The sequence below is a fragment of the Mustelus asterias genome, chromosome 10, assembly GCF_964213995.1.
Source record: "Mustelus asterias chromosome 10, sMusAst1.hap1.1, whole genome shotgun sequence".
Taxonomy (NCBI): domain Eukaryota; kingdom Metazoa; phylum Chordata; class Chondrichthyes; order Carcharhiniformes; family Triakidae; genus Mustelus; species Mustelus asterias.
Genome location: NC_135810.1, coordinates 119,887,028 through 120,175,385, shown reverse-complemented (window position 1 = coordinate 120,175,385; position 288,358 = coordinate 119,887,028). Strand labels below are relative to the sequence as shown.

At 44.3% G+C, this 288,358-nt stretch overlaps 2 protein-coding genes, 1 long non-coding RNA gene and 1 pseudogene across 5 annotated transcripts; 2 read left to right on the top strand and 2 right to left on the bottom strand.

The window, feature by feature from the left end:
• Positions 1-49,020: 49,020 nt before the first annotated feature.
• tsku (tsukushi small leucine rich proteoglycan homolog (Xenopus laevis)) lies at positions 49,021-64,959 on the top strand. Of its 3 annotated transcripts, none has more exons than XM_078222533.1 (2): positions 49,021-49,304; positions 59,944-64,959. In XM_078222533.1, exon 2 carries the CDS (start codon positions 59,951-59,953, stop codon positions 61,028-61,030), a length of 1,080 nt encoding a protein of 359 aa, XP_078078659.1. In that variant the 5' UTR covers positions 49,021-49,304; positions 59,944-59,950; the 3' UTR covers positions 61,031-64,959. The 3 variants fall into 3 exon arrangements, with proteins under 3 accessions (XP_078078659.1, XP_078078660.1, XP_078078661.1); XM_078222534.1 differs by lacking the exon at positions 49,021-49,304 and adding an exon at positions 49,323-49,435; XM_078222535.1 differs by lacking the exon at positions 49,021-49,304 and adding an exon at positions 50,795-50,818.
• A 3,509-nt stretch (positions 64,960-68,468) lies between these two features.
• Positions 68,469-104,058, bottom strand: LOC144499911 (uncharacterized). The gene is made up of 3 exons (XR_013498907.1): positions 103,943-104,058; positions 74,593-74,763; positions 68,469-69,081 (listed from the first exon to the last, which is right to left on the bottom strand). It is a non-coding gene; the product is annotated as an uncharacterized LOC144499911 (long non-coding RNA).
• Positions 74,820-75,046, bottom strand: LOC144500174 (U2 spliceosomal RNA; annotated as a pseudogene).
• Positions 103,668-287,626, top strand: acer3 (alkaline ceramidase 3). The gene is made up of 11 exons (XM_078222578.1): positions 103,668-103,863; positions 141,478-141,588; positions 178,430-178,482; positions 189,388-189,440; positions 202,581-202,662; positions 203,936-203,971; positions 260,349-260,407; positions 264,967-265,068; positions 267,367-267,474; positions 277,795-277,840; positions 283,026-287,626. The coding sequence occupies exons 1-11, from the start codon at positions 103,713-103,715 to the stop codon at positions 283,080-283,082; spliced, it is 858 nt and encodes a 285-aa protein (XP_078078704.1). The 5' UTR covers positions 103,668-103,712; the 3' UTR covers positions 283,083-287,626.
• The last annotated feature ends 732 nt before the right edge of the window (positions 287,627-288,358 follow it).

Genomic DNA, 288,358 nt, shown 5'->3' with positions numbered 1-288,358 from the left:
GTGGTGGAGACAGATTCACACAGTGAGTGGTTAGGATCTGGAATGTACTGTCTGAGAGTGTGGTGGAGACAGATTCACACAGTGAGTGGTTAGGATCTGGAATGTACTGTCTGAGAGTGTGGTGGAGACAGATTCACACAGTGAGTGATCAGTAAGTTTGCGGACGACACAAAACTGGCAGGACTTGCAGATAGTGAGGAACATTGTCAGAGGCTACAGAAGGATATAGATAGGCTGGAAATTTGGGCAAGGAAATGGCAGATGGAGTTCAATCCTGATAAATGCGAAGTGATGCATTTTGGTGGGAATAATGTAGGGAGGAGCTACACGATAAATGGAAGAACCATAAAGGGTGTAGAGACGCAGAGGGACCTGGGTGTGCAAGTCCACAGATCTTTGAAGGTGACGTCACAGGTGGAGAAGGTGGTGAAGAAGGCATATGGCATGCTTGCCTTTATAGGACGGGGCATAGAGTATAAAAGTTGGGGTCTGATGTTGCAGATGTATAGAACGTTGGTTCGGCCGCATTTGGAATACTGCGTCCAGTTCTGGTCACCACACTACCAGAAGGACGTGGAGGCTTTGGAGAGAGTACAGAGGAGGTTTACCAGGATGTTGCCTGGTATGGAGGGGCTTGGTTATGAGAGATTGGGGAAACTGGGGTTGTTCTCCTTGGAAAGACGGAGGATGAGGGGAGACTTAATAGAGGTGTATAAAATTATGAAAGGCATAGATAGGGTGAACGGTGGGAAGCTTTTCCCCGGGTCGGTGGTGACGTTCACGAGGGGTCATAGGTTCAAGGTGAAGGGGGGGAGGTTTAACACAGATATCAGAAGGACATATTTCACACAGAGGGTCGTGGGGGCCTGGAATGTGTTGCCGGGCAAGGTGGTGGAGGCGGACACACTGGGAACGTTTAAGACTTATCTAGACAGCTATATGAACGGAGTGGGAATGGAGGGATACAAAAGAGTGGTCTAGTTTGGACCAGGGAGCTGCGCGGGCTAATTGTTCCTGGTTTCTCGTTTCAAGGCTTCATTCTATGATCATCTTGCTGGTGCCAGTACAGAGCGAGACTGCGGATAGTTGGGAACCTGTCTCGGGGGCAGGGAATTCATATGGTGTTCGTGGAAGTGGAAATGACTAGGGTTGGGAAGCATTTTCCGATCGGGGCCATTGTGATCTCCTGGACTCGTTTCGATCGCCTCAGGGGGTCGGAGAGGAATTTCCCAGATTTTATTTTCCCCATATTGGCCCTGGGGTTTTTCACTCTGGGTTTTCGCCTCTCCCTGGAGATCACCTGGTCTGGAATGGGGGGGTGGGGGTAAGTTAATAGGTTGTAATGAACAAAGCATCGTAGCTGTGAGGGACAGCTCGGTGGATAGGATATTGGTATGTAGATAGGCTGGAAAATTGGGCGGGGATCCTGGATTCAGGATTCAATCCTGGACCGGGGAGCGGCGCGGGCTTGGAGGGCCGAAGGGCCTGTTCCTGTGCTGTATTGTTCTTTGTTCTTTGTTCTTTGAGTGGTTAGGATCTGGAATGTACTGTCTGAGAGTGCGGTGGAAACAGGGACAATTGGGACTTTCAAGTGGAAATTGGATGATTATCTGAAAAGGAAGAATGTTCAGGGCCCCGGGGAGAAGGCGGGGGAGTGGTACCAGGTGAATTCTTCCTTCAGAGAGCTGGCACATGCACAACAGGCCAAATGGCCTCTCTCTATGCTGAAAACATACTGTGTTTCCATTAAGAATGCTGAAGAAACTCAACGGCATCCAGGACAAGGCCCATATCCCATAAAGAAATAAAACAAATAACACAGATATCCACCATGCAGGCAGTGCATTCCAGATCCTAACCACTCATTGTGTGAATCTGTCTCCACCGCACTCTCAGACAGTACATTCCAGATCCTAACCACTCACTGCGTGATTCAGGAACAAACCGATCACTGGCTTTCAGTTTGGGTTCTACAAGGACCATTCAATCTCAGACCTCATTACAACCTTGGTCCAAACATGGAGAAGGGGATTAAATTTCCCTGTTTGAGTGTTTGATTGTGTTCATTGTTGGTGTTAGCTGGAGATTCGCTGGTGCTTCAATCAGTCCGAGCAGACTGAAACTGTGGCTGTTGTGTTGAAGGTCCATGTTTATGAACGGAGATTGGGCAAACTGGACCTGTATTCTCTGGACTTTCAAAGAGGAAATGAGAGGTGATCCCATAAAAACCTACAATCTGCCTACAGGAATAGACAGGAGAGAATCAGGGGAGATGTTTTCCCCTGGTTGGGGAGTCTAGACAGTAAGAAGTCTAACAACACCAGGTTAAAGTCCTTTGTTAGATTTCTTACTGTGTTTACTCCAGTCCAACGCCGGCATCTCCACATGGGGAGTCTAGAACCAGGGGTCACAGTTTCAAAATAAGGGAGGAAGCCACTTAGCACTGAAATGGAGATAAATTTCTTTACGCAAAGGGTTGTGAATCTTTGGAATTCTCTACCCCAGCGGGCTGTGGAAGGACTGAGTATGTTTAAAGTAGAGTTTTGGTCACCCTATTATAGAAAGGATATTATTAAACTAGAAAGAGTGCAGAAAAGATTTACTAGGATACTACCGGGACTTGATGGATTGAGTTATAAGGAGAGGCTGGATAGACTGGGACTTTTTTCTCTGGAGCATAGGAGGCTGAGGGGTGATCTTATAAAGGTCGATAAAATAATGAGGGGCACAGATCAGCTAGATAGTCAATATCTTTTCCCAAAGGTAGGGGAATCTAAAACTAGAGGGCATAGGTTTAAGGTGAGAGGGGAGAGATACAAAAGTATCCAGAAGGGAAATTTTTTCACAGAGAGGGTGGTGAGTGTCTGGAACGAGCTGCCAGAGATAGTAGTAGAGGCGGGTACAATCTTGTCCTTTAAAAAGCATTTAGACGGTTACATGGATAAGATGGGGATAGAGGGATATGGGCCAAACGTGGGCAATTGGGATTAGCTTAGGGGTTTAAAACAAAAGGGCGGCATGGACAAGTTGGGCCGAAGGGCCTGTTTCCATGCTGTAAACCTCTATGACTCTATAGAGATTAATGGATTTCTGATTCACAATAAAGAGTTATGGGAATAGGGGATGTAAAAGGCATTGAAGTATCCAATCAGCCATGATCCTATTGATGGTGGTTCTACAGGCTGATTGGCCTACTCATGTTCCTATGCAATGTTTATCTTTGTAAATAAAAGTTTAAAAGTCTATAAAGATTAGCCTCCACCTGCCTATTAGAGATACACTAAAGGTCGGAGATTCTAGATCACAGTGCCCAAGTGATCGAAAGTGAAACTGATTTTTAAAAATTAATTTACAGGACTTGAGTGTCACTGGCTAGACCAGCATTTATTGCCATTTCCTACCAGCCCTTCAGAAGGTGGTAGTGAGCTGCCTCCTTGAATCACTGCAGTCCCTGAGGACGCACAGTGCAGTCATTCAACCAAATGCCAGTTTCCCGTCACCAACACCCCTTATTGTGAACCAAAGGAATGGGACGCGACTGCAGCTTACAGTCGGGTAGACTTCACCTCGGGACCTACAACAACAGCGCGGGTAGAGTAACAGGTTTAAAAACCCACACTGACTGCTTCCCATTGAGTGAGTCTCCGCCTCGCTCATAAGGCAGCTTGTACTCCACGAAGTCCACAGGGCAGATCTATTAATGATCCCCCGTGGCCTTCGTGGCCGTCATAATACACAGTGCTGTTAGGGAGGGAGTTCCAGGATTTTAACCCAGCGACAGTGAAGGAACGGTGATATATTTCCAAGTCAGGATAGTGAGTGACTTGAAGAGGAACCTCCATCAGGTGGTGTTCCCAAATATTTGCTGTCCTTGTCCTTCTAGATGGTAGTGGCCGTGGGTTTGGAAGGTGCTGCATAAGGAGCCTTAGTGAGTTGCTGCAGTGCATCTTGTAGATGGCACACACGGCTGCCACTGTGCGTCAGTGGTGGCAGGATTGAATGGTCGTGGAAGAGGTAGCAATTAAGCGGGCTGCTTTATACTGGATGGTTTTGAGCTTCTTGAGTGCTGTTGGAGCTGCACCCTTCCAGGCAAGTGGAGAATATTCCATCATACTCTGGTAGCCATGGTATTTATATGTCTGGGTCCAGTTCAATTTCTGATCAATAGTAATCCCCAGGTTGTTGATATTGGGAAATTCAATGATGGTGATGCATTGAATGTCAAGGTTAGATCCTCTCTTGTTGGAAATGGTCATTGCTTGGCACTTGTGAGTTGTGAATGTTAGTTGCCACTTGTCAGTCCAAGCCTGGATATTGTTGCATTTGGGCATGGAGAGGAAGACAAGAGAGCAAAGAGCAGAGTGTAACTGAATATCACTTGAAATAAAAATTCAAGAAAGAAAACAAGAAGAGATTGCATTTATCAAATGTCTGTTGTGCGAATTGATTTTTTAAAATTATTGTTGGGGAATATTCTATTATTCTGTAAAGAAGATTGTGTAAAAATAATTGAATTATTTCTAATGAAATATTATGGTGGGTTTGAGGTACAAGAAAACAGGTTGCTTCTAACATTTTCATTTTTAGATAAGTTGAGAGTTTGTTTGAATATCGAAGGGGAGTCAGAAGTGACAAGAAATATATACAGGGGTTCCATGGGTAAACAAAATAGGTTACATTACATTCCATTGACCCGAAAACAGGGGCAAAAGAGAAACATGTAAGATTTTATATTTGGAAGAGTTTGACTTTCAAAGAGGTATGAAAATAATAGAAGCTGAGGTGAAGGAGGTGGGTTTTATTTGTTTGAGAAATAGATACGGCACTTATTTTAAAAATCCTTTGTGTAGTCAATTTTTAAATGATCTTGTAGCAACTCACAGCATTAAATAGGAAGCTTAGTTTATTCACACATTTAAAACTGGATGATGATCAGAACTTCACTTGAAGACACAAGTATATAGTAGGTGTTTAGGGAAGAGGGGTTTACAACAATGAATAACTTTACAGTAAATATATAATCACAGAAAAATATAAGGATATTATTGAACTAGAAAGAGTGCAGAAAAGATTTACTGGGATGCTACCGGGACTTGATGGTTTGAGTTATAAGGAGAGGCTGGATAGACTGGGACTTTTTTCCCTGGAGCGTAAGAGACTGAGGGACGATCTTATAGAGGCTTATAAAATAATGAGGAGCATAGATCAGCATGATAGTCAACATAGAGTCAGAGTCATAGAGGTTTACAGCATGGAAACAGGCCCAGCAGCCCAACTTGTCCATGCCACCCCTTTTTTTAAACCCCTAAGCTAATCCCAATTGCCCACGTTTGGCCCATATCCCTCTATACCCATCTTACCCATGTAACTGTCTAAATGCTTTATAAAAGACAAAATTGTACCCGCCTCTACTACTACCTCTGGCAGCTTGTTCTAGACACTCACCACCCTCTGTGTGAACAAATTGCCCCTCTGGACCCTTTTGTATCTCTCCCCTCTCAGCTTAAACCTATGCCCTCTAGTTTTAGACTCCCCTACCTTTGGGAAAAAATATTGACTATCTATCTTGTCTATGCCCTTCATTATTTTATCGACCTTTATAAGATCGTCCCTCAGCCTCCTATGCTCCAGGGAAAAAAGTCCCAGTCTATCCAGCCTCTCCTTATAGCTCAAACCATCAAGTCCCAGTAGCATCCGAGTAAATCTTTTCTACACTCTTTCTCATTTAATAATATCCTTTCTAAATAGAACATAGAACATAGAACATAGAACATTACAGCGCAGTACAGGCCCTTCGGCCCTCGATGTTGCGCCGACCAGTGGTACCAATCTAAAGCTCCTCTAATCTACACTATTCCAATATCATCCATATGTTTATCCAATAACCACTTGAACGCTCTCAACGTTGACGAGTCCACCACTGCTGCAGGCAGGGCATTCCACGCCCTTACTACTCTCTGAGTAAAGAACCTACCTCTAACATCTGTCCTATATCTCTCACCCCTCAATTTAAAGCTATGTCCCCTCGTGCTCGCCAACACCATCCGAGGAAAAAGGCTCTCACTATCCACCCTATCTAATCCTCTGATCATCTTGTATGCCTCTATTAAGTCACCTCTTAACCTTCTTCTCTCTAACGAAAACAACCTCAAGCCCCTCAGCCTTTCCTCATACGATTTTCCCACCATACCAGGCAACATCCTGGTAAATCTCCTCTGCACCCTTTCCAACATTTCCACATCTTTCCTATAATACGGCGACCAGAACTGTACGCAATACTCCAAGTGTGGCCGCACCAGAGTTTTGTACAGTTGCAGCATGACCTCCTGGCTCCAAACCTCAATCCCTCTACCAATAAAAGCTAACACACCGTACTCCTTCTTAACAACCCTATCAACCTGGGTGCCAACTTTCAGGGATCTATGCACATGGACACCCAGATCCCTCTGTTCATCCACACTACCAAGTATCTTACCATTAGCCCAGTACTCTGTATTCCTGTTACTCCTTCCAAAGTGAATCACCTCACACTTTTCCGCATTAAACTCCATTTGCCACCTCTCAGCCCAGCTCTGCAGCTTATCTATGTCCCTCTGTAACCTGCCACTTCCCTCCGCACTGTCTACAACTCCACCGACTTTAGTGTCATCCGCAAATTTACTAATCCATCCTTCCACGCCCTCATCCAGGTCATTAATAAAAATGACAAACAGCAGTGGCCCCAAAACAGATCCTTGCGGTACACCACCAGTAACTGAACTCCAGGGTGAATATTTCCCATCAACCACCACCCTTTGTTTTCTTACAGCTAGCCAATTCCTGATCCAAACCACTAAATCACCCTCAATCCCATGTGTCTGTATTTTCTGCAAAAGCTTACCATGGGGAACCTTATCAAATGCTTTGCTGAAATCCATATACACCACATCAACCGCTTTACCCTCATCCATCTCTTTGGTCACCTTCTCAAAGAACTCAATAAGGTTTGTGAGGCACGACCTACCCTTCACAAAACCGTGCTGACTATCCCTAATCAAATTATTCCTTTCTAGGTGATTATAAATCCTATCTCTTATAATCCTTTCCAATACTTTGCCCACAACAGAAGTAAGGCTCACCGGTCTATAATTACCAGGGTTGTCCCTACTCCCCTTCTTGAACAAGGGGACAACATTTGCTATCCTCCAGTCTTCTGGCACTGTTCCTGTAGACAATGACGACACAAAGATCAAAGCCACAGGCTCTGCAATCTCCTCTCTAGCCTCCCAGAGAATCCTAGGATAAATCTCATCCGGCCCAGGGGACTTATCTATTTTTACCCTTTCCAGAATTGCTAACACCTCCTCCTTAAGAAAATCAATACCATCCAGTCCAACAGCCTGCATCTCAGTACTCCCCTCAACAACACTGTCCCTCTCCAGTGTGAATACCGACGAAAAATATTCATTTAGTGCCTCTCCTATCTCTTCAGACTCCACCCACAACTTCCCACTCCTGTCCTTGACTGGCCCTAATCTTACCCTAGTCATTCTTTTACTCCTGACATACCTATAGAAAGCTTTGGGGTTTTCCTTGATCCTACCCGCCAAAGACTTCTCATGTTCCCTCCTGGCTCTTCTTAACTCTTTCTTTAGGTCCTTCCTGGCTAACTTGTAACTCTCAAGCGCCCTAACTGAGCCTTCACGTCTCATCTTAACATAAGTCTCCTTCTTCCACTTCACAAGAGATTCAACCTCCTTAGTAAACCACGGTTCCCTCACACGTCTGCTTCCTCCCTGCCTGACAGGTACATATTTATCAAGGACGCATAGTAGCTGTTCCTTGAACAAGTTCCACATTACAATTGTGCCCATCCCCTGCAGTTTCCTTCCCCAACCTATGCCAGCTAAATCTCGCCTAATCGCATCATAATTTCCTTTCCCCCAGCTATAACTCTTGCCCTTTGGTATATACCTATCCTTTTCCATTGCTAAAGTAAACGTAATCGAATTGTGGTCACTGTCACCAAAGTGCTCACCTACCTCCAAATCTAACACCTGGCCTGGTTCATTACCCAGTACTAAATCCAATGTGGCCTCGCCTCTTGTTGGTCTATCTACATACTGCGTCAGGAAGCCTTCCTGCACACACTGGACAAAAACCGACCCCTCTAAAGTACTCGAAATATAGCTTTTCCAGTCAATATTTGTAAAGTTAAAGTCCCCCAGTACAACTACCCTGTTACTTTCGCTCCTATCCAGAATCATCTTTGCAATCTTTTCCTCTACATCTCTGGAACTTTTCGGGTGACCAAATAGGGTGACCAAAACTGTACACAGTATTCCAAGTGTGGCCTTACCAATGTCTTGTACAACTTCAACAAGAAGACCCAACCCCTGTATTCAATGTTCTGACCAATGAAACCAAGCACGCTGAATGCTTTCTTCACCCCTCTGTCCACCTGTGACTCCACTTTCAAGGAGCTATGAACATGTACCCCTAGATCTCTTTGTTCTATAACTCGCCCCAACACCCTACCATTAACTGAGTAAGTCCTCCCTTTGTTCGATCTACCAAAATGCATCACCTCGCATTTATCTAAATTAAACTCCATTTGCCATTCGTCAGCCCACTGGCCCAATTGATCAAGATCCCGTTGCAATCCTAAATAACCTTTTTCACTGTCCATTATGCCACCGATCTTGGTGTCATCTGCAAACTTACTAACCATGCCTCCTATATTCTCATCCAAATCATTATTATAAATGACAAATTACAGTAGATCCAGCACTGATCCCTGACGCACACCACTGGTCACAGGTCTCTGTATGAAAAACAACCCTCTCCAACCACCCTCTGGCTTCTGTCATCATTGCCCCAGTCCAACGCCGGCATCTCCACATCATTCTGTCATCAAGCCAATTTTGTATCCATTTAGTTACTTCACCCTGGATCCCGTGAGATTTAACTTTATGCAACAACCTACCATGTGGTACCTTGTCAAAGGCCTTGCTAAAGTCCATGTAGACAACATCAACTGCACTGCCCTCATCTACCTTCTTGGTTACCCCTTCAAAAAACTCTATCAAATTTGTGAGACATGATTTTCCACTCACAAAGTCATGCTGACTATCCCTAATCAGTCCTTGCGTCTCTAAATGTTGTAATCCTGTCTCTCAGAATACCTTCTAATAACTTTCTAACAACCTTGTAACAACTTTCTAACATCTTTTCCCAAAGGTAGGGGAGTCTAAAACTGGGGGATATAGGCTTAAGGGAGAGGGGAGAGATACAAAAGGATCCAGAGGGGAAATCTTTTCACTCAGAAGATGGTGAGTGTCTGGAACGAGCTGCCAGAGGCAGTAGTAGAGGCGGGTACAATTTTGTCCTTGAAAAAGCATTTAGACAGTTACATGGGTAAGGTGGGGATAGAGGGATATGGGCCAAATGCGGGCAATTGGGACTAGCTTAATGATTTAAAAAACTGAGCGGCATGGACAAGTTAGGCCAAAAGGCCTGTTTCCATGCTGTAAACCTCTATGACTATCAAAGACTATTTCCTCGGGTGGATGGAGCTATTACAAGGGGGCATAACTATAGGGTTCATGGTGGGAGATACAGGAAGGATATAAGAACATAAGAACATAAGAAATAGGAGCAGGAGTAGGCCATCTAGCCCCTCGAGCCTGCCCCGCCATTCAATAAGATCATGGCTGATCTGACGTGGATCAGTACCACTTACCCGCCTGATCCCCATAACCCTTAATTCCCTTACCGATCAGGAATCCATCCATCCGCGCTTTAAACATATTCAGCGAGGTAGCCTCCACCACCTCAGTGGGCAGAGAATTCCAGAGATTCACCACCCTCTGGGAGAAGAAGTTCCTCCTCAACTCTGTCTTAAACCGACCCCCCTTTATTTTGAGGCTGTGTCCTCTAGTTTTAACTTCCTTACTAAGTGGAAAGAATCTCTCCGCCTCCACCCTATCCAGCCCCCGCATTATCTTATAAGTCTCCATAAGATCCCCCCTCATCCTTCTAAACTCCAACGAGTACAAACCCAATCTCCTCAGCCTCTCCTCATAATCCAAACCCCTCATCTCCGGTATCAACCTGGTGAACCTTCTCTGCACTCCCTCCAGTGCCAATATATCCTTCCTCATATAAGGGGACCAATACTGCACACAGTATTCCAGCTGCGGCCTCACCAATGCCCTGTACAGGTGCATCAAGACATCCCTGCTTTTATATTCTATCCCCCTCGCAATATAGGCCAACATCCCATTTGCCTTCTTGATCACCTGTTGTACCTGCAGACTGGGCTTTTGCGTCTCATGCACAAGGCGGCCTGTTACAAGTCTGAGCCTTTTTGAAGCCGGTTTCTCTGGAAGCTTTCAGTCATCTCTGATATCAGAGATAGGTTCTTTACGCAGAGAGTGGTTGGGGTGTGGAATGGACTGCCTGCAGTGATAGTGGAGTCAGACACTTTAGGAACATTTAAGCGGTTATTGGATAGGCACATGGAGCACACCAGGATGATAGGGAGTGGGATAGCTTGATCTTGGTTTCAGATAAAGCTCAGCACAACATCGTGGGCCGAAGGGCCTGTTCTGTGCTGTACTGTTCTATGTTCTATGTTCTATGACTCAGTTCACGTGATTTCCAGAGTCCTGGAAGTTCAAATCCAGAGGTTCCCTCATGGACAATTCCAATTCAGGTGGGCTCCAGGCTGAAGGCAAAAAAGGAGAATTTGTTTAAATATGAGGTTGACGTGCAGAGACATCAGACGGGATTTTCTGGCCCTCCCTACCAAGAGGATCTCCCGGTTCTGTCGGAGGCAAAACTCTGCGCGAGTTCCCTGGTGACAGGACAGGCAAGCCACCCAAAATGCCAGACACATCAGTGGGACAGGAAGATCCTGCCAGCGGCCAATGGTGAGCTGCCTCCACCGTTGGAAAACATGGCGTGGGGGGGTCAGAAAATTCTACCCTTAGTCTGGTAGGCAGGCAATGACTGAAAGCTTCCAGAGAAACCGGCTTCAAAAAGGCTCAGACTTGTAACAGGCCGCCTTGTCAGCCTAGAGTCCTGCTTTCTGATGTTTGCAGGTTGAAGTTAAATCAGCAGACTATCTTGCGAGGCTAGAAATGTAATATTAATAGGCTATCCAAAAAGCAAGCCATCTGATGTTGCCCATTAATGAGTTAATTGCAGCTTAACAAGCAGTTTCTCTGCTTTTGGCCAAAATTCAGTGTTCCCATTAGGAGCAGGATGGTAGCTATTCGCATCTTTGCAGATATAATGAGTTTCAACATCTCTCCTTTTGTTATAATCCAGGATAGGGAGTCAAATCATCTGCGAGTCCTCTGACTTACGTGTGAAATTCCACAAGGATGAGGGTGGAACTATTATGTCCTTGTTACAGCTGTTGTAAATGTCCAGAAACTGGGGCCAATTTAGTGAATCATGTGACCTGTAGCAGCCATCTTTTGGTTTTGCAAAGTCCATTCTTGAATAATAAACAAAAATTAAAGCAATATATTGCGGATGATGGAAATAAGAACAGAAAATGCTGGGAAAATGCTTGAATTGTTCCAGTGTTTTTTGTTTTCATACAGAAAAATGAAGTTTGATTTACACAGTTCATGATCTCTTAGGGACATGTCACAAATAAAGTGATTGGGGTTAACCAAGGGTGAGAATCTCGAGTTTCATAAGGCCAGGCTGAGGGTCAGTGTCAGGGGTTGATTCACTCCCTGGAGAATTTTAAACATCTGAAACATGCAGAGGACACCAATTCACTGAATTTCTCCAAGCCAGAACTGAACGTGTTTCTGTTTGGGGCAGATTTCATGGACTGGAATTTTTTTAAAGTTGAAGAAACTCACTAAGGCTCCTTCACCAACATCTTCCACACCCGCAACCTCCTCCAAGAGGCACAAGAGCTTACATTAACACTGCAATGAAGTTACAGTGAAAATCCCCTCATCACCACACTCCGGCACCTGTCCGGGTCCACTGAGGGAGAATTTAGCATGGCCAATGCACCCTAACCAGCCGGTCTTTCAGACTGTGGGAGGAAACCAGTACACCCGGAGGAAACTCATGCAGACACAGGGATAACGTGCAAACTCCACACAGACAGTGACCAGACCACTAATCGAACCCAGTCCCTGGAGCTGTGAAGAAGCAGTGTTAACCACTGTGCCACTGTGCCGCTCCAGATCATACCTGCATACTGTATTATTACATACTTTCATTTATGTTAGAGTCATAGAGATATACAGCACGGAAACAGGCCTTCAGCCCAACTCCTCCATGCCGACCAGGTTTCCTAAACTGAACTAGGGATAGAGGGATATGGGAATTGGTCAGAGCAAGAGGCATATCTTTTTTGATTTGATTTGATTTATTATTGTCAACATGTATTAGTATACAGTGAAAAGTATTGTTTCTTGAGCGCTCTACAGACAAAGCATACCGTTCATAGAGAAGGAAACGAGAGAGTGCAGAATGTAGTGTTACAGTCATAGCTAAGGTGTAGAGAAAGATCAACTTAATGTGAGATAGGTCCATTCAAAAGTCCGATGGCAGCAGGGAAGAAGCTGTTCTCGAGTTGGTTGGTATGTGACCTCAGACTTTTGTATCTTTTTCCCGACGGAAGAAGGTGGAAGAGAGAATGTCTGGGGTGCGTGGGGTCCTTAATTATGCTGGCTGCTTTTCCGAGGCAGCGGGAAGTGTAGACAGAGTCAATGGATGGGAGGCTGGTTTGCGTGATGGATTGGGCTTCATTCACAACACTTTGTAGTTCCTTGTGGTCTTGGGCAGAGCAGGAGCCAAACCAAGCTGTGATACAACCAGAAAGAATGCTTTCTATAGCGCATATCTTAAGATTGGAGGTAATAAAATATTTGAGAGAAAATAAGAGCAATAACAACAGATAACATTTTAATGCACCTATGTGATATTTATAGCAGTGTCCTGGAGATTAGAACAAAGAACAAAGAAAATTACAGCACAGGAACAGGCCCTTTGGCCCTCCAAGCCTGCACCCACCATGCTGCCTGACTTAACTAAAACCCCCTCCCCTTCCGGGGACCATATCCCTCTATTCCCATCCTATTCATGTATTTGTCAAGACGCCCCTTAAAAGTCACTACCGTATCCACTCCCACTACCTCTCCCGGCAACGAGTTCCAGGCACCCACTACCCTCTGTGTAAAAAATATGCCTCGTACATCTCCTTTAAACCTTGCCCCTCGCACCTTAAACCTATGCCCCCTAGTAATTGATTCTTCCACCCTGGGAAAAAGCTTCTGACTATCTACTCTGTCCATGCCCCTCATAATCTTGTAGACTTCTATCAGGTCACCCACCCCTCAATCTCCGTCGTTCTAGTGAGAACAAACCAAGTTTCTCCAACCTCTCCTCATAGCTAATGCCCTCCATACCAGGCAACATCCTGGTAAATCTTTTCTGTCCCTCTCCAAAGCCTCCACGTCCTTCTAGTAGTGTGGTGACCGGAATTGAACACTATATTCCAAGTGCGGCCTAACTGAGGTTCTATAAAGCTGCAACATGACTTGCCAATTTTTAAACTCAGTGCCCCGGCCGAAGAAGGCAAACATGCCGTATGCCTTCTTGACTACCTTCTCCACCTGCATTGCCACTTTCAGTGACCTGTGTACCTGTACACCCAGATCCCTCTGTCTATCCATATTCTTAAGGGTTCTGCCTTTACTGTATATTTCCTATCTGTATTAGACCTTCCAAAATGCATTATCTCACATTTGTCCAGGTTAAGCTCCATCTGCCATCTCTCCGCCCAAGTCTCCAACTGATCTATATCCTGCTGTATCCTCTGATGGTCCTCATCGCTATCCGGAAATCCACCAACCTTTGTGTCGTCCACAAACTTACTAATCAAACCAGTTACATTTTCCTCCTAATCATTTATATATATTACAAACAGCAACGGTCCCAGCATTGATCCCTGAGGAACGCCACTTGTCACAGCCCTCCATTCAGAAACGCACCCTTTCACTGCTACCCTCTGTCTTCTTTGACCAAGCCAGTTTTGTATCCATCTTACCAGCTCACCTCTGATCCCGTGCGACTTCACCTTCTGCACCAGTCTGCCATGAGAGACCTTGTCAAAGGCCTTACTGAAGTCCATGTAGACAACATCCACTGCCCTACCCTCATCAATCATCTTCGTCACTTCCTCGAAAAACTCGATCAAGTTCGTGAGACACGACCTCCCTTTCACAAAATCACGTTGCCTCTCACTAATACGTCCGCTTATTTCCAAGTGGGAATAAATCCTGTCTCGAAGAATCCTCTCCAGTAATTTCCCAACCACTGATGTAAGGCTCGCCGGCCTGTAATTACCTGGATTATTCTTGCTACCCTTCTTAAACAAAGGAACAACATTGGCTATTCTCCAATCCTCTGGGGCCCTCCCCTGTAGCCAGTGAGGACACAAAGGTTAGTTATTCTTTAATTGCTGGAAACCCCAGGATAACTTGGAGAGTTGCCAATCCTACACTGGCGACCAGCTAACTCAGCAAATTGATCTGCCTGCCCATCCTATCCTGATTCCGCTCGTTCTGCACCCGCTGTCCTCTCTCTAGATCCCGAGAGGTCTGGTCACCAGGGTGCAATTGCATTCCCAAAAATGACGTCCTCAACCAGCCACAACAGGATGGTGCTGCTGACCTCAGTTCACACTGTGTTGGGAATCTTGAAGGGGAATGAATCGCACTGCCGATGCCAACCAATAGGTGGCAATGTTGCCTGTATGCATATTCTTCGATAAGTCACTGACAATAACTAATTTTGAAATAAGGATCTTGGTTGCTCTTAAACAATATAAGCCATTTGCGCGCCTTTCAGGAAAGCTCAGAAAGCTAGCTGTAAATAATAGTTCCATGTCGCTGCATTTTTGAGCAGTTGCCAGGTGGGTTGGACTCTTGTCTCTCGGAATATTGAGGAGAAAGATTTTCCTGACCACAAAATCTCGGCTAATAAATACTCCCACTGCAGCACTGAGGGAGTGCTGCAATGTCAAGGGTTTCGTTATTCAGAGGAGACATTAAGCCGAGGATCAGTCCGACCTCTCGGGTGAGATCCAGGGCACAGTTGTGAAGAAGAGCAGGTGAGTTCTCCCCAGTGTCACAGGTCAATATTTATCCAAAATCAACTTCTTTTAAAAAAACAGATTTATCTGGACATTTTGTGGGAGCTTGGTGTGGAAAGGCTGCTTCTTTCCCTACATTACAATGTCGCTGGGTCAAAATCATGGAACTCCCTCCCTAACAGCACTGTGGATGTACCTACACCACACGGACTGCAGCGGTTCAAGAAGGCAGTTCACCCATCACCTTCTCAAGGGGCAATTAGGGACGTGCAACAGTGACAACCCACTTCCCATGTAAGAGTTGTTTTTAAATGACCACATTTGCACATGTATATTTATGGATGGCACGGTGGCACTGTGGTTAGCACAGTGCCAGGGACCTGGGTTCAATTCCCGACTTAGGTCACTGTCTGTGTGGAGTCTGCACATTCTCCCTGTGTCTGCGTGGGTTTCTCCTGGATGCTCCGGTTTCCTTCCATAATCCAAAAGACGCACTGGTTTGGTGCATTGGCCATGCTAAATTCTCCCTCAGTGTACCCAAGCAGGTGCCGGAATGTGGCAACTAGGGGATTTTCACAGTAACTTCATTGCAGTGTTAATGTAAGACTACTTGTGACACTAATAAATAAACTTGAACAAAAAGATTCAGAAGTACTTTATTGATTGAAAATTGAGATGCCCGGAAGAACCATTGAGAATTACGTTTTGTATTTCTTTCTCTTCCATATTTAGTGCAGTTTCTCTTCAAGTCATTTTCTTGGTTTAAAACTTCACCTGACACGTTTCTGACAAGAACCCTCAGGCTATCCAGTTCGTACAGGGGAGCAGGGGCGGGGCTGTAACTCTCTCTCGTGGACGATGAATGAAATATCTGCATGGGTTTGTATTGGATGTGGAATTTCTTTCACACATTTATGATGGATTATCCACTAACCAACATCACTGACAGAGAAACATAGAACCCTCACCCTGGCAGCTGTGTGTACTATCTACAAGAGGCAATGCAGCAAACTCATCATTCCAACCTGTGACCTCTGCCACTTAGGAGGTCAAAGGCAGCAGCTGGGGTTGCATCGTTGTATTGTCACTGGACTAGGAATCCGGAGACCCGGGGTAATGTTCTGGAGACCCGGGGTTTGAATCCCACCACGGCAGCATTTTTTTAAAATCTGGAATTAAAAATCTATTGATGACCATGAAACCATTGTCAATTGTCATAGCAATCCATCTGGTTCACTAATGTCCTTCATGGAAGGAAATCTGCCGTCCTTACCTGGTCTGACCTACATGTGACTCCAGCCCCATGGCAATGTCTTAGTTGCTCTCTGAAATGGCCTAACAAGCCACTCAGTTATAGAATCCCTACAGTGCAGCAGGAGGTCATTCAGCCCATCATGCCTGCACCGACCACAATCCCACCCACACCCTATCCCCACAACCCCACACATTTACCCTGCAAATCCCCCTGACAATAAGGGGCAATTTAGCATGGCCAATCCACCTAACCCGCACATCTTTGGACCAGAGCACCCGGAGGAAACCCACACAGAAACGGGGAGAACATGCAAACTCCACACAGACAGTGATCCAAACCAGGAATCGAACCCAGGAATTGCTACCCACTGTGCCACCGTGCCACCTGAAGTTCAAGGGCAATTAGGGATGGGCAACAAATGCTAACTTTGTTAGCAACACCCACATCCCAGGAAAGACTTTTTTTTAAAACTTGGAAACAACATTGGCTGAAAGTGTGCTCCAAACATTCACCATCCTGACTTGGAACATCGCTGTTTCTTCACTGTCGCTGAGACAGAATCCTCAAGACCAGCCATTCTCCCTCCTAATAGCACTAAGGGTTGCCAACCCTCCAGTATTGGGGGAGTCTCCAGGATTGAAGGTCAATCTCCAGGCCACTGTGAGAGACAAGTCATCAGGGGATTACAGAACATTAGTGTTTTTTTTGTCATTTTCTTTGAATATTTCCTTTTACCAAATAATAAAATGGGGGCAAAAAGGTTTTTCGGCCAACACTCAACCACATCCAATTGGGTCATGAGTCTTTGTACTTTCCAATTGACATAAGAACATAAGAACTAGGAGCAGGAGTAGGGAAGCACTAAGTGTAGGGAAGCAAGTAAAAGAGGTGGAGGAGTAGCATTGTTAATCAAGGATAGTTTAACGGCTGCGGAAAGGCACTTCGAGGGGGATCTGCACACTGAGGTAATATGGGCTGAGGTTAGAAATAGGAAAGGAGCGGTCACGTTGTTAGGAGTTTACTATAGGCCCCCAAATAGTAATAGAGATGTGGAGGAAGAAATTGCTAAGCAGATTATGGATATGTGTGGGGGTCACAGGGTAGTTGTCATGGGGGACTTTAACTTTCCAAATATTGATTGGAGCCTTTGTAGGTCAAATAGTTCGGATGGGGCAGTTTTTGTGCAGTGTGTGCAGGAGGGTTTCCTGACACAATATGTGGATAGGCTGACAAGAGGTGAGGCCACATTGGATTTGGTACTGGGAAATGAACCGGGCCAAGTGTTAGATTTGGTTGTGGGAGAGCACTTTGGAGATAGTGACCACAATTCGGTGTCTTTTGCTATTGCAATGGAGAGGGATAGGGCCGTACGGCAGGGCAAGGTCTACAATTGGGGGAGAGGTAATTATGATGCGATTAGGCAAGAATTAGGGGGCATAAGTTGGGAACAGAAACTGTCAGAGAAAGGAACTAATGAAAAGTGGAACTTTTTCAAGGAACAAATACTGGATGTCCTTGATAGGTATGTCCCTGTCAGGCAGGGAGGAAATGGCCGAGTGAGGGAACCATGGTTCACGCAAGAGGTGGAATGTCTTGTGAAAAGGAAGAGGGAACCTTATGTAGGGATGAGGAAACAAGGTTCAGATGGCTCGATTGAGGGTTACAAGTTAGCAAGGAATGAGCTGAAAAAGGGGCTTAGGAGAACTAGGAGGGGACACGAGAAGTCCTTGGCTGGTCGGATCAAGGAAAACCCCAAGGCTTTTTACTCTTATGTGAGGAATAAAAGAATGACCAGGGTGAGGTTAGGGCCGGTCAAGGACAGTGGTGGGAACTTGTGTATGGAGTCAGTAGAGATAGGCGAGGTGATGAATGAATACTTTTCTTCAGTGTTCACCAAGGAGAGGGGCCATGTTTTTCAGGAAGAGAAGGCGTTACAGGCTAATAGGCTGGAGGAAATAGATGTTCGGAGGGAGGATGTCCTGGCAGTTTTGAATAAACTGAAGGTCGATAAGTCCCCTGGGCCTGATGAAATGTATCCTAGGAGTCTTTGGGAGGCAAGGGATGAGATTGCAGAGCCTTTGGCTTTGATCTTTGGGTCCTCGCTGTCCACGGGAATGGTGCCAGAAGACTGGAGAATGGCGAATGTTGTTCCTCTGTTTAAGAAAGGGAATAGAAATGACCCTAGTAATTATAGACCGGTTAGTCTGACTTCGGTGGTTGGTAAATTGATGGAAAAGGTCCTTAGAGATGGGATTTACGACCATTTAGAAAGATGCGGATTAATCTGGGATAGTCAGCACGGATTCGTGAAGGGCAAGTCGTGCCTCACAAATTTGATAGAATTTTTTGAGGAGGTAACTAAGTGTGTTGATGAAGGTAGGACAGTTGATGTCATATACATGGATTTTAGTAAGGCGTTTGATAAGGTCCCCCATGGTCGGCTTATGATGAAAGTGAGGAGGTGTGGGATAGAGGGAAAGTTGGCCGATTGGATAGGTAACTGGCTGTCTGATCGAAGACAGAGGGTGGTCGTCGATGGAAAATTTTCGGATTGGAGGCAGGTTGCTAGCGGAGTGCCACAGGGATCGGTGCTTGGTCCTCTGCTCTTTGTGATCTTTATTAATGACTTCGAGGAGGGGGCTGAAGGGTGGATCAGTAAATTTGCTGATGACACCAAGATTGGTGGAGTAGTGGATGAGGTGGAGGGCTGCTGCAGGCTGCAAAGAGACATAGATAGGATGCAAAGCTGGGCTGAAAAATGGCAAATGGAGTTTAACCCTGATAAATGTGAGGTGATTCATTTTGGTAGGACTAATTTAAATGTGGATTACAAGGTCAAAGGTAGGATTCTGAAGACTGTGGAGGAACAGAGAGATCTTGGGATTCATATCCACAGATCTCTAAAGGTTGCCACTCAAGTGGATAGAGCTGTGAAGAAGGCCTATAGTGTGTTAGCTTTTATTAACAGGGGGTTGGAGTTTAAGAGCCGTGGGGTTATGCTGCAACTGTGCAGGACCTTGGTGAGACCACATTTGGAATATTGTGTGCAGTTCTGGTCACCTCACTATAAGAAGGATGTGGAAGTGCTGGAAAGAGTGCAGAGGAGATTTACCAGGATGCTGCCTGGTTTGGAGGGTAGGTCTTATGAGGAAAGGTTGAGGGAGCTAGGGCTGTTCTCTCTGGAGTGGAGGAGGCTGAGGGGAGACTTAATAGAGGTTTATAAAATGATGAAGGGGATAGATAGAGTGAACGTTCAAAGACTATTTCCTCGGGTGGATGGAGCTATTACAAGGGGGCATAACTATAGGGTTCATGGTGGGAGATATAGGAAGGATATCAGAGGTAGGTTCGTTACGCAGAGAGTGGTTGGGGTGTGGATTGGACTGCCTGCAGTGATAGTGGAGTCAGACACTTTAGGAACATTTAAGCAGTTATTGGATAGGCACATGGAGCACACCAGGATGATAGGGAGTGGGATAGCTTGATCTTGGTTTCAGATTAAGCTCGGCACAACATCGTGGGCCGAAGGGCCTGTTCTGTGCTGTACTGTTCTATGTTCTATGATCTATAGGCCATCTGACCCCTCGTGCCTGCCCCGCTATTCAATAATATCATGGCTGATCTTTTTGTGGACTCAGCTCCACTTTCCCGCCCGCTCACCATAACCCATAATTCCTTTACTGTTCAAAAATCTATCTATTTATTGACTTTGGAAGGCTGTGCGTCAAAACAATGCTCCTTTTTCCTCAACTGTGGATTCCCATCTACAATTGTCGACAGGGCCCTCAATAGCATGCAGTCCATCTCCCGCGCCACGATCCTCAACCCCTCCCTTCCCTCCCAGAACAAGGATAAACTCCTCCTTGCCCTCACATTTCACCCTACCAGCCTCTGCATGCAAAGCATAATCCTCCACCATTTTCGCCAACGCCAATGTGATGCCACCACTAGACACATCTTCCCTTCACTCCCTCTGTCAGCATTCCGCAGAGACCGTTCCCTCCAGGATAACCTAGTCCACTCCTCCACTATACCCAACACCTCTCCCGTCACTCATGGCACCTTCCCATGCAATCGCAGAAGGTGTAACACCTGTCCCTTTGCCTCTTCCACGCTCACCATCCAAGGCTCAAAACACTCATTCCAGGTTAAGCAGTGTTTCACTTGCACCTCTTTCAACTTGGTCTATTGTTGAAATGGTCTAGCTCATTGTTCCACAGGACCAGGCTGAGGAGAAGGCAGTTGGTTTGTTCACTACATTTATTTATTTATTTTAAGTTAAATTTGTGTAAAAAATCGGAGGTTTTTTTTAAAACAGGAAGTGGGCCCAGCAGGAGTCTGGGAAGGTTTTTGGAGGGTTTAAAAGTAGGCCGCACTTTTGAGCGAGCAGCGTCGTTAGCGGGCAGCAGAGTGAGCAGGAGGCAGAGTGAAAGCTGTAGGGCTTTGGCTCACAGGGCTTGGGCGAGCAGGGGTGAGTTAATTCATTTTTTGCTGTTTCTACCTGGTACTGGCAAGGTATCTAGAGGGGATGGGTGTGAAGGCAGTGCAATGTTCCTCTTGCACTATGTTCGAGGTGAGGGACGACGTCAGTGTCCCTGCTGATTATACCTGTGAGAAGTGCATCCATCTGCAGCTCCTCCAAAACCGTGTAAGGGAACTGGAGCTGGAGTTGGAGGAACTTAGGATCATTTGGGATGCAGAGATGGCCATAGACAGAAGCTTCAGGGATACAGTTACTCCGCGGAATGAAAATAGATGGGTGACGGTGAGAGGGGCTGGGAAGAAGCAGTCGGTGCAGGGATCCCCTGTGGTCGTTCCCCTTAGCAATAAGTATTCCGCTTTGCATACGGTTGAGGGGGACGACATACCAGTGGTGAGCCGCAGTGAGAGGATCTCCGGCACTGAGTCCGTCCCTGTGGCTCAGGAGGGTAAGGAGGAGAGCGGGAGGGCAATAGTTATTGGGGACTCGTTAGTTAGAGGGATAGATAGGAGGTTCTGTGGCAGCAAAAGAGACTCGAGGATGGTTTGTTGCCTACCGGATGCCAGGGTCCGTGACGTCTCGGACCGTGTTTTCCGGATTCTTAAGGGGGAGGGGAAACAGTCACAAGTCGTGGTACACATTGGTACCAACGACATAGGTAAGAGAAGGGACGGGGATTTAAAACAGGAATTTCGGGAGCTCGGCTGGAAGCTGAGAGCAAAGACAAAACATGTGGTCATCTCTGGTACGCTACCGGTGCCACGTGATAGCGAGTTGAGGAACAGGGAGAGAGTGCACTTAAACATGTGGTTGCAGGGATGGTGCAGGAGGGAGGGTTTCAGATACGTGGATAATTGGAACACGTTCTGGGGAAGGTGGGACCTCTACAAACAGGACGGGGTGCACCTGAACCAGAGGGGCACCAATATCCTGGGAGGGAAATTTGCTACGGCTCTTCAGGGGGATTTAAACTAATTTGTCAGGGGAGTGGGAAAAGGAGTTGTAGTCCAGAAGTCAGTGTTGAGGGTGGTGAGGTATTGGGGAAGGTATCAAGGTCAAGGGTGGGTACCGGTAGACAGGAAGATGGGTTGAAGTGTGTCTACTTCAATGCAAGGAGCATCCGGAACAAGGTGGATGAACTTGGGGCGTGGATTGCTACTTGGGACTACGATGTTGTGGCCATTACGGAGACGTGGGTAGAACAAGGACAGGAATGGTTGTTGGACGTTCCGGGGTATAGATGTTTCAGTAAGTGTAGGGAAGCTGGTAAAAGAGGTGGAGGAGTAGCATTGTTAATCAAGGATAGTTTAACGGCTGCGGAAAAGCACTTTGAGGGGGATATGCACACTGAGGTAATATGGGCTGCAGTTAGAAACAGGAAAGGAGCGGTCACGTTGCTAGGAGTTTACTATAGGCCCCCAAATAGTAATAGAGATGTGGAGGAAGAAATTGCTAAGCAGATTATGGATACGTGTGGGGGTCACAGGGTAGTTGTCATGGGGGACTTTAACTTTCCAAATATTGATTGGAACCTTTGTAGGTCAAATAGTTTGGATGGGGCACTTTTTGTGCAGTGTGTGCAGGAGGGTTTCCTGACACAATATGTGGATAGGCCGACAAGGGGTGAGGCCACATTGGATTTGGTACTGGGAAATGAACCGGGCCAAGTGTTAGATTTGGTTGTGGGAGAGAACTTTGGAGATAGTGACCACAATTCGGTGTCTTTTGTTATTGCAATGGAGAGGGATAGGGCCGGACGGCAGGGCAAGGCTTACAATTGGGGGAGAGGTAATTATGATGCGATTAGGCAAGAATTAGGGGGCATAAGATGGGAACAGAAACTGTCAGGGAAAGGCACTGATGAAAAGTGGAACTTTTTCAAGGAACAAATACTGGATGTCCTTGATAGGTATGTCCCTGTCAGGCAGGGAGGAAATGGCCGAGTGAGGGAACCGTGGTTCACAAAAGAGGTGGAATGTCTTGTGAAAAGGAAGAGGGAAGCTTATGTAGGGATGAGGAAACAAGGTTCAGATGGCTCGACTGAGGGTTACAAGTTAGCAAGGAACGAGCTGAAAAAGGGGCTGAGGAGAGCTAGGAGGGGACATGAGAAGTCCTTGGCGGGTCGGATCAAGGAAAACCCCAAGGCTTTTTACTCTTATGTGAGGAATAAAAGAATGACCAGGGTGAGGTTAGGGCCGGTCAAGGACAGTGGTGGGAACTTGTGTATGGAATCAGTAGAGATAGGCGAGGTGATGAATGAATACTTTTCTTCAGTGTTCACCAAGGAGAGGGGCCATGTTTTTCAGGAAGAGAAGGTGTTACAGGCTAATAGGCTGGAGGAAATAGATGTTCGGAGGGAGGGTGTATTGGCAGTTTTGAATAAACTGAAGGTCGATAAGTCCCCTGGGCCTGATGAAATGTATCCTAGGATTCTTTGGGAGGCGAGGGATGAGATTGCAGAGCCTTTGGCTTTGATCTTTGGGTCCTCGCTGTCCACGGGGATGGTGCCAGAGGACTGGAGAGTGGCAAATGTTGTTCCTCTGTTTAAGAAAGGGAATAGAAATGACCCTGGTAATTATAGACCGGTTAGTCTGACTTCGGTGGTTGGTAAATTGATGGAAAAGGTCCTTAGGGATGGGATTTACGACCATTTAGAAAGAAGCGGATTAATCCGGGATAGTCAGCACGGATTTGTGAAGGGCAAATCGTGCCTCACAAATTTGATAGAATTTTTTGAGGAGGTAACTAGGTGTGTTGATGAAGGTAGGGCGGTTGATGTCATATACATGGATTTTAGTAAGGCGTTTGATAAGGTCCCCCATGGTCGGCTTATGATGAAAGTGAGGAGGTGTGGGATAGAGGGAAAGTTGGCCGATTGGATAGGTAACTGGCTGTCTGATCGAAGACAGAGGGTGGTGGTGGATGGAAAATTTTCGGATTGGAGGCAGGTTGCTAGCGGAGTGCCGCAGGGATCAGTGCTTGGTCCTCTGCTCTTTGTGATTTTTATTAATGACTTAGAGGAGGGGGCTGGAGGGTGGATCAGTAAATTTGCTGATGACACCAAGATTGGTGGAGTAGTGGATGAGGTGGAGGGGTGTTGTAGGCTGCAAAGAGACATAGATAGGATGCAAAGCTGGGCTGAAAAATGGCAAATGGAGTTTAACCCTGATAAATGTGAGGTGATTCATTTTGGTAGGACTAATTTAAATGTGGATTACAGGGTCAAAGGTAGGGTTCTGAAGACTGTGGAGGAACAGAGAGATCTTGGGGTCCATATCCACAGATCTCTAAAGGTTGCCACTCAAGTGGATAGAGCTGTGAAGAAGGCATATAGTGTGTTAGCTTTTATTAACAGGGGGTTGGAGTTTAAGAGCCGTGGGGTTATGCTGCAACTGTACAGGACCTTGGTGAGACCGCATTTGGAATATTGCGTGCAGTTCTGGTCACCTCACTATAAGAAGGATGTGGAAGCGCTGGAAAGAGTGCAGAGGAGATTTACCAGGATGCTGCCTGGTTTGGAGTGTCGGTCTTATGAGGAAAGGTTGAGGGAGCTGGGGCTGTTCTCTCTGGAGCGGAGGAGATTGAGGGGAGACTTAATAGAGGTTTATAAAATGATGAAGGGGATAGATCGAGTGAACGTTCAAAGACTATTTCCTCGGGTGGATGGAGCTATTTCGAGGGGGCATAACTATAGGGTTCATGGTGGGAGATACAGGAAGGATATCAGAGGTAGGTTCTTCACGCAGAGTGTGGTTGGGGTGTGGAATGGACTGCCTGCAGTGATAGTGGAGTCAGACACTTTAGGAACATTTAAGCGGTTATTGGATAGGCACATGGAGCACACCAGGATGATAGGGAGTGGGATAGCTTGATCTTGGTTTCAGATGAAGGTCGGCACAACATCGTGGGCCGAAGGGCCTGTTCTGTGCTGTACTGTTCTATGTTCTATGTTCTATGTTCTATAGCATTCATTGCTCCCAATGTGGTCTCCTCTATATCGGAGAGACCAAGCGTAGACTGGGTGATCGCTTTGCTGAGCACCTTCGGTCTGTGCACAATCAGGATCCTGACCTTCTGGTTCCTTGCCATTTTAATACACGATCCTGCTCCCATGCCCACATGCCTGTCCTTGGCCTGCTGCAATGTTCCAGTGAAGCTCAACACAAACTGGAGGAACAGCATCTCATCTTCCGGCTCCGCGCTTTACAACCTTCCGGTCTCAACATCAAATTCAACAACTTCAGAAGATTTGCTCCACCCCACCCTTTGTTTTTATTCTATTTGATTTAATTTTTTACTGTTCTCTACCTTTTATTTCTTTATTGTCTTTCTTCATTTTTCTTCCCCCCCACTCTTTCCCCCTTCCCTTACCTTTTCTCCCCCTTTGCTTTCCCTTTTCTAAATTCCCCCCCTCCCCTCCCCCGACATCTCCATCTGTCACAGCTTACAACTTCTCTGCCATTTGGCCATTCACACCTTTTATTCTCTCTGTCGACAGCCATTAGCAGCCTTTCCGCTGGGGGTAAGTGGAGCTGAGTCCACAAAAAGATCAGCCCTGGCTATGGCTCATCTAGGTCATATAAAGACACAGACTCCATTTACATGAATAATGGTTGGAATGCGAATACTTACAACTAATCAAGTCTTTAAGAAACAAACAACGTGAGTGGAGAGAATTCCCACTCAGCTGAAGAAGGGGCTTGGAGCTCCGAAAGCTTGTGTGGCTTTTGCTACCAAATAAACCTGTTGGACTTTAACCTGGTGTTGTTAAACTTCTTACTGTGTTTACCCCAGTCCAACACCAGCATCTCCACATTATGACTCACCTTCCATTCCCTCCCCCTGCAATATAAATATCTCCCACTTTCTGTGCCTTTTAGCTTTGACAAAGGGTCATCTGGACTCAAAACATCAGCTCTTTTCTCTCCTAACAGATGCTGCCAGACCTGCTGAGATTTTCCAGCATTTTCTCTTTTGGTTTCAGATTCCAGCAGCCGCAGCAATTTGCTTTTATTTTTAAAAATGTGTCGGCTGATTAATGGCTGGAAAAAAGTCAGGTGGTGAAACTTCCAGGAATGCAGGAGACACAGTACAGGAATGAGATAGAGAATCTGGTGAACTGGTACAATGACAATAATCTCTCCCTCAATGTCAACAAAATGAAGGAGATAGTCATCGACTTCAGGAAGCGCAGTGGAGAACATGCCCCTGTCTACATCAATGGGGATGAAGTAGAAATGGTCGAGAGCTTCAGGTTTTTAGGTGTCCAGATCACCAACAACCTGTCCTGGTCCCCCCATGCCGATGCTATAGTTAAGAAAGCCCACCAACGCCTCTACTTTCTCAGGAGACTAAGGAAATTTGGCATGTCCACTATGATTCTCCCCAACTTTTACAAATGCATCATAGAAATCATTCTTTCTGGTTGTATCACAGCTTGGTATGGCTCCTGCTCCGTCCAAGACCGCAAGAAACTACAAAAGGTCATGAATGAAGCCCAGTCCATCACTCAAACCAGCCTCCCATCCATTGACACTGTCTACACTTCCCGCCGCCACGGCAAAGCAGCCAGCATAATTAAGGACCCCACGCACCCCGGACATTCTCCCTTCCACCTTCTTCCGTCAGGAAAAAGATACAAAAGTCTGAGATCATGGACCCACCGACTCAAGAACAGCTTCTTCCCTGCTGCTGTCAGACTTGTGAATGAACCTATCTCGCATTAAGTTGATCTTTCTCTCCACCCTAGCTATGACTGTAACACTACATTCTGCACCCTCTTTTCCTTCTCTATGTCCAGTATGTTTTGTCTGTATAGCGCGCAACGAACAATACTTTTCACTGTATGTTAATACGTGTGACAATAATAAATCAAATCAAATCAGAAACAGTTAATCAGAGTTAGCATCCCAGTGCAGCACTGTGGCACCTACACCAGGTGTACTGCAGTGGCTCAAGAAAGCAGCTCACCACCACGAGGGTAAGAGATAGTCTCAAATATTGGCCGAGCCAGCGATATCACAACCCATGAATGAATATTTTAAAAAGATGATTCTCACTGGTTTCCTTTTACAGTTTGCGCTACCTTTAAGGCTACTTGTACTGTTTGAACTTGTTGAGGGATGACACTTGCTTGTGGGGCCGTGCTAATGCTGAAAGAACACCAAGTACCTTACCACCGCCCCCTCTTTGTATGCAGTATGAATGAACAATGCTCACTTTCAGAGCTGACTGCGCTAAATTAACCAGATGCTAATTGCGGAGGTGTTTGCACAAGGGTTCAACTTGTGAAAGAAACAATGGAAGTACCCTGAGTAAATCATCTTCATTCTGACCAGCTGTCTGCATTATCTGCCACTCTCAATCCAATTTACAAACATCACACCCAGGGTGGCGGGGAGAGATTGGTCAGCAGGTCAAATGTTCTCACTTCCCCTTCCTCTGTTCCTTTTCTCTTTCATGATGTGGAGATGCCGACGTTGGACTGGGGTAAACACAGTAAGAAGTCTCACAACACCAGGTTAAAGTCCAACAGGTTTATTTGGTAGCAAAAGCCACTAGCTTTCGGAGCGCTGCTCCTTTGTCAGGTAAGTGGGAGTTCTGTTCACAAACAGGGCATATAAAGACACAAACTCAATTTACAATATAATGGTTGGAATGTGAATCTTTACAGGTAATCAAGTCTTAAAGGTACAGGCAATGTGAGTGGAGAGACCGTTCAGCACAGGTCTCAGAGATGAGCACAGGTAAAAGAGATGTCTCCATACAGGACAGTTAGTGAGATTTTGCAAGCCCAGGCAAGTCGTGGGGGTTACAGATAGTGTGAAATGAACCCAAGATCCCTGTTGAGGCCGTCCTTGTGTGTGCGGAACTTGGCTATCAGTCTCTGCTCAGCGACTCTGCGTTGTGTCATGAAGGCCGCCTTGGAGAACGCTTACCCGAAGATCAGAGGCTGAATGCCCGTGACTGCTGAAGTGTTCCCCAACAGGAAGAGAACACTCTTGCCTGGTGATTGTCGAGCAGTGTTCATTCATTCGTTGTCGTCGCGTCTGCATGGTCTCCCCAATGTACCATGCCTCGGGACATCCTTTCCTGCAGCGTATCAGGTAGACAACGTTGGCCGAGTTGCCAGAGTATGTACCGTGTACCTGGTGGATGGTGTTCTCACGTGAGATGATGGTGTCCGTGTCGATGATCCGGCACGTCTTGCAGAGGTTGCTGTGGCAGGGTTGTGTGGTGTCGTGGTCACTGTTCTCCTGAAAGCTGGGTAATTTGCTGCGGACAATGGTCTGTTTGAGGTTGTGCGGTTGTTTGAAGGCAAGAAGTGAGGGGCCTGGGTAGGATTGTTGTCGGTGCAGACTCAATGGGCTGAATGGCCTCCTTCTGCACTGTAAGGTTTCTATGATTCTATTAATCCAAAAACTCCATTAATATCATGGGGACCCGGGTTCGAATCCAGCCGCGGCAGATGGTGAAATTTGAATTCAATTAAAAAATATATCTGGAATTAAGAATCTACTGATGACCATGAAACCATTGTCAATTGTCGGAAAAACCCACTAATGTCCTTTGGGGAAGAAAACCTGCTGTTCTCACCCGGTCTGGCCTACATGTGACTCCAGAGCCACAACAATGTGGTTGACTTTCAATTGTCCTCTGAAATGGCCCAGCAAGCCATTCAGGTCAAGGGCAGCTAGAATTGGGCCAACCAATGAGGCCCATTCCCCGTGAATTAATTTTTTTAAAGTTCCAAAATTTCCACTTTTATTTACTGGAATTTAGTTTTAAAGCAGAAATGTCAGTGTCAAATGTGGATAATTAGGTTTCTGTATTCTGTGCGTATGCGTGTGTTTCTGCAACTCTGTGTTTGTGTGTGTGTCTGTGTCTCTGCATTTCTGCGTCAGTCCACAGGGATATCTTCAAAGCAACGCTTGAGAGGTCAAACATCCCTGTCGACTGATGGGAATCTCGGGCTAGTGACCGATCAAAGTTGGAGTTTGGGAAGGCACTCAGCACTGAGCACTTTGTGCCGGGGATGTGGGGGGTCAGGGGGTGGGGGGAGGGGGGGGTGGGGGGGGGGGGGGGGGTTGAGGGCGGGGGTGGCACACAACAAACTTCCAAATACTTCATCTATCTGACCCTTCAATCACCACCTGTCCCACATGTGGCAGAGTGTGCAGATCATGTTCAGATGTTCGGATGTGGAAGCGCTGGAAAGAATGCAGAGGAGATTTACCAGGATGCTGCCTGGTTTGGAGGGTAGGTCTTATGAGGAAAGGTTGGGGGAGCTAGGGCTGTTCTCTCTGGAGCAGAGGAGGCTGAGGGGAGACTTAATAGAGGTTTATAAAATGATGAAGGGGATAGATAGAGTGAACGTTCAAAGACTATTTCCTCGGGTGGATGGAGCTATTACAAGGGGGCATAACTATAGGGTTCATGATGGGAGATATAAGAAGGATATTAGAGGTAGGTTCTTTACGCAGAGAGTGGTTGGGGTGTGGAATGGACTGCCTGCAGTGATAGTGGAGTCAGACACTTTAGGAACATTTAAGCAGTTATTGGATAGGCACATGGAGCACACCAGGGAGTGGGATAGCTTGATCTTGGTTTCAGATAAAGCTCGGCACAACATCGTGGGCCGAAGGGCCTGTTCTGTGCTGTACTGTTCTATGTTCTATGTTCTAGATTTACCAGACACATTTTTTTATTCCTTTCTCAGAGTTACATAGACAATGCTCGGAATAGATGGGGCAAATACCTAATCCATCTCCTTGTTCCAAAAGTCAATCAAATTCACTCCCACACTCCAAAGATGTGCGAGTTATGTTGATTGGTCATGCTAAATTGCCCCTCAGTGTCCAAAGATGTGTGGGTTATGTTGATTGGCCATGGTAAATTGCCTCTTAGTATCAAGGGAACTAGCGGGGTGAATACGTGGGGCAACAGGAATAGGGCCTGGGTGGAATTGTGATCGATGCAGACTCGATGGGCCAAATGGCCTCCTTCTGCACTGTAGGGATTCTACAATTCTATGATTCTATGAATTCATGGCCCCCAGACAAGGGACATACCAGATCCAAACTGACAAGAACAGATATCACAAGTCATTCTCAATCACAAGGGTTCTGACTAAGAAAATGGTCCCAATATTGACCTAAAAGTTACTAATCCAGGATTCAACTGAATGGGCTGAAATCTGCTTTCTCAAATCAGTTGAACAAATGAATTTTGGCCATTAGGTTTTGTGTCTCAGCGCACAGAGAACTTGATGCATATTTCCATCTTTTTTACATTCATCCACTGACACAGTTAGCACTAATTGCCCTTGTGAAGGTGGTGGTGAGCTGCCGTCTTGAATCGCTGTAGTCCACATGGTGTAGGTACACCCACAGTGCTGTTAGGGAGGGCATTCTAGGATTTTGACCCAGTGACAGTGAAGGAACGGGGTTGTATTTCTAAGACAGGATGCTGAGTGGACTGCTGGGGAACTTACAGGTGGAGGTGTTCCCATGTGTCTGCTGCCCTTGTCCTTTTAGGTGGTGGAGGTCACAGGTTTGGAAAATGTTGTGAAGGAACCTTGGCGAGTCCCTGCAATGCATCTTGTAGATGGTACACACTGCTGCTACTATGCGTTGGTGGTGGAGGGAATGGATGTTTAAGGTGGTGGATGGGTTGCCATCCAGGTGGGCTGCTACTCCTGGATGGCCAAACGAATGATCCAATTTGGATGATACACAGATGGAAATTAGAGGTGTTCGGGATGAATGTAGAGCCAGAACAGCATCAAATGTAATGATGCCTTGCTGAAATTTCAGATGAGTTCAGTCAGTAAGAGGAGGGATACGGTTTTCCCCCACCGAAGGGAGGATGAAACCAGCTGCTATCATTCAGGAATCCTGGCTGGAGGAAGCTAAAGAGGTGAGAAGGAGGATTATTAGGTGCATTGTCCATGCTAAATTCTCCCTCAGTGTACCCGAACAGGCGCCGGAGTGTGGCGACTAGGAGATTTCACTGTAACTTCATTGCAGTGTTAATGTAAGCCTTCTTGTGACAATAGTAAATAAACATTGTGACTCAAGCTGGTCATACATACAAACATATGAATTAGGAGCAGGAGTAGGCCCTCTGCTCCTCCATTCAATAAGATCATGACTGATCTGATTGCAACTTCAACTCCACGTTCCCGCCTACCCCCGTAACCTTTCACCCCGCTTGTTAATCAAGAATCTATCCAGCTCTGCCTTAAAATATTCAAAGACTCTGCTTCCACTGCCTTTTGAGGAAGAGAGTTCCAAAGACCCATTCCTCAGAGAAACAAATTCTCCCTATCTGTCTTTAATGGGTAACCGTTTATTTTTAAACAGTGACTCCGAGTTCCAAATTCTCCCACAAAAGGCAACATCCTTTCCACATCCACCCTCTCAATATCCCACAGGATCTTAAAGGTTTCAATCAAGGTGCCTCTTACTCTTCTAAACTTGAGTGGATACAAGCCTAACCTCTCCAACCTTTCCTCATAAGGCAACCCGCTCATTCCTGGTATTCTTCTAGTAAACCTTCTCTGAACTGCTTCTAATGCATCTTCAACTTTCCTTAAATAAGGAGTCCATTACTGTACATAATACTCCAGCTGTGGTCTCATCAATGCCCTGTGCAATTGAAGCATAACTTCCCTACGTTTGTAATCAATTCCCTTAATGAATGATAACATTCTATTAGCTTTCCCAATTACTTGCTGTATCTGTATACTAGCCTTTTGTGTTTCATTCACTAGGACACCCAGATCCCTCTGCATCTCAGAGCTCTGCAATCTCTCACCATTTAGATAATATGCTTCTCTTTTATTCTTTCTGCAAAAATGAATAATTTCACATTTGTCCACACTATACTCCATTTACCAGATTTTTGTCCACTCACTTAACCTATCCCTGTCCTTTTGTAACCTCCTTATGCCCTCTTCACAACTTACTTTCCTACCCATCTTCATGCCATCAGCAAATTTAGCAACCATATCTTCAGTTCCTTCATCCAAGTCATTTATATACCAGGGAGAGACTCTGGTCAAGCCACCAACAGCAGATGTTCTACTCCAGGAAGGCAAGAAGCCTTGCTTTCAGCAAACCAGCAGAATTTCAAAAAACCAGGGAGAGAGAAAAACACTTCTTTTCAACTTGATGTCCCTTCTAAAACTAAACTGCTGCCAGCCAAAACAGTAAATGAAACCTTAAAATCACTAGGAAGAAAAAAACTGTCCAAAACACATGACATTCCTCCTAACAATGCAGGATCATAAAAGATCCCAGAGTAAAAATAAACAACTCCATTTAAACTGCTGGAGGAGCTATTTGATGATCTATTTTGATGGTCTCATCTTCTGTCACCTTCTGTTTTTCATTTCCCATATTAGTACCTTTCTCCCTTGCCTTGTCTCTTTGGTTTGCTACATCATCCCGAATTTGATCCCTTGCCCCATTATTTAGTTTCAAAATCTCTCTGCTTCACTAGTTATGCAGCTCACTAGAACATCAGCCCCAGCACGGTTCAGGTGTAGACGCCTGACAAAGATGCAACATTTCCCAGTAATGGTGCCAGTGCCTATGAACCAGAACCCACTTCTCCCACACCAGTCTGAGCCATGCATTCATTACTCAAATTTTTTTTTGTCCCATATCAGTTTGCACGTAGCTCAGGTAATAATCCAGAAATTATTATCTTTGAGGTCCTGCTTCTTAATTTGGCGCCTCGCTCCTCATACAGACTATGCAGAACCTCTTTCCACTTCCTGTCTATGTCATTGGTATCCGCATGGACCACCACCACTGGATCCTCCCTCAACACCTCCCCTCTCCCCCGCCCCAGCCACAGCAGGTTCCTCTCCAGCCTGGAGCAGATGTCCCAAACCCTGGAACAGGGCCAGAAACACAGCTGTCTGAACTCTCACTCCTTGCTACAGAGAAGTGTATTCCTATTGGTATGTTCCAGCATCTCCTATCGCCAAACTAGTGCCAAATGTCATGCTTTGCATGCCTTGGGACCCTCATCAACAAGATCAAGAGGGGATTTCTGACACTTGAGCAACTCAGAATCCCCATATATGTCCCACCCGGGCAAGTGCTATGGAGAGGTCACTCCACTGACCCATTGGTGTGCGCCCATTGTCTCTGGAGACAGGGAGGCCAAGGACTATATTAGTATGCTGAAGCGAGTAGCAGACACGGTGGAGACACACATCTCTAACATTGCACTTAGTGCTAATTGGTTTAATTTGGCTTCACCATCAGTCTTGCTTCATTTCCTTTGCAAAATAAAAGCTTACATTGGATTCAATTAATTTACTTTCAATTTCCAACAAAGAGGAACTGTTATCGTAAATGTTCAGACAATTATTTCCACCTTCGTTTATGAAACAATGGGACGACTGATGACTCCAGGATCATCACAGAGAACAAGACAGCCATTGTGACTGATTTTCTTCACTACCCAATTATCTCCTTAAACCCATCTCCCCTGCCTTCTGTCTCCGAACTTCAACATGCTTTTCATTTGATTTGATTTGATTTATTATTGTCACATCTATTACAAGACAGTGAAAGATATTGTTAATTGCGTGCTGTACAGACAAAGCATACCGTACATAGAGAAGGAAAGGAGAGAGTGCAGAATGTAGTGTTATTGTCATAGCTCGGGTGTAGAGAAAGATCAGCTTAACATAAGGTAGCAAAAACAGAAAAATGCTGGAAAATCTCAGCAGGTCTGAGAGTTTTTGTTTCAGATTCCAGCATCCACAGTATTTTGCATTTATCTTAACATAAGGTCAATCCATTCAAAAGTCTGATGGCAGCAGGCGAGAAGCTGTTCTTGAGTCGATTGGTACGTGACCCCAGACTTTTGTATCTTTTTCCCGATGGAAGAAGGTGGGTATGTCCGGGGTGCGTGGGGTCCTTGATTATGCTGGCTGTTTTTCCAAGGCAGCGGGAAGTGTAGACAGAGTCAATGGATGGGAAGCTGGTTTGCGTGATGGATTGGGTGCATTGACGACCTTTTGTAGTTTCTTGCAGTCTTGGGCAGAGCAGGAGCCATACCAAGCTGTGATACAACCAGAAAGAATGCTTTCTAAGGTGCATCTGTAAAAGTTGGTGAGGGTTATAGCAGACATGCCAAATTTCCTTAGTCTTCTGAGAAAGTATGAGGAGCTTATGGATTTCTTTGTCATGAAGGTTGAAACCATCTATTTGCATTCCCGTTAGCTACCACACCAAACCTTGGCCCAAGTTTGTATCAGAGGACGGACTGAAATGATCCTTATCAAAGTCACAAATTATAATCTACATAACTACGGCCATGGTGAGCTAGACTATTTCATCTTCCTTGACTTCTCTCAGTTTTTGACATGGTTACCGACATTATCTTTCTCTTACACTGTTTCTCTGATGTCCAGCACATCTTGCCAATTTTGTTCACATCCTGAATGCAAATTCTTAAAATTGAGAAGAATTCTGGTGCATTAAACAATGACACTCTCGTATCCTAAATTGTGCCACATTTTGAGCCTAATGCACCAAATAGTAGAGTTCTGAGGGATAACTTCTTTTGAATGAGATGTAATGACTGAAACTCGACAAGTCATGTGTCTCCCTGGCTGCCTTCACCCCTCTTTTGACAGCCATAGCTTTCATTGACTAAGTTCTGAACTTTGGAGTTTTCTCCCCAAACTTCTCCTCCTCACTACATCTCTCTCCTCCTTTAAGGCCGGCCCTTCCTGCCGGCTGAATCTTCCAATTCTGCCAATGGCAATCCCCCATGGTGCGTTCCCCAGCAGCAGAGGGTGCAGGGCATGCAAAGCCCCATAGACAGTGGCGGGACTGGAAAATCCCACCCCTGAGCAATAGTGGGCTGCCTCCACCATAAGAAAATACGCTGCAAGGAAGAGAGGGGAAAATCCCACCCTGGGGCTTTGATAAAGCTTTTGGTCAACTATCCTAATTTTTTGACTCAGTATCAATTTTTGTCTGTCTGCACGCCTTGGGGCATTTTAAGGAGTGCAGACAGAAAAAAACTGCTTTACTACTTTAAAGCCCCTATACAAATGCAAAGTGTAGTTGGTATACAGAATAGAATCGAATTAATATCAGGTCCTATTGAGATTGAAAGCTTTTTTTGGGAGGATGTATTAGATGGTAACATGGTAACTTGACCCATCTGACTGAAAAATATACATGTGTTAATATCAACAATAACAACTTACTAAAGCATCTCAAGGCACTCCCCAGGAAAGTTATGACACTGAGCCACATAAGAAGATATGAAGTCAGATGACCAAATGTTAGGTCATAGATGTAAGGTAAAGTCTCCATAGTACCAGATGACCATAGGCTACCCCTGCCTTTGAGAGAGAGAACTGACTGGGGCAGCACAGTAGCACAGTGGTTAGCACTGCTGCCTCACAGCGCCAGGGACCCGGATTCGATTCCTGGCTTGGGTCATTGCCTGTGTGGAGTTTGCACTTTCTCCCCATGTCTGCGTGGGTTTCCTCCGGGTGCTCTGGTTTCCTCCCACAGTCTGAAAGATGAGCTGATTAGATAGAATGGCCATGCTAAATTCTCCCTCAGTGTACTCGAGTAGGTGCCAGAGTGTGGCAACTAGGGGATTTTCATGATAACTTAATTGCGGTGTTAATGTAAGCCTACATGTGACACTAATAAATAAACTTTAAACTTTGATAACTGCCCTGCTCCAATCCTAGCCTGTGCACAATTCCAATCACTCCACAACTAGTAGCTGTGCTTTCACTTGCCTGGGTCCTAAACTCTGATATTGTCACCCTAGAGCACACCCTCCCTCCTGGAGGCCTCGGCTGAACCCCTACCCAAGGTCACCATCGCAGACATCAGATCAGCCTTCTTGAAAGTCAACCCACAGAAAGCGACTGGCCCGGATGGGGTACCCGGACAAGCACTCAGATCCTGCGCGGACCAGCTGGTGGGGGTATTCGCAGACATTTTCAACCTCTCTTTACACCAATCTGCTTCAAGAAGCCAACCATCATCCCTGTACCAAAAAAAAGCCAAGCAGCGTGCCTTAATGACTATCAGCCGGTGGCTCTGACATCCATCATTATGAAGTGCTTCGAAAGGTTAGTCATGGCACGAATCAATTCCAGCCTCCCAGACTGTCTGGATCCATTACCGTTCACCTACTGCGATCCGCAGTCTACAGATCCGCAGCAGATGCCATCTCCTTGGCCCTACACTCAACCCTGAACACCTAGATAACAAAGACACCTATGTCAGACTCCTATTTATTGATTACAGCTCAGTCTTCAACACCATTGTTCCACAAAACTCATCTTCAAACTCCATGGCCTGGGGCTCGATTCCTCCCTCAGTGACTGCATCCTAGACTTGCTAACCCACAGACCGCAATCAGTAAGGATAGGCAACAACACCTCCTCCACGATCATCCTCAATACTGGTACCCCACAAGGTTCTGCCCTCAGCCCCTTACTATACTCCTTATACACCTCTGACTGTGTGGCAAAATTCCCTTCCAACTCAATTTTCAAGTCTGCTGATGACAACACCACAGTGGGTCGGATCTCAAACAATGATGAGACGGAGCACAGAAATGAGATAGAGAATCTGGTGAACTGGAGCAATGGCAATAACCCCTCCCTCAACAAAATGAAGGAAATAGTCATCGACTTCAGGAAGCATAGTGGAGGACATGCCCCATGTCTACATCAATGGGAATGAAATAGAAATGGCCGAGGGCTTCAAGTTTCTAGTGCCAAAATCACCAACAACCTGTACTGGTCCCCCCATGCCGATACTATAGTTAAGAAAGCCCACAAGTGCCTCTATTTTCTCAGGAGGCTAAGGAAATTTGGCATGTCCACTATGACTCTCACCAACTTTTACAGATGCACCATAGAAAGCATTCTTTCTGGTTGCATCACAGCTTGGTATGGCTCCTGCTCTGTCCAAGGCCGCAAGAAACTACAAAAGGTTATGAACAAAGACCAGTCCATCACACAAACCAGCCTCCCATCCATTGACTCTGTCTACACTTCCCGCTGCCTCGGAAAAGCAGCCAGCATAATCAAAGACCAACCTGGACATTCTCTCTTTCCCCTTCTTCCACTGGGAAAAAGATACAAAAGTCTGAGATTCAAGAACAGCTTCTTCCCTGCTGCCATCAGACTTTTGAAGGGACCGCTACCTCGTATTAAGTTGATCTTTCTCTACACCCTAGCTCTGACTGTAACACTACATTCTGCACCCTCTCCTTTCCTTCTCTATGTACGGTATGCTTTGTCTGTATAACATGCAAGAAACAATACTGTATACCAATACATCTGACAATAATAAATCAAATCAAATCTCTACCTACCACTCCTTCTTTAAGATGCTCCTTATAACCTTTTTTTTGCAAAAATATACTTTATTTGTAAACTATCTGAAAGAACATTACAAACATTTCAAAATGGCCATCACACAATGTGTGATAATATTCAGGTTTTCTACATACATCATGTTGCATTCTGAGATACATCAATAATTAAGGACCCCAATGCCCTGGACATTCTCTCTTCCACCTTCTTCCTTCGGGAAAAAGATACAAAAGTCTGAGGTCATGTCCCAACCGACTCAAGAACAGCTTCTTCCCTGCTGCTGTCAGACTTTTGAATAGACCTACCTTGTGTTAAGTTGATCTTTCTCTACACCCTAGCTGACTGTAACACTGCATTCTGCACTCTCTCCTTTCCTTCTCTGTGAACGATATGTTTTGTCTGTATAGCGGGCAAGAAACAATACTTTTCACTGTATGTTAATATATGTGACAATAATAAATCAAATCAAATCAAGTCAAAATACAGTCAAAGAAACATTACAGTCATTTCAAAATGGTCATTACAAATGATGCAAAGTATTTAAGTTGTCTACATAGATCAAGTTGCACTCCGAGATGCTTCCAACCAATTGTGATAGGTGGATAGATTCAGTATGAGTCACATAGCCCGAGGGAGTTCTATACAATTCCCCTCTCCTTAGTGCACTGTGGCTGATAAGGTCTTACACAGCGACCTTCCCCCATTGTGCCTCTGTGGCGGCTTCCCAAAGCTTTCACCCATCTATGTGACCAAGTTATTGGTCTAATATCACCTTACGTGGCTCACTGCCAAAGTTTGCTTCATACTGCTCCGGTGAAGCCCATTCAGGAGCCTTTTATAACATTGAAAGTACTAAATAAATATTTGCTGTTATTACAGATACTCAGACTACAAAGGAATCTTGATTGTTTGCAGTTCACAGTTTTTTTCAGGGCAATTTACAGTGACAATTCAGAAGGAAGTGTGTGTTGTGGAGCCAAAAAAATGAAAAGTCAGAACAACCACCCTCCCCGGCCCCCTCCCAACGCCCCCCCCCCTCCCCGCATCCCCCGATGCACGGGTACAAACACTGCAAATTTCTTGTTTCGAAGATGTTATCACAAAGGTTTAACATTCCAAAGCAGCCAATAATTTCAGTGTAATCATGCCAACCAAATCACTTTCATCCGGACAAGCTGGTTACCAATCTGTCACCATTAATTCTATTTAAAGCCATCACTCGGGGTCAGAGGCAGGCTGGCCAGGAAGCCTGATGTTCTCACCTCCATTTTATTATATAACTTTCCCTGGGTGTGTTCAGCCAGGTTTTAATAACATTGTTCAGAGAGTTTCAGCAATTGGCTCAATAGCCTTGGCAACAAGCTGTTTATTCTCCTGGTTTTAAAACATAGAACATAGAACAGTACAGCACAGAACAGGCCCTTCGGCCCACGATGTTGTGCCGAGCTTTATCTGAAACCAAGATCAAGCTATCCCACTCCCTATCATCCTGGTGTGCTCCATGTGCCTATCCAATAACCGCTTAAATGTTCCTAAAGTGTCTGACTCCACTATCACTGCAGGCAGTCCATTCCACACCCCAACCACTCTCTGCGTGAAGAACCTACCTCTGATATCCTTCCTATATCTCCCACCATGAACCCTATAGTTATGCCCCCTTGTAATAGCTCCATCCACCCGAGGAAATAGTCTTTGAACGTTCACTCGATCTATCCCCTTCATCATTTTATAAACCTCTATTAAGTCTCCCCTCAGCCTCCTCCGCTCCAGAGAGAACAGCCCTAGCTCCCTCAAACTTTCCTCATAAGACCTACCCTCCAAACCAGGCAGCATCCTGGTAAATCTCCTCTGCACTCTTTCCAGCGCTTCCACATCCTTCTCATAGTGAGGTGACCAGAACTGCACACAATATTCCAAATGTGGTCTCACCAAGGTCCTGTACAGTTGCAGCATAACTCCACGGCTCTTAAACTCCCACCCCCTGTTAATAAAAGCTAACACACTATAGGCCTTCTTCACAGCTCTATCCACTTGAGTGGCAACCTTTAGAGATCTGTGGATATGGACCCCAAGATCTCTCTGTTCCTCCACAGTCTTCAGAACCCTACCTTTGACCCTGTAATCCACATTTAAATTTGTCCTACCAAAATGAATCACCTCACATTTATCAGGGTTAAACTCCATTTGCCATTTTTCAGCCCAGCTTTGCATCCTATCTATGTCTCTTTGCAGCCTACAACACCCCTCCACCTCATCCACTACTCCACCAATCTTGGTGTCATCAGCAAATTTACTGATCCACCCTTCAGGCCCCTCCTCTAAGTCATTAATAAAAATCACAAAGAGCAGAGGACCAAGCACTGATCCCTGTGGCACTCCGCTAGCAACCTGCCTCCAGTCCGAAAATTTTCCATCCACCACCACCCTCTGTCTTCGATCAGACAGCCAGTTACCTATCCAATCGGCCAACTTTCCCTCTATCCCACACCTCCTCACTTTCATCATAAGCCGACCATGGGGGACTTTATCAAACGCCTTACTAAAATCCATGTATATGACATCAACTGCCCTACCTTCATCAACACACTTAGTTACCTCCTCAAAAAATTCTATCAAATTTGTGAAGCACGACTTGCCCTTCACGAATCCGTGCTGACTATCCCGGATTAATCCGCATCTTTCTAAATGGTCGTAAATCCCATCCCTAAGGACCTTTTCCATCAATTTACCAACCACCGAAGTAAGACTAACCGGTCTATAATTACCAGGGTCATTTCTATTCCCTTTCTTAAACAGAGGAACAACATTCGCCATTCTCCAGTCCTCTGGCACCATCCCCGTGGACAGCGAGGACCCAAAGATCAAAGCCAAAGGCTCTGCAATCTCATCCCTTGCCTCCCAAAGAATCCTAGGATATATTTCATCAGGCCCAGGGGACTTATCGACCTTCAGTTTATTCAAAACTGCCAGGACATCCTCCCTCCGAACATCTATTTCCTCCAGCCTATTAGCCTGTAACACCTTCTCTTCCTCAAAAACATGGCCTCTCTCCTTGGTGAACACTGAAGAAAAGTATTCATTCATCACCTCGCCTATCTCTACTGACTCCATACACAAGTTCCCACTACTGTCCTTGACCGGCCCTAACCTCACCCTGGTCATTCTTTTATTCCTCACATAAGAGTAAAAAGCCTTGGGGTTTTCCTTGGTCCGACCCGCCAAGGACTTCTCATGTCCCCTCCTAGCTCTCCTAAGCCCTTTTTTCAGCTCGTTCCTTGCTAACTTGTAACCCTCAATCGAGCCATCTGAACCTTGTTTCCTCATCCCTACATAAGCTTCCCTCTTCCTTTTCACAAGACATTCCACCTCTTGCGTGAACCATGGTTCCCTCACTCGGCCATTTCCTCCCTGCCTGACAGGGACATACCTATCAAGGACATCCAGTATTTGTTCCTTGAAAAAGTTCCACTTTTCATTAGTGCCTTTCCCTGACAGTTTCTGTTCCCAACTTATGCCCCCTAATTCTTGCCTAATCGCATCATAATTACCTCTCCCTCAATTGTAAACCTTGCCCTGCCGTACGGCCCTATCCCTCTCCATTGCAATAGCAAAAGACACCGAATTGTGGTCACTATCTCCAAAGTGCTCTCCCACAACCAAATCTAACACTTGGCCCGGTTCATTTCCCAGTATCAAATCCAATGTGGCCTCACCTCTTGTCGGCCTATCCACATATTGTGTCAGGAAACCCTCCTGCACACACTGCACAAAAACTGCCCCATCCGAACTATTTGACCTACAAAGGTTCCAATCAATATTTGGAAAGTTAAAGTCCCCCATGACAACTACCCTGTGACCCCCACACGTATCCATAATCTGCTTAGCAATTTCTTCCTCCACATCTCTATTACTATTTGGGGGCCTATAGTAAACTCCTAACAACGTGACCGCTCCTTTCCTATTTCTAACCCCAGACCATATTACCTCAGTGTGCAGATCCCCCTCGAAGTGCCTTTCCGCAGCCGTTAAACTATCCTTGATTAACAATGCCACTCCTCCACCTCTTTTTCTGATGTAAAGTGTTATCATTGAACGAGTGCTGCAGACTGGCACATTCCAACGTCCGTGCTTTTGATTTAATTTATTATTGTCACATGTATTAGTATACAGTGTAAGGTATTGTTTCTTGTACACCATACAGACAAAGCATACCATTCATAGAGAAGGACAGCACGGTGGCACAGTGGTTTAGCACTGCTGCCTCACAGCGCCAGGGACCTGGGTTCAATTCCCGGCTTTAGTCACTGTCTTCGTGGAGTTTGCACTTTCTCCCTGTGTCTGCGTGGGTTTCCTTCGGGTGCTCCGGTTTCTTCCCACAGTCCAAAGATGTGCAGGTTAGGTGTATTTACCATGCTAAATTGGCCCTTAGTGTCGGGGGGGGGGGGGGGACTAGCTAGGGTAAATGCATGGGATTATGGGGATAGGGCCAGGGTGGGATTGTGGTCCGTGCAAACTCGATGGGCCTAATGGCCTCCTTCTGCACTGTAGGATTCAATGATTAAAAGGAAAGGAGAGAGTGCAAAATGTAGTGTTACAGTCATAGATAGGGTGTAGAGAAAGATCAACTTAGTGCGAGGTAGGTCCATTCAAAAGTCTGATGGCAGCAGGGAAGAAGCTGTTCTTGAGTTGGTTGGTATGTGTCCTCAGACTTTTGTATTTTTTTCTGAGGATGCAGTGAAGCTTGGGGCAGCGCCTCAGAGGAGCAGTGAGGGAAGGCCAATGTCTAAGGCCTTTCAGCCACAGCATACTGAGCAGCTGGAAACTGCAGAACTCGTCAAAGTGTATGCCTGACACGGAATGTGTATTGTGAATATCAGGAATGTTGAAATTGATTGAGGCAGTTCATAATAACATAGAAAATAGAAAGCATTCTCTCTGGTTGTATCACAGCTTGGTATGACTCCTGCTCTGCCCAAGACCACAAGGAATTACAAAAGGTCATGAATGTAGCCCAATCCATCACGCAAACCAGCCTCCCATCCATTGGCACTGTCTACACTTCCCGCTGCCTCAGCAAAGCAGTCAGCATAACTAAGGACCCCATGCACCTCGGGCATTCTCTCTTCCACCTTCTTCTGTCGGGAAAAAGACACAAAAGTCTGAGGTCACGTAACAACCGATTCAAGAACAGCTTCTTCCCTGCTGCCATCAGACTTGTGGATGTACCCACCTCTCATTAAGTTGAGCTTTCTCTACACCCTAGCTATGACTGTAACACTACATTCTGCACCCTCTCCCTTCCTTCTCTATGAACGGTATGCTTTGTCTCTACAGCATGCAAGAAACAATACTTTTCACTGTATACCAATACATGTGACAATAATAGATCAAATCAAATCAAATCAATAGAGGAGCAGGAGTGTGAGAGTGGGATGGTGACCAGCAGGCTGGCCTCGGTGCTGCTTGCAGCCTTTATTGATCATGTACATGTCCTTCCCGAGCATCACTTGCATTTGCTTGCGTCAAAAAGCAAAGTTCTAAGAACTGTGGTTGGCTAAGATTGACTTTAATTTTGGGGTTTCCATGTCAGTCTTATACATTTACAGAAGCCAGGGAAATGAAATCCAGGCAGAGATGAGCTGTGTGTGGTCGATTCCTGCAGAAGACTTGGCTAATGTCATAGATGTGGAGATGCCGGCGTTGGACTGGGGTAAACACAGTAAGAAGTCTCACAACACCAGGTTAACGTCCAACAGGTTTATTTGTAGCAAACGCCACTAGCTTTCGGAGCGCTGCTCCTTCGTCAGGTGGGTGGGAGTTCTGATCACAAACAGGGCATACAAAGACACAAACTCAATTTACATGAATAATGATTGGAATGTAAGTCTTTACAGCTTGGGTTCATGTCACACGATCTGTAACCCCCACAACTTGCCTGGACTTGCAAAATCTCACTAACTTTCCTGTCTGGAAACAATACACATCTCTTTAACCTGTGCTTAATGCTCTGTAAGAAGTCTCACAACACCAGGTTAAAGTCCAACAGGTTTATTTGGTAGCAAATACCATAAGCTTTCGGAGCGCTGCCCCTTCGTCAGATGGAGTGGTTATCTGTTCTCAAACAGTGCAAACAGAGACTTAATGCTCTGTCCACTCACATTGTCTGTTCCTTTAAGACTTGATTAGCTGTAAAGACTCACATTCCAATCATTATTCACGTAAATTGAGTTTGTGTCTTTGTGCCCTGTTTGTGATCAGAACTCCCACCCACCTGACGAAGAAACAGCCAGTTCCGAAAGCTAGTGGTGTTTGCTACAAATAAACCTGTTGGACTTTAACCTGGTGTTGTGAGACTTCTTATTAATGTCATAGAGTCAGAGTTTCACAGTGCAGAAAGGGGCCCTCAGCGCATCATGTCTGCTGGCCATCAAGTACCTATCTAATCCCATTTTCCAACACGCAGTCTGTAACCTTATATGCAATGGCATTTCAATTACTCATCTCAGGGATAGCCATATTTGTCCATAGGTCACTGAAGGCGGAAGTGGAAGGGCATGTTAGTCGGGTAGTACAAAAGGCTTATGGGTCATTTGCCTTTGCCAATCGAGGCATAAATTACAAAAGCAGGAGAGTCATGTTGGAGTTGTATAGAACTTTGGTGAGGCCACAGCTGGAGTACTGTGTGCAGTGATAGTCACCACATTATAGGAAGAATGTGATTACACTGGAGGGGGTGCAGAGGAGATTCACCAGGATGTTGCCTGGGATGGAACATCTAAGTTATGAAGAGAGGTTCGATAGACTTGGGTTGTTTTCGTTGGAGTAGAGAAGGCCTGATCGAGGTGTACAAGATTATGAGGGGCATGGACATGGTGGATAATGAACAGCTGTTCTCCTTAGCTGAAGGTTCAGTCACGAAGAAACATAGGCTCAAGATGAGGGACAGGAGGTTTAGGGGGAATGTGAGAAAATCTTTTTTACCCAGATGGTGGTGATGGTCTAGAATGCGCTGCCTGGGAGGGTGGTAGAGGCGGGATGCCTCACATCCTTTAAAAAGTATCTGGATAAGCACTTGGCATGTCATAACATTCATGGGTATGGGCCAAGTACTGGCAGGTGGGATTAGGTAGGTCGGTTAGGTTGTTCTCACATGTTGGTGCAGACTCGATGAGCCGAAGGGCACTGCTGCACTGTATGATTCTGTTAAGCTCTGAGGAGGCCATTCAGCCCTTTAAGCCTGTTCCATCATTCAGTATGACCATGGCTGAACCTCTATCTCAACACCATATACCCACACTCTCCCCACACCCCTGACGCTTTTAGAGTCCAGAAATCTCTCTATTTCCTTCCTTGGGGTGGCACGGTGGCACAGTGGTTGGCACTGCTGCTTCACAGCGCCAGGGCCCCAGGTTCGATTCCCGGCTTGGGTCACTGTGTGTGTGGAGTTTGTACATTCTCCCCGTGTCTGCGTGGGTTTCCTCCGGGTGCTCCAGTTTCCTCCCACATTCTGAAAGACCTGCTGGTTAGATGCATTGACCCGAACAGACACCGGAGTGTGGCGATTAGGGGAATTTCACAGTAACTTCATTGCAGTGATAATGTAAGCCTACTTGTGACTAATAAATAAACTTTATTCTTTAAATATATTCAGTGACTTGACCTCCACAGCTTTCCATAGTCGAGAATTCCACAGGTTCACCAGCCTCTGAGTGAAGACGTTGCTCCTCATCTCAATCCTAAATGGCCTACCTACTATCCTGAGACTGTGACCTCTCAGGATAGAATAATAACTAATAACCAGGGGGCATAGATTTAAGAGCAGGGACAGGAGGGTTCAAGGTGATTTGAGGAAAAACCTTTTCACCAAGAGCTTGGTGGGAATCTGGAACTCACAGCCTGAAAGAGTGGTAGAGGCGGGAAGCCTCACAACATTTAAGAAGCATTTAGACGAGCACTTGAAAGGCCAGAGCATACAAGGCTACAAACCAAGTGCTGGAAAATGGGATTGGAATAGATAGGTGCTTGATGGCCAGCACAGATAGGATGGGCCGAAGGGCCTCTTTGTGTGCTGTTTGACTGACTCAGTGACTCTAAAATGTGTTGCAAGGGGAAAAGTAGGATTTTATTGCACTTTCTGTAGTTTTCAATTTGTTTTGGAATGTACTGTTACAAACTTTGTGAATAAAAGTATATTTTCAGAAAAAGATTCACCTGGCTTTCTGAGCAGTTACACATTTCCCAATGTTCCATTTTCGACATCAAGTAATATCTGCATGAAACATCAGCACTTTGTGTGTGTTTCATTGCCAGGACATGCACACATGTATGTATGCAAACATTGTTGAGTCTGTGGGTGAGTGTCTGTGAATGTGCTAATGAATATTAGTGTACAAGCATGTATGCGTCTGAGCATGTGTGATTTTAGTTTTGGAGTGAAGGCAGTCTAGCTTGAACAGTTTCCTGTCTATCCGTAAATTATCTCTGTGTCTGTGGGTAGTTTGCTGGAATTGACGAGGGGCAGTATTTTGCAGCAAGAGACATGAAGAAGAAGGTCGGTGCGATGACACTGCCTTGTTTGACCCTTGCCTTCCCTGAGGTAAGGTCAGGGCAGCACGGTGGCACAGTGGTTAGCACTGCTGCCTCACAGTGCCAGGGACCCGGGTTCAATTCTGGCCTTGGGTCACTGTCTGGTTTGCACGTTCTCCCCGTGTCTGCATGGGTTTTCTCCAGGTTTTCCGATTTCCTCCCACAGTCCAAAAGATGTGCTGGTTCGGTGGATTGGCCATGCTAAATTGCTCCTTAGTGTCAGGGGGACTAGGAGGGTAAATATGTGGTGTTACAGGGATAGGACCTGGGTGGGATTGTTGTCGGTGCAGGCTAGATGGGCCAAATGGCCTCCTTCTGCACTGTTTCTATGATTCTATGTGTCTATCAACATTAATGTCAATTTGTGTTTAGAAATGCTTACCTGTGCTGCAGAGTCAGAGGTGACATCTTACAGATGAGACATCTGCCCTCTCAGAGGGCATGGAGATCTCACAGTACTATTAAGATATTAAAAGATCAGATGAATTCTTCTGGTATTCTGCCAATATTTACCCCACAACTAACACCGAAAATAATGATTGAATCATTCATTAAATTGTTCGTTATGGGAGCTTTCTGTGCACAAATGGCTGCCTCTTTTTCCTATGTTGTTACCCTATATAAAGTACTTCATTAAATGACCTCTTATTCTCCCTCTTATTTGTTCATAGAATGTGAGCATCACTGCCAAAATGATGTCCATCCCTTATTGCCCTTGAGAAGGTAGTGATGAACTCTTGAACCGCTGCAGTCCATGAGCAGTAGAAACACCCTCATGGCTGTTAGGAAGGGAGATCCAGGAGTTTGACCCACCAACAGTGAAGGAATGGTGATCTATTTCCAATAATAAGAAGTTTAATAACACCAGGTTAAAGTCCAACAGGTTTATTTGGTAGCAAATGCTACTAGCTTTCGGAGCGCTGCCCCTTCATCAGGTGGAGTGGAGAAATACTCACAAACAGGGCATACAGAGACACAAACTCAATTTACAGAATAATGATTGGAATGCAGTCTTTACAGATAATCAAGTCTTAAAGGTACAAACAATGTGAATGGAGGGAGCATTAAGCACAGGTTAAAGAGATGTGTATTGTCTCCAGACAGGACAGCCAGTGAGATTCTGCAAGTCCAGACAAGCTGTGGGGGTTACAGATAGTGTGACATAAACCCAAGATCCCGGTTGAGGCTGTCCTCATGTGTGCGGAACTAGGCTATCAGTTTCTGCTCAGCGACTCTGCGCTGTCGTGTGTCGTGAAGGCCGCCTTGGAGAACACTTACGTGAAGATCAGAGGCCGAATGCGCGTGACCGCTGAAGTGCTCCCCAACAGGGAAGAGGACAGTCTTGCCTGGTGATTGTCGAGCAGTGTTCATTCATCCGTTGTCGTAGCGTCTGCATGGTTTCCCCAATGTACCATGCCTCGGGACATCCACTGTGCATGCATTGATTCCGGCACTGACAGATCGGCGCAGGTGCAGTGGCCCGCTCAGCGCTATGCTGCCAGCCTCTCCAGCGGAATTAGGCTCTGTCCACAGCTTTTCCCGGCACCATCAGCTCCACACCAGAAATCAGCACGGAGCTGTATAATTTATGTTAATTCTAATTGTAATATTATTTACATGTAATTAGCGGACCTGGGACTGACGTCTCCGGGCCCACTAGCGTCTGCCCCCGCTCCCCCCAACCCCCCCACCCCCCCCCCCCCCACCCCCAACCGCCGCCAGGGGTGTTCACTCCAATGGGGTTTACAATAGCTCCCCACTAGCAGGGAGCTGGCAGTCGGGACTGCGGGAGGAGAGAGAGGGGCTGCCGGTGGGGGGAGGGAGATCGGGACTGCTGGGGGGATGGGGAAGGGGGTTGAGGCTGGCCCGGAGACATCCAGGGGGGGTCAGTAATTGGGCCGTGGGGGGGGGAGGTCGGGGGGCAGCAATTTGGGGGTCGCAGGGTTGGCCAGCGATCAGCGATCGGATGTCCCGAGGCATGGTACATTGGGGAAACCATGCAGACGCTGCGACAATGGATGAATGAACACCGCTCGACAATCACCAGGCAAGACTGTTCTCTTCCTGTTGGGGAGCGCTTCAGCGGTCACGGGCATTCGGCCTCTGATATTCGGGTAAGCGTTCTCCAAGGCGGCCTTCACGACACACGACGGCGCAGAGTCACTGAGCAGAAACTGATAGCCAAGTTCCGCACACATGAGGATGGCCTAAACCGGGATGTTGGATTTATGTCACACTATTTGTAACGCCCACAGCCTGCCTGGACCTGCAGAGCCTCACTGGCTGTCTTGTCTGGAGACAATACACATCTTTTTAGCCTGTCTTGATGCTCTCTCCACTCACATTGTTTGTATCTTAAAGACTTGATTAGCTGGAAGTATTCGCATTCCAACCATTATTCATGTAAATTGAGTCTGTGTCTTTATATGCCCTGTTTGTGAACAGAATTCTGACTCACCTGAAGAGGGGGCTTGGAGCTCCGAAAGCTTGTGTGGCTTTTGCTACCAAATAAACCTGTTGGACTTTAACCTGGTGTTGTTAAACTTCTTACAGCGATCAGGAGGCCAGCGATTGGGAGGCCGGCAGTGGCCACCGCGCATGCACCGATCTCGGCACTGACTTGTTGGCACATAAAACAATACACATCTCTTTAACCTGTGCTTAATGTTCCCTCCACCCACATTGTCTGTATCTTTAAGACCTGGCTGGTTGTAGGGATTCGCATTCTAATCAGTATTCCGTAACTTGATTTTGTGTCTCTGTGCACTGTTTGAGAGCACATTTCCACTCCATCCGACGAAGGTGCAGCGCTCCGAAAGCTTATGGTATTTGCTACCAAATAAACCTGCTGGACTTTAACCTGGTGTTGTTCACCCCAGTCCAACGCCGGCATCTCCACATCGGGTTGGCACATCCGCAGTGGCCCGCTCAGTGCTATGCTGCCGGCCTCTCTAGCGGGAATCCGCCTTGCCCACAGCTTTTTAACCTGATTCCTGCCAGTGCAGCCTGCAGTGCGCAGGAGATTCATTTAGAAACTCCGGCTGAGTGTCAGTTGTCAGGTTGATAGTATTTTCTGTTTCCATTCACAAAACTGGGCGTTCCATTTTGGAACGTCACCTGGATGCGGAGCCGCTGCTGATTGGCCAGCCTGCCCGCGCGCTCCATTGTATCTATCTCCCCCGTGTTGCAAAGTGGGGGAATTGCAGGTCACCGTGTGATGGCTCGGTCCAAAGGTGCGCTGCTCCGCCGCTAACACAACATTGATCTCCCCCCCACTTTCGGGACTGGACGGTGCAGGGGGAGGGGAAGGAGGAGTGTCACGGTCCCGGCTGAGAGACCCACAACAGTCCCTAGTCCAGATAATGCGAGCGTTACATTAAAAAAGGGGCAGAAGCGGAGCCCCAGGGGGGTGGGTTGGATTTGCCTTTCTCCGGAGAGGGAGTTTCAGTGGTGTGGGCTGGACACGTTGCAACGGCCGGTAAGTTAGAGGAGTTAACCCAGATGAGACACGAGAAGCTTTAATCGCCGATTGGTGATCATTCTTTTAAATTAGAATTATTTCAAATGTGAACTTCTTTTTTAAAAAAAAGATTATTTTTTGAACGAAAGGTAATCATTTCAGTATTGCGCCGGGATAGACAGAAGTTGTATTTTACGCGGGCGTTGAAGTTCTCGCCGACTTTAAAACATCTTCAGTCCACTTTTCCCTCGATCTTACAATCAAGGCACGTACATTCTTTATGTACAGCGACATGGGGGGAAAAAACTAAACCAACTTTACTCCTGGGCAATGCATGAATACAGCGTTTTGTTTTAAAAGAAAGTGTCTTTTGCAAACGTGGTTTTTAAACAGATTTGGTGGCATTTGCAAGTCCTGAGGATTGTATGGGGGGGGGGGGGGGAAGGAAAAAATACTGAAGCCAATTTCTAAACTAGCGTTTGAGGGACAGCGGGTAAGAGCAATTCGGGTCAAATTTCATACCCTAAACTCTTTTTTGCCTCCCGCCTCCCATGCACTTAAAAAAAACTACTGTTGCGTTATTTCATCATCCTTAATTTGCAGAAGGAAATCCCCACATTGTAGTGACAAAATCTTCATTCATTGTTAAAAAAAAGAGCAAGATGGGAGGAGAATGGGTGAAGCTTCTATTCGGACTCATTCCTCCGAGGCTAAACCTTTCCCCTCTCCCCTTCTATGCTGTTTCGGATGTCTGGGATTAAAGAGCTGGAATAGGGAATATTTTCGGGGTGAATTTTTTTGTGTGTGTTGGGCGCTTTTTGAGCCGATGTCTTTTTAAAAGCGATTCTCATTCGCACATTGAGATGGCTGCAGGGCACATTCGCCAACTCCTCACCCACTCTCCCACCCCTCACTTATAGAGTTTAGCTTCTCTCCGTTTACAATCTGTGCTGGAAAGTTGGGAAAGTGAGTGAGGAGGAATATTACTATTGTTTTTCCCTTTGTCAGTTCAATGTGTTAACTGCCCTCTCAGTTTAAAAAAATATATATCTCCCAGGCAAAATGATTTGGGGGGCATTTATAGATTTGCCACAGAGGATACCAGGGTTCAAAAGAATGGACTTTGTGATCACCCAGCTTGTGGAGGTTGGATTGACTTTGTAAAGAAAATACTCTGCAGTTAGTCCAGTTGAGGCTGCCACTTCTCTCTGGATGGAAGCTACTGTGAGGGGTTCTGGTGCACAATGACTTCATGTACACGGGTCAGTTAGGGAGTGAATGAGAAATCGGTCGTTGTGGGGGCGAGAAATGTTTAATCAGAATAAGCTTACGGTTTGTACACTGGGCTGTGTTAACAATGTAGCAGTGTTTGAATTGGGTTGCATCCAGACTGCCCCCCGCACCCCCCTCCCGCCGTGCGAAATAGATTGGGAAGTCATCGATTCCCTGCTCAGTGCAGGAGTTGCTTTGTGTAGCTGCGGTCCCAGGGAAGTTGTTGGGGGATGTTACAGCCAGCAGCCAGAGAGAGGCAGGTAAGGGTTCACCGAGTCTGAGAGCGGCCTCTCTTGTTCCGAGATGGACCTGCGAGCTGGTGGGGCCATTGAATGACGCCTCTGTATGGCTGCAGACAGCCTGGCTGGAGTGGCAATCTGGCGTCGGTGCACACTCCCCTTTCTGGGGTAGGCTTTTGCTGCTTCTCCAGTAAGTGGCGAAGGTATTTGAATCCAACCCCTTGTGTAACCTCAGAATCTACTTTCTAAAATGAAACTATGCGGGACCATTTAATATCTTAGTCGGTGTAGACTGGTCAGCTTCTGAGTAAAATACTTCTTGCTGTGGCTTCTATGATTCTATGAAGTACAAAAGTGCAGAAGGAGCAAAAGTCAAATCATATACACAGTGGCACAGTGGTTAGTACTGCTGCCTCACAGCTCCAGGAACTCAGGTTCGATTCCTGGCTTGGGTCACTGTCTGTGTGGAGTCTGCATGTTCTCCCCGTGTCTGTGTGGGTTTCCTCCGGGTGCTCCAGTTTCCTCCCACAGTCTGAAAGACGTGCTGGTTAGGTGCATTGGCCAGGCTAAGTTCTCGCTCAGTGTACCCGAACAGGCGCCGGAGTGTGGCGACTCGGGGATTTTCACAGTAACTTCATTGCAATGTAAGCCTACTTGTGACAATAATGAAGTAAACTTTAAAAGTGTCTGAAAGTGTGAGCGTGATACCTGGAGATAAAAAACGCAGAAAATGCTGAATTGGCAGCATCTTTGGAGAGAGTCTCGGATCTAAATGATCCTTCAACAGAGCTGACCTGGAGACGCTGTCTGTTTTGTGGGTGGACGCTGATTCTGGTGAGTTGAATGTTCAACCAGCCTAAAATGTCACAAAATACAACATTTTGCCATAACCCACACTCCGCCCTGACTGTGTGAGAGAAAACTCGACCCCAACGTTTGGTTAAACAAAATAAAAGGTTATGATTCAGTAATCAGGACTTTGTCCCTCTAATTTAGGTAAGCCCTTGTATTGCTGGCACTGTTTAGGGGAATAGCTTATTCAGTAACTAAACTGTTGAACATTGTTAGCTGGGAGTAGTGACTTGGGAGAAAGTTAACTCCCAGAAGTGAAATCAACTGGCTTTCATTTTAATTTACGATTTGTTATTGTAATGATGGGGAAGTCTTGTGGCACAGTGGATGGTGTCTTTGCCTCTGATCCACATGAGACACAGGAGCAGAAGTAGGCCATTTGGTCCATCGAGTCTGCTCTGCCATTCAACGAGATCAGGGCTGATCTGAAATGATAATCCTTAACTCCACTTTCCCATTGTATTCCCATAACCTTTGATCCCCTTACAGATTAAAAATCTCCATTGAACATACTTAACCCAGCTTCTCCATCTCTCTGCAGCAAAGAATTCCACAGATTCACTGCCCCCTGAAAGAAGAAATCCCTCCTCATCTCTGTCTTAAATGGGCGAACCCCTTACAGAGATTGTGCCCTCTGATCCTGGACTCTCCCACCTGTTCCAGGTTCAATGCCCACTCCAGAACTTGGTCTATAAAATCCCTACAGTACCAAAGGAAGCCATTCGGCCCATTGAGTCTGCACTGACTCTCTGATAGAACAACTTATCCTATCCCTGTTTAAACCCCCACTTACCCCACTAATCCCCCTAACCTAAGGCGCAATTTACCATGGCCAATCCACCTAACCTGCATGTCTTTCGGACTGTGGGAGGAAACTGGAGCACCCGGAGGAAACCCATGCAGACACGGGGAGAACATACAAGCTCCACTAAGACGGTCACCTAAGGCCGGAATCAAACCTGGGTCCCTGACGCTGTGAGGCAGCAGTGCTAACCACTGTGCCACCGTGCAGAGAAACTGTTCCTGCTTGTAAAAGGATTGAGATGAGAGGACACAGATTTAAAGTAATTCACAAAAGAAGCAAATGTGATTTTTTGGAAAAACGTTTTCACACACGAGTGGTCTGGGTCTGGAATGCACTGCCTGGAAATGAACCCTGACAGGTTCATTTGAGGCATTCAAGAGGTCATTAGATGATTATTGAAATAGAAACAATGTGCATGGGGAAAAGTCAGGGGAATGGCACTAAGCCATGATGCTAGTTTGGCGAGCTGGTGCAGGCACAATGGGCTGAATGGCCTTATTCTGTGTTGTAACAATTCTCTGAACTCAGACTCCCTGAGTGATCTGTGACACACCACCACCTCTTTAATATAAATGTCACTCATGCATTCCCAATTTTTTTCCCTCCCTTTCCCAAGCAGGTGACTCATATTGGAATCAGGAGCAGTACATTCTGCCCATAATGGCTGTGCCAGCCCTTTGGAGAGAGCTTGTTAATTAGGAGCCCTGCCTGCTCTTTCCCCCATAGTCCTGCAGATGTTTTCTTTTCAAATATAATCTATTTCCATTTGAAGATTTACTTTGGAATCTGCCTCCACCACCATTTCAGCGGCGCACCCCATATGACACCTCATTTTTAAAAAAAAATTCTCGTCTCCCCTCTGGTTATTATAACAATTAAGTTGGAGTCCTCTGGTTACTGACCCATCTGCCAATGGAAACAGTTTCCCATTTTTTGCTGTTTGCAAAGCCCCTCATCATTTTGAACACCATCTTTGGCCTTGCATTGGTGCCAGTCATTCACATCTACTGCTCTATGTTATGAGTCTTCAAGCAGCTGTACAGTCCTGTTTGCACAAGGCATTTGTCAGTCACAGTGGGGCACTGTGGGTTGTCATTCGCTGTTGCAGGAGCTACTTCCCATGCTCCTTGCATTGACACTTTCTGTAGCATTCTGAAGACTTTGTTCTTCACATTTCCTTGCTGCATTATGGAGGCTTTGCCGTCAAGTGTTTCGGCATGTGCAGAGTTCCCAGTTATTGAAGTCAATCTTGCATGAAATGATTTGATTTATTATTGTCACATGTATTAGTATACCGTGAAAAGTATTGTTTCTTGCGCGCTATACAGACAAAGCGTACCATTCATAGAGAAAGAAAGGAGTGAGTACAGAATGTCAGTGTTACAGTCATAGCTAGGGTGTAGAGAAAGATCAACTTAATGCAAGGTAAGTCCATTCACGATTCTGACAGCAGCAGGGAAGAAGCTGTTCTTGAGTCGGTTGGTACGTGATCTCAGACTTTTGTCTTTTCCCCGACGGAAGAAGGTGGAAGAGAGTATGTCCAGGGTGCATGGGGTCCTTGATTATGCTGGCTGCTTTTCCAAGGCAGCAGGAAGTGTAGACAGAGTCAATGGGTGGGAGGCTGGTTTGCACGATGGACTGGGCTTCATTCACAACCCTTTGTAGTCTCTTGCAGTCTTGGACAGAGCAGGAGCCATACCAAGCTGTGATACAACCAGAAATAATGCTTTCTGCAGTGCATCTGTAGAAGTTGGTTAGAGTTGTAGCAGACATGTCAAATTCTTTTAGTCTTCTAAGAAAACAGAGGTGTTGGTTGGCTTTCTTAACTATAACGTTGACATGGAGGGACCAGGACAGATTGTTGGTGATCTGGACACCTAAAAACCTGAAACTCTCAACAGCTCATTGTTCCACAGGAGCAGGCTGAGGGTAAGGGAGCTTGTTTGTGCACTAATTTATTTAATTATTTTTCAGTTAAATTAGTGAAAAAAATCGGAGGTTTTTTTTCTAAACAGGAAATAGGCCCAGCAGCAGCCTGGGAAGATTTTGGAGGGTTTAAAAGTAGGCCGCACCTTTGAGCGGGCAGCGTCGTTAGCGGGCAGTGGAGTGAGCAGGGGACAGAGTGAGAGCTAAAAGGGCTTTGGCTCACAGGGCTTCGGCGAGGAAGGTTGTTTGTTTGTTTTTCTTTGGTTACACCCCCTTTTTGTTTTATCCCCAAAACTAAAAAGGACATGGCTGGTATGAGTGGGAGGCCAGTATACTGCATTCGGTGTGGGATGTGGGAGTTCCTGGAGACAACTTGCCTCCCGGAAGTCCATATCTGTGCCAGATGTGTGGAACTGCATCTCCTGAAGGATCGTGTAAGGGAGCTGGAGCTGAGGCTCGATGAACTCAGTTTAGTTAGGGAAAATGAGAGAGTCATAGATAAAAGTTATAGTCAGGTAGTGACACCAGGGTCTCGGAAGGAAGACACGTGGGTCACGGTTAGGAGGGGTAATAGTCAGAAGGGTGATGTGCCAGAAAGCACCCCAGTGGCAGTCTCCCATAAGAGAAAGGGATGGGCAACAGATGGGAGAAGGGAAGGGAGTGAGCAGTCTGTGGAGGGATCCCCTGTGGTTGTCCCCCTCCACAATAGGTATATTGTTTTGGATTCTGTGGAGGGGGATGACCCTCCAGGGGTAAGCCACGAGGACCAGATCGCCTCCACGGAGACAGGCTCAGGGGTCCGGAAGGGAAAGAAGGGGTTTAGGAGAGCGATAGTTGTGGGGGACGCAATAGTTAGAGGCACGGACAGGCGCTTCTGTGGGACTGAACGAGAATCCAGGATGGTAGTCTGCCTCCCTGGTGCCGGGGTACTGGATGTCTCCGAGAGGGTAGGAAGCATATTTAAAAAGGAAGGTAGTCAAACGGATGTGATTGTACACATTGGGAGAAATGATGTAGGTAGGAAGAGCAGGGGGGTCATACGAGAGAAATTCAGGGAGTTGGGTGCTAGGCTAAAAAGTAAGACCTCCAGTGTAGCAATCTCTGGACTGCTCCCGGTGCCTAGTGCAAGTGAGGCTCGGAACAGGGAGATTCTACAGTTTGAACGCGTGGCTAAAGGACTGGTGCAAGAGGGAGGGTTTTAAATTCATAGATAACTGGGAAATCTTCAAGTCAGGATGGCAACTGTACAGAAAGGATGGGTTACACCTTAACTGGAAGGGAGCAAATATCCTGGCTGGGAGTTTTGCTAGAGTGTTTCGGCAGGATTTAAACTAGTGTGGCAGGGGGGTGGGGAACAAAACAGGAGGTCAGTAAATACTGAGGCTGGGGTCGAGCTGGGGGCCAGGGCAAGGCTAGCTAAGAAGAGGAGCACTCTGGAGGAGGAGGACCTGACTGGGCCTGGAGGTCTGGAGTGCATCTGCTTCAATGCGAGGAGTGTAACGGGTAAAACAGACGAACTTAGGGCCTTAATGCTTGTGCGGAATTTGGATGTGGTTGCGGTGACGGAAACTTGGTTAAAAGAAGGACAGGACTGGCAGCTGAATATTCCGGGGTATCAGTGTTTTAGGCGAGACAGAGGAGGGGCTAAAAAAGGTGGGGGAGTAGCGATATTAGTTAAGGAGCATATTACCGCGGTGCAGAGGGTAGACAACTTAGAGGGGTCATGTACTGAGTCGCTGTGGGTGGAACTCAGAAACAGGAAGGGTGCAGTCACTATGCTGGGGGTGTACTACAGACCACCCAACAGCCCACGGGAAGTGGAGGAAAGGATATGTCAGGAGATTCTGGATAGGTGCAGAAAAAATAGGGTTGTTGTAGTGGGGGACTTTAATTTCCCTGGCACAGACTGGAAAGTGCTTAGAGCTGGGGGACCGGACGGGGAGGAATTTGTAAAATGCGTACTGGAAGGTTCTTTGGAACAGTATGTAGATAGCCCGACTAGAGAGGGGGCTATACTGGACCTAGTTCTGGGAAATGAGCCCGGTCAGGTCGTCAAAGTTTCGGTTGGGGAACATGTGGCAAATAGTGACCACAACTCTGTTAACTTTAGGATAGTAATGGACAAGGATGAGTGCTGTCCTACGGGCAGGGTGCTAAATTGGGGGAAGGCTGACTATAGCCGGATTAGGCAGGAATTGGTGGATGTTGATTGGGAGAGGATGTTCGAGGGTAAGTCCGCGTCTGGCATGTGGGAGTCTTTTAAGGAACTATTGATAAGGCTGCAGGATAGGCATGTGCCTGTAAAAAGGAAAGGTAGGATTCGAGAGCCGTGGATAACCAAGGAAATTGAGGATCTGATTAAAATGAAAAGGGAGGCGTACGTTAAGTCCAGGCAACTGAAAACAGATGGAGCTCTGGAGGAATACAGAGAGAGTAGGAAAGATCTCAAACGGGGAGTTAGAAGGGCAAAAAGAGGGCACGAGATGTTCTTGGCAGGCAGGATTAAGGAGAATCCTAAGGCATTCTATTCATACGTTAGGAACAAAAGAGTTGTCAGGGAGAAAATCGGACCTCTCAGGGACAAAGGAGGGGAATTATGCTTAGAACCCAAGGGAATAGGGGAGATCCTAAATGAATACTTTGCATCGGTATTCACGAAGGAGAGGGGCGTGTTAACCGGGAGTGTCTCGGAGGGAGGTGTTGACCCGTTAGAGAAAATCTCCATTACGAGAGAGGAAGTGTTAGGTTTTTTAGGGAACATTAAAACTGACAAAGCCCCAGGGCCTGATGGCATCTATCCTCGACTGCTCAGGGAGACGAGAGAGGAAATTGCTGGGCCTCTGACGGAAATCTTTGTCGCTTCTTTGGACACGGGTGAGGTCCCTGAGGATTGGAGGATAGCGAATGTGGTCCCGTTGTTTAAGAAGGGTAGCAGGGATAACCCAGGAAATTATAGGCCGGTGAGCTTGACGTCCGTGGTAGGGAAGTTGTTGGAGAGGATTCTTAGAGACAGGATGTATGTGCATTTAGAACGGAACAATCTCATTAGTGACAGACAGCATGGTTTTGTAAGAGGGAGGTCGTGCCTTACAAATTTGGTGGAGTTTTTTGAGGAAGTGACAAAAACGGTTGATGAAGGAAGGGCCGTGGATGTCGTCTATATGGATTTCAGTAAGGCATTTGACAAAGTCCCACATGGCAGGTTGGTTAAGAAGGTTAAGGCTCATGGGATACAAGGAGAAGTGGCTCGATGAGTGGAGAACTGGCTTGGCCATAGGAGACAGAGGGTAGTGGTCGAAGGGTCTTTTTCCGGCTGGAGGTCTGTGACCAGTGGTGTTCCGCAGGGCTCTGTACTGGGACCTCTGCTATTTGTGATATATATAAATGATTTGGAAGAAGGTGTAACTGGTGTAATCAGCAAGTTTGCGGATGACACGAAGATGGCTGGAATTGCGGATAGCGAAGAGCATTGTCGGGCAATACAGCAGGATATAGATAGGCTGGAAAATTGGGCGGAGAGGTGGCAGATGGAATTTAATCCGGATAAATGCGAAGTGATGCATTTTGGAAGAAATAATGTAGGGAGGAGTTATGCAATAAATGGCAGAGTCATCAGGAGTATAGAAACACAGAGGGACCTAGGTGTGCAAGTCCACAAATCCTTGAAGGTGGCAACACAGGTGGAGAAGGTGGTGAAGAAGGCATATGGTATGCTTGCCTTTATAGGACGGGGTATAGAGTATAAAAGCTGGAGTCTGATGATGCAGCTGTATAGAACGCTGGTTAGGCCGCATTTGGAGTACTGCGTCCAGTTCTGGTCGCCGCACTACCAGAAGGACGTGGAGGCGTTAGAGAGAGTGCAGAGAAGGTTTACCAGGATGTTGCCTGGTATGGAGGGTCTTAGCTATGAGGAGAGATTGGGTAGACTGGGGTTGTTCTCCTTGGAAAGACGGAGAATGAGGGGAGATCTGATAGAGGTATACAAGATTATGAAGGGTATAGATAGGGTGAACAGTGGGAAGCTTTTTCCCAGGTCGGAGGTGACGATCACGAGGGGTCACGGGCTCAAGCTGAGAGGGGCGAAGTATAACTCAGACATCAGAGGGACGTTTTTTACACAGAGGGTGGTGGGGGCCTGGAATGCGCTGCCAAGTAGGGTGGTGGAGGCAGGCACGCTGACATCGTTTAAGACTTACCTGGATAGTCACATGAGCAGCCTGGGAATGGAGGGATACAAACGATTGGTCTAGTTGGACCAAGGAGCGGCACAGGCTTGGAGGGCCGAAGGGCCTGTTTCCTGTGCTGTACTGTTCTTTGTTCTTTGTTCTTTGTATTTCTACTTCATCCCTGTTGATGTAGACAGGGGCATGCCCTTCACTACTCTTCCTGAAGTCGATGACTAGCTCCTTTGCTTTGTTGACATTGAGGGAGAGATTATTGTCGGCTCACTAGACCAGATGTCTCACTTGCATGGATCTGTGTACCTTAGTTTTGGCACCTCCTCCCCAAATTGGCACCATCAAGCTCCCCATACCCTGCATCTTTTGGTAGGTGACCAATTTTCTATTAAATTTCTTCAAAACTGCCATGTTCTTAAGGAGCACACTCCAGTTTCTCTAGTCTTCCATTGTGACAGAACTGGATCTGTTGAAGATGGGCATCCAGTACCTGGCTGAAGTAATAGTTCTGAATCTGAGCGTGACTGGTGAGCACTTAAACCATGCAGATCATTAGAGAGCTGCTCTAACCTGTCCTCTCCAGTGGCCCTGTGAGCACACCCAGTTGAGTTTCCTGACCATTGATTGGTACTGTGTCTACACCCCCCAAAGCCAAATGCTAAAGTTGATTATTGTGCCAACTTAGCTGCCCTAACCGAGATCAGCAAAAGGTCTGCATGGTTCAGCATGCCCTTTGAGATAGTGCTTCTTAAAATGATACCTGAGCTCCAAGGATGAAATTGCATAGGGAGAATATACAAACTATGATTATATTCATTGCAATTTAGAAGGTTACAAGTTTATATGGCTGGAATATAGAAAGGATCTGAATGGGGTAGATTTTGACTGTGCAGGAATGAAATTGGAGCCTATCCAATCTTTTCTCATAGCTCAGACATATATATACTTTGTATAATATTTTATATTTGGAGAGAGTGCAAAATACATACACAGCTCCTTTAGCTTATTTACATTAAATCATTTTCTGATTATCAAAATAACATCTTACTGTGTATTCAAGAGACTGGTTGCTTGGTTAAAGTTTGCAGTATCGCCTTACTAGAAAGAAAGAGTCTTTGTTGTGTTCCACTTCAGGAAGACTTGTCTGCTCAGTGCCTTCACTGGTTTAGCGGGGCTGTTTATTGTGTTTGCCCAGTAATAGTTCACATTAATGTTGATTTGAGAAATTCTGTCCAATCTCATGGCCAAACTTGGCTCAACAGTAAAAAATGGCTTGCAGGCAATCTTGCTTGAATGCGCTGTTCAATTCAGTGCGCTTTTTTGGTGTCACTTTGTAAAGTTTCTAACTAGCCTTTAGTAACCTCTTTTCTCCCCTTATAATGCAGGTAAGCAATGGCTCACTCTGCCTGGCTGGTTCTGTTCCTGTTCCTAATCTCCTGCGACGGTGGCCTTATGACCTGCTTCCCAGGATGTCACTGTGAAGTGGAAAGTTTTGGAATGTTCGGTAGTTTCAGCCTGACCAAAGTTGACTGTAGCGGTGTTGGACCTCACCTCACTGTCATCCCCATACCATTGGATACCTCCTACCTGGACTTATCTTCCAACCGTTTGAAGGCCATTTCCCCCTTGATGTTCACAGGACCTGGCTACACAACGTTGGTCAATCTCGATATCAGCTACAATGAGATTACTAGCATGTCTTCCAGCACCTTCTCTAAACTGAGATACCTCGAGGCACTAAATCTGAGTCATAATTCCCTGGAAGTGCTCGAAGAGGGAATCTTTGCAAATCTGCCTCTTGGAGAAATTGACCTCAGCGCCAACAAACTACGCAAAATTAATCTGGACACTTTCACATCCAAGGGACATGGGAAGCCCCTAAGTGTGGACTTTTCGGACAATCTGATAAGCGCTGTTGTCCGAAGTCTCGATAAGAACGTACCCAATATTTATAGCCTGGATTTGTCGGGGAATAGATTGACAGATGTGCCAACGCGTTACCTTTCCAATGTTCCATTACGCTATCTCAGTTTGGGTCGCAACATTATTTCCAGCATTCCCGAGAATGCTTTCACAGGATTGTGGGAACTGACCCGCCTGTCGCTGCGGAATCTTCCGGAACTGACGGCGCTGTCTCAAAACACCTTTAAAGGGCTGCAGAATCTGCAGATCTTAGACTTGTCGCACTGTGCGAACTTGAAATCCTTAAATGTGGCTGTGTTCGATGGCCTGAGTTCCTTGCAGGAGCTCTACCTGGAAAAGTCTGGAGTTGCAGCGCTACCAAGCATCGTTCTAAACTACCTGCCCTCCATTAAAAAAATCTCCGTCGGGAACAGCTTGCTGAGATGTGGGAAGACAGCAAAAGAAGGTTCATTCCACCGTCAGTTTGGCTTTGTTCAGAAGGAACAAACACTGCATTGCTTAGATATCAATGGATCCTCAGATACTGAGTACATCTTGAAGTTGAAATGAGCCAAATTTAAACAGCAGTGAAGAACGGGCCTCTTTTTTTTTTTGGACAACTGAGTCCCTCTTTTTGAATGAAACAAGTGCCTTCATTAATTAAACTTCCTATATTTCCAAAAAAAAGATTGGAGTCTTTTTCGAGCACCTGTCTCCAAAAGTTTCTCTTTCTCATAAGCCTGTGCGTGCGGAATTTTCCTCTCGCTGGATGCAAGTTGACAGTTCTGTGCCTTTTATTTTAGTTTGGATAACTGTGGGTATTCAGAGAAAAGAGAAACTGCCATCTTCAACTAACGCAAAAGGCTTGTAAGGATGTGCCTCGCCTAACTTGACTTGGCTTTCGAAGCAAACATCTGTCCAAACATCAAGTGAAGCTGTAGTTGGATACCCAGCAATTTGCACAAATGTGGGCGAGATCTAAAAATTCCAGGTTTTGGTGGTGGGATGATGATCTCTCCCTTCATTTCTCATCACGTTTCCATCCATCACAGAACTGTACTCACTTATGGAATAGATTTTTTTTTAAAAATTGGTTTAGTTTTTCAGCCTGGAAAGTGTGAATGAAATAGATCAATTTGTGCTATCTGGACACAAGCTTATCAGGAAGGGCTGCCTATCCACATACTGAGTTTTTCATCCTTTCGCTATTGTTTTAAATAAATTCAGAATCTACATGTGTAACTACCTACCTCCACTTGGAGTGCAATTAGATGGAATATTTGGTTCAGTAATTAAACTGGAGCATCGGATCACTTTATATTGTGCTATATAACCTTGCTGTTATTCCAGTGTCTTCCACTTTTGTATTGTCAAATTTGATTATTGATGTTTTTTTGGGGGGGGGTTTTCCCCACAATTTCTATTCTGAAAGTGCCACTGTTTAAGGTCACCCTCTGGTACCTCTCCCCATGTTGCCATTCATTATGTAGTGAGCATGGATTGAGAGCATTGATGGGCTATTTGACTGCGGGCAGGCATCGCGGTGGAACTTGATCCTCTCCTCGACTAACTTAGGTACACTTTCTGGTATGAAGCACAGCAGATCATTTGACTGTAACAGGAATCACAGCGGAGCTTGGTCCCATCCTCAATCCGCGTGCTGGTGGGCAGTGACAAGGAGAAGGATTGCTCCTTATCCAGTTGACATTGATTTGACTTTAGCATCCTAACACAGCTCAAATTGGGACAGTTGGACTTCATTCCTGGTCAGTGGGGGTGAGAAAAAAATCAGCCATGATTGAATGGCAGAGCAGACTCGATGGGCCGAGTGGCCTAATTCTGCTCCCATGTCTTATGGTCTTATTGACTTTGATGTGGAGATGACTTATTGACTTTAACCAGCTGAGCTAATAGGGGGAAGGACAGAAGGTTTCCCCACTTCTCCACCCCCCACCTGTCATCAACAGACCTCCCAGAATGTATCATGTGTACTACGGACTCATTCCATTAGTGAAGCACAGCTGTAGCTCTTGGCTCTGGTACAGAGGTTACTCTTTTTGGAAATGATGATGCTGAGCAAAAAGCTGCGAGAATCTAGCCTCAAAATGTAAAGAGAGGTGGTGAATTAATGGAAGCAGAAATGTCTCGTGCCATTCCAGCTGGGAGGTGTCCGATTCCAAAATTATCCCAGGAGATGTGAAAGCCGTTTTTTAGTTACCCCGCATCTTCAGAATTTTGGCACTACACCATTGTAGCATGTAAAATATTATTTTTCTTGGTGTTGCCTTCTTGATTTGTTGACACCCAGCCATCAAATTAAATTAAAGGTTTCATTCTTACGATTGGCGTTTGTCACTGTAGAGAGCATGTTGGATGGTGTTAAGACTAGGGTGAGCCACTCCTGTTGTTTGAGGTGATGAATCAGTATCGCCTCAGAAGCACAATGATGGTCTTTTATTTTCCCCTCCCCTGCCCCCAACCCTTGGCTGGTAGCAATATTCAGTCAATAAGTCATATTCTATAAGGAGCACGGCTGTAGAGTGATTAGCACTGCTGCCTCGCAGCGCCAGGGACCTGAGTTCGATTCTCGACTCGGGTCACTGTCTGTGTGAAGTCTGCACGTTCTCCCCATGTCTGCATGAGCTTCTTCTGGGTGCTCCGGTTTCCTCCCGCGGTCCAAAAGATGTGCAAGTTAGATGGATTGGCCATGCTAAATTCTCCCTCTGTATCCGAACAGACGCCGCAGTGTGGCGACTAGGGGATTTTTACAGTAACTTCATTGCGGTGTTAATGTAAGCCTACTTGTGACACTAATAAATAAACTTTTATTCACATTTCTGGGGAGGGTAGACAAAATTTGTCATCCTCCTCTGCGAAAAACAGGCGGGTAGTCAAATTAGGAACTATTTTGTAATAATGAGATGTGAACGTGTTTTGTAATCTATCCTGGTGATGCAAGATTAACGGTAACTATACAAACCTGAGTTCAATTCCTTTCTCTCTTTGTGGTTCAACAACAACTTATATTTGTGTAGCCCCTTTAACATAATAAAACGTCCGAAGGCTCAGTTGGACAGCATTCCCATCTGAGTCAGAAGTACGTGACTTCCAGCCCCACTTCAGCGACTTGAGCACTAGATCTTAGCTGACACTTCAGTGCTGCACGATTGGAAATGCCATCTTTCAGATAAGACCTTAACCCAAGGCCCCCATCATTCTCAGATTTAAAAAAGAAATGTAAAATATTCCACGATCGTCTTTGGAGGAGTAGTGGGGAGTTCTCCTGGAAAGTGGACTCGCTGCCACTCACATTTTACTTAAATGTAACTTTTTGCTGGTGTTAGTCCAGTGGGTTAGCACTGGCATTTCTCCTTTGACAAGGTTCGTATCCAGGCCAGACTTGACGACAAGTTGTTTCACTCACGGTTTTGCAACACAGATCAGCCCTTAAGGCACAGGGGGAGGAGGGGGGGGGGGGGGGGGGTTTGGCGTACTAAGCTTGTTAATGATGTGTGTACTGTCAAGAGTAGAAGCAAGCTGTTGTTTCTTGACACTGTTTTGAGCTGACACGGAGACCGGAATCTGACCACCGTTCACGCCGGCAGGGTTTTCCCATCCCGCCGCAGTGAATGGAGATTTGGCTGGCTGCCAAATTCTCCGACTTCCACTGCAAACGGGAGAGTGGTATGATCGGCAAGAAATATCGCGTCCTGAATGTCTGAAATGGAGAGAAAAATGGAGCCTCATAGCATAGTACAACTTTTCTTTTCTCCCTCCAGTGTATTGTTTTCAAAATGCTTTATAAACCTATTGAGAACACAACTTAATAATTCCATAAGGCAGGTTATTGTGCGCTAATTAAACGACTGGATACAGGAATGCTGATTGCACACTCGACAGTGAGAAAGTTCGGGCTTGTTAAAATTATCCGTCTGCTGAGCACAATGTGTCTCTGCCTCGCTTTCTGCTGAGCTTGGAAGTTTAAAAGATCGCGTTTCATTTAAAACGTGCCTTGAAGAAGGGAATTCTTTTCTCTCATGAAAGCACACTGTCATGGCTGGCAGGTGAATAGTAGCCACTTGGCTGCCTGCCAGACGAGGTCTGGGCACGAGGGGGGGTCTTTGCTTTCAAGAGTGGAGTTAAAATGAAAGGAAAGAGGGGAGGAAAATGACCGTTGCCTTTGGAAGTGCTAACTTTAAAAACAAATCTGTTTTTTTTGGTAATTATAACTGCGATTGATTTCATGGTTGTAAGCAATGATGTATGAATACTAATGCTGCCTTTGCATTCCTGTGATGTGTAGGTGGACAATGTGACAATCAAATTAATGCTGGGACTGCAATAATGGCTTCATGCACTTGCAAACTGCTACATGACACTGGACTGTTTGAGAGTCGTGGGGAGCTGTGTTTCTCATCACCGATTTCTTATCTAGTGGCCACCGTTACTGTTCTTTTTGGTTGTAATTTGAAATCTGCCATTAAATATTGATGAACAAATTGCAAATCTGTCAAAAGCTTGTTCTCAAATCTCTTGTGTCCCACTTGTTCCTGGATGGGGAAAAGAATGTAAGAAATAGGAGCAGGAGTAGGCCATTCAATGAGATCTTACTTCAACACAATTTTCCTGCATTCTGCCATAACCATTCAGGTTTTTAAAATCATCAAATTCCTACACCGTTGTGTTTAATAAATCCAAAAGAGAAAATGCTGGAAAATCTCAGCAGGTCTGGCAGCATCTGTAAGGAGAGAAAAGAGACGATGTTTCGAGGCCAGATGACCCTTTGAATGGCAGGATTCTAGGAGACTGCTTGAGAAGGTTGAAGCACTTGGGGTTCAGGGAAACTTGGCGAGATGGATCCAAAACTGGCTTCAGTAATAGGACACAAAGTGGTGGTAGAAAGCTATTTGAGTGACTGTAGGCTGGTGTTGAGTGGTATACCACAGGGTTCAGTGCTGGGTCCCTTATTATTTGTTATACTTGTAAAGATATTGATAACTGTGGGGGGGGGGGGGGGAAATGATAAGTAAGCTTGCAGATGACCCCAAGATTCGTAGGGAGGTTAATAGTGAAGAAGAGGGTGGTAGGCTACTGGAAGATGTAGATGGTTTGCTCAGATGGGCAGAGCAGTGGCGGCTGATCGTATTTAACACTTCTAAATGTGAGATGATGCACTTTGGAAGAAGTAACAAGACAAGAGAATATTTAATGAATGGCAGGACACTAGGAAGCTCAGAGGAACAGATGGATTTTGGGGTACTTATTCACAGATCCCTGAAAGTAGAGCGTGTGAAAAGGGTAGATAGGAAGGCATATGAGACACATGCTTTTATCACTCATGTCATATAGTATAAGAGCAAGGAGGTTAGGTTGGAATTGTACAGAACATTGGTTAGGCTGCAGCTTGGGGTATTGTGTGCACTTCTGGTCACCCCGCTATAGGAAGGATGCGACTGCATTGGATGGGGCACAGAGGAGATTCACCTGGATGTTGCCTGGGGTGGAGCATTTGAGCTATAAGGAGAGACTGAATAAGCTTGGATTGTTTTCTTTAGAGCAGAGAAGGCTGAGAGGGGACATGATTGAGGTGTATAGGATTGTGAGGGGTATGGACAGGGTGAGTAAGGAGCAGTTGTTTCCCCTTGGTTGAGGGGGCCAATCATACAGGGGTGAGGGGCAGGAGATTCGGAGAGGATTTCAGAAAAAATATTTTTTAACTTGGAGGGTTGTGAGAATCTGGTTTGCACTGCCTGGGAAGGTAGTAGCAACCGGAAACCTTACAACCATTAAAAGATATTTGGATGAGAACTTGAAATACCATAATGGGATAAGTGCTGAAAGATTGGGATCAGCACAACTTTAGTGGTAGTTATTGTCAGTGCAGACTTGATGGCCAAAAGGCTTTTTGTGCACTGTACAACTTGTGAGTATAGACAGGGCATGAAAATGGGCAGCATGGTTGCACAGTGGTTAGCACTGCTGCCTCAGTGCCAGGGACCCAGGTTCGATTCCCGGCTTGGGTCACTGTGTGGAGTTTGCATGTTCTTCCTGTGTCTGCGTGGGTTTCCTCCGGGTGCTCCAGTTTCCTCCCACAGTCTGAAAGACATGCTGGTTAGAGGCATTGGCCATGCTAAACCCTCCCTCAGTGTACCCGAACAGGTGCTGGGGTGTGGCGACTAGGGGAATTTCACAGTAATTTCATTGCAGTGTTAATGTAAGCCTTACTTGTGACTAATAAATAAACTTTACCTTAAACTCCCTGTGGGAAACGGGTCAAAGACATGAGTCGTGACTTTGAGATACAACAGTCTTTAATGCTGATTATTTACAGTGCCAATAACCCTACCTCTAACTATGGTGTCTGTTTTCACTCTTACCCTCTTGGTGCCCCTGCAACTTCTCAATCTTGCGTGGCGCTACATCTAGGTGACACCCCAGGATGCAGATCAGAGGTGAAGGCGGATTCCAGTGTTCTGTGGCCTTTGCCCCTGACGGACATCCTCTGGAGGACTGGGACCTGGGGGGCCCCGGCTGACGTTCGGGTGTCATGGATGCAGCCATGTCACCCTGTTCAGCCAGCTGTCCGTTAGACGCACCAGTGTCAGGAAGGGAGGATTCAGAAGGACTGGAGACTGCTGGATCTCCGGGGTGAGGCCCTGGCCTCCAGTGCTTCCTCCTCCCTCAGTGTATCCGAGGACTCCTGGGACACTCCATGGGATGGACGGGCAGCTGGAATGAGCCCTTTCAGGGAGGGAGTTCTTTCAGCATTTTCTCGCCATTATGACACTTTATCCTGGCTATAGATTGTGAATAGCTGAGGCCCATCATTGACCCTTGTGGTACCCACTAATCACAGCCTGCCAAACTGAAAATGACCCAATTATTCTTATTTCCTATTTTCTGTCCGTTAACCAGTTCTCAATCCATTCAATCTATCCCCCCCAATCCCAATGTGCTCCCAATTGTGTTTACTAACCTATTGTGTGGGACATTATGAAAAGCTTTCTTAAAATCTAAGTATACTGATTTTTAGCAGGGTTTTTGTTTTTAAAAGTTTATTATTTTTAACGGTGAAAGCGGAAGTAGTATGACCTGGGAAGGGGTCATTTAGCGCGCGAGGTTTTAAAAGGCAGGCCGCACTATTCAGCGGATTCGATAGGGTCTTTTAAGAGACTTTTGGATAAGTTCATGGAAGTTAGTTAGAGGGTTATAGGTAAGCCTCGTAGGTAGGGACATGTTCGGCACAACCTGTGGGCCGAAGGGCCTGTTTGTGCTGTAGCTTTTCTATGTTCTATGTTTTATACTACTGCCAACAGTTTTCTCTTATCGATTTTACTAGTTACAGAAAACTCCCAATAGGTTGGTTAAATATGATTTCCCCTTCATAAATCCATGTAAACTCTGCCCAATTCTACCATCATTTTCTAAGTTCCGTTGTCACATCCTTTATTGTAGATTCTAACATTTTCTCGATCACTAATGTCAGACTAACAGGTTTTCAGTCCCCCCCCTTTCTCCCTCTTCTTAAATAATGGAGTTACATTTGCTACCTCTGAATCTACAGGAATCATTCCAGAGTCTATAGAATTTTGAAAGATGACCACCAATGTATCTCCTATCTCGTGGGGCGGCATGGTAGCACAGTGGTTAGCACTGCTGCTTCACAGCGCCAGGGACCTGGGTTTGATTCCCGGCTTGAGTCACTGTCTGTGTGGAGTTTGCATGTTCTTCCTGTGTCTGCATTGGTTTCCTCCAGGTGCTCTGGTTTCCTTCCACAGTCTGAAAGATGCTGGTTAGGTGCATTGACCCAAACAGGCGTCAGAGTGTGGCGACTAGGGGAATTTCACAGTAACTTTATTGCAGTGCTAATGCAAGCCTTACTTGTGATTAATAAATAAACTTTAACTTTATCTCTACAGCCACCTCTTTCAATGCTCTGGGATGCAGATCATTAGGTCCAGGGGATTTATCTACTTTAAGCCCCATTAATTTCTCCAGTACTTTTTTTTTACTAATATTAACATCATGCAGTTCTTCATTTATTATTGATTGATTTATTATTGTCACATGTATGAGTTTACAGTGGAAAGTATTGTTTCTTGCGCGCTATACAAAGCATATTGTACATAGGGAAGGAAAGGAGAGAGTGCAGAATGTAATGTTACAGTCATAGTTAGGGTGTAGCGAAAGATCAATTTAATGTGAGGTAGGTCCACTCAAAAATCTGATGGCAGCAGGGAAGAAGATGTTTTTGAGTCGGTTGGTACATGATCTCAGATTTTTGTATCTTTTTCCCGATCGAAGAAAGTGGAAGAGTCATATCCAGTGTGCGTGGGGTCCTTGATTATGCTAGCTGTTTTTCCGAGGCAGCGGGAAGTATAGACAGTGTCAACAGATGGGAGGCTGGTTTGAGTGATGGACTGGGTTTCATTCACAACCCTTTGTAGTTCCTTGCAGTCCTGGACAGAGCAGGAGCTGTGATACAACCAGAAAAAATGCTTTCCACGGTGCATCTGTAAAAGTTGATGAGAGTCCTCGCTGACATGCCAAATTTCCTTAGTCTCCTGAGAAAGTAGAGGTCCCTTGATTCTCTATTTCTGGTAGGTTTTTAGTATTTTCCTCTGTGAAAACAGACACAAAATATTTGTTTACTTTATCTGGCATTTCCTTGTTCCTCATTATAAATTCCCCTGACTCCACTGTAATAGATTCATGTTTTTGTTTTTGCTAATCTTTTCCTTTTTACACACCGATAGAAGCATTTTGTTTCTCGCTAGTTTACTCGTTCTAGTTTCCCTTTCTTAGTCTTTTTCTTGGTCCTCCTTTGCAGAATTCTAAGATGCTCACAATTTTCAGCCTTACCCTTTTTCTGGCAACCTCCTACTTCTTCCTTTGATCGAATACCATCCTTGATTTCTTTCATTTGCCATGAAGTACTTTCTTTTCTGGGTTTTTGTGCATTAAACAAATATATTTCTGTTGTAAACTATGTATTAGTTATGTAAATGTTAGCCACTGCCTGACTACTGTCATACCTTTTAACAGTTTCCCAATCCACCACAGCCAATTTGTGCCTCACACCTTCACAGTTTTCTTTGTGTAGATTTAAGACCTTAATTTTTGGTTGAACTACGTTACTTTCAAAGTTAACGTAAAATTCTATCATATTATTCTCACTATTTCCTAAAGGACTCTTTATAACAAGATTATTAATTAGACATTTTCCATTGCACAGTACCAGATCTAAAATAGCCGGTTACCTAGTTGGTTCCTCAACATAGTGCTCTAGAAAACCATCTTACATACATTCCTTAAAATTCATCCTCCACAACATTAGTACCAATTAGGATTACCCAAGCGTAATGGCTGTCCATATTTTATACTGGGGTGGGGGAACTTTAGTGAAAGGGTCATTTCCTATTGGGATAGGTGTTTAAATATAATTATCCATAGTTGCATAGTAAATATGAATAGTAGATGGATTCTCCCTACTTTAATAGTTTTCCTTCCCTATTTCTCCCCTGCCTGATATGACAAATTATTGGATCTTCGCACCCTATCCTTAAAGAGAGAATTGCAAAGTTGTGGAAGGTTTCACAAGCATCGACGTTATCTCTGCACTGATCCATTGTGTGAAATCACAGAGGGGTTTGTAGGCTAAGGATGGCCAGGATGTCAATAGTCAATTCATTGCTGTAAGCATCTTTATACCAGGCCAGAGAAGTGATTAGTCCAGCATGGTGAGAAGCTTTTATGGGCTCCCATAACCCTTCCGATGAGCAGGGGGCTGCATTAGCTTATGTTATGTTTTCGCGATCTATCTTGTGATAAAGGCTCTGGTACATTTTTACAGGTACATGAGCTTTCCAGAAGAGTGCTTTAAATTGTTGATGCCCCCACCTCCATACTGAGAGGTTTGACTTGTGCTGTATTTAGGAACCTTGTTCACCACCATCGCACCCCAATCCTGAAGGCACTGGGATCTGTTGGTATTTGAACCTTTGTATCCCAACCAACCTCTGTTGAATATTTTCCCTCATTTGTGTATGTGTCATTGGGCTATTGCACTGTAGAGGGCATCATCACAATTAAATCTTGTCCTCATTTGGCTCCATATCCACACACGATTTCTAATAGGTGTGGCCAGATCCTGATTAGTAATGAAAACCCTGACTTTTATTTTAGATTTACTCTTGCCCTAGGACCCTCAGGACAAATCAGGGAAATAGGAGTAATTTATCAACCCTCAGTTCCAGCACAGGCACAGTGGGATGAATGGCCTCCTTCTGTGCCCCAATTAATTTACTCCTCTTTTGAGCATGGTGATTGAGATAAGACAATACAGCAGCGATTTGCAGCTCAACTCTGATAGATTTACTCAACACGGACTTGATCTTCGAGGGAGTGGATGCAGTGGGGGGGAGGGGGTTGTCCTGCTTAGCACTGCTTTACAAGGTGGTGCCATTATCCACTAATCCCTCTGGGTTGCTGTGGTGAGTTGAGTATTATATATCGATGAGGAAAGCAGAGATGAGGAGGAATTTCTTCTCTCAGAGGGTAGTGAATCTGTGGAATTCTTTATTGCAGAGGGCTGTCGAGGCTGGGTCATTAAGTATGTTCAAGGCTGAGATAGACAGATTTTTAAGCAGTAAGAGAATCAAGAGTTATGGGAACAAGGTGGGAAAGTGGAGTTGAGGATTATATTAGATCAGCCATGATCTCATTGAATGGTGGAGTAGACTCGATGGGCCAAATGGCCTACTTCTGCTCCGACCTTTTATAGGATAGCCTTTTAAAAACAGGCATGTTCCGACAGATGGCTTTAAACAAAATTCAAAAATTAAAAGGCGCTTCCCCTCTGGCAGTTACATTCATGCTCACAATGAGAATCATTCTGTAACTCGACCATTAGATACAGAAAATTGCCTCTCCTCTTATTTGACTTTTAGAAGTAACCCAGTGTCACATTGCAATCGTTTCTATAATGTATTGCTAATGTGGTCAGCAAATGCTCAACTCTTGCCTTTTGAGCCAGAAGGTCATTGGTTTAGGTCCCAGTGCAGTGCTGAGGGAGTGCTGCAATGTTGGAGGTTCCATTTGTCAAACGTGATGTGAAAACTGAGGCCCAGTCTATCTTCTTGAATGGGTGTAAAACACAGCATTGTTTGTAAGAAAAGCTTGTGAGTTCTCCTTGGTGCCTTTGCCAATATTTATCCCTCAACCAACTTCAGTTTAAACAGAAAATGATCTGGTCATCATCATGTTGCTGTTTGTGAGATCTTGTTGTGTGAAAGTTGCTGGACTTCCTGCATTATTACAACCTTCTGTGATGGGAAGAGCTTCTACTGGACGTCGAATCTGACCATCCATTCAACGGCTTCTTGATCTGCTCCGTGGGGAAGTGAGGTATCTCCTGCAACAGGGGTAGATTGATGTGATGGGTTCCATAATCCGAGACTCAGCCACAATTATGCTCTGGATTGTCCCTCATCTTCTACTTTTGGAAAAGGTGACCACATCGTCCAGTTGAGTTAGTTAATTTATTAATGTCACAAGTAGGCTTACACTAACACTGCAAAGAAATGTGAAAATCTCCTAATCGCCACACTCCGGCATCTGTTCGGGTACACTGAGGAAGAATTTAGCATAGTAAATGCACCTAACCAGCACGTCTTTCGGACCGTGGGAGGAAACCGGAGGAAATCCATGCAGACATGAGGAGAACGTGCAGACTCTGCACAGACAGTGACCCAAACCAGGAATCGAACCCGGGTCCCTGGCGCTGTGAGGCAGCAGTGCTAACCACTGTGCCAGTTCCGCCCCCCTATGTAGCCTTTCTGTGTACCAGTTCATTGAGGACTTGCCAGCTAATGTCATCAAGAAGGTGACTGAATGCCTGGAAGTGGCCTCCCGGTCTGAAAAGCATGAAGGCATCACTTCAATTACAACGGTGGATATATTCAAGAGTACACAACTGGGACATAAAATCCTTTGGAGTGTCCTGAGGTTGTAAGGAGCACTAATGCATTATATAAATGCAAGTCTTTCTTTAAGTTTTATTTCGCTCCATGCAGAAAGCTCTTTGCATCTGTCAACTCACAATATTAATAGTATTTCAGCCACAATTCTACTGGCTCCTCCATGTAGTGAGCTTTACTGCATCCTTTCCCCCCTGCTTTGCAAATCCACCAAACCGTGATCTCCCTCTCCACCCCCTACAATGAACGCACAAAATACACTTAAGCATTGATGAAAGGTACTTTGCACTGAATTGATGGGGAACAAGATGAACTGGTCAAATTTTAGTGAGTTTAGGAAAAAACAAGTTTGTCTCCTGAAATAGTCTGTGAGGAACTCCTGTTCTGCACAGAATGCATGCAACACTGTGTTTGCAAAGGAGAGAGGAGGAGCTGGGGAGGGACTAGAACACTTTTATAGGCAGGCTCTGTGGGCTTGAACTCTGTATCACATGTGGGATTACACAGTGGAGCTCTATGAAGTGAACTGCACTTTTTAAAAAAAACGGAATATTACAGCCTAACCAGTGTATTATACAAGGAACTTTATATCGTTAGCATGGCAGCACACATTCACTTTGCTGAATAGGGTGTTATTCTTCCAAAGTATTGAAACCAATATTTAACTTATTTGTCCTTTTTTTGGTTAGGGAATGCAACTCGGCACAACACAGCACACCCACTGGTTTATATGCTCGCCATAGAATCCCGTTATTCATTCCCCATGATTATTCATGAAAATGATGAAGGTTGTGAAGAAGTTGATTCTAATTGGAGCTTTTGGATGAGATGTGAAATCCAGGTCCATTTTCCCTCTCAGTTGGTCATTAAAGATTTCACACACTATTTGGAAGAAGAGTAGGGGAGCTCTTCCCAGGTTCCTGGTAAATATTTATCACTCCATCAACATAGAATCATAGAATCCCAACAGTGCAGAAGTAGACCATTCGGCCCATCGTGTCTGCACCAACAACAATCCCACCCAGGCCCTATCCCCGTAATCCTACATATTTACCTCGCTAATCCCTCTAATCTACACATATTGCACACTAAGAGTTAATTTAGCATAGCCAATTAGATGACCTGCACATCTTTGGACTGTGGGAGGAAACCCACGCAGACAGTGACCCAAACTCGGAATCAAACCCAGGTCCCTGGCGCTGTGAAGCAGCAGTGTCAACCACTGTGCCACCATGCTGCCCAAAACAGCCAAATCACTAAAACAGGTTATCTGGTTATTATTTCATTGCTGTTTGTGGGAGATTGCTGTGTGCAAATTGGCAGCCATGTTTCCTAAAACACTGGCTACTTCAAATGTACTCAACTGCTGGAAAGATTTCAAAATCACTGACACAGATTACCTGACTTAAGAATGCTCTAAAATTGCCATTTCATCTTTTGCCCATCTGAGTACCAGTCTGTCTCACCCTCTGATGAAGGCACTGCACCCTGCTGGAATACAAATCCATCAGAGACCCAATACCAACCACAACCTCACTCAAATGGCCATTCACCTTGCCTCACTTTGTCATAATCCCTTTTGAGTTCCTCAATTTTCTCTGGGATCAACAGTTTCACTTTCAGCTTGCATGTCCCCTTGCCAATCCTCTGGTCTTCTTGTAAGTAACAGTCGGCCAGCAGGAGGCAGTGGTCAGAGAAGAACACTGGCTTGCTGTTGGTGGATCTGAGTGTGAACGCCCGGGACACAAACAGAAAGTCTATCCTGGAATGGATGGCCTCATCTGGTCATGACCAAGTGTATCTATACAGTGCTCCATCTGCAGGGTTGCTGAAGATATCATGCAACATGGCATCTTGTACAGCTTCCATCAGGATTCTGGATGTGGCATCCAGTCTGCTGTCAGTGCTGCCAGATCATCCAGCCACATTGATGATGTAGTTGAAGTCACTGCCCTGAATGCCTGGCCTGGAAGGTGCCAGCACCAGTGGAAGCTGTTGATAGAACAGCCAGCCCCTCACCGTTTTTGAGCCAGGGCATACATGTTAATTAATGGGAGTGGAGCATCCTTGTACAATACATTCACTATCAGGAATGCCCACCCACCACCTCCTTAACTTTGGAGATGCCAAAGTTCCCCCCCTGCAATGGACTACCAAGGCCAGAGGAATGTGAGTCGTTTCCTCCTGACCAGATTGATTCCTGGGACCAACAACATGACCATTGCCTGTAGGTGCTGAGGTTTAGCATTGCACACGCTTGCAGAAACAGCAGGTCAGCATGGACCATGGCAAGGTAATTCAAGGTCGCAACACATCACATTGTCCCTAAAAGATAAAAAAAAAACACATCACATTGTAGCATTAACACTGCACACATTTTAAAAAGTTACTCCGTTCTTAAAGTTAGAAAGCCAATGTGCAGAGTGGACAGGGCAAGCCCTTAATCCATCTCCTTGCTTGCTCCAAAAACCAACTCAAATTTAAATTAAATCCAATTCATGGTCCCCACATGAGAGACATACAAGGTCCAAGCTGACAAGAAAAGGCATTGCATCTGATCTTGGGCTTGATCTGAAACTTGATCTTAGCTGAAAGGCTGAGAAGTGATCATGATCATGGTTTCACCCCTGCCAGGATCAGCCAAGATCTTTTTTGCAAAAATATACTTTATTCATACAAAATCTGAAAGACACAATACAAAACATTTCAAATTGTTATAACAGGAAAATGCAATGATATTCACATTTTCAGTAAGAAGTCTCACAACACCAGCTTAAAGTCCAACAGGTTTATTTGGTAGCACAAGCTTTCGGAGTGTCGCTCCTTCTTCAGGCGAGTGAGGAGTTGTGTTCACAAACAGGGCATATATAGACACAAACTCAATTTACAAGAATGTGAGTCTCTACAGGTAATTAAGTTTTAAAGGTACAGACAATGTGAGTGGAGAAAGGGTTAAGCACAGGTTAAAGAGGTGTGTATTGTCTCCAGCCAGGACAGTTAGTGAGATTTTGCAAGCCTAGGCAAGTCGTGGGGGTTACAGATAGTGTGACATGAACCCAAGATCCCGGTTGAGGCCCTCCTCATGTGTGCGGAACTATCATGTGTCACACTATCTGTAACCCCCACGAATTGCCTGGGCTTGCAAAATCTCACTAACTGTCCTGGCTGGAGATAATACACACCTCTTTAACGCTGGCATCTCCACATCATGGATTCACATTTTCTCCAGAGATCAAGATGCATTCTGAGGTGCTTCAATTCGGTAATGAGAACATTACAAACATTTCAATATTTTTATTACAGGGACTACAATTCTTTTCAAACTATATACATCGGCCATGTTGCACTCTTAGGTACTTCAATGAAATTGCATGCAGTTAGAATTAAGCACACAGTCTGAGGGGTTTTATCTGGTTACCCGAACCTTGTTGTACATTGGCTGAAAGGACTGCTAGGACTAGCCAATTGAGTAGAAGAGCCAAGATTTAATATTAAATCTATAGTATCATAGAATCATACAGTGCAGAGGAGGCCCTTTGGCCCATCGAGTCTGCACCAACGCATTAGAAACACCTGAACTCCCACCTAATCCTATTTGCCAGCACTTGGCCCATAGCCCCGAATGTGATGACGTGCCAAGCAAGTGCTCATCCAGATACTTTTTAAAGGATGTGAGGCAACCCGCCTCTACCACCCTCCCAGGCAGCGCATTCCAGACCCTCACCACCCTCTGGGTAAAAAGGTTTTTCCTCACATTCCACCTAAACCTCCTGCCTCTCACCTTGAACCTATGTCCCCTCGTGACTGACCCTTCAACTAACAGCTGAACAGCTGCTCCTTATCCACTCTGTCGTCGAATCATTGAGGTGTACAGCATGGAAACAGGCCCTTCAACCCAACTTGTCCATGTCGCCCCTTTTTTTAAACCCTAAATTAATCCCAATTGCCCGCGTTTGGACCATATCCCTCGATACCCATCTTATCTATCTAACTGTCTAAACTCTTTTTAAAAGACAAAATTGTACCTGCCTCTACTAATGGCTTGAGCAGCTTGTTCCAGACACTCACCAAACTCAGTATGAAAAAATTGCCCCTCTAGACCCTTTTGTATTTCTCCCCTCTCACCTTAAACCTATGCCCTCTAGTTTTAGACTCCCTTACCTTTGGAAAAAGATATTGACTATCGAGCTGATCAATGCCCCTCATTATTTTATAGACCTCTATAAGATCACCCCTAAGCCTCCTACGCTCCAGAGAAAAAAGTCCCAGTCTATCCAGACTCTCCTTATAACTCAAACCATCAAGTCCCGGTAGCATTCTAGTAAATCTCCTTGTCTATCATCAATCTTACTCAGTGCACCACATTTAAGGGAGGTTTTGAAGAGGTTACAGAGGAGATTTACTGAAATGGTTTCAGGGATGAGGGGTTATGCAGTTATGCACATAAACTGGTGAAGCTGGGGTTGTTTGAATTATAGTCAAGAGGGTTATGAGGAGAACAGGTAGACTGTTTATAATTGTGAAGGGTTTACATAGAGTAAATAAAGGGTTGATAACTAGAGGGCACAGATGGAAGGTGATAGACAAAATAACCAGATGGAAGTAATTGAATTTCTAAGCTTGTGCTTTACAGTGAGATAAGATCTGTTGAGGGGGAAACTGGTGTTTGACAGAAAATAAGAAACTGAGGAGTTGATGGATTTCCATTTGAGGTCAGCAGAGATAAGTTAAGAATGCGAACAGATAAGGAAGACTTAACATCTGTGCTGTGTGTTATCCCACCACTCAGCGAATGCTTCAAATTGCATTATATACAATCAGAGGTATTTATAACACATTTAGAATTGTATATACTTCTTCCAAGTCTTCCGTACACCTGACTTGTGAACCTATTTTAATGGGGTTCATGGGCCTGCTCCTTCAGGAAATTTAGAATGTAATCATTCTGGGTCATTAAAAAAAATATCTTTCTAACTTCAGAACTTGATAGATCTAAGTTGCATTTGGCATTACTTATATCCAAGACAGCAATCAGATCATTACTTTCCCGAAAGTTCTAATCAACAATCACTCTCCCTTTCAAAGAGACACTTCACATCTCTACTAATCTAACAACAACAAGGTCTGTGAATTTCTGCCTCAACATTTTCATTCTTGTACAACCTTGAAGTAGGTTGAAGATGGTTAAGATGCCATTTTTGAGATCTTAGTTCAAGGCCCCCTATATCATATCATGAGAGTAAAGGATAATTGATTGACGCAGACACAATGGGCAGGATTTTCTGGCTGCACTCACTCCAAGGCCGAAAATTCCAGCCTGAAGTCAACGGATCTTTGCATGGTCCGTCCTCACCCGCTATGATTCCAATGATGGGCAGGACGGGAAAATCCTGCCCAATGGGTCAAAGGGCCTCTTTCTGTGCTGTAAAACTATGACCATGACTTTAATAACTTGCATTTATATAGCATCATTCACCTGGTAAAATGTTCCAAGCGCTTCACAAGATTGATTTTGTGACAAAATTTGACATGAAGATTTATTAGGACAAGTGACCATAAGCTTGGTCAAAGAAAGAGGACTTAACCAGCTTCTTAAAGGGTGCGACGTTGTGGGGGGGTTTAGGAAGTGAATTCCAGAGCTTAGAGAATAGACATTGTTGGAACAGCCTGTAATCAATCAAATTTAACATGAAAAAGCAGAAACAACTCCATGTTCAGAGGATGTCACAATTAAATTCTATAATGCTGTAGCCAGACCACCCTGAAATTCTGGGCCAATATTGAGGAGGATGTATTATCAAAGCGACTAGGAGAATAGTACAGAATTTAGGGCAGGATCAAGTCCAGCCATGTCTCCACTTGTTTTACTTTTTAACCATGTCAGAAAAATGTCAAAAGTGGGCAGGTGCTTTTTGTATATACACCAGGAGGCATCTCATGGGTGCTGGTCTCTCATCATTCCAATTAACACAGCACCAATATAAGAACATAAGAACATAAGAAATAGGAGCAGGAGTAGGCCATCTAGCCCCTCGAGCCTGCCCCGCCATTCAATAAGATCATGGCTGATCTGACGTGGATCAGTACCACTTACCCGCCTGATCCCCATAACCCTTAATTCCCTTACCGATCAGGAATCCATCCATCCGCGCTTTAAACATATTCAGCGAGGTAGCCTCCACCACCTCAGTGGGCAGAGAATTCCAGAGATTCACCACCCTCTGGGAGAAGAAGTTCCTCCTCAACTCTGTCTTAAACCGACCCCCCTTTATTTTGAGGCTGTGTCCTCTAGTTTTAACTTCCTTACTAAGTGGAAAGAATCTCTCCGCCTCCACCCTATCCAGCCCCCGCATTATCTTATAAGTCTCCAGAAGATCCCCCCTCATCCTTCTAAACTCCAACGAGTACAAACCCAATCTCCTCAGCCTCTCCTCATAATCCAAACCCCTCATCTCCGGTATCAACCTGGTGAACCTTCTCTGCACTCCCTCCAATGCCAATATATCCTTCCTCATATAAGGGGACCAATACTGCACACAGTATTCCAGCTGCGGCCTCACCAATGCCCTGTACAGGTGCATCAAGACATCCCTGCTTTTATATTCTATCCCCTTCGCAATATAGGCCAACATCCCATTTGCCTTCTTGATCACCTGTTGTACCTGCAGACTGGGCTTTTGCGTCTCATGCACAAGGACCCCCAGGTCCCTTTGCACGGTAGCATGTTTTAAAAGTAGATATGGATGCAGTTGCATGTCTTGCTGATGTGTGTGTGTCCGGCAGGTTAGGGAAGCTCCCTTATCCAGGTGGAACTGGTGTCAGCTGCGACTCAGTGATAGCACTCTTGTGTTTAAGTGTTCATATTCCACTCCACAGACTTGAACACATAATCGAGGTTGATACTTCAATGTAATTTGGGTGGCACAGTGGTTAGCACTGCTGCCTCACAGCACCAGGGACCCAGGTTCAATTACAGCCTCGGGTCACTGTCTATGCGGAGTTTGCACGTTCTCCCTCTGTCTGCATGGGTTTCCTCCAGGTACTCAGGTTTCCTCCCACAGTCTGTAAGACTTGCTGGTTAGGTGCATTGACCCGAACAGGCGCTGGAATGTATCGACTAGGGGAATTTCACAGTAACCTCATTGCAGTGTTAATGTAAACCTTACTTGTGACTAATAAATAAACTTTACAGTACGAATGGTGTGTTGCAGAGCTGATGTATATTATATGTCTATTCGGCCTCTCAGGTGAATGTTACATACTCCTGAAAAACAGCAGGAGAGTTCTCCCGAGTGTCTGTCCAATATTTACCCTCAACCAACCTCACTAAAAAGCAGATTACCTGATCTGTATCACATTGCTGTGCACAATTTGGCAGTTGTGCTTTCTACATTTCTTAAATTCTTTCACAAATTTGGGCAATGCCAGCATTTGTTGCCCATCTGTAATTGCCCTATGAGGGCAATTAAGATTCAATCACATTGAAACATAGAAACTAGAAGCAGGAGTAGGCCATTTGGCCCTTCGAGCCTGCTCCGCCATTCATTTTGATCATGGCTGATCATCGAATTCAATATACTGATCTCGCCTCTCCCCCGTATCCCTTGATCCCTTTAGCCCCAAGAGTTATATCAATTTTCTTCTTGAAAACACACAACGTTTTGGCCTCAACTACTTTCTGTGGTAGTGAATTCCACAGATTCACCACCCTCTGGATGAAGAAATTTCTCCTCACCTCAGTCCTAAAAGATTTACCCCTTATCCTCAAACTATGACTGTCGTTGTGGGTCTTTAGTCAAACGTGGACCAGACTAGGTAAGGATTGCAGATTTATTTTCCTTCTCTCTAGGACATTAGGAATATTCCTGGGTTTTTGCATCTGATGTTGTCTTGTTTCTTGGCTACCGTTATGGATAGTAGCTTTCATTCCAGATTTTTTAGATTAATTAATTGAATTAGACTTAAATTGCTGCCCTGGAGGCAGTTGAAAGCTTATCCCACGCTATTAGCCCAGATCACTAGTCCAGCAGCAGTATCACTACACTGCCTTCACAACAGCTACGACATTTGAAAAGTACTTCATTGGCTATAAAGGTCTTTGTGTTGTTGTTAAATGAACTATATAAATGCGGGTCTTTCTTTCTCCCTCGATTTATGTCTAATTTCAGAATATAAGAGAATGGAAGTGACTGACAAGCATAATGCTGCAATTGATGCCTAATGCTGCCAGAGGGGTTACCATAGCAATTCAGAAAACAACAGCTGACCTTTGCAGTATTATTGATGTTATATTTCTATGTACTTGCATGCTCGGAGTGGAGAATCTTTGTCTAAACAGAATTGCAGAGCATTTGGCATTTTTAAGAATGGTAAATTCATTTTCATGCGCTGAGGAACACTTCTGCATTGCCGCGTTAGACATCCACAGAAATTCTGAAACACAATCGCGGAAGAGTGATTAGTGGCTCAGGCTCAGTCACAACCCAATATGGTACAGTAGCATAGTGATTATGTTACTGAAGTAGTAATCCACAAATGTGGAGTAATGACCCAGAGACAAGAGATCATCTCCCACCATGGCAACTGGAAAACTTAAATGCAATCAAATATATCTTGAATAAAAAGTCAGTGTCATGGTGATTATGAAACCGCTCCATGGTTATTAGAAACCCATGTGATTGTGTGGGAAGGTAATCTACGTACAGCTATTTGCCCTCTCACCTGTATATGCGACACCAGACTTACAGCAATGTGGTTGATTCTCAGTAAGAAGTCTCACAACACCAGGTTAAAGTCCAACGGGTTTATTTGGCAGCACAAGCTTTCGGAGCACTGCCCCTTCATCAGGTGAGTGGGAGTTGTGCTCACAAACAGGGCAAATATAGACACACACTCAATTTACAAGATAATAGTTGGAATGCGAGTCTTTACAGGTAATCAAGTCTTAAAAGGTACAGACAATGTGAGTGGAGAGAGGGACAAGCACAAGTTAAAGAGGTGTATATTGTCAGCAGCCAGGACAGTTAGTGAGATTTTGCAAGCCCAGGCAAGCCGTGGGGGTAACAGGTAGTGTGACATGAACCCAAGATCCCGGTTGAGGCCATCCTCATGTGTGCGGAACTTGGCAATCAATTTCTGCTCAGCGATTCTGCGTTCTGTGTTGTGAAGGCCGCCTTGGAGAACGCTTACCCAAAGATCAGAGGCTGAATGTCTGTGACTGCTTAAGTGTTCCCTGACTGGAAGGGAACACTCCTGCCTGGTGATTGTTGAGCAGTGTTCATTCATCCGTTGTTGTAGTATCTGCATGGTCTCCCCAATGTACCATGCTTCGGGACATCCTTTCCTGCAGCGTATCAGGAAGACAACGTTGGCCGAGTTGCAAGAGTATGTACCGTGTACCTGGTGGATGGTGTTCTCACATGAGATGATGGCATCCGTGTTGATGATCCGGCACGTCTTGCAGCGGTTGCTGTGGCAGAGTTGTGTGGTGTCGTGTTCACTGTTCTCCTGAAGGCTGGGTAGTTTGCTGCGGACAATGGTCTGTTTGAGGTTGTGCGGTTGTTTGAAGGCAAGAAGTGGGGGTGTGGGGATGGCCTTGGCGAGATGTTCGTCTTCATCGATGTTGAAGGCTCCGGAGAAGATGTCGTAGCTTCTCCGCTCCGGGGAAGTACTGGACGCTGAAGGGTACTCTGTCCGCTGTGTCCCGTGTTTGTCTTCTGAGGAAGTCGGTGCGGTTTTTCGCTGTGGCGCGTCGGAACTGTCGATCGATGAGTCGAGTGCCATGTCCTGTACTTATGAAGGCGTCTTTCAGTGTCCGTACGTGTCTGTTGCGATCCTCCTCATCTGAACAGATCCTGTGTATACGGAGGGCTTGTCCATTGGGGATGGCTTCTTTAACGTATTTAGGGTCGAAGCTGGAAAAGCGGAGCATCGTAAGGTTATCCTTGGGCTTGCGGTACAGTAAACTGCTGAGGTGACCGTCCTTGATGGAGATGCATATGTTCAAGAATGCAACCGATTCCGGAGAGTAGTCCATAGTGAGTCTGATGGTGAGATGGAACTTGTTGATGTCATCATATCGTTGTTTCAATGATTGTTTGCCATGAGTCCAAAGGAAGAAAATGTCATCGATGTATCTAGTGTATAGCGTCGGTTGAAGGTCCTGTGCGGTGAAGAGGTCTTGTCAATCATTGAAATCAATCATTGAATCAAAGGGCAGCGGCCTTCCGGAGGGGTCCAATTCGACTCTTTCCTCTTTGGATGCACTGTGGATCTCTCTGTCGGCTGTTCCGGTTCATTGGGTGTCTCATTGTGTTCGCTGTTGGCCTCTTGGGGTTTGTGGAAGAACTCCCGCAGCCTCATTCGCCTGACGACTTGCCATGTATGCCCAAGCCATCAGGAGGTGCGTCAACACCAAATTCATCAGCCGCACTCACAAGACAGCCCCGAACATCACCCAAGCACAACGCAATGCCATCCGCGCTCTCAAGACCAACCGCAACATCGTCATCAAACCAGCAGACAAAGGAGGGGCCATTGTCATACTGAACAGAATGGATTACTGCAAAGAAGCGCACCGACAACTGAACAACGAGGAACACTACAGACAGTTACCCGCAGATCCGACCAAAGAACACACCCGTCAACTCATCACTCTGATCAAGAGCTTTGATCCGGACCTTCAGAACACCTTCCGTGCTCTCATCCCACGTACTCCCCGCGTTGGAGATCTCTACTGCCTCCCTAAGATACCCAAGGCAAACACACCCGGCCGTCCCATCGTATCGGGCAATGGGACCCTGTGCGAGAACCTCTCCGGCTATGTCGAGGGCATCCTGAAACCCATTGTACAAAGAACCCCCAGCTTTTGTCGTGACACTACGGACTTCCTACAGAAACTCAGCACACATGGAGCAGTTGAATCAGGAGCACTCGTCACAATGGATGTCTCGGCACTCTACACCAGCATCCCCCATGATGACGGCATTGCTGCAACAGCCTCAGTACTCGACGCCGACAACTGCCAGTTTCCAGATGCAATTTTACAACTCATCCGCTTCACCCTGGACCACAATTTCTTCACCTTCAACAACCAGTTCTTCATCCAGACACACGGAACAGCCATGGGGACCAAATTCGCACCTCAATATGTCAACATCTTCAGGCACAGGTTCAAACAAGACTTCTTCACCGCACAGGACCTTTAACCGATGCTATACACTAGATACATCGATGACATTTTTTTCCTTTGGACTCATGGTGAACAATCACTGAAACAACTATGTGATGACATCAACAAGTTCCATCCCACCATCAGACTCACCATGGACTACTCTCCGGAATTGGATGCATTCTTGGACACACGCATCTCCATTAAGGACGGTCACCTCAGCACCTCACTGTACTGCAAGCCCACGGATAACCTCACAATGCTCCACTTCTCCAGCTTCCACCCTAAACACGTTAAAGAAGGCATCCCCTACGGACAAGCCCTCCGAATACACAGGATCTGCTCGGATGAGGAGGATCGCAACAGAAATCTCCAGACGCTGAAAGATGCCCTCATAAGAACAGGCTATGGCCCTCGACTCATCGATCGACAGTTCCGACGCGCCACAGCGAAAAACCGCACCGACCTCCTCAGAAGACAAACACGGGACACGGTGGACAGAGTACCCTTCGTCGTCCAGTACTTCCTCGGAGCGGAGGAGCTACGACATCTTCTCCAGAGCCTTCAACATGTCATTGATGAAGACGAACATCTTGCCAAGGCCATCCCCACACCCCCACTTCTTGCCTTCAAACAACCGCACAACCTCAAACAGACCATTGTTCGCAGCCCAGCCTTCAGGAGAACAGTGAACACGACACCACACAACCCTGCCACAGCAACCGCTGCAAGATGTACTGGATCAGCGACATGGATGCCATCATCTCACATGAGAACACCATCCACCAGGTACACGGTCCATACTCTTGCAACTCGGCCAACGTTGTCTACCTGATACGCTGCAGGAAAGGATGTCCCGAGGCATGGTACATTGGGGAGACCATGCAGCCGCTACAACAACGGATGAATGAACACCGCTCAACAATCACCAGGCAAGACTGTTCTCTTCCTGTTGGGGAGCACTTCAGCGGTCACGGGCATTCGGCCTCTGATATGCGGGTAGGCATTGTCCAAGGCGGCCTTCACAACACACGACAGCGCAGAGTCGCTGAGCAGAGACTGATAGCCAGGTTCCGCACACATGAGGACGGCCTCAACCGGGATCTTGGGTTCATGTCACACTATCTGTAACTCCCACAACTTGCCTGGACTTGCAAAGTCTCACTGGCTGTCCTGTCTGGAGACAATATACATCTCTTTCACCTGTGCTAATGTTCTCTCCACTCACTTTGTCTGTACCTTTAAGACTTGATTAGCTGTAAAGACTCGCATTCCAATCATTATTCATTATTCTGTAAATTGAGTTTGTGTCTTTATATGCCCTGTTTGTGAACAGAACTCCCATTCACCTGACGAAGGAGCAGCGCTCCAAAAGCTAGTGGCGTTTGCTACCAAATAAACCTGTTGGACTTTAACCTGGTGTTGTTCGACTCCTTACTGTGTTTACCCCAGTCCAACGCCGGCATTTCCACATCATGACAACCTCATTCTATGCAGGCCCTTAAAGCCAGCACACAGGCATAATATCATTCCCAGTAGTCTTGGATGACTGTGAACCAAGATCCCAGAGTCCAAAATCTAACCAACATTGTGTTATCCATTCCTTCATTACATTCTTACATTTGAACAACTAGAGCAGTTTATTTTCAAATATGCGCATAAACAGGCTTGGTGTTAGTTCTGGTGATTCTTCATAACAGATTTCAACGTCCAGGAAACATTTGGATCACAAGAAAACAAAATCAAAAATTATAATTATAAGACAAACAACAGCATGGAAGGAAGCCTTTTGCCCTTTTGTGCCTGCTCATTTAAGGAGCTATCCAATTAGTACCACAACCCGACAATTTCCCCATAGCCCTGCAATTTTTCTCTTTTCAGGTGTATATCAGTTACATTTTGAAAGTTATTACTGAGTCTGCTTAGACCATAAGACCATAAGACATAGGAGCGGAAGTAAGGCCATTCGGCCCATCGAGTCCACTCCACCATTCAATCATGGTTGATTTCAACTCCATTTACCCGCTCTCTCCCCATAGCCCTTAATTCCTCGAGAAATCAAGAATTTATCAATTTCTGTCTTGAAGACGCTCAACGTCTCGGCCTCCACAGCCCTCTGTGGCAATGAATTCCACAGACCCACCACTCTCTGGCTGAAGAAATTTCTCCTCATCTCTGTTCTAAAGTGACTCCCTTTTATTCTAAGGCTGTGCCCCCGCGTCCTAGTCTCCCCTGTTAATGGAAACAACTTCCCTACGTCCATCCTATCTAAGCCGTTCATTATCTTGTAAGTTTCTATCAGATCTCCCCTCAACCTCCTAAACTCCAATGAATATAATCCCACGATCCTCAGACGTTCATCGTATGTCAGGCCTACCATTCCTGGGATCATCCGTGTGAATCTCCGCTGGACCCGCTCCAGTGCCAGTATGTCCTTCCTGAGGTGTGGGGCCCAAAATTGCTCACAGTACTCCAAATGGGGCCTAACCAGTGCTTTATAAAGCCTCAGAAGTACATCCCTGCTTTTGTATTCCAAGCCTCTTGAGATAAATGACAACATTACATTTGCTTTCTTAATTACGGACTCAACCTGCAAGTTTACCTTTAGAGAATCCTGGACTAGGACTCCCAAGTCCCTTTGCACTTTAGCATTATGAATTTTGTCACCGTTTAGAAAATAGTCCATGCCTCTATTCTTTTTTCCAAAGTGTACGACCTCGCACTTGCCCACGTTGAATTTCATCAGCCACTTCTTGGACCACTCTCCTAAACTGTCTAAATCTTTCTGCAGCCTCCCCACCTCCTCAATACTACCTGCCCCTCCACCTATCTTTGTATCATCGGCAAACTTGGCCAGAATGCTCCCAGTCCCGTCATCTAGATCGTTAATATATAAAGAGAACAGCTGTGGCCCCAACACTGAACCCTGCGGGACACCACTTGTCACCGGTTGCCATTCTGAGAAAGAACCTTTTATCCCAACTCTCTGCCTTCCACCAACCTTTCATGCGGTGCATTCCAGATCGTATCAACTCATTCATTCATGAGTGCTCTGCCTGAAGGCAGGTCTTTGGCTCATTGTCTGCTGATGTTTCATCCTGAGCCGCTTTTCTTGGCAGTTTTTGTCAGTGGTGCTTTGCCAGCGCCTTCCATTCTTAGAGACAGGGCGAGGAGGCAGATTCCAAGTCCACCTCAGCCAGAAGAGGAATTGAATCCAGGTTTCTGGCAACATTCTGAAACACATGCTAGCCAACACAGGAAGCTAGCACACAGGTGCAGCAGGTAATCAGGAAGACTAATGGAATGTTGGCCCTTATTCCAAGGGGGTTGGAGTATAAGAGTAGGGAAATCTTGCTGCAACTGTACAAGGTACTGGTGAGACCACGTCCGGATGACTGTGAGCTATTTAGTCCCCTTATTTAAGGAAAGATATTATTTCATTGCAGGCAGTTCAGAGAAGGTTCACTGGGATGGTCCCAGTATGGAGGGATTGTCTTATGAGGAAAGGTTAAACAGGTTGGGACTCTACCCATTGGAATTTAGAAGAATGAGAGGTGATCTCATTGAAACATACATGATTTTAAGGGGCTTGACAGGGTAAATGCTGAGAGGATGTTTCCCCTCATGGGAGAGTCTAGGACCAGAGGGCATAATCTCAGAATAAAGGGGCAATAATTTAAGACTGAGATGTGGAGGAATTTGTTCTCTCAGGGGGTTATGAGTCTTTGGAACTCCTTGCCACAGAGAGCTGTGGGGGCAGAGTCCTTGCGTAAATTTAAGGCTGAGATGGATAGATTTTTGATTAGTAAGGAAATCAAGGGTTATGGAGAAAGGGCAGGAAAGTGGACATGAGGAATGTTGGATCAGCCATGATCCTATTGAATGGCTGAAGAGGTTCAAGGGCCCGAATGGTCTACTCCTGTTCCTAGTTCTAAACAAAAACTTGCCAACTGAGCTAACCAGCCCACTAGAGAAACAAGGATACTGAGGGAGGTGAGAGTGGAAATTTCAGAGGCACTGGTGATAATCTTCCAGTCTTCTTCAGACACAGGGGTGGTGCTGGAGGACTGGAGAATTGTGAATGTTACACCCTTGTTCAAAAATGGGTACAAGAATAAAGCCGGCAACTACAGAGCAGTCAGTCTGACTTCAGTAGAAGGGAAAGTTCTGAAAACTATACTTTGGAACAAAATCAATCATCACTTAGATAATTGATGAAAGCCAGCATTGATTAATTAAGGGAAAATCATATTTAACTGATTTGCTGGAGTTTATTTTGAGGTGACAGCAGTGAGGGTTGGTAAAGGTAATGCTGTTGGTCTGAAACATAGAAGATAGGAGCAGGATGAGGCCATTTGGCCCTTCGAGCCTGGTCCGCCATTCATTACGATCATGGCTGACCATCCAACTCAATAGCCTAATCCTGCTAATCCCATCAACTCACTGCATAGAATAAAGGAAACATTCAAACAACTTTCAAAGAAAAAAAAATCTCCATGGGTCCTCTCTGGTTCCCTAACCAATTATCTGAAATCTGTGTCCTCTGGTTACCAACCCTCCTGTCAGTGGACACAAATTCTCTTCACTTTATCAAAACACTCCATCCTTTTGAACAATTTTGTTATGAATCTTAGATACATCAAAGATGTTTTTGTTGAAAAGTGTAAGTCGCCCTTCAGGATTCAATTATGTTTTTAAAATCAAGTTTAGTATTGATGGCATATGTATGGGTGAAGTAACTGTGAACCTGGGAAGGATAGCTGGAAGGTGCTGTCCCCCAATCTCCTGGGGAGCCCTCCATGGCCTCTGTTCCTCCAGTGGCGTTGGCCGCCAGTTCCCCATTTGTGGGGAGCTGTTGTAAACCCCGCTGGAGTGAACCACTCCTGGAGGTGAGGGAGACTCTAGTGGGGGAGACTTCAGTCCAGGGCCCACTAATGATAACCAAATGCAGATTTAAATATGGAAATCAGCTCCGCACTGATTTCCATCAGCCATGAGGCTGCAAGCCTCTGTACTATATGTAAATAAACGTTGCAGTTGTTATTTATGTAACCCCCTGCTGACCACTATATGGGGTTACTATTTAAATATTCAAATCAACAGGATCCCGAATTCCTAGCGGTTGATGTTGATTTGGCTAATTCCCTGTTTACCCATAAATGTCAGTACTGTAATCGGAATATCAAAAATAAATTTAATAACAAATATAATTAACAGACATAAAAGTGAGCTCTGATCTATAACCGTTGGGGCCCATCCGTTGGTGCACACATGGGGAAACTCGTCCTCAGTAACACACTTGTAGATACTGTTCCAGTTGGATTGTATAGTCCCCACCAGTTACTCACGACACACACACACACAGTCCAGAAGAGACACACGTGTGGAAGATGATGCTGTAGAAAGCAGAGGTGCCGCGAGCTATCCGTGCAGCAACGCAGGTCCAGTGCGCTGAAGGCTGTCCTCCTCGGCAGTAATGAAAAGAACAGGCAGGAAAACGCCTGGCTGCCTCTCACTCCAAACCGAATTCTCACTGCCTGGGAAAAGCTCCTCTTCAAAACGTGCCTATCTCTCTCTGCACACTCCCTGCCTTACTCCACAGCTGCTTCACTTCCTCCCGCCTTTTTTTTCTTCCCACTCCCAGAGCAATCCGATTGGCCCAGCCCACATCTCTCAACAAACAGCATCCTGTTCAGCAAACAGGACACTGAAACCCACAAGGGACAAAGAACACTTGTAAATGTCTTCCCCACAAATCCCCATTTTTCTCAGTCCCTTACATTTACCTAACTGGTAAACAGGAATTCATAGAATCATAGAATCATAGAAACCCTACAGTGCAGAAGGAGGCCATTCGGCCCATCGAGTCTGCACCGACCACAATCCCACCCAGGCCCCACCCCCACACATTTTACCCGCTAATCCCTCTAACCTACACATCTCAGGACTCTAAGGGGCAATTTTTAACCTGGCCAATCAACCTAACCCGCACATCTTTGGACTGTGGGAGGAAACCGGAGCACCCGGAGGAAACCCACGCAGACACGAGGAGAATGTGCAAACTCCACACAGACAGTGACCCGAGCCAGGAATCGAACCCGGGACCCTGGAGCTGTGAAGCAGCAGTGCTAACCACTGTGCTACCGTGCCGCCCGATTATTATTACAGGCCTTGCATTTCCACCTTGTGGCAGGGAGCAGGAGTCAGGAAAATTCTCAGCTAGGCCCAGCCACCTCAGGGGAAAGCGCCTCCAAAAGCCGGATCTTCATTGCTAGGGGACATCTGTGGGCTGTAGTCAGTCCAGCTAACTCGGGAATAAGGTCGGAGGCAGTCACGGGGCTGCCGGACGCTGAGGGTGGGCTGTTTAAAAGAACCACGTCAGTGTTGTGGGACTTTGTTCCAGTTAAAATAAAAGCACAAAGGTTCTCCAGCTCTCACCCCTCACACCTCCACACACATTTCCTATGTCCCATCCATATCCCACGCTCCCATGCCAGGTTATGCACCCCACTCATCCCCTAGTATGAGTGGAGTGCCATTGTTTGGCAGAGGGTACATGAGGGGCCATGGGTCGGCATAGTTTGGCATAGGGGGCTTGAGGGGGCATGGTGGGTGTGGGTAGAGGCCTTACTCAGGTATCAGTGCATGAGGGGCCAGGAGGAGCTGGCTGGGGGCTTTACCTGGGCTTAAAAGGCAAGGGGCCATGGGGAGTGGTGGGGGTGAGGGGCACATCTTGATATAAGGGGCCTGAGGAGGACCTTTGGAACTCACTTTTTAAAAGGTCTCCTCATGGAGACTCGGGTTCATGACTCCTCCACCAACACCTCTACTTTCTCAAAAGACTAACGAAATTTGGCATGTCAGCTATGACTCTCACCAACTTTTATAGATGCACCATCGAAAGCATTCTTTCTGGTTGTATCACAGCTTGGTATGGCTCCTGCTCTGCCCAAGACCACAAGGAACTACAAAAGGTCGTGGATGTAGCCCAATCCATCATGCAAACTAGCCACCCATCCATTGACTCTGTCTACATTTCCCACTGCCTCGGCAAAGCAGCCAGCATAATTAAGGACCCCACGCACCCCGGACATTCTCTCTTCCACCTTCTTCCTTCGGGAAAAAGATACAAAAGTCTGAGGTCACATACCAACCGATTCAAGAACAGCTTCTTCCCTGCTGCTGTCAGACTTTTGAATGGATTTACCTTGCATTAAGTTAATCTTTCTCTACACCCTAGTTATAACTGTAACACTACATTCTGCACTCTCTCGTTTCCTTCTCTATGAATGGTATGTTTTGTCTGTATAGCGCACAAGAAACAATACTTTTCACTCTATGTTAATACATGTGACAATAATAAATCAAATCAAATCAAATCCTCTGAGATGCCGTGAACCACAACTCTTTAAAAATCTGGCCTGACTCCATGAAAATTGTGGAGAGGTAGGACATGCCTATACCTGCAATGGAACCGGCCAGGTCAGAAGTGCTGGGTGTGGGCTTTTGAGAGGAACCGTTCCACACTCTTTAAAGGCACTTCCAAAAATTGGACATCCCAAGAGTAATCCCAGAATCGGGACCCACCCACCATTTGGAAAGGGCACCCGAGATATCCTGACTCAATGAAAATTCAGGCATGGTGTTCCTACTTGCTAAAGTGCCGACCAATTAAACCTGTCTCTGTGACTAATATCATTCATTAGCTATGTGTAATTACCGGGTACTTGATTGCTATGGTGATTTTTTCAAAACATCCTCTTTTGGGAGGGCAAATCCTTTCTTTTGGCAGAATAAAGGCAGAGCCTGTTTCAACTTGTCTCCCTCTGGAAAATAATGCTCATTGGATGTTAAAACTGGCTGCAGTTTATTTCTCCCAGCTTTTCTTTTTCTTAAAAAATTCACTTTGTGGGACAGATAGCTCAGAGGTTAAAAGAAAAAGTGCTGGAAAATCTCAGCAAGTCTAACTGCATCTGTAAGGAGAGAAAAGAGCTGACGTTTCGAGTCCAGATGACCCTTTGTCAAAGCTTTGACAAATCATTGAACCCTTTGTCAAAGCTCCTTACAGATGCTGCCAGACCTGCTGAGATTTTCCAGCATTTTCTCTTTTGGTTTCAGATTCCAGTATCCGCAGTAATTTGCTTTTAGCTCAGAGATTAAATGCATCGCCTTGTGTGGTAGTGAATTACAGTAAGAAGTCTCACAACACCAGGTTAAAGTCCAACAGGTTTATTTGGTAACACAAGCCATAAGCTTTCAGAGCGCTGCTCCTTCATCAGGTGAGTGAATTAGACAGATCAGGCACGTCACAGGTTTAATCGCTGTCCAGTAATGAGTTCAGTGATTTGAAATAGAGAAGCAGAAGTTATCCTCAGAATTGCTGGGCTTGGGACAAAAAGCAGAATCAGCTGTGGTTCAGTGCGAAGCACATTCACTTCCATATTGGGTAGTTGATGCTGGTTGGACATTTTCCTGGAAGTGTCAGCACATGTCCTCCTGCCACCAATTGTCCCGCCCCCACTCTCACACCATGTGATGCCCATCTTAGTGGTAGCCTGCTTCCCCTTGGTTAATTGGAAAAAGCATAGTCTATTATGCTATTAGATGATTCTTGACTGTCAAATTGCAGCCTTTTCCCTATCTCCAATATTTTCACAATATCACATATAATTGTTTGGCTAATTTTGTTTTATTGCCCCTATAATGTTGCTTGCCATTATATTCTGGATGTTAGACTTTATTTCCTGAAAATCCCAGAAGTTTGATAACCTTACCTCCAAGTCAACAGGTCGTGTACTAAATTCCACGCTGAGAATTGAACACATAGGCCGGAATTTTACCACCTCACCTGCCCCAGAATTGAGGCGGACGAGGCTCACAGAACGGAATTCTCTGTTGGCTTCAGGCAGGATTTTATGAGCCTCGCCCAAGCGAGGTCGTAAAATTCCGCACACATAGTATAGTACTGAGGGAGAACTAACAGCGTGGTATATTTCAGATGAAATGTTCAACCAAGAGAGTTGTTGATAGCTTCACATGTTCAGGCTTAACTATCACCAGCAATCTGTCTGTCACTTGATGCTGAAATCAATGCACTCATCAAAGAACAAAGATCAATACAGCACAGGAACAGGCACTTTGGCCCACCAAGTCTGTGCCGACACAGATGCCTCTACGTGGTCCATATCACCTCTATTCCCTGCCCATTTATGCATCACAAAAGCTCCAGCTGTTATGTCCAAGCTGAGTAACTGAGTGTAGAACAATAGAAACCTGACTGACAACACCAAGCTGTGAGTCTCCAAGCTGGTATCCTCAGTGTACTCCTCTACAGGAGTGATATATATGCTCGGCAGAAGAAAATGTTGGACGATTCCTACTTTCACTGTCTCAGATATATCTACGCCATCATGCTAATTTCATCAGCATACACTCATTGCTCAGTCAATGACGCCTGCACTGAAATAATAACAGAAAATGCTAGAAAAATTCAGCACGTCTCGCAGCATCGATGGAAAGAGAAACCGAGCTAACATTTTGAGTCCGTATGATTCTTCTCCAGAGCTGGCTCGACGATCTTCATCGGATGGATGACGGCTGTAAAACTAAAGATCTTGGCCACTGGGTCATGACCTACTGGGCACACACGCGACCACTACAAGACACCAGCAAGCAAGATATGAAGATGGAGAACATTGGCACTGACAACTGGGAGACCATTTTTGACAGCTGTGACCTCTGGAGACTGACTGTTTAGAATGACATTGGAAGAGGGGAAGAGAAACAAAAGGTTCAGTTGGCCAAAAAGGACCCAGAGCAGAGGCTGCCATGCCAGAGAGGGGCTCTTGAGCCACATCAGGCGATGCTTAACACAAGAGTTGACTACCATGGTAGCACTGTGGTTAGCACTGCTGCCTCACAGCACCAGAGACCTGGGTTCGATTCCTGGCTTGTTTGCATGTTCTCCTCTTGTCTGCGTGGGTTCCTCCAGGTGCTCTAGTATATGGATGGCCCAACCAGAGAGGGAGGCAATACTTTACCTTCTCTTGGGAAATAAGGAAGGGCAGCTGACAGAAGGGTTAGTGAGGAATCACTTTGGGACCGTGACCATAATTCCATTAGTTTTAAGTTAGCTATGGAGAATGATAAGTCTGGTCCAAAAGTTAAAATTCTAAATTGGGGCAAGGCCAATTTTGATGGTATTCGACAGGAACTTTCAAAAATTGATTGGGGGAGTCTGTTGGCAGGCAAACTTGAAAGTCGAGTTGTGGGGCATTGATGTTGAGGGTGATCGTGGAGGAGGTGTTGTTGCCTGTCTTACTGAGAGCGGTCTGTGGATTAGGAAGTTCAGGATCCAGTTGCAGAGGGAGGAGCTGAGCCCCAGGCCACAGAGTTTGGAGATGAGTTTCGTAGAAATAAGGAAAAGGGGAATCCAAAGAGCTTCTACAAATACATAAAGGACAAAAGGGTAACTAGGGCGAGAGTAGGGCCTCTTAAGGATCAACAAGATCATCGATGTGCGGATCCACAAGAGATGGGCGAGATCCTAAATGAATATTTCTCATCAGTATTTACTGCTAAGAAAGGCATGGAGGTTAAGGAACTTGGAGAAATAAATAGGGTGGCACGGTGACACAGTGGCTAGCGCTGTTGCCTCACAGCGCCAGGGACCCAGGTTCAATTCCGGCCTCGGTCAATATCTGTGTGGAGTTTACACATTCTCCCCATGTCTGTGTGGGTTTCCTCCGGGTACTCCAGGTTCCTCTCACAGTCCAAAGATGTGCGAGTTAGGTTGATTGGCCATGGAAATTTGACTCTAGAGTCAGAGGGATTAGCAGGGTAAATGTGAGGGATTACAGGAATAGGGCCTGGGTGGGATTGTGGTCGATGCAGATTCGATGGGCTGAATTGCCTCCTTCTCCACTGTAGGGATTCTATAAATAGTGGATAAAACCAAATTACTGCAGATGCTGGAATGTGAAACCAAAAGAGAAAACGCTGGAAAATCTCAGCAGGTCTGGCAGCATCTGAAAGGACAGAAAAGAGCTGACATTTCGAGTCCAGATGACCATTTGTCAAAGCTATGACAGGCATTTAGAGAGGCAAGGACTGATTAGGGACAGTCAGCATGACTTTGTGAGTGGAAAATCATGTCTCAAGAATTTGATTGAGTTTTTTGAAGGGGTAACCTAGAAGGTAGATGAGGGCAGATCAGGCGACATTGTCTGCATGGACTTTAGCAAGGCCTTTGACAAGGTATCGCATGGTAGGTTGTTGTATAAGGTTAAATCTCACGGGATCAAGGGTGAGGTAGCCAATTGGATACAAAAGTGACTTGATGACAGGAGACAGAGGGTGGTTGTAGAGGCTGTTTTTCAAACTGGAGGCCTGATACCAGTGGTGTGCCTCAGGGATCGGAGCTGGATCCACTGTTATTTGCCATTTATATTAATGATTTGGATGAGAATTTAGGAGGCATGGTTAATAAGTTTGCAGATGACACCAAGATTAGTGGCATAGTGGACAGTGAAGAAGGTTACCAAAAGAGAAAATGCTGGAAAATATCAGCAGGTCTGGCAGCATCTGTATGGAGAGAAAAAAGCTGATGTTTCGAGTCCAGATGACTCTTTGTCAAAGCTGAATAGCAATATCCATTACAAGCCCACTGACTCCCACAGCTATCTGGACTATGGCTCTTCACACCCTGCACCCTGTAAAGACTCCATCTCTTTCTCTCAGCTCCTTCGCCTCTGTTGCATTTGTTCCGATGATGCCACTTTCCAAAGTGGTGCTAATATGTGCTCCTTTTTTCTCAACCGTGGATTCCCATCTACAATTGTCGACAGGGCCCTCAATAGCATGCAGTCCATCTCCCGCGCCACGATCCTCAACCCCTCCCTTCCCTCCCAGAACAAGGATAAACTCCGCCTTCTTCTCACATTTCACCCTACCAGCCTCTGCATGCAAAGCATAATCCTCCACCATTTTCGCCAATGCCAATGTGATGCCACCACTAGACACATCTTCCCTTCACTCCCTCTGTCAGCATTCTGCAGAGACCGTTCCCTCCAGGATAACCTAATCCACTCCTCCACTATACCCAACACCTCTCCCGTCACTCATGGCACCTTCCCATGCAATCGCAGAAGGTGTAACACCTGTCCCTTTGCCTCTTCCACGCTCACCATCCAAGGCTCAAAACACTCATTCCAGGTTAAGCAGTGTTTCACTTGCACCTCTTTCAATTTGGTCTATTGCATTCACTGCTCCCAATGTGGTCTCCTCTATATCGGAGAGACCAAGCGTAGACTGGGTGATCGCTTTGCTGAGCACCTTTGGTCTGTGCACAATCAGGACCTTGACCTTCTGGTTTGACTTCTGGTTGCTTGCCATTTTAACACACGATCTTGCTCCCATGCCCACATGTCTGTTCTTGGTTTGCTGCAATGGATTACTGCAAAAAAGTGTACCGACAACTGAACAACGAGGAACACTACAGACAGTTACCCGCAGATCCGACCAAAGAACACACCCGGCAACTCAACAGACTGATCAAGACCATTGATCTGGACCTTCAGGGCACCCTCCGTGCTCTTATCCCACGTACTCCCCGTGTTGGAGATCTCTACTGCCTCCCGAAGATACACAAGGTGAACAAATCCGGCCGTCCCATCGTATCAGGCAATGGGACCCTGAGTGAGAACCTCTCCGGCTATGTCGAGGGCATCCTGAAACCTATTGTACAAAGAACCCAGCTTCTGTCGTGACACTATGGACTTCCTACAGAAACTCAGCACACATGAAGCAGTTGAACCAGGAGCACTCCTCGTCATAATGGATGTCTCGGCACTCTACACCAGCATCCCCCACGATGACGGCATTGCTGCAACAGCCTCAGTACTCAACTCCGACAACTGCCAATCTCCAGATGCAATTCTACAACTCATCCGCTTCATCCTGGACCACAACGTCTTCACCTTCAACAACCAATTCTTCACCCAGACACACGGAACAGCCATGGGGACCAAATTCGCACCTCAATATGCCAACATCTTTATGCACAGGTTCGAACAAGACCTCTTCACCGCACAGGACCTTCAACCGATGCTATACACTAGATACATTGATGACATTTTCTTCCTTTGGACTCATGGTGAACAATCATTGAAACAACTATATGATGACATCAACAAGTTCCATCCCACCATCAGACTCACCATGGACTACTCTCCGGTATCGGTTGCATTCTTGGACACACGCATCTCCATCAAGGACGATCACCTCAGCACTTCACTGTACCGCAAGCCCATGGATAACCTCACAATGCTCCACTTCTCCAGCTTCCACCCTAAACACGTTAAAGGAGCCATCCCCTACGGACAAGCCCTACGTATGCTCAGATGAGGAGGATCGCAACAGACACCTACAGATGCTGAAAGACGCCCTTGTAAGAACAGGATATGGCGCTCGACTCATCGATCGACAGTTCCGACGTGCCACAGCGAAAAACCACTCTGACCTCCTCAGAAGACAGACACGGTGGACAGAGTACCCATCGTCGTCCAGTACTTTCCTGGAGCAGAGAAGCTACGACATCTTCTCCGGAGCCTTCAACATGTTATCGATGAAGACGAACATCTCGCCAAGGCCATCCCCACACCCCCACTTCTTGCCTTCAAGCAACCGCACAACCTCAAACAGACTTTGTCCGCAGCAAACTACCCAGCCTTCAGGAGAACAGTGACCACAACACCACACAACCCTGCCACAGCAGCCTCTGCAAGACGTGCCGGATCATCAACACGGATGCCATCATCTCACATGAGAACACCATCCACCAGGTACACGGTACATACTCTTGTGACTCGGCTGACGTTGTCTACCTGATACGCTGCAGGAAAGGATGTCCTGAGGCATGGTACATTGGGGAGAACATGCAGACGCTACGACAACGAATGAATGAACACCGCTCGACAATCACCAGGCAGGAGTGTTCCCTTCCAGTCGGGGGACACTTCAGCAGTCAAAGGCATTCAGCCTCTGATCTTCGGGTAAGCATTCTCCAAGGCGGCCTTCACGACACACGACAACGCAGAATCGCTGAGCAGAAACTGATAGCCAAGTTCCGCACACATGAGGACGGCCTCAACCGGGATCTTGGGTTCATGTCACACTATCTGTAACCCCCACGACTTGCTTGGGCTTGCAAAATCTCACTAACTGTCCTGGCTGGAGACAATACACACCTCTATAACCTGTGCTTGGCCCTCTCTCCACTCACATTGTCTGTACCTTTCAGATTTGATTACCTGTAAAGACTCACATTCCAACCATTATCTTGTAAATTGAGTTTGTGTCTGTATATGACCTGTTTATGAACAGAGGTCCTCACTCACCTTATGAAGGATCCTGAGACTCCGAAAGCTAGTGCCAAATAAACCTGTTGGACTTTAACCTGGTGTTGTGAGACTTCTTATTGCTGCAATGTTCCAGTGAAGCTCAATGCAAACTGGAGGGACAGTATCTCATCTTCCGGCTAGGCACATTACAACCTTCTGATCTCAACATTGCATTCAACAACTTCAGAAGATTTGCTCTACCCTACCTTGGCCCCCTTTGTTTTCATTCTATTTTATTTCATTTTTTACTGTTCTCTATCTTTTATTTCTTTATTGGCTTTCTTCATTTTTCTTCCCCCCACTCTTCCCCCCTTCCCTTACCTTTTCTCCCCCTTTTCTAAATTTCACCTCTGTCCCATCTTTTTCTCCCCCTCCCCCACACATCTTCATCTGTCACAGCTTACAACTTCTCTTCCGTTTGGCCTCTGTGGACAGCCATTAGCAGTCTTTTTCCCTGGTTTCTGTGTCTATGACTCATCTTTCATACCGTCACCTTGCAGTATAAATACTCCCAATTTCTATGGTTTTTAGCTTTGACAAAGGCTCATCTGGACTCGAAACCCTTTTCTCTCCTTACAGATGCTGCCAGATCTGCTGAGATTTTCCAGCATTTTCTTTTTTGATTTCAGATTCCAGCATGCGCAGTAATTTGCTTTTATCCAGTGAAGAAGGTTATCTAGGATTGCATCAATTGGGCCAGCGGGCTTGTGAATGGCAGGTGGAGTTTAATTCAAATAAATACGAGGTGATGCATTTTGATAGATTGAACCAGGGCAGGACTTACACGGTTAATGGTAGGGCGTTGGAGAGAGTTAGAGAACAAAGAGATCTAGGGGTACAGGTTCATAGCTCCTTGAAAGTGGAGTCACAGGAGGACAGGGTGATGAAGAAGCATTTGGCATGCTTGGTTTCATTGGTCAGAACACTGAATACAGGTGTTGGGGCATCTTGTTGAAGTTGTACAAGACATTGGTAAGGCCACATTTGGAATACTGTGTACAGTTCTGGTCACCCTATTATAGAAAGGGTATTATTAAACTAGAAAGAGTGCAGAAAAGATTTACTACGATGCTAGTGACACTTGATGGTTTGTGTTCTAAGGAGAGGCTGGATAGAATTGGGAGTATTTTCCCTGGAGCGTGGGAGGCTCAGGGGTGGTCTTATAGAGGCTATAAAATAATGAGGGGCATCGATCAGCTAGATAGTCAACATCTTTTCCCAAAGGTGGGGGAGTCTAAAACTAGAGGGCATAGGTTTAAGGTGAGAGGGCAGAGATACAAAAGGTCCAGAGGGGCAATTTTTTCACAGAGGATGGTGAGTGTCTGGAATGAGCTACCAGAGGTAGTAGTAGAGGCGGGTACAATTTTGTCTTTTAAAAAGCATTTAGACAGTTACAGGGTAAGATGGGTATCGAGGGATATGGGCGAAATGCGGACAATTGGGAATAGCTTACTGGTAAAAACTGGGTGGCATGCCAAGTTGGGCTGAAGGCCCTGTTTCCATGCTGTAAACCTTTATGACTCTATGACTCTATTGGAGGATAGCTAATGTGGTCCCGTTATTTAAGAAGGGTAGGAAGGATAACCCGGGAAATTATAGGCCGGTGAGCTTCACGTCCGTGGTCGGGAAGTTGTTGGAGAGGATTCTTAGAGATAGGATGTATGCGCATTTAGAAAGAAATAAACTCATTAACGATAGTCAGCATGGTTTTGTGAGAGGGTGGTCCCGCTTCACTAACCTGGTGGAGTTTTTTGAAGAAGTGACTAGAATGGTTGACGAGGGAAGGGCAGTGGATGTCGTCTATATGGACTTTAGTAAAGCGTTTGACAAAGTCCCTCATGGTAGGTTGGTGCAAAAGGTTGGATCTCATGGGATAAAGGGGGGGGTGGCTAGATGGGTGGAGAACTGGCTTGGTCACAGAAGACAGAGGGTGGTAGTGGAAGGGTCTTTTTCCGGCTGGATGCCTGTGACTAGTGGTGTTCTGCAGGGCTCTGTATTGGGACCTCTGCTGTTTGTGATTTATATAAATGATCTGGAAGAAGGTATAACTGGGGTGATCAGTAAGTTTGCGGACGACACAAAAATGGCTGGACTTGCAGATAGTGAGGAACATTGTCAGAGGCTACAGAAGGATATAGATAGGCTGGAAATTTGGGCAAAGAAATGGCAGATGGAGTTCAATCCAGATAAATGCGAAGTGATGCATTTTGGTAGAACTAACGTAGGGGGGAGCTATACGATAAATGGCAGAATCATAAAGGGTGTAGATACGCAGAGGGACCTGGGTGTGCAAGTCCACAGATCCTTGAAGGTGACGTCACAGGTGGAGAAGGTGGTGAATAAGGCATATGGCATGCTTGCCTTTATAGGACGGGGCATAGAGTATAAAAGTTGGGATCTGATGTTGCAGTTGTATAGAACGTTGGTTCGGCCGCATTTGGAATACTGCGCCCAGTTCTGGTTGCCACACTACCAGAAGGATGTGGAGGCTTTAGAGAGAGTGCAGAGGAGGTTTACCAGGATGTTGCCTGGTATGGAAGGGCTTAGTTATGAGGAGAGATTGGATAAACTGGGGTTGTTCTCACTGGAAAGACGGAGGATGAGGGGTGACCTAATAGAGGTGTATAAAATTATGAAAGGCATAGATAGGGTGAACGGTGGGAAGCTTTTTCCCAGGTCAGTGGTGATGTTCACGAGGGGTCAGAGGTTCAAGGTGAAGGGGGGGAGGTTTAACACGGATATCAGAAGGACGTGTTTTACACAGAGGGTGGTGGGGGCCTGGAATGCGCTGCCGGGCAAGGTGGTGGAGGCAGACACACTGGGAATGTTTAAGACTTATCTAGATAGCCATATGAACGGAGTGGGAATGGAGGGATACAAAAGAATGGTCTAGTTGGGACCAGGGAGCGGCGCAGGCTTGGAGGGCCGAAGGGCCTGTTCCTGTGCTGTATTGTTCTTTGTTCTCTTTGTTCTTTGACTCCGGTTTCCTCCCATAGTCCGAATGACGCACTGGTTCGGTGAATTAACCATGCTAAATTCTCCCACAGTGTACCCGAACAGGCGCCGGAGTGTGGCGACAAGGGGATTTTCAAAGCAACTTCATTGCAGTGTTAATGTAAGCCTACTTGTGACACTAACAAATCATCTTAAACACAGTGGAAACCATTGTCTTACGTGATGGAAGGCTGCCAGCTGGTCAATATTTGTCCTTCTATCACATTCATAAAAAAATGTTTACCTGGTCAGCATCACACTGCTGTTCTGGGAACTTGCTTTGTTTAAAATTGGCTGTCATATTTCATACATTACAGCAATGACTACAGCTCAAAAGTACTTAATGGGTTTAATTGGCTTAACTGTCCACACCATCGGGTGTGGATGCTCCTTTGTTGACTTTGTTTAAGATTGAGATAGACAGGTTTTGTTCTCTCAGGGAATCAAGAATTATGGGAAGTAGGTGGGAAAGGGGAGTTATCGAATCATAGAATCCCTGTAGCACAGAAGAAGGCCATTTGGCCATCGGGTCTGAACTGACAACAATTCCACCCAGGCCCTATCCCCGTAACCCCAAGTATTTACTCTGCTAGCCCCCCTGACACTAAGGGGCAATTTAGCATGGCCAGTCCACCTATGCCGCACATCTTTGGACTGTGGGAGGAAACCGGAACACCCGGAGGAAACCCACGCAGACACAGAGGATCAGCCAGGATTGTATTGAATAACAGAGCAGATTTGAGAGGATGCATTGTTTACTCCTGCTCCTATTTTCCCTTCATCTTGTTGAATGGTGGATCGTCATGAAGGGGCAAATGGCCTAATCCAGCTCCCATTTCTTATGTCCTGATCTATATGAATTTTTGAAAATGAGGGAAATTATTTATTTTTTTACTTTCTCTTAATCCAATCCTTTATTCCATTTTCACAAAAAAATGCTTGAGGAAGGAAAATGCATTAAACAAGATTAATATGAATGGCTGATATTTGGATGTGGTGAAAGGCAATAACAATGCTTAATTACTGCCAATGGGAACATAAATGTGGCAAGTGCACAATCTTATCCTTTATGGAGTTATGGGGATAGGGCCTGGGTGATTTGTTGTTGGTGCAGGCTGGATGGACTAAATGGCCTCCTTCTGCACTGTAAGGATTCTATGATTCTATAAATACATATGATCATGGGGATAGGGCCTGGATGGGATTTTGTCAGTGCAGGCTCAATGTGCTGAATGGTCTCCTTCTGCGCTGATTTAGATTTATTCAATAGTGTCACAAGTTGGCTTACATTAACACTACAATGAAGTTACTGTGAAAATCCCCCAGCTGCCACACTCCGGCGCCTGTTTGGGTACACTGAACCAGAATTTAGCATGGCCAAATGCGCCTAACCAGCATGTCTTTCGGACTGTGGGAGGAAACCGGAGCACCCAGAGGATACCCACGCAGACACGGGGAGAACGTGCAGACTCCGCACAAAGATGCAAGCCAGAAATCGAACTCGGGTCCCAGGTGCTGTGAAGCAGCACTGCTGACCACTGTGCCAATGTGCAGGTTAAGTGGATTGGCCATGCTAAATTGCCCTTTAGTGTCAGGGATTTTAGCAGGGTAAATACATGGGGCCACGGGGATAGGGCCTGGGTTAGATTATTGTCGATGTAGGTTTGATGGGCAGAATGGCCTCCTTCTGCGGTCATGGGGATAGGGCCTGGATGGGATTGTTGTTGGTGCAGGCTCGGGGCAGAATGGCCTCCTTCTGCACAGTAAGGATTCTATGAACTTTTGAACTGGGGAAATTACTTATTTTTCTTTTGATTTTCTTATTTCAATCAGGAAGGAATGTCTAAAGCGAGGGAAAGAACCAAGTATGAAGGGTGGGATTGTTGTTGGTGCAGGCTGAGATGGGCCAAATGGTCTCCTTCTGCACCATAGGAATTGTTCTGTGATTTCCAACCAGGGAAACTACTTATTTTTCTTTTGACTTTCTTATTTCAATCAGGAAAAAATGTAAAGTAAAGTTTATTTATTAGTCACAAGTAGGCTTACATTAACACTGCAATGAAGTTACTGTGAAATACACCTAGTCGCCACACTCCAGCGCCCGTTCAGGTACACCGAGGGAGAATTTAGCATGGGCCAATGCACCTAACCTGCACGTCTTTGAACTGTAGGAGGAAATCGGAGCACTCGGAGGAAGCCCACGCAGACACGGGGAGAATGTGCAAACTCCACATAGACAGTGACCCAAGCCGGGGATCGAATCCGGGTCGCTGGCGCTATGAGGACCACTTACCTGACGAAGGAGCAGCGCTCCGAAAGCTAGTGGCTTTTGCTACCAAATAAACCTGTTGGACTTTAACCTGGTGTTGTGAGACTTCTTGCTACGAGGCAGCAGTGCTAACCACTGTGCCGTCTGAGAACAATGTCCGAGAGAGAGGGAAAGAAATAAGTGTGGAGGGTGGGATTGTTGTTGGTGCAGGCTGAGATGGGCCAAATGGTCTCCTTCTGCACTGTAGAAATTGTCCTGTGATTTCCATCCAGGGAAATTACTTATTTTTCTTTTGATTTTCTTCTTTCAATCAGGAAGAAATGTCTGAGAGAGAGGGGAAGAAAGGTCTGAGTGTGGAGGGTGGGATTGAGCATCTATGGAGGTCACACACAGTGAGGCAAGCCTGAGATTGGGCTGGAGCTGCCTGAAGGGGAGGGTTGCCATGGTGACGGGGCCTAGTGCCGCCGCCTCTCCTCCGCCTCCTCCAAACATGGCGCCCGTCTATGACCGGCCAGGCTTCTGGGGAAAGCCCACCTCGACTCTGGACTGGTGCGAGGAGAACTATGCCGTGTCCTACCACATCGCCGAGTTCTGTGAGTTCTCATGTTGACCAGATCATTCTTTATTTCCTCTCTTTTACCCTCACCCCCCAAAATAAGATAAATCTCTTACCCTCCGAGCAGCCTGAGGCCTGGCACCGTCCCCGACCTCCTCCAACTGACCCGAAGTTCAAACCTCATCCCCTCTTTATTTTCTTTTTAAAAAAAAATAAAACAGATCAACCCGTTTTGTTAAACACCCGCCTCCGCAAAATGTAAAATTATTCTTTACAATTTTCTAAAAGAATAAGCAAAACGTGCCGGCCGGATCCTACTGCGCATGTGTGTGCGTGTCAGTCCCTCATAAGTTTTTTGAATTTAAATGGAATTAATTGTGTTGGAATCGCAGAGTTTTCCTTCTCATTGTTTGTCCTCAGATTGTGACACACTTCTTTCGCTCCTGATCTACATGGAAATGTGGATGTATTACATGGAGGGGCTCCAGATGCCCTTGAACACCGGTTGCATTTCAATGTCCTTTGAATGACTTCAGTGAAAATAAATAAACATTTAGGAGATTGTATTATTTGTTGTACTTTGATGGTTCAAAACTTAGCTTTCTGACGTTTTTTTAAATTTACAGTTTCCTAGTTTTTTTAGAATTTGTTTTCGGGTGACCCTGACCATGCTAATTTTATTGCCATTGCCCTGTGAAGGTGATCATAGAATCCCTACCGTGCAGAAGGAGGCCATTTGATCTGTTGAGACTGCACCGACAACAATCGCACCCAGGCTCTATCCACCATAACCCCACGTATTTAACCCAGTAATCCTCCCTGACACGAAGGTGCAGTTTAACATGGCCAGTCAATCTAACCCGCACATCTTTGGGCTGTGGGAGGAAACTGGAGTACCCGGAGGAAACCCATGCAGACATGGAGAACGTGAGACAGTCACCCAAAGCTGGAATTGAACCAGGGTCCCTGGTGCTGTGAGGCAGCAGTGCCACCATCTTGATGACAGCTGTGGTTTTCAACTGTTGCAGTCCTTGCGGTGATGGTGTTAGGCGGGATATCAAGATTTTGACTCAGTAATATTAGAAAGGCGGAGTGTGTCTAAGTCAGATTGCTGTGTATCCAGGGTGTTTCCCTGATTTTGCAGTGTATTTTGGCCTCTTCTATTATGGTAACCATGGGACTAGTCGAATTATCACTGTACAATATCATTTTGCTGGGTGTGCACACTGATTATAGTTGCTGGAAAATTTTATGTTTAAAAATAACATTTTACCATCCATATTTGGACAAAAACATACCACAGTAAAGTAATTTGTGCCACAATATTTGTTAGTTTCTTCAATGTGAATTTTCTGAATGGTTCTGCAGTGATGGATGGCTGGATGACTACAGAACTGGCTTGGTTATAGAAGTTTAAACTTCTTACTGTGTTTACCCCAGTCCAACGCCAGCATCTCCACATCTTGGTTTTAGAAGACAGAGTAGCAGTGGAAAGGTGTTTTGCAGAATGAAAATCTGAAGCTAGTGGTGTTCCAGAGGGATCAGCGCTGGGACCTCTGCTGTTTGTAGCATATACAAGTGATCTGGAGCAAAATGTGGGTGGCCTGGTTAGTAAGTTTGCAGATGACACGAAGATTGGCGGAGTTGGTGATAGTGCCGAGGATTGTCAAAGGGTCCAACAGGATATAGATAGATTGGAGACTTGGGCACAGATGGAGTTTAATCTGGACAAATGCGAGGTGATGCATTTTGGAGAATCAAATTTAGCTATGAATTATACTGTAAATGGCAGAACCCTTAGGAACATTAACATACAGAGAGGTCTGGGCGTGCAGGTCCACAGTTCCCTAAAAGTGGCAACACAGGTGGCTAAGGTGATTAAGAAGGCATATGGCATGTTTGCCTTCATCAGCCGGTGCACTGAGCACAGGAGTTGGGAAGTCATGTTGCAACAATATAAAACCTTGGTTGGGTCACATTTGGGGTATTGCATGCAGTTCTGATCACCACGTTATCAGAAGGATGTGGAAGCATTGGAGAGCGTGCAGAGAAGGTTCAGTCTGTTGTCTGGGCTTGAGGATGTTGGCTATGAGGAGAGGTTGAATAAACTAGTATTGTTTTCACTGGAAAGACAGAGGCTGAGGGGAGACCGAATATAGGTCTACAAAATTAAAAGAGGCATAGACAGGATGGATAGTCAGAGGCTTTTTCCCAGGGTGGAAGTGTCAATTACAAGGGGGCACAGGTTTGAGGTGAGGGGGGGGGGTAAGTTTCAGGGAGATGTGCGGGGGAAGTTCTTCACGCAGAGTGTGGTAGGTGCCTGGAACGCGCTGCCAGAGGATGTGGTGGAAGCAGGCACATGAGCAACATTTAAGAGGTATTTGGATGGATGCATGAATAGGGAGGAAATAGAGGGCTACGGATCGAATAAGGGCAGAAGGTTTTACTTATTAGTTAGGGCATCACGATCAGCACAGGCGTGAAGAGCCGAAGGGCCTGTTCCTGTGCTGCACTTTCTTTTGTTCTTGTTTTTTGTTCTTTGTTTTGAAGTCAGCTGAACAGTATGAAAACGATATGAAATGGCATCGATAATTTAAATACAGTGTGTCAAGAGTATAGGACAACACAATTGTACATTTACAAACCACTTTTTGAGAGAGGAAAGTTTAGTCAATAGGTAATAGAGGCTTAAGTATTGAATAAAATAAAGGAATGGAAGTTAGATAGGTTTTGGGGCCATATAGAGTCTGGCGTTTACGTGCAATTTTGCTCAAATTTAGAGAGCAGCCAGGGAGAAAGATCGAGTTGATGGCAAAGATACTGTAGTCTGTTGAAAGGGTTCAACCTTAATGTCTGATATGAGAATAGGAGTAAGTCATTTGGCCAGCTGAGCCTGCTCTGCCATTCAGTTTGATCATGGTTGACCATTTACCTTAATGCCACTTTTGTGCACCATTTCCATATCCCTTACTGTCATTCGTCTCTGGAAATCCATCGAATTCTGTCTTGAATGTGCTCAATGATTGAGCGTCTGTAGTCCTCTGGGTTAGAGAATTCCAAAGAGTCACACCCTCTGAGTGAAGACATTTCTTTGATCTCTCTCTTAAATGGTTTACCCTTATCCTGAGATTATGTTCCCTGGTTTTAGACTAAACACAGTAAGAAGTCTCACAACACCAGGTTAAAGTCCAACAGGTTTATTTGGTAGCAAATACCATAAGCTTTCGGAGCACTGCTCCTTCGTCAGATGGAGTGGAAATGTGCTCTCAAACAGTGCAAACAGACAAAATTAAGTTGCAGAATACTGATTAGAATGCAAATCCAACAGCCAGCCAGGTCTTGAAGGTACAGACAATGTGGGTGGAGGGAACATTAAACACAGGTTAAAAAGATGTGTATTGTCTCCAGACAGAACAGCTCGTGAGATTCTGCAAGCCCAGGAGGCAAGCTGTGGGGGTTACTGATAATGTGACATAAATCCAACATCCCGGTTTAGGCCGTCTTCATGTGTGCGGAACTTGGCTCTCAGTTTCTGCTCAGCGACTCTGCGCTGTCGTGTGTCGTGAAGGTCGACATTTAGATCATTTAGACTAAACAGCCAGGGGACGCACCTAATCTACATGCACCCTGTCACGTCCTGTAAAATAAGTGTGAGAGTTTCAAAGAGGCCACCCCTCATTCTTCAAAACTCTTGGGAATACAGACCCAGTAATCTCAACCTCTCCTCATAAAACAATTTGGCAATACAAGGGATTGATCTGGTGAACCTCATTGCACTTCTTCTTTGGCAAGTATATCCTTTCTTAGACAAGGGAACCAAATCTGTGCACAATACTACATGTGAGTCTCATCAAAGATCTGCAACAAGACATCCTTTCTCCTGTACTTAAATTCCTTGATGTGGAGATGCCGGTGTTGGACTGGGGTAAACACAGTAAGAAGTTTAACAACACCAGGTTAAAGTCCAACAGGTTTATTTGGTAGCAAAAGCCACACAAGCTTTCGGAGCTCCAAGCCCCTCACCTGAAGAAGGGGCTTGGAGCTCCGAAAGCTTGTGTGGCTTTTGCTACCAAATAAACCTGTTGGACTTTAACCTGGTGTTGTTACTTCTTATTTAATGACTTCTTACTTAAATTCCTTCACAATGAAGGCTCACATGCCATTTGTGTTCCTAATTACTTGCTGCATCTGCAATCTAGCTATTAGTGACTCATGAACAAGGGCACCCAGGTTCCTTTGGACACCTACCCTTCCAGCCTCTCAATATCTAAGAAATACTCTGCTGCCTTGTTTTTTCTGCCATAATGAATAACTTCACACTTATTTACATTATTATCCACTTGCCATTTTCTAGCTCATTCCCTTAGTCTGTCCAAGTCCTCTTGAAGCCTCCATGTATCCTCCTCACAACATTCCCACCCAGTTTGGTGTCAACAGCAAATTTGGAAATAATTCATTTGATTCCCACATCTAAATCATCTATATAGGTTGTGGACCTAGCTAGATCCTTGCAGTATCCCACTAGTAACAGCTACCATTCTGAGAATAATCTGTTTATTCCTACTCTTTGCTTTCTGTCTGATGACAAATTCTCTGTGTTGTTGGTCATGGAATCAAACAAGACAGCTGACTGATGTATTTTGTTGTTGATGGAATTGTGTATACAGATGATGTCTGTGAAGGGGACATGTGATGGAATGAGGGGGCGGGTGTGTGCAAGGTTGGATGATTACACGACCTCTGGGTGATTGTGAGTATAAAGATCAGTGGCTGTTTGAGGAGGGCTGACTTTGTTGGGTCAGGTAGTATTAGAAGTACCATTGAGGTAGACCATGGGAAAGGATGACTGGGAATGCTGCAGAAAGGTCAAGAAGGAAAAGCACGAAACAAAGAAATGGAGGCTAAAATAATAAATTGGTTATGATACAACTGGATGTTCAGCTGGGGCAGGTAATGGATGGCCTTTGCTTAACACTGATTTTTCTTGTGTTTTTTGTTCCTGTCTGTTAGGTGCTAGAAGGGATAGTTGATCACAATTCAAAAAAGTATACTTGTTATCCATACCTATTAACTGGATTATTTGACTGACAACTGAAAAGAAAATGGCAGGAGGGATTATCACTTATTAGTTGATAAATTTTATTTAAGTTTAGATTCATTCCTGGGAGTTATAAAGAAAGATTGAACAGGTTGGGCCTGTGCCCATTAGAGTTTAGAAAACTGAGAGGTGATCTTATTGAAATAAATAAGATCCTGAGGGGACTTGTTGGATAGATACCTGGAGGATGTTTCTTCTTGTAGGGGAAACTGAAACCAGGGGACGTAGTTTTCTCCCTTTTAAGACTGATATGGGGAGATCTTTTTTCTCCCAAAGGATCATTGGTGTGTGGAATTCTCGTCTCCAGAAAATAGTGGAGGCTGGCTATTTTTTTGTTAGGCAAAGGAGTCGAGGGTTATGGAGGGCAGACAGAATAGTGGACCTGAGACCAGAACCAGATTAGCCATGATCATATTGAATGGTGGAGCAGGTTTGAAGGGCCAAATTGCCCACTCCTGCTCCTATGTTACTTGTTTGAAGAAAGAGACATGATGTGATTCCGTGGTTGGACAGGATTTGCTGAACAATCCCAAGTGTTACAAGATTGACACGAACAACCAATTTAAGTTTATCATTTGGGCTTATAATGTTGTTCATTGTGCTTATTGAAAACTACATATATTCGTATGCAAGACCTGTCCTCTGCAGGCAGAAGGAACATGTCCAGGAATTGTACCTTTTTTGAATTGTACAGAAACATGGGGGACAATAGTTTCTTGGTGCATTCTTTGTGGCAATGCCTCAGCCAATCAGTTAGCCTGCCAACCAGTCAGCAATCTTTATTCATGCGGTATAAATTATTTCTCTCTTTAAAATTTGGCATTCTTGCATCTGTCCTGATGAATTCAAGATGAAAAATTTCAACACCATGTTTCTTTTTTCAGGATGACGCAAGTTGGGTAAAAAAGAACATTCTCTGCGTAGGAATTTTTCTGGCAAGCCCAGCATTTATTGGCTGCCCTTGCCCTTTGAGAATTTGGTGGCAAGCTGCCGCTTTAAATTGCTGCTCTCCACATGGTGTGAATACATTTACAGTGTTGTTAGGGAGGGAGTTTCAGGATTTTTGATTTGACTTATTATTGTCACAAATATTAGTATACAGTGAAAAGTATTGTTTCTTGCACGGTATACAGACAAAGCATACCGTTCATAGAGAAGAAAAAACCCAGCAATGATGAAGGAATGACGATTATAGTGTGGATAATTCTAACGTGGAGAAGAATTTGTAGTTAGTGACATTCCCATGTGCTTGCTGTCCTTGTTCTGCTAGGTGGTAGAGGTTACAGATTCGGGAGGTGCTGGTGCATTGTTGTAGTGCATCCTGCCTGGTACGTAATGCAGGGAATAAATGCGGGCTGATTTGCAAATCAAGAATACTGCTTTTTCCTGGATGCTGTCAAGCTTCTTATTGCAGCTCGGCCCATCGCACTCCTGATTTGTGATTTGTAGATGGTGTGGACAGTCAGGAGGTAACTCATTTGCCACAGAATGACCAGATCCAATATCATGGGAGTAAGGCAGCTGTTCCAATGAGCTTCTGGTCAATGATGACTTCCAGGATGTTAATGGAGGATTTGGTGAAGATGATGCTGTAGAACGTGCTGGAGGGACGTTTGGATTCTCTTTGTCTTGATGCAGATGGTTATGGACTGCTTCATTACAACTGGAGCTGTATTTTGTGCAATCAAAAGTGAACATCTGTTCTTCTGTCCTTTGATGGAGGGGGGGCTATTGATGAAGCACTCGAAGTGTGTTAGATGGAGGTTGCTGCTTTGAGGAGCTCCTGCGACAGAGCACAAGTCTCATGGAATGTAGACCATAAGTTGTAAGACCAGATGTAGGCTATTTGGCCCATCAAGTCTGCTCTGCCTTTTAATGAGATCGTGACTGATCTGACATAATCCTCAACTCCACTTTCCCACCCATAACCCTCGATTCCCTTACTGATTAAAAATCTGCCTATCTCAGCCTTGAACATACTTCACGACCCAGCCTCTACCGCCCTCTGTGATAAAGAATTCCACAGATTCACTACCCTCCTCATTTCTGTCATAAAGGGTGACCTCTTACTCCGAGATGCCCTTTGGTCTCCCACAAGGGGAAACAGCGTCTCGGCATCTTCCTTGTGAAGCTCCCTGAGAATCCTATATGTCTCAATAAGATCACCTCTCATTCTTTTAAGCTCCAAAAACATACAGGCCCAATCTACTTAACCTCTCCTAATCAAATCCCTCCATAGCTGGATCAACCTTGTGAACTTTCTCTGGACTGTCTCCAATGCCAGAATATCTTTCCTTAGATAAGGGGACCAAAACTGTCTACAGTATTCCAGGTGTGGTCTAACTACTGCCTTGTATAGTTTTGGTGAGATTTCCCTATTTTTATACTCCATTCCCTTTGAAGTAATATTCCATTTGCCTTTCCCAATTACCTGCTGAACTTGCTGCAGCTTTCTATCGTCTGTCCATTTAAATAGTATTCAGCTCCTTTATTCTTCCTGCCAAAGTGCATAACTTCACATTTTCCGACATTACATTCTATCTGCCAGGTTTTTGCCTACTCACCTAATCTGTCTATATCCCTCCATAGACTCTATAGGGTGAATTTTCCCGTTCCGCCCGCCATTGTCGGGAATTGTAGCGGGCGAGGGGCGGATCACGGAAAGGTCCGTTGACCTCGGGAGGGATTTTACGGTTTCGGCGCGAGCGCGGCCAGAAAATCCTGGTCCATGTGTCATCCTCACCATTTGCCTTCCCACCATATCATCTGCAAACTTGTCAATAGTACAGCTACCCTCACCCCTCTGCCCCGAACCACACCCTCCTGATGTCTGAACCCCCACATCCCATGCACTTGCCTGCTTTGCAGCTGCTAGTGCCGTAAAAGTGTGTTCTTCGCTCCGTTTCTTTTACACTTCACCGATGGAGCCAGGAATGCATTTCGCTGTCGGAATCTCACCCGGCATGAGTCAGGAAGGTCGGGCAAGACAGGCGCTGAAGAATAAGTCTCTGCGCTGATTGTCACTCCGAGGAAGTTAGGACCCAATGTCTTCTGTCTAGGGTGAAAACAGCTGTAGTACAGGAGGTGTAATAACATTGCTTGGGGCCAGAATGGTCTGCTAGTTTTAATTTTAATTGCTTAAAGTGGGTGGGGGTGATGGGTGGAAGCTGGAGGGGAATTTCCCAGCTTTATTTTTAACCTTGCTTCATGTCTCTCTTTTCATCTCCTCCAGGAAATGACATGTTCAGATTTGGTGTGAAGAATCACAATTATATAGGACATGCTCAATGACAGGTCTTTTCCTGTCAGCATTTTTGTATGTTCATTCTGGGAACTTGCTATGACAGGAGACTATTACATGATCCGTGATTATGGGCTGCTCAATAAGGAGATGCAGGCCATAGAATCCACAGAATCTCGACAGTGCAGAAGGAGGCCATTCGGCCCAACGAGTCCGCACTGACTGTCCGAAAGAGCATCTTACCCAGGCCCAACCCCCTGGCCCTATCTCTGTAACCCCGTGCATTCACCACGGCTAATCCACCTAACCTACACACCTTTGGGCTGCAGGAGGAAACTGGAGCACCCGGAGGAAACCCACGCAGACGCGGGGTGGGGAGAACGCGCGAACTCTACACACAATTTCAAATTGAACCTGGCTTCCTGGTGTTGTGAGGTAACAGTGCTAATGTGCCACCGTGCCACCCACCTGGCTGCAGCTGGTGACTGGGGGCTGAGAAATCTAGCATGGTAAAAAATAGGTTAAAAAAAAAATCAAACTGCCTAATCGGAACATGTCAGTAAAAATATAATTTATGGAAACTGATTTGCCTCAATTTGTCCACGATATAGAAATCACAGCTGACTTGCTGTTTGAACATTGTTCTGTGACTTTTCCCCTCCCCCAAATCACACTAACATTTGAATGTTTTGAGAGCGGCTGTTCTACCAGTGCATGGTAAGAAGTCTCACAACACCAGGTTAAAGTCCAACAGGTTTATTTGGTAGCAAATACCATAAGCTTTCGGAGCAATGCTCCTTCGTCAGATGGAGTCATTTAAGACCTGGCTGGCTGTAGAGATTCGTCATTTAAGACCTGGCTGGCTGTAGAGATTTGCATTCTAATCAGCATTCTGTAATTTGATTTCTGTGTCTGTGCCCTGTTTGAGAACAGAGACCACTCCATCTGACGAAGGAGCATTGCTCCGAAAGCTTATGGTATTTGCTACCAAATAAACCTGTTGGACTTTAACCTGGTGTTGTGAGACTTCTTACTGTGCCCACCCCAGTCCAACGCCGGCATCTCCACATCATGACTACCAGTGCATGAACAGAGCATGGTGTAATGTCACATGATTGTTCTTTTTCCTCTCTTTGTTTACGCTGTGGTTGAACAGCTGAGTCTCAAAACTGATTCAAATGTTGCCGATAATAGTGGGCAGACTGCCAAGTCAGGGCGAAAGAGGGAAGGAAATTAGCTGAGAGATACAGGCCCTGTAGAGCAGCTTACTGACATTTCAGTCAGCATGCGAATAGGTCTATCTGACTTTCCTTAGCTCACCAGCATTTCAGGGAACCTCAGCAACAGTTATCTCCCGGGCCAATTTACATAAGATTTGGCTACTTTGCTAAACTGGCAGCCTTATGAGAAATCGATGCCCAGTAGGTTGTTTGTGTGGAACCTGTCCACTCCTGCAGCATTCAGAAAGAAATCGACGTAGCTACAACAATTAAGTAATCATAAATGATATCAAATGTTGGGACGCTCTTAAATCCTGCATTGCGAGTGCAAGGGCAAATGCTTAATCTAGTGGAAGTCTCACAACACCAGGTTAAAGTCCAACAGGTTTATTTGGAATCACGAGCTTTTAGAGCGCTGCTCCTTCATCAGGTGAGTCACCCGATGAAGGAGCAGCGCTCCGAAAGCTTGTGATTCCAAATAAACCTTTTGGACTTTAACCTGGTGTTGTGAGACTTCTTGTGTTGTCCACTCCAGTCCAATGCTGGCATCTCCACATCTTAATCTGGTGTGGTACAGATGAGGGCGGTGACAGATTTGAACCTTGGACTGTATTGGGTTTTCCAATCTCAGGTAAGACTGGAGTTGAGGTACAATAATTGGCATCAACATCCATATGGTACAGAGTAAAGTAAAATCTTCCGGGGTGGTGGTCTGCTCCTGATACTTAATCAGTGAGTCTTGCTGCAAAATACACCAGTGTCGAGGTTGGGCGAGATCAGGCTATTACCTGGCTTTGATGGGCCTCCAAACTTGCTGCCACTCCTTGCCAAAGATCACTCGTGCTTGGTCACCTAGGTAAGATATTAAAGGTTTAATGGGACTGTATCCCAGCATGTCTGGCTCCTGCTGATGGGGGCAGGGTGGGGGGTGGAGCTGAAGAGAGAAACATTGTGGGAGAATGATGTAATGGATGTTTTATGTTAGCATGTACCTACAAGTGTTCTGTGATTTGAGGAATATTCTATTTTAAGTAAGCCGATGATGATCAGTCCACATGTGTGGTATAAAATAGTAGCTTTGTGTTTTGAGTAAGGATTAACATGGCTCTCTTAAGACAATGGATTGGGGGAGAGCCAGGACTTGGAAAAAGGAGTCCAGTTACTAAACAAACTGTCTGTTTTAAATAGCATTTATGTACTGCAGCAAAGATAACTTGTGATCAGAACTACAGCATTCTAGGGCGGCACGGTAGCGCAGTGGTTAGCACTGCTGCTTCACAGCTCCAGGGTCCTGGGTTCGATTCCCGGCTCGGGTCACTGTCTGTGTGGAGTTTGCACGTTCTCCTCGTGTCTGCGTGGGTTTCCTCCGGGTGCTCCGGTTTCCTCCCATAGCCCAAAGATGTGCGGGTTAGGTTGATTGGCCAGGTTAAAAATTGCCCCTTAGAATCCTAAAATGCATAGGTTAGAGGGATTAGCGGGTAAATATGTGGGGGTGGGGCCTGGGTGGGATTGTGGTCGGTGCAGACTCGATGGGCCGAATGGCCTCCTTCTGCACTGTAGGGTTTCTATGATTCTATGATTCTATAGGGGCAGCTCAGTGGTTAGCACTGCTGCCTCACAGCGCCAGGGACCCGGGTTCAATACAGGCCTTGGATGACTGTCTGTGTGGAGTTTGCACGTTCTCCCCATGTCTGCGTGAGTTTCCTCCCACAGTCCAAAGATGTGCAGGTTAGGTGGGCTAAATTGCCCCTTATTGTCTCAAGATTTGTATGTTCAGGACATTAATGGGGTAAATATGTGGGGTTACGGGGAATCGTCCTGGGTAAGATGCTCAGTCAGAGAGTTGGTGCACACTCAGTGGGCCAAATGGCCTCCTTCTGCACTGTAGGGATTCTATTCTCCTGATAAAAGCAGGATTATTTCTTCAGTAAAGTACAGTGAGTGGAGGACAGTGAAATAAAACACATGATGTGCCTAAAATTATTCCTGTGACACGAATGACTGGAGTCCTTTGGCATACTCATTAAGGGAATTACCCAATTATTGCCAGTCTGCCTGAGACTTTTGTCACACTGAACACCTTTTCAGTATAACACTAATACTGACAGTCAGCTGCATATTGACCTCCTGTGATTTCACTGGCAGCTCTCCTGTGACATTATACAACTTTGTAATACAGTGGAGCCCCGTTGTAACGCGATGGTTGGGGCCCATAAAATGTTATCGCGAATGTTATCGGGGTCGCGCTAAATCACTAAACCGGAAATAGTAAAAAAAAAGGGTCCATCGCGTCATATCCGATTTCGCGCTAAATCGGGGCTCCACTATACTTTAAGCCTCTAATTTGGTCTGCTCTTTAAACACAGTAAGAAGTCTCACAACACCAGGTTAAAGTCCAACAGGTTTATTTGGTAGCACAAGCCACTAGCTTTCGGAGCACTGCCCCTTCATCACATGATGGTGATGAAGGGGCAGTGCTCCGAAAGCTAGTGGCTTGTGCTACCAAATAAACCTGTTGGACTTTAACCTGGTGTTGTGAGACTTCTTACTGTGTTTACCCCAGTCCAATGCTGGTATCTCCACATCATGGCTGCTCTTTAAAGGTAGCCAGTCGTAATATTGGTAATAGTAACTATTTCTAAATCCTAATTTTAAAGATTATTTTGCATTTGCACCACGGTGTGACCTTTGAGGTATGATGACTGATATGGATAGATGCATAGTATATAAAAATTAATAGATATAATGTAATAATATGGTCATATGTTTCTCAAAAGCTGGGTTTGTTGGTGTTTGAGTAGTAAGTAATCTTAAAAAGGTTTTAAAGTATTGCTGAAAAGAGAAACATATTGCCAAAGCTTTTCATCTTGCACTCATCAGGAAAAATGTGACAATTCCAGATTTCAAACAATCTCAACAATTTGTACTGCAAGAGATAAGGGTGCTGATTGGTCGCCGAGTCAAATCTGATCAACTGAGGCGTTGTCATGGAGAAAACAACAGAGAATTATAGGATCACAAAGTTCTCACTAATTCAAAAAAGGCACAAGCCTTAAACATCTTCCTTTTGTTTGCGCAGAATGTGTTCCTGTGTGTTAATCCATGTCGTTTCTAGAATCATATCTAACAGCAGACATCAAAGCTGATACTTAGAACAATGGCTAGCATCAACAAGTTGCGCAATAAGAACATAAGAACATAAGAAATAGGAGCAGGAGTAGGCCATCTAGCCCCTCGAGCCTGCCCCGCCATTCAATAAGATCATGGCTGATCTGACGTGGATCAGTACCACTTACCCGCCTGATCCCCATAACCCTTAATTCCCTTACCGATCAGGAATCCATCCATCCGCGCTTTAAACATATTCAGCGAGGTAGCCTCCACCACCTCAGTGGGCAGAGAATTCCAGAGATTCACCACCCTCTGGGAGAAGAAGTTCCTCCTCAACTCTGTCTTAAACCGACCCCCCTTTATTTTGAGGCTGTGTCCTCTAGTTTTAACTTCCTTACTAAGTGGAAAGAATCTCTCCGCCTCCACCCTATCCAGCCCCCGCATTATCTTATAAGTCTCCATAAGATCCCCCCTCATCCTTCTAAACTCCAACGAGTACAAACCCAATCTCCTCAGCCTCTCCTCATAATCCAAACCCCTCATCTCCGGTATCAACCTGGTGAACCTTCTCTGCACTCCCTCCAATGCCAATATATCCTTCCTCATATAAGGGGACCAATACTGCACACAGTATTCCAGCTGCGGCCTCACCAATGCCCTGTACAGGTGCATCAAGACATCCCTGCTTTTATATTCTATCCCCTTCGCAATATAGGCCAACATCCCATTTGCCTTCTTGATCACCTGTTGTACCTGCAGACTGGGCTTTTGCGTCTCATGCACAAGGACCCCCAGGTCCCTTTGCACGGTAGCATGTTTTAATTTGTTTCCATTGAGATAGTAATCCCATTTGTTATTATTTCCTCCAAAGTGTATAACCTCGCATTTCTCAACGTTATACTCCATTTGCCATATCCTCGCCCACTCACTCAGCCTGTCCAAATCTCTCTGCAGATCTTCTCCGTCCTCCACACGATTCACTTTTCCACTTATCTTTGTGTCGTCTGCAAACTTCGTTACCCTACACTCCGTCCCCTCCTCCAGATCATCTATATAAATGGTAAATAGTTGCGGCCCGAGTACCGATCCCTGCGGCACGCCACTAGTTACCTTCCTCCAACCGGAAAAACACCCATTTATTCCGACTCTTTGCTTCCTGTCGGATAGCCAGTCCCCAATCCACTTTAACACACTACCCCCAACTCCGTGTGCCCTAATCTTCTTCAGTAGCCTTTTATGGGGCACCTTATCAAACGCCTTTTGGAAATCCAAAAACACCGCATCCACCGGTTCTCCTCCATCAACCGCCCTAGTCACATCTTCATAAAAATCCAACATGTTCGTCAAGCACGACTTTCCCCTCATGAATCCATGCTGCGTCTGATTGATCGAACCATTTCTATCCAGATGCCCTGCTATCTCCTCTTTAATAATGGATTCCAGCATTTTCCCTACTACAGACGTTAAGCTGACCGGCCTATAGTTACCCGTCTTTTGTCTCCTTCCTTTTTTAAACAGCGGCGTAACATTAGCCGTTTTCCAATCAACCGGCACTACCCCAGAATGCAACGAGTTTTGATAAATAATCACTAACGCATCCACTATTACCTCTGACATTTCTTTCAATACCCTGGGATGCATTCCATCCGGACCCGGGGACTTATCCACCTTCAGTCCCATTAGTCTACCCAGCACTGCCTCTCTGGTAACATTAATTGTATTAAGTATTTCTCCTGCTGCCAACCCTCTATCGTTAATATTTGGCAAACTATTTGTGTCCTCCACCGTGAAGACCGACACAAAAAACTTATTTAAAGACTCAGCCATATCCTCATTTCCCACTATTAACTCCCCCCTCTCGTCCTCCAAGGGTCCAACATTCACTCTAGCCACTCTATTCCTTTTTATATATTTATAAAAACTTTTACTATCATTTTTTATATTAATTGCTAGCCTAGCTTCATAGTCTATCCTTCCTTTCTTTATCGCTTTCTTAGTCTCTCTTTGTTGTTTCTTAAATTTTTCCCAATCACTTGTTTCTCCACTATTTTTGGCCACTCTGTACGCAGCTGTTTTTATTTTAATACTCTCCTTTATTTCCTTCGTTATCCACGGCTGGTTCTCCCTTTTCTTACAATCCTTGTTTTTTGCTGGAATATATTTTTGCTGAGAACTGAAAAGGATCTCCTTAAAAATCCTCCACTGTTCCTCAGCTATCCTACCTGCCAGCCTGCTTTCCCAGTCTACCTTAGCCAATTCATCCCTCATCCTATCATATTTCCCTCTGTTCAAACAGAGGACACTGGTTTGGGACCAAACTTTCTCCTCTTCCATCTGAATCAGAAATTCGACCATATTGTGGTCACTAGACCCAAGAGGGTCCTTCACAATAAGATCCTTAATTCTACCTACCTCGTTACACAATACCAGATCCAAAATAGCTCGTTCCCTCGTCGGTTCCGTAACATGCTGTTCAAGGAAACTATCCCGACAGCATTCTAAGAACTCTTCCTCCATTCCACCCTTACCGACTTGAGTCTGCCAGTCAATGTGCATGTTGAAGTCCCCCATGATTATTGCCGTTCCGTTTTTACACGCATCCCTTATCTGCTTGTTTATAGCCCTCCCTACCTCAACATTATTATTTGGGGGCCTATATACCACACCTACTAGTGTCTTTCTCCCTCTACTATTCCTCATCTCTACCCATAACGATTCCACGTTTTGTTCCTCAGAGCCTATGTCATCCCTCAGTACTACCCTGATATTATCTCTTATTAATAGCGCGACCCCACCACCTTTTCCTTCCTGTCTATTCTTCCTAAACGCCTGATACCCCTGGATATTCATCTCCCAGTCCTGGTCACCTTTCAGCCACGTTTCTGTAATGGCCACGAGATCGTACCCACTCGTGCTGATTTGCACCATCAACTCATTTACCTTGTTCCGAATGCTTCGTGCATTCAGGCAAAGTGTCCTTATTCCAGCTTTTATCTGGACCCGCTTTGATGAGTCGCGAACACCCTCTCCCTCTACTCCCTTATCTAAATTACCGCCTTCATTCACTTGCACCCTCTCCTCTACCATTAATTTTGTAATTCCCCTTACCCCTGCATCCTCCACCCCATCAATTAGTTCCTTGATCCTAGTCAACTCTTCTAGCTCCCCTCCCCCCAACCGATCTAGTTTAAATTCTCCCCAGTAACCTTAGCCAACCTACCGGCCAGGATATTGGTCCCCGTGTGATTCAAGTTCCACCCGTTTTTTGTATACAGATCACCCCTGCCCCTAAAGAGGTCCCAATGGTCCAGGAACCTGAATCCCTGCCCCCTGCACCAGTCCCTCAGCCACACATTCATCTTCCACCTCACTCCATTCCTGCCCTCACCTTCCCGTGGCACAGGCAGTAATCCTGAGATTACTACCTTTGCTTTCCTCTTTCTCAGCTGTCTCCCTAATTCCCTGTACTCCCTTTTCATGACCCCTTCTCCCTTCCTACCCACATCAGCGGTACCAATATGTACCGCTACCTCAGGCTCCTCTCCCTCCCACCTCAGGATTTCCGGGACGCGACTAGCGACATCCTGGATCCCGGCCCCAGGGAGGCAGACCACCATGCGAGAATCCCGCCTACCTCCGCAGAAACGCCTGTCTGTCCCCTTCACCATCGAGTCCCCGATTAATACCGCCTTCCTCCTCTTTTCCTTAGCCCTCTGAGTTACAGGGCTGGACTCCACTGCGGAGACACGGCCACTGCTGCTTCCCCCAGGCGGGCTGTCCCCCCCAGCAGTACTCAAGCAGGAGTACTTGTTGTGCAGGGGCAAATCCACTGGGGTGCTCTCAACCACCCTAGCCTTACCCTTCCTGGCCATCACCCACTTGGCCTCCTCCCGTGGCCCTGGTGTGACCACCTGATGATAGCTCTTGTCTATCACCTCCTCATTCTCCCTCATCAGCCTAAGATCCTCGAGCTGCAGTTCCAGCTCCCTAACACGGTCCCTCAGGAACCGCAGCTCGACACACCCAATAACTCAAGTGGGCCAAAGACTGACAATTTCGGATCAGAAAAGTGCTGGGTCAGCCTCAGTTTAACCTGGAAATGCAAAAGAATCTCAAAAATTGCAAGCAACTGGTTAAGCAAGCTGTTCCACATGCTACAATGCAGTTGTTATGTGAGTGGTATTATCCACTGACAGGGTGCTGCCGTCAGTCTAAGAAGACATACTCGATATCACACAACTGTGCAATGTTGTGTATAAGTTTCAGTACTGGTGTACGTAGGCCATACCACCCAGCGACAGACTAAACTCAACCAACCCACATTTGCAAATGAGACAAAGTATTTGCATGGTTTGGCAGACTGGAGCAATTAGTCAGCGATAACAGAACTCGGTTCACATCAAGGGAATTTGTGAATTACATCAGAAACCATGGCATACAACATATCAGAACTGTGCCTTATCATCCATCCACCAATGGATTGGCAGAGAGGTTGGTACAATTATTGAAGAATTCCATTAAAGTATCAAAGGATGAAGGACTATCAGCCAAAAGAGTAAACAACTTTCTCATATCCTACAGAAACACAGCCCATGTGATAAAACAAAACTTGCCGGAAATATTATTTTAAAAGAGCAAATTGAGAACAAATTTGGTTTGTTCTTACCGCCTGACACTTTGATTTGATTTGATTTATTGTTGTCATGTGTATTAACATACAGTGAAAAGCATTGTTTCTTGCGCGCTATACAGACAAAACATAGAGTCATAGAGGTTTACAGCATGGAAACAGGCCCTTCGGCCCAACTTGTCCATGCTGCCCTTTTTTTCTTAAAACCCCTAAGCTAATCCCAATTGCCCGCATTTGGCCCATATCCCTCTATACCCATCGTACCCATGTAACTATCTAAATGCTTTTTAAAAGACAAAATTGTACCCGCCTCTACTACTACCTCTGGCAGCTTGTTCCAGACACTCACCACCCTCTGTGTGAAAGAAATGCCCCTCAGAACACTTTTGTATCTCTCCCCTCTCACCTTAAACCTATGCCCTCTAGTTTTAAACTCTCCTACCTTTGGGAAAAGATATTGACTATCTAGATGATCTGTGCCCCTCGTTATTTTATAGACCTCTATAAGGTCACCCCTCAGCCTCCTACGCTCCAGAGAAAAAAGTCCCAGTCTATCCAGCCTCTCCTTATAACTCAATCCATCAAGTCCCGGTAACATCATAGTAAACCTTTTCTGCACTCTTTCTAGTTTAATAATATCCTTTCTATAATAGGGTGACCAGAATTGCACACAGTATTCCAAGTGTGGCCTTACCAATGTCTTGTACAATTTCAACAAGACGTCCCAACTCCTGTATTCAATGTTCTGACCAATGAAACCAAGCATGCCGAATGCCTTCCTCACCACCTTGTCCACCTGTGACTCCACTTTCAAGGAGCTATGAACATGTACCCCTAGATTTGGGCGGCACGGTAACACAGTGGTTAGCACTGCTGCTTCACAGCTCCAGGGACCTGGGTTCGATTCCCGGCTTGGGTCACTGGCTGTGTGGAGTTTGCACATTGTCCTCGTGTCTGAGTGGGTTTCCTCCGGGTGCTCCGGTTTCCTCCCACAGTCCGAAGATGTGCGGGTTAGGTTGATTGGCCATGCTAAAATTGCCCTTAGTGTCCTGGGATGCGTAGGTTAGAGGGATTAGTGGGTAAATATGTAGGGATATGGGGGTAGGGCCTGGGTGGGATTGTGGTCGGTGCAGACTCGATGGGCCAAATGGCCTCTTTCTGTGCTGTAGGGTTTCTAAGATTTCTAAGATCTCTTTGTTCTGTAACTCTCCCCAATGCCCTACCATTAACTGAGTAAGTCCTACCCTGGTTCAATCTACCAAAATGCCTCATCTTGCAGTGGACAATGGAGAACCTGTGGATGTGGTGTATCTGGATTTCCAGAAGGCATTTGACAAAGACTGCTACATAAGATAAAGGTGTTATGGGTAATGTATTAGCGTGGATAGAGGATTATTTAACTAACAGAAAGCAAAGAGTGGGGGTAAATGGGTATTTTTCTGGTTGGCGATCAGTGACTAGTGGTGTGCCTCAGGGATCAGTGTTGGGGCCGCAATTGTTTACAATTTACAGAGATGATTTGGAGTTGGGGACCAAGTGTAGTGTGTCAAAATTCGCAGATGACACTAAGATGAGTGGCAGAACAAAGTGTGCAGAGGATGCTGAGAGTCTGCAAAGGGATATGGATTGTCTAAGTGAGTGAGCGAGGGCTTGGCAGATGGAGTACAATGTTGGTAAATGTGAGGTAATCCATTTTGGTAGGTATAACACCAAAATGGACTATTATTTAAATGGTAAAAAATTGCAGCATGCTGTTGTGCAGAGGGACCTGGGTGTCCTTGTGCAAGAATCACAAGGAGTTGGTTTGCAGGTGCAGCAGGTAATTAAGAAGGCAAATGGAATTTTGCCTTTCATTGCTAGAGGGGTGGAGTTTAAAAACAGCGAGGTTATGTTGCAGCTGTATAAGGTGCTGGTGAGGCCACACCTGGAATACTGTGTACAGTTTTGGTCTCCTTACTTGAGAAAGGATATACTGGCACTGGAGGGGGTGCAGAGGAGATTCACTCAGTTGATTCCGGAGTTGAGAGGGTTGGCTTATGAGGAGAGACTGAGTAGACTGAGGCTATACTCATCGGAATTCAGAAGAATGAGGGGAGATCTCACAGAAACATATAAGATTATGAAGGGAATAGATAAGATAGAAGCAGGGAAGTTGTTTCCATTGGTGGGTGAAACTAGAATTAGGGGGCATGGCCTCAAAATAAGGGGAAGCAGATTTAGGACTGAGTTGAGGAGGAACGTCTTCACACAAAGGGTTGTGAATCTGTGGAATTCCTGCCCAGTTAAACAGTTGAGGCTACCTCATTGAATGTTTTTAAGGCAGGGATAGATACATTTTTCAACAGTAAATGAATTGAAGGTTATGGTGAGCGGGTGGGTAAGTGGAGCTGAGTCCACAAAAAGATCAGCCATGATCTTATTGAATGGCGGAGCAGGTTCGAGGGGCCAGATGGCCGACTCCTGCTCCTAGTTCTTATGTTCTTATTCACAACCTTTTGTAGTTCCTTGCGGTCTTGGGCAGGGCAGGAGCCATACCAAGCTGTGATACGACCAGAAAGAATGCTTTCTATGATGCATCTGTAAAAGTTGGTGAGAGTCGTAGCTGATATGCCAAATTTCCTTAGTCGTCTGAGAAAGTAGAAAGGTCATTTTAAAGTAGAGAGTTCATTTTAAAAAGCAAAGTCTTGAGTTAATTTATAAGCTAAGGGGGCATTGCATTGTAATATAACTTGGAGGTATTGCTTCCCCCTCCCTCAAAATTGTAATTTGGCATTATTCTTACTAGTACCTTCAGACTATGTCAGAGAAAAATTCCTTTGGCGTGAGTACTTGTCATTCAGTACTTGTCGCAATTTTCTATTTGTTAGTGCTATTTCTTTCTGGTGGGCTTTCTTAACTATAGTGTCCGCATGGGGGGACGAAGACCGGTTGCTGGTGATCTGGACACCTAAAAACTTAAAGCTCTCGACCCTTTCTACTTCGTCCCCATTGATGTAGACAGGCACGTTCTCCTTTATGCTTCCTGAAGTCGATGACAATCTCCTTCGTTTTGTTGACATTGAGGGAGAGATTATTGTTGCCGCACCAGTTCACCAGATTCTCTATCTCATTCCTGTACTCTGTCTCGTCATTGTTTGAGACCCGACCCGCTACGGTGGTGTTGTCAGCAAACTTGAAAATCAAGTTGGAGGGGACTTTCACCACACAGTCACAGTTGTATAAGGAGCATAGTAGGCGGCTGAGAACACAGCCTTGTTGGGGCACCGGTATTGAAGATGATCATGGAGGAGGTGTTGTTGCCTATCCTTACTGATTGTGGTCTGTGAGTTAGGAAGTTCAGGTTCCAGTCGCAGAGGGACCTGCCGAGGCCCAGGCCATGGAGTTTCTATCATAGTTGAGCGACAACAACAAAACCAAGTCACTCGCCACGAACAGACATCGAGATCAAGGAGACAGTTTCAATTGAGAAGTGAGTACCTGCCATGATACTGACAAAGACAGAGCTTATTTATTTTAAGATGTGTGACGAGAGAGTTAGGAGGAGGCACACAGAACAAATCCTTGCTTCAAAAAGAGCATTTTCAGACTTGGTATCTGACACTCAAGGTTTGGAAATCCCTAAACCTACAAACCTATGATCATGATCGAGTTGAATTCAGATTCGACACCAGTTGAACGAACAACCTCTGTAGAAACTGAAGAAGAACCAACTTTAGTAGATGATGTCCCTGAACCAAGTGGTGAGCAGGCAGATGTGAGTTGCCCATATCAGCAACTCGAATTACATGATGCTTTCTGTGGTGATGTCACGATAAACCACACTCTATGTTGTTCCAATACATGTACTTGCCTTTTGACATGTCTTCAGCATGTGCAGCTGTCCAGAGGACAATGGAGAGTCTGCTGCAGGGGTTGCCATGAGTTGTGGTATAGCTTGATGGTCTCATAACTGGATCGACAGTAGCTGAATATCAAACAAACTTAGAGGCAGAGCTGAAGAGACTTCAAGGGGCTGGAGTTCATCTTGAGAAGGAGAAATATTATTTTCAAGCCATTTGAGGTAACCACCTGGGGCACCATATAGATGCAAAAGAATTACATCCCAAGACACAATCAGAGCCATAAAGGAGGCACTGCCCCCAAAAATACATCTGCGTTCAAGTGATTTTTGGGAATGGTAAATTACTACAGGCATTTTTTACGAAACTTGTTGATGTTATTGGTCCCCTTGCATATTATTCTAAATAAACATCAGTGCTGGTCTTAGAAGACATTCCAAAAATAAGCTTTCAATAGAGTAAAACAATTGCTGCATTCTTCAAACTTGTTAGTACATTTCAACCAGTTTAAGGAATTAGTGTTGACCTGCGATGCCTCCATATGGCATTGGTGCGGTATTGTTCCATGCAACGGGCAACAGCTGTGAAAGACCAGTAGGCTATGTCTCAAGAACCCTCTCAGAGGCCGAAAAAGGCTACTCATAAATTGAGAAAGAAGGATTATTAATAGTTTTTGGTGTCAAGAAATTCCACCAGTACTTAAATGGTAGGTACTTTACCATTGTTTCTGACCACAAGCTGCTCTTAGGTCTTTTTAAAGAAGACAAGGCTATTCCACAAATTGCATCAGCAAGAATTCAACGTTGGATGTTAATTCTGTTTGCCTACGAATATACATTCAAGCACTGACCTGCAACACACATAGCGAATGCGGATGCACTACCCACCTACTTATAAGCGTTACAGCTACTCCAGTACCACAGGAAATTGTCATGGTGTTAAATTTTTTGGATATGTTGCCAGTCTTGGCAAAGCAAATCAGGTACTGGACCAGATGGGATCCCCTTCTGTCCAAAGCAAGATTCTTACAGGTTGGGCCAATGAGCCAGTTTCTGAAGAAATGAAACTGTGACCCGCAAGGATGAATTGAGTTGCCAAGATGGCTTCATGCTCTGGGGAGCAAAAGTAGTCATCTCTGTACCAGGTAGAGAGCTGCTTCTAATGGAATTACACAGTTCTGATCCTGGCAATCTTGACTTCTGGGGGGCTATCTTCAACTTTGTATGGTGACCTGGCATTTATGTCAACATAGAGAGCCTAGTTAAGCATTGTGAATAGTGCCAATTGCAACAAAAGTTGCCTGCTGCAGTCCCACTGCACCCTTGGGAATGGCCTGGCCTATCATGGATCCGGGTTCGTACTGATTGTGCCCATGAATGGTCCTACATAATATTTCTGCTCATTGATGTAAGCTCTAAGTGGATGCACTTTTTTGAGGTTAATGTTTTTCCATCTACATAAGTCATGGTGTCTGATAATGGAACAATATTCACAAGTGCTGAATTTCAAAACTTCACCACACTCAATGATACAAAGCACATTAGAACTGTGCCTTACCATGCAGCATCCAACAGACTAGCGGAGTGAGCCATTCAAATTTTTAAGTCTGGCCGAAAGAAGCAGTCATAGGAAACCCTGGAGACAAGAGTCTTGCACTTCCTGCTTGGCTACTGGACCACTCCACACACCACAACAGGAGTCCTGCCAGCAGAGTTATTAATGAACCATCATCTGATGAAACCATTGTCGTTAATGAATTGGTGGAACAACAATAATCTCTCCCTCAATGTCAACAAAATGAAGGAGATAGTCATTGACTTCAGGAAGCGCAGTGGAGGACATGTCCCTGTCTACATCAGTGGGGATGAAGTGGGAATGGTCGAGAGCTTCAAGTTTTTAGGTGCTCAGACGCTATAGTTAAGAAAGTCAAAAGTCAAAATCCTCTACTTTCTGAGGAGGCTAAGGAAATTTAACATGTTCGCTACGACTCTCAGCAACTTTCACAGATGCACCATAGAAAGCATCCTTTCTGGATGTATCTATTACAGCTTGGTATGGCTCCTGCTCTGACCAAGACCGCAAGAAACTACAAAGGGTTGTGAACGTAACCCAGTCCATCACTCAAACCAGCTTCCCATCCATTGACTCTGTCTACACTTCCCGCTGCCTCGGAAAAGTAGTCAGCATAATCAACCACCCCACACACCCCGGACATACTCTTCTACCTTCTTCCATAGGGAAAAAGATACAAAAATCTGAGATCATGTACCATACGACTCGAGAACAGCTTCTTCCCTGCTGCCATCAGACTTTTGAATGGACTTACCTTATATTAAGTTGACGTTTCTCTACACCCTAGCTATGACTGTAACATTACATTCTGCACTCTCTCCTTTCCTTCTCCCCTATGTACTCTATGAACAGTGTGTTTTGTCTGTATAGTGTACAAGAAACAGTACTTTTTGCTGTATACTAATACATGTGACAATAATAAATCAAATCAAAATCAAGTCTCAGCATGACACTGAACTTCATGCTTCCAAATTTGTCGGGGAGGGCAGATACCAGCCAAAGCAGTCAAAAGGCAACTTATTATTCATGTCAGTCTACATGGTCATTTATGGTAGATGATGCCGTGTATGAGAAGAATTTTGATAGTGGGTCAAGTTGGGTGCCTGAAATCATTGTTTTTAAAACTGGACCCCTATCTTATCAAGTGGATGGAGAAGGAAGGATCATTCAATTCACAGACCATTTGAGGAAAAGAGAGATTCCCCTGCAGCCAGTTTTGCCATCAGGAAGTGTATTCCCATCAGGAAATGTTGCCGATGGTTTTAGCACTGTTCGTCCTGTGGCAAGCACAACCGACGTCTCCATGGAAACAGCTAGAACTGAACTGCCTGTGCCTGAAGAGGTACCTGTCATAGTGGTTTCAGCTGACAGCAATCCTGTGGCAGCGCCCAGACGGAGGAGTTGCACCACTCCACAAGGATTCGGGAAAACCCCTGAAAAACTTGATTGATACTTTATACTAAATGTTTAATGATCTGGGATTGTGCACATTGAGGATTGACACTTATATCAAGGGACTTAGAGGGGGAGGGATGGGGTGATTGTTCCTTTAAGGATCAATCTGCAGAGTGAGGATCACATGATCCAGGGAGCAGGGTGCGGAATCACCCTGGTGAGCGATGACTTCTGTATTGGAGTCATCTCGGGAGCTCAATGCAGCCTCGAGGCTATAATCCTCTGTATAGTTTTAACCTGTAAATAAACAAGTTGTGTTTTCCCTAAACTGGTGAATGAGCATCTTTATAGGGTGATATACTGCTGTGGATTGATAATTGTTTAACTGACAGAAAAGAAAGTGTAAGAGTGAGTCATTCTCAGGTTGGCAGGCTGTTACTGTGGGGTACCGCAAGAATCAGTGATAGAGCCACAGCTAATCACAATCTATATGAATGACTTAAATGAGGCAACCAAATGAAATATTTCTAAACTTGCTGAAGACACAAAAGTCATGAGGAGGATACACTGGGGCTTGGACAGGCTAAATGAATGGGCAAGAACATGACAGATGGAATAAGTTATCCACTTTGGTAGAAAAAACAGAGGGACAATGTTTTTCTTAAATGGTGTCCTGGGTTTCTTTGTGTACGAGTAACTGAAAGCTAACATGCAGGTGCATCAGTCAGTTATGAAGGCAAATAGTTGGCCTTTATTGCAAGGGATTTGAGTACAGAAGCAAAAACGTGTTGCTGCAATTCAGTGGAGCCTTGGTGAGATCACACGTGGAGTATTGTGTACAGTTTTGCTCTCCTTTTCTAAGGAAGGATATACTCACCATAGAAGGAATGTAACGGGGATTCGCCAGACTAATCTCTGTGATGGTGGAATTGGGAGAAATTGAGGAAACTGGGCCTGTGTTCTCTATAGTGCTTTGAAGAATATGGGGTTGTCTGATTAAAACCTACAAAATTGTTACAGGATGTGACAGGGTAGATGTGGATAGGATGTTTCCTTTGGCTAGTGAGTCGAGAACTAGGGGTCACAGTCTCAGGATAAGGGGCAGGTCATTTAGGACTGGGATGAGGAGTCATAGATTCTACGGAGGGTGGTGAATCTTTGGAATTCCCCACCCCAAAGGGCTGTGGAAGTTCATTCATTGAGCATGTTCAAGACCAAAATCAATAGATTTCGGGATATTAATGACATCCAGGAATAAGGGAATAGCACAGGAAAGTAGCGTTTGAGCTAGCTGATCAGCCATGAATAACAGAGCAGAATTGAATAGCAGAGCAGTTTTGAAGGGCTGAATGGCCCACTCCTATGTTTTCAGCAGTATCTAAGTTCTTTACTACCAAGTGACTTTTTGTGTAGTTGTCATTTAAATCTAGTTTTGTGACGCTATAGCAGTGTAATTGGATCATTATTGCTGATACAGCAGGTGGGTGTTTAATTAAGGGGAGAAAGTTAGTAGTGTAATACTTTTCGTTATGCAATGCTGAACCGCAATATTTTAAAAAGTGGGTAAGGATGTGAGAATTTCAGTAAAGAGTAATGTCAGACATGTACAATTTTATTCCATTCGATATCTAAAACTGCCCAGTAATTATAAATACCACCTTGAAACTTTGGGTTGTGCTGGGGAAAGCTTTTTGAGAGGTATTATGTTGGGGTGGGGCAAGAGTGCTCAGAATTGAATTGATTTATTATTGTCCCATCTATTGGGATACCGTGAAAAGAATTGCTCCTTGTAAGTTGTCACAGACAAAATATACCATTCATAGAGTACATAGGGGAAGAGGGAAGGATAAGGTGCAGAATATAGTGTTACAGTTACCAATAGGGCGAGGAGAAAGATCAGCTTAATGTGTGATAGAACCATTCAAAAATCTGATGGCGGCAGCGAAGAAGCTGTTCTTGAGTCGGTTGATATGTGTTTTCAGACTTTTGTATCTTTTTCCTGACGAAAGAAGGTGGAGAGAGAATGTCCGAGGTGTGTGGGGTCCTTCATTATGCTGGTCGCTTTCCTGAGGTAGGTGGAGTCAGTGGATGGAGCCTGGTTTGTGTGATGGACTGGGCTGCGTTCACAATCCTTTTGTAGTTTCTTGCGGTCTTGGCCAGAGCCGGAACCATACCAAGCTGTGATACAGAAACTAAAGTTAAAAAGTTTTCAAAGTAAAGTTTATTTATTAGTGTCACACAGCAATGAAGTTACTGTGAAAATCCCCTAGTCGCCACACTTCGGCGTCTGTTCGGGTACACTGAGGGAGAATTTGGCATGGCCAATTCACCTAACCTGCATATCTTTGGACTGTGGGAGGAAACCGGAGGACCCGGAGGAAACCATGGAGACACGGAGAATGTGCAAACTCCACATACAAACTGACCCAAGCCAGGAATCGAACCCAGGTCCCTGGCGCTGGGAGGCAGCAGTGCTAACCACTGTGCCACCGTGCCGCCCCGCTCACTGTCACTGAGTGAGAGTTTTCTGAGGTGGAAAGTTCTAAGCTTCATGCAATGTCACCGTCGTATAAATACTTGGAGTTATTAGAGTTTCATTACTTTGGCCTCATCAAACTGAAAGAAGAGGTTTTCTATTCTTGGAAAGGTTTATCTAAAATCAGCAGCTAAAGTTAAAAGTTTAATTTATTAGCCACAAGTAGGCTTACATTAACACTGCAATGAATTCACTGTGAAAATCCCCTAATCGCCACACTCCACATCTGTTCGGGTACACTGAGGTAGAATTTTAGCATGGCCAATACACCTAACCAGCACGTCTTTCGGACTGCGGGAGGAAACTGGAGCACCCAGAGGAAACCCACGCAGACACGGGGAGAACATGCAAACTCCACACAGACAGTGACCCAAGCTGGGAATCGAACCCGGGTCTCTGGCACTGTTTGCATAACTCCAGTAACCCTTAACTTCTTAAGAAGCCAGCTCACCTCTTTTTTTGATGGTTTAAGTCGTGAACCACTTATTGCTCTTATAGGAATGGCATTGATGTGTGCCAGTTGGTGCTCCTTTCCTCTCAACTCTTTAACTTCTCACTAAAGTGCCTGAGTAAGCTACTTGGTCATATCAATTGGGAACTGGTAATAAATGCCAGCCTTGCCAGTGATGCCCATATTTGAAGAATCAAGAGGAAAGTGGAAACCGAGAAGAGATTTGATGGGAATTGTGCTGATTCCTTCCTGCTTCTGCCACAGTGGAAAGTCGTGTTGGCAGCAGTTTGGACAAACTTGTATGATTCAAAATTAGCCTGTTTCTCCCTGAGGCAGCTTAAAAAAGGTGTTTTGACTTATAGAAGCTAAAACCAGCTATTGTTGCTTCCACTTTTTCAGATGACACCTGTGTGCGTGTTAAAAGGAGTCAGTGTTAATTCCAGGGTTTGTTTTTGAATATATTACTACCAATACCCTGCAGGGTAAATGGTTCTTGAGCCATTGCATTTTTATGTTGTTATACACACCTCATTCATGGTTCATAATATATTAGAGGTGAGTTTTAGTTCTGTGCAGATTAAGGTTTAATGGTAGAAAATGGGATAGATGAAACTAAAGTAGCTTGAACACGAGTGCACTTAAAAGGTTGGGGTCATGTTGAAGGAGTTAACAGCTAAAAAGGTAAGATCATAAAACAGCAGGTGGGTTTACTTAGCTGGAGAATTGGTGACAGGTTGTCTACATTGCTTACAAAGAAATGGAGCCCAGAGGATTGTTTTAGGAGTTAGATATACAATTAATTTAAAAGCATTCAGTGAGCCGTGGAAGACGAAGTAGTCATGAAATGGGTGGAGCTGCGAAAGTTTTAGGATTTCAGTTTTGTGTGCGTTTGCTTGAGTGAGTGTTCTGTTGCAGGGGAAAAGACCATACTGAAAGGAAGTGCTGTTAGCAGATTCCAGGTGGCAAAGCAATTGCTGTTAGCTGGTCCTGTGCAGTTAGGGCTCAGGAGAAGTTCTGGGGAGCTGAGAATGTGGCAGAAGGGCCAGTAGCACAGTGGTTAGCACTGCTGCCTCACAGCGCCAGGGACCCGGATTCAATTCCGGGCTTGGGTCACTGTCTGTGCGGAGTCTGCACGTTCCCCCTGTGTCTGCGTGGGTTTCCTCCGGGTGCTCCGGTTTCCTCCTACAGTCTAAAAGACGTGCTGGTTAGGTTGATTGGCCATGCTAAATTGCCCCTTAGTGTCAGGGGAATTAGCAGGGTAAATGTGTGGGGGGCCTGGGTGGAATGGTTATCGGTGCACGTTCGATGGGCCAAATGGCCTCTTTCTGCACTGTAGGGATTCTATAAATTCAGAGGCCTGATCTTTGAAAATGAAAGTTTGTGCTGTCCCTCGTGACGAGAGAGTTTCAATTAGTTTAGTTGATTCACAGTGTTTACTGATATCTGGGTGGGTTGCTGAGAAATTCATGGGATCTGTCTTGGTTGCATCTGCCATTTGACGTGCAGAGTGATGTGTTTGACCACAGTTTTCTTGTTGATTCACATGTACCCCATGTTAACCCAGAATGTTAGAATATAAGGTAGGTATTGTAAATTGTTTTAGTATTCACTATTATGTAAGAAACATGCTCCTGCTCCCCTGTTGTTTTTGGGAATAGTGCCATGGGATCCTTTCAGTCCAACTGAGGGAACAGACTGAGAATTTGCTTAGTATCTCATCTGAAAGATGACACCTCCAATTTGTAGCACTTCCTCGGTACTATACTGGAAGTGTTGGTGGGTTGCGCTTGTGTCATCCAAGTGGATTTTAACCCTTAACCATTTGATTGGGTAGAATGCTACCAACTTAGCCACCATTGACACTAAAGGCAGGAGAAACGAGCATAATAGGTGTAGCAAGGTTGAGAAAGAGATGGGGAAAATTCTGCCACTGTGATTTTAAAAAACTTGGCTTTAGCAATGTCAATGAGCTGATGTGTGTTAAACTCCTGCAGAAATGTCAAACAAAGGTATTTAGAGTACTGTAGTTACTGGAGATTGTTTGTTTCACCCTGATTCTTCTCTCAGTAAGCTTATTGTAACCTCACACTGCCATCAATGCACCCCCCCCCGCCCCCCCCCCACCACCACCATATTGGCACAGACTGATTGGCTGCCTCCTGTGCTGTATGATGTGCTGTGTCTATGATTTGCTATGTCTATCCTATCAAACATATTTTTGGTCACACTCTGTCTTCTCTCTTCCAGAGTCAATTGCCCCACCAGATCAAATGTGTGCATGTCCTTGTAGTAACTTCAGTATCTACATTTCTATTCATGTTGATACTGCAAGTGGAATTTGAAGGGACTTTTGGGGGAGGTTTGTAGGAAATATCTGCACTTTTGAAATTTAATCTGGCAAACAGTAAATCTTTTCTCAAAACTTGAAGCAGTGGTGGGCATATACTTGCTTTGTTGCGCAGAAAGTATTGAATTTTACATGCTGCAGCTAAGGCTGTTGATTGTTTTGTTTTTTATGTGGGTGTCAGATTTTCTAGCCAACTGTTCCCTGCGGAACAATAGTGCTATTTAACCATTTTTCAGAGTAGTACAATTGGAAAAAGCATAGGTCTGGATACTCCTGACCACCTCTGACAGAGTTGTATTGAAGCAATTTTACCCCTGAATGCAGAATTAACTGATCTCGGCTAGAATACCGCTTGGAATACTTGTGTAGGTCCAAGTGGAAATGGGGGGAGAACAATTGTCACTCCTGATTGCTATCTTTTGACTACCACTGCAGTGGGCATGCATGGATGTTGGGTGCAACCATGCCCCAAGGAGACTCAGAACTTTGGGGAGGAGAAAGAGAGCCAGCCACATAACATAGCTGTGCATTTCTTCTTAGGACCAGTTTATTTATTTATAGTTTATTTATTAGTCACAAGTCAGGCTTGCATTAACACTGCAATGAAGTTACTGTGAAATTCCCCTAGTCGCCACACTCCGGCGCCTATTCGGGTCAATGCACCTAACCAACACGTCTTTCAGACTGTGGGAGGAAACCGGAGCACCCGGAGGAAACCAGTTAACCCTAGCTGCAAACATAATTTTTACCGAGGAGCGGGGCATAACTATTATATAGCTAAAAGTATTGTGTGCAGTTTTGATTTCCACATCTAAGGCGGGATATATTTACATTTGGAGGTGGTACAGTGAAGGTTCAATAGAATAATTTGTGGGGTGAGATAGTTGTCCAATGATGAGAGGCTGAGTAAATTGGACTTATACTTGGAGGAGTTCAGAAGAATAGTAGGTGATCTCATTGAAACATGCAAGTTCCTGAAGGAGTGTGAGAGGGTAGACACAGAGGATATTTTACTTGGCTGAGGAATCTAGAACACCAGGGCACAGCCTCCGGATAAGAGATTGGCCATTTAGGACAGCGAGGAGGAGAAGATTCTTCACTCAGAGGGTTGAGAGTCTTTGAAACAGTCGACCCCTGAGGATTGTGGTTGAATATGTTCAAAACTGTGTCAGATTTTTGGTACCTCTCATGGGATCCAGGGTGAGGTATCTAAATGGATACAAAATTGGCTTCTTGACAGAAGCCAGAGGGTGGTTGTAGAGTTATTTTTCAAACTGGAGGCCTGTGACCAGCGGTGTGCCTCAGGGATCAGCGCTGGGCCCACTGTTATTTGTCATTTATATTAATGATTTGAATGAGAATATAGGGGGCATGGTTAGTAAGTTTGCAGATGACACCAAGATTGGTGGCATAGTGGACAGTGAAAAAAGTTATCTCCAATTGCAACTGGATCTTGATCAATTGGGCCAGTGGGCTGACGAATGGCAGATGGAGTTTAATTTAGACAAATGCGAGGTGATGCATTTTGGTAGATTGAAGCACGGTAGGACTTACTCAGTTAATGGTAGGGCGTTGGGGAGAGTTACAGAACAAAGAGATCTAGGGGTACATGTTCATAGCTCCTTGAAAGTGGAGTCACAGGTGGACAGAGTGGTGAAGAAGGCATTCGGCATGCTTGGTTTCATCGGTCAGAACATTGAATACAGGAGCTGGCACGTCTTGTTAAAGTTGTACAAGACATTGGTAAGGCCACACTTGGAATACTGTGTGCGATTCTGGTCACCCTATTATAGAAAGGATATTATTAAACTAGAAAGAGTGCAGAAAAGATTTACTAGGATGCTACCGGGACTTGATGGATTGAGTTATAAGGAGAGGCTGAATAGACTGGGACTTTTTTCTCTGGAGCGTAGGAGGCTGAGGGGTGACCTTATAGAGGTCTATAAAATAATGAGGGGCATAGACAAGGTAGATAGTCAATATCTTTTCCCAAAGGTAGGGGAGTCTAAAACTAGAGGGCATAGGTTTAAGGTGAGAGGGGAGAGATACAAAAGTGTCAAGAGGGGCAATTTGTTCACACACAGGTGGTGAGTGTCTGGAACAAGCTGCCAGAGGTAGTAGTAGAGGCGGGTACAATTTTATCTTTTAAAAAGCATTTAGATAGTTACATGGGTACGATGGATATAGAGGGATATGGGCCAAATGTGGGCAATTGGGATTAGTTTAGGGATTTTAAAAATAAAAGGGCGGCATGGACAAGTTGGGCCGAAGGGCCTATTTCCATGCTGTAAACATCAATGACCTCAAGGAATCGAAAGATATGGAATAAGGCAGAAAAGTGGAATTGAAGGAGAACATTAGTTATGATTAATGAATGATGGAGCTGGCTCAAGGGACTGAATGGTATACTCTTACTTCTTATGTAAAAGGTAAAGTCACCACGAAATAGAAGGCATCTGAAACCCCAGTGATTTACTGAAGCCGCAAGATTCCATGGTATAAACCAAATGAATTTTTACTACAGGAGTCAAACAAGGCAAACCGTAATTACGATCTTGAGTAACCACCTACATTTTAAAATCCAGAATCAACTTGAGCTAATCATGAATTGACGGGAAAATTGCAGCTGATTATAAACTGGAAATTGCATTAATCGGTATTTTTTACTGAATCCTTACCTATGCTCGGTGATTAGAGCTGATTGGTAAACAAACTGTATTGTGATACAATGTATTTCAGATTGGCCAAATGAATACTTGTGTCAGGTAATTGCACAATATAGGTCTTGTGACTTTCTGTACTAACTGGTCAACGGTAGCTTTCTTATCTTGCTGTTAAATGCCATGGACTCGAGTTTAATTCGGTCGATAGTGATTGTCTGTTGCAGTATTGAGCGAACAGTGTTCTTTTTCATCTACCTCCCAGTGAATGTTAAATGTGCAATATAGAATAGTAAGAGCAGCTTCTTCCCTGCTGCTGTCAGACTTTTGAATGGACTTACCTTGCATTAAGCTAATCTTTCTCTACACCCTAGCTATGACTGTAACACTACATTCTGCACCCTCTCATTTCCTTCTCTATGAACGGTATGTTTTGTCTATATAGCGCGCAAGAAACAATACTTTTCACTGTATATTAATACATGTGACAATAATAAATCAAATCAAATCAAAAATGTTACTGGACTGCTAATCCAGAGGCCTGGACTAATGATCCAGATGCTCAGATTCCTCCAGAGCATTTTGAAGTGTTCAGATTGGTTTTAAAAATAAATAAATGTTGAAGCTGGCCTCAATGTTGCCTTTAAAGTTTGGTCGGTGCGCATGGGGCTATTGAATCCCTTTGTCACTGAACAAGGTTTGCACAGTACCTTTCAGACTGTTGCCTGGCAGCATAACAAGAATCTTAGTGAAGGCGACCATCAAGCTGTTGGATTATTGTAAAAACCCAGCTGGTTCATTTTGGGTCATTTTTTGGGAAGGATCTTAATCAGCTTAATCAGTCTTGCCTACATCCAGTCTCATGCCAACATGGCTTAACTGTTTTCTAGAGTGGCCTCGCAAGTCAGTCGGTTGTGTCAAGCTGCTACAAAGAATCCACACGCTGCAGTGGGCCTTTCGAAGGGCAACTAGAATGGACAATAAATGCCCAACATGTCAGCAACACCCAAATCCCTAGAATGGAGTTTAGAAAGAAAAAATGATCTGTAGACCCAGTTATTTGAAGGTGGGGCCCTCTGTCCACCTTCCTTTGTCTTCCAGTGGTGGGAACTGCATTAGATTTGGGGGAGGCTGCTGCAGTTTAGAGCACTGGTGGAACTCCTCTTTTAGATAGATGGTTGTGACTGCAGCGAGCCACATTGACTTCAGAATGCCGGTGGTAGTTAGGCCTGCATGGTGCAAGTGAAATATTGTTTACTTAATTGCTTGGATCAGTAGTTTAATAATCTTCAAAAGGGTGAGGGACATTTTCACCTTGATTCTGTTTTATGTTTAGAAAAGATGAAATCTCAATTGAGATCCATTGAAATCTTTATTATTGTCTCTTTCTTACCTCAAGGCACTGCCCAACTGCTCGAGTAGCAGCATGGCCCTCACTGGCAAGTCTCATAACCTCCAGTAGCTTCTCAGCATTGTCTCCTTTGAACACTATTTAAAACACAACTCTGTAACCAAGCTTCTCATCACCCTATCTGATGGTATCTCTTTTTCTTGATGCCATTGGATATTTTTCTATGAAAGAAGTGTCATCATAACTGTTCTATGTTTGCAGGGTATGGGTGACACTGGACATGTTACATTCATGGGTCATTCCTCTTTTGCCCGAAGCTGGTATTGTTGGGCCTTCTCCTTGAACTGGGCACATGGGAGCAGATGTAGGCAATTCAGCTCTCAAACCTGTTTCACCATTCAGTTAGATCATAGCTGGCCTCCACCTCAACTTTATCATAGAATCCTTACAGCATAGAAGGAAGCCATTCGGCCCAGTGAGTCAGCACCAACCACAATCCCACCCAGGCCCTATCCCATAACCCCATGCATTTACCCTAGCTAGCCCCTCTGACACTAAGGGGCAATTAGCATGGCCAATCCACCTAACCTGCACATGTTTGGACTGTGGGAGGAAACCGGAGCATCCGGAGGAAATGCATGCAGACACGAGGAGAATGTTCAAACTCCACACAGACACTGACCCAAGCCAGGAATCGACCCCGGGTCCCTGGTGCTGTGAGGCAGCAGTGCTAACCACTGTGTCACCATGCCGCCCCTCTTTCTCTACTATTTAATACTTTTGATAACAAAAATATTATCAACTTCCCTTTTTAAAATTTTCATTTGACCTAATCTCAGCAAGTTATTTTATAGCCTCAGTAGTCTCACTTTGTTCTTATGCTGATGAATAGGAAATCTAGGATTTGACCCAGTGACTATTGGTAGATATCCAAAGCAGGATGTTGCATGACACATGAGTATAATTACCTGCAAGTTCCCAGCCATGATTTTTTGCTTTTGTCCTTCTTGGTGGTGGAGGTTGCTGGGCTGTGAGATGCTGATGCATTAAGCTTGGTGAGTTGCGTCAGTGCATCCCTTCAGTCCTGAGAGCAGCTGCACACACACATCCAGGAATGTGGTTACTGGCTTCACTTGAGCCTGTAAACGGTGGAGTGGAAGGAGTTTGTATTCTCTTTGGTTACGTTTTTCAAAGCTACAAACAGAAAATAAAAAGTGCATCTTGTTCCAAACCAATGAAAGTCAGGACTTATTATGCACAAGAGGCTGTTGTGGCACAGTTTTCTGTGTAGTGCTGCATCTCACTTAGCTGCAGAGTGCTACACAACAGCAGGTAATGTTTTTGAAAGAAAATGGCAATCTTCAAGTGTTGCAATTTGTATTGAATCCTTATCTGTGCTGAATGATTAGAGCTGATTGGTAAACAAACCTTATTGTTATACAATGCATTTCAGATTGGGCAAATGAATACTTGTGTCACGACATTGTATACAAGATCTTGTGACTTTCTGTGCTAACTGGTCAACGGTAGCTTTCTTATCATGTAGTGAAATGCCATGGACTGGAGCGCCACTTCGAGGATTTGAATTCTATCTTTGGTGCTCTATTGCAGTATTGTGAGAACAGTGTTCTGTTCCATCCATCCCCCAGTGAATGTTAAATGCGCAATGTAGTTTAGTGGTTATGTTACTAGACTGGTAATCGAGAGGCCTAGACTAATGATCCAGATTCTCAAAATCCCTCCATGGCATTTTAAAGTCATAGAGGTTTACAGCATGGATACAGGCCTTTCGGCCCAACTTGTCCATGCCGCCCTCTTTTTTTAAACCCCTAAGCTAGTCCCAATTGCTCGCATTTGGCCCATATCCCTCCATACCTATGTTACCCATGTAACTGTCTAAATGCTTTTTAAAAGGCAAAATTGTGCCCGTCTCTACTACTACCTCTGGCAGCTTGTTCCAGACACTCCACCCTCTGTGTTAAAAAATTGCCCCTCTGGACACTCTTGTATCCCTCCCCTCTCACCTTAAACCTATGCTCCCCTACCTTTGGGAAAAGATCTAGCTGATCTGTGCCCCTCATTATTTTATAGACCTCTACAAGATCACCCCTCAGCCTCCTACGCTCCAGAGAAAAAAGTCCCAGTCTATCCAGCCCCTCCTTATAGCTCAAACCATCAAGCCCTGGTAGCATCCTAGTAAATCTTTTTTGCACTCTTTCTAGTTTAATAATATCCTTTCTATAATAGGGTGACCAGAAATGTACACAGTATTCCAAGTGTGGCCTTACCAATGTCTTGTACAACTTCAATAAGACATCCCAACTCTTGTATTCAGTGTTCTGACCAATTGAACCAAGCATGCTGAATGCCTTCTTCACCACTCTGTCCACCTATAACTCCACTTTCAAGGAGCTATAGATCTCTATGCTTTGTAACTCTCCCCAACAACCTACCATTAACTGAGTAAGTCCTGCCCTGGTTCAATCTACCAAAATGCATCATCTTGCATTTATCTAAATTAAACTCCATCTGCCATTCGTCAGCCCACTGGCCCAATTGATCAAGATCCAGTTGCAATCCGAGTTAACCTTCTTCACTGTCCACTATGCCACCAATCTTGGTGTCATCTGCAAACTTACTAACCATGCCTCCTATATTCTCATCCAAATCATTCATATAAATGACAAATAACAGTGGACCCAGCACCGATCCCTGAGGCACACCACTGGTCACAGGCCTCCAGTTTGAAAAACAACCCTCTACAACCACCATCTGGCTTCTGTCATCAAGCCAATTTAGCTACCTCACCCTGGATTCCGTGAAATTTAACCTTGTGCAACAACCTACCATGCGGTACCTTGTCACAGGCCTTGCTAAAGTCCATGTAGACAACATCAACTGCACTGCCCTCGTCTACCTTCTTGGTTACCCCTTCAAAAAACTCTATCAAATTTGTGAGACACGATTTTCCACTCTCAAAGCCATTCTGACTGTCCCTAATCAGTCCTTGCGCCTCTAAATGCGTGTAGATCCGATCTCTCGAAATATCTTCCAACAACTTATCCACCACAGATGTGAGGCTCACTGGCCTGTAGTTCCCAGGCTTTTCCCTGCAGCCCTTTTTAAACGAAGGCACACAATTTGCCACCCTCCAATCTTCAGGCCCCTCATCTGTGACTATCGATGATTCAAATATCTCGGCTAGGGGACCCGCAATTTCCTCCCTAGCCTCCCACAATGTCCTGGGATACACTTCATCAGGTCCCGGGGATTTATCTACCTTGATGCACTTTTAAGACTTCCAGCACCACCTCCTCTGTCATAGCTACACTCAGGACATCACTATTTGTTTCCCCAAGTGTTCAAATTTGGTTTTAAAAATAAACAAATGTTGAAGCTGGCCTCAATGTTGCCTTTAAAGTTTGGTCGGTGTGCATGGGGCTATTGAATCCCTTTGTCACTGAACAAGGTTTGCACAGTACCTTTCAGGCTGTTGCCTGGCAGCATAACAAGAAGCTTAGTGAAGGCGACCATCAAGCTGTTGGATTATTGTAAAAACCCAGCTGGTTCATTTTGGGTCTTTTTTTGTTGGGAAGGAAATCTGCTATCCTTAATCAGTCTTGCCTACATCCAGTCTCATGCCAACATGGCTTAACTGTCTTCTAGAGTGGCCTCGCAAGTCAGTCGGTTGTATCAAGCTGCTACAAAGAATCCACACGCTGCAGTGGTTCAACAGAGGGCCTTTCGAAGGGCAACTAGGGATGGACAATAACTGTCAACCTAGCAGTGACAACTCCACCTTAATCAATTAAAAGGAAGACAAAAAAATTCCTGAGGTCTGTTGCAGCGGAGATTAAAGATGTTAGGTTATTCAGAGTGGAACAAAGTAAATATGGAGTGTTCTGAAGTTAGTTATTGCATCTCTGCCATCCTGTCTGTGCTCAGCTCACTCAGTCACTCAGTATAGACCATAGCCCTCCTGGTTTGTGTGGCTCAGCTACTTGGTTTGTTAAAAGTCATTCTATCACCAGTGGAGCTTTTCTGAATCATTTGTGGAAATTGTTGGCCAAGGTATGTAGTTAAACCCCAACGTATTCGCACACTGAATTCAGCTGTACTTTATGTGTAGACCAAACACAGCAGCAGTTGTTGAGTACTTGGCACTAACCCTCACTTTCTCCATTTTTTTCCATTCTGCAGGGAATACTGTAAGTAACCTGATTATGATTCTACCTCCTATCTATGGTGCGATTCAGACTGTAAGAGATGGCCTTGAAACACGCTACATAGCTGCATTTTTGGGTCTTGCAGGTATGTTCTTCACTTATTTAAAATGTTGTTTCTTTTGCCATTTGTGGTATGTGGTGTTCACATTGGAAATGTTCCATTTTGCATATTTAAATTTTATACTTAGCACTGAGGAATATCAATGCTGGAGAATGGAACATGTTTTCTACAACTTGCTTCCAATATCAAGTACTCTGTGAATTGCCCTTTTATTTCTCTCTGCTCTCTTTCCTACACACATGTCCCTCCTCCACCCCCTTTCCTAAATCACAAAGATACATTTTAAATCTACTGATCGCAATCTTTCGTCCCTTCAATTGAAAGGAGAGTTTACATTTTTAGATTGATAGCTCTGGATAGAGCTGGCTTGGATCACTCATGGAGCCCATGCTCTGTGTCTTTCTGTTCGAATACAAAGAATAAAGAACAGTACAGCACAGGAACAGGCCCTTTGGCCCTCCAAGCCTGCGCCGACCATGATGCCTGCCTAAACTAAAACCGTATGCACTTACGGAGTCCGTATCCTTCCATTCCCATCCTATTCATGTATTCGTCTAACTGCCTCTTCAACGCCACTATCGTACCTGTTCCCACCACCTCCCCGGGCAGCGCGTTTCAGACATTCACCACCCTCTATAAAAAAACTTGCCTCACACTTCTCCTCACGCACCTTAAATCTATGTCCCCTAGTACTTGACTTTTCTACCCTAGGAAAGAGCATCTGACTATCCACCCTGTCCATGCCACTCATAATCTTGTAAACCTCTATCAGGTCATCCCTCAACCTCCTTCGTTCCAGTGAGAATAAACCGAGTTTATCCAACCTCTCCTCATAGCTAATGCCCTCCAGACCAGGCAACATCCTGGTAAACCTCTTCTGTACTCTCTCCAAAGCATCCACATCCTTCTGGTAGTGTGACGACCAGAATTGTACAAAATATTCTAAATCTTTCTCCTGACTGTCCAAGAAAATCATCCTAAAGATGACCAAAAATATTGTTTCTATTGTGTGCCTCATGGCATTGCTCACCAGAGGTTGAGGGCCTGCAAGGGACTATGGTTAATTCTGGTGCCAGTTTACGTCACACACATCATCTGCTATTTGACCTTCTGCTCAGCAGCGTGCATTCGGGCAACCCAGCATAAAATCATTCATACAAGCATGAAATTCCTCGGTGGGTAAAGGAATCTTGCTAAATCAGAGATCCATTCCATCATGCAAACCAGCCTCTCATCCATTGACACCGTCCACGCTTCCCGCTGCCTCGGAAAAGCAGCCAGAATAATTAAGGACCCCACGCACCCCGGACACACAGTCTTTCACCTTCTTCCGTTGGGAGAAAGATACAAAAGTCTGAGAATACATACCAACCGACTCAAGAACAGCTTCTTCCCTGCTGCCGTCAGACTTTTGCCTGGATCTACCAGGGGCGGCATGGTGGCACAGTGGTTAGCACTGCTGCCTCAGCGCCTGGGACACAGGTTCAATTTCAGCCTCGAGTGACTCTCTGTGTGAGTTTGCACATTCTCCCCACGTCTGTGTGGGGTTCCAATTTCCTCCCACAGTCCAAAGATGTGCTGGTTAGGTTGATTGACCATAGTAAATTGCCCCTTAGTGTCAGGGGGGCTAGCAGGGTAAATAAGTGGAGATAGGGCCTGGATGGGATTGTGGTCCATGCAGACTCGATGGACCAAATGGCCGCCTTCTGTACTGTTATGGTAATATGGTTCTACCATTATATTAGGCTGATCTTTCTCTACACCCTAGCTATGACTGTGACACTACATTCTGCTCTCTCTCCTTTCCTTCTTTATGAACCGTATGCCTTGCCTGTATAGCATGCGAGAAACACTACTTTTCACTGTATACTAATACATGTGACAATAATAAATCAAATCAAGTCTGGTCTTTTATCAAAATTAATTAAGTGTTGTGTGAGTTGTGAAAGAGAAACAATAAAAGACTTTTAATTTATATAGTGCCTTTCATGACCTCAAGATATCTGGAAAGAGCTTTAGAGCCAATAAATTATTTTTGAAATGTAGTCACTGTTTTAATGTAAGAAACTATGCAGCTAGTCAGTTTAAACAATAATATCTCGCAAACAGCAATCTAGTAATGACCGGGCAATTTGTTTCTTTTCTATTGGCTGTAAGATAAACATTAGCCCAGGGCCATTGCCTCATAACAGCGAGTGTTGACAAATTGCTCAGTTGTGGAGACTATGATATCCAGATTAGGCCTTGTGTTTTCATAACCTCCTGGATTTTGACCGAAACTACATGCCCATGGTTTTGTACACTCCAAAGGGACCTTGGACAAAAGTCAGGTGCGGAACTGTAGTGACTCTTATTTGTGTGTACCTTTGGAATACCGAAGGCAGCTTTTGATGTTGCATGATTGCCCGTGGTTAGCTAATAGCAAAGATTAAAGATCAACAACAAGAACATTTGTGGCCTGTATTTTCTGTGTTCAGCCACTAACCTACCTCATATTAGCATTTAAGCAGAGGCAGTGATTCACAGTGTCGTATCATGTTTGGAACTACCTTATGTTTGTATTTGAGATGAGCTCCTTCCTCCCTGTTAATATTTGTGACTTAGCACAAAATGTGAAAAAGGTTAAATGGACAATTGAACTATTACAAGAATATCAGTCCATTAGCTGTACTGGAAGTTACCTTCTGTGCAGAGAATTCAGGTATAGTTAAATTTAAATTGGATCTGTTTAAAAGAGGGCGGCCCTTTGATCTATTTTATCCTATCCTTCCAGAATCATAATCCTCTGACCTGCCAAGTATTGAACAAATGGTAGGTCCTCAGTATTGAACAAATAGGTCCAGCTTGAACAAATGGTAGGTGCTCAGTATTCTCTCAAGAACCCTATCTCGGTTTATGTTTGGTAGTGTAGCTGTGTTGGCTTGGATTATATGCTGCGAAGAGAGAGTGCTACCTGTTGAATCAAACAGGCAAATCTGCAAGAATTGGCTTTGTACCAAGAATTTGTGTACCTTCCCCAGCCAGGTGGCAACAGGGTTTTTTTTATTTTAAAGTTTTAAAAAGTTTTATTTATTGTCACAAGTAGGCTTGCAAACACTGCAATGAAGTTGCTGTGAAAATCCTCTAGCCGCCATGCTCCGGTGCCTGTTCAGGTTACACTGAGGGAGAATTTAGCATGGCCAATCCAGCTAACCAGCACGTCTTTGGAGTGTGGGAAGAAACCGGAGCACCTGGAGGAAACCCATGCAGACACGGGGAGAACATGCAAACTCCGCACAGACAGTGACCCAAGCCAGGAATTAAACCTGGGATCTCGGCGCTGTGAGGCAGCAGTGCTAACCACAGGACCGACCATTTGTTCATACTGGGCCTATTTGTTCAATACTGAGGACCTACCTTTTGTTCAATACTTGGCGGGTCAGAGGATTACGATTCTGGAAGGATGAGATAAGATAGATCAAAGGGCCGCCTTCTTTTAAACAGATCCAATTTAAATTTAACTATACCTGAATTCTCTACACAGAAGATAACTTCTAATTTAGTTAACGGACTGATATCCCTGTAATGATTCAATTGTCCATTTAATCTTTTTCACATTTTGTGCTAAGCCACAAATATTAACAGGGAGGAAGGAGCTCATCTAAAATACAAACATAAGGTAGTTCCAAACATGATACGACACTGTGAATCACTGCCTCTGCTTAAATGCTAATATGAGGTAGGTCAGTGGATGAACATAGAAAATACAGGCCACAAATGTTCTTGTTGACCTTTAATCTTTCCTATTAGCTAACCACAGTATATATATAAAATAATCTGAAGATTTAGCTGGTGAAATGCTTGGTTCTACAGGTATTTTTTGTACCTAATTTTTTCAATGCTTTTTAAGGTGTTTTTAATGTGATGAACAATATATAGTTTTAAGTTCAATTCATGTATTTTTGTGTTAAGATAGTGTGGCTTCAGTTTCATGTAGGTTTGGTATGAGCCTTGGTGCCCAGAAGTCTTGAGTGAACCTGTGGCTGAAAGGTCAGAATTTTAGGTTTGTTTTTACACACTCACACACACATTTTAAATGAGGTTTTACAACAAAGTAAAGTAAAAAGCCTCTAGCGACACAGACGGACAAAGACAGGTGCTGAGAGGCAGTTCAATCAGTGGGTGTCGGAGAGAGAAGACAGGAATTTTAAGCTCTTGGATAAATACTGCAAAGCTTACTGGGAAACTGAGTTTGGGGAACTCGTGTTTACTCAGCAGTTAAAGCAATGGTGAGTTTAGACGTCAGTTTTGGGTGTCTCGGAGAGAGATATGAGTTTGGTGAGGAGTATTAAATGAACGCTTAAGAATTCGCATTTGCACGTGTGCCAATCTCAAGCAAGGAGTTTTTGTATCAAGCTAGTGGTAACTCTTCACTGGTTTGTGTGTCATTTTTCTTGTGTTAATAAATATCTATTAATTGTGTTAAGATTTCATCAGACTCTTGTGAATTTGTTCAGTACCTTTCCTTCATTGTTTCTGAAAGAAAATTAGGGTCTCTCTCAAGCCAGTTTTCACTGTAGGATCTGACTTGTTCAGTATTTACATCAGCTGGGACAGACAGTGACCCAAGCCGGGAATTGAACCCGGGACCCTGGTGCTGTGAGGCAGCAGTGCTAACCACTGTGCCATTGTGCAAAGTATATGTATAACAAAATCCAAAGATTTAATTGGTGAAATGCTTGGTTCTCCAGGTATTTTTGTACCTAATTTTTTCAATGCTTTTTAAACTTTTTTAGTGTGATGAACAGTATATAGTTTTAAGTTCAATTCATATATTTTTGTGTTAAGGTAGAGTGACCTCAGTTTCATGTAGGTTTGGTATGAGCCTCGATGCCCAGAAGTCTGGATGAACCTGTGGCTCAAAGGTCAGCATTTTGGGTTTGTTTTTATGCACTCACACACACACATTTTTAACATGAACTATATAAAAGTGCAGATGTGCGGGTCTCTTTGAGTCAGGTTTGCTCTGTTTACATTACATTGGCAGCGTAAACCCATCGTAAAGGCTGCTTGGCAACGAGAGGGAGTCCATGGATCTTTACCTTTCATGATTGCACTTGATGTTCTGCATCCTCCCATTGTGATTTAGCATCAGTTACTCAGAAGAAAAACCTTTAATGACTCTGCGTTTCTCTAAAAGCTAGGTTGAGCGACTATCATTCTTCAACACCCAGGAACTGAGCGCAAGCTGCAAAATAGGAATCAGTGACTGAAGCCAACCTTTCGGTTATGACATTAAAGTGGAATTTGCCTTGTTGCAGTCCTCTTTCCAAAGATTCACTTGCTTGATTTAGAAAGGTTAGGAAGGAAACATTAAATCCACTTGTATGCCGGTACAATATTACCTGAAAACCGCCATGCCAGCCTTGTTCTGTGATAGATAATGCATGTGCGCAGTCGTGCAAAAACAATTATAAGGGACCACACACTAAATAAAACAGACCATGCACAATAACTAAAGTTTTAAAGAGAATATTGCTGTTGATGCCATGATGCTGATGGCTATACACAGATAATTTTACATGAAACTTTCCCTTGATTTCCAAAACTACCTACGTTTTACCTGAACTCCGAGATGCCCCTTTTACCAAACAGTGTCCAATATTAAGTATCTCTGAGCTAAATCCAGCAAATTATTGTCGCAACAAGGTTATGGTGGCCACGTCTGGGAAATAGTCTTCCGGTTCAATGAAAGCGGAAAATGGCTGTTTCTCCTGGGAGACTATAATTGCAACTTGCAGCAGCTCTGATGATAGCTCTCTCTCTCTCTCTCTCTCTGAAGTGAAGATCAGTGCTCATGTTGAATTTCAAATGGGGCAAGTCTTGGTGCATGGGTCTCACTCTGCCATGTGTGACTAGAGAAAACAATGGGGCTATAGAAGTGGTAACTTAAAAAGTGGAGAGAAAAGGAAATTAACATGTAACTGCTGAAAGCCAACTCCACAGGGGGATAAAATCAAAGGGGGCAAAATAGTGTAACCGTAGAACCCCAACTAAGGGGAATAAGAAGAATCATAAAATGTACAGTGCAGGAGGAGGCCATTCGGTACATTGAGCCTGCACTGACTCTTCAACAGAGCATCTTACCCAGGTCCTTTTTGTGTAGCCTCACATATTTACCCCACCTAATCCCCTTAACCTACACATCGTTGGATGCCAAGGGGCAATTTAGCATGGTCAATCCACCTAACCTGCACATCTTTGGACTGTGGGAGAAAACCAGAGCATCTGGAGGAATTCCGCGCAGGCACAAAGAAAAGGGAGAGCGCTAACATCAAAGCTGCAGCAAGATGCATCTATAGTCTCCTGAGAGAAACAGTCATTTTCCACTTTCACTGAAGCGGAAGACTATTTCCCAAACATGGCCACCTTATCCTTGTTGTGGTAATTGTTTGCTGGATTTAACTCTTATTGGATGTTGTTAGGTAAAAGAGGTGTCTCAGAGCTCGGGTAAAACGAAGATGGTTTGGGAACCAAGGAATAGTTTAATGTAAAATTAAACATGTATAGCCAGCAGTATCCTTAAATGTCATAATGCATTACAGTTCATTCATCCATTGTCGTAGCGTCTGCATGGTCTCCCCAATGTACCATGCCTCGGGATATCCTTTCCTGCAGCGTATCAGGTAGACAATGTTGGCTGAGTCGCAAGAGTATGTACCGTGTCGCTGGTGGATGGTGTTCTCATGTGAGATGATGGCATCTCTCTGATAATAATCCAATAGCAAATTGGATTATTATCTAAATGGAAAAAAATTACAACATGCTACTGTGCAAAGGGACCTGGGGGTCCTTGTGCATGAGACGCAAAAACCCAGTCTGCAGGTGCAACAGGTGATCAAGAAGGCAAATGGGATGTTGGCCTATATCGCAAGGGGGATAGAATATAAAAGCAGAGATGTCTTGCTGCATCTGTACAGGGCATTGGTGAGGCTGCAGCTGGAATACTGTATGCAGTATTGGTCCCCTTATTTGCGGAAGGATATATTGGCCTTGGAGGGAGTGCAGAGAAGGTTCACCAGGTTGATACCAGAGATGAGGGGTGTTGATTATGAGGAGAGACTGAGCAGATTGGGTTTGTACTCTTTGGAATTTAGAAGGTTGAGGCGGGATCTTATAGAGACCTATAAGATAATGAAGGGGCTGGATAGGGTAGAGGTGGAGAGATTCTTTCCACTTAGGAAGGAAGCTAGAACTAGAGGGCGCAGCCTCAAAATAAAGGGGGGTCAGTTTAGGACAGAGTTGAGGAGGAACTACTTCTCTCAGAGGGTGGTGAATCTCTGGAATTCTCTGCCCACTGAAGTGGTGGAGGCTACCTTGTTGATTATGTTTAAATCATGGATAGATGGATTCCTGATCGGTAAGGGAATTAGGGGTTATGGGGATCAGGCGGGTAAGTGGAACTGATCCACTTCAGATCAGCCATGATCTTATTGAATGGCGGGGCAGGCTCGAGGGGCTAGATGGCCTACTCCTGCTCCTATTTCTTATGTTCTTATGTTCATCCATGTTGATGATCCGGCACGTCTTGCAGAGATTGCTGTGGCAGGGTTGTGCGGTGTCGTTGTCATTGTCACTGTTCTGAAGGCTGGGTAGTTTGCTGCGGACAATGGTCTGTTTGAGGTTGCGTGGTTGTTTGAAGGCAAGTAGTGGAGATGTGGGGATGGCCTTGGCGGGATGTTTGTCTTCATCGATGACATGTTGAAGGCTCCGGAGAAGATGTCATAGCTTCTCCACTCTGGGAAAGTATTGGATGACGAAGGATACTCTGTCCGCCGTGTCCCTTGTTTGTCTTCTGAGGAGGTCATGTGGTTTTTTGCTGTGGTGCATCGGAACTGTCGATCGATGAGTCGAGCGCCATATCCTGTTCTTCTGAGGGCGTCTTTCAGTGTCTGTAGGTGTCTGTTGCCTGTCGCTCGACAATCACCAGGCAGGAGTGCTCCCTTCATGTCGAGGAACACTTCAGCACATCTCCACATCATGAGGAACACTTCAGCAGTCATGGGCATTCAGCCTCTGATCTTCGGGTAAGCGTTCTCCAAGGCGGCCTTCACGACACACGACAAAACGCAAAATCGCCGAGCAAAAACTGATAGCCAAGTTCCACACACATGAGGACAACCTCAACCGGGATCTTGGGTTCATGTCACGCTATCTGTAACCCCCACGACATGCCTGGGCTTGCAAAATCTCACTAACTGTCCTGGCTTGAGACAATTTACACCTCTTTAACCTGTGCTTAACCCTCTCTCCACTCACATTATCTGTACCTGTAGAGACCTGATTATCTGTTAAGACTCCCATTCCAACCATTACTTTGTAAATTGAGTCTGTGCCTATATGTCCCCTGTTTGCGAACCCAACTCTTCACTCACCTGATGAAGGAGCAGCACTCCGAAAGCTTGTGCTGCCAAATAAATCTGTTGGACTTTAACTTGGTGTTGTGAGACTTCTTACTGAACAAATGTTTACCTCTAAGGCATATTGATAACAAAGGGGGATAGAGTGTCAAAAGTTAAAGTACAGATGGTAAAAGTTCAAAAGAGAAGATGGGGGGTGAATTTCACACTTGCAGTCTGAAAGGTGAACTCCTGTAAGAAAACGTCATGAGGAAGGACTTCTGAGAATGTTCATTCAGATAAGGGAAGATCAAAAGAAAAAACAGTAGATCAAGAGGCAAGTTCACCCTAAGGGAAATGTTTTGAGATCGCAGTTCACAGCAGGTAGCTGTGTCAACTCCCAACAAGCTGTGCCTGGAGAAAGCTTGGTTGAGAAGCCAGTTTGTCTCTATCTTAAGTCAGAAGCAACCTCAAAAGGGTTGGTGTGCTATCTATTCCTGGATTTCGCTAAAAACTTATGGGATGATGTTTGGAGAGGTTTAGCTCTTGAGGTTAGGAAAATAGAGGGGTGTGGAACTGGGAGTTGTTATAATTCGCTAATGGGATGTGGATATCACTGGCAGGGCCTAATTGCCTTTGGACTGAGTAGATTGTTAGGTCACTGCAGAGGGCAGTTAAACGTCAACCAAATTTCTGTGGGTCTGGACTCACATAAGGCCATCAGTGAACCAGATGAGTTTTAATGACAATCAGCAATGGTTGATCGTCATAAAAGAAGAAACCAAAATACTGTGGATGCTGAATCTGAAACAAAAGAGAAAATACTGGAAAATCTCCCTTTAATGAAGGGTCATCCAGACTCAATGTTGGCTCTTTTCTCTCTCCACAGATGCTGTCAGACCTGCTAAGATTTTCCAACAACGGTTTCATGGTCACCATCAGATTTCTTTTCAATTCCAGATTTTTATTGAATTCAAATTCACCATCTGCTGTAGTTGAGTTTGACCCTGGGTCCCCAGAGTATTACCCAGGGTTTCTGGATTACTAGTCCAGTGACAATACCACTACCCCACCACCTCTCCGCGTTCATGTAGTTAATTGTATTTTTTGTTGACTTTCTTGTGTGTTGTGCAGTTTAGAAAACATTTATTCTGTTTAAGATAATCACAAAAACATCTGGGACAACCTTCGCTAGTCTTCACATCTTTCCTCACGTTATATCAAATTGCAAAATGCATTTGAGAGCAGACATTCCGAGTTTCCCTTCTGGGGTTTGAAATACCCTAGCATTTAACATCAGCTGTGCTCTTAACAATTGCAATATTTGTAATCTTAAAATGGGATGTTTGTGCAATTTCTTAACCCCTTACATTGTCCTAAAGAGTGCTTCATTTTTGTCACAAAATTAATAAAATTAGGACTGGTATAGGGATTTATACATAAAGAAAGTGATCAACACATTGCACTTGCAGTTTGGGTACGATGCGTGAAGACCTGGTGAAACAGTAGAATCTTTCTTTAGGAAGGCTGAGTATCCTAAATTGGATGAGTATCCTAAATTACATTAAGGTAGACAAGTCCCCGGGATGGATGGGATCTACCCCAGGTTATTGTGGGAGGCAAGGGAAGAAATAGCTGGGGCCTTAACAGATATCTTCACATCCTCTTTGACCACAGGCAAGGTTCCTGAGGACAGGAGAATAGCCAATGTTTTTCCCTTGTTTAAGAAAGGAAGCAGGGATAATCCAGGATATTATAGGCCGGTGAGCCTGACTTCAGTAGTGGGGAAGCTTCTGGAGAAGATACTGAAGGACAGAATATATGCACATTAGGAAGAAAATGGACTAGTTACTGACAGCATGGTTTTGTGCGGGGGAGGTCATGTCTCACCAACTTGATTGAGTTTTTTGAAGATAATTGATGAGGGAAGGGCTGTGGTTGTAGTTTATATGGATTTTAGTAAGGCGTTTGACAAGGTCCCACATGGCAGACTGGTACAAAAACTAAAATCACATGGGATTCAGGCTGGGCTGCCTAGATGGATACAGAACTGGCTTGGTTATTACCCCAGTCCAACGCCGGCATCTCCACATCTTGGTTATAGAAGACAGTAGCAGTGGAAAGGTGTTTTTCAGAATGGAGGTCTGTAGCTAGTGGTGTTCCGCAGGGACAGTGCTGGGCCTCTGTTGTATATATAAATGATCCGGAGGTAAATGTGGGTGGTCTGATTAGTAAGTTTACGGATGACATGAAGATTGGCAGAGTTGCTGATAGTGCCGGGGATTGTCGGAGGATACAACAGGATATAGATAGATTGGAGTCTTGGGCACAGAAATGGCAGATGGAGTTTAATCCTGACAAGTGCGAGGTGATGCATTTTGGAGAATCAAATTTAGGTGTGAATTATACTATAAATGGCAGAACCCTTAGGAACATTAACATACAGAGGGATCTGGGCGTGCAGGTCCACAGTTCCCTAAAAGTGGCAACACAGATGGCCAAGATGATTAAGAAGGCATATGGCAAGTTTTCCTTCATCGGTCGGGACATTGAATATAAGAGTTGGGAAATCATGTTGCAGCTCTATTAAAACCTTGGTTAGGCTGCATTTGGAGTATTGCGTGCAGTTCTGGACATCACAGTACCAGAAGGACATGGAAGCTTTGGAGAGAGTGCAAAGAAGGTTCAGCAGGATGTTGCCTGGTCTCAAGGGTGTTGGCTCCAAGGAGAGGTTGAAACTAAGATTGTTTTCACTGGAAAGATGGGACCTGAGGGGAGAACTGATAGAGGTCTACAAAATTATGAGAGGCATAGACAGGGTGGATAGTCGGAGGCTTTTTCCGAAAGTGGAAGTGTCAATTACAAGAGGGCACAGATTCAAGGGGAGAGGGGGAAAGTTTAAGGGAGATGTGCAGGGGAAGTTTTTCACAGAGTGGTGGGTGCTAAATAAGTGGTGGAAATAGGCACATTAGAACATTTAGAGGCATCTGGATGGGTACATGAATAGGGAAGAAATAGAGGGACCGAGTAAGGATAGGAAATTTTTCTTGTTAGTTCGGACATCAGCACAGACTTGGAGGGCCGAAGGGCCTGTTCCTGTGCTGTACTTTGTTTAAATACCTTCCTGGTCTAATTGTTTTGTTTTGCAGATCAGGTAGGAATAGGATGAAATTGACTAGTAGAGACAGAAAAGACTAATGAAAGGTCACAGATCTGAAACTTTAACTCTTGTTTTTCTCTCCACAGATGCTGAGTATTTCTCGCATTTTCTGTTTTCATTTTGGATTTCCAGCATCTGAAGTATTTTGCTTTCATAACAAATTGATCACCTTCTGGAGCTCAAATGGTCTACGCTTACACATGAACAGTGGCAATGAGATTAAGGCACTCCCATGGAGGTGTACTTCAGCCATTAATAATTCAGAGATTTATTTCCCATTGATAGTTTGTTCGAATGAACAGCCCTATTATTAAACTAGAAAGAGTGCAGAAAAGATTTACTTAGGATGCTACCGGGACTTGATGGTTTGAGTTATAAGGAGAGGCTGGATAGACTGGGACTTCTTTCCCTGCAATGTAGGAGACTTAGGGGTGATCTTATGGAGGCTTATAAAATAATGAAGGGCATAGATCAGCTAGATAGTCAATATCTTTTCCCAAAGGTAGGGGAGTCTAAAACTAGAGGGCATAGGTTTAAGGTGAGAGGGGAGAGTTACAAAAGGGAGCAGTGGGGCAATTTTTTCACAGAGGGTGGTGAGTGTCTGGAATGAGCTGCCAGAGGTAGTAGTAGAGGCGGGTACAGTTTTGTCTTTTAAAAAGCATTTAGACAGTTACATGGGTAAGATGGGTACAGAGGGATATGGGCCAAACGCGGACAACTGGGACCAGCTTAGTGGTTAAACAAAAAAGAGCAGCATGGACCTGTTTCCAAGCTGTAAATCTCTATGACTCTATGAGATCAAAATGAAACGAATGAGTGGAAGCACCAGTTGAAGAAACAGGATATTTTAGTGAGGATTTAAGACAAAAGTCCTTGCACAGAAAACTGAGGATGAAAGTAGTTTTCAAACTTGCATTTATATGGTGCATCTTACAACTTTGGGCAGTCCCACTGTGCTTCCAAACAAATGGAGTACTTTGAACCATTACAATGTGGAGAAATGCAACAGCCAATGTGTGCCCAGCAATAATATGCATAAGGAGAAATAAATTAAATGACCAGACCATCTGCTTTTTTGAAACAAAAGCAGAATACTGCAGATGGTGCAAAGTTGTGTGAGTTAGGTGGATGGGCCATGCTAAGTTGCCCAGTGTCAGGGGGACTAGCTAGGGTAAATGCATGGGGTTATGGGGATAGGGCCTGGGTGGGATTGTGGTCGGTGTAGACACGATGGGCTGAATGGCCTCCTGCACTGTAGGGATTCTATGTCTATGTTGGAAATCTGAAATAAAAACAGAAAATGCTGGATACATTCAGCAGTAAGAAGTCTCACAACACCAGGTTAAAGTCCAACAAGAACCTGTTGGACTTTAACCTGGTGTTGTGAGACTTCTTACTGTCTTTACCCCAGTCCAACGCCGGCATCTCCACATCATAACTCTTTCTCTACACAGATAATGTCTGACCTACTGACTGTCTCCCAACATTTTCAGCTTTTTGGTGATGATTAAGAGATTAATATTGACTGGAGCATAGGCTGAGCACCGCAGTTCTTTGAAAGATTCCAAGGCACTATTCTGATCCACGTGGAGGATGTACAGGTCCTTGGTTTATGCTGTTGTAGGGAAATATCCCTTTACCAGTGCAGAATAGAAGTTGAGTCGCAAATCAAGGTTCAAAGCGTGTCTTTATTGTACAATTACTGGGATCCCAGGGAGAACAGCGTAACCAGCTCAGAAACAGTGGCTTGGCCACGCTGATCTCAATTAAATCACATCAGCGGTGTATCTTTATAGAGTTTCAAATTCGAGCGGGAACATTGGCTATATGTGTGTTATCTTATGTATTAAAATGGTCTATCAGTTTAAAAAGTCCCTAGGAAGTTTCGTCGATTAGCATTTGTATGGTGTGTGTTCGTGTTAATGGGATTACTTGGTCCTGCCCCGGTGTCTAAATGCGTTTCCCATTATCTTCTCTATGTGTCCTCTTATCTGAATTGATCTTATTGTTTCGTGTCTGTGTTTCCTGCTTGTGAGATTGAGTGTTAATGTCATCCTGTCCTGTTGGATGTCTGGAGTATTTCATTCTAATCTTTTATTCTTATATCTTAGTTTATCAGATTTTTATGTCTGCCTTGGCCGAATTGGTAATATTTCAGTGATAGCTTGGTTTTGATAACCCACTCTATGTCTCGTTTCGTAGGGATCTTGATCGTCCTTGGCCAGTTTAAAATGCAGCTGCGCGCTGTTGCTAGGCAGATTAGGGATCTTCCGTAGTCTTTGAAATTCGCGAGTCTCTCAGCTGTGCAGGGGGGGACCCGATCGAATATCCATCCGGGGGTGCCCCTCTGCATTGTTGGCCCGTTATGAGTGGTGCCAATTAGTCCAATAAGTAAATATGTTTGATGATGCAAAATATGGTTTTCTGGAAAATTTTCTCCTTCAATGCCTTACCTCAAAACAGTACTTTCAATGGTGCAACAGTCACTCAATACTGAAATGTCAGCCTGGACCAAGTGTGGCTTAAACCCACATATTCTGACTCGGGTGCAATTCAACCACTGAGTTAAGGCTGCCACTCAAGTGCTTTATTATTTGTTGAACACATTTGGGTTATGGCTGATGAAGCAGGGAAAGAGTGAATCATAGAATGCTGGAGCACTGAAACAGTCTATTCAACCCAACCAAGTCTAGGTTGGTGTGTTTTTTTTCCACTACACCTCGGCTATAAAATCTAATACCATTCTTTCTCGTTCTCCATTCCCTTTTAATCATTTTTCGAACCGCTACCAAATTGTTTAAAGTTCTGGTTGAACTATGTGGCTGTCAACTCCACATTTTAACCAACACTTGTCAGAATATTTTTCTGGCTTTCACGTCAATTTTCTTTTAAAGATCTGATTCCTTATACCATGTGGAAACGACCTTATCAGAACTGTTTGTAATCTTGAAAATCTTTATCGGGGCATTCTTCAACTTTCTCAGCTCCAGTGAAAAGCTTTGAGAGTCTGAAATTTCTTATCTTGGCCATCACTCTAGTGAATACTTACCAGATCTTATCCATTACTTTTAGATCCTTCCTTTAATGGGAGACTCAAAACTGTGCATGATTCTCTTAACTGCTGCCTAAGGTCTTGTACAAATTCAGTATTGCCTCCCTGCTTTTGTATTCTGTGCTTGCAGGTAGTGAACTTTTTGTGTGACCTTACCTACTTGTGCTGTTACATTTAGTGATTTCTTCACACAAATGTTTTGTGCTCCCTTCTTCCAGATAAGATGTATTAGCCTTTTCTGTTCTGAGTTACCGTATGAATTACTTCACGGTTCTTTATATCGAACTGTTTTTGATGTCTAACTGCACAGCCTGCCCAACCTATTCATCCATCACAACAACCTGTGCCAGTGTACATTCCACATGAACATACAGTTCATCACACTTACCCAACCTCTTCCAATATCTTTTGACCTTTTTTACTTCCATTTTATTCTTGAGTCAGAAACTATTTCAATGTTCAGTGCCTGACACTAGAATTAAATACCACAGCCTCACAACTCTCTGAATGTGAGTTCCTCTTGTGCTACGTTTTAAATCTCTTGCCTTTAAGCTTGTATCTATGGCCCCTCCTCATTTTGACCTTAAGTACTGGAAAATGCCTGCTTCTCTTAACCCTGTCTCACTCTTCTGCATTTTAAACCCTTAATTATACTGACCTGCAAACTTCATTGCCCAAGAGTCTTTATTTGACACTGCAACATTTCTATGTGTTGCTTATTGGTCAAACTGAGCTGTGCTCCATGGTAGGTGAGACCCAAGACTAGGTGGTGTGGTTTGAATGGATACTTCTATTGGATCTTAGGTTTCTGAAATTATATGACAACTATTTTGTAAACCAGAATGCAGTTGATGTGATGGAATGGTCAGTTCCCTGTTGTAGTTCAGGTTACACCCTTTGTATCCTTCCTATCCTCCACTGACCAGCCATTCCTCTCACTAAAGTATTGAAGGAGTGGAAGTCTTCAAACAGTTGATTCACAGACACTTTCTTTCTGAACACATGTTCCCTGAATGAAAATCTAGACCTTATCAGAGGAAGTATTTTGAAACGGAATTTGAAACTAGTTCACTTTTGGGCTCCCCTAGTATAAATTGTGATTGTGACCTTGTGCAGCACATTTTTTCCCCTGTCCCATTTGATAGATATGAATGCTTTTCATAACACGCTTGCTTTGTTGTGCGCATTTTGAAAGCTTAATCTGGTCGTAAAAATGCACTGTTTCTGACCATACTGACATGAGCCTACCTCCTTTTTCATCTATCTTCATGTTATGCTACATGGCTTGATATCAGACTTTGTTTGATAATGCTCCTGTGAAGACTTTGGGATGTTTTACTATATTAAAGGAACAATATAAATTCAAGTTGTGTGTTATTCTCCCTGGCCTGCACCATTTAAGTTCAAGTTTATTTATTAGTGTCACAAGTAGGCTTACATTAACACTTTAATGAAGTTACTGCGAAAATCACGTTCAGAACTGAGGAATATTATGTGGAAAGAGGCAAATCTGTCTTGTTTGTGCAGTCTACACATAGCTGGAAGATGACTATTCTGACTTGGTTATGTCTCGAGACATCATTCTTTAGATTGTCCTTCAAACTCCCTTATTGCCGAGGCAGCAGGACTGCCTCCTTTAAGCTTGCATTGATGCCACTGAAGTCACAACCTTGTCTAGTTGCAACACCATATTTTTTTTAATTCACTCGTGGTACATGTTGCTGGCTGGCCAGCATTTATAGATAGCATTTATTTATAGCAGAAACTGATAGCCAAGTTCCGCACACATGAGGACAGCCTCAACCGAGATCTGGGGTTCATGTCACACTATCTGTAACCCCCACGACTTGCCTGAGCTTGCAAAATCTCACTAACTGTCCTGGCTGGAGACAATACACATCTCTTTAACCTGTGCTTAACCCTCTCTCCACTCACATTGTCTGTATCTTTAAGACTTGATTACCTGTAAAGACTTGCATTCCAACCATTATCTTGTAAATTGAGTTTGTGTCTTTATATGCCCTGTTTGTGAACACAAGTCCTCACTCACCTGAAGGAGGAACTTGAGGCTCCGAAAGCTCGTGCTGCCAAATAAACCTGTTGGACTTTAACCTGGTGTTGTGAAACTTCTCACTACAGCATTTATTGGCCATCCCTAGTTGCCCAAGAGCAGTTAAGAGTCAACCACATTGTTGTGGCTCTGGAATCACATGTAAGCCAGACCGGGTAAGGACAGTGGATTTCCTTCCCTAAAGGATGTTAGTGAACCAGATGGGTTTTTCCAACAGTTGACAATGCTTTCATGGCCATCAGTAGATTCTTAATTCCAGGTTTTTTAAATTCTGGAATTCAAATTCCACCATCTGCCGTGGTGGGATTCGAACCCGGGTCTCCAGATATTAGCTGAGTATGTGGATTAATAGTCTAGCGATAATACCTCCATATGCCGAATACAACATTAATTGGCTTAAATTACTAAATTCACTGTGATGGACCTTTAGTTGCAGTGTCTCAAAAATTGCTCTCTTCTGACACTAAACTTTGAATGGCGCAATCTACAAATTGTATTTGGTGGAAACTAGTCCACAATTTGAGAGGACATAGAGGAAGATTTCACTCATCTACCTGCCATTGCAGTATGCTGATGAGTTACTGTGTGGGTGCTTTCTCTCTACGATGATTTATGTCAGCACAGGCGGATGGGACAGGAGGAGCGGTTCAGGCTAATACCGTTGATGATGTGACAGGGAAGGCAGTATAGGTCAGTAACTGTAAGTAATAGGACAGGATGATTGGTGTAGGTCAGTATCTGTGGGACAGGGAGAAACAGTGGATGATTATCTATTTATGAATGCTGACTGGGGTTCTTGATGTCTCAGTGATGGTGGTTAACCACACTGCTCACTTCCTTTTTTTTAAATCTGATTACGAAAAACCAAGTTTTCTGCTGAGTTGCCAATCACCATGGTTATTGTGGCCTGTCATTACCGCAGTGGGGTATAGAGGAGTGTGGAAATGTGACGGAACAGTTGGAGTTTCAGCCTTTCATTTCTTTGGAATTTTGATTTAATTTGATTTGATTGCTTAGCTCTGTTTTTTACTTGCTGCTTATGCTGTTTGGCATGCATATGTTGTAGCTTTACCAGGTTGACACCTCATTTTTAGGTATGCCTGGTGTGGCTCCTGCACTCCTTATTGAACAAGGGTTGATCCCCTGGCTTGGTGGTAATGGTAGAGTGGGGGTTATGCTGGGCCATGAGGTTACAGATTGTGGTTGAGTACAATTCTGCTGCTGCTAATGGCCCACAGCACTTCAGGAATGTCCAGCCTTGAGTTGCTGGATCTGTTTGAAGTCAATCCCATTTAACATGGTGGTAGTGCCACAACACAAAATGGAGGGTAGACAAGACTTTGTCTCCAGAAGGACTGTGCAGTGGTCCCTTCTATTAATACGGTCATGGACAGCTGCATCTGCGGCAGGCATGTTGGTGAGGATGAGGTCAAGTATGTTGGTTCCCTCACCACCTGCCGCAGATCCAGTCTAACAGCTATGTCCTTTAGGACCTGGCCAGCTCAATCTGAGGTGGTGCGACCAAGCCACTCTTGGTGAAGGACATTGAAGTCTGTGCCCTTGCTACCCTGAGTGCTTCCTACAAGTGGTGTTCAACATGGAGGAGTCCAGATTCTTTAGCTGAGGGGTGAATGGTATGTAATAATCAACACGAAATTTCCTTGCTCATGTTTGACATGGTGCTATGAGAGTTCGTTGGGTTTAGAGTTGATGTTGGGGACTCCTAAGGCTACTCCCTCTGACTCTATACCACTGTGATACCACTTTGCTGAGTCTGTCCTATCGATGGAACAGGGTATACCCAGGATTGGCGATGGTGGTGTCTGGGACACCATCTGTAAGATATGATTCCAGGAGTATGCCTGCATCAGGCTGTTTCTTGCCTAATCTGTGAGACAGCTCTCCCAATTTTGGCACATGCCCCCAGGTGTTAGTAAGGAGGACTTTGCAGGGTTGACGGGGCTGGGTTTGCCATCGTCGTTTCCAGTGCCGAAGTCAACGCAAAGGCTTTGTCTGGTTTTATTCCTTTTTGGTTTCTTTTTAGTGGTTGAGTACCTTTCCGGTTGCTATCTCGCTTTGCATCTCCAGTTAAGTGCATTTATTGAACTGCTGCTGTCTGAGAAAGCAACACAGAATTAAAATGAATGCTGCCTGATGTGCATTTTAGCATTTTTTAAAATTTTTATTTGTATCGGATGGCTTTCTAAACACTTCCAGGCCATTGAGGAAAATACATTAATCCCAAATAAAATCTCATATTAAGACTGAAAACAATTGCCTCTGTTGGTAACAATTTCTATGTTACCAGGATGCTTCATAGAATCCCAACAATACAGAAGGAGGCCATTTGGTCCATTGAGTCTGCCCCAACTCTTCGACAGAGCATCTTATCCAGGCCCAGCCCCCCACCCTATCCCCGTAACCACACGCATTTACCCTGCTAATCCCCCTAACTTCCACATCTTTGGACACTAAGGGGCAATTTAGCATGGCCAATCCACCTCACCTCCACATTTTTGGTCTGTGGGAAGAAACCGGAGCACCCCAGGAGAAACCCAAGCAGACACAGGGAGAACGTGAAAACAGTCACCAAGGCTGGAATCAAACCTGGGTCCCTTGTGCTGTGAGGCAGCAGTGCTAACCACTGTCCACCATCCTGAGGCAAGTCTGTGGAATGCAGGCCAATGTCCTCTCCTCTTCTGAAGGTGCACAATGCATTCGATGGCACAAACTCATGGGCAGCTGCCATTGGTGACAATAAAGCAAATGAGGATGTTTGGCTCATTACGAACATTTTGGAACTGTTGAAAGATTGATTTTAATTTTTTATCCTGCTTCAGGAGGAAGTCCCTTTGGACAGAAGAGAGCTGTTCGATGCATCCAGAAAGCCATATTTGTTCTGCATTTTGGCAATTTACTTGTGTTTAGATGATGATTCCCTGGCTTGTGTGGAGTAGCAGGTGTTGGCTGTTAGTGTTTCCAGATGGATGTCGACTCCTGTTGTTTCCATCACTCAAGCCTCTTGTTCTAGACCAGGGGTAGATCAACTTTTCAGCTGGGAGGCCATATCTGGGTATGGAAGTTGTCTGAGATGCCAGCTATAAATACCCAAGAAGGCAATAATTACAATTAAGATACATTTTTGTACAAGTACGCATAAAATTTCTGACTATTGTACCATCGTAAATGCATCACCGACAACAACGGAACCGATGCACTTTTTTTCACCCTCTTTTAGTTTAATGTGAACAATGACATTGTTGACCCCTCTTTACAACGATACCAAAGTCCAGGGTCACTCTCATTCAGGGTCAAACTGCTTGGTATGGCTCCTGCTTTGACCAAGACTGCAAGAAACTACAAAGGGTTGTGAACGTAGCCCATTCCATCACGCAAACCAGCTTCCCTTCCATTGACACTCTACACTTCCTGCTGCGTCGGAAAAGTAGCCAGCATAATATAGGGCCCCACACACCCTGGACATTCGGTATCCACCTTCTACCGTCGGGAAAAAGGTACAAAAGTCTGAGGTCACGTACCAACCGACTCAAGAACAGCTTCTTCCCTGCTGCCATCATCAGACTTTTGAATGGTCCTACCATATATTAAGCTGATCTACACCCCAGCTATGACTGTAACACTACATTCTTCACCCTCTCCTTTCCTTCTCCCCTCTGTACTCTATGAACGGTATGCTTTGTACAGCGCAAGAAACAATACTTTTCACTGTATGACAATACATATGACAATAATAAATCAAAACGTAACCCACTGAATATTTTTTCTTGCATTTTCAGATTTCCATTATCTGGCGTCTTATTTTTGTCTTGCCACTACTAGTACAGCTTTACTGTGATCTACAATATGGTATTGCACAAAACACCAGGGGAATAGCAATAAGGAGAGGCAAAAATAAATGTGGGAAACCAAAAGTCATCACAGAGGCAGCCACTAGAGTGTGAAGGAGGAGCACAGTGAGCTGCATCCCTTCTCGACCTCTCATTCATCAAACTTGATTTAATAAAACCTCATGGCAAATGTTCGTGCCACACCTGTTAAGGAACAGATTCCTAATTTTTAATTTTCTGATATTACAAAACTCTAATCTAAAACCACATGTTCATCAATTACATTCATTATCCTTCTCCTAAAAACCCAAACCTTGGCTGCACCTCTGGCAGGAACAGAAGATGCTTTCTCAGCCCTTAATTTCAGAAGTGCATAAATAACTAATCACTCAGACGCTTATTTCAGAATGTTATCAAGATTGCTGGAGACCTTATGGACATGCATATCTCTGCAGTACCAGCACTTACGCTTCAATGTTTCAATCCTATTTTCACCAGCAGTAAGTCAGGTTTTTACTAGATTTGCAACTTTGCTACCCTTTGCTTCTTTTGCCAATTATCTTAAATCTTGTCCTCTGGTCACTGATCCTCTGCCACCAGAAACGGTTTCTCCTTACTTACTATTTGATATCCCTATTCCAACTCAATACCTTCCATGATTTTGAACACCTTCATTAAATGAAGCTTTAACTTACTGTACTGTAAGGATAACAATCCTACTTTTTCTCATATCCTCCACCACCTCAACTGAAGTTTCACATCTCTTGTACAGTTATAAAATGGTATATTTTATACTCTAAGAAGATCACGCATATTGACACAGACATCAAGTTTCTACAAAGATGCAAGAAAGCAGGCAGGATCCCGAAAGCACTACAGATCACAAACCCAGTCAAGTCGACTTACAACACAGACTACGCTGTATTGTTTCTTGCGCGCTGTACAGACAAAGCATACCGTAGATAGAGAAGAAAAGAGGATGCAGAATGCAGTGTTACAGTTATAGCTAGGGTGTAGAGAACGATCAACTTAGCGCAAGTTAAGTCCATTCAAAAGTCTGATGGCAGCAGGGAAGAAGCTGTTCTTGAGTCGGTTGGTATCTGACCTCAGACTTTTGTATCTTTTTCCAAACGGAAGAAGGTGGAAGAGAGAATGTCCGGGGTGCATGGGGTCCTAAATTATGCTGGCTGCTTTTCTGAGGCAGCGGGAAGTGTAGACAGTGTCAATGGATGGGAGGCTGGTTTGAGTGATGGACTGGGCTTTGTTCACGACCATTTGTAGTTTTTTGTGGTCTTGGACAGAGCAGGAGCCATACCAAGCTGTGATACAACGAGAAAGAATGCTTTCTATGATGCATCTGTAAAAGTTGGTGAGAGTCTTAGCAGACATGCCAAATTTCCTTAGTCTTCTGAAAAAGCAGAGGCGTTAGTGGGCTTTTTTAACTATAGTGTCGGCGTGGAAGGACCAGGACAGGTTGTTGGTGATCTGCATACCTAAAAACCTGAAGTTCTTGACCATTTCTATTTCGTCCCTATTGATGTAGACAGGGGCATGTCCTCAACTACACTTCCTGAAGTCGATGACCATCTCCTTTGTTTTGTTGACATTGAGGGAGAGATTATTGTCATCGCACCAGTTCACCAGATTCTCTATCTCTTTACTGTACTCTGTCTTGTCATTGTTTGAAATCCGACTCATTGCGGTACTGTCATCAGCAAACTTGAAAATGGAGTTGGAGGGGAATTTGGCCACACAGTCATAGGTGTATAAGGAGTATAGTAAGGGGCTGAGGACACAGCCTTGTGGGGCACCGGTGTTGAGGATGATTGTGGAGTAGGTGTTGTTGCCTATCCTTACTGATTGAGGTCTCTTCTCTTCCCCAGAAAACTGCAGTGACTAGGTCTTTGAATTTATTCAAGGCTGAGTTAGATAGATTTTTGATATGCAAAGGACTTATTTTCTTATTGGGGGGCAGACAGGAAAGTGGTGTTGAGATCACAACAATATCAGCCATGATCTTATTGAATGGCAGAGCTGGCTCAAAGGGCCGAATTGCCTACTCCTCACCAGCCCCAGGTTATAACTAGGGTGGTCGAGCAGGCTTTAAAATAAAATTTGGGGGTAAGGAATCACTTGGGGGGAGATGCAGTAAAGCAAAGGGAAACAACAAAGTAATACAGCAGAGCAGGCATTGGATAATGATGGGATAGAACATACAATCGAATGAGTGTACCAACAGATAAGGCCGCAGATTGCAGAAATGGTTAAAGGTCCTGTATATGAATGCGAACAGCATTGTAGCGAAAGGGATAAATTGTTAGCCCAGATAGATACAAATATGTATGATCTGATGGGCATGACAGAAACATGGTTGAAAGGTGACCAAAGCTGGGGCCTAAATGTTAAAGAGTATTTGACAATGACAAGAAGCTAAGAAAAAGTGGTGAGGTAGCTCTATTAATTAAGGATGGCATTAGTTCAGCACTGAGAGGCGACCTTAGATTGAAAGATCAGATGTAGAATCAGAGGTAGGAAATAATAAAGGTAGGAGGTTACTTGTGGGACCATAAGACATAGGAGCAGAATTAGGCCACTCGGCCCATTGAGTCTGCTCTGCCATTCAATCATGGCTGATATTTTTCTCATCCCCATTCTCCTGCCTTTTCCCCATAACCCCTAATCCCCTTATTAATCAAGAACCTATCTATCTCTGTCTTAAAGAGGCTCAATGACCTGGCCTCCACAGCCTTCTGCGGCAAGGAGTTCCACAGATTCACCACTTTCTGGCTGAAGAAAGTCCTCCTCATCTCTGTTTTAAAGGATCGTCCCTTTAGCCTGAGGTTGTGTCCTCTGGTTCTAGTTTTTCCTACTTGTGGAAACATCCTCTCCATGTGCACTCTATCCAGGCCACGCAGTATCTTGTAAGTTTCAATAAGATCCCCCGTTATCCTTCTAAACTCCAATGAGTACAGACCCAGAGTCCTCAACCGTTCCTATATACATACAACAAGCTCTTCATTCCAGGGATCATTCTTGTGAACCTCCTCTGGACCTTTTCCAAGGCCAGCACATCCTTCTGTAGATACGGGGCCCAAAACTGCTCACAATACTCCAAATGAAGTCTGACCAGAGCCTTATACAGCTTCAGAAATACATCCCTGCTCTTGCATTCCAGCCCTCTCAACACGAATGCTAACATTGCATTTGCCTTCCTAACTGCCGACTGAACCTGCATGTTAACCTTAAGAGAATCTTGAACAATGAATCCCAAGTCCCTTTGTGTTTCTGATTTCCTAAGCATTTCCCCATTTAGAAAACAGTCTATGCCTCTATTCCTCCTTCCAAAGTGCATAACCTCACACTTTTCCACATTGTATTCCATCTGCCACTTCTTTGCCCACTCTCCTAACCTGTCCAAGTATTTCTGCAGCCCCCTGTTTCCTCAATACTACCTGTCCCTCTACATATCTTTGTATCATCAGCAAACTTAGCAACAGTGCCTTCAGTTCCTTCTTCCAAATCGTTAATGTATATTGTGGAAAGTTGTAGTCCCAGCACCGACCCCTGAGGCCCACACCACTAGTCACCAGCTGCCATCCTGAAAAATACTCCTTTATCCCCACTCTCTGCCTTCTGCCAGTCAGCCAATCCTCTATCCATTCCAGGATCTTACCCGTAACACCATGAGATCTTAACTTATTTAACAGTCTCCTATGTGGCACCTTGTCAAAGGCCTTTTGGAAATCTAAATAAATCACATCCACTGGTTCTCCTTTATCTAACTTCCTTGTTACCTCCTCAAAGAACTCCTAACAGATTTGTCAGTCATACCTCCCCTTGATGAAGCCGTGCTGACTTGGTCCTGTTTTATCATGCATTTCCAAGTACTCCATGATCTCATCTTTAATAATGGACTCTCAAATCTTGCCAATGACTGAAGTCAGGCTAACTGGCCTATAACTTCCCATCTGTTGCCTCCCTCCCTTCTTAAACAGCAGTGTTACATGAGCTACTTTCCAGTCCTCTGGGACCCTTCCTGCCTCCAGTCATTCCTGAAAGATCACCACCAATGCCTTCACAATTTCCTCAGCTATCTCTTTTAGAACCCTGGGGTGTAGTCCATCCGGTCCAGATAGTTTATCCACCTTCAGTCCTTTCAGTTTCCCCAGAACCTTCTCCTTAGTGATGGCCACTCCACTCACCTGTACCCCCTGATCCTCCTGGAGCTCTGGCATCCCACTGGTGTCTTCCACCGTGAAGACTGATGCAAAGTAACTATCCAGTTCCTCTGCCATTTCTTTGTTTCGTATTATTACTTCTCCAGCATCATTTTCCAGTGGTCCAATGGCTATTTTTGCCTCTCTCTTACCTTTTATATATTGAAAAATACTCTTCCTATCTTCTTTTATACTACTAGCTAGCTTACATTCATATTTCATCTTCTGCTTCCTTATTGCTTTTTTGGTTGTCCTCTGCTCACTTTTAAAGGCTTCCCACTAATCCTTGCCACTTTGTATGCTTTTTCTTTTGCTTTTATGCCGTCCTTGACTTCCCTCGTCAGCCGTGGATGCCTCATCCTCCCCTTAGCATGTTTCCTTCTCCTTGGGATGAATTTCTGTTGTGCCTCCTGAATAACTCTCAAAAACTCCTGCCATTGCTGTTCCACTGCCTTCCCTGCTAGGTTCCCTTTCCAATCAACTCTGGCCAGCACCTCCCTCAAGCCTTTGCAGTTACCTTTATTTAATTGTAATACTGTTACATCTAATTTCAGCTTCTCCCCCTCAAACTGCAGGGAAATTCTGTCATATTGTGGTCACTGCTCCCTAAGGGTTCCTTCACCTTATGTTTCCTAATCAAGTCAGCCTCATTACACATCACCAAATCCAAATTTGCCTGTTCCCGAGTAGGCTTTGTCACAAGCTGCTCCAAAAAACCAACTCTTAAGACGTTCCACAAATTCCTTTTCTTAGGATCCACGACCTGCATATTGAAGTCCCCCATGATTATTGTAATATTGCCTTTCCTATCTCCTGATTTATTTTCTGCCCCACATCCTGACTCCTGCTAGGGGGTCTGTACATAACTCCCTTTGCAATTCCTCAACTCTACCCACAGAGATTCTATGCCTTCTGATCCTATATCACTTCTTGCTATCGATTTAATTTTATTCCTTACTAAAAGTGCAACCCCGCCCCCTTTGCCCATTTGCCTGTCCTTTTGATAGGACAATAAGGAGTTTAACAACACCAGGTTAAAGTCCAACAGGTTTATTTGGTAGCAAACGCCACTAGCTTTCGGAGCGCCGCTCCTTCGTCAGGTGGAGTGGAGACCTGCTCACAAACAGGGCATACAGAGACACAAACTCAATTTACAGAATAATGATTGGAATGCAGTCTTTACAGATAATCAAGTGTTAAAGGTACAAACAATGTGAGTGGAGAGAGCATTAAGCACAGGTTAAAGAGATGTGTATTGTCTTTTGATAGGACACATATCCTCGGATATTTAGATCCCAGCCCTGATCCCCTTGCAGCCACGTCTCTGTGATGCCCACAACATTGTACCTGCCAATTTCATTGTGCGCAACAAGCTCATTTACCTTGTTCCGTATACTGCACACATTTAGGTCCAACACCCTCAGTCCTGCATTGACCACCTCCCTTCTCATACTTGTCACCTTTTTTGCTCTGCCTGAGGTTAAATTCCTGCCACCTTCTATACTCTCTGCTCTATTAAGTTGTCTTGAAACTTTACTAACCTCTCCTGAACCCTTGGCTCCTTTAACTAGTTAAAAGTCTTCATCATTAACCTGCACTTTCTACCCGCTCCTTTAACTTTGATTTTCTAATTCTCCATACAACTGAACCCTCTGCCCCACTATTTAATTTATAGCCCTATCTACAGCTACTGCCTGTGCCCTTGTACCAAACCCCATTAAGCTTTCGAGCCTGTGAGCTCACTGAGCTACATTCTTGCTCGGTTAAACAACACCTTTACTTTAATGTCCTTATCCTCATTTTCAGATTCTTCCACAGTCTTGTCCCTTCCTCTCTCTCCATCATCTTCTCCAACTCTACAAGTCCCCAAGATACCCATGCTTTTTTAACTCTGGCCTTTTGGGCATCCTTGATTTTAATTGTTGTCATTAATGGATGTCGCTTCAAATGCCTAGTCCTGAACTAGAATCATAGCAACCCTACATTGTAGAAGGAGGCCATTCAGCCCATCAAGTCTGCATCGACAACAATCCCACCTAGGCCGTGCCCTCGCAACCCCACATATTTGCTCTGCTCATCCCTCTAACCTACACATCCCGGGACACTAAGGGACAATTTAGCATGGCCAGTGCACCTATCTCACACATCTTTGGACTGTGGGAGGAAACTGGAGCACCTGGAGGAAACCCACGCAGATACGGGGAGAACGTGCAAACTCCACACAGACTGTGACCCAAGCCGGGAATCGAACCCAGGTCCCTGGAGCTGTGAGGCAGCATTGCTAACCACTGTGCCACCATGCCTCTGGAATTCACTCGCTTTAGCTTTGTTGCTTGTTCTCTCTTTTCTAAGTTCCTTAAAATGTACCATTTGGGTGTCTGGCCTAATACCTCCTTATGTGGCTTGGTGTCCTGTTTTGCTCCTGTAATGTACCTTGGGACTTTTTATTACATTAAAGATATTCTACATGTGCAAGTTTTTTTTTTAATCACAACTCATTCATGGAAGAGCAAAATTCATGATTTTATTGCTGTGTATCTCCATATTTCAAATAGTCTGACCATGAAAATTTCACACACCCTGCACTGAAATTATTGAAATTCTAGTCATAACAATGAAATTGGCTGCACTTTGAGAAATATTGCAGTTATGCTTTCAAGTTGAATAGCACAGTATGTGGGTATGTCTGTGAAATCTGACTTTGAGCACTTGAGCTGTCTGGCTTCAAATAATCCATTTTGTTCTTGACTCATACAGTCCTTGAATAACCTGCTGAATAAGACAAATTGAAAGCTAAATCTTCCAGTCTTAAAGGAGGGAAAATGTGTTTCGAGAGATTTCATCATGCTCGGAGAAAATGTTGTAACGATTTATTCATTCACATGATGTGGCCGGCATTGGTAAGGCCAGCATTTGCTACCCATTTGTAATTATTTTTGAGAAGATGGTGTTGAGTCACTGCCTTAAACCACTGCAGTCTGTGTGTTGAGTGAGGCAGCAAGTTCCAGTATTTGCCCCAGTAACGATAAAGGAATGGTGATATATTCCTATGTCAGGGTGGAGGTGGTGGTGATGGTCCCATGTGCCTGCTGCCCCTGTCCTTCTAAATGATGGAAGTCATGGGTTTGGAAATTGATCTTGAAGGTACCTTGACAAGTTACTATAAGTCTATTTTCTCCATGTAACAGAAGTCTTTCATATCTTTTGACTATTCTGGCTAATTACCTCTGCACTCTCTCCAATGCCTTAACATTCTTCCTAAAGTTTGGTGTCCAAAATTGGCCACAATAGCCCAGCTGGGTTTAACCAGTGTTCTACAAAGGTGAAGCATAACTTCCTCATTTTCATCCACTGTGCATCTATTTATAAAACCAAAGATCCATGTGCCTTTTTAGCAGTTTTTCAATTTGTCCTGCCACCTTTAAAATCTTGTGTACATACACTGCCAATGTATTTTTACTTGCCAGTAGAGACAATAGACTGATTACCTTTGCAGACCATTGTCACTCGACCAGTTTCTAAAGCCCTCTCCTTGCATCTTGCCCTCCAGCATCCCCCAGATCAGAATAGTGCAATAGAGTTTCATCCTTAATGTTAGCCTGATTATAAAGATGATTGATAGCTCCTCTAATGGTTGTGGCGCATGATGTGGCAATTAGCTAGTTAAATGAAGAATCTCTGACTGGGATTGCCCAGATAGAAATGGACAGGAAGTCACAGCCAGTGAGTGCTTATTCTGGCTAGATCAAAGGTTAGAACGCTACAGTTCAAAGCCAAATCAGTCCAGGTTCTCCATTTCTGATCACCATCCTTCTGGAATGTGAGATGAGAATGGAACCCCTGCTGTTCTTTGCTACTCTTCACAAATGTATAACTTTCCTAGCTCTCACTTCTGAAGCTTGCAAGTGAATCATGGCTACTTGAGGGAATACTGATGCTACTGGCGCCCTTGGAACATTGCTCCAGTGAAGAATCAGTGTCTTTGGGAGAAAGTATCAAAACCTGGGAGGAAGGATGAAAAGGTTCATAGAATCCCTGCAGTAGAGAAGGAGGCCATTCGGCCCATCAAGTCATACCGACTGGAATCCCGCCCAGGCCCAATCCCCATAACCCCATACTTTTACCCTGCTAATCCCCCTGACACTAGGGTCAATTTATCATGGCCAATCAACCTAACCCGCACATCTTTGGACTGTGGGAGGAAACCGGAGCACCCGGAGGAAACCCATGCAGACACAGGGAGAATGTGCAAACTCCATACAGACATTGACCGAGGCCGGAATTGAACCCGGGTCCCTAGCGCTGTGAGGTAGCAGAACTAACTACTGTGCCACCATGTCACCCAGGTTCTCAGTGTGGTCCAACACATTTGGACTGCTGTACAATTCATTGGAGATTCTGTTTCACAACTTTGGAGCTTAGGAAAGCTTCAAAGGACTTCCTATTGAAATTTCCCCTGTAGCTATTTGGATCCCTCAGAATTCCACTGCTGTTCAAACTGCACATGGATCTATTGGAAGAAGCAGATTGGATAAACAAAATGATCAAATCAAGCAGCATGTACCTTCCATTGCTCATAATAAGCAGAGTACACACTATACTCAACCAGTCTGCTCTTGCAAAACCCAAAATAAAGTGTGCTGTTAGAATTACTGCCGATGCTGAAATCTGAAACAAAAATTGGAAAATGCTGGAAAAATGCAGCAAGTCTGACAGCATCTTTGGAGAGAGAATAGAGCCAGTGTTTCAAGTCTGGATGACCCTTCCGTCAGCTCTGACAAAGGGGCATCCAGACTCTCAATGTTATTTCTATTCCCTCTCCACAGATGCTGTCAGACCCGCTGAGATTTTCCAGCATTTTCCGTGTTAGAAGTGATTCTGTGATTGGGCAGCACTTGCTGAATAATCCTGAGAGTGCGAAAAGCGACACCAACCACCAATTTAATATAATTTAATTTAAATGTAAATGAGCTCATAATGTGGCTCATTTACATTTGCTAGAAGCAGCATAAATTCATGTGTTGGGACCCATTCTCTTCAGACAAAAGAAATCTGCTCAAATCCAGCTCCTTTTTTGAATTACCTGGAAGCTTCAGAAGCCTTTTGTTCCCTTTTGCTTTCTCCATGGCCAATCAGGGCTGACTTGTCAACCATGTCAACCAATCAGCACTCTTTTCTCCTCTGGTATAAATGATTGTGATTGTTTAAAATTTGGCATTCTTTTGTTTGTCCTGATGAATGCAAGACGACACGCTTCGGTGGCACAGTGGTTAGCACTACTGCCTCACAGCGCCAGGGACCTGCGTTCGATTCCGGCCCTGGATGACTGTCTGTATGGAGTTTGCATGTTCTCCCAGTGTCTGTGTGGGCTCCCTCCGGGTGCTCCGGTTTCCTCCCGCAGTCCAAAGTTGTGCAGGCTAGGTGGATTGGGCATGCTAAATTGCCCCCTCATGTCCAAAAATGTGTAGGTTAAGGGTATTAGCAAGATAAATGGATGGCATTATGGGGATAGGATGGAGGATGGGACTGGGTAAGATTCTCTGTCCAAGAGTCAGTGCAGAAGACCATTCGGTCCAAGACTGCACTGATCAGGACAAACACAAGAATGCCAAATTTTAAACAATCATAATCATTTATACCGGAGAAGAAAAGGGTGCTGATTGGTTGAAATGGACCAGTGCAGACATGATGGACCGAATGGCCTTCTGCACTGTACGGATTTTATGATTCTCGGAACACGTCTCTCTTTGCAGCAATATTTAAGACCAAATGGTCTTTTCCTGCTGTACCCTGAAATCCAAATCTGATAGAGGAGTTTGGCTGCGATAACTGTGATGTTAAAGTAATTTAAAGAGCTTCAGGGAGAGGCAAACTTGAGATGATCGGATGCCATTTGTTTTTGGTTATGGTTTCAGAGATTGAGTGAGTTCTTTGTTGCATTTATTGCACCCATGCCAGGAACACTGTGTTCATATAGTTTTTGAGCTTGCAGTTAAGAGTGTAATGCCTCCTGGTATTTCCTCCCGTCTGTTCAGTTCTTCCATCTCAAGTTTGTTATCTCACTTTCTCTGCTCACTTCCATTTTGATTGGAAATGGTAGCCAAAAAGCTTTGCAGAAAGAAACCTTATCAACAGCAGTTTGTTGTACCACGTCTCACTTTTTATGTACTTGCAATTTCATAGATTGATATCACTCCTTATTGTGTAGCTCAGACATTTTGTTGTGCAGCCAACTTGATTTAAAGTTGCAGTGCAGTTTGAGATAAGTTTCTGGCAGTTTCTAAACAAATCGGTTTCCTGCCTTAACACAAAATGTGAAGACGGGTCCAAGACTAGCAGAGTTTGATTGGTGTCACATTGCATCATTGAGTTGTGGAGCAAAACAAAGGCAAATCAGTATCTCGGGTAACCTGACGGACTGTTTCAGCTGGGGGAGTGCTGCACTCTGCATGATCTATTGAATGAGACATTAAACTGAACTCCCTGTCTGCCGTTTTAAGTGGACTTGAGATTTTGAACAAAAGCAGTAGAGTTCCCCTCAGTGACCTGGCAAATATTTATCGCTCAATCAACATCACTTAAACAGACCACTTGTCTCATTGTTGTTTGTGGGAGCTTGCTGTGCACTAGTAGGCTGTTGTATTTCCTATGATACAGCATTGACTGCACTTCGGGAAAAAAAACTTAATTGATTCTATAAAGTGCTTTAAGACACGCCGCCGTTTTGAAAGATATTATATAAGTGCAAATTCATTTTTTTGCTAGTTGCAGATTGAAAGCATGTGGTAGTGCAGATAGTTGATGACTTTTGCCCTGGTTTCTCCCAGTCCAACATTTTGCAGTAGCACACATTTCTCTCAAGCTTGGCCAAAGACTTCAGTCAGTTGTATTTGCTGGAAGTCAGAGTTTGATGTGACTCCTCCCTGGGGAAACAACTAACCCCAAATTAATAGCTCCCTGTTTACTGTAGGTTTAGAGACTTACTGTGGATGCAATATGATCTTGGTGTGGATGTTGTGTGTTTTTATACTCAAAATCCGAGAAGTTACAAAAGAAAGGCAACCACTCAGCCTGTGATGGTGCTATCCATTCTTATTTCCTTATTAATTCCCTAACCTTTCTTTATACTGAGTATTTTTAGATACTTTTTCTCATTTGTACTCAATTCCCTATTAACTGTCTATATTTCTACCTCAACAGCTACTTGTGGTTAGACCCGCGATCTGAAAAATAATTCTTCTGATTTCCCACTATTCTTCTGATGCAGCCCATTATGCTTGTCACTGATTTGTTAACCAATGGGTGCAGTCTTTCCATTTCCATTCGGAAATCTTTTATATGGGTGGGTTTCCTCTCCGGTTTCCCCCCACAGTCCAAAGATGTGCGGGTTAGGTGCATTGGACATGCTAAATTGCCCCTTTGTGTCCCGGGATGCATAGGTTAGATGGATTAGCGGGGTAAATATGTGGGGTTACGAGGATAGGGCCTGGGTGGGATTGTTGTCGGTGTGGACTCGATGGGTCGAATGGCCTCCTTCTGCACTGTAAGAGTTTTAACATCTCCACATCATGACTCCTTCTTCACTGCAGAGATTTGATGATTCTATATGTTTGAAAACCTCTCACCAACTCGATCTGTAGTTTAGTGAAAATCATCCAGCCTTTCTTCCTAACTTTAAGTTTTGTTTCTGGAATTTCATTGAATTAATTCTTTAAGAATATTTTCAGCAGGGATGATCACATAGTTTGTGGAGCAGTAAGTGGATCTATTCTACTAACAGGAGTTTATCCAGAAGAAGTTCACAATATTGACTGTTTGAGTTTAATCAGGAAAGATGAATGAGAACAACAAGGTCATCTATATGCGGATCCACAAGAGATGGGTGAGATCCTAAATGAATATTTCTCATCAGTATTCACTGTTGAGAAAAGCATGGATGTTAGGGAACTTGGGGAAATAAATAGTGATGTCTTGAGGAGTGTACATATTACAGAGAAAGAGGTGCTGTAAGTCTTGAAGCGCATCAAGGTAGATAAATCCCCGGGACCTGATGAAGTGTATCCCAGGACACTGTGAGAGGCTAGGGAGGAAATTGCGAGTCCCCGGCACGGTAGCACAGTGGTTAGCACTGCTGCTTCACAGCTCCAGGGACCTGGGTTCGATTCCCGGCTTGGGTCACTGTCTGTGTGGAGTTTGCACATTCTCCTCGTGTCTGCGTGGGTTTTCCCCGGGTGCTCCGGTTTCCTCCCACAGTCCAAAGATGTGCAGGTTAGGTTGATTGGCCATGCTAAAAATTGCCCTTAGTGTCCTGAGATGTGTAGGTTAGAGGGATTAGTGGGTAAATATGTAGGGATGTGGGGGTAGGGCCTGGGTGGGATTGTGGTCGGTACAGACTCGATGGGCCGAATGGCCTCTTTCTGTACTGTAGGGTTTCTACGATTTCAGAGATATTTGAATCATCGATAGTCACAGATGAAGTGCCTGAAGATTGGAGGGTGGCAAATGTTGTGCCTTTGTTTAAAAAGGGCTGCAAGGAAAAGCCTGGGAACTGTAGGCCAGTGAGCCTCACATCTGTGGTGGGTAAGTTGTTGGAAGGTATTTTGAGAGACAGGATCTATAGGCATTTAGAGACACAAGGACTGATTTGGGACAGTCAGCATGGCTTTGTGAGTGGAAAATCATGTCTCACAAATTTGATTTTTTTTTTGAAGGAATAGCTAAGAAGGTAGATGAGGGCAGTGCAATTGATGTTGTCTATATGGACTTTAGCAAGGCCTTTGATAAGATGCCGCATGGTAGGTTGTTGCATAAGGTTAAATCTCACGGGATCCAGGATGAGGTATCTAAATAGATACAAAATTGGCTTGATGACAGAAGCCAGAGGGTGGTTCTAGAGGGCTGTTTTTCAAACTGGAGGCCTGTGACCAGCGGTGTGCCTCAGGGATCAGTGCTGGGTCCACTGTTATTTGCCATTTATATGAATGATTTGGATATGAATATAGGAGGCATGGTTAGTAAATTTGCAGATGACACCAGGATTGATGGCATGGTGAACAGTGAAGAAAGTTATCTCCGATTGCAACAGGATCTTGATCAATTGGGTCAGTGGGCTGACGAATGGCAGATGGAGTTTAATTTAAACAAATGCAAGGTGATGCATTTTGGTAGATTGAACCAGGGCAGGACTTACTCAGTTAATGGTAGGGCGCTGGGGAGAGTTACAGAACAAAGAGATCTAGGGGTACATGTTCATAGCTCCTTGAAAGTGGAGTCACAGGTGGACAGAGTGGTGAAGAAGGCATTCGGCATGCTTAGTTTCATTGGTCAGAACATTGAATACAGGAGTTGGGACGTCTTGTTGAAGTTGTACAAGACATTGATAAGGCCACACTTGGAGTACTGTGTGCAGTTCTGGTCACCCTATTATAGAAAGGATATTATTAAACTAGAAAGAGTGCAAAAACGATTTACTAGGATGCTACCGGGGCTTGATGGTTTGAGCTATAAGGAGGGGCTGGATAGACTGGGACTTTTCTCTCTGGAGAGTAGAAGGCTGAGGGGTGATCTTAGAGAGTTCTATAAAATAATGAGGGGCATAGATCATCTAGATAGTCAATATCTTTTCCCAAAGGTAGGGGAGTCTAAAACTAGAGGGCATAGGTTTAAGGTGAGAGGGAAGAGATACTAGTGTCCAGAGGGACAATTTTTTCTCACACAGGGTAGTGAATGTCTGGAACAAGCTGCCAGAAGTATTTTTGGAGGCTGGTACAATTTTGTCTTTTAAAAAGCATTTAGACAGTTACATGGGTACGATGGGTATAGAGGGATATGGGCCAAATGCAGGCAATTGGGATTAGCTTAGGGGTTTAAGAAAAAGGGCGGCATGGACAAGTTGGGCCGAAGGGCCTGTTTCCGTGCTGTAAACCTCTATGATTCTATGAGAACAGAAATTGGCCATTCAGCCTCCCAAGCCTATAAATACCGTGACAGGTGATTTGGACATCCGGGCCAAGGAAATCAGAACATTGGGAAGGGGTGGGGTTTGATGGATGACTGAGATGTCGGCATCAGTGAGGTGAGGAATCAGATGGAGTTTGTAGGCAATAAGCATCAGGTCAAACCCAGGATGGGGCTCAATGCCTCATCTTATCAGCTTGAAGCTTGTTTGTCCCTTTTATGGGGACCTTGAGTTGGATCCAATTGGATTTTGAATTTGGTTTTTGGAACAAGCGAGGAATGGATTTGGGTTTAAGATAAAAGAAAATTATTGCGGGTGTTGGAATCTGAAACCAAAAGAGAAAAAGCTGGAAAATCTCAGCAGGTCTGGCAGCATCTGTAAGGAGAGAAAAGAGCTGACGTTTCGAGTCCAGATGACATTTTGTCAAAGCTTTGACAATGGATTTGAGTTTGCCTGGTCATTCTGAGCATTTGCTTTGAACTTTAATAAAAAAGAGTGCAGTAAAAATTAAAAAAAAACTTACCTTGTCTGCTAAGCATGCAAAAAACCCAGCAACATGGAATCTCAATGCTTGAGATTTTTCTCCCCTCCCGAAGACTTGTCAAAGAAACATCTTGGAGAAATATGATGCGAAGAGGTGTGAGTGAAAAGCTCTTGTTCCTGGTATTCGAAAGAGGCTGAGGGGTAAAGTGTCCTGGCTCATGAGGATTCCTGGACTTGCTTTTCCATATCTGCCAAGAACTCACAAAGCACAGAGCCTCGTTCAAATGTGACTGTGTAACATAAATGGGCAATTAGAATGAAACAGAGTTAATTCAAGCAGTTTACTAGCAATTGAATAGGCTCTGTTGTGATTTTAGACAGGAAGTCGGTTTAATGGATGTTTGGGTAATTGGTATTGGCACTGCGTGGGGGGCTGGTGGGATGCAGAGAATCGTATGTGGTTTTTTCTGAAGCACAGTTGTTGAAAGTGCCAGCTCAGCGTTTTGCTGTGTTCTGTCCGAGCAAACTCTAAACCTCACGTATGTGTAAATGTTGTGGCCGGGATCATGTACAGAGAAGAAGACCAAGGTGCAAACTGGACAAGCTGCTCACCCTGGTGATGAGCCCCTCAGTATGCCCTGCCAAATAACAACTGGCACCAGTTCAGGAATAGTGCTGTGGGAGAGCCTGAATGTGGGGAAAATAGCTTTTCTTCATGGAAGAGGCTCTTGGGATGTTTAGCCAATTGCTGTTATTCAAACCAGGTGAGAAAGGACATACATGAGGAATTAAATGAATCGTTCAGGAAGGGTGCAAAAAACATTTTAGGTTTTTTAAAAAGTGCATGAGAAGGAAGCAGAGATGAGGATCCAAATTACTCACTCTTGTGTGGGAGCTAATACATGCACATTGGCTAGAGAGCTGGCTTTTGTGCTGAAATCACAGATTCTAAACCTTTCAGCTTCACAGTTTTCAAGGAGGTTGAATCCTAACGTGCTCCCAGAGAGGCCCCTCCTCTCTCATCTCCATAATGCCGAGCTACAAGTGACTCTTGTTTATATCACACGTCCCTGAATCCCCTGCAAATAGTGATGATTTTCTAGGCAACCCCATCTGAAATACAGTGTCAGCTACCCAAAGGAATCAGTGTTGTTAATGGAGGAAGTGTTTTTGTTAGCAACTTGCAGTTACCAAAATAATGTGTGCCAGGAGAGCCAGCTTTTAATTTGTTCCCAGTGTTTTCCAGCCCCCCTCTGCATTTTTCATGAATGGACATGCACAAATGGAATAACCTGAAGTGTGCTTGTTGGCTTTCTGCAGTGCTGCACATCTATGACAGCATGGTACCATGGCAGATAACAGCAGTGTTTTAAAGCACCGATTTGTTTTATTAAATTGAAACTTGGCAAAATCTCATTGGATTTAGCAATTCTAGAAAGTATAATAGCAAAGGTGCAAAATTAAAGGCTAACGGTTATTTATTAGTGTCACAAATAGGCTTACATTCACACTGCAATGAACTTACTGTGAAAATCCCCTTTACAAAACTTTCTGACAGTCTGGAGCATATACAAGCTGTGGAGTAATTTCCTATGTTCAATGCAGCCATTGTTATGAATCAATACTGAGATTTGTCCATTTAACCCTATGTCCCTCCCATCTGTCAGTCTTTTAACTCTTGTCCTTTTATTGTTTCAGCTGTGGGAATAGGGTCCTGGTGCTTCCACATGACATTGAAATATGAAATGCAGGTGAGCAACTGCACAACTACTTCATTCATTAAAGTTTTGTTTTTCTTGACTGCCTTTCAGACCTAACTTACATCTTGAATATTTTTGGTACATACAATGCTGTCGCACACTTCCTGTTAACATCATAATTTAACCTCCTAAGACCCATTGGCAATAGGAGCAGGAGTAGGCCATTCGGCCCTTTGAGTCCTCTCTGTTATTCATTATGATCATGGCTGCTCTTCTACCTCAGCTCCACCTTCCCACAGTATCTGCATATCCTTTATTTATATTGATTTTCTTCCCTAATTGCATACTGTACCTGCACGTCAACATCCAGTGATTGATTTCCAGTGGTACCCAGGTCACGATGAATCCCAACATCTCAGTTTAATCATTTCACTGTTTTAAAAATATTCTACTTTTCCATTTTTCCTTCCAAAGTGGATAACTTTACACACCCCCACACTATATTCCATCTGTCATGTTCTTGTCCACTCACTTAACATACATATGTCTCTTTGCACACTTTTCACAGGTTATTTTCCTGTCTAACTTTGTATCATCAGCAAACTTAGATATGTTACACTCAGTCTGCCCATCTACGCCATTGATGTAGATTGTAAATATAAAATAGTTCCAGGTCCAAACAAACACAAATACCCATCATCCGCTTTGACATCTGATTCTGTATATTGGATCGCAGTGCCATTTTTGGCACAATTGCCCATTAGCTTTTTACTTAAAAATGAATAACCATTCAACCATCCTCTACTTGGTTTAATACCACAGGGTTGCCTCAGATAGCAATTTTTGTTAAATCCATCTGTGTGTTCGTGATTGGATTGAGGCTTTGTTCATTACTATACTTTCCCTGATATCAGAGGAGAATGGCATGGTGGCATAGTGGTTAGCACCGCTGCCTCACAGCGCCAGGGACCCTAGGTTCAATTCCGACCTTGGGCCACTGTCTGTGTGGAGTCTGCATGTTCTCCCCATGTCTGCATGGGTTTCCTCCGGGAGCTCTGGTTTTCTCCCACGTTCCAAAGATGTCCGGGTTAGGTTGATTGACTGTGCTAAATTGCCCCTTAGCGACAGTGGGATTAGCAGGGTAAATATGTGGGGTTACGGGAATAGGGCCTGGGTAGAGTTGTAGTCAGTGTAAACTTGATGGGCCGAGTGGCCTCCTTCTGCACTGTAGGCATTCTGTGATTCTAAACTACAGCCAAACTCATCTGGTTTGATATGCAACTTTGATTTAATAATGCACTATGATGCTCGTCCAGTCATCTTGAGACCACAGCTCTGGAATTCTGTCCAGAAGTCTGTCTGCTGCTTCTCCTTTCACATGCTATTTAATAAGCTTTGCTTACAACATCTCCTTTGGCATGGTAACAATTTCTTATAATGCTCCCATTAAGTGACTTGAGACATTTTATTACACCAAGGACACTATATAGATACAGGTTTCTGTATGAATGAACCATATGAACCATACTGTATGTGACTTGGGATCAACAATGCATGCATAAACTTCGCATGCCCCATTGACTGACTGTTTATGCTGAAGCATGTTATGTTATAACTGAGGTAGGTTCAGCAGAACTGAACTGTTGGCTTAAAGATTTTGCAAAACGAATATAGAATATATTGACCTAAGCCAGTCAAGGACTGAAGTACTGGAAGAGTGGCTTTGAGCTCAGCCCTATTGTACATGCAGGTGATAAACAGCTCTCTTCAGTAAACACTGCCACTTTACATTTGAGTTTGGAGTGAGAATTTTCTTTGTTATTGTTGTGGGTACGGTTCCTGTGAAACAGTGAATTGAAAGAGATTTTCGTTAACTTGGTAAATTTGAATGATTGTGTGATTATGATCTGCACGGAACAGAGAAAATATGACTCTTGTTGAATTAATAAAGCAAATACAGATTTGTGAGCAAACAAGGATAAATCACTGTAAACTGCACATTTTACCAGGACCATGTTTTCCCTGGGAGAGAGCCAAGGGGCAATTTCATGCATTATAATCATAGTGTTTGCAATATTAAGCTAATTATTGGTCTGAGCTTTTACAGTTATTATGTCTGACTATTTTCTGGAGAGATTGAATAACCGTGTGTATGGGAGTGAGTGAGTGAGTGACTGTGGGTGTGTGTGTATGGGAGTGTGTGCAGGAGTGAGTGGGTGACTGGGTGTGTGTGTGTGACTATGGGTGTGTGTGTATGGGAGTGTGTGGGTGACTGTGGGTGCGTATGGGAGTGAGTGAGTGACTGTGGGTGTGTGTGGGTGACTGTGGGTGTGTATGGGAGTGAGTGAGTGACTGTGGCTGTGTGTGTATGGGAGTGTGTGCGGGAGTGAGTGGGTGACTGGGAGTGTGTGTGTGACTATGGGTGTGTGTATGGGAGTGTGTGCGGGAGTGAATGGGTGACTGGGTGTGTGTGTGTGACTATGGGTGTGTGTATGGGAGTGTGTGGGTGACTGTGGGTGCGTGTGGGTGTGTGTGGGTGACTGTGGGTGTGTATGGGAGTGAGTGAGTGACTGTGGCTGTGTGTGTATGGGAGTGTGTGCGGGAGTGAGTGGGTGACTGGGTGTGTGTGTGTGTATGGGATTGAGTGAGTGACTGTGGGTGTGTGTGTATGGGAGTGTGTGGGTGACTGTGGGTGTGTATGGGAGTGAGTGAGTGACTGTAGGTGTGTGTATATGGGAGTGAGTGGGGGAGTGAGTGAGTTACTGTGGGTGTGTGCGTATGGGAGTGTGCGCGGGAGTGAGTGGGTGACTGGGTGTGTGTGGGAATGAGTGGGTGCCGGTGGGTGTGTGTGAGAGACTGGGTGGGAGAGGGTGATTGCGAGCCTGCCTCATGCCCAGTCTCAGTTTTCTCACTCACTCTCACCACCAACACACATGCACCCACATGGTCATTTTTATTGCTTACCCTTTTTTTAAACTCAATCATTTGTTGCTATGACATTGCGTTCCATTTGCTCAGCAATTGTTTCTTAAAACCTCAACTTCTTTGAAATTCAGTTTATTGTTGTGCCAAACCTTACCTTTCTGAAATTTGCTTATTGGCCCCCTGAGTGAGAAAATTATGCAAGTATGGCCCTCCCAAGCAAAAATGTTGGACAAGCCTGTGTTAGGCTAACTGGCCTTTGCTCCCTGTTTTCTCTCTCCATCTCTTTTGAAAAGCAGTTACATTTGCCAAATTCCAATCTAATGGGACCAAAAATCTAACAAAAGTGTAGAAATTCATATCTGGCTCATCCACAATCTCTAGCTATCACTTTTAGGACCCTAGGCTGTAGGCCTTGAGGTCCTAAGGATTTGTTGGATTTTATTCCTTGCATTCCTCCAATACTTTTTCACTGCTGACTGTTCACATTATATATTAATAATTTGGAAGAGGGAACTGGATGTATTATCTCCAAATTTGCAGATGATACAAAGTTGGAAGGGAGGGTGAGCTGTGAGGAGGATGCAAAGATGCTTCAGCATGATTTGGACAGGCTGAGTGTGTGGGCATCTGCATGATAGATGCAATATAATGTGGATAAATGTGAGGCTATCCACTTTGGTAGCAAAATAGGAAGACAAATTATTACTTGAATGGGTGTAAATTGAGAGAGGATACTCAGTGAGACCTTGTTGTCCTTGTGCATCAATCACTGAAAGTAAGCGTGCAGGTACAGCAGGCAATAAAGAAGGCAAATGGTATGTTGGCCTTCTTAGAGAGAAGATTTGAATTTAGGGATAGGGATGTTCTGCTGCAATTGTATGTATAGGGCGTTGTTGAGGCCACACCTGGAGTATTGTGTGCAGTTTTGGTGTCCTTATCTGAGGAAGGATACTATAGAGGGAGTACAGCGAAGGTTTACTAGGCTGATTCCTGGGTTGGCAGGTCTGTCGTATGAGGAGGGACTAAGTCAATTCGGATTATATTCACTGGAGTTTAGAAGAGTGAGAGGGATCTCATAGAAATTTATAAAATTCAGAAAGAATGTTCTCAATGGTGGGGGAGTCCAAAACTAGGGGTCATAGTTTAAGGATAAGGGGAAAACCTTTCAAACCTGAGGTAAAGAGAAATTTCTTCACGCAGAGAGTGGTGAATGTGTGGAATTTACTACCACAGAATGTGGTTGAGGCCAAAAGATTGTCTGATTTCAAGATTTCAGGCTAAAGGGATCAAAGGATATTGGGGGAAGGGGGGCATCAGGATATTGAATTTTATGATCAGCCATGATCAAAATGAATGGCAGAGCAGGCTCAAAGGGCCGAATGGCCTCCTCCTGCTTCTGGTTTCTGTTTCTTAGTTACCTTAATTTCCGTATTAGCCCCTTGATTACCCTATATTCCTGGTTTACCGTGAAGACATGCGCAAAATATATGAATGTCTCTGCCATTTCCTCATTACCCAATTCCCCATCATAATCTTTTCTATCTGCTTCTAAAGGGCCAATGTTTACTTTAACTACTCTCTTTCTTTTCATATACTTATGAGAAAATCTTTTAAACTGTTTTTATACTCCTAGTTAGTTTACTCTCAGGCAATCTTTTCCATTTGGTCAACCTTTTGGTGGCCCTTTGTTGGTTTCTGAAAAATAATAATGCTTGCAACATTATAATTGAGGATTATCCTAATTTCCTGAGTAAATCACAGGTAGGTCTTTCATGCTGAGTGTTTGTTTTTCTGTGGAATGTATTTGGAATGAGATGATTTTCAGTAGTAGAAAGAAAATTGGGTAGATTAGAGGAGGCCAGATTAGAGGAGCGCAGAGAACTCTTGAGAGTTGTAAGGCTGAGGGGAGTTACAGATATAATATGCTCACACTCGTGTTGTGACTTGCACTTGAAGAATGACCACTTGGCTAAGGTACTGAACGACAGCTGTGGCTACATATGTGGGGATGAAACAGAAGGAGATTTTTTTTTACATAATTAACTACGATCTCGAATTCATGTCCTGGATAAGTGGTGGAAGCAGATTCAATGGTAACTGTCCAAGGGAATTAGATACAGTACATAGTTGTAAAGTAAAAGTTGGCAAGGTTACAGGGAAAAAGTAAAATTGATTAAAAACTCTCTCAAAGAGCTGGCATAAGCATAACAGACCGAATGGCTTCTTCTGTGCTGTATGAAAAAAATAATTAGAAAAAATGAACTAAACAGAAAAGATAAAATCCATTTTTGCATCTTATAATTTTGTTTGCCATTGACAAGAAGGGAAGTGAATACCTGAATCAAACAGGAAAAGTTCAATTTTTGATTGATCTAAGATGGATGATGCAAATTTAATTTAGCACCTGGACTAGGGAGGGGAAATCCTCCAGAACTTCTGCTTGTGATCATCATCCACTGACAGATGCTCCAGTGTACATGTCTTGGTCTTGTCTAAGAAAATAATGAGGTTCAACAGCAACTTGCATTTATGTAATGCTTTTAATATCATAAAATTGCCCAAATTGCATCATTGCAGTATTATACTTGGGCAATTCTATGATATTAAAAGCTTAGTCAAAGGAGTTGCCCCAATAGAACATCTTGAAAGATGGGAAAAAGTTTAGAAAGGGAATTCTAGAGTTCAAGGCCCAGGATTAAGGCATTGTGCTGGAGAGATGCAAAATTGGAGATACACAGAGGTTTCAGAGGGCTAGAGGAGGTTACAGAGATCGGGAGGAACAAGGCAATGGAAGGGTTTGAACATAAAATTGAGGCGTTTGCTGAATCATTGGCTATGTCGGTCAGGATGATGAATGAGAGGAACTTGATGCATGTTTGGATATGGGCAGCAGAGTTTTGACGGCTTTGTTGTAATGCATCCATATTTCCCCCTCTGGTTCACTCTCTCCATTTTGTACATGATTGCACAAGGACCAATGGCATCATCATATCCCTGTGAATGTAGTGGCACCATCTGGGACAAAAGGTATAAAAGTAAGGGAAGACTTTTTTTGATGAGTGGTGCAAAAGGCATGCATTGTTTTGCATTGATAAAGGAAAGAAATGGTTGCCAGCTGATGCTACAAGAGTGGACTTGTAGATTTGGGCTGAAGAGTACAATTGAATTACACTTTAATTAATTCCCTTAATCATCTCCCCAACAAGAAAGGACGTGCTGCCCCTGTACTTGCAGAGTGGGGTATTGAGTAAATGGGAGCACAAGTGGGTGTTATAAGATGTGTGCAGAATTGAAGTTATTAGCTAATTGCCATCCACTTTAGTTAGTGACAGTAATTTCTTTGAGTGAGAGAATTTACAGTTGCACCACTGTTTTTCTCATGATGTGGAGATGCCGGCGTTGGATTGGGGTGGGCACAGTAAGAAGTCTCACAACACCAGATTAATGTCCAACAGGTTTATTTGGTGTCACGAGCTTTTGGAGCACTGCTCCTTCATCAGGTGAGGGAACATAAAATGGCCCAAGTGGCCCAAGCCCTCTCACCTGATGAAGGAGCAGTGCTCCGAAAGCTCATGACACCAAATAAACCTGTTGGAACTTTCACCTGATGTTGTGAGTTTTTTTTCATGTTAGATGATAATGTTCTGGCTGCAGTATGCCCCACACATTGAGGGCTTGACATTGTGAGATGAATGAAGGAAGATTCTGACATGTCTTCTGTCGAATTTATTATGGCCCAACTATATCGGTAATCTTTCCTGATTAGAAGTACAGCAGTGGGACTGTTCACTGACCATTCCACAACGTTGATCTCCATTTGTAACTGCTCCAACAATGAAGCAGTCTATGCCAGCTGGACCTGGATGACATCCAGGCTTGAAACTGACAACCAGCGAATAATATTTACACTTCACAAGTGCCAAATAATGATCATTTTCAAATAAGAGCATGTCCTTGATTTTTAACCATCAACATTCTTGTCACCATTGACCAGAAACTCAAATGAAACTTTGGCTCTATGACCTGCAGAAACGACTCTGGACTTGTGATGTATCCTCACAGGGAGGGAGTGTGCATTCCATTTCTCAGCAGCTTTAGCTTTGAGATATTGTGGTGATTTCCTGCAAGTCAAAGAACTTGAACTTGTATAGCTTCTTTCACAAGCTCAGGGCATCTCAAAGTACTTCATAACCAATTAAACATTTTTGCAGTGTAGCTTCAGTTAATTTGTACAAACAACGTCCCACAAACACCAAATAAGATAGATGGATGACTAGTTAATTTGCTTTTCTAACGTGAGTTAAAGGATAAATATAACACCAGAAGAATAGCTTGCTGTTCTTCCAATACAACGATCTGATTGTTACCTCCATCTATATGAGCAGATGGAGCCTTGGTCATTTCAAACAATGGCACCCCTCAGGCCTCTCTTTGTAAAAGATAGTGATGTAATAGGCTTTGAAGGATACAAACCTATCATTGACTTAAGCTCTTTGGGACGCGCTGAGGTGGTAAAAGGTGCTATAAAAATGCAGATATTCCTTTCTCCACTTAGTGCGATTTTCTTGGGCATTTAAGAGGTATAATACTGAAGGGAACTTTCACATCTAGACCAGACTTTTAGCCTGGCATTGTTCTGAGGATAGAGAGAAGGACGACATGATAGATGCCAAAATTTGGGGAATGCTTGAGGAAAGCTTGATTGCTCTGGGGTTTTTTTCTCTTAAAATGAGGAGCCTAAGAATTTGGATCTAAGTAAACTTTCCTGCTTGTACAGATTTAACGCATAAAGGACCATATTCAGAAATTCCAAATAACTGGAAAAACTGGGAAATCAATAGAAACTTTATTTTTTCTAACTAGAAGGTTGGTAAATATGTGGGCCAGATTGCAGCACAGATAGTGGAATGAGATATGGATTTCAAGAAGGGAACCATTTTTTCCCTATTCTTGTCAACCAATGGATTATTAGAAAGGCACTGGGGGGATACTGTGAATATATAAACTGAATGGGCTGGTGGTCTTCTGTCTGAAACTGTTAATGTAAACTGTTAATGTGCTCTTATGAAAGGCATTCTCTACTAAAAATTAAATGGGAGTTCCTTGGAAGCAGTATTAGCAGCAGTGGATGGTATGTGTTTTATGCAGTGTTATACATAACACTGCAGTGGAGGGGCTGTTATCAGTGGTCATTACATGTCAGAAGAGTGCCTTTGTTTTGCATAATTGAAACATATTAAATATCCTCCATTCTAATCTGCCTAAGAATATAGTTGTGTACAAACTCCGGAGAGTCATTATTTTTTGACATTTTAGTCATCTCATACTGAGCTTCAACTTTGCTTGCTATCCTTGTTCGAATTTTTAAATGACTCATGTTGCCATTAATTTCAGCCCAGTGACCACAGTTGGCATGTTCAATGTTGACATATGCTTGTAAACCTCTGATATAAATAACTAAGATAATGGTTAAGTGACAGTTAATTGTTACAAAGGAATCTTATTAATTAAGAAGTTCTCGTGACTTTATAAACCACAGCACAAAGCTTTTGTATGTTATGAACATAATCCAAAAATTAGACTTGTTGTTAAATTCTGTAGAGACTATTATTGCTTATATATTGAATAGACTTTTTAGAATATAAATTATTTCTTCTCTTCCACTTGTTGAGATGCACTTCTGCAGTTGGCAGCAGCCCTCTGATATCGCTCTCACTTGCAAGAGTCTGGTCTGTTAGCGTTGACAAGCTATTCGAAAACGAGAACACCGCAAATTGAGTATGCGGCAAGAATAACAGGATAAAATTTGGGGTAGGAACCCTGGCTGACTTTCTGTTCCCACATTATTTCAGAAGCACACAGACCAATCCAGCTGGCATTGCTATTGCAGCTGGGCCTGCTAATTACTAGGTGGTGCATTTACACACTGAGGCAAATGACATACCAAGAGAAGAAATTGTTAAGCATGTTGTTCTTGGCTCTTGCAGGAATTAAAATGCACTTGATGCACTTCTACATAGAGACAGAGCCCCCATTCATTAGATTTTTTTTCTGTTGAAATCGTGGAATGAGGATCTCTCATTGACTTGGACATTCTTCGTCAGAGGGGTTTCTTTTCTTCACCAGTAAATTGTTACATACCGCAAGCAATGAATAAATCATGTTTCAGAGATTCCTACACTTCCATCCAATTTACTGTTTCACAACCTTTCTGATTTGCTCCTGACCATTTCTCCAATTTTAACTCATCCCCTTCCATCATCCAATTTAACCCACTTCCCACTTTAATATGGAAAAGGACAAGAGCAATAGGAGCATGGGCACTAGTCCCACATCACCCTGACATGGACATGTCATGGTTTCTTTATCATTCACTGGGTTAAGTACTGGCACTGCCTACCTAGAGTACCTTCACCATTTGGACTATAATAGTTCAAGGTGGTAGATCACTTCGCAAATAACACATTGGGATGGGCAGTAATGCCAGGCTTTGCCGCCAGTATCCACACCCTGAGGATGAATGGAGGAAGAAATCCTATAAATAACCAGTTCTGCCTTTATTAGCATAATCTGCATGCTAATGGATTTGGCCTACAGACAAATGCGTGACTTTTAGTTTTATCTTGCAATTTGATAGATTTGATGATCCTCATGATTTGCTGAGAGATAGAGTCATAGAGGTTTACAGCATGGAAACAGGCCCTTTGGCCTAACTTGTCCATGCTGCCCTTTTTTTTAAACCACTAAGCTAATCCCAATTGCTTGCGTTTGGCCCATATCCCTCTATCCCCACCGTACCCATGTCACTGTCTAAATGCTTTTTAAAAGACAAAATTGTACCTGTCTCTGTGTGAAACAATTGCCCCTCTGGAACTCTTTTGTATCTCTCCCTTCTCACCTTAAACCTCTGCCCTCTAGTTTCACACTCCTCTACCTTCGGGGATGCATTCATAAAGAAGGCAAAAAATGTGGAGGAAGGTCTCCTTAAAGTAAAAGGTTTTAAAATCAAATTCTATATGTTTATAAAGTGAAACAAATTCGTTTTGTGATAAATTTCTTTCTAAGGAAATATTATGCTGACGGATTAAGCCCTTTCAGTGGTGATTGCGGTCCCCAATTTCCTCCTCTCTCAATGTGTCAGTTAGAAAGGGTTGACTGAAGTATAAAATCACAGGCTAAAGAAATACAACCTCTCCAATTTCAAAAGTTTTTCTTTCACCAGCTTCAGGGACTGTGAAAATTTGATGGCATTGACTGGCCTATTATTATTATTCTTCAAAAAGGCTTCCAAGATCTTCAGAAGAGTTCTCAAATTAAGGGACTCTTGTTTGCACTGCTCACTTTGAATCTTCAAATCTCTGCTCCTCTCCCAAGGCACATGCTTAAAGCGCTGGATAAACAATGGGTATATTTGCTGCTTAAATTGGTGATATAGGACATGTGTGTGAATACTGATTGTGATTATGACTTAAGGAAATGTCTGAATGCTGATTATGCGGCTTTTAAATGGAAGTGCAAGTTAATTTTTTAAAATTATTTTGTTCCATTGGTGACTTCTGTGGAAGCTATTTTTCTTTTTATTTGTTCGTGGGACACGGATGCTGCTAGCTGGCCAGCATTTATTGCCCAATTCCTAGTTGCCCAAGGTCAGTTGAGAATCAACCACATTGCTGTGGCTCTGGAGTCACATGTAGGCCAGACCAGGTAAGGATGGCAGATTTCCTTCCCGAAAGAACATTAGTGAACCAGTTGTGTTTTTCCAACAATCGACAATGGTTTCATGGTCATCAGTAGATTCTTAATTCCAGGTATTGAAATTGAATTCAAATTCCACCACCTGCCGTGGTGGGATTCGAACCTGGGTCCCCAGAACACTAGCTGAGTTTCTGGATTAATTTACACTGATTACAAATAATAATGGATAAATTAACTTTGTAAAGGTTTATAGGCTATTCTGTATTTTCTTTAGGAATTTTGTTAGAAACGCTCTTGCTAATAAAACTCATTCTTTTTTTTAAATCTTTGTCCTAGTTGTTGGATGAGCTTCCCATGATCTACAGCTGCTGTATATTTGTCTACTGCCTGTAAGTACTTGACTAGTATTGGATTCTCATCAGAGTTGCTAACTAATAATGATTCATGTCTCGTGAATCATTCAAGTTTTTAATTAAGCATCAATCCTGTGATGAGGAAATCAAGTTAAACAATCTCACCCCTTGCATTCGCCCTTTTGTGTTATATTAACTGCTTCTGTTCCCATAACGAGTACATTTCAACCCCAGAGTTACAAAGTTTGCTTGTAATTTTAGGTAGCACAGTTTCTTAACTTGGGTTTTTTTCTCTTTCATTTGTACCAAGTGTTTGATAATGCTGGAAATATTGAAAAGGGGTGTGTGTCTGTGTCTGTGTGTGTCTGTCTGTGTGTGTGTCTGTCTGTGTGTGTGTCTGTCTGTGTGTCTATCTGTGTGTGTGTCTGTCTGTGTGTGTGTCTGTCTGTGTGTGTGTCTGTCTGTCTGTGTGTGTGTCTGTCTGTGTGTGTGTCTGTCTGTGTGGCTGTCTGTCTGTGTGGCTGTCTGTCTGTGTGGCTGTCTGTCTGTCTGTGTGTGTGGCTGTCTGTGTTAGTCAAGTGGCTATATTTTGGCTGAAATTAGCTCATTGAAAGAAAGAATATATCATCAGCATATGTATTTCAAAATATTACCACATTGCATATCCCGATATATAGCATCTGAATTACTTAACTTTTAAAAGGCTCTAATTTTCACCTTTCTTGGAGTGTGTGTGTGGATCTCTGTCTCTCACTGTGAGGCTGTTCCTGTGACCTCAGTGACTGATAGTAACTCCAGTCAAAGCAAAGGGAGCCACATTGTGAAACCAGCCCGAGTGACAAACCCACAGTTGGGAAAGCGTTTTTTTAAATAAAGTTTACTGTGGTAGTTTGTTTTGAATACAAATTAAGTAATTGGAATATGTAGGAGAGGAGCAGTAGAACACTACAAAATGCGGTACCTTGTGACAGTCGTTCTTTACATAAAAATGTACAGCTCTGTACTTAGGACATTTCTCATTGTTAATTATTACATAGACCGGGATTTTCTGGCCCTGCCTATGGCAAGACCTGTCATGGGTGGGATGGAATATTTGGCAACCCAGCTAAACACTCATTGACTTCTGGTGGGAAATTCCATTGGCGGAAACGGGCAGTTCTGGCCATAAGTGTTTGTAATATTGACATTAAAAGGTGTGACACAAAATGTGCATCATTTGCAATTAATTTAAATCTGATACGAGTCATTTTCCTTTGGCTTTGCCCATACTGTAGTTTTCTGGTAAAGTGTGATTAGAGACAGGGACAGCTGAAACAGGGCACACTGATGTAATTCAAACACATTGTGCCCCCATCGTTAAATGGTACTTTGACCTTGTATTATTGTTTAGAATTAAAAGTCTTCTGATCCATACCCAGTCGTGAATGGAGTTAAACAAGACTGCGTGCTAGTGCCAACCCTCTTCAGCATGTTTTTCTCTGCCATGCTCTCTGATGCCCTCCATGGTGGTGATCCCAGCATCAAAATCAGATATGGCATGGACAGGAAGCTGCTCTATCTGAGACAACTCCAAACAAAGACCAAATATTTTGATATGCTTTGTGATTTTCCATTTGCCAATAACTGTGCATTAACTGCTGGTACGAAGCTGGACATGCAGTGTTGTGTTGGCATGTTCTGCAATGCATTTGACAACTTTGACCTGATGATCACCATGAAGGAAACTGAAGCAATTTTCAAGCCTATTCCAGGAATGTCCTATCTTGAGCGCAGGCTTTCAATGTATGAACTTATCAGCAGTGCAGCACATTCTCTCCAACTGTATGTGCTGATGATGTGACATATGCAAGAATTGCTAAAGCAAGTATAGCCTTCAGCAGACTTCAAGCATGATCTGGGTACGAATTGAAAGTCTGTAGAGCAATACCCACTCTGCTGTGTGCATTTGCGAGCCTTGGACTGTATATGAACCGCATGCCAAGAAGCTCCTAGAATCCCTACAGTACAGAAGGAGGCCATTTGGCCCATCGAGTCTGTACTGACCACATGCCACCCAGGCCCTATTGCTCTAACCTCACATATTTACTCTGCTAATCCCCTTGACACTAGGGTCAATTTAGCGTGGCCAATCAACCTAACCCGCACATCTTTGGAGTGTGGGAGGAAACCGGAGCACCCAGAGGAAACCCACGCAGACACGGGGAGAATGTGCAAACTCCACGCAGACCTGAGGCTGGAATTGAACCTGGGTCCCTGGCGCTGTGAGGCAGCAGTGCTAATCACTGTGCCAGCGTGCTGCCCCAAGATAGATCACTTTCACTTGAGCTGCCTTTGGGCGATTCTGATGATCAGATGGCAGGATAAAATATCAGACAGAGCTGATCAGTTTAGCTGGCCTGCCAAGCATCCACACCATATTGAGGCAGTCATAACTGAGTTAGGTTGATTATGTAGCCAGAACGTCTGACACTCGCTTATCAAAGCAAATTTGCTATGGAGTACTTGAGTCCCTGGGTGTGTTCCGATGGCGGTTAAATGAAGCACTACGAGGACACTCGAGGCTTCACTTAGTTGTTTAGATATTAACTTTGACCCCTAGGAGAACCTTGCCCAGGATTGCTGCACCTGACGCCACGAAAGAAAAAGCAATGCCGCCTCCTTTGAAAGCAAGCACATCTCAGAGGCAGAGAGAAAACGCAAGGAAAATAAATTCTGAGACAGCAACTCATCTGTGGCATCCTTTCCTGTTTGCAGCAGAAGTTTCAGGCTCTGATTGGCCTTGGTCACCTATCTACCCAGGAGCCCCACCAAGATCCTCAGGTGATGAACGAACAAGAGAAAGAGAATTAAAAAGAGAAACTTGAGTTAGTTTGAACACCCGACCTTGGGGTGCATATACTGGCCTTGGGGTGCAGTGCAAATTCACTGTAATGATACAAAGGCTAAAAGGTGAAATTATGAGGATTCATTTGACTTTTGAAGTTCTCAGGTAATAACTGAGATATTTAAGGTGTTTGAAAGATTTAACAGAGAAATTATTTCCTCTGGCCATATTGTACCTTAAAATGAGTAGTTCTGAGGTGCTGTTGGAAGACATGTTTTCACACAAAGGGTAATGGAAAGCTGGAAATCCCTGTAAAACTGGTTGAGGCTGGGATCAATTGAAAATGTAAAAAAATTGATATGAATATATTTTGGTTAGGCAAAGGTGTTAAAGATTTATGGCATCAAGGTGAATAGATGGTGTTAAGATAAAAGTCTGCCATGATTTCATTGAATGGTAGAACAGGCTCGAGGGAATGGATTTTTTTTAATATTCCTTCATGGGATGTGGACGTTGCTAGCTAAGCCAGCATTTATTACCCATCTCTAATTGCCCTTGGGAAGGTAGTGGTGAGCTGCTGCCTTGAACCGCTGCAAGCCATATGGTGTAGGTACACCCATAGTGCTGTTACGGAAGGGGTTCCAGGATTATGACCCAGCAACAGTGAAGGATCGACAAAATATTCCCAAGTCAGAATGGTGAGGGGCTTTAAGGGGAACTTGCAGGTGATGGTGTTTCCATATATCTGCTGCCCTTGTTCTTCTAGGTGATAGAGATCATGGGTTTGGAAGGTACGGTCGACAGAGCTTTGGTGAATTGCTGCAGTGCAGCTTGTAGATGGTGCACACTGCTGCCAATGAGTCGGTGGTGGAGGGATTGAAAGTTTAAGGTGGTGAATGGGGTGGCAATCAAGCAGGCAACTTTGTCCTGGATGGTGTCAAGCTTTGTGTGTTGTCGGAGCTGCACTCATCCAGGCAAGTGGAGAGTATTCCATCACATTCCTGACTTTTGCTGTATAGATAGTGGTCAGGCTTTGAGAAGTCAGGAGGTAAGTTACTTTACAAATCATTTCCATCCTCTATCCAGCTCTTGTAGCCACACAGTATTTGTAGGTTAGTACAGTTCAGTTTCTGGCCATTGGTAACCCACAGGATGTTCAATAGCCATCCTGTGTTCCTATGTAATTAACGATGCCTCTGACACAAGTGTTGCTTTGCGTTTCGGGCAAGTGAATGAAGTATGACTTTTTGTTGATCTTCTATAACTGCAGAGTCTGGACCATCAATATTAGGCCCGGAGGTGATAAAGTGAGTTTAAAATTCACCACAACTAAGATGTTGAAAGTTTTGGTGAGCATGTTTATTTGTAAAAATGGTGTACTATTGGATAGTTGCCTGCAGTGTGCTTTTAGACAGTGTGGACATAAAAAATGTGAAGGAACTGAAAAAAGGGAATGTTGATAGATGATTAGAAAAGAATGAACAGGTAAGCGATAATGACAAAACTTTTACATTGATGGTGCTATTGCAAACCTTTGAAGAGTAGTTTTAGGTTTCCTTAGCATCCCCCTGGATTGTTTTGCATGTTTCGGAGGTAAAGTGTTAGAGCATGTCCAGATTTGTTGAAAGAAATTAAAGGTCACTTTTGTTATTTGAGAATAACAATTAAATGGAATGTGAACTTTGTCGATTGCTGCAATAATCCTTGCTGACCAATCCAATTTAGATTAGCAGTTTTGCTTCATAATCTTTTCAGTAAGTTCTTTTCACTCATTTACCCTCAATATTGCTGCCCTTTTGACATAACCCCTAGTAAGGGTGAAGGACTTCAAGGCAAATACCTTGAGCGTCAAGGCCCATTATCACCCCTAGACACTGCTTCAGTTTAAGTGGTTGATTGTGATGGGATTCAGTGCTATGTTATTTCCTTCTCTTGCTCTGCAGTAAGTGAATACTCTGGTTTTTGAAACAACTCTATCAAAACTCAATTGAACCTAAAGTTTTGTACTTTTCATGAAGAAATATATACCATGCAATTGATGGTGTTTTCACAGTGGCTTCGCTAAAATTGTAAATTCATTGTGAGGAATCACACACACAGACTTTTCTCATCACTCTGTGCTGCTGCAGTGAGTTGTAGTATTCCTGAGGATGGCCCTTGAGTGAGACATTGATTAGCACATGTTAGCAAGCAACATTACCTTCATAGTATCATAGTCACCTAAGATGCTCAAAATTGAGGGTCTGTATTTAAAGCAACATGTTATAATCTGGTAGAAAATGCTGGGGAAACTCAGCAGGTCTCACAGCATCTGTGAAGAGAGAATAGAGCCAACGTTTCGAGTCTGGATGACCCTTCGTCAGGACTGGTCGGAGAGAAGAGCGGTACTTCTTCAGGGAAGGCATTCCTGGAAGAGAAGTGGCAGTGAGTTAAACACCAAGATAAAGGCAAAATACTGCAGATGCTGGAATGTGAAACAAAAGCAAAAAATGCTGGGGAAACTCAGCAGGTCTGACAACATCTGTGGAGAGAGAATAGAGCCCTGAAGAAGGGTCATCCAGACTCGAAACGTCGGCTCTGTTCTTTCTCCACAGATGCTGTCAGACCTGCTGAGATTCCCCAGCATTTTGTGCTTTAGTTTCAGATTCCAGGATCCGCAGTATTTTACCTTTATGTTATAATCTGGAATGCATTGCCTGCCTTCACTTGGAGGTTGATCCTGTATCTGCTGGTGGTGAGGCCCACTTTGAGATTCTGATAGAGCGTTCGAGCATCCAAAATTAATGGGAATTGTATTGGAAATTTAAGAGATTTAATCGGGATGTTCAAAATTCTGAAGGCACTTAATGGAATATATAGGAAGAAATTATTTTCATTGGCAGGAGGTTCAATAACCAAAGGGCACAGATTGAAGATAATTGGCAATAAAGCCTGGGAGAAGTTATGCAGTTATAATCTGGAATCCACTGCCGGAAGTGGAAGCGAATTCAATGGTAACTCCCAAAAGAAGATTGGATCAATATTTGAAAAGATTGAAAAATGTAGGGCTATGGGGAAAGAGCCAGCCCAGACATGATGGGTTAAATGGCCTCCTTGTGTTGTCTGCATGTTTTTGGGCTTGATGGGACCACTTGTTTCTTTGCTGGAGTGAAAGATTACTTTGATTTTCAGCATTGGTCAAACCAGGGACGTGCCAGTCAGTCGTTTCCCCAAAGATGTGCAGGTTAGGTTGATGGGCAATTTATCATGGCCAAATGTGTCAGGAGGATTAGGAGATTAAATGTGTGGGGTTACGGGGTTAAGACCTAGGTGGGATTGTTGTTGGTGCAGATTTGATGGGCCAAATGGCCTCCTTCTGCACTATAGATTCTAAGTTTCAAATGTAAACTAAACTAGTTAACAAAAGACACATGCCTGGATGGCTTGGAAAAGTAAACTGAACTCCTTTTATTTTGAGCCCTTAACTAATTGTGAATCCTAAAACGGCATGGCAAATGTTTCTGCTGATTCTTGTCTGACTGGAATATGTATCGTGCTTCTTTCATGAAGCATTGTTTGCTTTGACCAGACAGCTGAAACTAAACTCTTGAGTTTGAATATGTTTTTACACATGAATAGTTGACTCACTCGTATCTGTGATGCAACTGTCAATATTCAGAATCTGAGGTTTTGACTAGGGAAATGGGCCTGCCATGCACGATTGCACATTCAAAGCAGGTCACTGTAGTAGGGATGCAATAGAATAAAGATAAGTTGTTACACATTCAATTCTTTTGTACATACCTGCTTGGCTCAAGTGATGCGTGTTGCTGCTGTAAGCAGATTCCACATCCCTTAGGTTCTGGAGTTAATATGCATTGCTCAATATTGGCTTATTTATACAATAACATAAGCTTGGGTGTGTAACAATCCATCCACTTGATGCAAACAAATGAAATATAGTCATGCTTGTCGTGCAGGGAAATGCAGCTGCTCAAATAATAACCAGATAATTTTAGTGGTGTTGGTTGTGGGTTAAATATTCTAAAGGGGTTGCAGAAGCAGGGGAACCCAGGCATTTTTGTGCAGAAATTATTAGAGGTGGCAGGTCAGGTTGAGAGAGCAGTTAATATGCAGCGTCCTAGGCTTTATTAATAGTTGCATAGAGTATAAAGCAAGAATGTTGTGATAAATTTGTGTAGAACACTGGCTGGGCCTCAACTGGAGTACAACGACCAGTGCTGGGTGCCACACTTTAGGAAGGATGTGAAGACATTAGAGAGTGCAGAAAAGATTCACGAAAATAGTTCTAGGGATGAGGAATTTTAGTTACGTAGATTGAAGAAGTCGGGACTTCTTTCCTTGGAGAAGAGAAGGTTGAGAGGAGATTTAATGGAGGCATTCAAAATCATGAGTCCAGACAGAGTAGGTCCGGAAAATATGTTCCCATTGGTGGAAGGATTGAGAACCAGAGGGCACAGGTTTCAGATAATGGACAATGGCGACATGATGAAAGCCTATTTTACGCAGTGAGTGGTTAGGATGTGGAATGTGCTGCTTGAGAGTGTGACAGAGGCAGGTTCAATCAAGACATTCAAGAGGAAATTGGGCTGTTATCTGAGAACTGAGAGATGGGGAGAAGACGAGCAAGTGTATGAGGTAAATTGCACCTATGGAGAACCGGTTCAGACACGAAGGGCTGAATGGCCTCCTGCATTAAATAATTCTATGATTGGCTAAGAGAACTCTCTGACTGAAAATGCTTGGGAATCTTTTATACTTGCCCAAGAGGCCCTGGTTAAACATCCAAAAGCTGGCACCTCTGTCAATGCAACACTCCTTCAGTGCTTACGGCAGTTCTCTAAGTGTGCCAGGGCCCGTTGTGGAATTGCTCTCCGCTTCACCATCCCTTTTCCTTTTAAGGTACATTTAAAATCCAAGCTCACCATTCCTAATATATCTTTTTGTTCCATAATGATTTTTGTTTGAAGCTTTCCTGCATTGGCACTATGTCAGTGGAATTTGTTCTCATTTGCCTTTTACAACCTGCAATTGGCATCAATTTGTGTCAAATGATGGAGGAACAGAAACTACTTTTACAGGTTCAGGTTTTAAACTTGAGAAACACTCTCCCCATCCATCCACTCAAACATACAAGGGAAAGTGAGAGAGAGTTTATTTTTAAAAAGAGTAACCTATGGTGTAATTGGGGTTGTGGCATTAATTCAGAATTTAGCATAGAAGGTGAATTTTTCTGTTATTGTTATTCCAAATCCTTCCAAGGCATCGCGCTACTCTACCTCTAATCCCTTCCAGCCCCAAAACCCTCCGAGATCTCTACACTCATCTAATTCATGTGCCTTGAGTTGCCTCAGCCCTAAACTCCCAAATTCCTTCCCTATACATCTTTGCCCCTTCACCTTGCTTTCTTCCTTCAAGAAGCCCTTAAAACCAACTCCTGGACCAAGCTTTTGATCATCCGTCCTTCTATCTCCTTGTGTTGCTTTGTGTCAAGTTTTGTTTTGTAATGCTTCTGTGAAGCATTTTGGGATGTTTTATCACTTTAAAGGTGCTATATAAATGTAAGTCATTGTATTTGGGAGATGAATGGATCTCGTGTCCAGACTCGTGTATTTGGCAATCATGCAACCAGTACATGGACAGGGTAGTGTCTCCATTAGTGACGTAGCCAGTATATAATGCCAGTATTGAAAATTGGCTACATAGTTGGAAGCAAGCAATGTGGGATGTTTTTGATTTTGAATATTGCGGTTATTAAAACAGTCTGTGAAGCAAAGTGTGAAGTAAATTACCATGGAAACAATAATATATGCTGCTGCATGCTCCATAATCCATGAATAGCAAGTCATAATTTTTATAAAAGTACCTAGTTCTCTCCAGCACTTTGCTTCATTTAGCCTGATGGAGAAGAGTTACGCTGGGCTTCACGGGCGCTTACTGTGTCACTTGTGAAAAAGAACTGTGATATGCGAGCTGAGTCAGACGATCGCCAACCTGTTCGGTTGTGAGGGTCCGAGACACGATCCATTTCCCACCTAACACACATGGAACAAACTAATGGGGCTTAATGGCCTCTTATTCTGTTTCTTTCCACATAGGCAGCTGCTGAATTAGTAGCAAGTCTTGGCATACTTCCTTTCCCTGCTTCCTGTCCAAAGGCTGCTGAAGCTGATTGGTAGCACCCTCTGTTTTTTTTTGCCTTTGGCTGAGATCAGTTAATTCAGTACAGACTGAAGATCAGAACTGTATCATCTGTACGGCTCCGTGCCTATTACAGAACCCTTCTTATTGAGCAAGTAATATGTTGATGCCGTTCTTGCATCCAAAAGGAAAAGAGTGGCATACCACTGGTTGGAATTGGGTGATTCCCTTACTTGGACTTCTCCTTCCATTTGATTTTTGTAGAGATGTCACTGAGCTGTGTACTTGAATTCCAGATTCATCCCATTTTAAATAATTCAGCTAAAGATGTAGGAGCATATCTGGAGGCAGCCTGCACATAATTGTGGGTTAATGACTGTTTACTTCACTGAGGGGCTGTGACCTGACAGGACAAAGGTAATAGGTACCAGATATTTGTACTCCAGGTCTCTGTATTTTACAGAAGAGCTCAATGCATCTACAAGTTGAGCATGTTGATATAAGGACAGAAGACAATGCTTCCATAATTTTATCCCACCATAACTCCATTTTGAAGCAGCACTCCAGCTAGCAGGTGGGGGAGGGTGGGTAGAGTTGTGAGAACAGGGATGGGGGTGGCATTGGAGAACGGGCAGTGATGTTTTTGTTCACCTGCCATTTTGCAGGCCCTGTTGGAGGCAGTAATCTGGCCTCAGAGTTGATTTCATTGGGCCAGGCCATGATAAAGGCAAGAAAAAAGATTGCGCGCATTTCAAAAAAAATTAATTTATGGATGTGAACCTTGCTGGCTAGACCAGCATTTATTGCCGACCCGGAGTGGTCCTTGAGAAGGTGGTAGTGACCTGCCTTTCTGAACCTTCGTAGTCCCTGTTGTGTAGGTACACCCAAATGCTGTTAGGGAGGGAATTCCAGGATTTTGACCCAGTGACAGTGAAGGAATGGCGATATATTTCCAAGCGGCACGGTAGCACAGTGGTTAGCACTGTTGCTTCACAGCTCCAGGGACCTGGGTTCGATTCCCGGCTCGGGTCACTGTCTGTGTGGAGTTTGCACATTCTCCTCGTGTCTGCGTGGGTTTTCTCCGGGTGCTCCGGTTTCCTCCCACAGTCCAAAGATGTGCGGGTTAGGTTGATTGGCCATGCTAAAATTGCCCCTTAGTGTCCTGGGATGCGTTGATTAGCGGGTAAAATATGTGGGGATATGGGGGTGGGGCCTGAGTGGGACTGTGGTCGGTGCAGACTCGATGGGCCGAATGGCCTCTTTCTGTACTGTAGGGTTTCTATGATTTCTAAGCCTGGATGGTGAATGACTTAGGATGGGAACCTCCAGGCGGTGGTGTTCCAGGTACCTGCTGCTGTTGTCCTTCTAGATGGTAGTGGTCATGGGTTTGGAAGGTGCTGCTTAAGGAACATAGGTGAGTTCCTGCAGTGCATATTGCAGATGGTACACACTACTGCCACTGTACATCGGTGGTGGAGGGAGTGAATGTTTGTGGAAGGGGTAGCAATCAAGTAGGCTGCTTTGTCCTGGATGGTGTTGAGCTTCTTGTATGTTGTTGGAGCTGCACCCATCCAGGCAAGCGGATAGTATTCCACAACACTCCTGACTTATACCTAGCAGATTGTGGATAGGCTTTAGGGACTCGGGATGTGACTTATTTGCTGCAGGATTCCTAGCCTTTGACCTGCTCTTGTAGCTACTGTATTTATATGGCGAGTTCAGTTCAGTTTCTGGGCAGTGGTAACCCCCAGGATGTTGATAGAGGGTGGGGAGTCTGATGGTAATGCCATTGAATGTCGAGGGCGATGGTTAGATCCTTTTATCTGAGAGATGGTCATTGGAACATTGAAACATAGGAATTCGGAGACGAAGTAGGCAAATTCAGCCCTTCAAGCCTGCTCTGCCATTCAGTCAGATCATGACTGATTGCCTGGCACTTGTGTGGTGCAGATATTACTGGTCCAAGCCTGGATATTGTCCGGATCTTGCTGCATTTGGACATGGTATGCTTTAGTAACTAAGGACTCACAAATAGTGCTGAACATTGTGCAATCATCAGCAAATATTCCCACTTCTGACATAATGATGGAAGGAAGGTCAAGGGGCTTCAGAGCTAATCCCAGTACTGCTCCACTGGTTATTCACCCCACTGAAGAAAAGAATCCTATGACCCAAATTGCTCATCCCCCAACCCATTGTTTGGGAACCTCTGACATAGCAAATAGGAGTATTTGGCCCTGCAAGCCTGCTCCACCATTCAACAAGATATTCGCTGCTCTTTTCCACCTCATCTCCAGCTTCACGCGCTACCTTAACCCTTGGTATCTAAAATTCTATCAATTTTTGTCTTGCCTGTATGCCGAACAAATGAGCATCCACAGCATTCTGGGATAGAATATTCCGGATATTCACGAGTAAAGAAATTTTGGATCTCTGTCACTAATGGCTGATTTCTTATTCTGAGAATTTAACCATAGACTCAGCAGCCATGGGAAACATCCTCCCAGTATCTACCCTGTCAAATAAAGAATTTTATATGCTTCCATCAGATCACCTGCCATGCTTCTCAATTCTAGGAAATATAGGCCAAGTCTACCAAATTTCTTCTTGCAGGATGACCCCCTCATTTCAAGAATCAATCCCATGAACCTTTGTTGCATCGCTCGAAGAGAGCAACTACTAATTTAATATATCTTCACCAATCTATCAGCCATTTGGGCCCATGTAATGAATTTGAACTGTTGGAAAGGCACAAAATTCTGGTCAGGAAACCTAAAACAAGGGGGCATAGTCGCGGGGGTTCAGGGGTCAATCATTTAGGACTGTGGTGATGAGGAATTACTTCCGTCAAAGGATTCAAATCTCTGAAATTCTCTACCCCAGAGGGTTGTGCATAATCTACCATTGAATGTATTTAAGGCTGGGATAGAAAGATTTTTTATTTCTCCTGGAATTTAAAATGAGTGGGCGGTAAAATGGAATTGAAGCCCAAGCTTCGCCTTGATCATATTGAATGGCAAAGCAGGTTTGACGGGACAAATGGTCTACTTCCCCTATTTCTTGCGTTCTTGTGGTCTAGACTCTTGCAATTCAGTCCTTGTCTCTAAACAGGGCAAACTTCCAAATTTAATGGTGAGACAAAATTTACCAATGTTTGGGAGGTGATGGATGTGTCAGTTAAAGATGATGAAGTGATTATTAGTTGCTGCTTCAATGACTTCTTTGTTCAATAATTAAGATAATTTCACAAACATTTGTATGCAGCCCCCTCTTCAAGGTGTAGGTGTTGAGCATTTCAATTTGGAAAGATTGTTTCTGTCCCCTTGCTCTTTAAAACATGTCCTGTGCTGTAACAAAACATGTTTCACCATTTTCAGATGTTACAGTAAAACGTGAGGGATGTTTTCATTCAAATTTATTAACCATAATGAGGCCCTGTGCATACCATAAACAGAATCAGTAGGAATTCTCTGTGTAACATCATGATAACTGACAATGCAACTTCATTATGCTCTTCTACAGTGGCCCTTAGAGCTCAGTCCCCCTCCTTTTCAATTGTGATACAACCTGCTTGGTTGTCTCCTACTTGGTGAATACTGGTGAAACCTTCCTTGCACTTGGATACTGGGTAACTACCTCTTTGTACTGCTTACCTCATTGGTTGTCTTTCTCCCTACATCCATCCCGTCTCTCTCCATCTCTTTTATTTTCCTCCATCTCAAAGGAGCGAAATAGCATGGGTACATTTAAGGGGAAGCTAGATAGGTCCATGAGGAAGGAATGATTTGTTGGGATGAGATGAAGTAAGGCAAGAAGGCTTATCGAGAGTATCCAGTTCAATAGACATTCCTCACTACAGTGGCCTCACAATATCGTTATATAAGTACGCACGTTAACAACTGCACATTGGGTTGTGCAGTAGACACCCCTACTTCTAGTTGAACTCGTAACCGTTCCATCTCGCTGGCCACTATCTTGAAGTGAGAAAGTGAAAGCCAAAAGATAACTGGTGTCCAGAGCGATTTCTGAGGCTGGATGTTGTGTGTATAGAAGACGGTGGAAGATTGAAAAATATAAAATAAAAATATTAAATTTATCCTCAGACCATCAACATTAGGATCTGTTTTCCCAACTGCCTCTACAGCATTTTGATCAAGAATGGGTTTGTGACCTTTTGGGTCTCGCATCTAATATTCTGTTGTTTTGTTCAGGTACGAATGCTTCAAACACAAGAACACGCGCAACTACCTTCTAGTTTTTATACTGGTACTATTCAGTGGGCTAGTGACCATAGTAAGTTCATATTCCTTTTTTAAAATTTCTTTCTCTGCAGGATATTCGTTTTTATATTACATGTTAATATCTGTTTCCTTCAATGATCATTGCAAATTCACCAAAGACTCAGTGGCACCAGTTAAATATTTTTCCATCATCTTTAACCCCAGCACTATTTTACCTAAAGTGAGAGTTGGAGTGATGCTAGGTAGCAATAAGGGTAAGCATCAGAGACCAGCAAAAGCAATTGAACTGTTCTCCTTTCTACCCTGTGGGAGGGTGGTGTTCTCCTATCAGGTCATTGAATGAAAGAAAGATAGATTTGCATTCGCATAGTGCCTTTCACAACCTGAGGACATCTCAAAGGGCTTCTCAGCCAATAAACACTTTTGAAACATAGCCACTGTAATTTGCAAACGGTAAGGTCCCACAAACTACAATACGATGTAATCCGGTAATAAACTTTAGTGGTGTTGTTTTGGATAATTATTAGCCAGAACATTGGAGGGAACTCGCCTTTTAAATCATGCCATAGGGTTTTTACTTTTGCCTGAGAGGACAGATGTGACCTTGGTTAATGTCCCATTTGAAAGATGACACCTCCAACAGTGCAGCACCCTGAAGTGTCAGCCTGAATTTTGTGCTCTGGAGTTGGAATCAGCAAAATTCCAACTCCAAGGTGAGTGAACTATCAATGGAACCACAGCCAACTCATTAAGGATTTATTTTAGGGAAGGCTTTTAATCAGTATAATAGTATTCTTTCCAAATACAGTAAAAGATCCCACCAATACTACTCTTGAGTCATTTGAAGATGATGGCAAAATCCAACTAACCTCCTACTGATAGTACCTCCTGCCCACAGTGGTGTTGGAAACCCGGTGATATAGGGGATTTCACATGCTATTCCTTGTTCAGCGATTTTGACGTGCTGTCGCAATGCCATAATCTGCAACTTGATTTACATTTCATATCTAGTACAGCATGTGTGAAATTAAAAATTAAGGTAGCCAAGGGAAGAGAGAGGAAATTGAAACAGCCCTTCTGCTTTCCCAATGCATTACATTGAGACAAGGCAAAGAAAAATGTGCGCTCTTACACATTGGAACAACAGGAGGAAGCCCTGTATCTTTCAGCTTAATCTATCCTGATAACTGTCCCAGTGGTCTTGGTTGTTGCTCCTTGGGTGTTTGGTTGAAGAGCAGTTGGGAATGTTTAGTGAGCCAGTGGTTATTATTAAAGGCGCTCTGGTTTGTTCTGTGTTCCAGTTACTTTGTTCTTGTTTTGAACAGGTATATCTCCAGTGGAAGGAGCCAGTGTTTCATCAGGTTAGTGCTGCTAAAGATTACTTTTGGAAGCATCCCTCCCATATATGCCTTTGAATGAGAAGAAAGATACAGTGATAGCTTTGATTTATTTTTAATTTACAGTGAAAAACAAGGCGTTTCTTTCTCTTCATATCTAAAGATCACATAATAGTAATGGAGACCATTTGGCCCATCTAACATGTGCATCCTAAGAAACTCATGTTTTTCTCCCTCTCTTCGCATTCATAGCGTGCAACAGTCTCCAAATGATTTTTAAAGTTTTTGCCTCTTCCATTCAACCTGCCTGAAGACTCCAAGTCTGTGAAGAATTGTTTCCTGATTTCAGTCCTGTACATGCACACCACTAGTTCATGCTTATATCCCTTTGACCTGCAGTCATAATTTAACCTTAAGTACTCACAATTAACCTCAGTTTTATTAAACTTGCAAATGTTGAACCAGAATGCCAACTTGACAATTCCCCCATTTGTAGATGTAGGAGTTTGTTATATCATCTGTGCCCTCGCCCCAAAAATCATTCTTGGTTATTTGTTCCAGCTGTGATTGGTCTCTGCTTGAAAAAATTCTTCCTGGAACTTGTTGTAAGATTGGCCCAAGCTAGTGTGTCTTTGTCCTGTTAATTTGGCGTAACTGGAAATACTGAGTCCCTGCTCCCCAACCCCTAAATAAGTATCTTCTATAGATCTATAAGGACCTCGTAGAAGTACCTTTTGAAGAGGAACCCCAGTTTATCAAGCCATTCTTAGTTCATTGATTTGGAACGTGGGATGAATGTTGTTGCTGTTTCCAGACGCTTACTTTGTGAAATTGTACTCTAGCTGAGCTCTGAACAGCATCAATGCAGCTTCAGCTTGACTTGTAGAGATTTAAATTTTGCTCATTCAGCAAAGTACTAACTAGAGCAAGCACGAGAACATAAGGTACACATTTTATCAAAATATATTTCTGTAACCCACCATATATTTAAAGATCTATAATGAATAGCTCAGCACTGCAGTCATATAATCAACGTGCAATGCTTGCCCGTCTCACTGAACTAGGTGCTCCTGCTGACTGACGGCATTGTACAAAGAATATTAGTCAACTGCTAAATGCTTCTTCCAGATTTAAAATGAGTTTAAATTGTATCTGCCTTGTCTGTATCTGTCCATGAACATGAGCTCAAGGCAGTGGCATTTTCATGGGAGTGCAAAGTGAACTTTTTCTCTTGTGATTGTTTGGTTCTGAGCTCCTTCAGTTCTCTTCTTCTCGTTCGTTATTCTAAATCGCAATGGATTTTGCCTCATTTATGTATTGAAAACATTCCTCCTTGTCTCCTTGATTTGATTTGACTTATTATTGTCACGTATTAATATACAGTGAAAAGCATTGTTTCTTGCGCACTATACAGACAAAGCATACCGTTCATAGAGAAGGAAAGGAGAGAGTGCAGAATGTAGTGTTACAGTCATAGCTAGGGTGTAGAGAAAGATCAACTTAATGCGAGGTAGGTCCATTCAAAAGTCTGATGGCAGCAGGGAAGAAGCTGTTTTTGAGTCGGTTGGTACATGATCTCAGACTTTTGTATCTTTTTCCCGATGGAAGAAGGTGGAAGAGAGAATGTCCAAGGTGTGTGGGGTCCTTGATTATGCTGGCTGCTTTTCCGAAGCAACGGGAAGTATAGACAGTGTCAATGGGTGGGAGGCTGGTTTGAGTGATGGACTGGGCTTCATTCATGATCCTTTGTAGTTTCTTGCGGTCTTGAACAGAGCAGGAGACGTACCAAGCTGGGAGACAACCAGAAATAATACTTTGTATGGTGCATCTGTAAAAGTTGGTGAGAGTTGTCGCAGACATGCCAAATTTCCTTAGTCTTCTGAGAAAGTAGAGGCGTTCCTGAAACGTATGGTGAATAATCCCATGATGACTTTCAGCTGTTCTATATGTAGCCTGTTCAGTGCACTGTTCGAACCGTAGAACTGTACCCGCCAAAAGTTAGCATCCTCAGGCCAGCTAGCTGAGTAGTGTGGGGGAAAGCCTATGCTATTAAATTATTAAAGAGCAATTTGCTATGGCATGTATCTCTCAAAATGTAGCAGAATTAAGAGTTTGGCTATTAGAAAACATTTCTGCAATTACCAATCCAGAGTTCTGTCATGTCCACTTCCTTGTGTGAAACCTGTTGTATTGAGCTGGGATATATGGATTGTAGTTTTAACTATTTTCAGTTTTGTGATCCAGAAAACCACATTGTTTCGTCATTAAGTAATTAGCTTTGTTCCTTATGGTATGGCACTCCCTATTTTATCTGCTATAAAACCACAGACTGGGTGTGGGTGGTGCGGAATTAACTTTACTTTTGCTGCAGGCAAGAACATGAGTGTGGGAACTGGGTAATTATCCTAAATGATATGCAACACTTTCCTTCAGCTGGTCAAAAGGAAACGCAAGTCTGGGTGGAGTACTGTTTATGCAGTTTATACATGGAAAGCTCAGACTAAGTCATTGAAATGTATAAAATTCTTTGAGGTAGGTGCTAAGAGTCTGTTTGCCTTGGCTGGCTAGTTTAGAGCTGGGGGTTCATGGATTCAGAATAAGTTGGCATTTAGGACTGAGATGAGAATTCCTTCATAGCATTGGGAATTTTTGTAATTCCCTTCCCCACAGAACTATGGATACTCAGTCGTTGAGTGAGATTGATGGATTTTTGAACTCTTAAGGCAATCGGGGAAAATGGGGATCAGGCGGGTAAGTAGAATTAAGTAGAAGATTGACCATGATCAAGGCAACAGTTAACCATTACATGGCTGACGCTATTTTTCTATTCTTATTCAGCAAAGATGGCACAGGCACAGTGGTTAGCACAGCTGCCTCACAGCGCCAGGGACCCAGGTTGAATTCCGTCCTTGGGTGACCGTCTATGTGGAGTTTGCACATTCTCCCTGTGGCTATGTGGGTTTCGTCCTGCTGCTCTGGTTTCCTCCCACACATCCAAAGATGTGTTAGGTGGCTTGACCATGCTAAATTGTCCCTTAGTGTTCCAAGATGTGTAGGTTAGGGAAATTAGCAGGGTAAATTCATGGCGCTATGGTGACAGGGCCTGGGTGGGATGCTTTGTTGGAGAGTTGGTGCAGACTCAATGGGTTGAATGGCCTCCTTCTGCACTGTATGGATTCTATGAATTACCTAAAATTCTTGACGTTCAAAATCCCAACTCAAGGCTGAAGTCTCTATTTACTGTGATTTCCTTTGGTTTTGTGTGTGTGTGTATATACTGATGGGTAAATGAGGGACTAGGGAACAAAAATAAGGGTTCTCACTGGGAGAAGCATGGGGGGGCGGAGTTGGGGGCAGTGGAGGGAAGAGGAAGGTTCTTGAACTGAGGGCTGTTATACTGCAGGACCCTTCATCATTGTGGCTGTTGATGTAGAAAAAATAATTTCAAAGGAAATCGGCTATATGCTTGATCATATCTGATATCACATGATCAAGTATCACATGTTCAGATGTAATGTGGTCAGGGTGTCATGTGATCAAACATTTAGGAATGCTTCCAAACCAGAGTTGCCATTCTTAATGAGGTAGGATAGACCTGAGAAAATTCAACTACCTTGTTTGAGTAGCTACTTTAAAACTGCTCTTGTTTCAGGGGTGATCTATACATCTACTCTGGCCACATTGCTTTGTTATGGAGGTCAGTACTTTGTGTTGTTCATTTTATAAACTGAATCAGTTTCATTTATTTCCAGATAGGGAGCATTTCTTTTGGGCAACAGGAAAAAGGAAATGATTGACCTTTTTTTATTGTTTTGCCTGACCAGTGCCCTTAAATGAAGAGGAAAGGAGACTAAAGAAGCCTGTAACTATGTGGCAAGCAGAGCTCTGATGAAGGGTCATCCAGAATTGAAACGTTGGCTCTATTCTCTCTCCACAGATGCTGTGAGATCTGCTGAGATTTTCTAGCATTTTCTGTTTTTGAGCCAATCGTCTATCCATGCCAATATGTTACCCCCTACACCATTTACCTATTATTTCCCACAATAACCTTTGATGAGGCACCTAATCAAATGCCCTTCTGGAAATCTTAAGTACAGTACATCCACTAGTTCCCTTTTATACACAGAACCTGTTACTTCAAAGAACTCTAATAAATCAGTTAAACATGATTTTCCTTTCACAAAAATATGTGGACTTTGCCTGATCATCTTGAATTTATCTAAGTGCCCTGGGATTTTCACAGTGACTTCATTGCAGTGTGAATGTAAGCCTACTTGTGACTAATAAATAAACTTTATTTATTTGTTATAACATATTTAATAGTAGCTTCTAGCATTTTCCCTATGACATATGTTAAGCTAACTGGCCTATAGTTTCTTGCTTTCTGTCCTCCTTTTTTGAATAGAGGAGTTACATTTGCTATTTTGCGATCTGATGGAACCTTCCCTGTATCTAGTGAATTTTGGAAAATTAAAACCAAGGCATCGACTATCTCACTTGTTTTAAGACCCTGGGATGAAATCATTCAGGACCGAGGGCCTTGTCAATCTGCAGTTCCAACAATTTGCTAAGTACCACTTACTTCGCCGATGATGGTAATTTTCCTGAGTTCCTCCCTCCCTTCCGATTCCCGATTTACAGCCATTTCCGTGATGCTACTTGTGTTTTTTATAGTGAAGACTGGTTTCCTCCCACAGTCCGAAAGACGTGCTGGTTAGGTGGATTAGCTATGCTAAAATTCTCCCTCAGTGTACCTGAACAGGCGTCAGAGTGTGGCAATTAGGGGATTTTCACAGTAACTTCAATGCAGTGTTAATGTAAGTCTACTTGTGATAATAAATAAATAGACTTTAAAGACTGTTGCAAAGTACCTGTTAAATTAATTTGCCATCTCATTTTTTATTATTAATTTTCGAGGCCCGCTTTCTATAAGACCAACACTCATTTTGTTAATTCTCTATAGTTAGGTACCATCTTTAACTTTTTTGGAATTGTATTTGCATGATGACTGTTGCACTGCTATTGTGCCAAAGTCCCTCTTAAGCTTTTCCAATTAAATTGGCCAAAAGCAACAGGAGGTTTTATTTTCCACAGAATAAACCAGCAGGAGCTCAGTGAGTGTAAACATCCTAGATTTTGAGGATGCCTGTACACAATGATGTTCAGCTAAAAGCCTGCCCGTCGAAATGACCAGTGGAAAAGCTTCACTTATTCAGATAAATAAACTTTCCATTTCAAACTCGAGCTGTATTAGTCCACAGATGTAGTTGAGGGAAAGGGAGAGAGTGGAATTTTCTGTGGTTTGCATTGCTATGTTGCATAGAGCTATAGGAGCTTCACAAATCCATGTTTCCTTCAATAATAAAAACAGGAAATTCTGGAAAAGCTCAGCAGGTCAAGCAACATATGTGGAAAGAAATGGAGCAAATATGTGCACAATTCGCAGAGGTGTGTAAAAATAATAATAGTGTAGTTATATTAGGTGATTTCAACTTTCCCAACATTAATTGGGATAGACATACTGTTGGGATGAAGTGGATTTCTTGAAATGTGTACAGGAGAATTTTTTAGGTCAATATGTAGAGGGTCCAACAAGGGACGGCACAGCGCTGGACCTAATTCTGGGGAATGAAGCCAGACAGGTGGTTGAGGTGGTGGTGGGGGAGCATTTTAGTGATAGCGATCACAACATGATACAATTCAAGCTTGTTACGGACAAAGATATAGACAAGTTGCAAAAAAAAAAGTTTTCGATTGGGAGAAGAGTGGATTTTAGTAAAATGAGGCAGGACCTGGCCAAGGTCGACTGGGAACAGCTAATTGTGGAGCAATCTACAGAAGCGCAGTGGGGGATGTTCAAAACGGGGAACACCCCCCACTGCGCTTCTGTAGATTGCTCCACAATTAGCTGTTCCCAGTCGACCTTGGCCAGGTCCTGCCTCATTTTACTAAAATCCACTCTTCTCCCAATCGGTGCAGACCCAACATGTTCCCTCTGGGGTGATAGGAGGGGGTAACAAGTCCAGAGAACCATGGATGACCAGAGATCCGATGAGAAAGAAGAGAGATATTTTTAGCAGGTACAAGGGGAGCAAATCAGCAGAGGCATTAGTGGAGTATAGAAAGTGTAAGGTGGAGCTTAAGAAAGCAATTAGGAAATTATTGTGTACAGTTCTGGTCACCTCACTATAAAAAGGATGTGGAAGCATTGGATAGAGTGCAGAGGAGATTTACCAGGATGCTGCCTGGTTTGGAGGGTAGGTCATATGAGGAAAGGTTGAGGGAGCTAGGGCTTTACTCTTTAGAGCGGAAGAGGTTGAGAGGCGACTTAATAGAGGTTTATAAGATGATGAGGGGGGATAGATAGAGTGGACGTTCAGAGACTATTTCCTCAGGTGGATGTAGCTGTTACTAGGGGGCATAACCATAAGGTTCATGGTGGGAGATATAGGAGGGATGTCTGAGGTAGGTTCTTTACTCAGAGAGTGGTTGGGGTGTGGAATGGACTGCCTGCTGTGACAGTGGAGTCGGACACTTTAGGAACTTTCAAGCAGTTATTGGATAGGCACATGGAGCACACCAGGATGATAGGGAGTGGGATAGCTTGATCTTGGTTTCGGACAAAGCTCGGCACAACATCAAGGGCCGAAGGGCCTGTACTGTGCTGTACTGTTCTATGCTCTATGTTCTATGAAACCAAAGAGGGGATATGAGAAAGCCCAATATCTCAAGATATTCTAGAAGCATATCAATAGGAAGAGGATAACCAGGGAAAGAGGGCAATATATGGGTGGAACCAGAGGACATCGGTAGAGTTGAACAAATGCTTCACATCAGTCTTCACCCAAGAGAATGAGGATGAAGGTATAGAACTTGGGGGGGAGAGAGAGAGCGGGGTTCTTGAGCAAATTGACATTGGGAGTGACAGGGTATTGGAATTGTTGACAAGCTTAGAAGTGGACAAATATCCAGGTCCAGATGAATTGTGCCCCAGGGTGCTGTGGGAGCAAGGGAGGAGATTACAGGGGTTCTGATCCAAATTTTTAATTCCTCTCTGGCCATGGGGGAAGTGCCAGGGGACTGGAGAACAGCAAAAATGTGATTCCGCTATTTAAGAAGCATTGTAGAGATAAGCCAGGGAATTACAGATCAGTAAGTCTCATGTCAGTGGTAGGGAAACAATTGGAGAAAATTCTAAAGGAGAGAATCTATTTCCACCTGGAGAGGCAAGGGTTGATCAGGGATAGGCAGCATGGCTTTGTCAGAGGGAGGTCATGCCTAATAAATTTGATTGAAGTTTTTGAGGGGTTGACCAAGTGTCTCGTTGAGTGTAATGCAGTTGATGTAGTCAATATGGATTTCAGCAAAGCCTTTGACAAAGTTCCACATGGGAAACTTGTAAAGAAGGTAAATGCATATGGGATACAGGGTAATTTGATAAGGTGGATTCAAAATTGGCTTAGTTATAGGAGACAGAGGGTGATGACAGAAGGCTGCTTTAGGGACCAGTGTCCAGTGGCGTACGACAGAGTCCCATATTATTCATCATTTATAGAAATGAAATAGATTACTATGTGAGGGGTAGGATTAGTAAGTTTGCAGATGACACAAAGGTTAGCCGGGTGGTTAACAGTGAGATTGAATGTCTTGGGTTACAGGAAGAGGGGTATGGAGGGGCTTAGTTATGAGGAGAGATTGGGTAAACTGGGGTTGTTCTCCCTCGAAAGATGGAGGATGAGGGGAGACTTAATAAAGGTGTATAAAATTATGAAAGGCATAGATAGGGTGAACGATGAGAAGCTTTTCCCCAGGTCGGTGGTGACGTTCACGAGGGGTCATAGGTTCAAGGTGAAGGGGGGGAGGTTTAACACAGATATCAGAAGGACATATTTTACACAGAGGGTGGTGGGGACCTGGAATGCGCTGCCAGGCAAGGTGGTGGAGGCGGACATACTGGGAACGTTTAAGACTTATCTAGACAGCCATATGAACGGAGTGGGAATGGAGGGATACAAAAGAATGGTCTAGTTTGGACCAGGGAGCGGCACGGGCTTGGAGGGCCGAAGGGCCTGTTCCTGTGCTGTATTGTTCTTTGTTCTTTGAAGATATAGATGGAATGGTCAAATGGGCAGATAAGTGGCAGATGGAATTTAACCCTGAGAAGCGTGAGGTGATACATTTTGGAAGGAGTAATTTGACAAGGGAGTATTCAATGAATGGCAAGACACAGGAAGTTCTGATGAACAAAGGGACCTTGGCATGTTTGCCCACAGATCTTGGAAGGCAGAAGGGCATATTGGGGCATAGATTGCAACAGCAGGGAGGTCATGTTGGAGTTGTATATCATAGAACCCCTACAGTGCAGTACAGAATGAGGCCATTCGGTCCATTGAGCCTACACCAACAACAATCCCACCCTGTCTCCGTAACCCCACATATTTACCCTGCTAATCTCTCAGAAAATAGGGCCAATTTAACACAGCCAATCAACTTAACCTGCACATCTTTGGACTGTGGGAGGAAACCAGAGCACCCGGAGGAAACCCACGCAGACACAGGGAGAACGTGCAGACTCCACACAGACAGTGACCCAAGTCGGAAATCGAACCCGGGTCCCTGGCACTCTGAGACAGCAGTGCTAACCACTGTGCTGCCCCTATAGAACTTTGATGAGGCCATACCCGGAGTGCTGTGTGCAGTTCTGGTCGCCAAGTTATAGGAAGGTTGTGATTGCAGAGTGGGGTGCAGAGGAAATTGACCAGGATGTCTTCTGGGGTGGAATATTCATGTTATGAATAGAGGTTGGATAGACTTGGGTTGTCTCCATTGGAAAATGAGAAGAATGAGGGGTGACCTGACCAAGGTGTACAAGATTATGAGGGGCATGGATAGGGAGCAACCATTCCCCTTAGTTAAAGGTCAGTCACGACGGGACACAATTTCAGTGTGAGGGGCTGGAGGCTTTGGGGGGATTTAAGGAAAGATCTTTTCACCCAGAGGGTGGTGACTGTCTGGACCGCACTGTCTGGGAGGGTGCTGGAGGTGTGTAGCCTCACATCCATTGAACAGCATCTGGATGAGAATTTGGCATGTCGTAACATTCAAGGCTATGGGCTAAGTGCTGGTAGATGGGATTAGGTCGGTAGGTCAGGTGTTTCTTGCATGTCGGCGCAGACGCGATGGGCCAAGGGCCTCCTTCTGCACCGTGAGATCCTGTGATTCTGAGTTAATGTTTCAGGTTACATTTTTGTCCCAAAGCATCTTCAGCTTCTGTTGAGGAATGTAAAGGATAAAAAACTACCTTCACTGAAAACCGATAATGTCCCAGTTTAACTAAATGCATAGTGGTGGCAATTGCTGGATTGGTTCATCAAATGGTTACTTGAAGGAATTCAGCTCCTGAAATTTGAAACCAAATCTGCTACTTGATTTTTTAAAATATGCTTTTGGAGTAGATTCTTTAAGAAGACAGTTGCTTAATCTCTGCTTGACTCGGAAAATTGTTTCAAAGGAATTTATCAGCTTGTCCTTTTCAAACCAAGACTTTTGTCTGGAACTTTCAAAAAAATATGTAATCTTTCAAGTGGCTCAGTCTGACACTTGCAGAGAATGATGACTAGCCAAATCGTTCCAAATTAGATGAGATGATAGTGAAGTATTAAAATTCAGTTAAGCATGAAAGTAGTTAACCATTGATTTATTTTCTGTTACAATAGGAATGAACTTAGTAACTGCTGTAAAGTTATAAAAGCAAATTACTGCGGATGCTGGAATCTGAAACCCAAAAGAGAAAATGCTGGAAAATCTCAGCAGGTCTGGCAGCATCAGTAAGGAGAGAAAATAGCCGACGTTTCGAGTCCAGGTGACCCTTTGTCAAAGCTAAAAGGCATCGCAAGTGGGAGATATTTATACTGCATTCCCTCACCCTGCAGTATAAATATCTCCCACATTCGATGCCTTTTATCTTTGACAAAGGGTCGTCTGGACTCGAAACGCCAGCTCTTTTCTCTCCTTACAGATGCTGCCAGACCTGCTGAGATTTTCCAGCATTTTCTCTTTTAGCTGTAAAGTTATATTTTGGCTCCTGTTTATTTGAATGGCTATTTGTTTAATAAATTTGTTTGGCAGTTAACACTTAGTAGAGCCACTTGTCAAAGATCAAAAGGAACCCTTGGAAGCACAGGATTGAATGTGACTGAAGTAATCTTGAGAGTTTTCCATTTACCAAGACGACTTTTGAAACTTGCCTAAGTATCTCTCTCTCTCTCTCTCTCTCGAGGATGTGGGAACCAAGAACTCCCTGTGGGAATTGTCTGAAACGTACAAGGAAAAATACCTGGAATGAAACAACTCAATGTAACTGGTATATCTTGTTGCTGTTCTGATTTTAAAAATTATCCTCCAGTGCGCCAGCTACGTTAAGCGTTCTCTCCAAACCTCCAAGCCCACAAAATTCAAAACTGCAAATAAGTAACAGACATTGGTTTCTAAGATTGGGTTATCGGGGGCTTATGGCTGCAGTTTAGAGGCGCCCACTCAGTTGGAAAAGCGAATCTTGTAAATGTTGACAATGAATGGAAGGACTTTGCACATAACCTTCTTCATGCAGAAAATCAATCAAATCAATTTATTTTTAAAAATTCTGACTGTTTATTTAATTTGATTTGAACAATGAGTGCCTATGACCTCATTTAAGGAACTGACTTGGTGAGGGTTACTGTGTCTGAAGCAGATGGAGCAAATAAAAGACTGATAACATTCAGCGATGGAAAAAAATGCTGCAGTATGAATGTGTAAGTTTATTAATCCGGTTCTCTTGTGCTTTCCTCTTCAATAACTCCCCAAGCTGCTTCCAGGATGTTGTCTGTTCTGACTCTTTGAGCAAGCTGGTTGTATTAAAAGTGCAGGAGAGATTTTTTAATTTTTCAACATTTTATTCCTTTTTCAGAGTGGACAGGGCAAGCCCCTAATCAGTCTCCTTGCTTGCCCCAAATACCAATTCAAATTCAATCCCACTCATGGTCCCTACAAAAGGGTCATACTAAATCTTAAGTTGCCAAGAACAGGCATTTCGCCTGATCTCATACTTGGTCGGATGCTCGATTTAGCCTAAAGGCCGAGAAGCTTAAACATGCTGGAGCGGTTGGTTACCTGCAGTGGAGGCTCTTATCTTCAGTTTGGTTCCAGGTTTCAGGAGCGTGGTTTAGGTTGCCATTCTGCTGAATTTACCTACTCGGGTGGAGCTGGCTTCCATGCAGGCCGCCTCCCAAATGCTGACACATTGTTTAATGCATCCATCACTGGTTTTTCCATTGTGTAAAATAAGTCAGCGCGCTAACGTTTACTGAGCAAATATTATGCATCAGCATCTCTGTCATGATGTAAATCTCAACCCTGTTTTCGGATCCCTCCAGGGCCCTGCTTCCCTCCCTATATCGGTAACCTCCTCTAGCCATACAACCCACTGTGATCTCTACACTCCTCCAATTCTGGTTTCTTCCCTATCTTCGATTTCCATCCTTCCTTCAATGGCGGCCTTGCCTCCAGCTGTTCAGGTCTAATTTCCTGCCAGAATCTCCGCCTTGTTTACCCCTTTCTGCTCTTTTAAGAAGCTCCTTAAAACGTACTCATCCTAATATCGGCCTACATGGCTGGGTATCAAATTTTGTTTGATAACCCTCCTGAGATGCGCCTTGGGCTGTTTTCCTATGTAACAGGTGATATATAAACGCAGATCATTATTACAAGCATACTAATGGAGTTCAGCACACCTACTTAACCTGTGGCAAATTGGGAGACCACGTCTGGAGCGCGCTGCCAGGGGTGGTGTGGAGGCGGCAGGTACGATAGGGGCATTTAAGGGCTTTTGGATAAGCGCATGAATATGCAAGGAATAGAAGGATATGGACAAAGGGCGGGTAGAAGGGATTAATTTAATTTGGCGTCATGTTCGGCACAACATCGTGGGCGAGGGGCCTGTTCCTGTGCTGCACTTGCTGCACTTAAAAACTTGAGTCAGTACCACTGTCAGATTTGCTTGGACCTATCTAAAAATGTATTCTTGGGAACATTGTTTCATAAGCACAACCCAAAACTTGGAAGTTTGATGGTATTGGTACAATGTAAAAATAACCATTCTTCAGACCCTGGAAATTTTACTCTGAGGATTGTGTTGACAGAAGTGCGATATCCTTGCCCCTATCTAACAATTATAAAGCTGAACTTATATCAGAACAACAGTGTAACTTGATGGTGGTGGTATGAAATTGGGATTGAATCCTATTCTGCTGGGTCTCCTGGTTGTTGTCTTCACATAGGCATTACTACATCATGTAAATGAAAGGAGCACTGCATGGCATGTATTTCTTTCTGTACCTGTCCCAGGCATCCAGCATTGCCTCCTTGTGCAGTAGGGTTGAAATTTAATTATGACCCTCCATAGTGCAGCTGAACATCAGTATATTTGTAATCAGGCCAGTTTTTAAAAAGAAAAGAACAAACTTTATACAGCGCCTTTCATAATCTCTGGGCATTACAAAATATTTCACCAATTGGTGAGATGTCTCAAACAGCAAGGCAGTTGATCAGATAATCGGTATACACTTCATATTACGATGCATGCATCGTAATATGCATGGCACGAGGTGAATTGTTCATGCATAATGTACAAATAGAAATAGTCACAGAAGTTGACCTATTCTTGTGACTGGTTAGTAAGGAACATGGGTCTACTTGTCTGTGGCAAGGTGCTGTAGCAAATTCCCTCTTTAATGATCTCGACCTTGGTGTAGAGGACACAATTTCAATGTTTGCAGATGATTCTAAATTTGGAAGTATTGTGAACTGAGGATAGTGTAGAACCTGACAGACATTGACAAATTGGTGGAATGGACGGATAGGTGGCAGATGACGCTCAATGCCGAGAAATGTGAAATGGTTGATTTTGGTGGGAAGAGCATGGACGGGCAATATGAAGGGTGCAGTTCTAAAGGGGGTGCAGGCAGAGGGAATTGGGTGTATATATGCTTAAGTCATTGAAGTGGCAGGACAGGTTGAGAGAGCAGTTAATACAGCATACAGTATCTTGGACTTTATTAATAAAGGCACTGAGTACAAGAGCAAGGAGGTTAAGTTAAAGGTATAAGTTACTCTGGCCTCAGCTAGAGTATTGCATTCAGTTCTGAACGTCAAACTTTAGAAAGGATGTGAAGGCATTAGAGAGAGTGCAGAAAAGATTCACAACAATGGTTCCAGGAATGAAAAACTTCAGTTGTGAAGATAGATTGGAGAAGTTGGGACTGTAGGGTTGAAAGGAGATTTGAAAGAGGTGTTCAAAATCAAGAGCGGTCTGGACAAAGTAGACAGGGAGAAACGGTTCCAACTCATGAAAGGATCGTGAATGAGAGGGCACAGATTTAAGTCATTCGTAAAAGAAGCAAAAGTGACATGAGGAGGCACTTTTTCACACAGTGAGTGGTTAGGGTTTGGAATGCACTGCCTGTGTGGTGGAGGCAGCTTCAATTGCAGCATTCAAAAGGGAGTTAGAGTGTTATCTGGAAAGGACGAATGTGCAGGGCTATGGGGAGAAGGTGGGGGAATGGCACAAGGTGAATTGTTCATTTAGAGAATCTGTATGGACACAGAGGGTCAAAAGTCGCCTCCTACGCTGTAACAGTTCTGTGATTTTGTTCTCAGGAGTGAGTTCCCATTTCCCCATTATTAAATAGCGTTGGTGCCTGTTCAATATTAATTTACCATTATCCTGAGGAACGGTTTGAAAACAGATTTGTCTTTCATGATCTCAGCATGTCTAAAGTGCTCTGCAATCAATGAAATGTTTCCTTTGAAATGTAACCACTGTTGTAATCGAAATGCAGCAGCCACTTGTGTGTACAGCAAGCTCCCACAATGACTAGATGATCAGGCTTTTTTAAGTGATGTTGACTGGAGGTTAAATACAGTTGGGGCTCTGGGGAATAACTCTTCTACTGCTCTCTTAAATAATGTAAGAAGTCTCACAACACCAGGTTAAAGTCCAACAGGTTTATTTGGTAGCAAATACCATAAGCTTTCGGAGCGCTGCCCCTTCGTCAGATGGAGTGCTAAGGATTCTAAGGATATTTATTGACTGAACATTCTCAGCCCTCTGGGGCACAGAATTCAAAGGTCTACAACCTTCAAGCAGGTATCTGACATTGCTGAAGAGCTTACAGGGTTAGAGGTGTATCTTCTACAGCTCAGGACTTGTAACTATACAGGTTGCAGGCATCACACCATCAAAGTTCATAGAAGCCCTACAGTGTAGAAGGGGGCCATTCGGATCAGATGGAATCCATAAAGCTTATGGTATTTGCTACCAAATAAACCTGTTGGACTTTAACCTGGTGTTGTGAGACTTCTTACTGTGCTTACCCCAGTCCAACGCCGGCATCTCCACCTCTTAAATAATGTCATTGGATCTCTTATGGCGACCTGAGAGGACAGGCAGAATTTCTTTAATGTCTGGATTGGAACTTAAACCTTCTGCCTCGAGGTAACTGAGCACGACTGATACCTAGGCTCAAGAGCACAGGAAAGGATGGGTGAAAATCTTGTTTTATCTTTGATATGCCCTGTCTATTCTCCTCTTCACCCCATTGCCCTGGCAGGATGACATTGAACGTTGGACTGCACGGTGGCACAGTGGTTAGCAATGCTGCCTCACAGAGCCAGGAACCCACGTTCAATTCCAGGCTCAGGTCACTGTCTGTATGGAGTTTACACGTTCTCCCTGTGTCTGCGTGGGTTTCCTCCGGGTGTTCCGGTTTCCTCCCACAGTCCAAAGATGTGCAGGTTAGGTGGATTGGCTATACTAAATTGACCCATATGGTCAGTGGGATTGGCAGGGTAGATAAGTGGGGTTTATGGAGGTGGGCCCTGGGTGAGATTGTTGCTGGTGCAGAAGCGTTGTGGCTGGGAGGTGATGGTCCTCCCATGACATTGCTGCTTTTATCCTTCACAGTAGTGGAGGCCCTGCTGAAGTAGAGTTGGTGAGTTGAAAGTTTTAAAGTTTATTTATCAATGACACAAATAGGCTTACATTAACACTGCAATGAAGTTACTGTGAAAATCCCCTAGTCGCCACATTCCAGTGCCTGTCCGGGTACACGGAGGGAGAATTTAGCCAACCCACCTAACCAGCACATCTTTGGACAGTGGGAGGAAACCGGAGCACCTGGAGGAAACCCATGCAGACACATGGAGAATGTGCAGACTCTGCACAGACAGTGACCCAAGCCAGGAATCGAACCTGGGTCCCTGGCGCTGTGAGGCAGCAGTGCTAACCACTGTGCCACCATGGAGAGTCGTGTTCAGTTACCTCGAGGCAAAAGGCTTAAGTTCCAATCCAGACGTTAAAGAAACCCTCTCTGCCCTCTCAGGTTGACATACGAGATCCCATGACACTATTTAAGAGAGCAGTAGATGAGTTATCCCCAGTGCCCCAACTGATATTTAACCTCCAGTCAACACGTTGTGTTGCATTCTTGTAGATTGTATCAGATGGCAACTCCAGTTCACTTCTAATGAAAGATGTGGATATTGAGTTCAGTGGCAAGGCAACCAATAGACGAAGTTGCTGTGTCCTTGATGTGCAACTTTGTTCAGAGTTGTTGCAGTTGTATCCATGCTGAGTTAAGTATTGTAGATGGTCAACAGGTGAGCCACTTGTTGCAGAGCATCCATTCCCTGCCCTTGGTGTTCACGTGGGGCTGTGATGGCTGGCCTCTGACAACTATCTTCTTTAGAATTGAGAAGCCTTTCCTTTAACACTCATTACCCGCAGTTTGTTTCGGCTCCTTGATATCAAATCTGATTGAATGCTGCCTTTATGGCCAGGGCAGCTATTCTTGTCTTGTGTTTGCCACTTTCACCTGGATGGAATATGGAGCAAAGTGGTTCTTGCAGAACACAAACGGAGTATCAGTAAGTAGATTATTGGTGAGTTGGCATTGCTCAGTGGCACTAATGATGCCTTTCCAACACTGATGGTGCGGCAACTGGCTGATTTATCCTGTTTAATGCGGGTGGGAAATACCAGAGTGATATTCCAAATTATTGGGAAGATGTCAATGTCGCGCTAGTACTGGAAGTTTGGCTAAAGAAGTAACCAGCTGTGGTGCACAGGCCGTCAACAGTAACTGGGATGCAAATGTATTCAGTCGTTCTTTAAATTGCAGGACTGGAAATTAGTATGATTCGTTGTGTGGATTTTGTGAGGCAGCCGAGTGTGATCATTATATTGAGGAACAGCGTTTATCTCCTTCCCCGAAAATTATTTATTTTCTGACATTCCCAGTGACTCAAGTTTGAGTCAGGGGGATAACCGGAGGTTCTAGCAACCACATTCTGCACACCACAGTAACCCCAAGGGCGATTCAGTAACAGAAATCTGCACAGTGATTGCTTTGTTGAGTTCACCGATTCTATTTGCAGACAGCTAGAGCTTCTGTTAATTTAGTAGAATAAATAAACGCTTTTTCGGTGAGGTGGGAGTATGGTGCTGTGGTGAGTGGGGGCCGTTGCAGGAAGGTAAGTTATTTCTTTTAAGTATTTTAACCATTTGGTTGAAAATCTTTGCAATGAAGAGTAGCTTGTGTCGTGAAATATTTTTACATTGCAAATTACTTTTATGCAGATCATGTAAGTCAATTTGCATGAGCAAGATCTCCAGAAACAGCAGCAGAATGACCAGTTTGTAGTTTTTTTCGTTACTGGTGTTTGAGGAGGCACTGCTGACTGTTGTCCTCAGCCAACTCCACCTCACTCTTCAGACTGTGCCATGGGATTTTTTTACTATGCCCATTGGAACACAGGCTGACAGGGTCCCAGTTTGCTGCCCTAGGAAACCTCTTGCGTCTGCAGGGCTCCCCCATCTGGCTCCCAGTGCTACACTAAGGCACAGGTACCACTTTAGAATCATAGAATCCCTACAGTGCAGAAGGAGGCTAACAATCCCACCCAGGCCCTATCCCTGTAACCCCACGTATTTATCCTGCTAATACCCCTGATACTAAGGGGCAATTTTGCATGACCAATCAACCCAACTCCGCACATCTTTGGACTGTGGGAGGAAGCCAAAGCACCCGGAGGAAACCCCCACAGACATGGGGAGAACATGCAGACTCCACACAGACAGTGACCCGAGGCTGGAATTGAACCAGGGTCCCTGGTGCTGTGAGACAGCAGTGCTAACCACTGTGCCACTCTTTAGATTATGAGCTGATGACCTTGCGACCAAGGGACTAATTTGCTACCACAACACACAAATAAAATACTGCGGGTGCTGGAAATCTGAAAGAGAAACATTGAAGCTTCAGGCCTCCACAAAATCAGTTGGCTGAGGATTTCCATCATTTCCAGTTTTTATTACCCATTTGTTATCAGTCTGGGTGTTGCAATCTAATTGCAATATGTCTGCATGTCCACAATACATGTTTTTTTTGTTTTATGGCTCTTGGCCTCCTGGAAAGCAATTGCCCTTAGAGCACCTTCCCTCATTCTTTAATTGAATGTTTACTATTTCAAGTCTCTGCTGTTTAATAGCTGACACTTAGTGCACCAGATGCCTTTAAAGCTTGTTAAAACCTCTAGTTAAAGGAATGTTTTGTCCTCTAGCATCAAATGTACCATAACATGATCACAAGCGCATCTCTTGAACATCATACACTTGAAGAAATTTGTAGGCCTGCCTTCCTGGAACAGGCACTATTAATTTTTAATAAAAATAACTGATGTTAATCTGATAACCTTCTAACCAGTCAGGAATCAAAGAAGACTTAACCATCGTTGCGTTGCCTTCAGTAATGGTCACTTGTGGTATATAATAAGCTGTTAGCAAGATGAACTGAATATTATTGAGCATCTTCCTTGTTCTTATGTTCTTGTCCTATAGGCCTGTCTAGAGAGCCAACTTGGTACTTGCTTATTTTATTTGATGTTTATAATATTTGTCTAAAACTATATATGGTAGCTAACAACTAGAGGCATAAATGTGTGAGAGTGTACTTAAATCCTGAAGAATTCTTTAGTGATCCTTGCCATCATCTAGACAATGGCCAATGGCCTCCCTCCGCCCTGTCTGAGCATTCTTCCGTGGTCATAAAATTCTACCCCAACTCGAGGTTACTGCCAGTTCCTCTGCTCTGTGATCAGAGACCAATCATTCAGTCATCGTGTCTAAGTTTTATGGAATTCTCTTCCTCTTCCTAACTTTAAAAAGTTTCTTTTTTAACTGTATTCACTGTTCCCTTTTCCTGTCTTTTGACCTTTCTGAACCTTCTGGCATATTTCTTCAATTTGAGGAGCACTACACACAGGCAACATTTTAAAATAAATTCCTGTTAGCACCAACCGTTCTGATATTTAAAAGTTTTTTAAAGTTTATTTATTAGTGTCAGAAGCAGGCTTACATTAACACTGCAATGAAGTTACTATGAAAATCCCCTCGAGTGTTAGAAATTGTCAGTTCAAGAATTATGCAGATATGTGATCAGTCTCTCGGTTGAACTTTGCACCTTGACTGCAGTGTTGAGACGACAGAGGTCAGAAAGAGCTTAAAAAATGTAACAACCTTGTGCTTGAAATTAAGGCTGAACAAATGCTTGTTATATCAGAATAGGAAGTTGGAGAAAGGGGACTTTATTTTCCTCTCCAGACTGCACCAATGTCACTAATATGCTGCAGCCCTGCAGCTTGTTCCATACTCAATGGAAGCATTACTTTTGTAGAAAAACTCCCACTTGGCAAGCTGCAAGTGGTCTGGTCACCCCAGCAATGGGAGCTGTGCCTCAGGCCAACTGTTTGAAAGCAGATGTTGGAAGAATATAATAAAGAAAAATGCAGCAGATGCTGGAAATCGCAGAACTGGTAAGGTGCAGAAGGAGGCCATTTGGCCCATTGTGTCTGTGCCAGCTCTTCAAATGAGCATCATGATTTAGTGCCCTTCCCCTGCCTTTTCCCCAACCCCTGCACATTCTTTCTATTCAGGTAATTATCTATTGCCCTCATGAATGCCTCGATTGAACCTACCTCTTCCAGGCAGAGCATTCCAGACCCAAACCATTCTTGGTGTGAAAAAATTTATTCTCACATCACGTTTGCTTCTTTTGCAAATCACTCTAAATCTGTGCCCCCTCATCCTTGAAGCTTTTATGAGAGGGAGCGGTTTCTCCCTATCTAATCTGTCTAGTCTCCTCATGATTTTGAACATCTTTATCACATCTCTTCTTAACCTTCTTCCGTCCAAGGAGAACAGTCCTAACCTCTCCAATCTACCCTCATAACTGAAGTTTCTTGTCCCTGAAACCATCCTTGTAAATCTCTTCTGTACTCCCTTCAACGCGTTCACATTCTTCCTATAGTGTGGCATCCAGAGCTAAGTAAAATCAGAAAGTGCTGTAAATACACAATTCTGGCAGCATGTGTGGTGCAAGAAATGGTGTTTAACGCCCTTCAGTAGTTGCCTTGAGAAGATGGGCTCTTCGTTGAACTGTTTGATGTGATGGAGTGGCCACACCAGAGAGAAGTTGAGAGTGAATCAAGTCTGATAGCACCTGAGGAGAGAGGAGCAGTTAATATTTCAGGTCTTTCTCATGAAAGTTCACTCACCTGAAGCAGTAACTCTGTTTCTCTCTTCACATTTATGGTGGGAGACCATGCCTATTTTGGATGAGACAGTTTCTTCAGCAGTGCTTACCACTTCTCATTGGTCTGTGATGCTTGTTAGGCTGTGAATCTCTACAGCTGGTCTTTCATCAATATCTTAGGAGCCAGGGCTTATATTTAGTCAGTGAAGGCATTACAATCTACGTGACAGCGGCTATTCACTTCTTCAAAGATCAACTGCCCTCTGGTGTATTCTGTACCACCTGGATAGAAAACTGTTTAACCTCAGTCACCTCTGTACCTAAAACCTAATTGACCAACATAGATGTACATGATCTACAGTTTATGGATGACTGCAATGTTGTTGCCCACTCTGCACCAGATTTGGAGGCCACTCTTGATCACTTCAATTCTATACACCAAAGACTCGACCTGACCTTCAAAGTTGCCAAAACAAAACTCATATCAAGACAGACATAGTCAAATATTCGACCACCCATATACATTGAAAGACTCTGGAATATGTTAACACTTCCCATACGTTGGCAGCCATCTCTCTCAAAGGTCACCATTGACCAGGAGATCCCACAGCCAATCAGCTGCGCCAGCTTAGCTTTCTACAAATTGAGTCAGCGACTGTTTGACAACAAAGGCCTCCTCCGTAAGTTTGCAAAAGTTCTCATGTACAACGCAGTTGTCTTTAACACACTGTACTGCAGTGAGACCTGGGCTGTGTATCAGTGACACATAGGAGCATTAGAGAAATTCCAACAGCAATGCCTATGCTGCATCCTCCAGATTGAGTGAGAGGAACTTTGAACAAATGCCAGTGTCCTGCACGAAGGCCAGCTCCACAAGAACTCGGCCAAAACTGCAAAATGAACAATGATGGACTGAACATTTAGTCCGGATGGCCACAGCGGTCCAAAACCCTGCAGCCAGGTTCTGTTTTCTCAACTTTCAAATGGTCAGCATTTCAGGTAAGGATAAAGAATGGCGTTCTGGAGCTCTCCTTGAAGCATGGCAGCCTTGGTGTTAATGACTGGGAGGAGCATGCTGCTAGTTGTTCACAATGGTGGCAACTTTAAAGCCACATCATGCTTCGAGTCCAGGGTCAGAATTTTACCGTCTGGCCCGCCATGGGAATCGTGACCCCGGGAAGGATTTTACGGGGTTTTAGGATGAGTGAGGCCGTAAAATCCCGCCCCAAATCTCTTGATGAGGCAAAATGGCAACAGAGCAGGAAAGAAAGGCAGCAGATCTTGCACTTTGGATCCCACTTCTTCAGGGGATGTCTGCCCCATGTGCCCCAAGGTCTACAGGTCGAGAATCGGCCTGTCGAGTTGCATGAAGACCCAGGATAGAAACCCGTGACCCTGAGTAGCGTTCTCGAAGTGAGAGGCAGCTGACGACATAAGGTATTATAGTCAGGAAAGTAAATGTCGAGTGATGTAGTGAGGGACAGAGTGAGAAAGAAAACAGCAAAGAAATCTCATTTATATACTTCGTATTGTAACTTTGGTTACGGTAAAGGAATTCCTGAGACACTAATAAATATGATGTGGAGATGCCGGCGTTGGACTGGGGTAAACACAGTAAGAGTTTTAACAGCACCAGGTTAAAGTCCGACAGGCGCTGCTCCGAAAGCTAATGGCATTTGCTACCAAATAAACCTGTTGGACTTTAACCTGGTGTTGTTAAAACTCTTACACTAATAAATAACCAGTGTTCAATAAATTACAGAGTAGATAATGACAGCACAGACTGTGGAGTGAGACTGTAGGGTGTGCATGGTGAAACTGTCCCAGAGGACCATATCTGTTTGAAGTAGCTATGGATTGAATCATTCCATTCCATGGCATTGAACTGGGACACCAGTTAGTCATTCTGACACACATATGGGAGCAGACTGCAGGAGATGTGGTTAGCAGCTTACTGATTCTTCGAGCTTTTCATTTTTAAGGCATAGACTCAATGGTCACATATGGGGGTGGCAGAATGACACAGTGGTTAGCATTGCTGCCTCACAGCACCAGGGACCCGGGTTCGATTCCCAGCTTGGGTCACTGTCTGTGCGGAGTTTGCATGTTCTCCCCATGTCTGCGTGGGTTTCCTCCGGGTGCCCCGGCTTCCTCCCTCAGTCCAAAGATGTGCAGGTTAGGTTGATTGGCCGTGTTAAATTGCCCCTTAGTATCCCGGGATGCATAGGTTAGAGGGGTTAGCAGGGTATGTATGTGGGGTGACATGGATAGGGCCTGGGTGGGGTTGTTGTCGGTGCAGACTCGATGGGCCGAATGGCCTCCTTCTGCACTGTAGGGTTTCTATGATTATTGAGCATCATTAAGCCAGAGAGTCCTGCTGTGGGTGATGGTATGTGATAGTTAAGCCTCTTCTCCTATCTGGGTTACTATAGATGTTCTTTAGAAGAATGTGGTGCAGACTGCTTCATTGGCAAGTAGGTTATATACGGTGTCCAGAGTGATGATCATTCCATCTATCATCTCAAACCTTTTCAGTGCTTCACACGTGAATTGTCTTCAAAGTGCAGTGACTTTTGTAATAAAACATACTGCATCTGGAAGACTACAAGAACAGTGAATACTATATAAACAAGTCACAGGAAGTGTCTCAGACAAGCAAAGATGCCTTTAGCTTACAGTAAGCGTTGAAATGTTTGTATTCTGGGATCTGCATGTCTCTTAATTTTACCATTTCCTACAATGGCCTTTTTTATCCTTGGTAATTGGCTTGCAATAAGTTACATAAAGTAAAAGATAACTGATAGTATTGTACAGCATGTGTAAACTAAATTTTGAACCAGAGTTCAAAAGCATGGAAGTTATGTGAAACCATTGTAAATTAATAATTAGGCTCCTGTTGGAGTATTGTGTCTCGTTCTGGCAAGCACACTTCAGGAAATCTTGGAAACCCTACAGCACAGAAAGAGGCCATTTGGCCCATCGAGTCTGCACCGACCACAATCCCACCCAGGCCCTATCCCCATATCCTTACATATTTACCCACTAATCCCTCTAACTTATGCATCCCAGGACACTAAGGGCAATTTTAGCATGGCCAATCAACCTAACCCGCACATCTTTGGACTGTGGGAGGAAACTGGAGCACCCGGAGGAACCCCACGCAGACACGGGGAGAATGTGCAAACTCCACACAGACAGTGACCCAAGCCGGGAATCGAACCCAGGTCCCTGGAGCTGTGAAGCAGCAGTGCTAACCACTGTGCCCCCCTAATAAACTACACTAATAAATTACACTAATAAATAACCAGGGTTCAATAAATTACAGAGTAGATAATGACAGCACAGACTGTGGAGTGAGACTGTAGGTGGTGCATGGTGAAACTGTCCCAGAGGACCATATCTGTTTGAAGCAGCTATGGATTGAATCATTCCATTCCGTGGCAATGCCTTGGAGTGGATGCAAAGGAGATTTACTGGAATGAATTCGAGGATGAAGGACTTTGATTATTTGGAAAGACGAGGGAAGCTAGGTCTCCTTAGAGCAAAGAAGGCCTCGGGGAGATTTAGCGGAGGTGTTCAAAATTGAGGATTTTTTGATGCAGTAGTCAGACTGTTTCCACTGGCAGGAGGGTCGGTGTAATAGCCCCCATGAGCTCCATGGGGAATCACTAATTGATCTCCCTGTGGGACCCATTGAATACGAGTTCCCTTGGTCTGCCCAGATGGAACCTGAGGCCTTTATAAAGCAGACAGCGGGACGGGTCTGCAGAACTGGTGTCCTGGTTGAGACTTGTGTATGCACACCACAGAGTCGTGGTTTTATTTTGTGTTTAACAATAAATACCAGGCTTCCTACATTATCAGAATCGGTAACCAGAGGACACAGATTATGATCATTGGTAAAAGAACCAGAGGAGTAATGAGAATTTATTTTTATGCAGAGTTGTTATAATCTGGAATGCACTGCCTGAACGAGCAGCGGAAGCTGATTTAGTAGTAACCTGTAAAAGGGAATTGGATATATTCTTGAAGGTTCAACATTTGTAGGGTTATGAGAGAAGAGCAGGGGAGTGAGACCAGTTGGACAGGTCTTTCAAAGTGCCAGGTTCAGTCGGCAGTTAGGAAGGCAAATGCAGTGTTAACATTCATGTCGAGAGGGCTAGAATACAAGAGCAGGGATGTATTTCTGAGGCTGTATAAGGCTCTGGTCGGACCCCATTTGGAGTATTGTGAGCAGTTTTGGGCCCCGTATCTACAGAAGGATGTGCTGGCCTTGGAAAAGGTCCAGAGGAGGTTCACAAGAATGATCCCTGGAATGAAGAGCTTGTCGTATGAGGAACGGTTGAGGACTCTGGGTCTGTACTCGTTGGAGTTTAGAAGGATGAGGGGGATCTTATTGAACCTTGCAGGATACTGCGTGGCCTGGATAGAGTGGACATGGAGAGGATGTTTCCACTAGTAGGAAAAACTAGAACCAGAGGGCACAACCTCAGGCTAAAGGGACGATCCTTTAAAACAGAGGTGAGGAGGAATTTCTTCAGCCAGAGAGTGGTGAATCTGGGGAACTCTTTGCCACATAAAGCTGTGAAGGCCAGGTCATTGAGTGTTTTTAAGACAGAGATAGATAGGTTCTTGATTAATAAGGGGATCGGGCTTATGGGGAAAAGGCAGGAGAATGGGGATGAGAAAAATATTAGCCATGATTGAATGGTGGAGCAGACTCGATGGGCCGAGTGGCCTAATTCTGCTACTATGTCTTATGGTCTTATGGATGCAAGATGTCTCTCAGTGCTATATGATTCTATTCTATTTGATTATTGCAATGAATATCTCAAGTATTTACTACACTTTAATCACTGTTTGGAATTGCATTTACTTCACTCTCCCATAGGGCCCTGTAACTCCTTAAGAACATTCAGTAAACCAGTGCAGCAGTGACATTTCAACCATCGGAAATTCGAGAGCATCTGCTTCCTATCACAGGCATCAGTGACACTGCATAGTTTTCAGTACTGTTTTACAACAGTATCCCTTTAACCTGGTTAATGCGCAATTTAAGCCCTTTTAATTATATATTTACATTATCAGATGGAACTTTTATTCCTCAACTTCCACATGAAGTAGCATTAGGTTCTTTGTACATATCAAATATTTTGGAGGATTAACTCTGCACTATGTTTCACCCCGCATGATGGGCTAAGGCCCACAAGATATGCAGTGTTCTGTTAATAAACACAAACATGTGATTGAAAATTCTTTATTGAATTGACATTTTCACGTCTTTTGTCCTGTTTTAAAATGTTTTGTGTTCGCTAGCTTTAAGTGGGATGATGAGTAATCCTACGTGACGCACTCAATTCCCTTCATGATCTCTAAACTGCAATGGGCAGGTTGCCAGTTCTTCATTATTCATTCTCTTTCCAATTGATTTTGCCCTTCCACCTACAGAAACTTGCTGACCCCCCTCAATCCCTCTGCAAAAAGGGAGGAGCTGGAATAATTTAGTATGCAGAAGTATGTAGGCAAGGGTATAGTCTCCTCAACAGATGTTTTTGCATCTGGGTGTAGTTTGGATTCCAAGAAAGCTATGCCAGAGCGGTCTGTCTCTCACAGCTCTCACTTTTATTTGTAGGAGGACAAGGAAGGGGATCTGCGCTCTCCCGTCACGTGGTAGGCAGGTGATTTTCAGGACTGAGAGAGTGATTCCCATCAGGAATCACCAGCCCCTATAAAAGTCCTTCATGCCAAACAGATGTAGTTCGGAATGTTTTATTTTATTTTCAATGCAGGGGATGCGGGTGTGACCTATTAAAAGGTAATCTCTCCCTGCTTAAGGGAATGCTCTGGGGGAAGCGCAGAAAACATTTGCTGCTTTCTAAGGAAGGGGTTCTTTTAAATTTTCTTCAGATGCCAAATCTGCAAGTGGGGACCATCGGGACACCAGCAAAAGACTGTTGTATTTTATTTGCAGATCACACTTGGCTTGGAGTTGTTCTGCACTGTTTCCAATCCCACATATGTATGAAAATACTCACAGCTGTGAGAATGAGCACGTGAACTCTATGGTGGTGCATTCATTCTGCTTTGCAAACAGCTGCTTGTAAATTAACTCTGTGCAACACATTAGCGTGAGCAGAAATTTCCTTCAACCCAAAACCATGAACTTTGATTTCTTCCCTAACCATCGACTGCATCCATGATTTGAGGTCTTTATCTGAGGTTGCTCTGAACCTTGGTATGGGCGGCACAGTGGTTAGCACTGCTGCCTCACAGCTCCAGGGACCTGGGTTCGATTCTCCGCTTGGGTCACTGTCTGTGTGGAGTTTGCACATTCTCCCTGTGTCTGCACTGTTTCTTCTGGGTGCTCCGGTTTTCTCCCACAGTCCAAAGATGTGCAGGTTAGGTGCATTGGCTATGTTAAATTGCCCCTTAGTGTCCTGGATGCGTAGATTAGAGGGATTAGTGGGATAAGTATGTGGGGTTACAGGGATAGGGCCTAGGTGGGATTGTTGTTGGTGCAGACTCGTTGGGCCGAATGGCCTCCTTCTGCACTGTAGGGATTCTATGATTCTATGTTTGGCACGAGCTGAGTTTTCTACCCCATACCCACCCTGTTATCAAGACTTCACACTTCCAATAAGTAGAGATGCGGGATATGGTGAAACATTGGAGCTTCAGCTGCTTCATCAATGACCTTCCCTCCGTCATAAGGTCAGAAGTGGGGATGTTGGCTGATGAATGTACAAAGTTCAGCACCATCCGCGACTCCTCAGATACTAAAGCAGTCCATGATCAAACGCACCAAGATCTGGACAATATCCAGGCTTGCACTGACAAGTGGCAAGTAACATTCACGCCACACAAATGCCAGGTAATGACCATCACCAATAAGAAATACTCAAACCACCGCCCCTTGACAGTCAGTGATGTAACCATCACTGAATCCCCCACTATCAACATCCTTGGGGTTACCATTGACCAGAAACTCAAGTGGACTCACCACATAAACGCAGTGGCTACAAGAGCAGGTCAGAGGCTAGGAATACTGCGGTGAGTAACTCACCTCCTGACTCCCCAAAGCCTCCACCATCTACAAGGCACAAGTCAGGAGTGTGATGGAATACTCCCCACTTGCAGCTCCAACAACACTCAAGAAGCTTGACACTATCCAGGACAAAGCAGCCCGCTTGATTGGTATCACATCCACTCCCTCCACCACCGACGTTCAAAGCAGCAGTGTGTACTATCTACAAGATACACTACAGCAATTCACCAAAGATCCTTAGACAGCATCTTCCAAACCCATGACCACTTCCATCTAGAAGGACAAGGGCAGCAGATATATGGGAACACCACCACCTGCAAGTTCCCCTCCAAGTCACTCATCATCCTGACTTGGAAATATATCACCATTCCTTGGCAATCGCTGGGTCAAAATCCTGGAATTCCCTCCCTAATGGCATTGTGGGTCAACCCACAGCATGTGGACTGCAGCAATTCAAGAAGGTGGCTCACCACCACCTTCTCAAGGGCATCTAGGGATGGGCAATAAATGCTGGCCAGCCAGCGACGCCCATGTCCCACGAATGAATAAAATGGGAGGCTGAGCTTGAGAGCATTGAAATAGTCAAGATGAGAAAGACATGGATACAGCTTTGAACCTCAGTGTCATTCTGACATATGGTTAGAGATTTACATCTAACTATCCTACACCTCACCTGCTGCTGGATTTCATCTATATGGAATACAGCAGTCATAGAATCCCTACAGTGCAGAAGGAGGCCATTCATCCCATTGAGGCAGCACCAACAACAATCCCACCCAGGCTCTATCTCTGTAACCCCACATTAAAACAGCGCAAGCTTAGTCTATTTAATTGATAGTCTATGCTCACTTTAGAAAATTGTTTTCAGTAGCTCGCTAATGGTGTTGTTGTTTAATGAGTCAGAACATGATGGGTTCAAGTCCCAGTCTAGGGACGTGAGCACAAAACGTAGGCTGACATTCAAATGCAATACTGAATATTATTATTCCCTCTATTATTCCATTGCTCTTTGTGGGATCTTACTGTGTGCAAATGACTGCCCGGTTTCCTCCTTTGCAACAGTGATTACATTCCAAAAAGTACGAAATGAACTGTGAAACACATTGAGATGTTCTGAGGTCATCCCCATCGCCATGCCACCATTGCTGAGCTTTAAGAACGATGAGGTAAAAGCAAATCCATATTCAAATCAAATTATAGAACACTGCAGCATAAAAGGTGGCCATTCGGCCCATTGAATCTGCGGCAGCTCTCCAAAGTGCAAATTCCAAAGAGCAGTTATTTCCATTCCCTGATTTCCCCATGTCCCTGCATTTTTTTTGCTCCCAACTATTTTCTCTCTTCCTTTTAAAAGTTACTATCGAATCCTATCGAGCACTGCACTCCTAATCCTAAACGCACATTCCGCAAAGAAGAGTTTTTTTTCTCACTTGGGCTGTTTCTGAGCTGTCAGTTAATCCTACTTTTCCAGTTTGGCATGTCTGCGCAAATTGTAGCAATCATTTTATTGCAGTGTGACTGTTCAGGAATGCATAATCAAGGCTACTGTAGTACTGTTTTCACACATAAAAACAAAATGTAACCTTGTTAATTAATGTAAATCAGTGGTTTTGATGTGCTGTGTATTATATAGTATTGCACTGCCATTGTGAATCATAGAATAGATCATCACTAAACCATTCCCCTCTGCCTCCACCTCTCTCTTCTCCTTCAAGATGCTCTTTCAAACCTACCTCAATGACCTACCTCAATGGTCACTAGTCTTAACACATCCTTATATAGCTGGGTGTCAAAGTTTAGTTGATCGTTCCTGTAAAGCATCTTGGGATGATTTGCAACTACTAAAAAGACGTGATATAGAAAAGAAAGTTGATGCCATACCATCTGTGAGAGGTTACTGAAATACACCTAGACTTTAACTGGGTCTATGTCCTGGGAGACTGGCTCAGCATTGCAGTCTGCTTATTATTAGCCACATTTTATCATTTTGATTTATAGAATATAAATGATGGGTATGGCGTACAGAAGGTTCAGAGAGCTAGGAGGTGTTAAGGATTTAGAGGAGTATACGGGATGTAGGAAGGAGCTTAAGAAGGAAATTAGGAGAGCGAGAAGGGGTCATGAGAAGACCTTGGCGGGTAAGATTAAGGAGAATCCCAAGGCTTTCTACAAATATGTCAAGAGTAAAAGGATGAGATGTGAAGGCATAGGACCCTTAAAAGGTGAAGGGGGAAAAGTTTGTGCGGAACCGTTAGAAATGGCGGAGGTGCTTAATGAATACTTTACCTCGGTATTCACGGTGGAAAGGGATCTGGGTGGTTGTACTGCTGGTTTGCGGTGGACAGAAAGGATCGAGCATGTGGACATAAAGAAAGAGGATGTGTTGGAACTATTGAATGGCATCAAGGTTGGTAAGTCGCCGGGACCGGATGGGATGTACCCCAGGTTACTGTGAGAGGCGAGGGAGGAGATTGCGGAGCCTTTGGCGATGATCTTTGCATCGTCGATGGAGACGGGAGAGGTTCCGGAGGATTGGAGGATTGCAGATGTGGTGCCTATATTCAAGAAAGGGAACAGGGACAGCCTGGGAAATTACCGACCGGTGAGTCTAACCTCAGTGGTTGGTAAGTTGATGGAGAGGATCCTGAGAGACAGGATTTATGATCATCTAGAGAAGTTTAGTATGATCAAAAGTAGTCAGCACGGCTTTGTCAAGGGCAGGTCGTGCCTTACGAGCCTGGTTGAGTTCTTTGAAAATGTGACCAAACACATTGACGAAGGAAGAGCGGTGGATGTGGTCTATATGGACTTCAGCAAGGCGTTCGATAAGGTCCCCCATGCAAGACTTCTTGAGAAAGTGAGAGGGCATGGGATCCAAGGGGCTGTTGCCTTGTGGATCCAGAACTGGCTTGCCTGCAGAAGGCAGAGAGTGGCTGTGGAGGGGTCTTTCTCTGCATGGAGGTCAGTGACCAGTGGAGTGCCCCAGGGACCCTTGCTGTTTGTCATTTTCATAAATGACCTGGATGAGGAAGTGGAGGGATGGGTTGGTAAATTTGCTGACGACACCAAGGTAGGTGGTGTTGTGGATAGTTTGGAGGGATGTCAGAAGTTGCAGCGAGACATAGATAGAATGCAAGACTGGGCGGAGAAGTGGCAGATGGACTTCAACCCGGATAAGTGTGTAGTGATCCATTTTGGCATATCCAATGGGATGAAGCAGCAGTATAATATGAAGGGTACCATTCTTAGCAGTGTAGAGGATCAGAAGGACCTTGGGGTCCGGGTCCATAGGACTCTTAAATCGGCCTCGCAGGTGGAGGATGCGGTCAAGAAGGCGTACGGTGTACTCGCCTTCATTAATCGAGGGATTGAGTTTAGGAGTCGGGAGATAATGCTGCAGCTTTATAGGACCCTGGTTAGACCCCACTTGGAGTACTGCGCGCAGTTCTGGTCACCTCATTACAGGAAAGATGTTGAAGCCATTGAAAGGGTGCAGAGGAGATTTACAAGGATGTTGCCTGGATTGGGGGGCATGCCTTATGAGGATAGGTTGAGGGAGCTTGGTCTCTTCTCCCTGGAGAGACGAAGGATGAGAGGTGACCTGATAGAGGTTTACAAGATGTTGAGAGGTCTGGATAGGGTAGACTCTCAGAGGCTATTTCCAAGGGCTGAAATGGTTGCTACGAGAGGACACAGGTTTAAGGTGCTGGGGGGTAGGTACAGAGGTGATGTCAGGGGTAAGTTTTTCACTCAGAGGGTGGTGGGTGAGTGGAATCGGCTGACGTCGGTGGTGGTGGAGGCAAACTCGTTGGGGTCTTTTAAGAGACTTCTGGATGAGTACATGGTATTTAATGGGATTGAGGGCTATAGATAGGCCTAGAGGTAGGGATATGATCAGCGCAACTTGTGGGCCGAAGGGCCTGTTTGTGCTGTGGCTTTCTATGTTCTATGTTCTATGTTCTATGGAGGCATATGGGCTAAACGCGGGCAATTGGGACCAACTTAGTGGTTTAAAAAGAAAAGGGCAGCATGGACAAGTTGGGCCGAAGGGTCTGTTTCCCTGCTGTAAACTCTATGACTCTATGAATAGAATCCTTACAGTGCAGAAAGAGCCATTCAACCCATCAAGTCTGCACCAACAACAATCCCACCCTATCCCCGTAACCTCACATATTTACCCTTAAATTGTCCCCTTAACACAAAGGGACAATTTATCGTGGCCAATTGATCTAACCCGCACGACTGTGGGAGGAAACCGGAGCACCCGGAGGAAACCCATGCAGACACGGGGAGAACGCGCAAATTCCACACAGGCAGTGACCCGAAGCCCGAATTGAACCCGAGTCCCTGGCTGTGAGGCAGCAGTGCTAACCACTGTGCCACCGTGTGGAACAGAGAAGATATTATTCTACTTAAAGGAATATTTAGAAAATACATTTTAAGTAAACTAAATTCTGGGAACAGTCAGCAGGTCAGACAGTGTCAATGGCTGTTCATCAGAATTCAGAAGTTAGAAATGTAGCAAAGTGCAGATCCAGGAAGAAACGGAAGGAAAGTCTGTGATAAGCTGGAGGACAGGTCTGATTAAATTACAAACTGGATGAGGCAAGGCAAAAGCGGGTGGTAGTGAGACAAGTAGAGAAAAAAGATAGACTGGTCTGGAAAAGATGTAATATTGTTGTTGCATAAGTCTTGTTGCTGATTGGTGTAGGAGATTGAGGCTACTCCGGATTTGTTCCTGAAACGTTAGTTATGATAAAAGCCTGTCTTGTATTCCACTGAATACAGAATGCACCCCCGAGGTAATTGTTAGGTTATGAAACTAATACAATATGCATTTCATTTCCTGTAGCCACAAGATTATTGCAGCTTTCATGGCGGAGGAGTTCCTTTAAAGGCACGCATTTATTATTATCCCCTTTCAGGAAATGAAGCCACCTGTACAGTTACCAGTCTTGATGGTAATAGTTCCTCGCCAAAAGTGTCGCTATTTTAAAGGCACGCTATCTGGAACTGTGGTGTGCAACAGTTGTGATTATATGATCTCTAGCAACTGTTAGCTTTCTTTTCCCCTTTAACTTGTTCTCCCTTCCTCCCAAGCGTTCTGACTCTAATCTTAACCAAAGCCTTTTGGTACTTGTTTAATTAGCTGTCCTTGGCGTGAGGTAGTGGGTTTCACCTGGTTATTTGACTTTGATTGAAGGAGCCATCAGGGACGACACGGGGTGGCACGGTAGCATAGTGGTTAGCACTGCTGCTTCACAGCTCCAGGGACCTGGGTTCGATTCCCGGCTTGGGTCACTGTCTGTGTGGAGTTTGCACATTCTCCTCGTGTCTGCGTGGGTTTCCTCCGGGTGCTCCGGTTTCCTCCCACAGTCCAAAGATGTGCGGGTTAGGTTGATTGGCCATGCTAAAAAATTGCCCCTTAGTGTCCTGAGATGAGTAGATTAGTGGGTAAAATATGTAGGGATATGGCGGTAGGGCCTGGGTGGGATTGTGGTCGCTGCAGACTCGATGGGCCGAATGGCCTCTTTCTGTACTGTAGGGTTTCTATGATTTCTATGACTCTCATTCTTATCCAACGTTCATTCAATATCAGCAGGAGTTGCTCAGTGGTGACCGGGAACAGGTATATGAGCTGGTTTTATTTCTCTTTATTTCCCTCCTTTCCCCTCTCTTCTGTCTGTCCCACCAACCTGGTGTTCGTAAAGCAGAAGTGGAAATGAATAGGGTTGGGAAGCATTTTCTGATCAGGGCCAGTGTGATCTCCTGGACTCGTTTCGATCGCCACAGGGGGTCGGAGAGGAATTTCCCAGATTTTTTTTTCCCCATATTGGCCCTGGGGTTTTCACTCTGGGTTTTCACCTCTCCCTGGAGATCACATGGTCTGGAATGGGGGGTGGGGGTGAGTTAATAGGTTGTGATGAACAAAGCATCGTAGCTGTGAGGGACAGCTCGGTGGATAGGATATTAGGATGTAGATAGGCTGGAAAATTGGGCGGGGATCCTGGATTCAGGATTCAATCCTGGACCGGGGAGCGGCGCGGGCTTGGAGGGCCGAAGGGCCTGTTCCTGTGCTGTATTGTTCTTTGTTCTTTGTTCAATATCCCTTCAATATCAGTAATCACTGCTGATCTGAGATCTCCACTGGAAACTAAAAATGAATGCACCTTTCAACCTCTTGAACCTGTTTCAATATTCATAATTCCCTTTATTTTAACCCCCTGCCCTGGCACCATAACTCTTACTGTTACATCTCGTCAATCTCGTCAATCTCTGTTTTAAGATTTTCAGTTGACCACTTTATGGAGGAGAACAATGCACACTTCTGCTACTCAGGGTGTGTGCGCTTCCTGGCTTCACTTCTGCACAGTCAAAGTATAATTTTAAAGTTATGCTCAGCTAACGACACAGATTGGGAATCGATATCACTGATGTCCAGGATGCTGAGAATAAAGGCTAACCACCGAATGAAGCACCCCAAAGCTTGCTAGTGCCAGGCATGTCTGTTTCGCAGCTGCTGCTGCTGATACTTAAGGAATCACTGTGGTTGTGCATTTTGAGTGCTTGTTAGGAATGAAGCCTGATTTTCTCAAGGAGAGAAAAGGTGCAACGTGTCACCTTCTGCGTACAAGCTGGAATCCCTCCCAACCCTGATGCAAGATTGCAAATCTTGCCTCTCCAAACACTTTGTATGGTTCCAATTCTCTGCATTCATCACCCTAAGTCATTGACTCTTGCTGTTTACCCAACCCCAGCTGCCCCCTAGTGCCTTGTGCTTTTTCTCATGTGGGAGTACAGATGATGTATGTGGGGTGGACTGTTAGACCACGGACAGCATCACAGCTTAAGTCTTTCACCCGCAAAGGCTGCTGTTGCACTGTAATGATGTGTCAAGCAAAGCCAGCTGCCTCTCCACAGTAAGGGGGAATGGCAAGGCTGTGGCATAGTTTTTTGTGAGAATCTTGAGATTACACTTTTTTAAAAAATACTCAGGAACACTCTTCTAAGCTTGTCTCAGGAGAGTTGGATGTTTAAACGGGGGCTTTTGGGTCCCAATAGCGGGTACTTTCCCCCTGCCTGAGCCCTTCATCTGGTTCCAATCAGCATAAATCCTCTGGCAGTTCAGTGCAAGATCTGTTTCCTTTGAGTCATGCTGTTTCTGTAAAACATTAAACATGTGGTCTTGTTAGATGATGTAGGCTATCCCGAGTTGACAATTAACCCTTTAATTCCCTGGATACCTTACGATTAAAAGTTCAGCCTTTTCTAATCGCACAGTCAATGCAGGCACTGCTACCTGTAGTGCAATAATCCATACAGACCAGACAATTTCATAGAACTTCCCATTTATAGTAACACACGAGTAAATCCACTCACACCAGAGTTTGTTGCCCTTAACAAGCCTATAACCCCATTGCAGATCATAGCCATTAACTTGGTATCTCTCTCCCTCACAGACAAAAAGTTAATTTCCATGTGTACGCTGAGAGGCAGCTCTAACTCATCTGATTTTTGACCCCATGAATACCTTTCCTTCCAGTTGAGAGGATGGAAAGGCCATTCAATCTGTTCCATATTGGTTCCATGTCTAACAACCTACTGCAGAATTTCCTCCCATACCAACTCCTTGTCGCCTACTTTAAAGGCCCCACAAACAGCAATGTAACAATGACCAGATTGCACATTTCAATGCTGTGACACAGATGCGAACAGTCCCAACCAAATGGGAAGGCAAGAGGATAGTCAACTGTGTCATAGGCTATAGACAAGTCGAGAAGGATTGGGAGGGATTGGTTACCTTTGCCACATTCACACGCACTGTCATTCGAGAATTTGGCAAGAACTGATTGGTTACTGGGATGGGTGACAGGAATGGAAACCTGATTGGAGGAATTTAAACATAGACTTTCAGGGAAAGATGGGTATGGATCTTTTGAGGTGGTGATAGCAGATTTAAAGCTGCTAGGGAAATTCGGAGCGCTGCTTCTTCATCAGGTGAGTGGGGTCCGAAAGCTTGTGCTACCAAATAAACCTGTTGGGCTTTAACCTGGTGTTGTGAGACTACTTACTGTGCCCACCCCAGTCCAACACCGGCATCTCCACATCAGTGGGAATAGAGTTGAGGGAACAGGAGATGGACAAGGTAATCTCCAAGATGGCATGAGGGAGATGGGAGAGAAATCAGACAAAGCTGCAGTTTCAGGGCAGAGCAGCAGGAAACATAAGGGGAAGTTTGCCCTGGTGGGAACCTGTATGTATGGACTCAAACTATTAACTCTGTTACTCCCTCCACAGATGCTGCTGGACCTGCTGAGTTTTTCTGTTTTTATTTCATATTTTCAGCACCTGCAGTATTTTGCTTTCATTCAGGAAGGATGTACCTGCTGGGGGCTAATTCTATAGAAGGTCAGCGATCGAGCCAGTAGGGCATTGTGAGCAGTTTACTCTGCCTTTTGCGAACTCACTTTTCTTATTTTCCCTTCAGTACCTCCATGTGCCCACACATGCTTGTTGGCCTGCTATTCTATTTTAGGAGACATCCCAGATGAGCTCTTCCCTTACCCTACAACATGGCTTTCCAGCAGAAGTTCCCAAATAATGAGACCCTCGCGGGAAGTCTTTTGTTCCCCTTACTCCTTGGTTCAAAGTAACTGAGTCTACTTAGAATCATAGAATCCTACAGTGCAGAAGGAGGCCATTCAGCCCATTGAGTCTGCACTGACCACAATCCCAGTCAGGTCCTATTCCTGTAACCCCATGCATTTACCCTAGCCAGTCCCTCTGACACTAAGGGCAATTTAGCATGGCCAATCCGCCTAACCCGCACATCTTTGGACTGTGGGAGGAAACCGGAGCACCCGGAGGGAACCCACGCAGACACGGGGAGAATGTGCAAACTCCACATAGACAGGGGCCCAAGCCGGAAATCGAACCCGGGTCCCTGGCGCTGTGAGGCAGCAGTGCTAACCACTTATGCCGCCCCGACTTGTAGGACTCCTGCTATTGCCCTTGTCTGAGACCAGCTGAATCAACACCAAACATCAAACCTTGGCACCTTCTGTTCTTTATGATCCAACACAACAATCATGGGTGCTACATTTCCACCCCACCACCAAACTAATGCTATCCAAATAAAAAGGTGCAAATTGTCCAAACGTTAACGATGGGGCGCCTAACTGAATATTCTATTCACCAATAACCAGACTGCACTGCATTTAAAAGAAAATGACAAAATTGGGACATCACTGCCTCGTTGCACAATTCCACTCAGAAATAAATCCATTGATTTACAGGCTGCTTATCAGCAGCTGGGTAAATGCATGCTTCTGACTATTGCTTTCCGTGGGGTCAACTCCTCCCTCTTCCCTTCCCAACCACCCACAAGAACAAAAACAAACTCACAAGAAAAATAACAAATGGCGAAAGAAGTTTTTATCTTGCCCATGACTGCGATATCTCATGACCACTGAAAGCCAAGAGCTGCTGGCACACATTGTTGTGATTAACCTGCCAGGCTTGTTGGGACATGTTAAACATGTCATAGGGCAGGATAAAGCCAGAGTGTGGCAATCGTTCGTACAATCCCAGCTAAATGTTTTAATAATTCAGCCGGTTTAATCCACCTCTGCCCCCGGACCTCTTTACAGATGTGTTCAGTCACAAGTATGCCATTTGGCTCCATTTCAAGAGCCCTCCTCCCTTTCTCGGTCTCTCAGCACACCAGCTGGCCGAAGGCTTTTTAAAAATTTTGCTGTGCCAGTTTTTCTCTTGGCTGAAGTTGTTGACCCTTCACTGGGATATGGTTCCATGGGCTGCTGACCCCGCTGGCCTGGCAAATGGCCATTATTCACTATGAAGTATCGACCATCTTGATCGGCCAGCACAGGCTGAGACAATCCTGCTGTCACTAGCACCCACACACATCTGCTTGCTGCAGTGATTCGTGAGCACACGAAACAAGAATTCTGACTTTCTTCTTCTACCCCACCCGTCTGTAACCCCAGGGGGCTTCTATTATTTGTAAATCCCCTGCTGTTACTTCATCTGAGATCAGCTAACTCAACACAGACGAATAATGGAGTCTGAAGCCTTTCTTGGTCTGCATAGTCTTCTGAATATACACTGATCAAGCCAACAAGCTATGCGGAAGTTTTTAAAATACTACTTCCTAATGTGGTGCAGAATGGTTTCAGTTGGATTTATTTATAGTATTTAATTAAAACTGGGTGGGTCCCATTGAATGGTGGAGAATTTCAAACGGATGGGGGAGGAATTAGATATAATTTGATTATTACCTTCAGTTTATACACAGGTATCAATTATTTATAATGTGTTTTTTTTTAATGCTTTCATGGGATGTGGCCATCACAGGCAACTCCAGATTTGTTGCCCATTCCTAATTGACGTTGAACTGACTGACTTACAAGACCATTTTTGATGACAGTTAAGAGTCAACCTGTTGTGGGTCTGGAACAGTTTTAACAACACCAGGTTAAAGTCCAACAGGTTTATTTGGTAGCAAATACCATTAGCTTTCGGAGCGCTGCTCCTTCGTCAGGTGGAGTGGAAATCTGCTCTCAAACAAATCTGCTCTCTCCCTGTTTGAAAGCAGATTTCCACTCCATCTGACGAAGGAGCAGCGCTCCGAAAGCTAATGGTATTTGCTACCAAATAAACCTGTTGGACTTTAACCTGGTGTTGTTAAAACTGTTACTGTGTTTACCCCAGTCCAACGCCGGCATCTCCACATCGTGGGTCTGGAATCCCAGACTGGGTGAGGATGGCACATTTCCTTCCCGAAAGGATATCAGTGAATCAGATGGGTTTTATTATAATTGATGGTTTCATTGTCACTTTTGCTGAGACTGAATTCAATTCCAGATTTATTAATTGAATTTAAATTCCATCAGTGGCCCATTATGGGATTTAAACCCGTGCCCTCGGAGCATAGCAGGATGGATAGTCAGAGGCTTTTTCCCAGGGTGGAAGTGTCAATTACAAGGGGGCACAGGTACAAGGTGAGAGGGGGAAAGTTTAAGGGAGATGTGTGGGGGAAGTTTTTCACGCGGAGAGTGGTGGGTGCCTGGAACGCGCTGCCAAAGGAGATAAGAACATAAAAACTAGGAGCAGGAGTAGGCCATCTGACCCCTCGAGCCTGCTCCGCCATTCAATAAGATCAGGACTGATCTTTTTGTGGACTCAGCTCCACTTACCCACCCGCTCACCATAACCCTTAATTCCTTTGCTGTTCAAAAATTTATCTATCCTTGCCTTAAAAACATTCAGTGAGGTAGCCTCAACTGCTCAACTGGGCAGGGAATTCCACAGATTCACAACCCTTTGTGTGAAGACGTTCCTCCTCAACTTAGTCCTAAATTTGCTTCTCCTTATTTTGAGGCTATGCCCCCTAGTTCTAGTTTCACCCGCCAGTGGAAACAACTTCCCTGCTTCTATCTTATCTGTTCCCTTCATAATCTTATATGTTTCGATAAGATCTCCCCTCATTCTTCTGAATTCCAATGAGTATAGCCCCAGTCTACTCAGTCTCTCCTCATAAGCCAACCCTCTCAACTCCGGAATCAACCGAGTGAATCTCCTCTGCACCCCCTCTAATGCCAGTATATCCTTTCTCAAGTAAGGAGACCAAAACTGTACACAGTACTCCAGGTGTGGCCTCACCAGCACTTTCTACAGCTGCAACATAACCTCGCTGTTTTTAAACTCCATCCCTCTAGCAATAAAGGTGGTGGAAGCTGGCAGATTAGCAACATTTAAGAGGCATCTAGATGGGAACACGAATAGGAAGGGAATAGAGAGATACAGTCCGAGTAAGGGCAGAAGGCATTTTTTTGTTTAGTTAGGGCATCATGATCGGCATGGGCTTGGAAGGGCCGAAGGGCCTGTTCCTGTGCGGTACTTTTCTTTGTTCTTTGTTCATCAGCCTGGACCTCTGGATTGCTAGTCTAATGACATTACCATGACACCACCATCTCCCTATTTACCTCCTTTGTCGTCATGTGCATACAGGTATTGGTGCAAGATGATCAGTTTGACAGCGATGGCTTGTAATCCTTTTAATACTTGTCGATCTTTTGGTTCATAGAAACATAAAGAAATAGAAGCAGGTGTAGACCATTCGGCTCCTCACGCCTGCTCTGCAATTCAGTAAGATCATGGCTGACCTGATTGTGGCCTCAATTCCACTTTCCCCTCTGCCCTTCCCATAACCCTTGACTCCGTTTTAGATCAGAAATCTATATCATTCAGCCTTGAATATATTCAATGACCTGACCTCCCCTCTGGAGAAGAGAATTCCAAAGATTAACAACCCTCTAAGAGCAGAAATTCCTCCTCCTCTTCATCTTAAATGTGAGATCTTTTATTTTTAAACAGTGCCCCTTGTTCTAGATTCCCCCACGAGGAGAAGCATCCTCTCAGCAGCTACCCCATCAGATCACATCAGGATCTTACGTTTCAATTTGCGTGATGACATTGGAAGGTTCATAGCCAGTCAGTAAGCTGAAGCGAATGTTTTCAATGAACGAGGGAAAAAGAGGGCTTGAAGAAATAGGGAACAGTGTGGGTAAATGTGGTCGGAAATATCTGTTTGTGCAGAGGGTGACAGACAGAGCCTTATCTGTGCCAAATGTCCTATTTCTGTGTTGTAGTTTCTAAGAAGTTTTACCTTTGCTAGGGCTTTGAAACTGCATTTTATCACCCCATCCCCACCATCAGAGACTATGGGTGGAATTTTGCCATCTTTTGGCAAAGTATCACCTCGGGCGGAAAACCCCCTCCCCATGCCCCCGACAAGACCCCCCTCTCCAGGGGCTGTACGCACCGTGAAAGTCACTATAGAATGCAAATATGTCTCTGAATTTACTTTCTCTTTGGGTTTGATTCTTAGACTGTTTAGATAGCTGATTTCAGTTGGGAAGACAATTGGCGCTACATCTGGCACTTATTAGAGTGTGCACATATTAGCGTTTGATAAGGTGGGATCAGGCAAATGCCCATGATTGGGTAGAATCATAGAAAGAAGCCATTTGGCCTTTTCTTTGTGTCAGCATCCTTGAAGAGGCTGAGCAATTTAGTCCCCTAATCCTTGCTTTCCCCTCACAATCCCACGTATGTGTTGTCTTCAAGTACGTGTCCAATTTCCTTTGGAAAGTGCAGATGGAGCTTGCTTCGACCACATTTTTCTGGTAGTGAATTCCAAATCATCATAACCTTCTGCATAAAATAATTTTCTGCTGCTTCTTCTCTGGGAGTAACCTGCCAATGCTCATTATTTTAAACTGAGCATCAAAGGGAGACCCCTCCCACATTGAAGTCATTGCAGTTCATACAAAGGCAAATTTTTGATTGGTACATTGGTAACAAATGTTTTGGAGGAAACTTAGTCACGTTATTCGCAAATCATGGGATGCCATTTTGTGTTTTATTCTCAAAATCTCTCCTGCCACAAATTGAAAGCGAAGCCACTTAGGAAATGAGTTCAGTTTTCTGAGACTGGCAGGTCTTTTTGAGGCCTCTTGGCTTGGGAGCCTTGCACACTTCTGTTGCTTTTCTTGTCAGTGGTGGAGTTTATTGCCTGATTAAAATGGGCAAGTTGAGAGGTCCGCTGCATACCCACCTCATTGTGCCAAGTACCTGCATTGTCCAGTTGTTTATTATATCTGATGGGAGTAATTTAAAAAAGAATTGGCATTGTAATTGTCAGTCAAGCATTTCGGAACGCTATGGGTCTAAAGAATACCCTGGCACTGTTAGGAAGTTTAAGATTAACTTTAATACTAGGCTTGATGTTTTTCTGGATACTTCAAAATCCCTCTATTATCCAGACCATCTGCAGAAATAACATAGAAATTGCTGGGAGAAATTAATAAAATGACAACATAAAAAAAGGAGCAGGAGCAGATCAGATGGCCCCTCAACCCTGCTCAGCCATTTAATAAGATCATGCCTGATCTCCAACCTCCACCGCTTTCACGCTGATCCCTATATCCTTTAATTCTTTTGGAGCCAAAATTCTTATCGATCTCCACTAAGCCCATGAATATATGGAACAATTGAGTATCTTCAGTTCTCTGGGCTAGAGAAATCCCAAGTTCCACAATCCTCTGAATGACAAAAAATCTCTCTTCAGTCCTCAGCGGTTGTCCCTTTATGCAGAAACTCTTCCACCTCCTTCTTGCCTCTCCAGCATGTGAAGACAACCTCTCAGCATCTACTCCCATCATTCCAGCTCCAAAGCATAGGGCAATTCTATTCAATCTCTACTGTCACTGGGTCAAATGCGTAGGGCTCCCTCCTTAACACCACTGTGGTGTACCTACACCATCTGGACTGCAGCAGTTCAAGAAGGTGGCTCACCACCACCTTCACAAGGGCAGTTGGCAGTGAGCAATAAATGCTGGTTTTGTCAGTGATGTTCACATTCCTTGCAAAAATTTTAAAAACAGGACTTCTTGCTGGACTCTTGTTCCAGGAATCGATCTAGTGAAAATAAGTTACACCTCCTCCAAGACAAATATAGTACCAGTGTTTCAAATCTGGCTGTCCGAAAACTGGACATTTAAAAAATATGCCATGCATCAATATTTTTTAATAATGCAAAAATTAAAAAAACTTGCCTGGACAATACTTGGTGCTACATTGGTGAGTTGTGGCACCAGACTAGTGATTCCATTTGTTGCTTGCGCATAGGTCTATTCCTGTGCTCCAAGTGACCCTTGACTCCACCTGACCTGGCTTAACCCAAAGCGGCTAACCTAAAACCTGGCAAGATCTGAAATCCATCATGACCTCGGTCTCGAGGTTGCCAGTTTTGAGACACAGTAGGGGCGATCTTACCAGCTTGTCACGAGAGGCGGAAAACTGGGTTGGCGCCTGGTTTCTCACTCCTCGCGATATTACCAGCGCTGTTCTACGGGCATAATCAACCCTTCCTGGGTGTGGGGTGAGGTGATATTTGGCCGGGTTGGGGAGGGAATCGGGAGCGGCGATTGGGGGATGGTGGTGTGATATTTGGGGGTGGGGAGGGGGTGACGTGACAGATTTGCAGTGCACCAATGTACTCTTGTACGCAGTGCACTGGGAGATCAGGGCACATGCTCAGTAGCGCCCTCTAGAATTCTGCAGCCAGCTTCCCGGCGTGAACATACTCATAGAGTCATAGAGGTTTACAGCATGGAAACAGGCCCTTTTGCTCAACTTGTCCATGCTGCTCCTTTTTTTTAAACCCCTAAGCTAATCCCAGTTGCCCGCATTTGGCCCATATCCCTCTATACCTATCGTACCCATGTAACTAAATGCTTTTTAAAAGACAAAATTGTACCCGCTTCTACTACTATTTCTGACAGCTTGTTCCAGACACTCACCACCCGCTGTGTGAAAAAATTGCCCCTCTGGACACTTTTGTATCTCTCCCCTCTCAGATTAAACCTATGTCCTCTAGTTTTAGACTCCCCTACCTTTGGGAAAAGATATTGACTATCTAGCTGATCTGTGCCCCTCATTATTTTATAGATCTCTATAAGATCACCCCTCAGCCTCCTACGCTACAGAGAAAAAAGTCCCAGTTTATCCAACCTCTCCTTATAACTCAAATCATCAAGTCCAGGTAGCATCCTCGTAAATCTTTTCTGCACTCTTTCTAGTTTAATATCTTTTCTATAATAGGGCGACCAGAACTACACACAGTATTCCAAGTGTGGCCGTACCAATGTCTTATACAACTTCAACAAGACGTCCCAACTCCTGTATTCAATGTTCTAACCGATGAAACCAAGCATGTCGAATGTCTTCTTCACCACTCTGTCCACCTGTGACTCCACTTTCAAGGAGCTATGAACATGTACCTCTAGATCTCTTTGTTCTGTAACTCTCCCCAATGCCCTACCATTAACTGAGTGAGTCCTGTCCTGGTTCAATCTACCAAAATGCATCACCTCGCATTTGTCTAAATTAAACTCCCTCTGCCATTCATCAGCCCACTGGGCCAATTGATCAAGACCCCGCTGCAATTGGAGATAACTTTTTTCACTGTCCACTATGCCACCAATCTTGGTTTCATCTGCAAACTTACTAACCATGCCCCCTATATTCTCATCCAAATCGTTAAATATAAATGACAAATGACCCAGCACTGATCCCTGAGGCACACCGCTGGTCACAGGCCTCCAGGTTGAAAAACAACCCTCTCCAACCACCCTCTGACTTCTGTCAAGAAGCCAATTTTGTATCCATTTAGATCTCATGAGATTTAACCTTATGCAATAACCTACCATGCGTTACCTTGTCAAAGGCCTTGCTAAAGTCCATGTAGACGACATCAATTGCACTGCCCTCATCTGCCTTCTTGGTTACCCCTTCAAAAAACTCAATCAAATTTGTGAGACATCCACTCCCCCTACTGGCGAGAATCACATTTGGCATTATTTATTTTTTGAAGTGCCATAAGATAGCGTATGGGAGTGTGCCTAAAAAATCAGTGCAAATCTTGCCGTTTTCCCGCTCGGTCTGCACATAGATTTTTTTGGGTAAGATTGCCCCTTATACCTGTATATCCATCCTTCGGTAGATTAGTGACTTTGGAAGAGATTAGCATGAAAACAGTACTAAGTGAAAGTTAAAACATCGTCCAAAGATAGCAGTAACTGTATTTTAATATCAGCACAATTGCAACTTCCTTCACCTTTAACCATTCTTATAGTCCACTCCGATGAAACAGTAGTGCAGTATAATGTATGGCACATAATGCAAGTAAATATGGAACATCAACTTGACTCAAGTGCTGCTTTAACTAAAATGAGTTGTGCTCACGCAACATTTTTTTCTGATTTCCATTTAAATTTTAATTCTCGTCAGTTAAACAGGTTAGAAATGGAAAGTTTTCAACATGCTGCCAATAAAGCTCCCCCTCTCGCCGTCAGGAACCCTGGACAATTCTGCCTTTGTTGAAGTGAGCTAACATTGTTCCATTATGAAATTCTACTTCCATTCCCTCCTGCTGCTGCGGTGAATAATGGTTCCCGGCTCTTCAACTTGAGGGCTGACATTTTCATTATGTGCCACTTCTGTTGGCCTGCTTTTCTTAAGTAAAGAAAAATCAGCCACCACCACGCGTTGTTGCTTCTAAATTTTTACTAGGTTCGAGTTGTAAAACTGCATTAAGTTTGACAGCATGTGACTCAAAACCAGATTGTTCTGGAATTGGCAGCAGCTGCACATTGAGAATGGCACTGCCGTAACGCACCTGAATTTCTTTTATATCTATTCATGAGATGTGGGCGTAACTGACGAGGCCGGAATACATTGCCCAACTCGAATTGCCATTTCGGTGTGTCACACATACTTCTTGAATATAACTTGAGTGGCTTGTTAGGCTATTTCAGAAGGCAGTCAACCATCTTGTGTGTTTGGAGTCGCACATGAGGTCAGATGAAGGTGCACAGTGGTTAGCACTGCTGCCCCAGAACTTCAGGGGCCCAAGTTCGTTTCCGGCTTTGAGTGACTGTCTTTGCAGAGTTTGCACATTCTCCCTGTGTCTGCATGGGTTTCCTCCGAGTGCTCCGGTTTCCTGCCGCACTACAAAGATGAGCAGGTTAGGTGGATTGGCCATGCTAAATTGTCCATCAGTGTCCCAAGATGTGTAGGTTAGGGAGATTTGTGGGGTAAGTATGTTGGATAGGACCTGGGTGGGACATTCTGTCGTAGGGTCAGTGCAGACACAGTGGGCCGAATGAACTCCTTCTGCACTGCCGGGATTCTATGGTTCCCGACATTGCAATGCTTAAAAAGTTTGGAACCATTCCAGATTGTGAAATCTTTCCACTGTGAAATGAAAGGAAGAATCATCCACAATGGAACAACATCTGACTCTCTCCCAATACTGAGTTGAGTATTCTTGCACAAACTGTGTTTGGCATCTTCTCCTACCTCCTCTTGTATGCTTTCCTGGATGGTTTCAGAGGATGAGTATTATCATGCACTCAATCAGATTGAGAGCAAATGCCAAAGTGAGACATGTTCTGATTGTGAACTCCTGTTTGTGGATGATGCAGCTGTTGTGCTGCATTAAGCTGAAGGCCTGCAGCATATTCTATACACCTTGGCAACTGCAAAGGTGAATTTGGAATCACAATTAGCCTATAGTGGCAATGACTCAAGATGGTTAGCCTGAAGAAGCGCTGCAACTAAACTACGCTGAATTGAAAATGGTAAACAAATTCTGCCACCTGCAGTCAATGGTGTCAAGTAAAATTAAGCTTGAGGAAGTAACAGTAGTGTCTCCCAGGGCCTTGGGTTTAGTGTCTCCCAGGGCCTTGGGTTTAGTGTCTCCCAGGGCCTTGGGTTTAGTGTCTCCCAGGGCCTTGGGTTTAGTGTCTCCCAGGGCCTTGGGTTTAGTGGCTCCCAGGGCCTTGGGTTTAGTGGCTCCCAGGGCCTTGGGTTTAGTGTCTCCCAGGGCCTTGGGTTTAGTGGCTCCCAGGGCCTTGGGTTTAGTGTCTCCCAGGGCCTTGGGTTTAGTGTCTCCCAGGGCCTTGGGTTTAGTGTCTCCCAGGGCCTTGGGTTTAGTGTCTCCCAGGGCCTTGGGTTTGGTGTCTCCCAGGGCCTTGGGTTTAGTGTCTCCCAGGGCCTTGGGTTTAGTGTCTCCCAGGGCCTTGGGTTTAGTGTCTCCCAGGGCCTTGGGTTTAGTGTCTCCCAGGGCCTTGGGTTTAGTGTCTCATCTGAAAGACAGCACTTAGACAATGCAGTACCCCTGCGTAGTGTCAGTCCAGATTGTGAGCTTAAATCTCTAATCTAGGTCTTAAATCCACAACTATCTCTGGTTCAGTGGAAAGATTGCTGTTACTGAGCCAAGGCTTCCACTTGCAAGATTACACACAGTGATTACAAGTGCGAATGGATCAGGTGATATGTCTTGATGTTGCATTTATAGCATGTGGCACCATATACAGAGGTTCTAGAAACCATGAGCATGCTGGCAGCCAGTCACTTGCTGCAGCACATCACTTGCCTTGGTGATGGTCGGTCTGGATCCCGAGCATTGGAGACCATTCAGGTTTCCAGCAGAGAGTGCCTACCTGGGCAGATTGTTCAAATTGAGAGATTTCTCAGGTTTGATTTGACTTATTATTGTCACATGTATTAGTATACAGTAAAAAGTATTGTTTCTTACATGCTGTACAGACAAAGCATACCGTTCATAGAGAAAGAAATGAGAGAGTGCAGAATGTAGTGTTACAGTCATAGCTGGGATGTAGAGAAAGATCAACTTAATGCAAGGTAGGTCCATTCAAAAGTCTGATGGCAGCAGGGAAGAAACTGTTCTTGAGTCAGTTGGTACGTGACCTCAGGCTTTTGTATCTTTTTCCCAACGGAAGAAGGTGGAAGAGAGAATGTCCGGGGTGCTTGGGGTCCTTAATTACGCTGGCTACTTTGCTGAGGCAGCGAGAAGAGTAGACTGAGTCAATGGGTGGGAGGCTGATTTGCGTCATTCACAACCGTTTGTAGTTTCTTGCAATCTTGGGCAGAGCAGGAGCACAGCTTGATGTCTATTGCGCAAGCACTGGCAGTTACATCATCAGTGCTATTTAGCAATCCCAGTACTCGTTAATATATCCCACTGGGAACTTTTTCCAATTTTGAAGGGTTGAAGGCAGTGGGGATTCTGTTTGCAAGGAATTTAGCTATCCAAGGATGAAGGAAAAATGCCAAAAATCCCCATGGTGCAAAGTAGCAGTGTTGCAAATTGACTTCCCTCCCAGCACAGCTGAAAATGGTTTAGAACAATGGGTCAAAGATTTCTGTTAGCAAAACATTTTTATGGTATTGAATTCCTTTTTTCGCATTTTATTTCAAAGTACTTTCATCCATTATGTAAGGTCATAATGTCCAATTTTATTGGTTATGCTTTGCGATTTGTCCTGTGAGGAAAACATGGCCTGAGAAGGAGAATTTGCTTCCCTTTTAGAAAAGGAGACAGCATCCTTTGGGAGAGAAACCAAATGGTGGGACTCCTACAAGCTTTGTTTGGCTTGATTGGCCTTGCCCATCACAGCTTCCCTTTTGCAGTGTGATTGTGGAAATGGTGAAAGGTTGTTGTTTGTGATGTCTCATAGACTCCAAATGCTTAAGTTAACCAGTTCACCCAGTCATGGAACTGATGAAGTGCTTGATGAGAGAATGGCAATTCTGCAGCTCAATGTGAATTTCATACTTAATGGAGGTGCTGGTAGATAACCTCCCTCCTCGTTCCCAGTCTTTCTGCAAGGTGCTGATTCTTTTTAAAGTTTATTTATAATTGTCACAACTAGTTTTACACACACTGCGATGAAGTTACTGTGAAAATCACCACACTCCAGTGCCTGTTCGGGTACACTGAGGGAGAATTTAGCATGGCCAATTCACCTAAGCTAGGACTGTGGGAAGAAACTGGAGCACCCGGAGGAAACCCACGCAGACACAGGGAAACTCCACATAGTGACCCAAGCCAGGAATCGAACCCAGGTCCCTGGCGCTGTGAGGCAGCAGTGCTAACCACTGTGCCACCATGCTGCCACACTATGCTCTTGCTATATCTCACCAAGTAAGTGTTCGTACCCAATTAAAACCCCACCTGATTTTTTTGTAAATTCAACAATTTGCATTAATAGTGAGGAAACTTCAATACCTGCCTTAATCTAAAGTTGAAGGCCGGGAACTCCAGTTCCCAATGAGTCTCTGACCAGGAACTGGCAGCACTTGTGCAGTTTGATTATTTTGAAATCTTCATGCTGAGGACCAGACCTGTGCAGAAGAAAGGAAAGAGAACAGTGCCAAAAAAACCCAAGTCAGATGACTTGCATGGAAATGCCATTATCAATTAGGTATTCCAGGAGGCAGGACTCAGGATGGAGAAGGGAGAAGGTCCCAAACACAGAGGAGGACAGGGAGACCAGAAGGAAATCCCAGATAAGGGACAAAAGCAGGGATGAGGAATAGGTCCCATTAAGATAAGATAAAAGAAAGAAGCAGATAAATAGTTTCTGAGTTAAAGAGAAAGCTGCATTGAGCAGACTTGAAGTGAAGTGGCCTTTAGAGACGCTTCGAAGATCCAAGAAGGTTGTTGAAAATTGGGAACTCCATGCTGTGAGCCACTTGGACAACGGTACCCCTTTGAAGCTATGATGTTCTGCTTGGCATGGCCGAAGATTTGAAATCATGCTTAAGTATACTCAGAAATCCAGGAGAAAGGAATCTCGGAAGATGAGATTGAAACCCTGAGAGGTGGGCCATTGTTGAAACCACCTGAATGGGAGTGGCTTTTGGAAAACATTCCAAAGCCGAGATCTTCAATTGTGGAGATTGGAAACCCTCATGAGAAAGACTACGAGCAGAATTTTCCCGTCCCGTCTGCCACAGAAATTGTAGCGGGTGGGGGCAGACAATGCAAAGGTCCGTTGACCTCGGGTGGAATTTTCTGGTCTTGGGGCGAGCGTGACCAGAAATTCCCGCCCTCCTTTTCAGTGAGATTTGTTGGCTCATAATATGAGAAACGTCTGAATCTGCTTTGGCTGCACTTTTCATTTATAGTGGAGTGTTCAGTGTGTGCCAAAGAGAGAAAACAGGGATTTTAAGCTCTCTGAGAAATAAAACTACAAGGCTGTTGGGACAGGAGTAGGACTCAGTAAAATGATCAGTTTAACAGGGGCACTGCTAGAAAATTGAGTTTAGGGAATTAATTTGTTTGCTCTGTAATTGAAGAAACAGTGAGTTTAGAGCGCAGTTTTGGGGAGAGATACAAGTTGGGTGAGAAGCATCTAGTGAATGCCCAGAAATCCACGGGAAGAAAACAGTTTACAACGTGCCAGTTCGTAAGTTGATAAGTTCATAAGATATAGGAGCAGAATTAGGCCATTCGGCCCATCGGGTCTGCTCCGCCATTCGATCATGGCTCCTCATCCCCATTTTCCTGCCTTCTCTCCATAACCCTTCAACCCCATGCCAATTAAAAATCTGTCTAACTCCTCCTTAAATTTACTCACTGTACCAGCATCCACCGCACTTTGGGATAACGAATTCCACAGTCCAAGTGAGAAGTCCTTCAAACCATGGTAACTTTTAACTAGTTTGTGTCTGCAAAGATATTACTGGGGTAAAGGAATAATGGGAATTTGAATCATAATCTTGTGTTGACAATGAGATCTTGCCAACCTGTCTGCCTGGTGTAATAACAAACGTTTAATTTGTGTATAAGATGTTGAGGGGTATTGGTAGAGTGGATTCTCAGAGGCTTTTACCCAGGGCTGAAATGGTTGCCACAAGAGGTCACAGGTTTAGGGTGCTGGGGAGTAGGTACAGAGGAGATGTTAGGGGTAAGTTTTTCACTCAGAGGGCGGTGGGTGCGTGGAATCGGCTGCCGGTAGTGGTGGTGGAGGCGGATTCGATAGGGTCTTTTAAGAGACTTTTGGATAAGTTCATGGAAGTTAGTAAGATAGAAGGTTATAGGTAAGCCTAGTAGGTAGGGACATGTTCAGCGCAACTTGTGGGCGGAAGGGCCTGTTTGTGCTGTAGCTTTTCTATGTTCTAATTAACAAATTTGTAATTCTTTGTGTTAAAAGTTAATCAGACTCCTGTGAATTTGTTCGTTAACTTTCCTCCATGCAAAAGAAAAGTTGGGATCTATTAAACCAGGTTTCATTCTGGGATCTGATGTGTCCAGTATTAACATCGGCTGGGATTGTAACATGGCACCTTTAAAACATGAAACATCTTGGAATGTTTGACCAAAAGTGTCATATACACATTTTGCACCAAACCTCACAGAGGTATTAGAACAAGTGACCAAAATATTAGTCAAAGGAGTAGATCTTAGAAAGCATCTTAGGGCAGGAGAAGGCATTAGAGAGAAGAAGAGATTTACAGAGGGAATTCAAGAGTTTCATGATGTGGCTACCAGTGGCGGGGCAGTGACAGTCAGGGATTCACAAAAACCCAGATTTGACGCGTTAAGTTGATCTTTCTCTACACCCTAGCTATGACTGTAACACTACATTCTGCACTCTCCTCTCTGAACGGTATGCTTTGTCTGTATAGCGCGCAAGAAACAATACTTTTCACTGTATGTTAATACATGTGACAGTAATAAATCAAATCAAATCAGATGTCTTGGAGAGCTAATAAAGCTTAAGGACATTGCATAAATAGGAAGGAGAGTGGCAACGGAGGCATACAAAATGGGTTGCCTATTGGCTATTTGACCAGTTTGATGCCCCTTATGATCTAGGGCATGGGGAGAGCCAGAGACAATAGAGACATCAGGTAACCTGTGGCAGAGTCCAGTGGCTTCCACTAGCAATTCATTAGACCAGAGTCCTCTTAAAATTAAGCCAGATTTATACTTCGCAATCTCAAGTTAGGAAAATGTCTTGCGATGTAAACTAGAGAGTGTTGCAGTTCTGCACTGCAGTAATATATAATAGCAAATTACTTCACTGCAAGCATTAATATTTCCAGCAGTAGTTATAATCAAGGATATGCTGACAGATGAAAGGAGGCTTGTGTGAAGTACAAACACCAGCATAGTTGGGCGAATAGTCGATTTCTGTGCTTTGTATTCTATGTAATTAGACAAAAAATGATTTTGCTATTAGCTGCAAATTATAGCTTGATGCTGCTATTGAATGAAGTTACAATAGTAGAAGCAAAATCGCTGATATAATTCAAGGGTAATTGGGTGCTGTGATGGAGGAGGGTTATTGACTTCTACATCTGAATCTAGCAGATTGGCCAAAGCACTGCGCTCATCTGTATTTCATAATGTACACATATTTTGTGGTTACCTCTGGCACTTATTGAAAGTTATTTTGAATTTGTTTGATTGTCAGATGTTAAACTGAAGATCATATATCTGCTTCATTTATGATGGTTAAATATGTTTTTCAAAGGGGGAAGGAAGGGGTTTTATTATAGCGACAGTGGCAATGTTTCAATACAAAAACACTGCACTCCTTAATCTAAACCACAATAATTTGGAATTTTTCCCTTGTCCAAATCAAGCATTCTGAGGTAAGGTTTAGTAAAGTTGCACAGTAAATTTCCCCTGCTTTACCGCAACAAGGGTTGCTGGGGTAATTTGAGCTATAAAACAGCATTCACCCAGCACTTTGATTCTCATGATGCAGCCTCTGCATGATCCACATTACACGGTCAGATCTTGGCCACAATCTGAGCATGTTGCAACATTTTGCTTATAAATCACTGACCAGGTTAACTTAACCTTCTCAACACAAACTTCTCAAGGGCCATTAGGAATGGGCAATAAATGCTGGCTTTGCCAGCAACGCACAAATCCAATGAAAGAATTAAAAAAAGAAACATTGCCAAGAGCATCAAAGAACATTGCAGATTAGCTTGTGAGAAATTGTAGTGCATTGGACCGTGCTGACAGCTCCAGATGGTGGACTAATCATACTTCATTTGGCATCCGCTGGCTCAAAGGGCTCCATGGTTTAAACTGGCTAGACACTACCTAGATGGTCAGGAGTGTGGGTGCTTTCTTCATGAAAATGAACATTGGGCAAACACTTTTGTTTGTAGAGGAATGAGAAAGCAAACACCAGAGAGAATTGTTCCTGGTACGGTGCTACTGCTACTAAGCGATGGGTTTTAACACAGTTGTTGGTATTTTTCCTTTCCAAATTGGACAGTGAAGCGTCAAACTCTTGTTCTTGAAGAGGGAACTTCTTTACCCAGGTTTCAAACTTGTTAAAATATTTTCCTGCCTTCCTTCCCTTTTAAAGGATCTGGTCTAGTCTGCTTGTTGGCACACTAACCCACAATTTCCTTTCATGAATGTCAGCAGACAGGAGGATCCTGGAGTGATGTGAAGTAGATTGAACTTCATTGGAAAAAAAACTATTCTACTCATTCCTCTCTTGCATATGAAACAGACTGATTTCTTGATTTACAATTGGCTTCTTCTTATTACCCTCAATTCATTTTCCAAAAGAGAGGAGGTTTTCAGGTAATGGTAAATGTGGAATCATTGAATAAAATACCACATTGTGAAGAAGCTTAATATTGCAGTCCCTAAGCCAAGATGCTGTGTTACAAAATACAAGCCCAGTAAAAGTGCTTCCCAGATTGTAGGGACACAAATGCCTCTTACAGAATCTGAGAGAAGATTCATGAACTTCAATATCACACAGGTTTTGATAGAGGTTAAAGAAAAACTCTTTCCATGGCAGAAGGGTTGACACAGTAAGAAGCCTCACAACACCAGGTTAAAGGAACAAATCAGAAAGGTTGACAACCAGAGAACACGGATTGAAGGCAATTAGCGAAAGAATCAGGCGAATTTAGGAGAACTGCTTTAAATGCAACAGGTTATTATGGTATTGAATAGACTATCCAAAAGGGTGGTGGCAGAAGATTTAATAGTAACTTTCGAAAGGAAATTGGATAAATACTTGAAGGGGGGAAAGTTATTTGTTTATGGGTAACCAGCAGGGGAGTGGGACTAATGGATAGTTCTGCATGGGAACAATGGGTCGAATAGCCTCCTTCATAAGGGTAAATTGTAACACTAGCATTTATATCACTAAGGACATTATATTTCCATCTGTATCAGAACAGTCCAAAATGCCCAGCTCCATCACCTCAATACTTTTACTGGAAATCTCTACACTGCAGCGTTGCCATATCAACTTAGCACACACAACTGTTATAGAATCCAGTTAGTCCCATTTCCCTGCTCCATCCCCACAGCCCATAGAATCTATGATGCAATATTTTTATGGAACTTGTTCAGTCTTTTTTATGTGTGCGCTCATCAAATGAAGGATAAAATGGTTAGGGATGGGTCACTTTCTGTTTTGGCTGCTAATGTGAGTAATAAAGGTTCCAACATTCCCTCTACCTCAGTCCTGCAATGCACCCTTAACTACAGCCTCAGTAGAGCATCTATGTCTCACTTTCCCACTTCCGACACCAACCATGCTGTGGCCTTCTTTGCCAGTACCGTTTTAATCCCAGTGTTCTGTGGGTCAAAGAACTGCATTCAAATTACCAAAACTCATCTTGTGTAGTCTCACAGCTAGGGAACAAATCAGAATTTTGATCCATCCTTTCCAGCTTGGTTTAAACCCAGATACCAAAGGCAAACGAGCCAGTTTCTAACCCAACGTTTCACCTCATCTCAATTTAATTATTTAGTGTGAATGTAATCAATGACATGGAATTGGGACTTGTAATATCACCGTACCAGAATCACAGTGCTGCTTTCAGATGTTTGGTCTCCAGGTATATTTTTTGGGGAGGGAAGCCAGGGCTTTGAGTATAGGAGTTGGCAAGTTGTGTTACAGCTGTATAAAACTTTAGTTCGGCCGCATTTGGAATATTGCGTGCAGTTCTGGTCGCCACACTACCAAAAGGATGTGGATGCTTTAGGGAGAGTGCAAAGAATGTTTACCAGGACGTTGCTTGTTCTTGAGGTTTTGGGTATAAGGGGAGGTTGGATAAACTCAGGTTATTTTCACTGGAAAGATGGGGCTGAGGGGTGACCTGATAAAAGTCTACAAAATTATGAGGGGCATAGACAGGTTAGATAGTCAGAGGCTTTTTCCCAGGGTGCAAGGGTCGACTACAAGAGGGCACAGGTTTAAGGTGAGAAGTGGTTAGTACAGGGAAGATGTGCAGGGAAAGTTTTTCACACAGAGGGTGGTGGGTGCCTGGAATGCACTGCCAGTGGAGGTGGTAGAAGCAGGCACAACGTTTAATATGCATCTTGATAGACACAGAGGGATAGAAATCGCATATCAGCGCAGGCTTGTTGGGACCTCCAGTAACCTGTATTTTCGAATGATTGCTTGATTATTAATTACTCATGCACACTGCGTCCTTGTGCAGCTCACTGATTTTTAGTCACATCCTATTGAGTTAGTCTGACAGGTGGTGAACTTTCTTATTAGAAGATTTTTCTAAAAGCCTCAAAGGGATTAGAACATGTAATATTCTGACAACAGAATCTCCAATGAAGTATAATAAAGTTCAATGAATCTTCCAGACTGACTGCAAAAAGGTGGTAATTATTTTTTCATACAAGTTGTAGTTATCAACTTAAAAAAACACAATTATCAACAGAATCAAATCTCTAGGTTGGTGCTGTGACTCTCTAAAATGTGAGCTGCAAAGTGGTCATCAGCATTCACTCTGAAAATATTCTCTTCCTCTTCCTAATGCACATGGAGCACACCAGAATGATAGGGAGTGGGATAGCTTGATCTTGGTTTCGGACAAAGCTCGGCACAACATCGAGGGCCGAAGGGCCTGTACTGTGCTGTACTGTTCTATGTTCTATGTAAATCCTCAGTCTGGCCTGACTGAGTTGGTTGACATGATGTGGAGATGCCAGCGTTGGACTGGGGTAAACACAGTAAGAGTTTTAACAACACCAGGTTAAAGTCCAATTAACCTGGTGTTGTTAAAACTCTTACTGAGTTGGTTGAACCAGATCAGCAGTTGTGATGCTGTACTTGTCTTTCGTGAATCTCTGGGTAGGATGGGGCGGAGTCCTAGTTTTGGATCACTGCCCCATGACTCCCGCAGACGTTGTAATTAAACCTGGGGATTTTTTCGGAAGCAGTAAAACGTCATATGGTGAGTTGGGGCAGCTCCTACAGAACTAATAGCATCACTGGAACAATATCCTTGTAATCCTTGCATTTTCATCCCCTTTGCCAAAGTTAACACCTCTGTTTGTTATGATGCTGATTCTTACAAGAATATTGTTCCACTGATGCTACCAATTCTGTCGGAGCAGTGACCTGTTTCATCGGTAACAATGAGACCAAGGCCCACAAAATAGAAGATTGTGTCATTATGCTTACTGGTCTTACAACTGCTTGAAGCAATTTGAGGTGTTTAAGGAATACTTTGGCTCAGCAATAGAATACATTATCTTGAGCAGTATTTTCCATGTGTGATATGCTAAATAAACTCTGCCCTAGTCTACCCACAGTAAGAAGTTTAACAACACCAGGTTAAAGTCCAACAGGTTTATTTGGTAGCAAAAGCCACACAAGCTTTCGGAGCTCTCAGCATCAGAAGGGGCTTAGAGCTCCGAAAGCTTGTGTGGCTTTTGCTACCAAATAAACCTGTTGGACTTTAACCTGGTGTTGTTAAACTTCTTACTGTGTTTACCCCAGTCCAACGCCGGCATCTCCACATCTAGTCTACCCAGCCATACAAATTATTTTAAAGTCACACCATAGAATCATAGCATCCTACAGTGCAGAAGGAGGCCATTTGGCCTATTGAATCTGCACAGACCACAATCCCACCCAGGCCCTATCCCCATAACCCCATGCACTTACCCTAGCTCGTCCCTCTGACACTAAGGGGCAATTTAGAATGGGCAATCAACCTAACCCGAACATCTTTTTGGACTGTGGGAGGAAACCGGAGCACCCAGTGGAAACCCATACAGACACAGGGAGAATGTGCAAACTCCACACAGACAGTGACCCAAGTCGGGAATTGAACCCAGGTGCTTGGCAGTACTAATCAAGGTGCCACTGTGCCACCCATATCAATAAGCTTATTATCTGAATAATGGTTTTATAATGCATATACAATGACTTCCCATAATCTCAGTATCTTTCCTCGTCCTATGTCCAAAGTATTCCAGTAATTCCATATTTGTGTTAAAATCACGATTAGTTTCACTGTTTTCCACACCTCCATCCGATGAGGAGAAATCTTTGCTTTCCACAGATGCTTCAATGAGACTTGAAACTGAAACTCAACATTGCCTAATCTGTGTAACCCCTCTAATTCAGACCACAGTTGGACAAAGTCTGGCTCTGCCACACTAATTACTGATGTGTAACACTTGTGACTTTCACAAGGCTGCAAAGATTTCTGATATGGAGCCTTTTGTAGATGTGTGGGTGTAGACTTTATTTGGTGAATCTCATTTCTAAAGTGAAAATGCTTGTGATTTGTGATGTGGCATAAATGAACATTTCAATAAGAATAGTCAGAAGAGACTGGATTACTCTGCAAAGCATCCTTTCGTCTTTCATTTGTGTGGATGTTTGCATGGCACCCTTGTTGAATAATTTGATCACTCTATATTGGGAATGGGGTCCCATTGCAACCTGACCACTCAGCTTTGTTACAGCATTCTGTGGTTGTCCACAGACTCCATGGGGGGAATTTTCCCGTCCCACCCACTCCAGGAATCATAATGGGTGGGGGGGAACCATGCAAAGGTCCGTTTAATTATCTCTTGACAACAGCTCCTCCACAAACCACTGGTTTTACTCGGGTCTCCCTTCTAGAAATACTGACTGCACCGAAGATGCAAATCTTCACCCTTGACGGCCAATCAGCGTCGCCGCTCTGCTGCCCTCTGCTGGACCTTGTTCATTTGCCTGGTTCACTAATCTTCCATTTGAATCCTAACTACAAGTGAAGATTTCTTGGAAGGTGCATTACAGTTCTACAGCAGAGCGAGTGTTCTCTGCCAAGATAAACCTGATGTAGCAATAAGGGTCATTGTAAAATCTGTAATAGTGGTGAAAAGTGTAAGGCTTAACTATTTATTTAACCTGATGAATGGAAAGGCATGTTTATTTGTTTCTATGTGCTAATATAATGATGATTGCAAAGTCATTAATTTCTCAAAGGCATCTTGTCTATTTGTGCTCAATGCTTCCTTTCCTTTCCTGTTTTACAGGTCATGTACGGCTTTCTGGTCGGCTGCCTAGTCCTACGATCAGTATATATTGTCACGTGGTAAGTCGTGTTCAAACAATGTACAGTCCCTTTATAGAGCACTGTGATTTTCAGACTGAACTTCATGGACCTGTCCCAGTTTGCGAAGAAGGTCCTGGTCTCATGTTATGATCGTGTGGACCATTCAAAGTCACGCCACATAAGATAACACGATTGTAGAGTGGATAGTACATTCTTAGACATGGGCACCCTGCAGCTTAAAGGATTGCAGTCAAAGAACATAGAACATAGAACATTACAGCGCAGAACAGGCCCTTCGGCCCACGATGTTGCACCGACCAGTTAAAAAAAAAAACTGTGACCCTCCAACCTAAACCAATTTCTTTTCGTCCATGAAAAGAGGGAATGAGTAACCAGCAGTCAGAAGAAGGGAGACTGGCAGGTAGCCGGGAAAGTATCTTATTCAAGAGCTGCTTTTCTGTGTTGGAAGACGGTGAGAGTGCTGGTTCCTTTGGGGAGTGCAGCCAGAGCCAGGTTCATGGCAAGGTGGGTGGCTCATCTACACAAGGGAGGGGTGGAGAGTATGAGTGGAAGAGCAATAGTGCAGGACACTGAATAGCGAGGGGTGCAGACAAGTGTTTCTGCAACCAAAGACATAACTCTAGGATGGTGTTACCTCCCTGGTGCCATGGCCCTGGATGTCATTGAAAGGCTGCAGGGCATTCTGAAGTGGGAAGGTGAATAGTTAGAGGTCTTGGTTCACATTGATACCAATGACATAAGTAGAAAGAGGGATGCGGTCTTGCAGCAAGAATTTAAGGAGCTAGCTAGCAGATTGAAAAGCAGAACCTCAAAGGTTGCGATCTCTGGATTGCTACTGGTGCCATGTGCCCGTGAGTGAGTATAGGAATTGGAGAATAGAGCAGTTGAATCCATGAAGAGATGGTGCACGAGGGAGGACTTTAGTTTCCTGGATCACTGGGTCCATTTCTGGGGAAGGTGGGACCTGTACAAGTCAGAGGAGTTGAACCTGAATGGGAATGGGACCAATATCCTTGCAGGGAGGTTTGCTAATGCTGTTGGGGGTGGGGGGAGTGGTTTAAGTTATTTAAGCATTTAGATCAGCACTAGAAACACCATAGTATACAAGGCCGAGTATACATAGACCAAGTGCTGGCACAGGCATGATGGGCCAAAGGGCCTCTTTCTTTGCTGTAAAACTCTATGATTCTACAGTAGGCTGGTGGTTATGTTGCTGGACTAGAAAGGCAGAAGTTTTCAGCTCACATAGAAAGTTGTGAATTTGAATTCACTTAGTCTTGTGAATCCAGGAAAATAATGGTGAGTTCTACCAGTTTATTGGGAGAACCCAAGCACTTCACTAATCCTCTTCTGGAACCTGCCTAACCTACCTGGTCCAGCCAACATTTGACTCCAGTCACTACACTATGAGGTTAATGTAGTGCCTGTGGGCAATTTGGAATGGGAAACTACCTTCCCATTGTTGCCTACCTCCTAAGAATAAAAAGCGACTCTGGCTAACTTTGTATTCTTATTTTGGTAGTACCTTCCCATCTGGGATCACTTGAGTAAGAATTGATTCCGGGCTTTTGTGTCAAACTTGGCTTAGTAAGTGACACTGTCACCTTTTGAGCCAGAACGTCGTGGGTTCAAGTCTTACTCCAGGGACTTTGCACATTATCCAGGCGGGTACTTCAGTGTTTCATCAGCATTGCATTTAACTAAAGTGAACGTTTATTTATTAGTGCCACAAGTAGGCTTACATTAACACTGCAATGAAGTTACTGTGGAAAATCCCCTAGTCGCCACACTCTGGCGCCTGTTCGGGAACGCTGAGGGTGAATTTAGCATGGTTAATGCACCGAATCAGCACGTCTTTCGGACTGTGGGAGGAAACCGGAGCACCCGGAGGAAACCCACGCAGACACGGGGAGAATGTGCAAACTCCACACAGACAGTGACCCAAGCTGGGAATCGAACCTGGGGGTCCCTGGTGCTGAGACAGCAGTGCTGACCACTGTGCCACCCTGAGGTACTGAGGGTGGTACTGGGAGAATTCCCAAGTTCTTCTTCAAACTTTACATCCACTGGAGAAGCCAAATGGAACCTGAGGCACTGAGGTTCCATTTGGCTTCTCCAGTGGATGTAAAGTTTGAAGAAAAACTTGGGAATTCTCCCAGTGTCCATTCTTTCTTTCCAGGGGAGAGCATCCCAGAACAACTGCATGAACTCTTGTGTTGTGGGGAAGAATCCTAATTAAACTGATGCAGGCAGGTAATGGAACAGTGCAGTCAGGTGTGTATGTTTTAGGATGTCTCTTATAGCTCAGGTAGTTTCAGAGGGAACTTTTAACCTGAACCCAAACCTATTCATAATTTCCATTTCAAATGGAAGGCATCTGATGCACATTGCTACAATTCTGTTACTGAACCAGCAAGTTGAAAGGCAATAACCCAGAGTGCAGCATCCCATCAAGGTTAAAAGGAGAATAAAAAAGGCAAGATAAACAGGGAAATAAATAATATCGAGTCGCAACATTGAGCATACAAGATCCGTAACTGAGCGTGGTTCCAAAATATTATTTCTTCTTGTGATGTTGTGTTTGTTTTCATTTTGTTTGTTTTGAACACAAGTGAAAGATACTCCACTCTGATGGAATTTGGTCAACTTGAACTTTGGCTGGTACTCTCCTGCATCCGTTTAAACTCTTGAGAGCACTTTGTTCCATGGTTCTATTCAGTGCAGGAGTGATAAGAACAGGGTCACTCCACTGGCGTATGGTTTTCCTTCCGGCAACAGTTAAATCTGGGCTTGTTAGCTTTGGGCTCAAAATACACATCACTAAAAGAAGTAGACAAATGTCTCATTGTAGCATCTGGGATGGGAAGCTTTAATGTTTCATCTTTATTCTGGTTTTTAAAAAAACTCTGAAATGTAATAGGATGAAGAATGTCTGGCTATGATTTGGCATTTATTCTTGTGGTTTAAAGTTTCCAGAAAAATTCCATTTTACATTGAATCTTCCACCTTGAAGTGATTCCAAATTTCATCATTTTCAATTGGATCCTCATTGCATCTCGCTTCTGAATGTAATTATAATAGTGGATTATTGTGTTTCTTTAGGCCAGCCTATTCCCATAAAGCCAAAAGCTGCTCAAAAGTTTTTTTTTCTCATCCTTTTGTAGGCACCTTTGGCAATTTGTACATATTTTCCAATCTCTTTGTGATCCTGCAATCTATTAGAAGTTTTGTAGCACTGTTTGAAGGCAATGGGATAGGATTTTCCAGCCCTTGCAGCTGGCGGTGTTCTTCCAGTCTCACTGGCGGAGCTCTTCCAGTCCCGCTGGCGGGGCTCTTCCAGTCCCGCTGGCGGGGCTCTTCCAGTCCCGCTGGCGGGGCTCTTCCAGTCCCGCTGGCGGGGCTCTTCCAGTCCCGCTGGCGGGGCTCTTCCAGTCCCGCTGGCGGGGCTCTTCCAGTCCCGCTGGCGGGGCTCTTCCAGTCCCGCTGGCGGGGCTCTTCCAGTCCCGCTGGCGGGGCTCTTCCAGTCCCAGATGTTGTCCGAAGATCTTAGAAGATCTTAGAAACCCTACAGTGCAGAAAGAGGCCATTCGGCCCATCGAATCTGCACCGACCACATCCCACCAGGCCCTACCCCCATATCCCTACATATTTACCCACTAATCCGTCTAACCTACGCATCCCAGGACACTAAGGGACAATTTAGCATGGCCAATCAACCTAACCCGCACATCTTTGGACTGTGGGAAGAAACCGGAGCACCCGGAGGAAACCCACGCAGACACGAGGAGAATGTGCAAACTCCACACAGACAGTGACCCAAGCCGGGAATCAAACCCATGTCCCTGGAACTGTGAAGCAGCAGTGCTGACCACTGTGCTACCGTGCCGCCCCGCCCTTCCAGTCTTCCAGGGCTCTTCCAGTCCCGCTGGCGGGGCTCTTCCAGTCCCGCTGGCAGGGCTCTTCCAGTCCCGCTGGCGGGGCTCTTCCAGTCCCGTTGGCGGGGCTCTTCCAGTCCCGCTGGCGGGGCTCTTCCAGTCCCGCTGGCGGGGCTCTTCCAGTCCCGCTGGCGGGGCTCTTCCAGTCCCGCTGGCGGGGCTCTTCCAGTCCCGCCGGCAACCCCACCACGGCAGGTTCCCCGGCAGCGGGATGAGTGAGCCACACAAAACAGTGTAGACATCAGCAGGACTGGAAAATTGCGCCGTGGGGGAGTGGAAAATCCCGCCTAGTGTTTCTGATGGAACTAGTGTGACATTGAGACATGCATATGAATGTTGAATGTTATGATGGCTCATTCTCTGATCACAACGCCCAGTGCTTGAAGACGTTAACACACGTCATCCTTCATGGTCATTTATATCAGTTCAGTATAGCAATATGATTACTGATTTAATTTGAACTTACTACTTAAGCAACGCCATCAAAACACACTTTATGGTCATTTATTTCTTTATAGTTTGCATGCAGTTTGGCTTCCATATTTGACCACTCCGTAAAGCACTGGGGGGATATTCTGACGGCATGGAAGATGTAGGTTTAAGTCTGTCATCTTTATGATTTTTAAAATGTTTTTCTTCCAGGGTTTATCCTTGGTTGCGGCCCCTTGCCTATACATCACTAGGTGTATTTCTGATGGGCTTTATTCTCTGGAATGTAGACAACATCTTCTGCAATAATTTGAGGTAAGTTTTATGACTTTTGATTGGGTATGGGTGCGATATTTTTCCAGAGCAAGTCATTATGGTCAGGAGCCTATTGGTGCAAATGGTGATGGAAGCTCGCAATAGATATGTACTTAAAAAAACAATGTATATGGGGGCTGCACAATAGAATGGATTAATTGGACAGCTCTGCCAAAGAGCTTGGACAAGCATGACGGACCAAGAGGCTACTTCTTTGTTAAATGATTCTATGATATAACATCAATATAAATACTTCCTGAATTTGTTTCACCTTGCTTTGCAATTTTCTCCATTTTTATCCACGGGCAGTGCCAATTGTGGTTGAGTTCAGTTTATTCCGCTGCTGTTGGTGTTTTACCTCAGCATTTCATCCAGGGAATGCTAATCCAAACATGGGCCAAAAGGGGAGGACCATGAATATTGGGAATATAGCAGATATTCTGCCTACCCAGAAATGATCCTTTCCTTTACCAGGAGAGTTAAAGTTAGTCAAATCAAGATAGGAATTTAGATGGGGGAGTGGTGTGGTGGTAAACTGTCACTTTTTAAAATTTCTCAAAACAAAGAATCTTTAAGTCTTCTCAAAGACTTGACATAGTTTTGTCTGTTGTGGTAATTGGTCAAATGTACAGAAAGATCTGTGCTAATCTTAGTCGGTGCCTTCATTGCAGCTGAAATTGGCCTCAGCACCCCGAAGTGAAGGTAGCTATTGCTGATTGCTATAGAGTCGTAACAGCACAGATGGAGGCCACTCGGCCTGTTGAGCTCATGGAAGCTCTCTGTAGAGCAACCCAATCAGTACCCTTACCCTGCTCGAACCCCATAGTGCTGCAAATTTATTTTCCTGAGTGACTCATCCAATTTCCTTTTGAAATCATTGATAGTCTCCACTTCCACCACCCTCAAGTAGATAGCAAGTTCCTGATCATGACCACTCGTTGTATAAAAAGTTCTCCCTTAAATCCATCCTGCAGTTCTTACCAAAAGTCTTAAATCTGTGTCTCCTGCTCCTTGTACGATCAGATAATGTGAACAGCTTCTCTTTGTTTACCTTATCACCTTGTCCACCTCTATCAAAGGAGAACACCAGCTTCTCCAACCTAACCCTGTGGCTAATATCCCTCGTCCATAGAACCATTCTAGTAAACCTTCTCCGTATGTTTGCAAGGATACTCACATCCTTCCTAAAGTGTGGTGACCAAACTGGATGCAATTCTCTAGTTGTGGCCTAACTAGAATTCTATAAAGCTTCACCATTAACTTACCTGCTTCTGTACTCTTATTTATGGAGCCCAAGATTCCTATGCTTTGCCAGCTACTCTCAATACATCCTTCCGCACGGATGCACAGTGTGGCACGGTAGCACAGTGGTTAGCACTGCTGCTTCACAGCTCCAGGGACCTGGGTTCGATTCCCGGCTTGGATCACTGTCTGTGTGGAGTTTGCACATTCTCCTCGTGTCTGCGTGGGTTTCCTCTGGGTGCTCCGGTTTCCTCCCACAGTCCAAAGATGTGCAGGTTAGGTTGGTTGGCCATGCTAAAATTGCCCTTGGTGTCCTGGGATGCGTAGGTTAGAGGGATTAGTTGGTAAATATGTAGGGATATGGGGGTAGGGCCTGGGTGGGATTGTGGTCGGTGCAGACTCGATGGGCCGAATGGCCTCCTTCTGTGCTGTAGGGATTCTTCCACCTTCGAAGATAAATGCACAACTCTGAACCTCCTCCAGTTCCCTGTCCCTGCACACTAGATTATTAAGTCTAGAATCATAGAACGTAGTCTAAAACAGTTACAGCATAGGGCAGATCATTTGACTTGCCATGTCCATGCTAGCATGTCTATATTCCCTTCTGCCAAAATGCAACACCTCACACTTCTCTGTATTAAACTCCATCTGCTGCCTGTCTGCCCATTCTGCTACCCTATCTATGTCCTATTACAGTATTATCCACAGTTTGCCTCCATGCTTGGTATCATATGAAAATTTTGACATGTCACTCTGTATTCCAAGTTATCTGTATCTCCATGAGTTTCAATTCCTTGGTTCTTTCTGGAAAGTGTATGTGTGTAAATTTTGATTGAGGACACAGCTGGTCTTGGTCAAATATCTCCGGAGTTGAAATGATTATCGGTGCTCTTGGGCAAACCTGCCACATTAGCAGTAGCTCCTCGGTGAAAGAGGAACTGGCATCCATGGAACTATCCCAATATCGGCTGGCAAATATAGCAACAGAGGCCAACATTGGTAGATCATATGACTTTGGATGACTTTTGAAATGTAATAAATCTTTCCTCTCCCAAGGGATATCCGGCAAAAGTTACCATTCCATCTCCTAGGTGCCATGACGCAGTTTCACGCTTGGTGGCACATCCTAACAGGCCTTGGCTCCTATTTGCACGTTCTCTTCAGGTATGTTTCACGTTAAAGTTATTGGCTGCCTTTCTTAAAGATGAAAAATGATTTTAAAACTGTGTTTTGGCTCCATTTTTCCGTGAAAATACGGAAGACGCTGTTTCCAGTTTGTTAAACAAACAGACCCAGGGCTTTGGGCCAGCTTTGACCTCACCAATGTAGGTCCTCAAGAATGGCCCACTTGTGTTCAGGGAGTCTGAGTAAAATTTAGAATTGGGAATCAGATGGGGTGTTGGGGGTAAATTCTCTGGTTCTAGTCATATCTAGTACAAAGGAAGATGGTAGTTGTAGGAGGTCAATCATCTCAGCTCCAGGACATCGCAGAAGGAGTTCCTCAGAACTTTGTCCTCGACCCAGCCGTCTGCAGCTCATCAGTAACCTTCCCTCCATCATAAGGTCAGAAATAGGGATGCTCACTGAACAGTGTTCAGCACAATTCCTCAGACAATGAAGCAGCCTGTACCGAAAGGCAGCAAGACCTGGACAACATTCGGGCATGGGCTGATAAATGGCAGGTAACATTTGCACCACACAAGTGCCAGGCAATCACCATCTCCACCAGGAAAGTGTCCAACCAGCTCCCCATGGGATTCAATGGGATTGTCACCATCAGATTCTCCCCCACTACCAAAACATTGGGTGTCACCATTAATCAGAAACTGAACTGAACCAAGCACACACTGTGGTTGCAAAAGCAGGTCAGAGGCTGAGCATTTTGAGATGAGTAACTCACCCGTTTCACTGTAAAAGTAGTTTGTGTAGTGAGGAGAGGTAACTTTAAAGGCTGAACTTCTGCATATGTAGTACTTGAAGCAGAACGTTTGGCAGAAGGAGAAAAGGAAGGAGCTTACACAAGTTGACAGATAAAGCACTTCATAACTAATGGAGTACTGTTGTAATGCAGGCAAGTGTTGCATATTGTCCTTGAGGGCAAACTGTTGCAGTTTGTCACTCTTAGACAGTTCTTAAATTTTTGAGATTAGGAAGGGAGGTAACCAAATTAATCAAGGACAAAAGGTCATTTGTAACGAAGGATTAAATTAGGAGGTTGAGTGCAAGGGGGAACGTCACGTGAAAATTAGTGATTGAGGGGATAATAGAGGAGCTGTCAAAGAAAGCCTTTGAGGCAGACAGTAATTATATGTACAGTAGACCACTGCAGTCCCTGTGGTGTAGGCGCACCCACAGTGCTGTTTAGGGAGGGAGTTCCAGGATTTTGACTCAGGGACAGTGAAGGAACGGCGATATATTTCCAAGTCAGGATGATGGCCGGAATTCTCCCAAAAAATCCGAAGTGTCGAATTCGTGGGAAAACTGGAGTAATTCACATTGTTTTTTTTTCAGTGGGAGTTCACACTAGAATCTCCCACACTCTGTGTAATGCAGAGGCCGCCAGTGCGAATATCATTAGATTTCAGGGGGCAGGGTCTATTCCAGCTCAGGAGGCTGAAACCTCTGGAACTCTGCGCATGCACAGTGGCCCCAAACTGTCAGTCTCCCGTTTGCTGGCCAGCTCGGGACCCCCGAGGCGCTGCCCACCACCCCCATGGCCCGATCGCTGCCCCCCGACCATTCCCAGGCCAGCCTTGACCCTCTTCCTTCCCCCCCCCCGCTGCAGTGCAGACCTCCCGTCCCCCCCCCGTCCCCCCTGCCTCCCGTCCCCAGCCTGTCCTGACCCCTTCCCCAAAAGTAAGGAGTTAGTGTAACCCCCGCTGGAGTGAAACACTCTGGCGGGGTGGGAGATCTAATGGGTCAGGAGAATTCAATCCCGGGCCCGCTAATAGCATTTAAATAGTATGGTAAATACTATTTAAATGCTGACCCCGTCTCCCAGCCGATTTCCGGCACGGTGTAGATAGCGCCGGAAATCTGGCCCTGGGAGACGCAAACGTGGCGCGAAGGTTCACAGGAATCCCGCAAATCTACTGACATGCAATTCTCTCGGCCCACTGTGCTAAAAAATAGTGCAGTGGGCTGGGAGAATCATGGCTGGAAAATGACTTGGAGGGGAACCTCCAGGCAGTGGTGTTTCAAGATATCTGCTGTCCTTCCTCTAACGAAAATAAGTCCAGTTGCTCCCTTATAACTCAGTCCCCAGAGACAGAACTAGTATGCCCACTTTTTCCTCCGCAACCTCCCATTTTGAATGCATCTTTTGACATAAAGTGACCAAAGCTACGTGCCACAGTTGAGACTTGGCCTTGCAATTGATATTGATTTTTAAAGGAGTAATAAACCTCTTTCCCCACCCTCCAGTGAGGATGTAGTCAGTGGAGGACTTGGCTTCCAACTCTGACTTGAACTTTATTTTGCAACTTCAGTTTTGTTTATCCTCTTCATTATAAATTTATGAATATCTGTGCTTGAAAGATCAAGCGGGATATAAAATAATGAAAGATATAAATAGTGTTGACACGAAAAGGGCTACTTAACTTGGACAAAGAGTACAACACAACAGGACATGTACAAAAATCACAAGCAGATTAGAAATGAGGGAATAAAACATTTATTGTGCCACCCCAAGAAGATCTGCAACATACTTGCAGAAGGAAGTTAATTTATATTTAATTGGGACCCTTAAAATTAGATTGAATTAGATGGGTATCAAGGTTTATGGAGATGTATCATTGATTTGATTTTAAAATTCTGTAATGTACGTGAAATAATTTTAAATGGAGTAGCAGATCATGATGTAGGTGTCAGCTGTGACTCCCTCTGGTAACACACTAACTTCAGCATCAGAAAGTTGTAGGTTCAAACCTCATTCCTCAGACTTGAGCATGTAATCAGTGTTGACACTCCAGTACAGTATTGAGGGAGTGCTATGCTGTCAGAGGTACTGCATCAGACAAAAGGTGAAACCAAAGCCCTCTTTGGGCACTTTTAAGTAGTCAGAAGAAATCCAAGGTGAGCAGGGCTATTCCTGCTTCCCCCAACCCCGACCCATACCAGTGCCCTGGCCAACATTCATCCCTCAAGTAATGTCCCCAAAACAGATAATTTAATTATTTAGCTCAAATATTGTTCTGTGTGTAAAATGGCTGCCACAGTGATGGCACTTCACCAGACATCCTCAAGTTGTAAGGTGCCTTATAAAATGAAATATGATCAGTTATGATCATAATGAATGGTAGGGCAGGCTTGAAGGGCTGAATGGTCATCTCCTATTTACTATGTTAGTTCTTATTTCCCTAGTGCATGGTTGGCTAAGGAAGAATAAGGGTGCATTACATTGCTCGGTGTAGTCTAAGGATGCAGAAGAAGAAATCTGCAGGGAAATTATAGATATATGGAGCGGGACACTATAGATTAGTTATAATGGGGGTGTTTAATTAGCCAAATGTAGACTAGGACAGTGGTAGTGTAAAGGGCAAAGTGGGGCAAATGTTCCTAGATTGTGTTCAGGAAATTTTTCTACAGCAGGATTAGGAAGAGCCAGCATGGATTTCTAAAGGAGAAATCGTGTTTAACTAACTTGCTGGAGTGTTTTGAACAGAAAGGGTCAGTGAGGCTGTAGATTAGTCTACATGGACTTTCAGAAGGCATTTGATATAGTGCCACGCAACAGAGAAAAGTTATAGCTCATGGAAAAAAAGAGGACAGTAGCAATGTGGATAGAAAATTGGCTGAACGGTAGGAAGCAGAGAGTAATGCACAATGGATATTTTTCGGGATGGAGTAAGGTTTGTATTGGTGTTCCCCAGGGGTCGGTTTTGAGATTTTTTCTGATGTATATTAGTGATCTAGATCTTGATGTGCAGGGGACAATTTTGAAGTTTGTGGATGACATAAAACTTGGAAGTATTGTAAACTGTGAAGAGAACAGTGCAGAACTTTAAAAGGACATAGACAAGTTTGTGGAGCAGGTAGCAGATGAAGTTCAATGCAGAGAAGTGTAAGGTGATGCATTTTGGTAGGAAGAACATGGAGAGACAATATAAAATAAGAGGTAAAATTCTTAAGGGGGCAGGTGCAAAGAGACTTGTGCATAAGTCATTAAGGTGGCAGGAGAGGTGAAGGGAGCAGTTAATAAAGCATATAGTCTTCCGAGCTTCATTAATAAAGGCATAGGGTACAAGAGCAAGAAAGTTATGCTGACCTTATACGACACAACAATTAGATGCTTAGCTGGAATATTATGTACAGTTCTGGGAGTCACGCTATAGGAAAGATGTGAATGTGTTGGAGGAAGTGCAGAAGAGGTTTACAAGAATGGTTCCAGGAATGTGAAACTTCAACTGTGAGAATAGATTGTAGAGGTTGGGATTGTTCTCCTTGGAGAGCAGAAGGCTAAAAGGAGATTTGATGGAGATGTTCAAAATCATGAGGTGGCTGGACCAGTATAAGGAGAGAAATTGTTCCCGCTCATAAATGGATCAAGAACGAGAGGGCACAGATTTAGTGATGTGCAAAAGAAGCAAATGTGATCTGAGAAAAAAACGTCTTTACACAGCAAGGGTTTGGGTCTGGAATGCACCTCCTGGAAGTGTGGTGGAGACAGGTTCAATCGAGGCATTCAAGAGGGCATTAGATGATTATTTGGATAGAAGCAATGTGCAGGGGTACAGGGGAAAAGGAACTAAGTCATGATGCTCGTTTGGAGAGCAGAAACAATATGCCGAATGACCTCCTCCTACAAGGTAATAATTCTGTCATTGTGGGTTGGGAAGTGTGTAGAAAATCATATCAGTAATCAAATATTGATTCTGGCTGAGGAAGGTGTGACAGGATGAATGATATTTTCTTGCTCTTGATATTTATGCTGTTGTGTGATTGATGTACATGTTTGTTAATGTCAGATGAAGTACACTTATTATTTCCTTCTGCACGGCTGACTTTGGAACAAGAGGTCATGAATAAATCCTTTTGAATGTTTAGAAAACATTCTGTGGAAGGCAGGGGCCAAGGGGTACTTTGCAGAGAAATGGTTGGAATCAAAAAGCCAGACGGTGACCTAGGGGGTCATGTGCAAGGTCAGCTTTAGACTGTGAGAAACTCGGTGCACATTCCCTTTCGTTTGTCTAATTAAAGAGGCTTATGTTTTGAATGCATCAGGGAAGGAATTAGCTCATTTAAATTCCAGCTCCTTAAAACAATAAATTTGTTAAGTCATTCAGACAAATTTATATTACTTGACTTTAATGACGTGCTGAACTTGTGGAATATTCTCGGAACAAGAGCACAAGTGTAGAGAAAAGAATGAGGCCTAAAAGGGAGGCAACCATTTAAAACTTGTGGCATGAGGCCGGGCCATGTTTTGCTGCTAGCTTGTTGGGGAGAGGTTGGTTGGAGTATTTTTTTCCCCAGCTTTCTTAAATGAGAAAGCAACTTCCCGGATTGCAGTTAATGTCAGTAGTTAATCCTTCCCTTTAACCTTGTTTCAGTTGCTTTTCTGCTGTGTCTGATCCTTTGCAGCTGTTTTCCAACTCACTGCAGTGACTGTTAAGTATGTATGTAACTCAGTTGCTTCTCTATATCAAAGTGGGGTGGGAGTGTAATTTGTTTAATGTTAGCAGAGGTTTTTGATTTGATTTATTATTGTCACATGTATTAGTACACAGTGAAAAGCATTATTTCTTGCGCGCTATATAGACAAAGCATACCGTACATAGAGAAGGAAAGCAGACAATGCAGAATGTAGTGTTACAGTCATAGCTAGGGTGTAAAGATCAACTTAATATGAGGTAGGTCCATTCAAAAGTCTGATGGCAGCAGGGAAGAAGCTGTTCTTGAGGGTCATATCTCCTTGCTAATTATTAGTAATTGAATGCCAGTGAATGTAGTTCTGCATTTTATTTTCTTCGTTCATGGGAATGTGGGCATCTCTGGCTGACATTTATTACCCGTCTCTGAGGGTAGTTAAGAGTCAACCACATTGCTGTGGATCTGGAGTCACATGTAGGCCAGACCAGCTAAGGATAGAACATAGAACATTACAGCGCAGTACAGGCCCTTTGGCCCTCGATATTGCGCCGACCAGTGGTACCAAACTAAAGCCCCTCTAATCTACACTATTCCAATATCATCCATATGTTTATCCAATAACCACTTGAACGCTCTCAACGTTGACGAGTCCACCACTGCTGCAGGCAGGGCATTCCACACCCTTACTACTCTCTGAGTAAAGAACCTACCTCTAACATCTGTCCTATATCTCTCACCCCTCAATTTAAAGCTATGTCCCCTCGTGCTAGCCAACACCATCCGAGGAAAAAGGCTCTCACTATCCACCCTATCTATTCCTCTGATCATCTTGTATGCCTCTATTAAGTCACCTCTTAACCTTCTTCTCTCTAACGAAAACAACCTCAAGCCCCTCAGCCTTTCCTCATACGATTTTCCCACCATACCAGGCAACATCCTGGTAAATCTCCTCTGCACCCTTTCCAACACTTCCACATCTTTCCTATAATACGGCGACCAGAACTGTACGCAATACTCCAAATGCGGCCACACCAGAGTTTTGTACAGTTGCAGCATGACCTCCTGGCTCCGAAACAGATGGCAGATTTCCTTCCCTAAAGGACATTAGTGAAGTAGATGGGTTTTTACAACATGACTATGAAAACGTTTTTAATCCCAGATTTTTATTAAATTCAAATTTCACTGTCTGCAGTGGTGGGATTCGAACCCGGGTCCCCAGAACAATACCCTGGGACCCTGGGGTCTGGATTACTAGTCCAATGACAATACCACTATGCCACTTATCCATGTACCCACCATTACCCTGTTGGCAATTAAACATTGTGGGATATCCTGAGATTGAGAAAGGCCGTTTTGAAATCCAAGACTTCTCTTTTCCTCTTGAGACATGCAGCAAACTCCTTTAATTCTAGACAGAGAATGGGACGAGAGCAATATGATTAATAGTTAAAGTTGAATAGAGTCATGCCATATCAGGAGTGCAGTGACTGTGAAGTATGTATGTAGGCATGCATGGCAGCCATTCACACCAACAGTATCTCAGTATTAATGACCAGTAGTTTTCCTTTAGTATTATTGATGTTTTATTATTGGTTCATGTAGGCATAGCTGGTTAGGCTAGCATTTATTGCCCATCCCTAATTGCCCCTGAGCACCTACAATCCATGTGGCATAGGTTGAGGGAGGACTATTGTCCAGAACACTTGATTAATACTCCATTCTGCTCTTGCAATAATGCCATTAAAGTTCATCTTCACCACTGGAGCAGGTAGGATAAACCAAAGTTGAATATCTCTGTCAAAGGGACCTGCTGGCCCTGCAGGCATTAGTCTCAGATTGGCAAATGCACCACAATAAACCTGTAATATCAAAAAGGAACAGAGTTCATTTTAAATATTTTTAAATCTTGGTTTGGTGTAGTGTAGTACAAAGTTAAATCTAACCAGTGTTGAACCTGGCAAAAATCTGTTTTTCTTATTAACTATTATTTACTAGGTGATGGCCTTGTGGTATTATCGCGAGGCGATTAATCCAGAAACTCAGCTCATGTTCTGGGGACCCAGGTTCGAATCCCACCATGGCAGGTGGTGGAATTTGAATTCAGTAAAAAAAAAAATCTGGAATTAAGAATCTACTGATGACCATGAAACCATTGTCGATTGTCAGAAAAACCCATCTGGTTCACTAATGTCCTTCAGGGAAGAAAATCTGCCTTCCTTGTCCATTCTGGCCTACATGTCCCCATTAGGGACTGCCTGCAGTGATAGTGGAGTCAGACACTTTAGGAACATTTAAGCGGTTATTGGATAGGCACATGGAGCACACCAGGATAATAGGGAGTGGGATAGCTTGATCTTGGTTTCAGATAAAGCTCGGCACAACATCGTGGGCTGAAGGGCCTGTTCTGTGCTGTACTGTTCTATGTTCTATGTGACTCCAGAGCCACAGCAATGGGGTTGACTCTCAACTGCACTCAGGCAACTAAGGATGGGCAATAAATACTGGCCAGCCAGGGACGTCCATGTCTCAGGAATGAATAAAAAAGTTAAGAGGTAAATTGGAAAACAACTGATTAGCTGATGCAAGCTTAGGTTATAAAAGCTCAATGGTTATAGGAAGGAAAGTGGTTATTCTTGCCTCTTGTCCATTCATAGTTAGCGCTGTTATTGGCGACCATACCTTCAACCACTGGACCCTTCCACCATTCTCTTTTTCTTCCCTCTTTGATTGAGCTTTTGCACCTGCCCTAATTTCTCTCTGTGGCTCTGCATTCAGTCATTCTTGATTGAACTCTTGGGAAGTTTTAACACGTTAAAGGTGTGGGTATAAATGGAAGTTGTTCATTTGGCTAATTTCATCCGGAGTTCTACAAATTAGCCCCTACCTCTGGAATCATTAGGCTACAGGGACACAAAATTTACCGGTTTTCCCCGTCATGATCCATTTCGCTGGCCCCTGATGTAAATATCAAAGCAAATGAGACTTGCATTTATGTAGAATCAGGATAGCCCAAAATGCTTTATAGCCTTTGAAGTACTTCCGAAATGTAGTTGCTTTTGTAATGCAGGAAATGCAGCGACCAATTGGAGCGCAGCAAATTCCCATAAATAATGCGATAATAATAAGAATTTAACTTCTCTGGCTGTCGACTTGACTGAAACTCGTAAGATCCTGAGGGTGTTGGCAGGATGAATGTTTTCTCTTTTGGGAAAATCTAGAACTAGATGTCATTGTTTAAAAATAAGGTGTCGCCCATTTTAGAAAGGGATAAGAAGTTTTTTCTCCAAAGGTTGTGAGTCTTTGGAACTCGCTTCCATTGTGTATTTGTATTTATTCCTATTGGCTCAGGGAGCTATGCTGTATTAATGTACACACCGGAAATAATGTAATAGACCTAGCACGGGAAACAGAGAGAGAAAAAACAGCCATGGAAGAGATCACGCACCATTGATAAAGCTCTGTTCAGTTTAAATCAAGTTTGTCCCATGTATCATGTCTCCAAAACACAACAGTTTCCTCAAAAGATGGTAGAAGCAGAGTCTTTGGTTATGTTACAAGTCAGGTTGGATACTTCAGGGTGTTCTACGAAGCTCGCCTGACCTGTAACGTTTTATGTTGAATTTGGCTAGGGTGAGCATGAGAGGTTTCACTTCAGGTGTGATTCAACTGATCCACAAGTAACTTTTATCAAAAACAAAGTTTAATTAAGAATATTGTTGACAAAAATCATAAGACAATTACAAACAAGAAACACAACAACCAAGATAATGTATAACTCTTAAGGAATATCTCTAATGTGTTCCAACAAAAGCCAACATCCAATACACAACCCCTCCAAATAAACACAATGCAGCACAGGTTAATGCCCACTTGTTACAGGAATCCAGCCTCCTGGGTTGAATGCTGAAAATCCCTTGTGAAGAAACTCAGACGAGGTTGTAGTCGAATCTGTTTCCCAAAACACAGCTTCTTTAAGGCAGGATGGCAACAAGCCTCTCCTTAGCTAACTGATAGTAGTTTCAAAACCAAACAAAGAGAAGAACAGGGAGGGAGAGAGAGACTGTTTCTTAGCTTGCTGCTAAACTGCTTCTAACAACCCTCCCCAAATCGAAACTGAAAGCCCAAAGGAAAAAACCCTATGACCTGACTGCCACAAACAAAAACTGAAAACCCTATCCACCTGACTGCCACAGCTTAGCTCCACCCCCAGTGACATCGCTGAGGCTGTAAGCTGCACGACTTTTACAAAAAAAACCTTTCTTAAAGGTACACTCACATGACAGGGCAGGGGTAGACAGATTTTTGATAAGCAAGGGGATGAAAGGTTATCGGGGGTAGGCGGGACTGGAGATGAGGTTACAGTTGGATCATCCATGATCTTATTGACTAGTGGAGTAGGCTCGAGGCGCCACGTGGCCTACTGAAGCTCCTAAGTTGTAAGTTTGAGTGAGTTTGTGCCGTATGATCTTTTACACCTGCCTGAGAAGCCTCGGTTTGACATCTCATGTCACAATCAAAATTTGAATTCTTTTCAAAGTCAAAAGGATCTGTAATGTGTCACCTCGGTGACATGGGACAAGGTACCAGGGGATGACGTGCATCCACAGAACAGCATGGCAGTGCCTTCAGAAGAGGAGTCAACTGAAAATTAGGAAAATTGTGTTGCAACTTTGTATTTATTCAGAGTTCTGGCGCGCCCAAATGAACATTTGACCATGACTTCTGGTTTGTGTCAGACAGTATTGCAACATAAAGACCTTGATAAGAGCAGCCAAGCACAATAATGACGATCTATCCACTTGTACTTATCATGATTTAATCTCAAAGATATCAACGTCATATGTGTTTATATGCTGCTAACTGCGATCCAATTGTCTGATTTATCTTTTTCAGTATGTATACAAGAACTCTATACTTGAAATACAGACCTAAAGTGAAGGTAAGTCAAGACTGGTGATGTGTCAGTAATGGCCATAAGTTTTAAAGGTTTGGCTTTATTTTGTAAAACAAAGTCATGTTTTCCCATGGTCTTTGTATTAGGGGGAGGAAGAATGGCTTCCATTCTGAGATGTACAGATGCCATCTTTTTATAGGGCTTAGAGTAGGCCATTCGGCAGCTCCCTGTCTGAAATCAATTCACCCGCCTTTATTTAATATCTCTGGTGAGCAAAAATCTTATCAATCTCACATTTGACATCAATAGTTCACCAAGCAGCAACTGCTGTTTTTGGTAGAGAATTCCAAACTTCTACCCCACTTTGTGTGCAGATGTGTTTCCCAATTTTGTTTCTGAAAGGTCTGGCTCTAACATTTAGACTATGCTGTCTAGTCCTAGTCTCCCCGAGCTGTGGAAATTGTTTTTCTCTATCTACTCTAGCTGTTCTCCTTTAATATCCTCAAAACATAGAGCTTTCTAAATTCTAGGGAATACAACCGGGGTTTATAATACTCCGGGAGCCGTGCTGTTGAAAGTTGGTGGGATGTTTCAGCAGCTGAGCTATACCTGGCCTGAACTTTGTGCATTTCACTGAAGCCTCCACCCTACTTTGGGTCAATTGTCCTGATGTGCTGGGGTAAATACAAACTCTAGTCACAATAAAGCACCGTGTGCAGAATATTTTGATGTAAGAATTTCCTTTTATATTAATATATTAAATTGTGACATGGACAATGGTGGCAAGGTGGCACAGTGGTTAGCACTCCTGCTTCACAGCGCCAGGGACCCGGGTTCAACTCCGGCCTCGGGTCACTGTCTGTGTGGAATTTGCACATTCTCCCCATGTCTGCGTGGGTTTCCTCCGGTTGATTCGGTTTCCTCCCACAGTCTGAAAGACGTGCTGGTTAGGGTGCAGTGGCCATGCTAAATTCTCCCTCAGTGTACCCGAACAGGCGCCAGACTGTGGCGGCTAGGGGATTTTTGCAGTAACTTCAGTGCAGTGTTAACGTAAGCCCACTTGTCACATTAATAAATAAACTTAAACTTAAAAGGCTGAATTACTTCCCCATTCCCTACTTGCCTAGTTGAGGCAGAGGTCACTGATGCTGTTGGGTTGAAAACTCCAGCATGTCTTCAGATTCTGACCATGGCCAGAATTGTGCATCGGAAACCTGGGCATCAAAAACACAAGTGACAAGTTTGAAACACCAAAAAATTGGGGTTAATGCAAGTTTGCCTTGATATTTACCATCACTGTTTGGAGGCCTTTGTCACCTCACCTTCCAAAAGCTCTCCACAGCAAATATTGATTTTAAAAGAACTAAATGCTGAGACGACTAGAAATCTGAAATGAGGATAGAAAGTGTTGGGATAGAAATGAGGATAGAAAAGTACTCAGTGAATCTGGCAGCATCTGTTAAGAGATGAAGGGAGTTACCGTTTCCGGCCTGTGGATTTTTTTTCATCAGTTCCAATAGAAGGTCACATCCTTGAAACGTTAATATTGAACACTAACAGTGATTCGCTTATACATAGGAATTGCTCCCAGTGCTCCCCAGAGCTTCTATTCGAGAACTCCACCTGACACGCTATATATAGTTGTCTTATTCAAAGCAACCTTTTCTGAGTTGTACTTTATTTTCCTTTTTGTGCCTCATTTTTAAATACATCTGTCGAATTGTTTTGCTCAGCGAGGAAGGTGGCGCTATTAGGAATGACTTTGCTCCACTGTTAACGTTCAGTATCAGCATCCGTCACTCCAAGACAGGTATAGTGCCAACAGACGCAGAGTAAAATATTTAACGGGGGGATAGCACAAGGCTGTGCTCATTAGCACTACCTACAGGTACTGCAACCCCCTAGCGTGAGTTGTGTACACTCTGTGTTCCTTAACATGCATTCACCAGCACTGCCCACAGGGACTGTAGCCCACTACTTGCACTGCCCACACTGAAGCCCCTAACGTGCACTCACTAGCATTGTGCAAGCTCTCTTTAACCCCCAGCCTGCACTGGAGGTTATAGTGCAGTCCACCATGAAATCACTAGTACTATGTGCAGTCTCTGTAACTCCTTGCATGTACTCACACTAGTACAGTCCACTGATACATTGTGTACATACATACAGCCTCTATCATTTATCCACGATCATTGCACTTCTAACCCCCATTTTATTCACCATGGAATTTTAAAAGGATAGATTTTAACCAGGGGCCCTCTAAACCCCGGTCCCACATTCAACCAACTGACCTTCACTTCACTATGGAGAAGCCTAAATTCCAATTTCCAGGTTATTTTCTATTACTTGTAGAAATTTCCATGTATGTGGTCATAGTCCATCATTCTACATTGTTTGTTGATTACAGGAGAGAGTCAGCCATCATTTAAAGAATGTTTGCAATGTTGTTCGTTAACTTTCTATTCTGGGGCCCAATCCCAAGCTTTATCTTTTTTCAAGGGACAACCCTTGGAATGATCCATTAATGTGAAGGAAGATGGATTTATCCCCATAATTTCCCAGATCCTGATTTCAAATGTGTCGCCCTTTTCAGTTGCTGATTGGAAATCAAGCCAACCCAGCAACAATAATACTGTACACTTGTATAGCACCTTTACCATAGGAAAACTCGCGGCTGGAGCATTAAGACAAAATTCAATATTGAGCTGTCTGAAAAGATATTAAGACAGGTGACTTGGGTTTTAAGGAGCAACTTAAACGGGGAAAGTCATAGAGGTTTACAGCATGGAAACAGGCCCTTTGGCCCAATTTGCCCATGCTGCCCCTTTTTTTTAAACCCCTAAGGTAGACCCAATTGCCCGCGTTTGGCCCATATCCCTCTATACCCATCTTACCCATATAACTGTTTAAATGCTTTTTAAAAGACAAAATTGTACCCGCCTCCACTACTACCTCTGGCAGCTTGTTCCAGACACTCACCACCCTCTGTGTGAAAAAATTGCCCCTTGGGGCCCTTTTGTATCTCTCCCCTCTCACCTTAAACCTATACCTTCTAGTTTTAGACTCCCCTACCTTTGGGAAAAGATGTTGACTATCTAGCTGATCTATGCCCCTCATTATTTTATAGACCTCTATAAGATCACCCCTAAGCCTCCTACACTCCAGAGAAGAAAGTCCCAGTCTATCCAGCCTCTCCTTATAACTCAAACCGTCAAGTCCAGGTAGCATCCTCGTAAATCTTTTCTGCACTCTTTCTAATTTAATAATATCCTTTCTACAATAGGGTGACTAGAAGAAAGGCTTTAGAAGTTAGGGAGGGAATTCCCAGAAGTTAGGATCTAGGCAGCTGAGGACATAATTGCCGGTAGTGACGCAATGAAACTCAGAAATGTAAGAAGCCACAACTGGGGCAGTGCAGAGGTATTACACTAAATGGCAGTGCGTGGAAGGGTTTGAACACATGAATGAGGATTTTAAATTCCCGAGGCTAATATAGGTCTGTGAAATTGGGTGACGGGGGCAAGGTACAGAGAGATTGGATAGGCACACTCACAGAAGTGTGGGGTGGCATTGTGCAGGACTGGCCACTGCCCGAATTTCATTTCTTTCACTTGCACAATGAATGCTGGGGCTGCCATGCCTTCTTAATTCTATTATTTTTGCTGTCCCTCATTGGACAACAGAAGGAGAGCAGCAGGGCCTTACCTTCGATGTGTCTAGATCCCAAACCTAGGTGCATCCAAACTCTCTGAAAGCAAATCAAAATGAGAAGTAGACCCTATGCATTAGTTACCCTGTTTTATAGGCACACCCACAAATGGTGCAGTTGCAGATGGGAACAGAAGGTCATGGGGGTGGATTTGTGTCCTTCATTTCTTCCACTTATAGCCGAGACTTTCAGCACATAACCTAGGCTGACACTCCAGTGCAGTACTGAAGGAGTGCTGCACTGTCAGAGGTGAGATGTTAATGTGAGGCCTCGTCTGCCCTCTCAGATGGAGGTAAAAGATTCAATGGCACTGTTTGGAAGATGATCAGGGATGTTCTTCACAGGGTCCAGGATCAGTACTGATCTTTCATCTCAGCTAATGTTCTGGGGACCTGTGTTCGAATCCCGCCACGGCAGATGGTGGAATTTGAATTCAGTAAAAAAAATCTGGAATTAAGAACCTACTGCTTGCCGATTGTCAGAAAAACCCATCTGGTTCACTGATTTACTTTAGGGAAGGAAATCTGCCTTCTTTACCTGGTCTGGCCTACATGTGACTCCAGAGCCACAGCAATGTGGTTGACTCTCAAATGGACTAGGAAGCCACTCCGTTCAAGGGAAACTAGGAATGGGCTATAAATGCTGGCCAGCCAGCAACGCCCATGTCCCACGAATGAATAAAAATAAAACCAACAATACATCAACAATGTGATGAAGCGATGGGATCGTGCTCTGTGCACATTGGGGCGGCATGTTGGCACAGTGGTTAGCACTGCTGCCTCACAGTGCCAAGGACCTGGATTTGATTCTCGGCTTGGGTCGCTGTCTGTGTGGAGTCTGCATGTTCTCCCTGTGTCTGCGTGGGTTTCCTCCGGGTGTTTTGGTTTCCTTCCACAGTCCAAAAATGTGCTGGTTAGGTGGGTTGCCCTGGCTAAATTCTCCCTCAGAGTACCCGAACAGGCGCCAGAGTGTGGCGACATGAGGATTTTCACTGTAACTTCATTGCGGTGTTTGTAATCCTGCTTGTGACATTAATAAATAAACTTCTTTTTAAACTTGCTTCTCACAGGTTTCTACGTTAGTTCTATATTAGTTGTCCACGCAGACGTGGGGAGAATGTGCAAACTCCACACAGACAGTGACCCAAGCCGGGAATCGAACAGCGCCAAGGACCTGGGTTCGATTCCCGGCTTGGGTCACTGTCTGTGCGGAGTTTGCACGTTCTCCCCGTGTCTGCGTGCGTTTCCTCCGGATGCTCCGGTTTCCTCCCACAGTCTGAAAGATGTGCTGGTGAGGGTGCATTGATCCGAACAGGCGCCGGAGTGTGGCGACTAGGGGAATTTCACAGTAACTTCATTGCAGTGTTAATGTAAGCCTTGCTTGTGACTAATAAATAAACTTTACTTTATACCTCGGAAGTACTTGATTCGCTATGAAGAGGTTTGGGACGGGTGGTGAAAGGTATAACAATGCAACTTCTGCATTCTTTAATTGCTACTGAGTGTTTTCTTTAAATTGCAGTTTCTGCTTGGCGTGTGGCCTGTTATTTGGGTGGAACCTCCACCAAAGAAGCACTAAAACCTCAGAAGCGAACGTCTCTGATCGAGAGCAAGCTGCTCTTCAGCACTGAGAGCTGTTTTATCTGATTCTGCAGAGCGAGTGTACATGAGTGGAAAAGTTTGAACTGAATCATGAAGGGAAGAAACACACTGATGATAAATTCTAATCATGCCGAGTTTCTGTATTTATTTTTTAAAAATGCTGCCAGGTGTAGTGGAATTATATGGGAGGTTATTATGTGCAAGGGGGAAATAAGGAATGCTGCAGCTTGTGTGATGATGTTTCTGATTACACTCCGGTAACCAATTTAATTTGAGAGCAGCTAATGTTATTTTGAACTCTGTATACGTGGCCAAATTATTGAACAAATTATGGATTGAAACTGACTGGTTCACTGTTCCTTGTAACTTTTTTTTCTAACCCGTGTCCCACTTTCAATTCTACCCATCTAATAGCTAAATAATTTAGATTTGCTATAAGGTCTGCCCACGAGCTTTCAACACCACAGGTGTGCAGCACCTCAACACAGAGCTACAGAGAAACATGTAAAATGAAGGGCAGGCAGAGGCCATTCCAGATCTTGGAGTGGGAGGATTGAGGCAGCTCATCCCAAAATAGTTGGGGTGCGGGGGGGAGGGGGGGGGTTGGGGGTGAGGAATGGAACCGTACCCCTCCTATCATTTCCCCTCCTCCCTCTTGCTCCAGCACCTTGCTCCTGATCGTTCTAATGCCACTCGTCCGACAAGATTGCCAAGTTTCAGTATTGTATGCAAGATATTTCAGGATTGGTCAGGGTGACTCCTGGACCGTGCGATTTGAGTGAGAATGAATGTCGCTGCTGCCCCTCTTAGTAACCAAACAGTAATGGTGAGGGGGCTTGGGGGGAGGGGGGGGGGTGGAGGGGAACAGGGGAATAAAACGCAACAGGGCTATTGTTTTCTAAAAGTTTAATCAGTTTGTGCTGGTCACAGGAAACTGAAAATGGTGTGCGTGCATGCATTTGGATTATATTTAAACTGCATATCGTGTTCACTTTTCTTTCAGTAACCTTTTATATTGGAGTTTTATAGCTAAGGTTTGTGTCTTTCATTAGAGTCCTAGAATTCAAGGGGGATCCTCCCATTCTGCAGCCGGACCCATCAGGGGATCATCAGAAAATGTAAATACGATTCCCTAGGAATTCCCCAGGGAGATGACCAGGGATTGGGTGAGTCCCCAGCAGAATTTCAGGGCTTGAGTGAGCTTATTTACGAGGCTGGAAATGTGGCCTCCAAATCTGTTGCTTAGGAATTTGGCAGTCTTAATCTTGGGTCATATTATTCAGACCTCGATTTTGGTTTATGCTTGATTGCCCATTTGCCCCTCTCCTTAGTGTCCTTTCTCATCGCAACTCTCTTCAACGCGTCAATTATAATCATGTAGGTTTAATATCATTCCAGCCCGCCCTCCCAAGGAATGCGCTAAAATTATTTTCTCATGGGTGCCTAAAGCCCATGACCCGATGCAAGGGGTGAATTGGCCTCCATCCTGGTTCATCCCCACTTCAACAAGCCAAATGTCGCTTATCTGGTAATGCTAGGGTTTGAAAGCTCCAATCCATGGGTCCATCACTCCTGTGAAATAGGACCCAACAGCCTAACCTTTCTAAAAAGAAATTACAAGGATTTTTCTTTGTAATTAAAGATGTAGGAAAGAGTGTTGACACTGCACAGCCTGTCCATTTGTATTTGGAAAGAGATGAGACTGGGGTGTTGTCATGTATTTTAAGATCTACCGTTCTGTCAACTTTAGCCCAGGGAAACAAATATTCCAGGTTCCCAATATTTTCCAGTTCAGTGGTTAGCCAAGGGATTATTGTTTTGGGATGGGTCTGTCATGAGGAGGTGGTTTAACACGACATCAGTGCAGCAGACAGAGTGACGTGTAGCTCTGTAGACTGCATCCCTTTGTGTTAACAAGCCGAGTGCCTTTATCCCAGCCACATTCGGTTTACTTTAAAGAAACTGAGCTATCATTAAGTGTAATTTCTTTCTGCAGAGCTGTGTAGAATCGGCACTGCCATCACTCCCCAGTTAAAGTCAATGTAGAAAGCAAGGTGGGTTTCTCAGTGCTTGCCAATGTGGATTCCACAGGGATTTTCCAGGGAGGCCGTGACATTAATCACTTGTCAATTGCAACATTGGCATCAAGCTCCTGTTGTTGGTAGTAATGTTTGATGGTACTACTGGGGTAATATTGTGCGTGTCTCTTTGGGCTGCTAATATTATCGCCTGGGCTTTTATTTTTGAAAAAATGGACAGAGTTGGGAATCTAAGAATGTAGCATTGCTTAAAGGTTAATGTCATACAGGGAAGTCTGAAAGTCAGAACTGTAAACATGTGGACCAAATGCTGGTCCAGAAGGATCTCTCTCTCTCACACGCGTGCGCCGCGCGCGCTCTCACACAAGCGCACACACTCTCTCGCGCGCGCGTGCACACACTCATGCGCGCACGCACACACTCATGCGCACACGCGCGCACATATACACACACATGCGCATGCACACATGCAAATACGCACACGCACGCTCACCCTCCCACTGTTCCTCCTCCCCTGTAATTGGTCATAGTGGCCATTCTCTTGATTCATTAGATGTGTACACTCGACAAGAGGGTTAAATCAGCAAATGACGTCATGCTGGTCCAGTTTGCCCACTTCCTGCTTCATAACCGTAGCTAATAGCCAGGTGTGAAGCAGCTATTTATAAAGTACACCTGCCAATTATAAGACAAAATTAATAATTGGGTTAAATAAAAACTCTCCACTAATAACGAAACTGTGACTAGCAAAGTCCAATTTAACCGTGTTTGCTGTGTAACTGTTAGCATCACTGATGGGACACGACTGTGGAAAAGGACAGGTTGTTCTTCAGTTTTTCATCATTGTGGGGAACTATGTTACTATTGGACTAAATGCATTGCTGAGTTTTGAATCCTCTTTGTTTTTCAATTTGTGTTTAAGTTGTAGCTGGATTCAGGTTTGGGTGATGTGGGGAGAAAGCATGACTTTACTTTGGGGCAATTTCAAAGGGGGGGGATGTAAATCTCAAGCTGGCTGTGCCAAGAATGGACGCCGTAATAAGACTTTGTGCATCAATTCGTTTGCGACAATTAATAAAGACCCCCACCCCCCCCACTTCCCAGAGGTCCCGCAGCATAGATTGAGATAATCTGAAGAGCTGAAACACTTCAATGGTGTTATGATTGAAGGCTGGAATTTAAAGCGAGGGTCAAAGGTGAGATGTCACAGGGGTACCGTGGGTGGACCCTGTTTCTTTGTTTTTGATGCTCAGATATTGCTCCAAATTCCCATTGTCCTGCCCCCAGTGGCCAGAAGTGAGAAGGACGATATTGTGCAACTGTTTCAAAAATGGTCTAATTTTTCTCAAACTGGAATCATGTGGTCCCCAAGATCATGGCATTGAATAACCTTTTGCTGCTTGGAGTTTTATTTGGGAGGGGGGGGGGGGGGGGTGAGAATTTATTTTACTTCATATAACTGCAGAACACTCGAACACACAGGAAGTTTGTTACTTTGAGGGGGTTTGTTTCGCAGTTGTGGGGAATTCAGATACTTTTGAAAATGACGTGAAGATTTGCTGATGCAAATATGACTCGGAAGAGGAAAACATTCCAAGTGTTGCGAAACAGATCTTGCTGCCATTGTGTTAATCTGACTCGGAGCCCTTCACGACCTTTCATCTCCGAGTGCAGTGTCATTGCTTGGACGCCAAGTAAATAACACTTCAGAACGCCCGGTTCTCACTCTCTATGGAGTGAGATCTCCCAAACCAATCTCCCAAGTCGTGTGACTCCATAGCTTTGAAACATGACCTATTTGAAAATGCCTTTGGAAGTGTGCACCGTGTGTTGTTACTATGCGATTCTTTGCTGCTCTGATCTGAAAATTCAAAGGGCTTCCAAACTGCACAGGGTATTACATAGAAACATAGAAAAACTACAGCACAAAACAGGCCCTTCTGCCCCACAAGTTGTGCCAAACATATCCCTACCTTTTAGGCCTACCTATAACCCCCCATCCTATTAAGTCCCATGTACTCATCCAGGAGTCTCTTAAAAGACCCTATTGAGTATTGCATGAATTTATTTCATCCCTCCTATCGCATTGGCAACAGATGCACATGGGGGTGACATGGTGGACCTGCAATGGCAGTTCCAACCCTGGTTGCACTCCCCTACAGCACTGACCTGTATTGCATGTGTGAGAGGGGGTTCTCCACAATCCACTCATAAACTGACCAAATTTCCGTGACATCATTTCTTGCAATTGTTTATAAAGTGTCTCTCTGTTGGATGTTGCTCTACCCGATACATTGACTTTGGCAGCATTATGGGTGTGTGCTCAGAATGCACACTCGAGGTGCCAGGAATGGGCAACATTAAAAAAAATAACAGCACCAGTGTTAACAATAAAAAGACAACTTCAAATCATACACTATTTTGAATTATGTGTCATAATAATTCAATATTAATGTAACTAACTTTTGTGAAAAATTAAAAGCTGATGAAAGAACATTCTGTCTGTACGTGTGTGTTTTGTGCAGTAAAAATAATCCACTGTTTCCCCCAATTTAAACTGGAGCTCCTGCTTCTCATTTTTGCATCTTTGACACCAAGCACTTGTTTTCCCCTCAACAACTTCTCTTCTGGGTCCAAAATTTCAAATGTGCGTTCCTGGATTAGTAATCTAGAGTCCTCCAGTTCAAACTCAATGACTAGTTCTTTTTTTTTATTCATTCCTGTGACATGGGTGTCGCTGGCTGGGCCAGCATTTATTGCCCATCCCTAGTTGCCCTTGAACTGAGTGTCTCGCTCGGCCATTTCAGAGGGCAGTTTGAGAGTCAACCACATTGCTGTGGCTCTGGAGTCACATGTAGGCCAGACCGGGTAAGGACAGCAGATTTCCTTCCCTAAAGGACATTAGTAAACAGATGCATTTTTCCAACAGACAACAATGGTTTCATGATCATCAGTAATTTTTATTGAATTCAATTTTCACCATCTGCCGTGGCGGGATTCGAACCCGGGTCCCCAGAACATTTGCCGAGTTTCTGGAATAATAGTCCAGCGACATGGTGGCACAGTGGTTAGCACTGCTGCCTCACAGCGCCAGGGACCCGGGTTCATTTCCGGCCTTGGGTCACTTTGTGGAGTTTCACATTCTCCCCGTGTCTGCGAGGGTTTCCTCCCGGGTGCTCCGGTTTCCTCCCACAGTCCAAAGATGTGTGGGTTA

Excerpts from the sequence above, each read along its gene's own strand:
- tsku (XM_078222533.1), top strand. The coding sequence starts at position 59,951 with ATGGCTCACTCTGCCTGGCTGGTTCTGTTCCTGTTCCTAATCTCCTGC.
- acer3 (XM_078222578.1), top strand. The coding sequence starts at position 103,713 with ATGGTGACGGGGCCTAGTGCCGCCGCCTCTCCTCCGCCTCCTCCAAAC. Across the intron at positions 265,069-267,366 it reads ATCTTCTGCAATAATTTGAG|GGATATCCGGCAAAAGTTAC; the intron begins GTAAGTTTTATG and ends TCCTCTCCCAAG. Across the intron at positions 267,475-277,794 it reads TATTTGCACGTTCTCTTCAG|TATGTATACAAGAACTCTAT; the intron begins GTATGTTTCACG and ends TATCTTTTTCAG.